Genomic DNA, 288,358 nt, shown 5'->3' on the forward strand with positions numbered 1-288,358 from the left:
CTTACAGTTGTGGTGAAACCGTAACTGATTTAATAACTCCTCAATGGCAATCTCTATTTGTATTTTTATAGTGGAAGTACAATAAATTTCCCATTTCACAATTTCTCCCTTACTTAATCTTTATTCATATTCTTTCAGGAGAACCGTTTATATCCCCCAACTGGTTCCGCTCCTTATTATCATTCCTTTCAATCCCGCCCTGCCTGGCTAGATGCAAAGAACAGCCTAAAAGACAGACGTAGACTTGAATCCAATATAACCCTCCCACCAAGTAGCTACCAGAATCACCTAAACTTGTATTCCCTCCTTTGTAAAGTATTTGGGACAGACATATCTGGCCAACCTATTTTACGGAATTATTGTGCAGATCACAAGGGCTAATTTTGGAGAAACATTATTTAAAAAGTATACTGCCAGGCGTGATTATCTTTGAGGCTCCTGACCACCTGCTGCACCCCTTCCATGAATTCTGTGATTGGCACATGATGGGTCTTGTCAAGACCTATTTGTCCTCATCAGAAATAGAACATGTTTTGGCCTTAAGTTATACTTATTCCCCATGACTCGGGGAAAAAAACTTTTTGGGGGGATTTGTTTGTTTGCTAGTTTTTTTACTTTGAAAAGTAAAGGAATGACCACATTTTCAGCTTACTTGAATTGATCATATTAACTGAATAACATCATGAATTGAATAATCGAAGACTGCCTGATAAGGAGACAGATTTTACGTCTCTTTCTCCCTCCTCTCCCTACCCTTTTCCAAAAGCGACCTCCTTGCCTGATCCTACCTGTTTCATGTTGCTGTAGTTCTAGGGGACAGAGCTCTGACTTGGGTGAAATCAAGAATTCGGAGTCACAGAATATGAGCTTAGAAAACAGACATTGCCCTCATTTTACAGATAAGAAAACATACTCAAAAAGGGCAATGACTTGCTATACATCACACAGCTAGTAAGTGGTAGGAGAGAGAGTCCAGGTCCTTGACTTTTAGTTAAGTTCTCCGCGTGGGCTTTAGCCGCCTCTGATTAGTGATGTGACTGGATACACTATCCCATCGAGCAAGCAGAACTTGTTGCAGAAATTCTAGGTACCAGGAGAGGTAGGAGAGAGTATATGGTGATAAGGAGCTCCCAAGAAGAGATGAGCTCTGTCCTCGCGGATGATGTCTAGTACGTTTTCAATAGTCCTGGTAATGAGAAGAGCTCGGGGTTATCAGCATCTAATGCTGGGACCGGTGTGGAGAGGCAGGCATGCGTGTGTTGGAAAGTCCAAGCTACTGCTTCTGGCGTAGAGCCGTTCAGGTGGAGTGAAGCTCTTTCTTCTTTCCCTTTGAGGGGCCGGCAGATGTGCGAGGCAGTGAGCGTGCAATGAGGTAGCAGAGTTACACGTGGAGGGGAGGAAACTTTGTGAAGGCAGGGAGCGAGGTGAGGCGAAAAGGTGCCCCCAGACTGGGAGGTGGGCCAGATCGCTTCGGACACGAAGAGCCAGGCTGATTCCAGCGGCTCCAAGGGACTTGCTTCCGACCCTCCCCTTCCCTCTTTCCCTCCTACATGAGAGCACAACACACACGCACACACACACACACACACACACACACACACACACACACACACAGCTCAGTAACAAGGAATCCGCCAGAAGGAAAGAGGATCCGAACCCGCACCCCGGGACCCGGTGCTCCCCTCTATCACTCCAATCCGTAACTAGTTCGGAGAGGCGCACTGAGCCGTTCGTAGGCCCGCGGGCCGGCTGCGGCCAACACAGCAGGATTCCGGGAAGCCGAGGCTCCAGCTGCTCCAGACGCTAGTGGAGGTAGCGTGGGCCGGTCAGTGAGGGGAACGGGCGGCCGGCTGCTTAAGGAAGTGGCAGTGGAGCACGGGGCCAGCCCCTCCTCCAGCTGCCCACCCAGCTTAGCCGTCTCCCGTGGCGGACCTTTCTTCGGCGGAGCTCGCTCTCCGGGCCGCTGCCCTGCCGGGACCGACTAGCTCGCGTCTGACTGTTTGTCTCTCCTTCGGGGACCCGGCTCTCTCCAATCAGGTAAGTTTGCCTGCTTCCACCGCCCGGATCTAGCGGCTCTCGTTCGCCTGTGTAGTTGAAAGTTTATTTGAAATGCGTCCAATACTGAAACCGTGCAGTTCCCTCCCCCGTACAACTGCCCTGGCCTGGCCCGGCGGATAGGACTCTCTTGGCACCCCCCCCCCCCCAGACCCGCACCTCCCCAACTCGGGCCTCTTCTCTTTCCTCTGTGAGACTAGTGGAAAGGGTCGATCGGGCGCCCCCAATCAGCCAGTCCCGTGAGGTAGAGCTCAGAGCCTTAGCTCAAGCCACCTTCCCTTCATCTCAGTCGCGCGACTACTCTGGTTGCCTGGAGGTGAAGGCCGATGCTGAGCTAGAGATGAAACGGGGGTGGCTGGTGGGACCGAAAACCCAATGCAAGTATCTAGGTTCAGAGCAGAGAGACACAGAGAGGCTACCCCCTAGATTTCCATTTCAGTTACTTCCCCTCTCCCAATAGTCAGACTCCCACTTAGGCTCTGGGGTTTAAAAAAAAAAAAAAGAAACAAAAGTGAACAGAGTTAAGTGGAGATTTCTGGATTAAGGGTGCTCCGGTTTGGGAGATCAGAGATGGAGAGAAAACTGGGGGTGCCCCGAGGCAGAGAGACTTGGGGGGAGGGAGCTGACTTGGCCCTAATGATTCAATTCGCTGTCACTGAAAACAATCAGCTCGACCCCGTGCACCTTCTCTATGACCTGTCTCCCACTCTACCCACCCCTTTCTCTGCCCCCTCCTCCCCCCCCTCCCGGCAATGTCTCTCTCCTCTAGACCCTCCTCTCCTCTCTTTCTGTCTAACTCGGACACTCCCTCTTGCCTTTCCCTTGGGTGTGCGGCGCCTGTCTGTGGTGTGTCCAGGTCGGCCTCGGGAGGGGTAGTCCGAAGGGAACAGCAAGTCCCTTTGCTCTTCTTTCCCAAGCAGGTCGGCTCCCCTCCCACTCCCTGGTCCCCGGAAACCTCACCATGCTGGACGGACTAAAGATGGAAGAGAACTTTCAGAGCGCGATCGAGACTTCGGCCTCCTTTTCCTCGCTGCTGGGTAAGTGGAGACAGTGTGTGTGTGTGTGTGTGTGTGTGTGTGTGTGTGTGTGTGTGTGTGTGTGTGTGTTGAGGGGGGTGCTTCCCGCGATTCCCCAGTGCCCTCCTCTCGAAGTCTCGCCTCTGATCCTCTTCGCGGATTGAGAGCCGAGTTTGGGCAGCCTCGGAAGAGGGAATTCTCTTGGATTCCTATGGAGTTCTCTATAGGATTCCTTTCGAAAGTACCAGGATTCGGCCTCTCACCTTATTAGAGACACATGCAGTACCCTCCAGAACTACACACAGCAATGCAACTCACTTGATATTCTTTCCCCACCAAAACCAATCCCAGAAACTACGCCAGCCTCTCCAACCCTGCGCACACAGCGCGGAATTCCCCAATCCCGGGAGGAGCCCGGGAACTGGGGCGACTTCCACTAGAAGTGACAAGCCATTAAAAACCCTCTCTTAATCGATTTGCATATCGACGTCTTCTAAATGCTCCCCTTTTTCTTCTGGCCCCCCAAGTTTTCCCCATCTTAGGGAGGAGGAGAAGGTGAGGTTGGGCATCTCGAGGCCTTCTCCTATGCCCTTGGTCAGGTAGGATCGGACTCAGGCGCTGCTCAAGTTCGAGGCTATTTCTTTGATTGCTCTACCATCCGGGACTTGGAAGCTCGTGGCAGGGGCGGGGCGGGGGCGGAAAGAGAAGACTTTTGGGTTCTGGAACATTTCCTGGGGTTCCTTGAAGTGAAGAAAGCAGAAAGAAATCACGCCTAGAACTTATCGGGAAGGTACTGGGCTACAGAGCATTTTACTCTTGGATCTGAAGCTGGGAGCCTTGAGTTATCTCTGCTGAGTTCTTCCAGGCCTTCGTGAACTAACATTACTTGGATTCGGCTCTTCCCTTTTCCCCACGGACCTTCCTGTGTCGATTGTGGCTCAGATAACCTGGGAGCGAAAGAAATGGGGATCCAGAGAAAAGGGTTGTTTGAGTTCCCTTTGAGCCGTTTAGCAGATAGATCCACAGTCACCCTTGTGGATGTGTATTCCCTTTCTCATATGGACAGGGGAAAGAATGGATGTAGATTATATCGTTATTGTTGTTATTGTTATTAAGATAATTTCGTTTTTATTTTTTAAACATTTACACCACAGGGACGGAATAAGGAGAGACAAGTATGGCTGGATAAGTCAGTTTAAGGGAAGAATCTGACGCCCTTGGACATCTCTCCTTATTCTGTCCATTCTCCCCCAAATTCCCTAAAAATAACAGACGAATTAAGTCCTGGTCTCAGGTAGGAGCAGCCTCCCAAGCTTTGGTCAGCCCAGGTAGTCTGTGATTTCACTTTGAACTCAACCAACAGAATCCACAACTTTGCTTTTCTTTCCACCACCACCTAGGAGATTTCTCTCTGTCTCTCTCTGTCTCTCTCTCTGTCTCTCTGTTTCTCTTCTCTCTCTCTCTGTCTCTTTCTTCTCTCTCTCTCTTTTCTTCTTCTTCTTCTTCTTCTTCTTCTTCTTCTTCTTCTTCTTCTTCTTCTTCTTCTTCTTCTTCTTCTTCTTCTTCTTCTCTTCTTCTTCTTCTTCTTCTTCTTCTCTTCTTCTTCTTCTTCTTCTTCCTCTCTCTCTCTCTCTCTCTCTCTCTCTCTCTCTCTCCTCTCTCTCTCTCTCTCTCTCTCTCTCTCTCCCTCCCTCCCTCCCGTTTACCAGGATTCTTAGAGAGACTACCACCTATAAATCTATGAGTGTCTTTGGACGACAATAGAGAAATTTCAGGCAATGTCATTTGTCTGAGAATATTTCTCTCCAGGGATGGGGGGTGCATTCTCCGCACCCTCTTTACGGCTCCGTCTTTCACTTCATATATATATGTTTTTTTTTTTTTTTTCTCCAAAGAAAAAGCCAGAAACAAATACGGGTAAAGACTTGAATCCCTTTGCGAAAGCATACGTGCTAATAACTTCAAATAATACCTTCCGAGCCCAGCCTTTGCTTCCGTCTGGGAATGTGAAAGAGGATAAATCGAGACAAGAAAGAAAACACAAAAAATCCTGTTAAAATAAGGAGGGGAGGGACACATTAAAAGGAGAGGGAAAAGATAAATTTCTTTCGCTTTTTCTATCAAATTTTCGTTACACTTGTTGTGATCTCACGGAATTGTGCTGGGCCTCCCGAATCTGAACCCCGTAGTTCATCCCGCCCAGCGATTTTAGAACAATCTTGTATCCGATTGGGCTTCTTTGGGGTTCTTTCTGTTTCCAGGTTTTATTAAGTCATTGAGTCGGGTCACCAAATTGGAAACCATTCCAGGGCTTTCCCGTTCGCGGTCCTGGAGGCTGAAATTTTGTTAGTTCATTGTTGGGAGAAATAATTATCTTTGCTGAGACGCAGGCGTGATTTCCCAATGCCTCAGGGTAACTCCGGTAGAAAAAAATATGTTATAATAATAATGGCAAATAATCATTTGTTTTTCAATCTGTCTCATTCAAAACCGTTCGTTCGCCGTCTAACCGTTTTATTCCATTTATCCGGGTAAGCGAACGCTTGTGCTTAAAACTGATCGAGAATACCTAAACCAACCTTTAACTACGGATTAATCTTCATTTGCCTAAACGGCGTGAGCTTAAATTTATAACTACATAGACCTCCTCCCACCCCCATCCCTAATAAATGTAGGTTTCTACCTTCTCTCCCTGTACCCCTCCCCCTTCCTCCAACAGGGTAAGAATGAAACAAAAACAGAATTCCACTGGTCCCAGTTAATTAGGAGGGACAATTTCGTTCTGACATTTCTCTGTAGCTCTCGCCAACTCAGTTAATTCGTTCTTCTCCGAGTCCCTGGCTCGAACCCTGTCTGGGACGTGCAGTCTTTGCTGTCGTAGTAAGTTAGGTGCCTTTCAGAAACCTAGAGGCGGCTGGGACTGGAAGGCCAGCAGCAGGGGTGACAAATCCAGGGGAGGGTAAGGAGGGTTTGGCGCGGTCTCGGTGGCCTTCGGTGCCAATCTCTCGGTGTTGATGTGTCTGCTTGCAGGGAGAGCCGTGAATCCCAAGTCGGTTTGTGAGGGCTGTCAGCGGGTCATTTCGGACAGATTTCTGCTACGACTCAATGACAGCTTCTGGCATGAACAGTGTGTTCAGTGCGCCTCTTGCAAAGAGCCCCTGGAGACCACCTGCTTCTACAGAGACAAGAAACTCTACTGCAAATACGACTATGAGAAGTAAGTGGCGGCATCCCCCACCCCCCCGCCCAAACCCCGAGGGCCCCCGGAGAAGGCCCACAGTGCTGCTTTGCCTTTGTCTGCGTCCACGGACGCACATACACACGTGTAAAGACTGGGGCATACTGGGAGAGACAAAAGTATATCGATAAGTATCATAAAACAGAATCCTCAGGAGTGATTTCTACCTCCCCCTATTTCACACACACACACACACACACACACACACACACACACACACACACACACACTTATACACGAACAAACAAATGAAGCTGCCCAGATTCGCGTTGCATTGCTGTCTTATTTCCCAAAGGACCCAGCCAGGGATTCTCTTGTTCCTCAGTCTCTCCTTTCCTGTTCCCAATTCCCCCAATGACTTCCCTGACATGTTCTAGGTGTGACTTCTTGTGGCTCTTTTCTCTTAAAAAAATCCCAAGAAAGTGTTCCACAGGACCTCCGAGGTTTCCAGTGTTCGCACCTCCCAAGGGAAGGACTTGATGCTTTTTTTTTTTTTTTTTTTTAATATCTCTTGCCCTCTCTTTTCTGTGCACACACGAAAACTTTCCTTCAGAATCCACTGGCCAGCAGCATCTGACTAGGGGTTGTTGTGATGGTTGGGGCGGTTGGAGTCCCCGGTTTATTAGGGAAAGTATATTGATTAGTGTCTGTTCGAGAGCAATGAATGGTACTATTTTTTAACATCGGGCAAAGGCGTAAAATCTTGAAAACTATTGCTGTGACCATTTTCTGAGCAGAAGTGAACGGAAAAGGGTGGTGGTGGTGGGGAGGGAAGGTCTTTTATTTGGTAAAAGGGTCTTTCACAGTTGGGTCTTTTATTTAATAAAGGGGTGTTTTGTAGTTGAGCTGTCTAGCCTCCGCCAAGCCCCTTAAAGCAAATTTCCAAATTATGGCAATATCTTTCAGGTACTATAGAGGTGAGATGTGAGAATCTTACTACCAACTTTTATTTCTCTGGGTTACTGCTTTATTATGCTTCCCAGAATCTTCCTTACCATCTATCTTAATTCGTTCTTGGGACTCTTGTGACTACCTTAGCTATCGGGTCCTGGGGATCGTTCATACTAAAGGTAAGAGGGTCCGAGGTCTCATTCACCACCCCTTACTCGGATTGCCCTAATTTACCCTAAATCTCTTTCCCAGTTAATATGATTCTGATCAGTCACAGGTTTAGATTGTTTCTAAAGGTTTTGGGATATTTTTTAAGAAAAAAGGGGGCTCTAGCTACAGAAACAACTTAAAAAAATAAAAGTAGTATCAGCTTTTTGGTTTCTTAAAGGTGTCAAGCTGGATGAGGCCGGGGGAAAAGAGAGTTAAAGGAATTTCCTAGTTCTCTCCCTGCAGAGCTGGAGTGGAAAGTGAAAATTGTATGGAGAGAACTATTACTTTCCCTGGTGGAGATACCTACTTAATAAAGACATTAGTTTAATATGTCTAGGAAGAGTAGGGGAGGAAAGGGGAGTGATTGAAAACGATTCTGACTTGACTCTTGTATTTGTGTGAAAGGGCTAGTGTCTGCATATATTTCACAATTGTCATTAAATATGGCCCTCGAATAAAATAGATCAAAGTATATAAGCAGAATCAAAGGAGGATTAGTCTGTTTGGAAAATGGTTTCTTTTGTGTTATTCAAAATATGCAATAGGGGTGTTCCTGAGGAGTTTTAATACAACAAAAGACATTGAGAAAAAACAGATATATTGGCACTGTTACTACCATGTTGCCAGAGAAATGAGATTTACTAAAATACTGTCACTTAACAATTACACTCAAGGGGTGCACTCACAAGAATTTTTTTCACCACTTTGTGCTGATTTGAGGTAGTATGGTTTGTTTTCTATCTCCCCCTCCCCTTTCATATGAGAATAGTGTAGGACAGTTTCCAAAAAAAGATTATATTAAACTGTCCCTCTTTTTTTAGGTTGTTATTATACAATGCCAAAATCTTTGGATAAAAAGTAGAAAATTGAGGAAATCAATGAGATATTATGTCTCTACAATTTTAACTACAAAGCCCATTTGAAATGGCTGGTCCATTGTTTATTTTCCCCCAAGGGATTTTGATATTGAATTTGTGAGTTTTTATGTTTTAGTTTATGAATTCCAAGGTATACCTATCTTCATGCAACTTAAAGTATTAGAGTTTGGAAGTACATTTAAGTTAATAGATATAAGTGGATTTTTATTCAGTTTGTTATTTAAAGAAGAAAGAAAAATCAAAGATAAACTTTAAAGTCAACGTGATTAGTTGTGGCAAATCTTTATTAAGGAATCCTGCCAATATCAAAAAGAAAAGACAATCTTGAAACAACAACAACAACAATAACAAAACTTTACAATGTGCTCCCTTTCCCTTCCCCCTATTTCAACCTTCCAGTTTCTGAACATGATTTGAGCCCATTAGCTCATTTTGGTTCTGCCCTATTCACAAAGCTATTTTTACTATAATAGATGTATTGTTCATCTAACTAACTGTGGGGCTTGTAAGTGAGGGATATCAGAGGTATTGAGATACATTGTCTCATTTAAAAAAAAAACACAAAACTTTCCCCCTCAATTTCATTAGCACAGATTGCTTTCATAGATGTCCAAAAATAAGTTTATTAAATGAAATAAAGCAAAGATATCAGAATGACAAATATTTATTGAACAATTCCTAAATAGAAAATGCTGTTTATATTCTATGACCATTTTATTTTAAAAGACATGATTTTTACTATTGATCAGTTTATAAACTAATTCTACAAATGGACAAAACAAGTCCTTAAAAAGTTTTCAGACCTTGTCCCCTCCCCTTTTTCAGTATTAATTCAGTTTTAATTTTGGAGACATTTTGTCATTGTGAAGAGTCTGATGATTTTGGAGTCAGGAAGTTATATGTTCAAATGCCAATCCTTACACTTTCAAGGCAGGTGAGCTTGGATAAGTTGTTTAAATTCCATGTGCTTCAAGCAACTTTCCAGGATTACAACATAATAAGAGACAGACTGTGACTTTGCTTTGGTGAAAGGAATTTTCACCCTGAGGAAATAGTAGATCTTAAAAAGTATTCTATTAAACCTGGGCAAATTGATTGGTTATTCTCTCAAGGTTGTAGTGAAGACAGAGATTAAGATAGAAATTGGGCATATGTGGCATTTAAGATGATGTTAAAGGGGAAAAGAAAGAGGAAGATGAACTACCATTTAAACAATTCTTTTGTGTTAAAGTTCTAATTTCATTTTAATTGCATCATTAGGAAAAAGAAATCTAATGGCTAAAAATGGCTAAAATAGGAGATGACTCTGACATGCATAGGGACAATTTAAGCAATGTTCTATTTGGTTACTATTTGGTTGTCCCAGTGGCATGTCCTCTGTAGTTCTATGATTTCAAGAAAGCAGCTTAAGAGTGTGAACTTTCCTTCATCATCAAATTATCTTCTCCAACAAATCAAAAAGGAAATTTGACTGATATTTCTCAGTGAATGCAACAGTTGTTTGAGTATCCTAGAAGGATCCCCATTCATTGAAGAGCAAATATTTGTCTTCTTAAACTTTGGTATCATGCACTACAGTGACCTAGGAAGTAGCCTTCAAGTAATCACTCAGATCAAGTAGAAGACAAGGGAAAGGGAATAAACATTTATTAAGTATCTACTCTATGCTAGGGAGAAACTATACCAACCATTTTAGATAGAAAATTGTTCTGATCCCATTCATTTTTACTCACAATGAACTTCTTGGAAGTAACTTGTCCAATATTTGTATGAATTCCATCATATTTTGAATTCTTTTATAAGGCTGGACTATGCCATCTAACATTGATATAGGTGATACAAATCTTGATATTTAGATACTGGTTTTAAATATCTTAAAAAGCCAGAAAATTATTTGACAATTAATATTATTTTCCCCTAGTCCAGGAATTTCTACTTATGCAACTTTTGTTCTTTATTTAAGTGAGTTCCTCTGTCATCTGATTAGTTCAGAGTTTTCCCTGAATTACTTCCAAACAAATTCTATAGTTGGACTTAAGTCAGGGATAGAAGATGCTGAATAATGGGAATATGGTAATACAATAGATAATTAAGACTTCAAAATTAAGTGTATATCATTACTTTCATGTGCTAGGAGTTTGGGTGCATCGGGCTCAGGCTATTTCCCCTCACATATATGGAAAAGTTTATCATCATCTTTAGATAGTTTGAGACATCCTAGGAGCTGTGTGGGCTAGTACTGCTGTCATCATTGTCTGTTTCCACAACATCATAACTCCCCATATGTCAGCAAATCTCCTTGAGAAACCTTTCCTCAGAGGGAGGATTTCTGTGTTGTCTTCCCTCCCTCCTTTTCTCATTTTTGGAACAGAACGATTATCCGAAGAGAGGGATTTAACTGGAGAAAGAAAGTGAATATCACACATAAGGGCCTGCATATCTTTGGAGCCTGCTGATTGGCAGCCCTGCAGTGAAAATACAGCAGTGATAGGAATCTCTATTAAGACTTGGAATAAACCAGTTCTACATTTTATCCATTCAGAGGAGGATGTATGTGTGTGTCTGGCAGTGTGGAGGGGGGGAGGGGTTCAATTTGATTTTGTCAGAGTTAACATTACTTGGAGATCACAACTAGTTATGCAGTTGCTCATAAAAGGAAGCCACAAATGAAATTATAGAGACAATTGTTTGTTTTGCTTGACTTTATCTTTTTTGGCTTAGCTCCTAGAGTAATAAAATTTAAGGGATATAAAAAAAATCAAACACAGTGAGGCAATAAATTGTTGACTGCTTCGTTAAGTTGCAGAGAACTCATTTGATCTGCATCTCATAAACTTAGATCCACCTTGATCTGAGATTCTTTTTTTTTATTTAAAAACAATTTTAAGGCAGATTTGTCTTTTCTTGGTTGCAAAGGGTGACTGGAAATTATCTTATTCCGAGGTGTTTTCTGGGTTTTTCCTCCTCCCTAGTATAGACCAGCTGAAACTAAAATAATAATAATAATAATAATAATAATAATAATAATAATAATAATAAAAGAAATCAATGGGATAAGGAATATAGAAATGAAGGGTAGGGGTTAGGAGCAAAATATATATATATATATTAACATTATGTATCACTTCCGCCTAACTTTTATCCACCGCCTGGCTTTTTAATATCCTTTATGATCTTAATACTTATCGAGAGACCTTTCTAAATAGGTTCTTTAGTCTTTCTGAGCATATTGGTAGTCCCAGTACTTTTTGCAATGCATTCTACTTTGAAACAAATTGACCAGAATACAAGTCTGTAATTAGATTCCCCCCCCCCCACCCATGTAGATTTCTCACCTCTTAACTTTCATTAATGTTGATTTTAACCTTTGAGCTAAGCAAAATAATGACACAAATGCTTGGGAGATTTTTTTTTTTTTGTTGTTGTTTTAAACTAGAGAGGTTTTTTAATGGTTCTGAACAAATATTGTTTGTCTTCTGAAAAGTTTCATTAGCTAAATTACCAGCAATTTGAGAAAAGAAAAAAAAAACAAAAATAGATTTGGGTTCTAATGTTGGGAAGTAAGGAAATGGGTAAAGGTTTGTTTTTTTTAAAGTACAATTTGAACTACCAAAAATAGATAATGAATACAATTGATATATTATACTATACACATATATATATTTAACATATCAATCAATTTATTACTGACATAGCAAATTATATATGTAAATGTATACATATATAGCTACACATACATATACATGCATGTATATACATATAAATACACTTATATAAACACACAAACATATACACACACACACATATTCTTTGTACCAAATCAGTGGAATTGATTATATCTGTTTTCAATTAGATTATTAAATGAATTTGGAAAAATATTCTGGAAAGTATGTTTGTTTCTATCCTCCTAAAGCTTCTAAAATAGGTAGTTATTTTCCTTCAATTTCAATCAATTCAACAAATATTATTGTTTGAAATCTCAGCTATTCTTTACTGCTCTTTAATTTGATTTTGTGTGTGCTTCTGATAATGAAATAATGTGTATAAAGTGCTCTGTAAACCTTAAAGCCCATTTAATGTAAGCTATTATTAATAATTAGTTGTCTTATTGTAAACCTTTAGAGGGAAGTTCATTAGAGATTTGCTTATAGGAGAGAGGGGAAAATCTCTTTTTTTCCTCCTCCAAGAAGCATGCTGTTGCTCTCCTCCAGAGATGTCCTCTCTCTAGGGCTAAGAATCAATCTCTAAGGACTTACTATATCACTTTGCTCTATGTTTCCCAGAGAGAGAATATAGAAAAGCATTCTGTCTGGAAGTCCCTTAGGCTATTGGTGGGGAGAGACCAGTTTCCTTTTGGAGTTAAGTGTCTACTAGGCTCTGGGAGAAAATATCAGAGGGAATATACAAGAGATTCCTCTCTCCTTTGTGTTCAGAGGAAGGCATGTTTTCTAGCACCTCAGGGAGAATCAGGCTTAATGTTTCTTATGATTTAAATTCTCCCCTGAGTTCTTTGAATGACAGTGCAGGGTGCCTGATTCAACTTATTGCAATTAAAATTAGTTATGTCATAGTCGACCAGTGAGGACTGAAGCTTTGTGTCTTTTGTCATATATTAAAGCGAACCAGCATTTAAATGAAAGGTAGCAGACCAACTCGTGGAGACAAAGCTGATGTCTTTCAAATGTCAAATTGTTGTTTTAATTTAAACATGAACTACTACCACCATACTTTAACCAAGGTGAAGTTAATAAAATTGCTCTGGCTCTGGCATTAATTAGCAGAGGAGGATTAGCATTATTTTGGCGAAAAGGAGGCATAAACATTGTAATCTTAGCTACATGTTTGTTTTCACACTACTGAAAATAAATAAAATGGGAATTAGGGCAGGGATTAAGTTTCTCTGGGAGTTAGATAGTAGAACCCATTGAAATAAGGAAAAAATCCTGAACTCAGTTAAGACATTTCCTAAGAAATAAAATTGTTGCTGCCTTATCCCAAATATCTTGTGTCTGCTCTGTTCTTGGGGAAAATGACTTCTAGGCACTTGGGAAGGATTTTGGAGTTCTCCCTCCCTTCCCTCCCCTTTCTCCTAAATCAGGGAGAGAAAATAATTTTTAGAGGTCGACACCTGACTTACATGCATGGATTAGCAAGCCTTTAATGAGACCATGGCCAACTCCCCCACTTATATAATTGCACCATAATGTCATGGCAACTAAAAATACATTATGGGTTGAGTCTGTTCCTAGTCCTTTAACTGAAGTCACATGAAATATCTTGGTCTCATCCAGCTTTTCAGGATTCCAAAGTGAGGATCCTATTTTTGGATAACAGCAAATAAACTTGGATTATAGTTCTCTTCACATTGTTTCTTTTACTCCTCTCCATTAGATTTGTTGGGTTTTTTTTTTAATCATTATCATATTATAGACAGACACTGATAAGTATCTGGCAGATTTAGAGTAGGGCCTTCATGTCTGACCAGGCAGATTAGAAGAGAATAAAAAGAAGGTCAAATAAAATACTCAATACTCATTTCACTTGCTGGGTTTAAACCTCATACTAAATCTAAATCTATCTATACTTAGGCCTTTCCAAATCTCTTCCCTTTTCTAACTTTTACTATTGCAAAAATCTTGGAATTGTACAATTATCAAGGCCACATATCTGTGACGAATGAGTCCAATGTCCAGCAGATCAATGGGCTTCCCACCTACGACAATAATACATTTTCCCCCATTGTCACATTGACAGATGGTTATCTCAGTAATATGTATTGGTCATGTAGACGTCTGAAACACGGGCCAACCATACTGTAAACTCAGTCATTTCCTCATCCTGAGTTGGGTGGTGAGGGATATTATTATCAGGATTCTGTGATCATCATTGCTATTAGCAACTCTTTATTGCATGGATGCCTGTCACATTTGTTTGTCTGGTGTTGAATTTTACTTATTATTAGACTAAGAAGGATTTGCATGTTATAGTGCTTTAGAGAGGCATTTGATGCTTATGGTTAGATCAAAGTTTGGATACCTGTTACTCGAAGGAAGCGTGCTTTAGGAGAAAAAGTATTGGGCTATGAGTCAAAAGACTTTGATCTCTGCCACTAGCTAGTTGGGTCAGGTTAGGAGGTCATTGAACAAATTTTGATCCCAGTTTTGTCCTCTATAAAATGAAGCTATATACTAATAATTTCTAAGGTTCGCACTAGGCTTCATATTTGGTATCTCTTATCTTCATTTTTCCTCCCCAGACTAAAAAAGTAGAAAGGAAAGAGGAAGGAAACATTTAATACAAGAAAAGAAGAATTTGTGAAAAGAATTCTGGGTAGAAGGTTTATCTTTTGTTTCTCCAGAAGAGTGCCTAACTTTTCATCCCTCAGAGGATTGACCAATTGTCTTCACATTCCTGTTTTGCTGCCATACCAAAAGGGGTCCTCTGGATGTTTCTCATTTTCTAAACCAACCCCCCATCCCCTCTTTTACACCTCATCCTTTCTTTCACTCACTTTTAGGTTTACTCTTCCCTATTCTAGCCTAAGTAGCCTTTAAAAGGATTTAAAACAAAACAAAACAAAACAACTAAAAAAAAAAAAACTGATCTCTAGATTAGCCTCTTAAGCTCATTAAAGTTCCCTTAAATACTGCAATGTTGGGCTCCTAGGGGATATCCCCCCCAAACCATATTTTCATTCTTAACATTGTTGTCATTCACCATGAGGCAGATTAAGGCAAGCTCCCTCTGAGCCCCAGAAATAGGCCCTCACTCTCTGTAGGGGGTATCCAAATAGGTCTTTGTTTGAGCCCAAGGACAGCATGTAACCAAAAGATGGAAGATGCTGGGCCCTCGTTCTAGAATGGAGGTAAGGGTAGAAGGAGAAAGAGGAAGAGATGGATTGTTTTTCTACCATTAATTTTGAAATCTTAAGAAGAGATGCTAAGTTCTGTGGATACTGAACAGCTGCGGGGAGGAGTTGGGCATCCTAGTGTTTGGGGAGCACTTTTCTTGGATCCAGTTTACCTTAGGCCACCATTTCTAGTCATTGCCATTGGAATACAGGGATTGGAGAAGGGATAGATAAGGTAAGCAGCTACTGTAACTTGGGTTTCATGAGCTGACCTCATGCAAGAGTAAATACTGAAGATGGGAAGACCCCAGGGATTCTCTCTCCTGGAATACTAGCCCTAAGGATAAAGCAAGATTCCTGAGCATTGCCTCAGACATCCCAAGCTCTTCAGAACCAGGTACTTATTTTTGACCACATTGAAACTGTGGTTAATTATGTAATTTTAACCCTTCTCTTCTCTTCCTTCTCCTTTTCTCCTCCTCCCCCTCCTCTTCAAAGCTCCTCCTTAATACTCTCCACCCCCTCCCTGTCATCACAGGCTTCATTTCCTAATGCTGGCTCTTAGGGAGATCTTTTTGGTTTTGACAGTGGAACAAATCCCTTTTAACATAACCATCACTGCTCTCCTCCCCTGCTGCTGTTCCTCCCCTCCCTCCTTTTTCCCATTTGCCCCTCCTTATATAGTAGTGGAGAGAACTATTGAGAATATACCTCTTGCCCCATGGCTTCCATATTCACCCTGAGGCACAGTGGCTGCATCCTGAGCTCCTAAGAGTGAGGGAGAGGAAAATCCCTTAATAGCAGCCCACATTTATAGTGTTTTAAGATTTATTAAAGCAAAGTCCTTTATTTCACAATCATCTTTGGAGATGGGTAACTCAGCTGTTGTTTGTCATTCCATTTCATAGATGCAGAATCTCAGGTTCCAAGAGGTAAAAGCTGGAGTCAGTATCAGTATTGGGATTCAAATTGAGCTCTTTCCCCTTTCACAGGCTCTTTGGTAATGTAGAAGGCAAATATGATGGGATGCCTTGATCCTCCAAAGAGGAGAAAAGTCTCAAAAGGATCCAGTATTTTTCTTTGACAAGTACTTTCTACAATGATGACTATCTACTCTCTCCCCCTAACCTGCTTAGTCCATCTCTTTTTTCTGATGCTATTCCTTAGTCATAATATGGTATAATGGCACTTTGGAGGTTAATATCCTCAACTGCTCACTTTCACTACTCCACCTATCCTATCTAATTTTAGATCTTGTCACTTGTACCTTGATAACATCTTTCAATGTCCCCTTCCTTCCACTCATCCAACTACAATCCTGTGCAGGCTCTCATAAACTTTTATAGTCACACAAGCCTGTAATCCCTGCTACTAGGGGAGGCTGAAGCTGGTGGATAAATTGAGTTCAGGAGTAGTAAATTACAGTAGAGCTAATACCCATTGAGTGTCTGTACCAAGTTTTGCACTAATGTGCCTCTGGAATTATGGGGCCTAAGTAGCCATCCAATAGTGGAGTTGGATATATGAATAGCTGCTGCACTTTTAGCTTTGTCAAGCTATGGAGACTGAGACTAAAAAATTCTGCAAAAATTGGAAAAAATATTTTCTAAAAACAACATGATGTTTTGTATAGTCCCATGAAAGCAGCCATTTATTATCTGCTATATTTCATGTGTAAAAATGACATTGCTGTGCTACAGTCAATAGAATATGTATTCTCAGTTGTTTTTCTTTTTTTTTTAAATTTTTATTTAATAATTACTTTATATTGACAGAATCCATGTCAGGGTAATTTTTTTACAACATTATCCCTTGCACTCATTTCTGTTCCGATTTTTCCCCTCCCTCCCTCCACCCCCTCCCCTAGATGGCAAGCAGTCCTATATATGTTGGATATGTTGCAGTATATCCTAGATACAATATATGTTTGCAGAACCGAACAGTTCTCTTGTTGCACAGGGAGAATTGGATTCAGAAGGTATAAATAACCCGGGAAGAAAAACAAAAATGCAGATAGTTCACATTCGTTTCCCAGTGTTCTTTCTTTGGGTGTTGCTGCTTCTGTCCGTCATTTATCAATTGAAACTCAGGTCTCTTTGTCAAAGAAATCCACTTCCATCAAAATATGTCCTCATACAATATCGTTGTCGAAGTGTATAATGATCTCCTGGTTCTGCTCATTTCACTCAGCATCAGTTCATGTAAGTCTCGCCAGTCCTCTCTGTATTCATCCTGCTGGTCATTTCTTACAGAACAATAATATTCCATAACATTCATATACCACAATTTACCCAGCCATTCTCCAATTGATGGGCATCCATTCATTTTCCAGTTTCTAGCCACTACAAATAGGGCTGCTACAAACATTTTGGCACATATTCAGTTGTTTTTCTAGGAAGGGAAGAAGTTTATATACTGAACTATGGTGCTAGTTGATGTAAAATGGAGGAACAAACAAGGCAGAATTAAAGTTGAGAAAACTGCCAAATGATGTGTTTACATGTGTGTGCATGTGTGTATGTATGCATGTATGTATGTTGCATGATTGTCCTAAGTATAAAAGTAGCATGGCAGCCAGTTTCAGCATTATTACTAAAATTCTACCCCAAATTATCTTTTTCTCACTGGTCCAATTATGGTCACATAAAAGATCATTAAAGATTCATTCATTTGAGTTAAGCACTCTCCTTGTTAAAAGGCATCTATTCCTGGGAGAGTAAAACCTTAGTCATTCAAATGACCTCAATGAAGTTTTTTTTCAAATGATTCATTATGGGTTGGAGGTGACTTTGTGATCTATACCAAAGAAGTGTGGAGTCCAGTAGGTCTTGCTAAGTTAGAGGGACTTTGGATGTGATGGGTTTCCTTACCATCATGGTTAGTGACCACTTTATCTGTTCTCCTATTTCAGGAAAGCCCCAGCCACATTTCAGTCTGATTCCCAGCCATCTTCTCAACTCCTTCACCAAAGTCTTTTCTTCCAGATTCTTGCCTTTCCCCTCCCAACTCTCCATTTGCCATTTTTGGAACCATGATCAAAGCAACTTCTCAGTTTGTCCTGTGGAACTGGGTCTTGACAAATAAGAGTCAGTCTTCCAGATATTCAATCTCAGGCAATCTTCTAAGTAGCAGCTTAGTGAAAATTAAGACTTGGACTTAAAAAGTCTAAAAAATATATGATGATGCCATGTAATACTCTCTGTTTCACTCTGAGTGTAAACTCATCCTTACCATCAAATGTTTCTTATAGGCTTCTTATTTAGTTTGTTTCACAATTACACATTTGCAAAGATTCTTCTACCAATGTGATGATTTTTAAACAACTTATAAATCCCATTTCTTGCTAAAGGAATAAAAAGAGCAGAGGATTTTATTATTCCTCCTTTCTATTTCTATTCTCCTCCATCCAAGTAGCATTGAGAAACTCTAACTGCCAGAAGCTGTTCACACTTTCATCAGTGGAATTGTTAGAAAGAAATCCTGAGGTGTTAGAAAACACTATACTATTCACTCCACTCTACTCCATTTCCTAACATCCCTTTTGAAGATGTGACAGTAATGACCATCAATTCAATAAGTATGTAGTAAGCATCTGCTATGTATGAAGTCAGTGATTAAAGACTTCTTGAGATCAAGAATCATTTTCTTTTCTTTCTTTTTTCCCTTCCTCATTCCTTCCCTCCTTCCTTCCCTCCTTCCTTCCCTTCTTTCTTTCTTTCTTTCTTTCTTTCTTTCTTTCTTTCTTTCTTTCTTTTTTCTTTCTTTCTTTCTTCTTTCTTTCTTTCTTTCTTTCTTCTTTCTTTCTTTCTTCTTTCTTTCTTTCTTTCTTTCTTTCTTTCTTCTTTCTTTCTTTCTTTCTTTCTTTCTTTCTTTCTTTCTTTCTTTCTTTCTTCTTTCTTTCTTTCTTTCTTTCTTTCTTTCTTTCTTTTCCAGTTCATTTCACCTATGGGGAAGCTCAGTTAAATAGGGTTAAATGACTTGCCTCAGGTCTTCCTGACTCCAGGCCCTGCTCCCTATTTATGCCATCTAGCTGTCCTCTCATTAGGTGCAATGAATACATTTCAATGGATTCTTCCATCTCCTTGTGGGTTACAAATACTCCTTTGCTTTTAAATTCCAGTTGTTCGAGTACCTCAGTAAAACACTACATAGAAAAAGCTAATATCTGTCTTCAGTCTTGTTTTTCTGGGCTTTAGTTATGGAGGCACCCAAAATGACTTCTTGGGAAATTTCCTTTTCTTGCTTAGTCACAATAGTGGTACCCAGAGCCAAAAAGGTAATTCCATCACTACCCTGTGGAATCAGCAATGTTTAGTATTAATCACTCAGTATTGATAATGCTAACAATAACACTAATAATCTGGGCCACTGGATTTCAAGCTGGGAGGTATTTTTGATTTTTTCCAATCTAGGAATTCTTAACTAGGACTCTAAGATCCCATGAATAAATTTCAGACAGTCTATGAACATGGATGGGAAAAAAAAACTACCTCTTTATTTTCATTAACTTTTTGTTTCCTTTGTAATACTATGTATTATGCATTTAAAAACATTTTGAGAAGGGGTCCTTGAGTTTCTCTAATAAAGATGTCTGTGATACAAGAAAGATGAATACCTGCTCTGTTCCATTCTTCTTATTTCGCAGATGGCAGACCTGAATAAGAAGTTACAAGGTGGTAGGACATAGGTTCTTTGGTTTAGAATTGGAAGCCATCCTGACCCAGCCCCCCATTTTATCCATGATGACACTGAAGGACAATTAGAGGAAATGATATTCCTTAAAGCATTGAGTTTGTAAATGACAGATCACATGACCAACATGGGTCTTCTTACTATATCACACTGCCCTGGCTATTAATCTGTGATTGTGTGTCAAGACAACAAAAGTCGATTCACTGTGTATGTGCACTTATATATTTATGTTTGTGTTTGCTGACATACTTGTTATATATCATAAAACTCAAACTAATTTATGGGGTGAAATTTTCACTTTTCAACTGATTGCATTAGTATAGTGTGTGGTGAATTTTTTACTTTTCAACTGGTTGCTCTGGTATAGCATAGAATTAAAATGAATGTATCAGAAGGGGTGATGGGATGGAGAACTTTAAAAAAATTACAATACTTAATGGAATATTATTTTTCGATTTCCCCGTTGACAGTTAAAGAGCAAGGGCCAAATGAAATGCATTCTTTTAAATGGCAACATTGACACAGTGGGATTGTAGAAAAGCCATTAGCAGCCAAACCTAGTTAATATCAGCTCAGGTAATGCTGCTCCATCATTTGGCCCTCCCCTGTCTCAATTATTAAAGGATTAAAGGACAACCCCAATAGACTTCTTTAAAAGTTTAATGATGCTGAGAATTATAGAGGTTGAACTATTAAGAGGCAGCTGATTTCAGCTTTGGCCCTGAGATTGTTGGTTAACCAGAGAGGAAAAGAGGTTGAAAAGCTCACATTACCTTTCTATCATGGGGAAAAACCACACTATAGGAAGAGCTATGAAGCAGTGTTAGGTGATAAAGTTGGTTCAGAGCATGAAATACTCTTGCATGACTTCCTGTTATTCCATATAGTGGGTACTTCCTTCACCAAGAAAGTTTACAGCCCTTTCCTTTGTTAGTTAGCATTTTCATGACTTACTTTGTCCAAAAATATTTATTACCTGGCAACTGAACATCCTTGATGCTCAAGATGCTAGTCTGCTGGTGATAAACATAGAATCTATCACTGGTCTTATCCTCCAAACCTTTCTGACATGGAAAGGTCTACCAGAGCTTGTCCTTGTCATTCTCACAGCCTTCAAGAAACCAGAGTCAAGTCTCCGCGCCCCCTCCCCCCCCAGTAGAAACCTATTGGAAAAGTAAAACAAATAGGTTTTCTTATTTAGTGTGTAAGATTGACCTTATTTACAGAGATCCTAGTCAATTGTACCAACAGTCTAAACTTTTCTTTTGCTTGAAATGTTGGAGATTCCTTTAGTTAGACATAGAGCTAATTGTAAAATAAATATTCAAAAACCGATCAGGTTTGTGAATCATAGAATTTGAGTTATTTTATCCATTAGTTAGTCACACTATTTAATTTACATCTTTTTGTAATGAAAGACATATTAATAACATGGAATATTGCAGCCAAGGGGTATGCTGGTGACAGAGGCCAAACTTGATGGGATCTTACCCACATTTTTGGCCTTGTTAACTTTTAGATACTAAGAACTGAGCTAATCAACTACAAATAGAGTAGTCAAAACTCACAGACACTTTGCATGCAGTAAATTCTGAATACATATGGCTAGAAGGCAATCCAAAGGTCATTTTAAGATATCAGGAAAGAATAATATGCCTACCCTTTTCTCAATGGGTGAACACTTGTTTTACTCAAAAAGAAAACCAGAAGATTGTACAAATTTCCTTAGTAAACCTGGTCAATGCTTAATAGTTCTTAACATTAAGAAATTGGATAACAAGGTTTGGTGGAATGGGCTCTGGATCCTAAGTCAGAAATTTGGAATTCTAGGCTAGCTCAACTACTTATTAGCTATGTGATTTTGCAAAAGTTATTTTTGCAACTCTGACGGTCCTTAGTTTCCTTATTTGTAAAACAAAGTGACTAGACAAAATGAACTGCAGGACTCCTAATCATGTCTTATTGATTTTAAATGATCCATAACACTTCTTGCTATGCCTAAATTAATTTCTTATTGGGTCTTTTTGAAAGTAGCAGAACAGACAATTATCATCTTTCCTAGTCAGATCAAATCATCTAAGTTCATTTCATCTTTTCTGGCAGCTTCTAAGTTGGGAAGTACCAGGGAGTGTTCTCTATAGCATGAGATACTGAGCTGTGATCTGACCACAATGCTGAGTAACCTCTAAGATTAATTTCTTTGTATTTCCTGGTTTCTCTTAAGACCCCTGACATTTGCGCAGGGAAATAAGTCTGATGAGTGAATTGCAACTTGTCTTAAAAAAATTGTCTGGAGAGTGTCATAAGTTCAAATTTTATACTCCCAAGAAAACATTTCAGAAGAGAAAAAAATCCTCTTTGTCTTTTATTAATCACCAGATGAACAAATCTCCATGGGAAAGTGGGTTCATCCTTTTAGGAGTTTCCTAAAGTTCAGGCTTTGTTTGGGCAGTAGTTTTGTTTATAGCTCCTGAATAAATGAATTTCTTTTTAAAATTTATTTTATTTTTTTTTGAATGAATCTATTTCCAGATAGTCCTTTGTCAGACTAGATATATTTGACCTCAACATGGAATCAATCAATTATTACTTATTCAGAATTGCCACTACACTAATATGACATACTGGGAGGAAACCTGGATATGGAGTCAGAATGCCTGTGGTCCAAGCTGAGACCTATTGCCAACAACCTGTGTGACTTGGGGCAAGTCCCTTGATTTCTCTGTAGCTCAGTATTCTCATCCAATAAATGAGACAACTGGACTACATGATTATATATATATTCCTTCCAAGATCTAAATTTTTATCATCTGATTGATAATTGTTTCAGGAGGCAGTGGGCTCCCCAACCCCATGGTTTTTCAGTAAAGGCTGGATGACCATTTGTTGGGTATATGGTAGCAAGGATTTTTCAGGTAGATAGGCTCTAGGATCCTTCCACTTCTGAGATTCTGGAAAAAGGATGATCTGCACCCTATCTCCTTTCTGGTAATTAATGCCATCTTTCAATTTTTAAAAAGATTTTCTTAAATCAAATGTATAAGAAAAAAGTGTGAGGCAAAGGAGGAGAAGGAAAACAAGGTTTTGTCTGGATAGTTGTTTTAGGATTCCATCTGGAAGAAAGGGATTATATTAACCATATCCATAGATTGAGAATAAACTAGCACAGGAGTTGGGTAATGCCAGGAGTTGAGGAATGATAGTAATGGAGTGACTCTGCCGATGGCAGCCATCCAGGATGAGGTGGCTCAGCTTGAGCCAAAGACAATGAGTGTGATGGTGAGGGTGAGAGGCAGTCACAAACAGCTAACAGCTCAGCAGGCAGTAGCCATGGTTGTTGTCTAAATCAGTGTGGAAAGGACAACTGGGCACACACACTTTTTTTTTCTTTTCTTCACCTCTTAGTTGCATTATCATATGCAGGGAAAGACAAAGTCAGCAGTTTTCTCTTCAAAACTGGAAAGCAATGACATTGACGCACACAATCAAATACACAGAAACACATCCACCAAGTTATATATACCTCAAAGCTAACCTAAAGTAATCAGGTAGCCCCAGAAATTGTCATCATATTTAGTCTTTGCTGACACTTCTCAATGCAATGTGTAATTTAATGATTTATCACCCAAATGAATTTTTATTCAGTTATTCTCATGAAGATATTTTATTTTGAGAGAGGCATAGAAACTTTGACCCTCTGCTTCAGATCTGGGCTGGTTCATCTCTCTTTAGGAAGCTTGGTAATCCTCACCCTGCTAGTCACAGATTTAGTGTAAACACTTGATGAACAGTATTATAGAGCTAAGAATTCTCAAGCTTAAGTCAAGACACCTTCTTGACTCTGAACAATTACGTATCTTTCTAAAAAGTATTGAGTCAGATTTCATAGAATGAATTACTGAAGGGATAAAAGTAAAGCCTTGTATTTAGGTTCAAAAAAATCATCTTCACAAATAAAATATGGAAGAGAAGTGGCTAGATAACAATTATTTTTGAAATAACCTGACAGTTTTAGTGGATTTTAGTGCAGTTTCAGTAGGTATGAAGAGTGTGCTATGGAAGCCACCAATGCTATAGGACTATAGAGTGCATTAAGAATCATATTCCAGACTAAACAGGTGTTAGTTCCTCTGGTGTCTGTTGTACTCATGCTCCATCTGGAGTGTTATTTTCACCGTTGAACCTTGAAGTTCATCCTAGAAGGATGTTGTAAAGTTATAGAGGGGAGAAATCAGAATGGCAAAGGACATGCTGTAGAAGCATGAGTTGAAGAAATTGTAGATGTTTTGTTTGTAGAAGAGAAGACTTAGAAGAAGCATAGTAGTTATTTTCAAAGCTTAGAGGAGCTGTTATAAGAGAAATTAGTTTTATTCTATATGGTCTCAGGGGTTAAAACTAAGGACAATGAGTCAAAGCTTATAAATAAGAAGATTCTAGCCTAATGTAAAGGGAGAGAAACTTTCATTTTTTTGCAGCATCTCTCCAATATTCTCTTCTGTGATACTTCCATAAGAGCAGTTCAGGTCTTCATAACATCATACTTGGATTATTACAATATTCTGCTGGTAGGTCTGCCTGCCTCAAGTCTCTCCCCATGACAATCTATCCTTTTCTCTGACATTCTTAAAATGCAGGTCCATCCTCCTACTCAATAAATTTCAGTTGTTCCCAATTGCTTCTAAGAGCAAATACAAAATGCTGTTTGGCATTCAAAGCCATCATAAATAACCCTCTCATGCCTTTCCAGTCTTTATTACACCTTACTCCCAGACATGTACTTTTCAATTCAATGGCACTGGCCTGGCAGATATTCCATAAACAAGGCACCCCTCTCAATTCTGGGCATTTTCTCTGATTATCCCCAATGCCTGCATCATTCTCCCTTCTCCCCTTTGAGTACTGCTTTCCCTGATTTGCTTTATGTCTTAACAAAAATCCCACCCTCTATAGGAAACCTCCAAACCCTCTTAATTCTAATACCTTCCCTTTGTTAATTTTTAAAAATTAATCCATATATCACTTTGTATAGATTTGCTTGCATCTCCCCATTAAGATGGAAGCTCTTTGAAGGCAGGTACTGTCTTTTGCCTCTGTTCTGTAGCTCCAGTGCTTAGCACAGTATCTGATGCGTAATAGACACTTAATCTTTGTTAATTTTTTGATTTTCCAAAGCATAAATTTTCTCCCTTTATCTCTCCTTTTCAGAGCCATACCACATAACAAAAACCTTTAAAAATTGTGGAAGAAAAAAGTTCATACATTGAAAAAAATTGAAAATACAGTCAATTTGTTCCATACTTACTTCCCACCTTTGCAAAGTAGATTCTGACTTTTCTTAAAAATCAGCACTTCTACAAAAAAAGAATAATTAGGAAAAAAAACATCATTTTATTAGCCTAAATAAAAAACTATTGGTGTGCTCACAGTATGAAATAAAGGTAGAAACTATAAACAAATTATTGTTTCATTAAATACTTTAAGGATACATGATTTCACTGGCAGAGAGACTTTCTCCACTGAAGCCAAGTACAATATCTCATACCTAACTGTCTAATTTCATGAGTTGTACTGGTTGCAAAGATTTCATCAGCTGATGGTCAAGCCTTAATGAGCTAGTCAGATATAAAATCTGTTGCTTATTCTTGAGGGCATAGAATTTCAATAAAGGGAAAAATATATCAGGAGGTTGAGAAAAAGCTGTAATGAATCTTGATTTGTAAAGTTTCTTCCAAAGTTACCATCCCTCTTCTACTAATTTATTGATTTCTGAAAGATCTTGTCAACAGATTGAATACGGGAATGAAATAGTGAATGGTCCAGGATGACTTCTTTGCTATTAACTTGAGGGACTGAGAGGATGTTGTTGCCTACTATAATATCAGGGAAGATTTTTTACATGAACTGCATTCTAGCCAAATCTCTCTCCTCCAACACATAAAAAATATTAACCTTGGAAATAGCAATATGATTACTAACATTCTCTGATCCTTTTAGCTTATCTTTATAGAAAAAGACAGGCTATTGAAAACATGTGATAATCAACTAGTTTGGGTTTTTTGTCCTTTGCTCTCAAAAGAGATCAATGACATCACCCTGGTGATATCTTGACTTTTGAGTGAGGCAGGATTGCACAGAGTCATCAGTCTTACTCCCTTTTCCAACTTCATCAAAATCCATAGAAAAGGCAATTTAATGTCTTAATAGACCAATTTGTGAATTTTTGTTCATATCTTCATCTGCCTGTCTTTCTGTCTATTTATTTATGTATTTATGTATGAATCAATATCTATCTACTTATATATTGCCTTTAGAAGAAAGATAATTATCTCTGATTCTCTTTACACTTTGCAACTCGCTGATTTAAACAGTTTTTCTGTAAGACCAGATTTTAAGCCATCATCCAGAATTCTGATCACAATTAGGCCTTACAACAAAACAATACCTCTTCAGGGATGAGCCATGGCCACTCAAGAGATGTAGCTAAATTAGGGAAGATGAGGGAGAAGTAAGTAGATTTAAAAATCTATATTGCCCAGTTGAATGGAAAACTCTTGGTATATAAAACTTTTATATATGGTACATAGAACTTCAAGAAAGCAAAGATGGATAATGATCTAAAGTCTAAATTGAACTGAAAGAATAGAATGAGTTAGATCAAATCTGGAAAATGGTACAACACTTCAATAATTTAATTTTGTTACTTGCCATGAAAGTCTTATTGTTAATACAAATATTCTACCCCAGGGGCAGCTAGTTGGTGTGCATCAGCCCTGAAATCAGAGGACCTGAGGTCAAATCTGACCTCAGACACTTAACACTTCCTAGCTGTGTGACCCTGGGCAAGTCACGTAACCCCAATTGCTTCAGCCCAAAACAAACAAAAAAACAAACAAACAAAAATTCTACCTATCTGATCTTGTAAGACTTCTAAACACACCAATTTCAGAACAACTCAAATTGTACTTGATTTAAAAGCCAATAGAGAAACGTATGCATCTGAGGTGGTGAAAAAGTTACTATCAAAAGGATCTATAAATAAAAAAAAAAATTGAACTGGTCAGGTAACTAGAGGAAAAGGTAACAATGATAATAGCTAGCATTTTTTACAGTGTCTTAAGGTTTTCAAAGCATTTTTCAAATGGTTACCTCAACTGAAGTCCTATAGCCACCCACAAAATACTAAGGATACCAGAGGAAGGCTTATGGTACATTGGATAGATCCTCAATTCATTAGAATTACATAGGATTTTTTCCCCCTATATTTCCTTTTAAGTTTTATATTGTTCTCTGCAGTGCATTTTTGAGTTTTCTCCATTCTCCCCTAGAGAAAATTACAATTAAACATTAATGTATATTCCTATATACGCACATATATGTAAAGCCATATTGTATATATTTCTAGTGATGACTACTTTCTTTGGAAGTGGATATAATCTTCCTTTAGAAGTCGAAGTGTTTACATGTTTTTCTACCATCAACTGGTTGATTGTTTCTTATAGCAAATGATATTCCATCATAACCAATCTGATGGGCATAAGATCATATATTTACCTTTTAATTGTAGTTTTTTTTTTTAAACAGAGCTCTTTCCCCAAAACACCTCCCCAAGGTTTATAATACAAGTTTTGTTGTTCTGTTTAGACGATGAGAAAAATGAGACTTTGGGATATCAAATGACTTATTCATAGTTATCTAGAGAGTAAGCCTCAGAGCCTTCTAAATATTGTGAAAAGATGAGATCCACATTTTTTTAAATTTAAATTTTATTTTATTTAATAATAACTTTGTATTGACAGAATCCATGCCAGGATAATTTTTTTTACAACATTATCCCTTGCATTCACTTATGTTTCGTTTTTTCCCCTCCCTCCCTCCACCCCCCCCCCCCCAAGATGGCAAGCAGTCCTGTATATGTTAAATATGTTGCAGTATATCCTAGATACAATACATATTTGCAGAACCGAACAGTTCTGCTGTTGCACAGGGAGAATTGGATTCAGAAGGTAAAAATAACTCGGGAAGAAAATCAAAAATGCAAATAGTTCACATTCATTTCCCAGTGTTCCTTCTTTGGGTGTAGCTGTTTCTGTCCATCATTTATCCATTGAAACTCAGTTAGGTCTCTTTGTCATAGAAATCCACTTCCATCAGAATACATCCTCATACAATATCGTTGTCGAAGTGTATAATGATCTCCTGGTTCTGCTCATCTCACTTAGCATCAGTCCATGTAGGTCTCTCCAATCCTCTCTGTATTCATCCTGCTGGTCATTCCTTACAGAGCAATAATATTCCATAACATTCATATACCACAATTTACCCAGCCATTCTCCAATTGATGGGCATCCATTCATTTTCCAGTTTCTAGCCACTACAAACAGGGCTGCTACATACATTTTGGCACATACAGGTCCCTTTCCCTTTTTTAGTATCTTTGGGGTATAAGCCCAATAGAAACACTGCTGGATCAAAGGGTATGCACAGTTTGATAACTTTTTGGGCATAATTCCAGATTGCTCTCCAGAATAGCTGGATTCGTTCACAACTCCACCAACAATGCATCAGTGTCCCTGTTTTCCCGCATCCCCTCCAACATTCATCATTATTTTTTCCTGTCATCTTAGCCAATCTGACAGGTGTGTAGTGATATCTCAGAGTTGTCTTAATTTGCATTTCTCTGATCAATAGTGATTTGGAACACTCTTTCATGTGAGTGGTAATAGTTTCAATTTCTTCATCTGAAAATTGTCTGTTCATATGAGATCCACATTTTTGAATTTATTGGCGGTGCATTAGAATGGAATAAACATGACATTTTAGTTGGAGGGCTTGGATTCAAATGTTAGTCCCATTATTTATGCCATGTGTGGTCTTGGGCCCATTTCTAAGGTTAATTTTCCTTATTATTTTTTTAAGGTGGGGTGAGTAGAAGGATTAAGCTAGATCATCTCCAAGATCCCATTCAACTTCAATTCTATGATCCTATGAACTTAGATTTCATCATGCATTCCATACATATAAAGGATTGGGTAGTGTAGCCCCAGAAATCCTTTCCATCTTGGAAATTCCTAATTAGTAAAGTTTTAAGACCTGATGTAGCATTGAATTCAACCTCAATTGAGGCTTTCCTGGAATGTGGTACTGAAAATGCTAGAAGGACCATTTAGTAGGCACTTCACAAATGCTTTTTGAATGACTAAAACACAATTTTGTATCAGATATATGTATTTGTATGAGGTGAATAACAGCATTAGGATAAACAAATTCTTCAAATGTTGAAGCACTTTATTTAGTTTGTTGGCCCTATTAAGGAAGACATGATGGTTTTGCATATTAAGGTAGTGAGATAGGGAGAGATGAAATAATTTGCCTAAGGTCACACATGCACAGCTAGTTAGTGGCAGGGCACCAGAGTCCAAGGCATGCCTTATTTCTCCAATACTTTATTTGATTTTAGACACTTTATTCACTCCCAAAGCCTTTTTAATGCTTGCAGTTGCTTATATTGCTGTTCAATCACACCTAATTCTCTATGAGCCCATTTAATGTTTTCTTGACTGAGACACCATAATGGTTTGCCATTTCTTTCTTCAGCTCCCTTTACAAATGAGAAAACAGAGGCAAACAGGATTAAATGATTTGCCTAGAGTCACACAGCTAGTGAGTGTCTGATGTCACATTTAAACTCAGGAAGATAAGTATTCCTGATTGCAGGTGAGGTACTCTATCCATTAGACCACCTACCTGTCCTAGTAACTAATAGTTGCTTCTAGCACTGAACTATTCTTTGCATTTCATCTTGTCTTTGGTAAATTAGCTTAGTAGATTTGCATCTTTTTTACATTATTCATAAAGTAGTACCTGAAGTTTTTTGATTGCATAAGTTAACTTTAGATAAACAAACAGTGTGGTTGACATCTTTTTGGGCCAAAGAATCTCTGCTGTCTATGAATAATGAAGCAAATATCTTAACTTTTGTTTGCCTTTTTTAGGTGCCATTCCTTGTATTTCTCAGCTTAGTAGGTCTGCTGGCTTGCAGAGTGAGATGCACCTAAATATATTTGGTGATATGCATCTTAGATTTTTATTGATCCCATTAATAGAAAATTCAAATCACTTTTTAGACATGGTGGTGCTAGAGTCAGATAAAATTAAATTTAAATCCTGTTGGAATCCTTACTAACTGCTAAGTAATTAGAGTTGATCTAATCTTACAAGAAGATGTTTTGGGCAGAACCTGAAACAAGGTACTAAGTAGAACTACCCATAATCCCTCTCTCTGGAAGGAGCATAAATAGGCCAATGGGCCAGTCGAAGAGGCTTGAGAGAGAGAGTGAAGACGCTACAAGTCGAGATTTCAGCGGAATGACATGAAGACTGGAGCTGGCTGGAGGCTGAAGAAAGCAGAGGCCGAGGCTGAAGGACCAGACCTTTGGATTTGGTGACATTCGGAGAGAGCTCTTGGAACCAAGCAGAGAGATAGGCCTCTAAGCTAACCGGGCTATATTGGGATAATAAAAGATCTGAACTTTTATCACCTGGCTGCTTTTTGAGAAGAAAAAGCTCACCACATTTTACTCTATCTCCATATCTACAATGAGCTCTCAAATGTCCAACTTTTCCGCAGTGAAAACATCGACGAGTTTCTCTAGAATTCCTCTGCCAAGAAGGACCTTGTCTTTCCATGTTCATCATAGTCTGGGCATAATAAGCATTTGTGCCCACTGTGGCACAGCATCTAATGATTTCCTCTAAAGGAGCATCTTTGTCTAGCCCCCATATAATTCTTTTGCAAACCTCATTGGCATTTTCCTTAGCCAAATGTTTAGTCATTATTTCTGTTGCTGCATTGTCTCCAATGGTTCTTATTACAGCTGTTTGTAAGCGTCCCACAAAATCTGCAAAAGTTTCATTGGGACCTTGCTCTATTTTTGTGAAAGCATTATTTCCATCTTTCTGTCCAGGGAGAGAATTCCAAGCTTTTATTGCAGCCTTAGAAATTTGCTCATACACTGTTATGGGATAATAAATCTGTTCTGAACTCTCTGCATACTGACCTTCACCAGCTAGTTGGTCAAAAGCAACTTGTACAATAGCTCCTGTTTGCCTATTGCGTTGGGCTTGAATCCTACATAATTCATGAAACTCCGAAAGCCACAATAAATTTTGTCCCGGTTCTAGACAAGTTTTCGTTATGGATTTCCAGTCATTCGGGATTAGGATTTCATAAGACAAATTATCTAGTAACATCTTCACATAAGATGATGTAGCCCCATAAAGAGTGCAAGCCTTTTTCAAATCTTTAATTTTTCCCAAATTAAAAGGAGTGTATTTTCTCTCTTTTTGACCTGAGGAGTTGAGCTCTTCAATCACAGGATATGCATTTATAAAATCAGATATATCTTTTTTTTTTTTTTTTTTTTTTTTTTTGGAGTTATGAAGAGTTGAGCACAAATGAATTTACTGAACAACAGCAACATAAACAATTGATACAAACACGGAGCCAACCTATACATTTATAGTGTACTAGAGAATACTCTGGAGAGCACTGTTGGATTTGTTTCTAGACAGAAATACAATATGATCAATAGGTTAATATTACATCAGACCCTATTACAAGGTCCAGTTAAGGCTGAGAAGATGAACTGTATTCTCAACTACTTGTTTTCAAAGTCAATTTAAATGAGAATACAGTTACCACTAAAATAAACCTTAATATAGATGAATGAAAAGTAAAAGATTTCAGCAGTTTCCCCCAGAAAACCGAGATTGTATCTGAAAAATAACTCATTAAAATAGAGAAAATATAAGATTGTAAGATCCCTGAAAGGCAGGATGATTTCTTGTTGTGATCTTTTTCTTCTCAAAACACAGCCAGGTGATAAAAGTTCAGATCTTTTATTATCCCAATATAGCCCGGTTAGCTTAGAGGCCTATCTCTCTGCTTGGTTCCAAGAGCTCTCTCCGAATGTCACCAAATCCAAAGGTCTGGTCCTTCAGCCTCGGCCTCTGCTTTCTTCAGCCTCCAGCCAGCTCCAGTCTTCATGTCATTCCGCTGAAATCTCGACTTGTAGCGTCTTCACTCTCTCTCTCAAGCCTCTTCGACTGGCCCATTGGCCTATTTATGCTTCTTCCAGAGAGAGGGATTATGGGTAGTTCTACTTAGTACCTTGTTTCAGGTTCTGCCCAAAACATCTTCTTGTAAGATTAGATCAACTCTAATTACTTAGCAGTTAGTAAGGATTCCAACAAAATCCCACCTTTGATGCTTGTTAGCTGTGTGACCATGGAAAAATCACTTAATCTCAATGAGTTCCACTTTTCTCATCTGTAAAATGGGAACACTAATACCCATAGTACTTAGCTCATAGAGTTATGTCTCAAATAAGATAATGCATATAAACTCTTTTCAAAATTTTAAGGCAGTGATTATTATGCTTAGAATCTCACTATATTTATAGCTGAAGAAAAATGAAAGACACAGAGAGGAAAATAGTTTAAGGTAATTTGAAGAGTCAATACCAAGGCCAGGAAGACTAGTGTTTTGATTTCTTGGCTGAGATTAACTGTGACTGACTGTGATTCTTTTACTTCTTTAACATGTTCCTTGTATCACCAAGAAGATAATTGCTCTAATATTGTTATTATTTCATTTTTCTCACTTACTTCTATGGTGATATAATGGGAATCTTTCTGGTTCAAGTCACTATTCTGTTACTATACTTTTATATTTAATGTTCTATAGATTATTATCTTGCCAGATAAAACAACTGCCTTGTCTAGTTGAATAAAAGTATTAGTGGGTAAACTTGCCCTCCAGAGGCTCCCCATAAGCATGCTTGGTACAATTTCAATAGCAAACAACACAACAGGGATGATATATGTTTAAAACATTTTGTTCCATAAAGCTTAGAAATTATGACTATTTGCAATAGCAAAATCTATTAAAAACATTGCTATACATTTTTATAAATCCATGTTATGTCTGGTCAAATATAGGCAATATTTCAGTCTATAATAATGATCCAGTTTAAGTACTGTTTATTAATTGAGTTCTCTAACACATTTTGAAGTCCACATTGTGGTAGGAGTCCATTAACGATAATGAGTTTCTGTTGTGTAATTCTAATTTTTCTAAGTACTTGGTGGATGTTAATTATTTGTAGTCTGCCATAATATGTCATATAATTTATTATTCACTTGCATAATCTACATTTGATCACTAAATTTGGATGCTTCTGCATGACTCCTTTATTGTTTCTAGTGACAGTAACCCAGTCCTGAATTGTCATCATACATTTTTCCATTTTCAAAATCAAGTACACATTTAGTCATTTGTTTGAAGTTCTTCACTAACATAACTATTGCTTGATTCATATATATGTCACTCATCCAGGACTTTTTGATTCCAAGCTTGGATTTTAGCCATTTAAAAGATGCTACCTTGGGGTAAACAACTTCAAGTTAAATTCAACAAATTAAATATTGTAATGCTGCTTTTAGGCTGTACTATTGCTCATTGAAGTGGTGCTTGCTTGTTCCAAAAATATTTTTATAGGTTTTGATTTGTGTTCAAAGAATAACTGATACCCTTCTTCCTCATTTTTGGTAAAGAGGTATCGATTTCTTGACAGGTGTCTTAGAATGATGGGTCCTATGTTTTGTTAAAATCTATAGATTTTTGTTAGGGTTCTGGTCAAATCTATTATGATCCATTTTAAAGTCTAAAAATGTACATTAAGACTGATATTACATGGATATTAAGTCCTTTAAATAGGCTTTTCCCATTTAAAGATTTTATTTCAGGACTCCATCCTTTCTTTCTTTCTTCTTTCTTTCTTTCTTTCTTTCTTTCTTTCTTTCTTTCTTTCTTTCTTTCTTTCTTTCTTTCTTCCTTCCTTCCTTCCTTCCTTCCTTCCTCCTTCCTTCCTTCCTTTCTTTCTTTCTTTCTTTCTTTCTTTCTTTCTTTCTTTCTTTCTTTCTTTCTTTCTTTCTTTCTTTTCTCTTTCTTTCTTTCTTTCTTTCTTTCTTCCTTTCTTTTCTCTCTCTCTTTCTTCCTTCCTTTCTTTCTTCTTTCTTTCCTTCCTTCCTTCCTCCTTTCCTCCCTCCCTCATTTCCTTCCTTCCTTCTTTCCTTCCTTCTTTCCTTCCTTCCTTCCTTCCTTCCTTCCTTCCTTCCTTCCTTCCTTCCTTCCTTCCTTCCTTCCTTCCTTTCTTTCTTTCTTTCTCTTTCTTTCTTTCTTTCTTTCTTTCTTTCTTTCTTTCTTTCTTTCTTTCTTTCTTTCTTCTTTCTTTCTTTCTTTCTTTCTTTCTTCTTTCTTTCTTTCTTTCTTTCTTTCTTTCTTTTCTCTCTTTCTCTCTTTTTTCTCTCTCTTTCTTTTTTTTCTCTCTCTCCTCTTTCTTGTTCTTCTCATCATCTTCCTCTTCCTCCTTCTTTTCCTATTCTTCTTCTTTTTCCATTTCATTATCCTCTTCTTGTCCTTTTCTCTGTAGTATTGTTTTACAAAGCACCTTCCACATAACATCACCATGGGATGAAACACATATTTCAAATATTTTTTTCAATTTGTAGATGAGAAAACTGAGGCCCAGAGAGGGGAAGCTATTTGACCATAGCAACACACTAATGTCAGACTCTGCTGATACCTAGTTAATAGAGATACTGTATAATCTCTTGACAACTATACAATTGGAATTCAAGTTTTCTCTATCTTGCCAGCTCCGTTTTCTCTTACAGGTAGGGATGAGGTGGTGGATGCCTAGGGAGACTAGGAAATAGTACATTTTAACATCACTAATTTCTATTCTTATCAATAGTATTAATTTACCTTAATATAGTGCTTTAAAGTTAACAAAATACTTTACATGCATTTTCTCATTTGATGTGAAGAAAACAAAATTCAAAATTAAACCCACTCTTATTTTTATTCTGCCTTTAGTTTTTGAGTGAAGGGGACTAAAGTGTCCAATCCTCCATGACTCATTTACACAGCTGTGGCATCTGGCAGGTTGCCAGAAGCCTCCATCCTGTCCTGCACAAGCTGTTAAGACATCCCTCCAGGAATGAGATGAGCTGTGTTTGAGTTTTGTGCAGTTTAGACTTAGTCATTGCAATCTGCCTTTGGGGGAGAATTTGGAAGGTCACACAGGTAGTAAATGGCAGCGATGAGATCAGTAGTTGATTCCTCCACTTCCAAATCTAGTGTTGAATGCATTATATCCCACTGTCTAGTAACCTGTTCAGAGTAATGGATTGATAGGTTAATTGAAAAAGGAGTAGAGCCATGAACCTGTTGGGCCTTCTCCACTGATCACTTGTTTCTATGAGCAACAGACTTAAAGTTGAAGGAAAAGATCAAAGAAGAACGCAAAGATACATTAAATATTCTCCTTATTTCTTTTCTTCCCTCTTTCATTCCTTTTAGCTTTCTACTCTCGCATTTAACGGGAACATCGCAATGCCAAGTATTGAAATATGCACAGCAACTTTTGTTGTTCATCCTCTATGTGAGGGAGGAATATTTGTAAATTATTTCCTCTTAGGATCCCTGATTGGATGAGGTAATGGCAATACGGGAGATGGAATGGGCCTCTCCCCACCTTAAAGAATTCCTAGGGAAAGGTTTCTAAGGTCCTGCATAAAGCTGGATGGATTTACATTGTAGACAATGGTGCTTTCACAGTTTTTAATTACACTTGACTTCTTCCAAAGTCTCCTGCTGGCAGTAGCTACCTTGTTGAAAAGGGACCAGATTTGGGCTGCTGGCACCCTCTGGCCAGAACTGTATGACCAGCCTTTACATGGCTGTTACAATGAGGCTTTGGCTCCTAGGACAATGCCTGTGTTGTGGAAAGGAGGAGTTTGATTTTTCCAGGGGGGATATTATTTTGAAATTCCAAATGGCCTCTAAGTGACAGGACTAGCTACGTTCAAGTTTTGGCCCTCTGGTGGCAGGTGGATTCTGGAGGGAGTTTGGGATTTCAGCACTCACATTTTCTTCTTAAATAGTTTTATCACTATGCCAGTAGCAATGTCCTGAGCATGAAACAGAAGAAAAAACTAGTTTAGTAGGAGTCAGAAGACCTGATAGCTCTACTAGTAAATATTTGTGTGACTTTGTAAAAATCTCTTACATTTTAGTAGCCTCATATTTCCCATATATAGAATAATTGTGGTTGGACAAAATGATCTCTTGAGTCCCTTCCATCCCTAAGTCATTTTATCCTATAGAACCTTGAAAACAATGAATTCTGGATGTGAGAACATCTTTTTCTTTAATACTTGCCTCTACATTTGATCAGTCTTCCTTCGGACCAAATAGTTTCTTGGTTTGCTGTGCTCCTGAAGCCAATCTAGTTGCATGTTGGTAGCAGCCTTGGATAGGGGATAAAGTACAGTTCTTTAAGGTTTCTAGTACTGAGAGATTTCTTGAAAACTGTGGTCCTGGACTGTTAACCATAAGTTTAGTTTGATGAAAAAGGGCCTAATTCACTCCAAATCCAAAAGCTACCTACCAATAATCTTAGTTTTTCATCTGTAAAATGAGGAGATTGGGCCAATTGACCTTAAAAATACCATCTTGATCTAAATCTGTGATTTCAACATCCTCTGATACTTTAATCAAGACCTTATGGAGCAGATCTGATTCGCAGATAAAGTACTATATTAAACTATATGTTATGCTATACTATACTAAACAGTATATAGGAGGACTGATTATTTTCCAGAGGAAAGAGGCAAGTCATGACTACTATTTTATCCTGCGAGACTTAGTTGGTTCTAGCCTTGACCACTTGGATATAGCAGCCACTGTGGATCCAAGGACAGGAGATTAAATCGGCTCTGGCTCTGTTCTGTTACTGCCAATTTCTCAATGCTAACTCTCCCCTGTGGATGACTATGTCTTGAAAGGGAATACAATGGAAAGCTGAGCCCTGGCACTCGCTTGGAGGCTGGAAGGTGCTTATGGTTAATATCCTCTTTATTTACAGATATTCCTCACTGATCTAGGGAGTACCACTTGATGTCCAGAGGGCAGAGAGAAATACCGAGTCTCCCAGGCCATCATATGGAAATCAGTTTTACTGACAGCTCAGGCTTGTCCAAAACCCGACCACCTTCCTTTCCATCTCCTCCCCTCTCTCTTTTCTGCTTTTTCCCCTCCCCCTCCGCTGAGTTTCTTTAATCATTACTTCCACCCAGCCTTCTCCAGCCTATTGGAAAGGTCTTAGAAGCCAGTGATGGATTTGACTGAACAGTGTGTAATATAAAAGGGCAGAGCTGGGCCTGAAGGGACCAGGAGCTGCACTAGCTCTGTTATTGCTTCCTCCAACAGGGCAGTGCTGGGGAGCTCCACTGGGATTACTCACACAATATTACTGCCACTGGTGAAGGTGGAGGGAGGAAAGGGAGGAGGGGGGGCAGGAGAGGGGGAGGGGCTGAGGATTACCGGAGGTGCTGCTGCCGATCACAAAAATAAAAATAATAAAAATATTATAATAATAGTAAAAACAGTAATGATTCTGTTTTCCAGGTTTATTAATTTTGGGAAGTCTGGTTTATTAACTTTTCCTGGCTTATTAACTTTGAGAAGTCAGTGCTCATCACGGCAAATGCCTGAGGCTTGTCTAATGTGCTAGAGCTCATCAGTCCGAGGCACTCCAAGAGAAAGCAGGGCGCAGGAGGGAGGGGGAAACAGGAGGAGGGAGGAGTGGTGATATTTAAAGTAATTAGAGAGACTTTATTGAAATCAAATGCATGGGCAAGAGATGGTAATTAACTGAGAGAAGGGGATGCTATGTTCTTTCCATACACAAGGACCACTGGGCTGTCTTAGATAATCCTCATCTTGGGGCACTGGATGGTTTGTGAAAAGACATCATTTGGAGAAATTTTGAAAAAGAGAAATCAAATTTAATGATGCAGGTGAAAGGCATTTTTGTGGCTCCTTTCGCTGCATTACTGATGTAAAATGAATCTGAGGAGAACAAGAAAACAGACAAAGTATTGTGATTTTTTTAAAAGACTAAATGAGGATATCCTGGATGTAATAAAAATATTCTTTCTATGTCCTTGAAGTCATCCACTATTATCAAAAATCTCATATACACCAAAGGGGAAGAAAACACCAGAAAGCAGTCCAAGGAGAATAAATTTGGAATTTTGAGTGTACTAAAACAAAAGGTAGATATTGGGCATTAAGACTTTACATCAAATAATCCCTAGTGAAAATATAATAATTGTCAAGTGCAGTTCTGTTACTTATGTAATGCTACATAAATTTTATTGCTATTATGAATATACTAATATATCTTTACTAATATAATAAGAGTCCAAGTATTAGTGTTATTAGTCTTTTGAATATCTAAAATCAACTTATGTTTGCTTAGCTCTTTAAGGTTTGCAAAACATTAGGCATGCTTTATTTCCTTTGACCCTCACAAAAAACCCAGGAGGTGGGTATTATGGGTATTATTAATCTAATTCTACTGATTAGGAAAATGGAGACAATAAATGACTTAGCTGCAGTCACATAAGCTCTTGAGTCAATGGTAGGGATTCAAACTCAGTTTATAAAATCACATAAAATCTTAAGCCAAATCCTCATTTTACAAATTAGGAAACCAAGGACTATACTGAACTGGAGAAGAATGTGGCAAACAACTCCAATATCTTTTCCAAGGAAACCCCAAAAGGGGTCATGAAGAGTTAGATATGACTGAAAAATGATTGCATAACAAACAAGAATAATTAGTTAAAATAGAAAGCTACCAGATTTGTTTTTCCCCTATCTGTACCTATCATGTTTCAACCTAGTCAAGCTAGCAGCCTCTCACGTTGCCCAGGTTCTCTCCTGTGGTTACACAAGATCCTCTCCAGAGTCCTATATCATAAGATCTCAGGTTCTTCTCCCACTTGTCCCAAGTGCCAGCATTACAAACTCTCTCTCCGATAATTCCACTCTTATCTTCTTCCATTAGAACTTGTTTAGAACACACAGTAACCACTCTATAATTCAACCATGAGCATCAAAATACTGAGTTGAAGATAAATTCTTAGATCAGGATATAGAAGATCTTTCTTTGGTGAATGTAGGAAAGCTTAAACTATGACAAAAAAGTCCTACTTCAGGATCAATTGTAGGATGTAGGATCCAGGATCACCATGACAATTTCATAGTTGCTACAATCTTAACTGCATGCCACCATTTTAGTCTTCCCGCTCTGATGGGTCTGGATGACTCTTTGTATCAAAGGCATCTTCTGAAGACAGTTCATTGAAAGAAATAAGGTTCTAGAGGCACCATCCCATTCTGTTCATAATTATGTTTTCTAGATCATAGAGGTGTCCATTATTTTGTAGGTGAGGAAATTCTTGAGTCCCAAGAAAGTGAATTGATTTGGCCAATGTTACCTGAAGAGAAAGCATCAAAGCTGAGATTTGATTTTTGTTTTATCAGGAGAACATTCTCCCTAGTTGAAGAGGCACCATGGCTAGTTAGTACTTGGCTACTGATGGAAATAATGTGACTGAGTTTTTCTACTAACTTACAAGTGGAATAGTTAAATACCTTGTTAACTTTATTGGGCACCTGCTGTTTTAAGATCACTGAGCTAGAGCCCATGTGAACACAAGAAAAACCCAAGAGCTGGTCTTTGTGCTTACTCACAGTCTAGATGAGATAATATGTGTATATTAGAAATAGTGTGAGATATCAGCTGAAGCATAAGTAATGGTTATAATTTTATGTCATGATTTTTTTCAACTAAACTTCTCACTGATTTTATTCCCCACTATGATGTTGGCAGACTAAACAGTTTACTACTTATATAAGAAATTTCTCTCATAGGATGGTTCTATTGGGATCATGTTCTTTTTATTAGTCAATTAAACATTTAAACATAATCAGTTCTCAACATGGAGAGCTCTTAGTACTGCTGTTGCCAGTAAATCAGGGTCTTTTAAAAATTGTCTCTCAAAATCTCAAAAGTTTTTCACTATTAAAAAGTTAGCAAGATGAGGCCATTTTAATAATCATTTACCAGTTAAAACTTTAATTTTATATAAAGAAAGGTAATTAAACTTGAGACTATGTATGTGATAAAAGTGAGAGTACTGATTATATAATCAGTATATATCATATAATTGACTACACACAAAAAACCAAACAAAAATAAGAAGTGTGAGAACAATTGGGAGAGATGCAAAAGGCAATGGGACAAATAAAATATACAAATTATTTATTTTCCTCATAAGGAAAATAGTGTTTGAAAAAAAAAAGCATCAGTGAAATAGGGTAGAGTAAAGCTGAATCTCACTACTGTCTGCTTAGCATGTAGTAAGCACTTAATAAATACTTTTCATTCATTTTCTAGTCATATGGAACCTGAGATCACAAGTTCCACTCTCGGCTTTGCTTCTTGATTCCACTGTGAATGTTTCATCCCTGAAAGTTTCAGTTTTCTCATTTGTTTCAGAATATTGAACTAAATGTCCTTTAAGGTTCTTTCTAGATCTGACTTTAGGATTTTATAGGTGGTATGATATGGTGTAAAGGGAAGGGAAGGGAACAAGTATTTAGTAAGTGTGAGCCATGTACTAAGCATTTAATAAATAGCTCATTTTTACCCTGGGGGAGTGGGGATAGATGCTATTACCATACTCATTACACAGTCAAGAAAACTGAGGCAGATGAAGATTCAGGGACTTGCCTAGGGTCATATAGCTAGTAAGTTTCTGAGGCTATATTGAAACTCAGATCTTCCAGATTCCAGTTGCACTGCTCTGTGCATGATGGTGTTCTCCAGCCACTTAGCCAGCTGTCTGAATATGTACAAGCCATATTTAACTTTAAGTTCCTAGTTTTTAAAAAATAATGCTTTAGGACAATTTACAGGGAGTCCTTGAATAAGGCATTGGATTTGTACTGACAGGGAGGAGGGAGAAGGGCATTCTTGTTAGAGGGAATCATGTATGAAATAATGAAAGTATTCTACTGCAAGAAGCGTGTTGGAGGCTTTATCTTCCAAGGTGGTAAGAGGGGATTGAGAAATAATACAACATGTCAGGAGCGTCAAACTTAGATCAACTGAAGTTTTCAAGTCAACCCAAACTAGATTAAAATGTAAGTGGGAAAAATTTAACACAATAAAACATAGATTATGTTAATTTATGTTTTCTAAGGCAATATGCTGTCCTCAGGATCTGCTTCTGAGTCTGACAACCAAAAGGGATGGCTTGGAATCCGTAGCCTCTCTTGTATATCAATTATGTAACTCTGGGAAAACTCTAGAATTCCAAAATCTGGTTCAGAGAATTTGCCGACCTACATTCATAGAAGTTTGCATTTCCTTAGTAATAGAGACTAGGGTTTCTTAAATTTTTTCAAAACACTCCTTATCACTTTTCTCCTGAGAAATTTTTATGTGACTACAGGTATAAAAAATAGGGCTACAAATCAAACATTGTCTAATAATAAATCATAATTTTGTCATCTTGCATTTAATTACAAGATCCCAAGACTATGACCCATAGTTTAAAATTCAGTGGTGTAGACCCATGGAATCACATATTTTTACCCACAAGCACAAAAGGGGGGAAGAGGCAGCAAGTAAACCTATTTGACTTGAAAAAAAAAAGGGTTGAATTGGAAGAAAGTAAAGAAAAAGGAGATAAGCAGAAGCAGGGAATGTGATTAGGAGGTAATTTAAAAGGTGTGAGCTTCACATAATTATTAACACGGACTGTTGTGTATTCTTGTTCACAGATGTGAGTGATGACCTTGTCTAAGGGAGTTGATTTTGTATATGAGATGGAACAGGGTGTTGAAAAATTAGAGAAGAACAACTAGAAACCAGTTTTACAAATGAAAGAGAAGGTTAAAAGTGCATCAATTTCTTCTGTCTGTGTAACGTTTTCCTTTCCACCCATTCGCCAACATCATCCACAAATCTCTCTCTTAGTCCATTCTATGGGAAATCTTATTTTGTAGTTCTGAATTGGCAGATGTTTTTTGGAGAGTAGTCTGCCTTTCCCCCATTCACTAAACCTGGCCCCCATGTCAGGCTGAGCTCATCCTTGTTTCCACCATGCTTTGAGAGGTCTGTGGATGTAAAGGGCAGGGAATGCATTTAGTAAGTTCTGCGAACGTTTCTGAATGCTGAGGTTTCCGGCACTTGACCTGTGGGATTTCTCTGAAGTTTTGTTTGAAACCACAAATGCCTTACTCCTTTCCAGAACTCCTCACCCCAACACCTCCCAGTCAGAGAATGCTTCAGAGATGGAGACTGAGCAGGATAATTGCGTAGGGTAATAGTTCTGTCGTTCTTGAAAGGACCTGTTTGGCCAGTGAAAGGTGTTGCGCTGATAAGCCTTCAATCAGAGCTACCTACAAGGCTCACCCATTCTTCTGGCACCAGTAATGTTTTCATTTCTTATCTGATATTGTCTCTCTCTTCATTTTTCTCCTCCTTCTGCCCCTCAGCATTTCTCTCCATAATTTTCATTTTAACATGAGAGAGACCTTAGAGAATAATGAATTCTACCTGCTAGGAAATTAAGGAATTTGTCCAAAATCACACACCAGATCTTCCTGACTTTAGTCCCTATGCTTTATCCACTAAACTCCCCAGGGCTATGCTTGAACCCAGGCCCATAAAGGGGAGGGAGGAATGTATATAAGGGAAAAGATTTAATCCCTAAGATGTTGAAGATGGATAGGGCACTGGATTTGGCATTAGAATAAAAATGGATTCAAATTCTGCCTCAGACATTTACTAGCTTTCAAGGTCTCAGATTCCTCCTCTGTAAAATGATGAAAATGGATTTAATGGAATCTAAAGGTCTTTTTTGCTCTATAATTCTGTAATTTCTTTTTTTGTTCCTATTTTTTTTCTTTTTGCATATGAAACTGTCAAACTATTATGGACACAATTTGCTTTCCTTTTTAAATATATAATAAAATTATGTCTTTTTTTCCTCTCCCTTCCTCCTCCCTTTCCCATAGCTATCATCAGACACAAATATGTAAATATATGCAAAATCATTCTATCTGTACTTCTATTTATCAATTTTTTCCTCTGGTTGTAGATACTTCATTCTTATGTCCTTTGTAGTTAATTTTGGTATTTAAAATAGTCAAAATGACTTATTTGTTCAAAGTTGTTCTTAAAACAGTATTGTTACTACTGTATACAGCATTCTTTTGGTTCTGCTCATTTATTCTTCATTATTTCATGTAAATCTATTCATGTTTTTTTCTGAAATTATTGCACTCATCATTTGGTATAGAACAACAGTATCACATCACAATCATATGCTCTAACTTATTCAACCATTCCCTATCTAAAGGACATCCTCACAGTTTCCAGTTTTTTGCTATCATAGAGAGAGCTACTATAAATATTTTAGAACATATAGGTTATTTTTTTTTCCCTACTCATCTTGAGAAATAGACCTAATAGGGGGTTTGCTGGTCAAAGGCTATAGACAGTTTTACAATTTTGTGGTTATTATGAGTATCTTCTTGATGTCAAGAGGTTCAAGGAAGTCCTCAAGTACACAGAGTGAACTCCCTTTGAAGAATTTATGAGGGGCCATGGATGTCAGTTGCCTAGAAAGACCAGATTTGGAAAGTTTGTAAATATTATATATATAATTTTTTCTTTCCTACTTGATTTCATTGATATGGGGAACTTCAAATGGGGAAAATCCCTTAACCAATAAAGTTTGTTAATTATTCAACTCCAACTTAGAGAGTTTCCTGTGCCATTTTAGGATGAGTGACTTTAACTCAGATGTCCCTGACTTTAAAATCATGCTTCTATATACTACACCTGCTGTGTACGAGGACCTTAGACACAACAGGGAGTTTTATCTAACTTTGTGAGATTCTTGTAAAATAATTAGGATAGTTCTTGGTAATCCTAGTGGCATGATAAAAAAAAAATAGAGAATTGGAATTTGAGCAGGGAGGGGCCACTGAGTCCAATCTTTACTTGAAAAGCATTCTTACTCTAACATTCCCCACTTCTCAAGGACATCTCTAATTATTAATAGACTTTTTTCTCTTCAATATTCAGCCATATCTGTTTCTTTTTTTCAGTTTCCATCTAGTTCTTCTGATTGTGTCCTGGAGGAACAAAAATAATAAATTTAATTCTTTTATATTTACTTTAAGGTTGCCTCTTCCAAGCCTTCTCTCCTCCAGACTAAACATATCTAATTCTTTCAAGAGTTGTTCAAGTCACACAGACTCAGGTGGCTCTTACCATCCTCGTTATTGTTTAGTTGTGTCCAACTCTTTGTGACCACATGGACCGTGTCATCCCAATACTGTCCATGATGTATTCTTGGCAAAGATACTGGAGTGGTTTGCTATTTCGTTCTCCATTGGATTAAGGAAAATAGAGGTTAAGTGACCTGCCAAGGATCATACACCTAGTGAGTATTTGAGACCAGCTTTGAGATCAGGTCTTCCTGACTCCAGGCCCAGGGCTCTATCTATTGAGCTACCCAGCTGCCTCACTGTTCTGGTTGCCCTCTATATATTCTTCAGCTTTTCAATGTTTTTAAACTTTGGTGCACAGAAGTACAGTGGATGGAGTGCTGGTCTAGAGTTAAGAAGCCCTGAATTCAAATCTAACCTCAGGTACATACTAAATATGTGACCATAAGCACGTCACTTCATCTCTGTTTGCCTTAGTTTTCTCAGGTATGGGGGTGAGAATAGCATCTACTTCACAGGATGGTTTTGAGCATCAAATGAGGTAATATTTGTAAAGGTGCTAATTAGCACAGTGCCTAACACAAACCAGGTACTACATAAATGCTTATTCCCTTCCCCTTCTAGTGCACAGTAGACTCTTACCTTCCTATATCTGGAAGTTATGCTTCCTCTTAATTCAGGTTAAGGCTGAATTAACTTTTTTGATTTCCATGTCATGCTGCTAACTCGTACTGATTATGCAGCTCACTAAGACATTCAGATCTTTTTTTCAAAACATTTGTATAATTAAGCCTCCTTCATCTTAGTGACAGTTAAGACTGTGGTGGGCTCGCTATGAGTACTAAGTCATTACTTAGATTCATGGACTTTGTCTTCATATTGAAACACATAACAAGACATTATATACATACATATATATGTATTTATATTAAATATATGTATACATGTATGCATACATAGGTATACATATAAGCACACACCTACATTGATGTATGAATGTGTGAATGTATATATATGTATATATTTGATGTTTAATAAGTGTCTATTGAATTGAATTAAGTGGACAGTATTTAGACTATGAGACAAAAAGAACTGAAGGGCTGGAAGGATTATGGCAGCAACAGAAACAGAAATAAGGAAAGAGAGAAAAGTGTATTTGTTTATTTCTGTGTTTTTTATTTTTATGGAAACAAGAGGAAGAATCAGTTTCTATTTGCAAAATGTTGAGTTTGAGATGCTGGAAAAACACTGATTTGGGGATAACTTCTACTTGGTGATTTGTGATTATATTCAGGAGTAGACTAGGGTTGAATTATATATTTGGAAGTCATTTTCATGGAGACAAAGTTGAATCCTTGGGGTTTAATTATATCACTGAGAGAAGATTTAGAGAGAGGAGAGAAAAGGGTCCAGAACAGAGAACTGGGAAATCCTTATTCATAACTGGTACATCATGGATCATGCAAAGAATACTGAAGAACAGCTCAGCAAGTAGGGAGATGTTCAAGAGAGACTTGTCCTAAAAACCCAAGGAGGAGAGAATAACTGGAAAGGGGTAGTTAATTAGTCTGTAGGTATTTGAACAGGAATTTTCCTTACAACAGCTCAGGCCTTCATTTTAGGACTTCTAGCAGGGAGTAAGCCATCAGTAAGCCCTGATGCAGGAAGACATTAATAATTAAGCACAAATATTCTTGAGTCTCACAAGTCTTAAGTCAGTGATTTAACCTTTCAACCATGCAGTTAATTGACTAATTATTTACATTTTATAAAAATGATATAATAAAAGGCTATCTAAACAATAAAAATGAGGTGAAATAAAAATTAAAAATATATGAAAAACAAATAAAACAAAATGATAATAAAATAAAAGAATAATAAAAATGGGGGGGGGAAAGGAAGTGGGGAAAAATATAAAGGCCAGTTGCAACCATCTTTTCTGGTTTATATTTTAACAGGTTTATTGCCTCCCAAAAGTAATTCTCTGACGTGGTTTCAGTTTATTCTAATGATGTTTGTCAGAAAATTTAGTCACAAAAGCTTCAAAAAATCAAAACAAAATTACCTTTCAGTCATTTTAACTTTAAAAAATAAATGTGGACTACAACTCTCTTGTGGGAAGTATGTAATAAAATAGTAAAAAAACCAAAAATGAACATCCAAAGAAGTAAGAATGGTGACTTCAGAATGGGAATTTGCCATAACTCTAGCTATTCTATGATTGGTAGGACAGATAGGCAAACATGGTAGGCTCATAGAGTGTTAGAAGTAGCAAGGATTTCAGAAGTCATCTAGGCTACCTTACTCAAATGTCAGAAAATTGAACTATTAGGCTGGAACTTATCTTGGCTGTTATTGGCAGGTGGTTGAACTCCTGGTGGGCTGGCCTCCTGTTCTACTGGAATTATTCATTGAATATTATGTTTCTCTTCTGTTGGCTACTGTCACATATCACTAGGATGCCTGGGCCATTCTGTCATGTTTACAGGTTGCAGAAGAAAATATCAACTGGTCTGTGCAGCTTCCAGACCCAGCATTTTGCAAGTAAGACTCATTTGTCATTCGACTATTGCCATGGTCTCCTAACATGGCTTATCACTTCCACTTTATTCCCTCTCTAATCCATCCTTCGCATTTCTGTCACTTGGGTCTTCTTTACTCGGAGTTCTGACCACATCACTCTTTTTGCTCCAAATCCATTTATGAATAGCTTTCTAATGCCTTACAAAAATATTTAAATCTCCTTAACCTGATATTCAAGGCCATCCATTATTTGGTGCTATTCTTTCTCTGTCTCTTTTTTCTGTCTCTCTGTCTCTGACTGTTTCTGTCTTTGACTGTCTCTCTGTTTCTTTCTCTCTCTCTCTGTCTCTCTCTTTCTGACTGTCTTGTCTATGTTTTTGTTTCTGTCTCTGTTTCTTTCATTCTTTCTTTATGTCTCTGTCTCTTTCTTTATCCTTGCTATACATGCCATACTTCAGATTAAATGTCTCCCTACTACCCCACCTCATTATCTAGCTTTTCCTTGAACAGTCCCAAGGAAGAGAAAAATCATGACTTTGGGGTTAGCTGTCTCACTCTAAGAAAGCTATAAGCATTTCTTCCTTATAGTAAACTAAACTTGCTAATTTGAAGATTTTCATGAATTAATCCTAGTTCTGTCTTCTAAGTTCTACCAGGACAATCGCAGTCCTTCTCAATCTTTCAGATGCTTGTAGACCTTCAATAACTAAAGACAGATATTATGATCCCATTCAATATCTTGTCTAAGCTAAACATCCTCACTTCTGTTAGGGCATGTTCTCTAGGACCTTGATCATCATCAGTTTATTACTGTTTTTCTGTAGCATCTGACTTTGCGGGGGGGGGGTGCTTTCTTGGCCAATATTGGGATAGTTTGTATTTCCTTTCCAGCTCATTTTACAGATGAGGAAACTGAAGAAAACGATATTAAGTGACTTTCCTAGGGTCACACAAGTAGTAATTGAGGTTGGATTTGAACTCCGGTCCTCCTGACTCTATGGTCAGTGCTCTATCCAACGTGCCACTTTGCTCTTCTCCCTAACCCTCTTTAAATGATGAGTTTATTGTTAATCTTCCATATAGATATATATCTATATAATCTTCCATAGATAAATATGTACATATCTATGGAAGATTAACAATAAATTCATCATATATATATATATATATATACACACACACACACACACACATATATATATATATATATATATATATACATATATATAAGATTAACAATAAACTCATCAAAAACTTCTGTATATATATACACAGAAGTGAGCATAGGACTCCAGATGTGAAATGTCTACTCACAGCAGAGTACAGCAGGGCTATCATCCCCTGCCTCATTCTCAATCCTGTGGTTCTCTTAATGTAGCGCATGGAGCCCTGGGCCTGAAGTCAGGAAAAAACAAATTTGTTTGCTTTAGACTCTTAATGCGTATATTACCTTCCTTCAAGTAACTGTCTGCCTAAGTTTTTCCATCTGTAAAATGGGGTTAGTAATAGAACTTCCCTCCAAGGGTTCTTTTGAGGATAAAATAAGATATTTATAAAGTTCTTTGTACACTTTAAAACACAAAGTCTGAACCACTATTATTACTCATTTAATCTCAAATTACATTAGGTTTCTATCCATTTTATCATACTGTTGCTGTATACTGAATTTACACTTTCCCACAAATAGTTAGCTCTTGTCTCTCTTTCAGATCCACATGATGTTTTTCTCTTCCTTGAAGGAAAAGAGGTGCTTTCCCTCATAGGTTCATGGAGAAAAGTGCCCCAAGATACATTGCTTTTGTGGCAACTATTAATTGCTTCCTGAATTTATAGAACATAAATAAAATAGGTTGCCAGGGAATGAATTACTGAGTGGATAAATGCCATGCCATAAATGCATTGTTGACCTTGACCCCAGAAGATGACGTGTGATCCAAGAAAGCTCTCAAGAAATTTACCAGAACCTATTTCAGCTGGAGGTGATGTGTTTTAAATCCTCAAGTAATGCAATAAGGGAATCAAATTAGATAATAGTTTGCAGAAACCTGCTGGGCAGGAAGCCCCACGGAGAATGGTTTCATCCCTCAGCATTATCATACTGCAGTATTTTGGGGCATACCTATGTTCCACTGGGTTTTAGTTGTTTGTTGACCTGTATTTGCTTAATGACACCTCGGCTAGAGTTCTAAGTCCACATTTCATCCTTCAGATCTGGGGTCATTTTAGCATTGAGGTGCTTTATTATTTTCCTTAAAATGGGAATTCCTATTTTCTTATTTTTTAAGATTTAATTTTTAATTAACCTAGAAGGAAGGGAAGAGTAAAGAGGTCAGAGATTTAGATAAAAGTATAGGATTTTAAATGGGAGGGAACCTTGGAGACCTTATGGTTCAGTCCTCTAATTTTGTAAATTAGGAAACTGAGACTCAGAGAGGGTGATTTGCTGAAGGTCACACAAATAATTGCATCCATTCCTCTGGCCTCCTTTGCAGTGGTCTCCATTAAGATTTTTCAGAGAACCACATCCAGGTGTAGCAAATAGTTTGGTGGGTTCTAAATGCCATTTCAGATAATTTGCATATCAACCCAACTTTAAAAGTAAAGAGAAAAGTAATAATAGATGACATTTGTATATCATTTATCAAAGCAAGATACATACATTTTCTCATTTCTTCCCCACAAATGACACTGAGGTAGGCACTTATCCCCAAATTTAGATAAAGAAATAAAAAATGAGAGATTTTAAAATGACTTGCCAGTGACCATATAACCAATAAGTGGCAAGATGGATTCTGAATGCAGGTTTTCCCAGATTTAAAGTCCAGACCTGTAACAAATATATTGGAAATTTCTAGTATTCCTTTGCCTGCCTTACTTACTTTAAGGCACTGAGGACAAACACAAGAGTCCAAAGAAATGTTTGAACTCTAAACCAGAGTGTTCTATGACAAAGAGAAGAGAAAAACAAACTTACATATCAATTTATGTTATATTGCATACCTACTAAGTGCAGGACATTTTGATACAAGTGCCTTCTACAAAGTATAATGAATAAATTCAACAAATAATTATTAAATTAAATTCAACAAACATTTCTTTAATCAGTAAACTATTGTTTATTTTTACTTCACCAATAAATCCCAATATATCACACCATCTTTCTCCTCCTAAAGGGCCAGCCCTTATAACAAATAATTTTTTCAAAAACATATTAAGGAAAAAGAAACAAATCTTCAATAAAATCTGACATTATATCCAGACTTCCACACCCGTAGGCTCCATAAAGGACAGAAACTTGGAAGGAAAAATGGAGATAATTTGTTGAGCCTCTATCAGTTATCATTTCATGGTGTTCTCTCATTCAGTGGCATAAAGACATAGCCCAGGCTCCCCAATTTAGTCTTGTTTTTACAAGGGAGAGGCAAAATGGTACATAAATAAAGCTCTGGACTTGAAATCAAAATTGATTTCTGGTCCCCACTCTGCAACCTACTGGCTAAATGACTATGAAAAAAAAAATCCTGTAAATTCTCCAAATCACAATTTTTCTCATCTGTAAAAAGTAATATTGCAGTCCCATACCTTCCATTTAAGTCTTACTTTGAATCCTCATTGTGTCAAAGCGTAGACTTTGGGTCTAGCCAAATTGGCCTTGTCTCCACTCTTCACTATATATCTCTAGTCTTTCTACATTTGCATTGACCAGAGAATTCTCATAAAATCTCTATTCCTTTAAGATACAACTCTGACACCCCCCTTTTTTAGGATGAAGACTATTCTGATTTCTAGAGCCCCCTTCTAATTTCTAGTGTGTTATCCCTCCCAAACCACCTTGATATTTAACTATTTTATATATATTTGTATTTATTCACTTTGTTGCATATATATGTTATATATTCATATATATATACATATATATATATTCATTGTCTCCCCCATTTGAATGTTAGCTCTTTGAATGTAGATTTTTTTCCTTGTCTTTGTATTGTGAGATTTCCCATCAATAGGAGGATGTTCTGGCTTATTCTCCCAGAGCCAGGTCAGCTATTTCTGCTCCTCAGGATTCTAGGGGTAACTAGGTGGTACAGTGAACAGTACACTGGGCATGGAATCAGGAAGACTCACCTTTATAAGTTCAAATTTGGCCATATATTAGCTGGGGGATCCTGGCAAGTCACCTAACTTTGTTTCAGTTTCTTATTTGTAAAATGAGGAAGACTGGACATGATTGAAAAACAACAGCAGCAAAATTCTAAGGTACCTTGAGGTATTGGGGTATCTTCTCAGGCCTTTAGCTCTAACCCCTACCAAATGCATTATGCACATTGTTAGGTTTCAGTGACTAGGAATCAAAGGAAGATTGTATAAAAATTGAATGTAGGATAGCAGCCAGATGAAGAAAAGAGACAGGAGAAATGATATATGGAGGGTAACAGGAACAAGAAGTTAAAAGGAGAGACATGAAGTCTCCAAAGACTATCTTTACTTGCTTTATAATCTAGGACACCATGCTGATTATAGGTTGCTAGACACCATGCTGTCATGAATGAGCTTACCTATTAGAAAAAAAATTCTATGCGTGAGCAACAGCTGCTCTTTAGTCTAACAAAAAATCTCTCTTGAAGGAGATGGGGTAAGTAGGATTTAGTCTGATGGGATTGATTTAAGGACAACAATACAAAATGAGCTGGCTAATTCTCACTTCACTGGTTCATTAACCACAGGTAGTGGATTTTAACCTTTTTAAAGCAATGGGGAACTGCATCTGGGATGCTCTGCACCCTTGTTATATTTCTTCCTGACTACTCAGTGCTAATCAACTCCAGGTGTTTTGCTTCAAAACTGACATTGACAGTGGGTAGCTAACAATATCAATACAAAGACTTCCATATACTTAGAAAGTTGGTCCAGGGTTTGGACCAGCCATATTTCAGGCCAAGACATTAGTGCTACTGGGGTAGTTTGAATTAATTCTTCCACTTTTACTGCACCAATGCCACCATGACCTAAGACTATAGAGAAAACAAGGGACAGTTTGAGTGAACTTTGCTCCTGGGCAGACTGACCTTAGACCCACTGGTGGGCCTTTTGGAAAGGAGTATATTAGACTAGTTTAGTACTTTGGAAGAGGAGCTCAAGAAAACCTAGGGAACTTCCTTCCCAACTGCTTTAATATTCAATTCAGGATTTTTAAAAAATCTGCTTCTATGTTTCTGTAGGTTGCTTTTGCCTTGGGTACTGCCTTTTTTGATGTTGTTCAGTCATGTCTGACACTTTGAAACTCATTTTTTTGGGTTTTCTTTGCAGTGAAACTGGAGTTCTTTCTCCAGCTCATTTTGCAAATGAGGAAATTGAGGCAAACAGAATTAAATGACCTGTCCAGGGTTACACAGTTAATAAATATCTGAGTTTAAATTTGAACTCTGAAGATAAATCATCCTGATTTCAACCCAGTACTCTACTGTGCAGTCTAGCTTCTCTAGCTACTGCCTTTACCTGGAGACTATGGAAAATATATATATTTTTTTATCAAAGAATTGGATTATTTGAACTCTTGGGCTTTGAGTATTCCATCGCATTCCAATCATGGAACCATAACTTGGACACTTTACTGTGATCAAGTAGCACAGGTATGTTCAGGGCATAGAAAACAAGCTCATGTCCACTCAATCCTCGCAAAATATAGGAAGAGAAAGCAATTTCCTTTTATATGCTTATTGAGAGGATTAGAGGAGAGGGAAGCAAGAGAATATTGCTTAGGAAATGTGGAGGGAACCAGAGAAAAGATGGGAATGGTCAGATAGGGGAGGACCAATGAGGAACTGTGGCTAGGACTGACCAACTGTGAAATTCCACTAGAATGTGGGAGTCCAGGGGTTATGGTTTAGCAAGTAAACATGACACTTGCTGAACAAGGTGACAGGAGAGAGAACAGGGAGGGATAGAGCAGGAGGGGGAAAGAAAGATGTGAGTAGGACCCAGTGAGGGGATAAAATATACCATTTGGATATTTGGAAACATTTGTTTAAAAGATAGAAGGTTGAAATCCAGAACTATCTTCTCCCCTTGCTCTCTGGTCAACCCAAACTAGCCTTCTTTCTGTTCCTAACATAAAATCATGGCCTATCTCCATGATTTTGCTGTCTATCAGACCTGGACTTTTCTCTTTCATCCACCTTTTGGAATCCTTAATTTCTTTCAAAGGTCAAATTAACTACCAAGTCCTCCAGCTGCTAGTATCTTCCTCTCTTCCATTTGCCATGTAATGATCATGAATATATCATGAATCTCTCCTCTTCCCTTCCTTCCTTCTTCCCTCCATCCTTCCCTCTCCCTTCTCTCTTCCTTCTTCCCTATCTCCCTTTCCCCCTCTCTTTTCTCACAGTCTCTCCTCCTCCAATTGAATTTAGGCTTTCTAAAGACAAAGACTATTACACTTTTGTTTTTGTATCCTCAGAGCCCAACATAGTGCTGGGCATATAGTAAGAGCTTAATAAATGTTAATTGAATGATTAGAATAGAAAAAGGGAGAAAAAGTAGCAGCTTAGTGATTATAACATTAAATTGACCCTGAGGGGCAGCTAAGTGGTGCAGTGGATAGAGCATCAGCCCTGAAGTCAGGAGGACCTGAGTTCAAATCTGGCCTCAGACACTTAACACTTCCTAGCTGTGTGACCCTCAGCAAGTCACTTAACCCCAATTGTCTCAGCAAAAAAAAAATCAAATACTACTGAATTAATAGAAGAACTCTTTTGATAAATGTGAGAATTCCTATGATGGAGATAACATCTCAGCTATAATTTTAAAGATAATAATAGATTTAGAACAGAACAGATCTTTGAGATGAGGAAACTAAGCCCCATCAAAGTTAAATGGCTTCCTCTTTTGTCAGTTCTTCAAAATGTCCAGAGATATACCAAATTCTAAAAACAGGGGTCATAGCCAAAATCTTAGGCTTGAAACAAAAGACATTTAGACAATGATTCACTTAAAAATAGAGAATTGGTTTCCTGAGATCTTCCTGAGGTCTGCTGGGAAGTTGGTGTATGCATTTTTTGAAGTTTGAGAGATATTCTTTTGGCTCACTAATGGGTCTTCATCCAAAGTACCAAAGTAATATTCCGTTCTAATGTTCATAGTTTTTGCCCATGGTGATTTCTACCATGGCCCTGCTCTTATAGCTTGCTGGGAGGACTGTGTTATTTCACATAGAGGCGTTGGCTTGTGGAGATGTTTGCTGCCTTCCTTAGGGAGCTGCCTTTCTTGCCTCTGTCTGTTTGCTGTTAACTCTCCTTAACTTGGCAACAAAGTTGGAGTTGGGCCTTTGCCATCTTCAGTATAACTACCAAACACCTCCCTTTGGGCCACCCAGTCAGTGTTATATTCCGAAGGCAGTGTGGCCCAAATTATGTTTTGTGGAACCCAAATTCGATATACATAGTGTTTTCATGACAGAATTTTTATAGTATGGAATCAATATTTTTAATCTAAAATATGAAATTATTTAGGTATGAAAATGTGTATAAAAACTTGTAAAAATATGCTTCATTTCCTCAATTTGGCTCCAAAAGTTTATCCACTCATCTTTTTTCTGAGGATTCCAAAATCTTTAGAATTCTTTCACTGGCATTTGTGGGATATGTCAATATTTTGAGCCTAGAAATGTTCCAAGGCTAAATTAGTCCTAAAGTATAATGGAAAATGGCAACTGAAGCTTTGGTCAAGTGGCTGCCCTATGACTTTCCTTGGCCAAAAAAGCAAATGATGGCTAATAATTAACTAATAGAGAAATAGCTACACTTTCTAAAGATAATAGCCTCAGTGCTTATATTAGTCCAGTTTTAGATCTCAAAAAAGAGAAACAGTCATTCCCAGCTCTAATCTAACTACAATGTTTATTAATAGTAGACAGATCACTAGTAGAACTTTTACTTGTACAAAAATGATATAAGGAGACATGCATCTTCCTCACAAACAGCTTAGATTAGATTATGGGTTTGGGTTGGCTAAATAAAGCTACACATGTAACCATAACTCAGAAATTTGATTCTTCTCAGATTGTCCTGATAAAGAATGGCCAAGGGTGAACAGATTCTATGAGATTTGATAGTGGAGTATACAAAAGGAGTCAGAGTCTTTTACAAAAGAAGCCATCAAAGATATCCTAGGCTATCATTGAATATGCCTACCATGAATTGTTGAGTCACTCTGATTTATATCCTGTCACTGGACCCAGATAACTCTGGAGGAAAAAGTGAGAACTTTGCATAACCCTCCCTCCCTCAAATCCAACTCATTTTCATGTCATGACATCATCTTCTTGGAGTCATGGTCTTCTTCAAGAATGAAGGACAAACAACAACAAATAAAAATAAATATAAGAGTTGATAGAATTCTTTTGGTATCAGGGGATTCTGTACTCATGCATTAATCTATCACTCCAATTGGATAGGAATGAAACTGTTCTACAAGTCCCCTTTTCTCCTAAGCTGAGAGGACCAGTCTAACCTGTGTGTACTAGTATCCTTAAAATACTTTATTCATTATAGAACCTCATTAATTAGTTTTAAAGCTAGTTTTCTACCTGTTAGTTTTTCCCTCTCCCAATTTATCTTATACTGTGATGTAGAATCAATCTTTTTTTCCCCTGAGGCAATTGGAGTTAAACAACTTGCCCAGGGTCACACAGCTAGCAAGTATTAACTGTCTTAGGTCAGATTTGAACTCAGGTCCTCCTGACATTAGGGCTGGCACTCTATTCACTGCATCATCTAGCTGTCCCTCAATCAGTCTTTCTAATATACAGATTTGATCACGTCATTTTACTGATCAAAAGTTTTCATTGCTCCTTCCCTTCCCACTATTGTCTTCTGAATAAAGTCTACAGCCAAGAATGTGTAGCATTCAAGACCCTCTACAATCTGGCCTTACCCTAATCTTATAAACCTTAGATTCCATTTTATTCCTTCAATTGTTATATTCTAGCCAAATTGAACCCCCTGCTATCTTCTAACACATTTCACCCTTTCTAGCTCCTTCACCTTTTTATATACTTTTCTTCATGCACAGAATGCTATCCTTTCTTTATCTCTACTTATTGAAATCCTATCTCTTTTTCAAAGATCAGTTAAAATACAACTCTTTTCATAGTGATCCAACCACTCAGAAATGATTTTTCTCTCCTCCAAAATTTCATGGTCTTATGCATATCTCTTTTTATATACTTATGTTTTTATAAATTATATGTATATTTGTGTATATATCACATATATATATACACATACATACAGATAGGTAGATAGACAATCTGTTTTCTAAGAGACAATAATGTACTTGAAGACAGGGACTATGTCTTGTTGAAATCTGTGTATTTCTGTCAGTCCCAAGCCCAATATGTTATACTTAACAGATAATTAATATATATTTCTGGAATGAATAAATTAATGATAACTATACTAGTTATCAGTAGAATCAATCAGTAGAATGATGTGATGTCCCCTGATACCAAAAGAATTCTATCAACTCTTATATTTATTTTTATTTGTTGTTGTTTGTCCTTCATTCTTGAAGAGGACCATGACTCCAAGAAGATGATGTCATGACATGCAAATGAGTTGGATTTGAGTGAAAGAGGATTATGCAAAATTACATGCATTTTAAGATTTGCAAAAATTCTTTAGAAATATTATCTTATTTTAATGAATGAATGAAAAATATAGCATTAGATAAGAAGATGCTCACTCTCAGAGAAGCAAGGTACAAATGATTAATATTTTCTAAAGGTCCTAAAGTTTACTTAGAGGATTTTCAATCATTATGAGGATTATTTCTGACTTGAATTGCTTCCCATAGGAGAACTCTCAGAATCACTATGGGAGAGACACTAAAATTCCAGCTAAATCTGAACTTCTGAGAACAGCCATCTTCTTTCTCCCTGCTTTACCCCTTTCGAAGCTCTACTTCCTTCTACTTTGTGAAGGTGAGGATATTGAAGATTTCAATCTGTCTCCTCATTCTTGGAGCTATTCAGATATTTAAGGCTGGCCCTGGTCTCAAAGTTGCTACGTGGATCCTTTTTTTCCCTTTTATCTTTACTATAAGAGCTATGCACAGGAACAGGTTTCAATACCTATATGAAGGTTCTGAGGGGACATTAAAATATAAATTCTAAAACCACTTTTGTCTTGTCATCCTCAATGCCCACTATAACGCCTTGCACTTAAAATTTATATATTGATTTGGATCGAATTATATTATTTTTGAATTGGATTGGCGAGGAAGTATGGCATATTGGAAAGAGCATTGAATTTAAAATCAGAGTACCCAGTTCAAATTTCTGTTCCATCCCTATCTTTACATTCTTTGGCAAATCTCATCTTCTTCATCGGTAAAAGGGGAGCATCAACCTAAATGACTTATAATATTCCTTCTAGCTCTAAGTTTTATCATTCAAACTTGAAACTCAATCTTTAAACTAGTAGGATCTTAGAAATCACATACTCAAACTTCTATCATACAGCAAGATCATAGCAAATCTTTGATTAGAACATAGCTTTCTTTTCTTTTTCTTTTTTCAATTAAAGCTTTTTATTTACAAATCATATACATAGGTAATTTTTCAACATTGACCCTTTGTAAAACCTTGTGTTCCAAATTTTCCCCTCCTTCCCTCTTCCCTAGAGGCAGGCAATCCAATACATATTAAATATAGAACATAGGTTTCTTGATTTCAAAATGTCATGGATTTATAGCTGGATTAGATTTTATTCCGATCCCTCATTTCATAGATGGCAAAATACCCTATGTTATAAAAGTAGAAAGTACAACTGGAATTCAAATCCAGGTTCTCTGACCCAAGATCTAATGTTCTTTCCCCTCCCCTAAGTATAAAGGCAAAGGTCAAAGATACCATAGAATGCAGCCAAGGCTTTTAATGTGATCCTCTGGGTTTGGGTAGCCACTGATTCATGTATCCTATAATTTCCAAAGTAATATAGAACTCCACTCAATGGGGTCCCCCCCTATAATTTTAACATTTTAATTCTGAACCTCTCTTAGGTGATGATAGGTGGGCTCTTAGCTTTTTGGCTGCAGTACATGGGCTCCCAAGGGGCAAGTTCTCTTCCTGGTGAGGGTAAGGATTGAGCCAGATTGGATTTGGGAAGCTGGCCAGATGTTTTTAAGAGTCCACTTTCGTGCATTTATGCCTTAGGCTCATTCACATGACACTGAGAATGTAACATGAGGGTGACTGGTCTAGGAATGGTTCTTGGCATACAGGAGATACTTTTTCACATCATTAGGAACTTCAGAGCAGGTATTTATCACTTTTATCCTGTCTGCTGTTGTATAGTTATACAGAATACACATTTCCAGTGACATTCAGATGAGTAGATAAGATTTACTCTGGCCATTGTAGAAGCAGCATATATTTAGCCAAGATAAGTCTCAAGGGATCCCAGAATCTTTAAAAAATATCACTATTGATGGTTGGTGATGATGATCAAAAGATTCCTAAATGGGAATTTGCCTAGTACAGTTTTTTTTTTTATAATAAATTTTATTTTATTTAATAATAACTTCGCATTGACAGAATCCATGCCAGGATAATTTCTACACGACATTATCCCTTGCAATCACTTATGTTTCGTTTTTTCCCCTCCCTCCCTCCTCCCCCCCCCCCAGGATGGCAAGCAGTCCTATATATGCTAAACATGTTGCAGTATATCCTAGATACAATACATATTTGCAGAACCAAACAGTTCTCTTGTTGCACAGGGAGAATTGGATTCAGAAGGTAAAAATAACTCGGGAAGAAAATCAAAAATGCAAATAGTTCACATTCATTTCCCAGTATTCCTTCTTTGGGTGTAGCTGTTTCTGTCCATCATTTCTCCAATGAAACTCAGTTAAGTCTCTTTGTCAGAGAAATCCACTTCCATCAGAATACATCCTCATACAATATCGTTGTCGAAGTGTATAATGATCTCCTGGTTCTGCTCATCTCACTTAGCATCAGTCCATGTAGGTCTCTCCAAGCCTCTCTGTATTCATCCTGCTGGTCATTCCTTACAGAGCAATAATATGCCTAGTACAGTTGAAAGAGAGCTGGTTTGGGGTTCCAATGTTGCTTTAATCATAGTTATTTTTATGACCTTTGAAAAATAACTTCCCTGAGTCTCAGTTTTTATTTGTAAAATGAGAAAGCTTGTCTGATGGTCCACAACATTTGTTCCTAGTCCTAAATTTGTGATTTTGTGATTATCTAATAGATTTCATTCCTCTGTATATAATGGAATCCCAAGAACACAGTATCCTTCATGTCAACTATAGATCATTTAAAAAAATGTAGCAGCTAGAAGATTCTGGGAGCTCTCTTATTATAAGATGTTGGAAATCTCCCTTTACTTATCAGTGACTTGAACCAGACCTGGGTTTGGGCTCTCTTTAAGAGAAAACATACTCCTGGATTTTGTCCTCTTTATGCTAACCCATCATGAGAAATCAGTAACAATATCTCTGTCTTGTAACTAAAGACAATGAGGCCCATATTTCATGGTAATTCAGCTCAATAAGCATTTAATAAATACTTAACAATGAGTACAGAACTGTCCAGGTGCTGAGAAACACGGATAAATAAAATAAGGATTGTGGCTTTGTAAGTTTAATTATTATGCAAAATAGAACCATAATCCATGGAGCTACATGGAAATCTATGATTTTTCCAAAGTCATATAACTAGTAAATGACTTAGAGGGTGGAAAGAATGCTAGACTTAGCAGAAGCAGCTTAGTGGATAGAGCTATGGGCCCAGAGTCAGGAAGATTTGAGTTTAAATCTAGCCTCTGACACTTACTGGCTGTATGACTATGGATAAATCACTTAATTTCTATCTGGCTCTGTTTCCACAGTTGTAAAATGGGCATAATAATAATGCCTAATTCTCAGATTGTTTTAAGAAGTGAAGAAAATACTATTTGTCAAGCCCTTTGCCAAGTGCCTTGCATATTATAGATGGCTAATAATTGCTTATTTTCTTCTTTCCTCAAAGTCAAAGGACTTCATTTCATTCCTGGCCCTAAGAATTATCTTTCTGAGTCTCAGTTTCCTTATCTGCTTAAGTTAGAAGTACCAGATCTAGCTGTTAATGAGGAAGGTATTTTATAAATTTTAAAATGCTTTATAAATATGTTATTATTAATGATCCTGGTTCCATGACTCTGAATCTAGTGTTTTCCTCCAATCTTCTGTAATGCTTCAGAAACATTGTAGATGAATAAGCAACTAAATAATATGCATAAAGAAATAAAATGAATAAAATATTACATAAATTCTAAAAAAAATTGGGATTGAAAGGTGGGGTGGTCCTGGAAGACTTCACAGAGGAGGTAGCATTTGTATAAGATCTTGAAGAATAGTCTGATTTTAACAGGTGGAGATGAGGTAGGATGGAAACTCAACCTAATAACTAGTATAAATGAATAAAATATTCAAGAGCATATAGAAATAGTATAGAAAGCATATAAATGAACAAAGCTTAGAGCCTGGAACAAATGGGGAATTCAGCGAGAGTGTGGCAAAGTGAGGATGAACATAGGTACACTATACATTTGGAAGGGAGCCGAAATCTCATTACAGCAAATTTAATCGTGATAAAGTCTCCAGACTAAATTAGCAGTTCTTACATTTGTGTGAATGTGTGTGCATGTATGTGCATGTATGTGTGTGTGTGTGTGTGTGTGTGTGTGTCTGCATGTGTGTGTGATCAGATCCCTTTGGCAGTCTGATGAAGCCCATGGCCTCCTTCTCAGAATTATATTTTTAATTAATGGAAGGGAATGCTAAATTTTAGGTAGGGATTAGTGAAAAAAGCTTCTTTTTTGTCTTTTGCTGCTTTGGAAATATCATGATAAGAGATTCTCTAAAGAAATAATCTTATTCAAAAAGTATTTATTTGTTCCCTGGCCATATAATAGTCACTTTCTATAACTAGAATGCCTGATTGTGTGGAAAGAGGAAAGTTGAACATTTCCTAATTCAAGAACCAAAGTTCTTGAACTCAAGTGAAACTCTTTAAACTTAACAACTGTTAAACTTGTGCTCAAATATCCCTGTCACTTTTGCCAGAAAAGTCTCCCTCACCTTTCTCATCATTCACCTGAATAAGCCACATTTTCTTATAAAAGAGATATGAAATAAGATTGGAGAGTAAGGAGAATAATGATTAGCTATACATCCTTAACTCACTCCTTGCCCTTTCACTCTTCCCCCAGACCTATTCTATTATATGACCTTGAAAGATCATCTCCAGACCTGGGATTCTCCTCTTTAACAGGTCAGAACTGACTTCTCCAAGATTTAAGGAAAATTAAAGACACATAAAATATGAGAAATGGAAGAGATCTTAGTGATCATTTAATCCAATCCTGATATTTTATCGATGAGGAAATTGAGTTTTCCAAGGTCATATTAGGGATAGAATCTTCTTACCCTATAACAGTGACAGTCAACTATCTGGGTCAATAGGCAGGGACCATTTTCTTTCTCCGAGAATGGAGAGAAAAGAGGTGATCATTGCCTTGATTGGGCAAATTTAACTGAATTTGGAGGAGATATAACCTTCTGTGAAAAGACACCTTACATTATGAGACAAATTGTCTTTGATCACTGCCCCTTTGTACTGCTTTGTGGTTTATTAAATCTGGTATACTCTTTGGCTTAACCCCTTCTCAGCATTATGACCATGCTTCTGGATCGTGGCTTGAGTATATTTCTTCTGCTTTATGTTCATCTGAGCCTGTTAGTTGTTCTTAATCATCAGCACATGTTGGCCTCTTCTCCACAGGGCTTGGGGACCTAACAGTTACGTGTTTGGGAAGTGAAGAAGGGAGATCAGTGAACTGGTTTTTAAGATTCTGGTGATGTCAGGCACACTGTTCTCATGTGGGAAAGGTGTTAGGTACAACACAGGAGGAGGTGAATTCAGAATTACCAACAATTGTCTACAGAGTTTTTTTTTTTTTTTTTCTGGGATGGGTGTTTCATAGCTAGGAGAACCAGGTGGGGTCTTGAGAAGGTGGAAAGATCATTGTTATTGTTGCATTCTGCTAAGAGGTGGAGGAGACAAGGATGGGTCATACTCACCATTCTAGACTAGAAATAGAAATATGAGTTGTCAGTCTACTCGCCCCCTCCCAGGACTTCCTTGCATTTGCCCCTAGGGGCTTTCAAAAGGCAGAAGGTACCTTCCTAGTGCCAGAATTTTTTTTTTTCAGATTTTTGCTATTAAAGTTGATCCCATACATCAGTAAGTGGAAGGCGAGCCTTAAAATTCAGGATCCAAGAGGATTGTACAGCAGCTCATGCCAATGGCTGGGGGGTGGGGAACTCCCAGTGTGTTTGTTGCTTGGATCCAGGAGTGAGGGCTCAGCATCATTCACTCTGTCAGGATATCTCGATGTTAATCACTTCCAAATGGCGTGGATACAGAGAGAGGGCTCTTTCTCCAATCACTCGAGGAATGTCTTGACTTAGGACGGAAAGGGAGGTTTTCCATGAGCAACGTCTCTTTCCAAAAGGGATCGGCAGTAGAATACTAGACGCCCATGAGCCTCTCCTAGCATCATCTATAATAATAACCATGTCTAAGAAACAGAAGGAGAGAGGAAAATAATCCAGGGCAGTGTCATATCTCATCCATTGACCTATAAGGTTTTTTCAGGATAAACCACTGGCCAATTAATGACACCTTATGTATAGGCTGAGCTCTTCTGCAAGACAGATGTGTGTGTGTGTGTGTGTGTGTGTGTGTGTGTGTGTATGTACACACTTGCATGCATATGAATTGGTATAATATAGATTTTCTCTAGATAAATATATATCACATAGGATGTGTATCGCTCAGACAGAAGCTTCCGCAGGCCCATTCACTTTAGGGCACTTTGGGAAGTAAGAGAAAAGAAAGCCAGTAGCTTGTGAAATTTCTTTATCCTATATCCCAATTTAGTCCAACTCAGCAAGAATTTATTAAATGTCTGCTATGTGCCAGGAACTCTGCCAGGAGACACAAAGGCAAAACAAAAAGAATTCCTTGTCTTGAGGACTTCTATTAGGGGCTACATCATTAAAACAGATATAAAACAGGTATATCTATGATACCTTCATTGGTTTGAGCCTTCATCACTGTAGTCACAAGGATGGGCCCTGGTGCTCCTCTGCTTGTACTCTAAAGTTTCTGTAGGCTGGTGATAGTATCACCATATCTCTGGGTTCCAGGACACCTCAGAGATGATCTAATGATTTTTTTGGGGGTGAACTGTGTATTTGCTTTTAAGAACAGGAGTCTTTTGACAATGATATTTAAAAATAATCAGTTGTCTTTGTAATTCTATGCGTCTTATTTCATTCCCTTAAAAACAGCATATAATGAATGGTTCTGCATATTTCACTAGATTGCCAGAGGGGCCATTGCACACACACACACACACACACACACACACACACACACACACAAAGGGGAATATTCCTGTCCCAAGACAATCCTTTCCTTGAGTCTGGAGTATTTTTTCCATCCTCAATGTCAGTAGACAGAGGTGTCTTCCCAGTGCCATGTTGAACTTGAACCTAAGAGTGGGAAGAATGGAGCACTGAATCTAGTGCTAGAGTATCCATGATTGAATCTTTTTTCTTTTTTTAAATAAAAAATTCTATTTAATTTGAACTAATTATGTTACATCTGTAACAACAATGGCAAACAATTTTTGTTGAACATACTTCAAACAATCCATGATTGAATCTAATAATAATTATGATGGTGATGATGAGTAGTATTCATAAAGCACTTACTATATGCTGGGTACTGTGCTAAGCACTTTATAAAGATTATTTCATTTAATTTTCATGACATGAGTGGAAGGTTGGTACTATTATCATTCCTATTTTAGACTTAGGGAATCTGAGGCAAAAAGAAGTTAAATAACTTGCCCAGAATCATAAAGCTAGTACCTGAGGTGTGATTTGAACTCAGATCTTTTTGATTACAGACCCAGCACTCATTGTACTTTGGAGGCTTATATATGAATATATCATTTAGATAATGTGACTTTTATAATCGCAATCTCTCTGGAAATCAGGGACTTCATCTGTAAATGAAGAGGTTAGACTCAGTGCGTCAGTGCTAAAGTTATATTATCTAGTCATAAGAAACTAGCTAGTGGTCTGATCCTGAAAAATAAGCAAACTACTAAATCAACCTTGGCCTTAATAGGTATGATTTCATGCTATGCCATTATTTTCAAGAGTGTGACAGTGTCTATACTTCTGTTTTGAGTGTAGTATAATAACTTTTGTTTTTATATTTTTTATTTCTTCATTGAGAGGTAGTGTGATATTAGAGATCATGCATGAAGCTAAGAAGATCAGAGTTCAAATTCTGACTTTGATATATAATAGATATGTTACTCTGGCCAAGATATGACCTATCAGGGTCCCAGACAACCCTCAAGATCAAAAGGTGCAGAGAAGGTGGAGTTTCTCATCTGGAATTTCTGTATACTAATTAAATAACAGCTCCATTTCCTATTCCTGATTATTGGTATCTGAATGAGCAGGAATTTCATTAAGTTGGCTCTCTCTATCTCTCTGTCTCAATCTTTCTGTTCCCCCCCCCCCAAGCCACCATCTTTCTTCCTCTGCCATTGAATTATTTTAACCTTTACTGAAGAAGTTCAATGACTGAAAAGTTTTCTTTTTTTCATTGTTAATAGTATTCTATTTTTCCAAATACATTCAAAGATCTGAAAAGCTTTCAAAGCCCTTTTCAAAAACATGGTAATCCATGCTAATGAAATTCTTAGCTGTCTGTTACCTGATTTCATTGAAGTATTGAGTCTCTAGGTCAGCTTGAATACATGGGATTCATAGGGGAATGATACTAGTATAATTTTTAATATTATTATTTTTCTGCTTAATCCTTTAACACAAAAAATAAGAGGTTGTATTCACACAAACCAATGGAAGAAAGCCTGCAGAAGGTTTCTGAAGGCATAATTTGGAATGGACTGGTGAGATTTCAGGCTTAATTAAGAACTTCTAAAACCAAACCAAACCAAAACAAAAAAGAACCCTTGATGAAAGGGAAGTTATCAGATTAATTCATGAAGAACTTGTAGATGAGATCTAGGGTTAGTGACAAACAGAAAGCTACTCCTTATAACCTGATGAATTTATGCAGATGTACAGGTGTGTATATGTGTAAGAGAAAGACAGACAGCCATATAGTGTAAGGGGGAGAAAAATGGAGAGAAAAAAAGAGAGGGAGTGGAGAGAAGGCAAGAAAGAGAGAGAGAGAGAGAGAAGGAGAGAGGAGAGAATTGTAGAAAAGTGAATAGAATGATGAAAAGACTGGAGACCATGCTTTAAGAAAATTCATCTAAGGAACTAGGGATGTTTATCCTGGATAAGAAAAAAACTTAAGGCATGTAAAGACACCTGTTTTTTTTTTTAAACATATTTGATGGGCTACCCTTTTGAAAAGGGATCAGACTTCTTCTATATGGACATAGAAGACTGAACTAGGAGAGAAGCAGAAAAGAAAAAATAAAACAAAACTTTTTGACCCAATGAGTTGTCTCAAGTGGAACAGGCCATCTTGTAAGGTGTTAAGTTTTGCCTTTGTTGTAAATCCTTAAGCATTACTGCTTGTGCTGCTTATAAAGGAAACTGTAGAAGAGATTCTTGGCAAGCTCCAGTTCAGACGAGGTGATCTCAGAAGGTTCCTCCCAACTCTGAGATTCTATGAGGTGTTGCTGATCAGATATGTGAGATGTTACTATATTTTAAACTTGTTTCTTTTAAAAAAATTTAAAAAAAGTTTTGCTGATGTATTTTGTTTTTTGTCACATTCATTTCTTGATATAAACCTTCCCTTTTCCAAAATTGACTCCTTTTAGTAAACAAAAAAATCAAAACAAAACCAAATGATACAAAGAACAGACTTGACAAGGTATGTAACATTTTGTCTAGTAGTCTCCCACCTCTCTGCTGAAGAGAGGGAAATTTCATTATCTGTTCTCCAGGAGCAAGGTCAATTATCAGCTTTTTGTATTTAAGCTCTTGCTCTCTCTCTCTCTCTCTCTCTCACTCGCACTCTCTCTTTCTCTCTCCATCTATTTCCCTTCTTAACCCCTCCCCTTTCTCTCCCTCTCCCTTCTTTCTTTCCCCTCCCTCCATCCCTCTCTCTTTCTCTTTCTCTCTCTCTCTCCCTCTTCTTCACTTTTTAATTTGCTCTCTTTCTCTCTCTTCTTCTCTCTCGATACTTTCCCCCCTCCTTCCTTCCCTCCCGCTATCTTTTTCTTTCTGTCTGTCTCCCTCTACTTCCCTTCTTAATTCTGCCCCCCTCTCATTCCCTTTGTCTTTATCTCTGTTTCAGCACATCCGTTTTTCTCTCTCTCCCCCTTTCTTTCTTTTTCCCTCCATCTCTTTCCTTCTTTTCTCTTTCCTTTCTCTGGTTCTCCAGCTCTCAGCTAAGCTGGCATTGCTTCCTGAATTTGTCAGCAGAATAAATGGGGTGCCATTTGTCTCTCTGTCATTTCTGGAGCGGGAAGGAGAGTTCATCCTGCCTTGCCTAAACTGTGGGATTCCCTGTTGCTTTGCACCAGAGAGTTCACATTACCACTACCCATATGCACAGCCACAGCATCTGTCTTCTGCTGGAGAAAACACATGGAGAATCTCTGGCAGCAGCCATGGATGATAGTTGACCTCCTACTGACCATTGCATTGTGTGCTCAGTTAGGCCATGGGGAGAAAGAGGGGGATGCATGGTATATCACAGATCACCCCCATCAGTATTCAGCAGAAATGCTGATAGTATGAAGTCACCCCAAGGAAACCAGGTTCCCCACCATATCATCTCTGGGAAAGATCCTGAGTATAAAATATCTGTATTACTTGAGCATTCACCAGCTTGCTCTTAGGGAAGACCAAGAGAATTGACAATACTGGACTTATTCATGGACTAGTCTACATTGTACATAGTTGTCAATTCCAAGATATTTAAAGCTTGACAGTTGAGACTGGGGAGGGGGGAGAAGGAGGCGTAGCAGATTGGTGGTTTGTGGTGGATGTGAGATAAAGAGTGGAGCTGGAGTATGTACAGTTGCATTGGCAGGCTAATGATGAGAATTTTTTGGATGAAGGTATGGTGAAGATTTACCTTCTCATTTTTCAGAAACAAGCAGTAACAAGAAGTAGGCTCAGTGAGTAGCTATGCAAAGTTCACATATGGCTTTGTGTGTGCAGTAATATCTCATCAGTAAGCTTTTGCTTACAACAGCCTTACTCTTAGGTCATGTCCTATTTACCTACTTCCCAATCCATTCTATTATTCAGGGGCTTTGAGGAATCTGTGAAAATCTACAGGTCAGTATGATGCCAAAGGTAGAAATAAACTAAATTTGAAATGGGTACAGCTGTGAATGCCTGTAAGTCTATGGGAAGGTCAATAGTGCATTCAACTTGGTTTTTAAGGGAATCGGTGAAGTTTAGGGATTCAGGATGGTTTAAAGTTAGCTAAGGATAAGGATGAAGAGGTGACAATATCAACTTCCTTCTCTCTCTGATCCAAGGCTGCTCTCTGGTCACATCTCAATCCTGTTTGCAAGACATAGGCTAAAAAGGGAGAGGATTAACTTTCTGTGTATGTTTAATTATTAGTTCCAAGGGAAAAATCAAGTTATATGAAACCTTTGCGAGTACTCTCAAGATCATCTCTGCTTGAGAAAAAAATACAACACAAGGATTTCCTACTCCAGGTTGTTTCCAGGAATAGCTAATAAATCAAATTTCACTTGTACCAAAAATTTTATAGTCTCTTGGATTCTATTGTTACTAAATCTGACTTTTAATGCTTAGTTGGAGAGAGCAAATCACTAAGAATTCAGAGGAATGGTAGGTAGGATTTCCCATGGCGAAATATTCTAAAGGTTGAGTCAGCTCAAGAGGGCTAGGATGCTCTCAAGGATAAAACATTGAACATATAAAGGGTATCTCAATGAGGGTAGAAAGGGAAAGGTTTTTTTTTAATGTGGATACACAGGGAATTCAGTGAACCACAACTTAGATTATTTTTAAAGACATAGAAAAGATGGATATAGAGACAAATTAGAAATCAAAAAGGCAAGAATTATGTCAGGAACATCAAAATTAAAAATGAAGGAATTAAGAGACATTTATTAATCACTTAGGATGAGCCACATTGAGTTTGGCAAGGAAATTTAAAGATAAAGTGAATTTCTAAAAGTTATATTAAAGAGGGTTAATAAAGAAGGGAAAGATGTGCTACTCAGTGTATATGGGATGAAGATAACATGATGGAGAGAAATTGGAGCCAGCCAACTTTCATTTTGCTATTGCCTCCTTTGCCAAGGAAAATGTTCTTTGGATTGGAAAGGATTGGACAAATATAACTAATAGGAGTTAAGAAGCAAGATAAATATGTATATTGTCACCTAGCAGCTCTTGATGAGTCCAAGTCACTAGGCGTGAATGAAGTATTTCCTGGGTACAGAAAAACTGGGAGATGTGATGTTGCTAAACCATTATCAATGATTTCTGAAAGATTATATAGAATGAAAGAGGTATTACAGGATTAGAGAAGGAAAAATGTTCTGATTTTTAAAAAAGATTAGAAAAACACAGCACAAGTAAAGTGCCTTGAAAGATAATAGGCTCATTCTGGAGAGCAATTTGGAACTATGCTCAAAAAGTTATCAAACTGTGCATACCCTTTGATCCAGCAGTGTTTCGACTGGGTTTATACCTCAAAGAGATACTAAAGAAGGGAAAGGGATCTATATGTGCCAAAATGTTTGTGGCAGCCCTGTTTGTAGTAGCTAGAAGCTGGAAAATAAATGGATGTCCATCAACTGGAGAATGGTTGAGTAAATTGTGATATATGAACGTTATGGAATATTATTGTACTGTAAGAAATGACCAGCAGGATGAATACAGAGAGGACTGGCGAGACATACATGAACTGATGCTAAGTGAAATGAGCAGAACCAGGAGATCATTATATACCTCAACAATGATACTATAGAAGGATGTATTCTGATGGAAGTGGATCTCTTTGTTAAGGAGAGCTACTTCAGTTTCAATTGATCAAGGATGGACAGATGCAGCTACACCAAAAGAAAGAACACTGGGAAATGAATGTAAACTGTTTGCATTTTTGTTTTTCTTCCCGGGTTATTTATACTTTCTGAATCCAATTCTCCCTGTGCAACAAGAGAACTGTTCAGTTCTGCACACATAGATTGTATCTAGGACATACTGTAACCTATTTAACATGTAAAGGACTTCTTGCCATCTGGAGGGGGTGGAGGGAGGGAGGGGAAAAATCGGAACAGAAGTGAGTGCAAAGGATAATCTTGTAAATAATTACCCTGGCATGGATTCTGTCCATAAAAAGTTATTTTAAAAAAAAAAGAAAGATAATAGGCTCTTTCTCATTAGTTGCTTAAAGCAAAGGGTAGATGACTACTTATGTGTATTTCAGAGTGAACTCTTATTCCAGTTATAGGTGAGAAAAGATGGCCTCTAAAAAGGATTAGAAGAGACTCTTAAGATTTTGTAATTTTCTTAAATGCTTCAATTCTTAGCTCTCTTCACTTACTTTATTAGTGTATAAATAGCTGTGCCCATTCAAAATAGAACCCATTTAAATTGGCTTTAGTTAAGGTCCCCTTTAAATAAAGCACTTTGAAATAATTAAGCTCCATAGTTTTTTTTTTTTTTTTAAATTGAAAAGGCCATCTCATCTAATTTATTCTTTTTACAGATGAAGCTAATATATAAGTTTAGTAGGAAAGGCCTGATCTCTTTGGATTGAATACTTTTCCCACCACAATTATAAAGTAGAGTTGTAGATTGCCTATTATATAAATTTTCTTGGCTTTTAATGTCTAGCCAAGGAGATGGTGCATAAATGTTTGTGGAGTAATTGTTGGGTCAATCTGTATTCTAAATGTCTGTTGCCTACATAGAGCTCCCCAAATGTGGTAAAGTACTTTAAATCTTTCCTTCCTTCTTGTCTATCCTCACTATTTTGTAAATTTTATTTAATATTTATTTATTATTATCATTTAACAGAATATAATTTTATTATTTTTTGAGACTGGGTATTTCTATCTTTGGGCAGGTAAGTGGCACAGTAGATAGAATTCTGGATCTGAAGTCAGGAAGACTCATCTTTCTGAGTTCAGATCTGACCTTAGACACTTATTAGCTGTGTGATCTGGGCAAATCATTTAACCTTGCTTCCTCAGTTCATCATGTGTAAAATGAACTGGAGAAGGAAATGACAAACTACAATATTGCCTTTGTAAAGAAAAGCCCAAATGGGAACATGTAGAATCAAACATGACAGAAAGTTGTTGTTCAGTTGTATCAATCTTGCCTAGGTTGGACTTGTAGTGGCTACGGTTGATTGGCATGGGAGCATTAGCCTATCATGTGTTTTTCCACCTGTGCTGATTTACTTTACTTAGCCAGCCTGATACTCCTCTCTACCAGCCACGACTACTGAGGGATCACCATAATGGTTCCAGACTTAATACAGACACTAGGACCACTTAACATGCTTTAATTCATGACTCCTGATCTCAAATCAAGCACCAGCTTCAAACTTTCTAGTGACAGGAATAACACAGCCAGTTCTTAAAGCATTATTTAAAAGTAAGATTTTTTTTAATCATCAAAATAATTCTTATTAGTAATTATGGTACCAGAAATAAAGACATAACTAGAAATTGGGAAAGGTTAATTGAGGGATTAATTCTACTTTGATTGGTATCCCACTAGCTTATTTTATGATGCTTCTCCTACTCTTTTATCCCAGGCCCCTCCTTATTGAAGTAGCCCATTCCTTCAGGGAATGACAGGTGTGCTGATTCCCTTTCCCTCCTTTTTTCTATCTACAAAAATATTAGTCCTATAATTATTCTTTGACTTCTTTGCTCTATTCTAAGTGACTCTGAAAACTAAAGTTAATTAGATGAAGTATTTCTTATTAATGTGCTTTCTAGGTAATGGGTTAATATTCTCAAGAAGCAGAAGATCTTTTTGATAGGAATCTGTTAGCCTCAATTTCCTCTGAAATGGAAATAATTATTCAGTAATACTAGTCCTACCCACTTAACAAGGATTTAATGAAAATAACATACAGGAGGCTTCCAAATGCTATAAATGCTGATAAATAGATAAATAAACACACACACACACACACACACACACACCCCTTATGATTATCTGTGCTAACAATGGAAGGTAAGGAAAGCAGCAAATTGGGGTGGAAAGAATACTAGATTTGGCATCTGGGACCTGAGCTAGTTCTGCTTTTCATTAATTGTGTGATCTTGGGAAAGTCACTTACCTCCCTTGGGCTTAATTTCTCATCAAGTGAGGGGTTGGATTAGATGAATTTTAGTGTTCCTTCCAACTCTGATTCCTATGATCCTAAGGAATAGATAATATAAAACAGCTAATCCATCATTTATGTTGGAGAGGCTCTGGCTTCATTCCAATACATACTTACACAGACACATCCTCTTCCCTGCTATATTCCGGCCCTCTCAGATCAATGCTTTGATCAATAGCCCAACCCTAGTGGAGTATGAGGCCTCTCATGTTTAAGATAGTACACAAAGAAGATACTGAAATCCAAGGCTTGACAAATTCAGCAAGTGATGACACCACAATTCTTGGAATTTATTATTGTTCACATCGAACATTTTGAGGGCTGAGTCTTTGAAGATCAGTGAGTTTAAGCTCTCCCTCCTTTGTCTAGGGACAAATTAATTCACTTTTTTGGCACTCAGTTTTCTTATCTATAAAATGGGGATAATAATTGAACCAACTCACAGAGTTGTATGGATCAAATGAGGTAATGTATGTTGTCTACATCTTTTCATACCAAACTACAGAAACGTTTAGAAAGTTGCTCAGTTTTCTTAGCAGGCACTGCCTATGTTCCATCTTGGATTTGAGATTTCTGTCAGCTATACAAGAACAAGGGAAAGCAATAAGTAGAACTTACCATTAGATTATAAGCTCCTTGAGGGTAGGGACTGACTTTTGTTTATTTTTGTATGTCCAATACTTAGCACATTGCCTGGCACATACTAGTCACTTAATAAATATTGATTGAGTAAATGAATGAGCTCAAGGAATGTCTTCTTGCTACTTCATAAGTGATCCAGGCAGATGGACTCTGTCACCACTTTGTCTTTCTAGGGGGATTCTTTAAGACATGGCAGCCAAATCTCAGTTTTATTGACTTAGATTTTAGAAATAAATGAATAAATGAATAAATAAATATGCAAATAAATAAGTATGTGTGCATATGTGTGCGTCTGCATGTGTTTGTGCACATCTTAATTTGAGGGTAATTTGATAGAGGAGGGCATATTTGTCTAACTTTAATCTACTTGCAAGTAACAAAATAATAATTTGTTATAAAAATAATTACTTGTTTCCGGTAAATGGGGATAATAGTAGCAGCTACTTCATAGTGTCATGTATCAAAATGACAAAATGTAGAACAGTATATTTCAGACATATGTTTTATAAAACAAAGTCTATAGTTGGTCTTGACTTGTTTTCCTCAGTACAAAGAGATCTCCTCAAGGAAATTTCCTCAGCCACTGAAGGTCTACAACTGTTCTCTAACATGGAATCTTAGGGGATTGACTGGGACACTGAGTGGCTAAGTGTCCAGATATCTACCTAGCCAGATTTTCCTAATGTTAAAGTGCGCCTTTTATCCACTCTAGTAGACTCTTAATCTATATGTATATATGTACAGATATATTTATATGTATATGTATTGAATATATTGTTGTTCAGTTATTTAGTTTTGTCCAATTATTTTTGACCCCATGGAAAATCTTAATATTGTCCATGGGATTTTCTTGGCAAAGATATTGGAGTCATTTTCTTTTCCAGCGTAGCACCTTTTGTCAGAACCTGTCCACTATGATATATTTTATGTAACCTTGCACATCACAGTTCATAGTTTTATTGACTTATGCAAGTCCCTCCTGCATGAAAGTTCAGTGATCCAGGAAGGGACACACACTTACCCATATATATATGTTTTTCTATAGAAATATATACTTCTGTATATAAATATGTTTGTGTATGTATATGAGTATGAGATGAAGGAACTAATGATTACAGAAGATGTTTCCCAGTTGGTCAAGGGCAGAGCTAAGATGAAGAATGGAAATTTCTTAGTTTTCTGTGCAGAACACTTTCCACTACCCCACAAATGGGCTGGGCTGAGACAAACTGGGTATAATATAGAGAAGAATAATTTTATATCTTACCTTTAACTTAAAAACAATTTGTTTTCTGTTGTAAACATCAATAACTGATGTTTCTCCATGGCTTTAATGTATACAAAGCACTTGCTCATATTCACCTTTGAAAACATAAAACATAGATATTTTACCCACCTATTAAAGATAAGAAAACAAACTTTAGAGACAGGAAGTAGTTTGTCTGAGCTCATAGACCTGGAGAGTTGTAGAGCTTAGATTTCAACCCAGGTGTACTTATTCCAGATCCACTGCTGGTCCCATGAGAACTTACTGCAGCTATTGACTATGTTTAGACTAAGGATAACGTGTCATATTGTTGTTTAAAAAGAAAGTTTTTGATGCCAAAGACATAGAGTAGGCCCTTAGTGAATCTCTTTTGAATGGATCTCTTCTTGGAATCTGGTGAAGCTATTTCTTTATCTATCTATCAGTTCAGCCTTGGCTGTATCTGCTGCCCTTCTCTCCCCACCCCCATTCTCCTTTCCTCTTTGTGGATATGGTGGACTGTTGCTGGGAAAGAAGGATAACTGGCTGCTGGGTAGGATGATGTCTGGAGGAATAGGTCATTGCAATGTGAAAGCCAAGTCCGTGACCAGCATGGTCTCAAAGGGGCTTACATTTTGTGGTTACTTGGACAAGAACAAGAGGAACTCTTCCAACTAAGGAATGCAATTTCCCTCTTCTCATCTGTCTTGTATTTTTTTCTAAATGTGGGGAGAAACTCTAAGCTACACCAAAGCACCAGGAGAAGATATAAAGTCACACACCAACAAAGCTTGTTGGTCCCTAGGACAGTTGAATTAAGTTAAATTTCAATTGGGAACCAAAGCCTGAATGGCCTCTTCATGGCTAAATAGAAAATCCAATAACTTTTGAGATGTTGCAAGGAAGAAATATAATATTAAGAATAAATAAAAATAGTATAGAGAGTCAATCTTCAAGTCAAGAAGATCTAGATTCAAAATTGGCATCTTATATACTGGTTGTACAATCCTGGGTAAAGGCACTTAATATTTCAGACAATATATCAAGATTATAAAATTACACATTGAAGATCAAATATTAATTTGTAACAGTAAATGGAATTTCCTCTCAGGGAGCTCCCTATTTGAATGATATCATGTCTGATCCAATCAATAACGACAACAACAAAATGTGAATGTGAGCTCAGAGGAATGTAACACTTCAAGGGTCATGAAGCCAGTTCTTTACTTATTTTGCTCAGGGGGCACTTCACAGACAGGATAGGGTGTATGTCTAAGCTTTTTTTTTTAATCTTCTAGTTTAGTATGAGAATCTCTGACCAAAATATGTATTCTCTCACCCTTATTTTAGATGTTAGACTGAAATGCAAGATTATGGTACAATTTGTCAAGAAGATTTTAGGGTTACTATTTTAGGAAACTCCACAATATCTTGGTGACAAATGAAATAAATGGGTACCACTAACACTGTACAACTGTAAATGACTATGTTGTAGATCATAGAAGTGTTTCCAGGTTTCTTTGAAACTACCCCTTTCATTTCATCATTTCTTAGTCTACCATGGTATTCCATTACATTCATGTACCAAAATTTGTTTAATCATTCTCCAGAAAATGAATACTCCCTGAGTTTCCAATTCTTTGTCACCACAAAAAGAGTTGCTTTAAGCACATTTGTATACATGGGTGCTTTTACTCTTTCTTTGATCTCTTAGGGGCATAAGCCAAAGAGAAGTATTGCTGGGTTCTTGGAGGCTGTGAGATATTGTTTAAAGAGAAATTGTTACTTCTTAGTCTGATCCTCAAAAGATGAACCTCTACCAAACTCACTTCCAAGTTAGCAGGATTTGTCAGAGTGTGTATTTTATTTTCTAAGTCCTTTCCCAAAGTAAAAGTCCTTTGACTTTGATAAAAGTAAAAAAAAAAACACAAACTTTTCAGGAAGTCTAGGCTTGAGTCTTAGGTTTTGGAAAATTTTTCTTAAACTATAATAATTTATATAATATATTTATATCATTTATATAATCAATTTAACTCATTAACCTAATTTTGCCATTAGCCAAATGGCTGTGAATTTGGGTGTCAGAGAAACACATTTGGAAAATAATTTCTCTTTTTGTTTCTTTTTAAAGACAGCTTCTCCTCCAGGAAAGGCCTGGGTCTATGTAAATGGAAGATTAAAAGATGACTTAAGTTGGGTACCCAGCCATCTGAGAATACACCTATGTGTATGGGAAGACCCATTTTCTACCTCCTCCATGAGTCATGTCCTTGAAGTCAATACTCTTATTTTTAGTTTCCTAGAAGAGTTGGTTCTTGCTGGCATGACTGCATTCAAGGGATTCATTGTGTAGAGAGTAAGAGATTTAAGTGGTTTATAGACTCATTCAACATTAGAGCAAGAAGGACACTCAGACATCATCTTGTCCAACCAGCTCATTTGACAGATGAGAAATCAAGAATCAGAAGGGTTAAATAATAGGTCATATGGATAGGTACAATTAGAGCCAGGATAGGACCCAGGTGTCTAGACTTTTAGACTAAGGCTCCATCCATTAGTCCATGATGTGAAATTAACAAGAATGTTGTTGCAAGAGTATTTCAGTACAGCATTTTTTTATTGGAGAAAGAGCTTTTCTATTAAATCTTTTTTTTATTTTTAGAAGATATGCATGGATAAATGTCAACATCCACCTTTGCAACACCTGTGTTCCACATTTTTCTCTCCCTTCCCCTCCCCCTCTCCCCTAGATGGAAAGTAAGCCAATATATGTTAAACATGTACAATTCTTCTATATATATTTCTACAATTATCATGTTGCTTAAGAAAAATCAGTTCAAAAAGAAAAAAAATGAGGAAGAAAACAAAATGCAAGCAAACAACAACAAAAAGAGCAAAAATATGATGTGGTGATCTACACTCAGTCTCCATAGTCCTCTCTCTGGGGGCAGATGACTCTTTTCATCACAGAACATTTGAGACTGGCCTGAATCATCTCATTGTTGAAAAGAAACACATCCATCAGAATTGATCATTGTATTATCTTGCTGTTTCTGTGTACAATGATTTCCTGGTTCTACTTACTTCACTTAGCATCAGTTCATGTAAGTCTTTCCAGGCTTCTCTAAAATCATCCTGATGATCATTTCTTATAGAACAGTAATATTACATAACATTCATATACCGTAATTTATTCAGCCATTCTCCAACTGATGTTTCAGTTTCCAGGTTTTTTTTTTTTCCGCTTTAAGGGCTGTCACAAACATTTTTGCAAATATAGGTCTGCTCCCACCTTTATACACTGCTGGATCAAAAGGTATGCACAGTTTGAAAGCCCTTTGGGCATAGTTCCAAATTGCTCTCCAAAATGGTTGAATCGGTTTACAACTTCACCAACAATGTAATGGTGTTCCAGTTTTCAGACATCCCCTCCAACATTCATCATTATCTTTTCCTATCATTTTAGTCAATCTGAGAGGTATATAGTGTAACTTCAGAGTTGTCTTAATTTGCATTTCTCTGATCAATTGTAATTTAGATCACCTTTTCATATGATTAGAAATGGTTTCAATTTCTGCATCTGAAAATAATCTGTTCATATCCTTCGACCATTTATCAATTGGAGATTGGCTTGAATTCTTATAAATTTGAATCAATTCTCTATTTTAGAAATGAGGTCTTTATCAGAATCCTTGAATGTACATTTTTTCCCCAGTTTATTGTTTCCCTTCTAATGTTTTCTGCATTGATTTTATTTGTACAAAAACTTTTTAATTTAATATAATCAAAGAGGAGGAGCTTTTAATCCCAATCAGTAAGATAGAATTTGAAGCAGAGAAGTGACCACAATAATAAATTCTGATCTGGCCACAGGCTTGCAGTGGGTTAAAATGAGCTGGAATGTACAACTTTGGTAGGTTGTGAGTTCCTCTTACTGAATGTACTCAAGCATATTCTGCTTTAGGTGAGAGTTATATCACATGACTCCTATGGTGCCATCTGATCAGTCAATCAACATTCATTTATTAAATGCTTACTATGTGTCATTCAGTGTTATACATAAGTGGTGCTATGAATAGAAACAACCTGATTCCAACAAGCTTTCATTTCAATGGGGGAAGACAAAACATAAAAGTGAGATTAAAGGGGAAGAAGGAATATACCAAAGTAGGGGGAATGTACCATGGTGGTAGCCTAATAGACATGTCTGGACAGTCAGGAACTGTGTCAAGAGGGTGGTGAAAATAATGAAGAATGAAAATGGCTGATTTGATTACTTTCTCAAAGTGTAGATTTTTGGAGCAAATCACCAATTGATGGAGGATAATATAGGAGTGGAGGAATTTTTTAGGATATGTGTGCACAAAGTTAATATATATCTATATCTATCTAAGTATATATATGCATATACACACATATATATGTATATGCATACACATATACATATATACACATGTGTTTGTGTGTATAGGAATTCATATATTACACATATAAGGTAGTTTGGAAGAAAGAGTATCAGAAGTTTGGGGGTTCAGGAAAGGCTTCATGCAGAAAATGGTATCTGAGCTACCTTTTTAGAAGAAGACACTGACACTTGAATTAGGAGAGACTACATGCTAAGTAGGGGGGGGTGGAGTCTATTAAGGCACAAAGAAGGAAGATGAAGTATCATGTAGAGAAAGCCACTTTGGCTATATTGCTGTGTCTCGGGAATCAGGAAATTTTGGTTGTGGCTAGTTTGTAAAGCATTTGCGAAAGCTAAAGAGAAGAAATTCTACTCTCATTCAGGCAGCCTTCCACAGCTTTGGCCCATACCAGTGACTCTTTGTTCCCCTCCCTTTGAAAATATAACTTCCCTGGAGGCCATTCCCTTGGGATTCTATCTTTATGAGAGGGACTACTTTCATGGAAAGAATATCTGATGTAGGGATATGGTGGAAAGAATATTGGATTTGCAAAGAAAGGACTTGGGTTCAAATACTACCTCTGCTTCTTGCTACCTAGATGATCTTTGAACAATCATTTAATATTCCTAGACCTCAGTTTCCTTATTTATACACTGTGGGGTAGTAGTAGGACCATCAAAGAGCCTTTGGCATATTTTTGGTTGTTGTTGGTCATGCCAAGTCAAAGCAAGGTGGCACATCAGATATGGTAAGATTATAGGTGTGGGGAAAAGTCAGAGAAAGAATGAAGTAAGAGAGGTTGTGAGAAGTCTGCTCATGTCAACAATATTACATGCAAGTGCTATTCAAATATCATGCAAATTAACACTGGGAGTTCTAGCATGGATGAAAGGTGATGCAAATTTGCTTTTAATTTCCTTTTGTACAGTTGAATGTGCTGTCAGGGCACCCAGGGGGCTCCTTGTGGGCAGAGTGATAAGCTTATGCTGCTTTGGGGTGAACTATGAAATTCACATCTTGCCTAAATATGGCGGACTCAGTGGAAGCACAGAATATCATTTATGAACCCCACTTCTGACTGCAGAGGAGCCTTGCTACCTGTGTTCCCCCAGTGACCAAAAGACCAAGACACAAGGGAGATAAGAGAAAAAAGAAAAGAGGGAGAGAATACATTGGATTTAAAGTTAAATTTAAATCTTATCTTTTGCTACTTGCTGGGGATGTCATGCTGAGCAAGACATTTAGCCATTCTGACTGTTGATTTCTGTAAAATCCTATCCAGTACCGATCTATGACTCTATTATCCAAAGCAGATAAATGTAAATGTTCTACAATGACTAGGTCCAGGTTCTGGTGAAGGGGAGAACATTGAGGTAATCTAGTTGACTTTTCCTCTACAGAACTAGGAAAACTGCAATTTATATAGGGGGCTGTCCATGGACACACCTCCATTCCTGTTTACTTTATAGTAAGCTTTTAGGCAGCTTTAGGTAGAATAACCAGGTTTGCAGCAGGTTTTCAGCCATTGGGATGGCCAGCTCCTTTGGTTGGGGAAAATAAGAAAGGCATTCTATACTGACTACTAATATTGTAATAGTGTGAAGTGCCGTCCCAGGAGCCACCATTTTGGCAGTATTCATCAAGACCTATCTCAGTAAGAAACAGCTTGTGACCCCTGGTGTTCTTAAGAAGACCGCCCTCATATGTAGTAGCCACAAACTTACCAATAAATCTAGATAGGAGTAGATGTGAAGTCAAATAAACTGAAGCATTGAAGCAGGTGTGAGCGGTGACTATAATTTAACATCTTTTTTTTTTTTTTTGTGGTTGAACTACTTGTTCTACCTCTACTGATCAGTGACTTTTTTGCTGTTTATAATCTTGGAGAGTTGCCTGGGAACTTGAAAGATAAGTGATGGACATAGTCACCCAGAAAGTCTATTTCTGAAAAGCAACTTGAACCCAGGTCTTTCTGACCCCATATTTCTACCTGGGATACTGGAGGGCATAGGGTTTAGAGTCACTGGGTTAAGATTCAGTTACACCTGACTTTAAGACACTTCCTAACTGTAGAACAAGTCATTTAATAGCTGCCTACCTCAGTTTCCTCATCTGTAAAATAAAGATAATGATTATACTTACCTCCTTGGATTTTTGTGAAGATAAAATGAGATATTTGTAAAGCACTTTGCAAGCCTTAAAGAACTATATAAATGCTATCATCCTTAACAATTATCATTATCATCATTATCTGTACACTTATTTATTAATAATCTATAACAAATCCTATACATCTTCTCTATTGACTCCTCTCCAAATCAACCAGGTTTTGTACTTTTGTATAGATGAGATGCTGATGTTCTTAAATTTTTTTTTGATTCTGACATTTTTTAAGCCATCCTAGGTCAGATCCCAAACCCCAAACCAGATTCAGGATGGTAGGAATGTAGGAAATTAGAGGGAGAGTTTTATAGGGAAAACTTCAGGGAGAAAAAAACAGGGTCCTAGGAGATGGGAATGGTTAAGGTAGAAGAAGGTATTGGGAAACCACAGGAAATATTTGAACCAAAGGATGTATAACTGGAAGAAATAATTTTGTTCTGTTTCCTTTTTATTAGCAGCAAGGAAACTGAGATCCCCAGAGAAACACAGTAGTTTTCATAGCATCCAAGATCTGGAATTTATTTGGACCCCAGAGTCCATCCATTCCAACCTTCTCATTTCACAAATGATAAAGCTGAGGCCTACTTAAGTTAAAGGACTTGGGCAATGTCACACAGGCAATAAGTATCAAGATTTGTTCATCAGGAGTAGGATTTGAACCAGGGGTATTTTGACTTTAGATTCACAGCTCTTTCTACTATACCATGCTGCTACTTGTCCAGGGCCATTGAGCAGTTCAATAATAAAGTCTATACCAAGATCTAGATCCTTTGACCGCAACTCAATCTACTGCTTTACTATGATTTATCTTAATAGTTGAAGAGGGAAATGAAGTATCAGATATTGAAAAGAACTCTAGTAAATCACTTCATTGTTATTGTTACTAATAATGGTGGTGATAATATTTTTTTCTTGGGACTTCTGGAACTTTTTCTCTGTTGCCCTGTTAGCAGTCACTTATGCAGAGGCTCCAAGAAAGAAATATGTTTTAACATCCTGAAACTGAATTATTAAATGGGGATTAACTTGGTGTTGACTTTTCTTCATGGCTGATTTGCAGTATAAACTGGGTTTAAGGCATCTTTTGCTAAAACCTTTTGGATTTCGCTGGATCGCGTTGGATGAGACATTCATTAAAGATTTCATGCTGATGTTATTTGTTTAGGCTTTGATGCCCTTTTTCTGTTTTTTCCCCTTTTATTCAATAATGATATCTTTCAGACAGAGAATACCTTCCATCCTGAGGTATTAAAGGCTTTCTGTGAGAGAGAGCATGGCCTACTGGCTAGTGAATATGCCAAAAATTATCAGAAGATCTTATTTCCCATTCTTTGGTTGGTCCCTTTGCAATTACACATCCAGAGTCAACTTTAGATATAGCTTATCTACACAGGATGATTTTAAAGACCCAATAAAGGCCTCTTTGTACCTTCTCAGGGATCTCAGTAGTTTCTTAAAAATTAGATCTTAGGTATCAAATTCAAGTCTAAAATGCAAATATCTAGAGAAGAATCGAAAGTATGATGGTTGATAGAATGTGGGTTTTAGATTCCACCTCTAATACTAATTAACCATGTGATCAGAAGTAAATTACTTAACCCTTCTGAATTTTAAGCAACTCTTTGAATCTCTATTATCTAAATGATGGGTTCAGGACTGTCTTGGTGAAAGGAACTCATACAAGAAATTTCCGCAAATCAAAACATAGGTCCTTGATATATTGACTAATTTCCTAGATCACTGATTTTAATTCATACTAAAGTATGAGAAAATATTTGATTTTTTTAATTGAGATTCATTTGAAATAAAGAGAAGAGAGGGAAATGAAGGCTTAGCTTGTGGAAGAGAAGAAATGAGAGAAGAAGAGTGAGCCATAAAAAGGAGACAAAACCCACAGGAAAGGAAGGCTTGAAGACAATGGAGGTAACCTATCCTGGAAATAAACTCTAAGGTAACTTTTGATTTCTTCAATGAAGACATCAGTATAAGAATGATGACAAAATGGTCTATTGGAGATCAGAGCTCACAAGGAATATAAAATTCTGGAGATGAGAGTTCAGTAGATGAGATAAGGAAGCTGAGATCATGTGGAAACTGACATTCTTTGTGGCCTTTAAAGTCTTTCATTGCATGGGAGGTTTAGTCTTGTGTGGATGCATACCAGAGATTTCACCCAGCTTTGTTTCCTTTGGCATCCCCCCTGAAAGGCTGTCTGTAAAAGTGTAGTAGAATAGTCCAGCACAGTCCTCAACTTAGTGGACCCTTAGGGATGTTTCAGGGCAGTCAAACATTCTTCCATAACACCAGTGGCTTGAACCAAGCTCTATATTCTAGAAATGGAGAGCACATTCTGGACCTCCCTTTTTTACCCATCTTTAACTCATTCAGTACTATTTACCTTTGTTTATCCAAGCTGTGGGTCACAACCCTCATATAATGTAATGACCTCTGACCTACCTAACCAAATGACTCATGATAGTAGACTGACCTTGGAATCAGGAAGACCTGAGTTTTAAGACCCTTTTTCTGAAATATTTTTTGTTGTGTGAATATGGTTAAGAGTGAGTAAAACTCTTCAAGATAATAGATTTTTGACAAGTAGTAGTTCTTGATCAGTGGAGAGTCTTTCTACTGAGAATTCCTCACATTGTTGAAATCACAGGTCTTGATCCCTCTAAAATGGCCTCAACCACATTGGGTAATTGTTGGGCAAGGTATCCAGCACTAGCATTTCCACAAAGGTCCAGTTTAGAAAAACTAGACATAAAGCAACCTAGGACTTATCTGGAAATTGGATATAAAAGAGTAGGAAGTTGGGGACTGAGGACAAATAGAAAAAGAATCAAGATGGTTAATTCCTAATGACCCTGTGTGTTTGAAAAATATTTTTGAATCAGAAAAACTCATCTTCATTTCCCATCCATACTTACTCCTCCTTTTCCCCCTCCTCCTTTTTTTCCTCCTCTTCTTTCTTTTCAGTTAATTCCTTAAATTGTAAGCTCCTAAAAGAGTAAGGACCAGATAACCTGTTACGTCCTACATAGTGTTTAGCATATTTGAGACATTTATTTATTTATTTGTTGAATAAATTGTAAGTCAATCAACAGACAAATTAGGTCAACAAACTTCTGTTTGAAAAAAAAATTACATTTAGAGTAATACATGTATTTCTAGAGGGAAACTTCTAAAGTGATAGGTAATAACTGCTTTTGTTTCCAAATAACCCTTTACCAACCAAACAAATATTTAGAAAGGAAGAGCAGTAAATGTACAATATCCTTTCCTCTGATTGTATAGGACCTGTATACTAGAGTTGGATGCACTGATAGCAGGCCGATTTGTTTGGTTTGCTTATAACAGAGACCTGGGTTTCATGTTTGTCTGGGCCCCCAGCCTGCCTGCTTCTTTGTGGGAGAGTAAGTATTCTCTTGAGCCAGGAAATAGTGACTTGGCTCCACAGGGATTTACTTGATCACTGACTCAGGGACATGACCACTTTCCCTGTTTCTTTCTTTTAAAAAAAATCCTTTGTGTGGGTAGAAAGTTATTTTCTCTGCCATAAGAATCATTCCACCTTGTACCATTAAACTGTTTTAAAATTTTATTTATTTTTTTCTTAATAGTAATTCCTAGGTTTTTACCAAGTTTTTTGGTATCTTTTTTTGGCACCTTTTTGTACCTATTTGGTACATATTTATATTTTTATTATCTTTACCAGTTTTACCAAATAAGTTTTCCTTTATAACTAAGCAATACCAGCCAATACATTTATGAGATCTACCCCACTACTACACTGATTAGCCCTCATTTCTCCAACAAAACAGAGGGAGGTACATGTCTATTTTTTCTATTGGCCAAATTCAGTCATTATACTCACACAATGTTTAATTTTATTGTGTTTTTTTTGTTCTTGACATTGTTTAGTTATTGTTATGCAGTTATACTATGTTGTTACAATAATTAGGTCATTTAAGTCAGGTTCAAGCAGTTTTTTTTCTTTTCAGCTTTGTAGAATTTTAAAATGGATGAGTTCATTCACAATTGCTCTGAGTCCCTGGTTAGGAAGTATCAGGAGGAACTCATCTCATGTACTGAAATAGTAATGACAGGATAAGAGATTACTGATTTAGGATGAACCATTTCACTTTTTCTGGGGGCCTCCTTGAAAAACTAGGACCATCAACTTCTCCTTATTTCTAGCTAATCTCTGGACTCTTTGTAGATAAGGCAAAATTTAGTTTACTGGAAAAATTGGGATAACAAAATAAATTTCTTTTATAATTTTTGTCAATAGATGAACATCTTGAGGAAAAGTTGAGGAATAAGCTATCCCTTTTGGAGGATTTCACTTACCTTGAGTTTTCTGCTCTGAATTGCTTATAGAGCAAGTGTCCCTTTTTAATAGCTCCCTTCTTTTATAACTCAGTCCTGCCACTGCTCCTCATAAGTGTGCTAAAAATCCATCTTCCCAAATTTCTGAATTTTTTTCTTGTACCTCCTCTTCCTGGATAATTCTTAACTCATTTAATAATTTGCAACCATCTCTCAGACATCACCAAGTTTCCCTGTCTAACAAAACAGATTTCCTGTCTTGTCATTTCACTTCATCCAATAATTTTCAGACTTTTAAAGTCCATTCACACTTAATATAAGGTTTTTAATTGTTTGAGGCATGTTTTTATTTAATTTATATCCCTTTACTAGTTTTTTATTTTTATATATGTCTAATTGCTGCTGTATTTTGGATATCAGACTTTAATCAAAAATATTTGATGAACAGTCCCGTTCCCCACCCCACCCCGCTTAGTCTGTTTCCCTTCTTAGGCAAATTGCATTGATTTTGATAGTGCAAAAGCTTTTCAATTTCATGTTTTTAACAAATGATCTATTCTACCTTTTGGAATTTCCTGCATTCTTTGTTTAGAAATAAATTCTTGCTCTAATCAGATTTGTATCTCTTTCACAAATATCCCCTTTAATTTTCCTTATTTTTTTCTTTTTGGTGAGATCTTTTATACTTAGGTTGATTCTCTATTTGGAAACAAATATAATACATGCTGGAAGATGGTGTCTCAATATTTTCTGACAAGTGAATATCCTGTTTTTCAAGAAGTTTTTATTGATAAAGGAATTTTTATCCATGTAGGTTTCACTCTTGAATTCATCAATTACATGGATACAGAATTTAATTATTCTTTATCTTGATTATCTAGTATGTTCCACTAGTCTACTTTTCTGTTTTAACTGCTATCAAGTAGTTGTGGTGATTATACCTTTCTAATTTAGTTTGAGAAATTAAATGCAATTTGCTCCATCTTTTCCCAATGTTTTCTTGAAAAGGGAGGTTCTTGACTTTGTGTTTCATGAAATGGATTTTTAAATAATTTAATCTGTCTAGTTCTAAGTAGTAACCCCTTGGTGTCTGAATCATATAGTACTAAATGGGTAAATCATTTTCATTTTTATTATATTGTCATATCCCCAAATGATCAATAAATATCCCATTCATTTCATCTTTATTTCTTTTTCTTTTTCTTTTCTTTCTTTCTTTCTTTCTTTCTTTCTTTCTTTTTTCTTTCTTTCTTTCTTTCTTTCTTTCTTTTTTTTTTGTGAAAGCATTTGCTATTTACTAGAGCAGTGTGAAAGAAGACAAAAAAATCAACAACAATGAATACATTTACTTAGAGACTTAAAAAAAAAGAGAACCACTAATTAGTTCAAACCCATAAACATATCTTGCATGTAGTAATTATGTACAGTTATTACAAACAGAAATTTGCTCTTTTAAGAATTAGCCTTTATTTCTGTAAAAAATAGTTTTGAATTGTTTTTTATCTAAATCTTGAGTTTGCCTTGGTAGACTGACTTTCAGATATTTTATTTACTTTCTAGTTATTTTAAGTGAGACTTCTCTATCATTTCATTCTAGTTTTCATTATTGCTAGATAGAATTGCTAATGAGTCTTTTGTGAATCTTTTTTTTTTTTTTTGGATTTTGTTACTTTGCTAAAGTTATAAGTTGTTTTTAATAGCTTCTTTGCTGGCTGTCTGAGATTTTCTAAGTACTGAACATTTGCACATAGGAATCATTTTGCCTCTTCTTCCCAATATTTATGTCATCAATTCATTTTCTTGTCTTGTTGCTTCTATGACCAATTCTAGGATTATTTCAATCTATAGTGCTTTACTTTGAGAGTTTCTTGTGTTTCTCTGTTACCAATAATATTAATAAGTGGTCTGTCTATGCTTTTTAGGACATTAATATAAATGAGTACTATCTTTTGTCAAAGTCAAAAGACTCAAAAGATATATTTTTATATCTATGGATTCAATCATATGATGTTGATTTTTTCTTTTTAATATGATCATGTTATTTCCTAATGTATCATTAAGCCATCTTGTTGTAAATCCGCTTTGGTTGTTATGAATTTTTTTTATATATTGATAGTTTTTTACTAGAATTTTCAAAACATTACATCAATATGCCTTATATTTCTTTTTTTCTGATTCATTCCTCTATGAGTTAAGAGGGAAGAAAAAGAAGCATTTATTAAGTACTTACTATGTGCCAGTCCTGTGCCAAATGCTTTCCAAATATTATCTAATTTAATCCTCACAAGAATACTGGGAGGTACTATTATTATTGTTTTTCAGTCAAGAAAACCGAGATAGAAATTAGTGATTTCCAGGGTCACATCTTCAGGGATAGATTTGAACTTAGGACTTTCTGACTTCAGGCCTAGTGCTCTATCTATTGCCACCCAGGCACCCCTAATTTGGAAAAAGGATGAATATTTTAAAAAGGAAAATAATATTTTATTATTATGTAAGTAGTTTTGACCTTGCAGACCTCCTGAAACCTTGTCAGGGACACCCAGGGTTCTGTGGACCACTTCTTGAGAATGATCTAGTCCAACTTCACATTTACAAATAAGAAAACTAATCCTAAAAAGTTGGGTAGCTTTCTTAAAGCCAGAGTCACTGCATTTCATATTTGGGAAGACTCTTGGAGCTTTTTTCATTCATTTATTCAATTTATTAATCATCTATCGACAGTAATGGCTAACATTATATAGCACTAAATGCTTTACAATTATTATCTCATTTGATCCCCAGAACAATCTTGGGAGGTAGGTGCTATATTGTATCCATTTTACAGATGAGAAAACTGTAATAAACAAATTATATGACTTGTCTAGGTTCACATCTCTTGTAGTGTCTGAGGCTGAATTTGTAGTCAGGTTTTTCTGATTCTAGACTTCATGCTGTATGCTCTACGGTACCACCAGACTCTGTACTAAGCACTAGGATTCATCTTCTTATTGAACCCATGGGGATTCATTTAGGGGACAATTTGGAAAGGAAAGAATAAGCTTATAAACTAGGATGGTGATTCTTGAATGGAAAGAAATATTTAGATATGACAGATATCAAGGAAGTACAATCAACAAGAACTAGTTGATATGACTGAGAGAGAAGGAAAACTCAAAGATAACTGGGAGCTTACAAACTCGAAGAGTGAGTAGAAACATAGGGCAGTTCTTGACAGAAATAGGAAAATTAGGAGAAATAGTAAACCTAGGGTCAGTTGAGTTTTCACCTTAAATCCAATTAATTCATGGGGGCAGAATTTGTGTCATGTAACTTAGTCTATCATGTAACATACAGTAGATATTTAATATTATTTGTTGAATTATGTGAAATTGAATTAATGAGAAGTTATGGTACATTGGCTATTAAGTGTTCTAAGAATTGATCAACTTATTGGACTTCAAGCACCTTAAATTACATTTGCTTTGTGGGAATATTAAGAATGTATTTTGAAGGAGTTAAGTCCTATATAGTACCAAAATCAACTCTTAGCGTTTTAGAAAATAACTTTATTTAAATGGCCTCCAACCATCTACTTTGATGAGATTCCATACATCAAGAAATTTAATTTTATTTAGTTATTATTGACCCCATTTGTGGTTTTCTTGGCTTAGATACTGGAGTGGTATGTCATTTCCTTCTCCAGCTCATTTTACATATAAGGAAACTGAAGCAAACCTGTTTTAGTGACTTGCCCAGAGTGATACATCTAATAAGTCTCTGAGGTCAGATTTTTACCTTGGTCTTCCTGATTCCAGGTCCAGAGCTCTATCCACTTTAACACCTAGCTGCTCCAATTCATTTTGAGAAATATTTATTAAATGATCACTGCATGCAGTGTGCTCTGTATATTGTGCTGAGCTGGAAGAGTAGCACTTGCCTTCATGCAGTTTATAGTCTAGTAGCCAAATCTCACATGTACACAAAAAACAATGATAGTAAACAATACATGCTATGTCCAATTTAGAAATGTACAACCAAAGGATTATATGAAGTCTGAAGTAGATGAAGGTAGTGACTGACTGGGGGAAGAGGAGGAATTTTTGTTATAATGCTCAGGGTTTGAGAGGCTAGTCTGTTCTTCAGCCAAAGGCTTGATAGACCCTTCCCATGTTGCCTATATCGCTTCCTTCCCGTTCTGTGTTTTGATAGTTTTCAACAACTTCTGGCCCTGAGTCATTTTCCTCACTCCTATACCCCAATAATACCACAGGTTTTTAAGTGTGGTTTTTAGAACTTCCAAAGTGAAAAAAATGTTTTTTTTTTGCTTTGTTTTTGTAAAAGGCTTCTGTGAAATAAGTGAAAGAGATGTTCTTAATAGCCATAAAAGCTTATTTTTATCAATTCACTTAAAAAATCATAAGGAAACTTAGTTCCAAATACTGAATCTTTCTGTTTTCGTTTAGTTTATTTTTGGCCTTTTGCCAACTTCTAGCTTAAGAGCTACATCCCCCATCAAGCCTCCTGTGCCTCACCAGCTCACATGGGACTTTCCATCTTCTGAAAACTAGCAATGGAGACAGAATCATAGGGCTAGTTTTCAGGCCCACTATTCACTAACATGTAAAAAGTTCTCCAGGCCCCGACTTTCTCACCTCTAAAATGAGGGCTACCAAGAGACCTCTAATTCAGTCCAACAGACATATATGAAACACCTTGATGTGCCAGGGTATGCTAGCCCCAGAGAAGGCAAAAACAGAAATGCTGCTGAAGATCTCTAAGATCCTTTCCATCCATCTCTGCCAATATGGGATTCTAGAATTCCACTTCTTTGAAATTCTTTCAACAATTTCTAAAAACCAGTGCTGTCCAACAGTGGAATGTGATACCCTAGAGAGCAGCGGGCTGCAAGTACAGGTTGATATATGGAAGGGGCAATTTCTGCATGTGGTAAGAGGTTAGACTTGCTGACCTCCAAGATTTCATCTTCCTATAATTTGGTATGAATCACATAACATATACATAATATATACATAACATATATATAAGTAAACTGATAATATTAGAGGCAAATATGATTTTGCTCATTTTAAAGATCTAAAAGTCTATGTAAATTAATTCCAAGGATACATGTTTTCTCTGAGTAGTTTGCAATTCTATGGGAACCTATATCATTCTATTTGGTAGAATGACTCTAAATTTTCTAAGGTCAGGAGCAATTCTATAGAGAGCAGTCAGTCAATGATCAGCTATTAAGTGTCTGTTATATATGATGTGATACAGTAATTAGAAAGTGAAATTTCAAAACCAAGACAACCTAGGATTGAATTCTGCTTCTGATACTTACTCATTGTGGCATTGAAGAGAAGTCAATTTAATTTCTCTGAACCTTAGTTTAGTCACCTATAAAATGGGGATTCTGATAATTTCCAGCTTATAAGGTTATTAGGACAAAAGTGTTTAAAGAACTGCATAAATGAGGTAATTCTCATAATATCTTTCACATAGGATTGTTATGTGACTTGGATAAGCCTTTGCAAAGTAAATCACTTTTGTTTGCAAATCTTAAGGATACATACATATGTGTGTGTGTATGTATACACACACACACACAAATACATACATACATACATATATACATAAATACACATTCCAGTTACTATTTTTATCAAATAGGCTATATGTACTCACACCTACATATTCTAGTTACATCAAAGATATATATATCTTTATCTCATTTTTCTCCATAATAACCCTGGTAGGTGATTGCTATTATTATTCTCATTTTTGTAAAATTTATTTTTGTTATTGAGTTGTTTCTGTCATGACTAAATCTCTGTGACCCTGTATTGAGTTTTCTTGGTAGAGATACTGCAGTGATTTGCCATTTCCTTCTCTAGCTCATTTATGCAGATGAGAAAACTGGCACAAACAGGATTAAGTGACTTGCCCAGGATCACAGTTGGTAAGTGTCTGTGATGAGATTTGAACTCAGGAAGATGAGTCCTCCAGATTTGATCCAGCAATCTTTCACTGCACCACTTAACTGCCCTAAAATTTATATATACATAAATAAATTATAAATTACAATTAAAAATTGTAAAATTGTGTAAAGTTTCCTTCCAGGGTTATTGTGAGAATCAAATGAAATACCATTTGTAAAGCACTTAGCCCAGTGCCTGGCACACAGTAGGCACTCTATAAATGTTAGCTATTATTGAAGTTAAGTGACTTACAGCAAGTAGGCTAGGAAATATCTGGAGGGCATATCTGAAGTCTGGTCTTCCTTATTCTAGACCTTGTGCTCAATCTACTGTGTCATCAGCTGGTTCATAATAATGAAAAAATTTTAAAGCCTTGAAGCAAAATATAAATGAGAACTATCATTAGGAGAAGGAGGAGGAAGAAGAAGAAGAGGAGGAGGAGGAGGAGGAGGAGTATAGGAATAGAGTAAAAGAGAAATATCAGGACGTCTATCTCAGTTCTCTTTTCATTATATTGTGCTTTCTCATGGCAGCTAGGTTATGCATATTAATTAATTATAAATGATTATACAATATTGCTATCACACATTTATATAAGTTTTAAGGTCTATAAAAGTACTTTTTTCATACAGTCTTATAAAGTAGGCAATGTGAGTATTATCTTATAGACTAGGGTATTTTGTCTTGGAGAGACTGTGACTTCCCCAGGATTTGAACCTTGCTCTCCTAAATCGAAACCCAGATCTTTTTATACTGAGCCATGAGGTATGTTATATAGCTAAATGTTATATAGCAGCAGGTAGAGTGCCAATCTTGAAGTCAGAAAGACTCATTTTCCTGAATTCAAAATCTGGTCTCAGATACTTTTTGTGACCCTGGCCAAGTTACTTAATTCCATTTGCCTCAGTTTCCTCATCTGTAAAACGAGCTGGAAAAGGAAATGGCCAACAACTCCAGCTTCTTTGTCAAGAAAACCCAAAATGGAGTTGCAAAGAGTCGTTCACGACAAAACAAATACGTCATGTTGTATAAATGAGTCATTATAGGTAGAGCCATAAATAAATTACAACCAAGGCAAGTGTTACAAAGCATGAGGTGCTCCCTTAGTTAAGCAGTGGTGGAGGAGTTAACTGGGATGGTGGAAGACTTTCCTATTTTCACTAATCATTATTACTAACAGGTTCTAAGCTTCCCTCCCTCTATTCTTCCATTACACTGTAACATTGCAAATACTATTAGGACCATCTAAGTTCAGTGTCCTATGTCAAAGCCCCAAGTGCTCTGCATCACTTATAGCTTCTATCATGGAAATGATTTTGTAAATGATTTGACAGGCATCTAGCCGTGATCTACTCTGAGTTTTGTAGCTGGAGTGTTGTAGTTGACATAAGCTGAAACTCTGTTTTCCAAAACTAACACCATCAAACATCAAATCTTATAAACTTTGTAATTGCGGAAAGAAGGCAGGTCCCATTGAAAAGGCTATGCCGTCTGAGTCACATTTCTGCAAAAAGAGTGTTTGGATTCACTGGAGAAAATAATTTTTATGCACTTCGGCTCTGTCTCTTCAGTTGAGCTTGGGTGACAAATTGCATTGAAATGCACATGTAAGGGTGCTCTCTAGTGCACAAAGCTTTGAATGAAGGATTCCCTTTCCCAGATAATTCCATCTGCAATGCAGCTCTGCTCTAAGCGGTCTGTGTGCAAGGAGATTGAAACAGCTGTTTTTCATTTTTTTGTCAATGAGAGTTAAAAAAAGAGCTAAGCACAGATTTCAATGACTTTTAGCCCATCTTTGTGAGTCTTTCCCCATAAAACAACAGGGTTGGTTGTGGGGGGGGTTATATATATTTTTTCCTTTCTCATTTTGGAGGGAAGCGGGGAGAATCCAGATGGATACATAACCATAACTTTGTCATCGTTACCCTGAGAGATAAGAGGAGGGCAGGCTAATGATAGTGGCGTCGGATATGGGTGCTTCTGTTATAGCATTTTCTGAGACACCCCCAGTGGGGGACCAGAACTTTGTTTGCTCTATCTTCATCACCCAGCTGCTAACCCCAGTGACTCATTCTCTTTAAATTAGATATTACCTAGTGATTTTTATAGAGTTACAGCTAAAGGAAATCCGAGAGGAGATAGCCTTCCTCTTTTTTAATTAGAATGCTGGGTCTTTGCTTCAAGACTGCTAGTGCACATCTGTAGCAGGGCAGCTTCAGTGACAGCAATAATGTACCATGAATTTTAAATATCTGAAGAGGATTTATTTGAAGAGCTCTGTTATTCCTGCTGGTGGTTGTGTGCGTGTGTTTGTGTGTGCACACTCATGTGGGCACAGGCTTGGCTCCTCATACAGATGTTTGAACAGTCCCTGGGGAATATAAATTTTCTGTTATAAAGGAGGGGGGGGAGTCTTCACTGTAACCTAGGAGATATAGGATCCAGCCAGAATCTGAAGCTTGCTTTAACCACATCTTGCCTGCTTAAGGTACCTTCTTTCGCCCAGGGGGAGGTTTCCTCAGTGTTGGAGACAGCTGCCTGCTGTTCTCTAGCACATAAATCCCTGGGGAGAAATAAGAGCTAAGTGGTTGTTACAAAGCGGTGACGGGTTTGAATCCCACAGCAATTCACTGGGACTTTGTTCGTCCCTTTAAATAACACTTTTTATCCCATGTGCTTTTCACCCAGGGATCTCAAAGCACCTTTTCAAACCTCAATACTAGAAGGGAACTCAAGAGTTCATCTGGTCCATTCCCTTGCTGCCTGTCATTTCTCCATGTACACAGGGTATGAGAAGGAGAGAAACAGAGAGATGGAAACAGAGACAGATAAAGACAGAGAGAGACAGAGACAAAGACAGAAAGAGACACATAGAGAGGCAGAGGCAGAAAGAGGCAGAGAGAGACAGACACACAGAGAGGTAGACACACCCACTCTCCCTCACCCCACCCTATGCAGAGAAACAGAGATAGACAGAGACAGAGAGACAGAAACAGAAAGAGACACACAGAGGCAGAGATAGAGATAAAAAAGAGATAGAGAGAGACAGAGAAAACAGAGAGACACAGAAAGAGACATACAAGGAGACAAAGACAACAAGAGACAGACAGACACACACACATATATGGAGAGAGAGAGAGAGAGAGAGAGACAGAGACACACAGAGAGACACATACACACACATACACACACACACACAGAGAGAGAGAGAGAGAGAGAGAGAGAGACACACACACACACACACACACAGAGAGAGAGAGAGAGAGAGAGAGAGAGAGAGAGAGAGAGAGAGAGAGAGACTGTCAAAGATAGAGAGATCACCCATAGAGAGGCAGAGACAGAGACCACAATAGAGAGACAAAGATAGTAAGAGACAGAGAGAAAGATACACAGAGAGATAGACAGGGACACACACAGAAGTGGAAACAGAGAGATAGAGACAGAGACAGAACAAGATAGAGACAGAAACAACAACAGAGAGACATACAGAGAGACAAGGACAGCAAGACAGACAGAGTGAGACACACACATATAGAGACAGACAGAGAGTAGTCAGACTTTTTAACTGTTCTTTCTTCCTGTACCATCCCTGCTCATTCTCCCCACCCTTCCCCAACGTGGGCAAAACATTGAAATCTTTATTTTATAGTGTTGTCACACAACAACCTTAGGTTATGTTTGTTCTAGGAAAATAAGAGTAGTTAAAAACCAAGTGACTTGGAGGTGATTTAAAACCCCTCATCTGGATTTAACACACTTCAGTTTTATTATTCAAGTTACATACTAAAGTTAATGAATAACTCTCTTTGCCTGTACAGATCATGGGGCTAAACAAGGGGCCAGAGCTAAGTAGTTAGTTCTCTGAGTATGTATCCCTAACTTTACACAATGCACAACATAAATTAAATTTTATATATTAAATCAGATTTTTAAATTCACTGGGTGGGGATAGGGAAGATTGCTGTTTGTTAATAAAACTTTTATAAATCAAAGAAACCATTTTGCAATGTGAAAAAACCAATCTCCCTTGATTTATGCATTTTATAAATTGGAATTTTTTTGTATGCTGATTTTTTTTAATGTGAAATATCTTGGTGCTTAGTGTTAAATTATCATATGGCTATCTTTTGATTTTCAGAAAAGGCATTTAACATATTAAAATATTACCAAATATTCCCTCAATTCATTAAAATAAATCTAAATCAATATGCTTTTAAAAGCACCCATAAATAACTTCAATGTCAATGTCCAATGTCTACACTTGTGATTTCATTGATGTAGGGAATTCCTGGTGAGGAAACTCCTTCTATCCACTTGAAGATCAGGAATTGTTTTGAAATTTATAGTCTTAAGAAGTTGCCTGGGATACCCAGAGGTTAAAAGACCAGTTCATGGTCACAAGAACAGTAACTATATGCCAACTTGAACCCAAATGGTTCTGATTCCAAAGAAAGTGCTCTGTCCACTATAGTAGCCCCATTGCTTCTCTGCATATAACTATGCACAAAATATTGCTTAAGGTATGCAGATGAGCAAAATGTTATTTGATTCAGCATTCATTGAGCCCCACTATTCAATGTGGAAAAAGTAAGGAAAATGAATGGCTAGGCTTGGAGTCAGAAAGACTTAGCTTCAAATGCTGCCTCTGTAATTTAGCATGCAAAAATCCTAAAATCATCAGGGTTAGTGCAGGAAGGAACTACAAAAGCTATACAGTTGTAGATACCAACGCCTAGGGTAATAAAAATATTGTCCAAGCCCTTGGTTCAATTCAATATTATCGGTATTATCTATAGAATTTTAATAATGCAATATTAATATTATAAAATGAGATATTTGCAAGGCAGTGGCTGGCACATAGTTGGTGCTTAATAAATGTTCATTTCCTCCCTTTTGATCTGTCCTCAGAGACCTTAGGAGTTACTTGACAAAGTTCAAACAGATAGGAAGAATTGGAGATGGAATTTGAACCCGGATGCTCTGATTCCATGATAATTTCATTGCTTACAACTTGCTGTGCCTCAAGTGATTTTCTCAGATTGCAAGTTATCAGTGAGTTTAAAAAAACCCCAATATTAATCATCAAAGATTTTTTGCATAGGGGAAAGGTTGAACCCACTGATAAGTAAATACAAGATAATATAAGGAAGGAGGGAGCATTAATTGGGGCAGGAGAATAGAGTCAGTTTAGAAGGAAGCTATCACTTGATAGTTCTCCATTAATTGGCTATAAAGTCTGCTGTTCTTGGTAGTTCCATTTCTTCCCTTATCACTCTTGTCTAAACTCTCTGAAATCTGACTTCTGACTAATTTATTCAACTGAAACAACTCTCTCAAAAGTTCCCAGGGATCTCTTAATTGCCAAATCTAATGGTCTCTTCTCAGAATTTAGCTTTATTGACATCTCTACAGCAAGCCATCTCCTTCCAGATAATATCTCTTCACTTTCATGGATCTACTGTCTTGAGTTCTCCTCCTATCTAGGTGACCATCCCTCAATCTCTTCATATGTCATTTGTGCCTACAGTATGTGTCCTTTGAGACTGTCCTGTATCTTCTTTTCTCATTATCTTACTTTATAATCTCATCAATTTACCAAGATTAGAAACTTTGGGAACATCCTCAATCCTCTCTTGCTTCTCCATATATACAATCAGCCACCAAATTTTGTAATTTCTTTCTCTACAATATTACACATGCATGCCCCCATCTCTCTAGTCACACAGCTTCTATCTCTACATCTCTTCTCACTTGTACAACTACAGTAGCTTTCCAATTGATTACTTGTCTCATTTCTTCTTTCCTTATTCCATTCTCTACTCAATTGCCAAAATGATGTTCCTCATCATGGTCAAGTGTAGCTCTGACCATGAAACCCCTTGTCAATAACCTGCTTAGGTAGTACAGTGGATAGAAAGTTGGATGTAAAGTCAGGAAGACTTAAGTTCAAATCCAGTTTCTGACACTTACTATGTGACCTCGGGTACTTAAGTTTTATTTGACTCAGTTTTCTCATCAATAAAATGGGGATACAATAGCACATACCTCCCAGTCTTGTGAGGATAAAATTAAATAATTTTATAAAGCACTTTCTGCAAACCTTAAAGCACTATTTAAGTACTAACTATTGTTATTTCTAAGATAAAATATGAAGTTCTTTTTTCTGCATTTGATATTCTTTATAACCTGGCCCCTTCTTAACTTTGTTATTTCTCTGTCTCTGTCTAAATCTTTCTGTTTCTTTCTTCTCCCCTTTTTCTCTCTTTCTTTCCTCCCTCCCTCCTTTCTTTCTTATTCCCTTTTCTTTCAGCTGATATGCTGAGATGGGAAAATCAATATGTCTGTTACTTACTAGAGCAACCAACCATAAGACTTGCCCGAGACACAAAGTTAAATAGCTTTCAAAGGGTGATACAACAAAGAAGTATTAGAGGCTTCATTTGAACTCAGCCCTTTCTGACGTGCAGCTCTGCAATTTTATCTACCTTATTTACTGCCTTTGTTATATACACAATAGGGGTTTCATAGTGTTTGCTGAATTTGATCAGAGATTGGAAGAAGGACATGTTCTTGTTACAAGTATATGGTTTGTTATATGGAATTAAATAGTTCTTGCTGAATATGATGAGATTTAATGCTGTGATTCACATGAAAGAGTCTTGAGAGCTCTAGAACCTACTGGGATCTAGTTCATGACTCTGTCCCCTCAAGCTGACAACTAAGCTATGCCTGAGAAATACTCATCCATTCTGCTTTGTTAAGACCTCCAGAGAAGATTGTGCAATGATCTTGGTAATCCTTCCCAGTATTTAACAATTGATGCTTGTGGAAAACTCTTCTGTATATCTCACTTAAATCCCCAATTCTTTAGTTTAAGCCCCTTTCTTTTTATTTGTTCCTCAATGGAGATGGAGAACAGCTGGTCATCATACACCATGTAATAAGCCTTCGTATGCTGGAAACTCATATGTATGCATTCACCTTGGAGACTTAAGCTCTCTCTTGCCTAATGTGCTGGCAGTCTGTATCCCCCAGGCAATCTTGGGATGTAAAGCAGGGCTTAGTTCAGGGGAAAAGAAAAGAGAACTGGCAGTATCTCTGATTAGACACCACAGGTTTTCCTTTCCAGATTTGATCCTTGTTTTTGTGGGTGTGGTGAGAAGTTGCAGAGAGAATACTACTGCATTAGTATTGGAAAGGATATTAATATGAGAGATGAGGAACCTGAAGACTGGACAGGTTAAGTAATTTATTTAAGGCCACACAGCAAGCTGTGGTAGAATTAGAACAAGAACATGGATCTCTTGACTTCCACAGGTCTGGACTTCGTCACATTGTTTTTCAAGTTTTGGGTATTCTATAACACTGAGAAAACTTCATGTTTTAACTTTTGCAAAATGTGGCCAAATAATAATGCTCGTGCCATCAACATCACAGGGTTGTGATGAGGATCCAATGAGATCATCCATGTGAACAGCTCTATAAAATTTTTACATTTCCTATAAAAATACTATTGTAGTCATTGCCCTAGTGAATGAAACAAGAAGAGAATCCATGCGTTCACTGACATTCATTATATGCATTGAACTCTACTCACTTCTGGGAATAGAAAGGCCAAGCAAGACATAGGCCTTGTCCTTGAGAAGCTTCTATTATATAGCTATATATATATATTATATATATGTGTGTGTGTGTGTGTGTGTGTGTGTGTGTGTATGTGTGTGTGTATGTGTGTGTGTTATATGCCTATTTCTGCTGAAAATGCTGCCATTTTCTAGTTCATCTAGAACTAGAACTTCCTTCCTTCCTTCCTTCCTTCCTTCCTTCCTTCCTTCCTTCCTTCCTTCCTTCTCTCTATCTCTCTCTCTCTCTCTCTCTCTCTCTCTCTCTCTCTCTCTCTCTCTCTCTCTCTCTTTCTCTCTCTCTCTCTGTCTCTGTATATATTGACATATACTGTAACTACTCATTTGTGTACATGTTGCATTACCCCAGTAGAAGATAAGCTCGTTGAGATTTCATTTTAGCCCTGAGCAGAATGCCTTGTTAATAGTAGGTGTTAATAAATGTTGGATTGATTTGAACTAAACTACAACACAAGGTAGCATGTGACAAAGCCACAAGAGAGGTCACACAAAGAGGAATCAAAGTTTGAGGATGGAGATCCCCCTGTATTAGATGGGGAATCTAAGAAGTCTTTCTGTTGTCTTTCCGCATAGTTATTTTAGGAGATGAGAAACATCCGGATGAAGATTATCTGTATTTTCCCAGTGGGTGCTCCAGTACTAGACTCAGCCTACTCTGAATGATGGGACTTCCTACTTGCAAATCTATTTGCCTGAAGCAGAAACTCCAATAAATCTTGATGAAAATGAAATCTCTAACTAGAGAAGGAAAGTTTAAACAGCCCTGTGGGCATATTCTAATCAGTACCTACTAATATCAGCCAGCATAGATTTTGAATGTCTCAGTTCCCAGAGGAGAGAGATGAGGTAGGCACCATGGTATGGTGGTGAAATGCCGTTGGCTGTAATTAACTCTGACCTCTGCTGCCTGCTGGCTGCCTCCCTCACTCTGATCTGTCGCTGTGACTCATAGAATTCACCTTCTGTATTTGTTCTTGTTTTTGTAGTGTATGTTTTAAATCCTCCTCAGAAGATCCATTGTAGTAAGACCTCTTTACCCCTATACCCACATAAAACCTACATAATTAGAATATTCAGTTCTCAAAAATCACTTTTCCTCAAAATAATCACATTGCTTGGAGTTCTCATTGTTACTGGGCAGGTCTGTGATGTTAAGTTAAGGGGGGAGGTAGGGAAAATGTATTGGTCTTTCATTTCACTTTATATAAACCAAAAGGAGCTTGAAACTTTTATTTCTCCTTCCAACAAGAAGAAGAGATGGGACTGAAAAGAATAAAAATACTAAGTGATTTGCATATGGTATCCAGGAAGATTATTAAAATATGATGAAGATAATGTCATGTTTTATAGAAATTTAATTATCTTTGTCTCTGCTTCTATTTACCTATTTATCTATTTATTAGTATTTTTGAGGTTATTATTATTGCTAATGGCATCAAGATTTATTTATCTATCATTCGTTGTTTTGAACAACAGCCCTCTTCTCCAGGACAAGTTGCTAAGCCCTAAGTATGATAGATAGATAGATGTAAATGCAAAGTCTCCCATTTGGGTTCAAAACACCAACTTCACAATTTAGCCTTAGTTTAATGTTTAGATAAATCTCTACCTCATTTCTGGTAGGGGCATGAGACTCCAACAAGGATAGCTATATTGTAGGCACACCAGAGAGATATGTAACAAAATGCTCTATGAGTCCAAGAAGGAAAATGGGAAAGCCAGCAAAGTGGAGCATTGTGGTAGAACGGAGTGGGAGTTTCATATGATGCTGAAGGACCTAGATGTGAATCCTGGATCTACTAACTTTTACTTTATCATTTTAGCCAGTTAAAACAAATATGCAGCTGAAATCTAGCAGAATGGGAGAACTAACACATTGAATGAGAAAGTTAGAATCAGAAAAAGATCTCGGAAGTGGAAGATGTTGGGCCACATCGAATAAGCCAAAATTTAGAATAATGAAAACATAGATTTAGGTTTGAAAAAATGTTAGGGGTCATCTAGTCTAATCCTTCCATTTATAAATAAGGAAAGCTCAAAGAAATAGTGTTTTTCTTAAGATCACATAGAAGGTATTTGGGATTGGAATCCAAGTCTTCTAATTTATGTGTGTATGTATACACATATAAACATATATACGTATACAATATACACATGTGTATATACTAATGCATATATACACACATGTATAACACAATTATATAAATATATATCGATTGTATATAATGTAATTGTACAACATACTACATATAATTATTTTATGTCATATATAATATAATAAATACTAGATATTTCGAGATGCAAAATCCCCCATTTGGGTTCAAAACACCAATTTCATAAATACAAGATAGCTACTGTTGGAATATTTACCATGATAATGAGCTGGGATTTTAGTATAATACAAGTCCAGTATGGATTGACAATGTATCATGGTAGCTAAAAAGAGTTACTTTACCATTAAGCTGCATTAAGAGAGTTACAATCTGCTGATTGGGGGAAATGACAGTCCTTCTGCACTTTGATTGCTTGTGGCATGTCTGGAATGTTCTATTCAGTTATGGGTGCCATATTTGTAGGAGAACACTGAATTGTTCTGGGAGAAGAGAAACTTGCAAACAATACCATATAAGGATCAACTGAAAGAACAGATATATTTAGTTTAGAAAAGAAAAGACTAAGGTGGGATTATGACACTGGAGTTTGAGAATTTCAGAAACCATCATTTGGAAGTGGGCTCAGAAATGATCTCTATTCCTGAGGGCTAAATTAAAAGAAATGGGGGAAATTACAAAGAATATAAAGAAAAATTTCCTTAAAAATTAAAGCTTTCCAGAAGTGGAATGGGCACTTCAAAAGGTAGTGGCTTCCATCTCACTAGAGGCTTCAAAGTGAGGCTGAATCACAATTTATAAGAAATTTTGTAAGGGGGAATTCTTGTACAGATACCAGATGGATGAGGGATTCTCTTCTACTCTTTGAGATTTTGTCTCAATTCTTTGAATTCATTTTATATTTCTGGATCTCAGTTTTCTCATTTTTAAGGTGAGGATGCTGGATTAGATTCTAAAAGTCTCTTTGCTTTATAAACCTCATGCTTTGGCTGTGAGTTTTATATTCACATAGACTAGTTAGCTTTCACTCTATTCCATATTCCATGATTCTATTCCTAAGCAGCTGAAGGAAGCATTTATCATGGATTACAATAAAGTAGGTGGGGTGGGAGATGAGGAAATATGGATAAAGCTGTTCAAAGTCATTGTCATGTCAAGAAAAAATTAGTCAAATCATGTGAGCCATAGAATTGAAACCTAAGAAACCATAAAGATCATCTATTAGAATGCTCTCATTTTATAAATAAGAAAATTGAGTTTGAGAGATATGAAACAGTTTCTCAGAAATAAAATAGCCAGTTTATAATAATAATAATAATTATTATTATTATAATTACTTCTACCATGTGTCAGGCACTGTGCTAAGCACTTTACAAATATTTATCTTACAAAAACTATGGGATATAAGTGTTATTATTCTTCCCCCATTATAGTTGAGGAAACTGAGGCAGCCAGAAGTAGTGACTTTCGCACACAGGGTCATACAGCTAGTGTCTGAAGTTGGATTTGAACTCAAGGTTTCCTGACTCTAGATCCAGCTTTCAATTCACTGGGTCATCCAGCTGAGCTAGAAAAAAAAAAAACCTCAGGATTCTATACTTCTAAAAAGTGTTGTTGCTTTATTACTTCCCAGTTGATCAATAGAACTGTAGTTCATTCAAGAAAAATGCACAAGCCACATCTGTAGAGCATTTATGTGTTAAGTTCTAAACAGGATGATCCAAAAGTGAAGTTGAAGCTTATTAAAAAATAATTTGAACTTAGACTTTTAGGATACCCTGCTCATCTTTGGATTCAATGCATACAAATAAATATGTGTAAGAAGATACCATTAAATTTATAGATAGACTATCTTTCGATTCCTTCCTCCTCCTCCCCCAAAAGACCTTAGCTACAGATATCCAGAAGCAACATGCTTCTGTGCATACACAGATGACAATAATTATCCATTAATATCATGGAAGCACTGAATCTGAGCTTAGGCAGATTTCAGGGGATAATAGAGTAAAGAGGAACCTGGAATGTTATGGCCTATAGGGTCCCAAAAAGTCAGACAAGAGTGAACAACAACAAAAAACCCATCATTAATATGAGGGTCACAATAAAGAGTAGTGAAAAGAATGCTCGATTTTGAGTCTTATGAAATGGTTTCAAAACCTAGATTTATTGCTTAATATTTGTGTAACCTTGATGCTATACACATATATGTATATTGTATACATACATGTATATAAATGAATATATATACAGTTATATTATTATATTAAATACATAAATGATATTTTACAATATTATATCTAAAACATAAATGACATTATAAAGAACAGTATAGTAACATATATAACATGGGATGGGGCAAATGATCTATTGGATTACTGTGTCCTCAAATATAGATTGAGGAACGTATACTAGATAACTTCTAATTTCTTCTCTAACTCAAACATTTATGATGTGGCTGGTAAACAGCAGAGTCCAGCTTTATACTCAAGGATGTTGATTCCAAATAGATTATTCTTTCCACCACAATATACATTGACCCCATAGTCAGTGATGCTATTTCTACACAATTTTTTCCATAGGTTTATGTGACATGACACAGGCCATATGTAAAGATAATTTTCAATTTGAGGCTGTAGCCACCATTTGTAGCAAATCTATCAATATTTGTGACTCAATCTAGAACCATAACTAAGGTTGGGTAAATGATGATTTGTCCTTGGGCACTGCATTTTAGAGATACCCAAAATACCACATATCCCTTCAAAAACAGCTTGGTACTTAGTTATCTATAAAAATCTGTATATATGTCCATTGAGATCCATAATTAAATTAGTACTAGTTATCAATAAAATTAGTTAAATTAAGAAGATAGATCAGATTCTAAATATCATCCAACTATGATTTATTCTGATAGTGAACAGTAATCAATCCCCCCTCCTCTACCCAACTGAATTTATCTTAGTTATTTTTTTTCATATCATAAATTACAAAGTACATTTAAGGGCTTGCTTTTGCTACTTGCTATGTATCAAAATTGCTAGTTACAATTTTGATTCTTTTTTATACTTAACCTGAAACCTTTGCTTCAAGAGTTACTTTGTTTCTTAGATCTATAGTTCAGATTGTTCCATTTGCTACTGTTATTTCTCATCAAGGCATACTAGCAAGGTGTGCGAGCTTCAAATTGTCTTTCATTCATTTCCTCTGTCTTCCATGGGTGTCTCTCTTGAGCTTATCAGAAATAAACCAGATGTTATTTATAAAATATACTTTTTATGTTAATTCAAAGCAAACTTGCCTTCTAAAATTCATTTGAAGACTTCAAAAAGTGTGGCCAAATAGCTGTGGTTTGAATCTGCCTGTTAGTTTGCCCTTTCTGTTGTTAATTCTCAATAGAAACTGGGATGGGAAGCTGCCCATATCTACTTGGGGTCTATCTGACTCCACAGGACTTAGAAAATGCTTAGTAAAGTTAAACACCTTGTATTTCTGTGTATCCTTTCTCAGAGGCACTAAAACTGTTTTATACCTCTCATCTTATTCATTACTTCAACACCCCTGGGAAGTTGATGAAGGACAGGTATTGTTATTCCTGTTTTATGGAGGGGAAACCCCCCTCCCCCCAAAGAAACTTGCCTAAGGTCACAGAATTAGCCAGGGGTAGATCTGAGCCTAGAGAAATCAGGGCTAATTTAACAGACATTGCATGAATGCCTTTTCCTGCAGTGAGAAAAACCAAAATGTTGATTTCATGAAAATTGTCTCCAATCATAAGGTGGGAACTCAACCTAGTCTCTAAACCTTTAGATTCTTGCTCACTATTAGCATGGATAAAATGCCCGTCCAATTCCAAGATTCTGGGGAGACTACTTATGTAGAAAAGAAATCTCAATATTACATAGAAACTTGAAGACTAAAAGGAAGTGGAGACTGCCCAGTTTCCAAATAACCATAGGATAATAAAATAGGGTATCTGTATTCCATAGTTAATATGCTTATTTTCATCCTTCTTACCTCTTGAATAGCTCAGAAAAAATCTTGCAATGGGAAATTAATTCTTTTGCCTCTGATACTATCGATTACTATTCACTATTAGAGTGAATCATAGATGGATGGTTTTAAGAATCTGATCTATCTTTTTATTTTAACTAATTTTAATTGATAACTAATCTACCATATCATATCAGCTATTTCTGCTTATGATAATAATGATGAGGATAATGGTGATGGTGTTTTTTTAAAGAAGCCTACAGAAAAGAATTTTGCATCTCAACACTTTTATTCAATTTCAAAAAAGTCGATCATTTTATTCACTTGGGTAATTCACCAAACAATAAATATGAAAGAACTAAAGTAGGCTATTGACTTGGCCTCTGACAATTTTTATCTAGCTTTACCTATAATAAGGACAAGAAGAACAAAATTACTATTCACTATTAGAGTGAAGCATAGATGGATGGTATTAAGAATCTGATTTTTAACTAATTTTAATTGATAACTAGTCTACCATATCATGCCAGCTGTCTCTGCATATGATAATAATGATGAGGATAATGATGATAATATTTTTCCCCAAAGGTCACGGAAAAGGATCCTGCATCCCAACACTTTTAGTCAATTTCAAAAATTCACCTGGGTAGTTCACCAAACAAAAAATACAAAAGAACAAAAGTAAACTATTGACCTGTCCTGTGCCAATTTTGTTTGAGCTTTAGCAATGGTAAACATTAAAAAAAATACATATGATCATTTGAATACGAGTGAGAACAAAAGTAGTCTCTTGACTTGTCCTATGACAATTTTTGTTTGAGCTTTACCAATGGTAAAGACAAGAACAAAAATCAGCAACAAATAATAAAATTATAAATATGATCATTTGAACATGGGTGAGAATAGCATGTAGGACTGGGCATCTACATGGACAGAAGGAGTGTCTTCACTAATAAGATTCATAAAAATAATAGTATTAAAAGCCCAGTGTAAGAAAATTTCTCATTTAAGCCCCAAAAGGTTATTTGAATAAAGAATTCAACAAGCCTTGGGTCTTTATTTATTTATTTATTTTGCCAGTCAGAAATGAGTCCCGTATGGCCAAATGATAGTCCAGTGGGGAAATCCTAGCTTCTGCACCCTCCTGTGGAGAAGACAGCCTCGGGAGCCACAAATGTGAGGGCCACATCTTAAAGGGCTACCATTTACCTTGGTTGCTAAGACCCTCTGAGCCCGAGGTGAGGAATTCTGATTGGCAGAAGCTGGAGGAATTTAGACAAGGGAGAAGAGCCCGGAAAAACGGGAAGCTTAGAGTGGTGACTTGGGTTGAGGAGCAGCAGAGTGATTCAATAAGCCCGAATCTGCTGAGAATACATTTTACGAACATGCAGCTAAGTTGGCTGCCTTTGTTTGGGGGTTTGTTAAGCATTATCTAAAGAATGCCATGGTTCAGCCTGCTCGGTGTGAAGCCTAATTCTTCCCCTTTCTGGAGCCACGGCCTGGTGTGTTCAATTTTTCTCTCTCCATAGGGCTGCGGGCTCTCTGGTACTCCAGCCAAAAAAGCACTCATATTTTAGCAAGCTTAGCCCTGGCCTGGTTGCCAGGCAGTAAAACGAGCACTTGCCCGCCCCAGGGAGAGGGGGACAGGGAGAATGGAAAGGGGTCATGTAAACTAGCACTGAAGCCCTCCCCTCAAATCTCCACTTGAGAACCAGCCCTTTGGGGTAGTTGATACGTTTATTGGTGGGGAAGGAATACTGCGGCACACACCCAAACTGTGTTCATTTGTTGGAACTAATAATACAAATTATGATTTGTCCAAGGATGATAAGAATACCGTCATTTTTTCTCTCCTTTCTTAGGAGATCCTCACACTGCTTCTGAATTCAGTCTCTGATCTCCCCATTTAACAGATGAGGGAAATTGAGATAGTGAGTAGTTTACATTGAAACAGTAAAGAAGTAGTACCCTTCTCCCATCCCCAAACCTCTCAATTTTCGACCCTCCTTCCCTTCTCACACAATTTCCTCCTGAGCAAAGAGCTAGAATGAATGTTAACTCCCACCTCTCCTATCCTGCCTCCAGATCCCTTGGGATAGAATCACTTCCAAAAGTGAAAATTAAAATTCAGTTCAAATCTATAAGCATTGTATGCAAAAATGAATATGTATGGAGACTCTGTCCCAAGACTCATGGCCCTGAACTAGGTACTCTGGGGCCTTGGTAGGGGAAATGCCCGGTTCCAGGCCTCTCCAGTGATGTGCTGCCATGGAGAGAGGGGACCAGTGATTGCTGGCTGAGGTGATGTTTTTCGGGGAAGAGGCCTCTCTGTCCTACGGGTAGAGCCTCCACCCTGTTATTTTATCCAGACCACAGAATCTCTGTCAGATGATAATGGATTTTAGGCTCAGTTGGATGAGCTTGTGAACTACATAACCAGCATTTGGAAAACTCCTTATTCCGCTCTAGGGTGGATATGAATTGGGCAGCCCCAGGGTTTAGGTCCATGGCAGAGATTTAAAGTCTTGACTTCTTATGTAAAACTTTCAGAAGATATCAGTTCACCATTCTCTTTATCAACAGCAAAATAGCTGAATTTCAAACAGAATTTATTCCCTCCCCCACCTTTTTAAATTCTGGGGTTATTTGGGCAGACTCCCGTTTTTACTCAATATTGTCTATTACTTAATGTCTCTTGGGCAGAGAGGCCTCTAGTGTGGAGAGTAATCCTGTAGTAGCATTAAAACCCCAGTGCCATGGCCACTGTTGCATATGGTATGTAGACTGTACTCTATGTTCTTCTAGACCTCAGTTCTTAGATATCACAAACATCTGTATGATTAGAATGCCATGAGCGAGACACATTACTTTAGGGCCTATTTGGACTGGCTTGGGAATGTGGGTTTTTTTTCTGAGAGAACCACATCTCACAATGTTTGTGGCTTTGGGCAATGTTCTCCCTAGAGGGCCAGCTGGTGGAAGAAATCGACAAGCTGAATTGATTCCTTTGCCCACATCTTCCAACCTAACTGCCAATCAAAATCCAGAAATGACTCAAGTTAGGTGTCACTGCATGCCCCCCTGAAGCATCCAAATTAGTGAGGCTAAGAAGAAGGAGGGAGGGAGACTGAAGTAGAAAGAGGATAGAAATAGAGGAAAGAAGGGGTAATTGTAACAGAAAAGAATCAGAGAGGAGAAAATGCCTCCTAGTTACTAAAAAAAAAAAAATGGTGTCTAGTGGGTACCAAGGGGAACTGAAAGAATATGAAAGGGAAGAAAACTAAGAAAGAAAGAGGAATTGGCATTTCTTTGAGAAAAAAAAAGACACAAGGAAAAGATAGAGGCCTTTTTTATTAAGTCTATGTTTTAATGGTAGATGCTGACACAGATAACTTTAGAAGAGTGCTTGGCACTCAGCTAGCCATCATCTCTAAAATCATAACTTATTGTTCTATAGAAGTTAACTTTGCAAAACAGCTTTCTTACAATAGATAGGAATCATAACTTCTTTTTACAAACAAAGAAATGGAGCCCCTGTAAGATCAAATGACTTATTCAGATATTATGAGACTGGAACCCAAGTCTCATACCTCGAAGTCCAATGCTCTATGCCTTAAGTCAGAGTGACTCTCAATCTGGAGTGCCACTGCCTCTGTGCTACTCTTCCTCCAATCCTCTCTCCCTTCTTCTCTCCCTCCCTTCCTTTCTTTTTCCCTCCCTCCCTTTCTCCCCCTCTTTCTTTCTTTCTTTCTTTCTCCTTCTTTCCTTCCTTCTGCTCCTTTTCTCCTCCCTTCTTCCCTTCTTTCTTTCTTTCTTTCTTTCTTTCTTTCTTTCTTTCTTTCTTTCTTTCTTTCTTTCTTTCTTCTTTCTTTCTTTCTTTCTTTCTTCTTTCTTTCTTTCTTTCTTTCTTTTTCTTTCTTTCTTCCTTCCTTCCTTCCTTCCTTCCTTCCTTCCTTCCTTCCTTCCTTCCTTCCTTCCTTCCTTCCTTTCTTTCTTTCTTTCTTTCTTCCTTCCTTCCTTCCTTCCTTCCTTCCTTCCTTCCTTCCTTCCTTCCTTCCTTCCTTCCTTCCTTCCTTCCTTCCTTTCTTTCTTTCTTTCTTTCTTTCTTTCTTTCTTTCTTTCTTTCTTTCTTTCTTTCTTTCTTTCCTGCTTTTCTTCTTTTTGTCATGAAAGTAACTGGATCCCTCCCTCCAAATTTATAAAAAAAAACTTTCCCAAATTGCTCTCTTGATGCTAGAATGACTACCCAGAACTGAAAGGGAGCAGCCTGCTCATGGCCACAATAGAGCAAATAAATGCCATGAATTTCTTCTTTATTCCTTTCTTGGCACCATTTGTCAGGAGGGAGAAGAAAAAGGATGAGCTGTAGAAAAGGCAGCTCAGGCATTCTGATTAGCCTGCTCCATTGCTGTGACCATGTGTGCAGCTGGGGAATCCCTGGGCAGCTCTAATGCTGCTCTTGTCACTCAAAGCCATACGGGGATTGTGACTCAGTATATAGGAAGACCCAGATGAGTGGCATCATCACATGGTGAAATAACCTGCTCATGGCCCCCAGATGGTCTCCCAGTTACACATGAAGTCCTGGAATTTCCCATCATTAAAAGAGGGACTTAGCTATGACATTATGGAAGCCAGGGTTTCTGGTTGTGAGCCATCGCATTAAATGAGAAGGTCATCAGGTGTCAAGACAACTTCACTGAGCAGGTATACTGCATACAGAGTCATGGTGCTTAGTGCTTTCCATAATCCTCCGTGGCACTGACTGACCTGAAGCCTTTGGCATTCGAGTCTCTAATGACCCATCCCATGTATTTTTTGCTTTGGCTCTCCACAGATACCCATGTTCACATATATATGTTCCTGACTGTATTCGTATACCATCCCAAATCACATGCATTCACAAATTATTGTACTTATTCACTGTATTCTCATATCTACTCTCAAATCATCCATTTGTATAAAATTAGAAAGTTCTAGATTTAGAATTTAACTTTTAAAATATGAATGGTAGAGAGAAGAACATTGGATGAAGAATCCAGAGTTCGAAGATTAGCTTTCAGCTCCTCCTCCTCCTCCATCTCCTTATTTCTCTGTGATACTTCAATGTCCAATTCCTCATTTTCCTCCCTTGAAAATTAGTAATTTCTAGCAATAGTAGAAATAACAATAATCATGGTCATCATTTGTATAATGTCTTGAGGTTTGTATACATTTGTATATATTATTTCTTTTGATTCTTACAATAACTTATCAGTTAGTGATTTCCATTTTACAGATAATGAGGTTGAAAGATCTTCCGTGGTTTACCCAGAATCACACAGCTATTATCTGAGATAGGATTATAAATTCAGAAGGTCCTAACTCCAAGAACAGCATATCTAACCATTATTCTGTTGGGCTTGGGTATAAAACTATATGTTTCTTAGTAATCTCTTAGGAATGTTATTCCAAAAAACCTATTTGGAAAAAGAGATGTGTGTGTGTCTCTCTCTGTATATAGGAACTGAATTTTAGCCTTTGAATTTTCAACTCTTCATGTGATGATCTTCTCAAAACTCTTCAGTATTTTAAGAATTAAATTCTAATTCCAGAATATTATAATTTTCTAAAAAAGGATGATCGTTTATATATATATATATGTATACACACACATATGTTCTTTGCATCTCTCAAAAGCATTTTTAATGATTATCCTCACTAGTATATTGAAGAACATGATAAATTAAGTGGTTTTCACCATATTCTGAATATTAAGTGATACTCTAATAAGGTCATGTTAGTGGCAACATAAAAGTATATTTGTATGGCCTCAAATTTTTATCCACCTCTCAGTCTGTTATAAAAGTCTAGCACCTAATATAATGCCTAATATTAGCAAGTACTTAAAAATAATTGTTGATTGGTTGGTCATGGTTTAATTAACACTTGCCCATATAATAACTCTTATCAGAGCTGTAACTAGGATGAGGCAAATGACTTTCTGTCCTTTTCTTGCTGTCTTGAGGTATCTTGGCCCTTTACTGACTTGTGACATGTGGCATGGTCCCATTCTTTCAGCTGGCCTCTGATCCTGGAACTATGGCACCCTTTCCTTGGGTTTCACTTTTTTGCCCTCCTCTCCATGAATACATAGAATCAATTTCTTGGAGTTAGGGTACTCCTTCACCAATCGCAACTCCATCTGTGGCTGGCCTAATCTCCCTGTCATCAGGATCCCGGTTTCTTCACACAATCCAAGATCAATCTTCCTCTCCCTTCCCATCCACCCCCATGTAGAAGAATTCTTAGTTATAACTATTTCCCTGAGGTCCACAGATGTGCCTCTCCTGCTGGGACAGCTGCAAACTTGTGTCTCTGCTTTGTAGTGGAAGATAAGGCTTCGGTGCATTCAGTCCTTTATCTCACCCAGAAGTTAGAGTCATTTTACATTGGAATAGCTCCTTCTCTTCCAGGAACTGGGTTTTAATTTTTGAGAGATTCAAAAAAGGATTCTCCCCCTACAGTCTCAGACTTCTGTTTTAGCGACATAAGACAGAGAGACTTCCAGAATATATCGTGACCCGGAGAGTTCAAGTTTGGAGAGGAGAGACAGAAAATACATTCTCAAGTCCGTTGTCTGGGGACGATTGCTTTCCATTCTTTCTGATTAGCCTCCCTCTCCTCCATGACCTCTTTCTCCTGCCTCTCCCCCCCCCCCCAGCTCTTTCTCCTCTCATCCCCCTTCTTCCTCCCCTCGGTCTCTTTCTCCCCGAGATGTGTGCATCTCATCTCCGAAGCCCATCACTCATTTCTTGGCTTTTCTTTGGAAAACCTCAGTATGCCGCTCCCAAACAGAATTGTGGTTACCTTCAAGCCTAGCCCCAGCCTGCTCTTGTTCTGTGAGTTGGCTGACGTTCAAACTCAGAGGGAGGAACACACACACACACACACCCTCCTCCCAGCAGCACTATAAAAATCTTCAGAAACCAGAGGGACCGAAGCAAAATCCTCCTGATTGCGTTCTCCCCTTATCGTTCTCTCGCATCTCCTCTTTTACCCCATCCCCCAACTTACTAGGGGCTGGAGAAGAGCATTTGACTTAGCTGCCGGGATAAAAGCTCCTCTTTCCCCGGAGACGGATTATTCTGTGTTTGTTTGGCCTCTGGATTTAGCATATAAAGGGAAGGAGAAAGACTCTTGCTGAGGAGTTGGGCACCTGTAAGGGAAGAGAAAAGCGAGAGTGTGGGAGGTGGGGGAGGGGGAGGGGCATGTAAGCGTAGAATCTAGAGTAGGGAAACTGAACCAGTGTTTAGTTCCAGTCACTTGGAAGGAAGTTCCCCTCCCCTCTCCTGTTATTAGCAACAGTCAGGATTGCTATGACATCCATTGGCATTTTTATTTGCGTTTTTCTCACAAATCCTAATGAGTAGATCATGTTGGCACTTCATTTGGCACTGTGGATGAAGGCAGTCTGTTGTTGTTGGGGTACGATTCACACTTGCTAATGAATGATTTCCATTAGTGTATTAAACGGCAGGGCCAAGCAAGTTAACTTCGAAAACCCAGAAGCCATTTATTTGTCTAGTGAAAACTCCCTCTAGGATGCTCAGCTGTCAGAGGCTATGAAAATAAAAATAAAAAAAAAGTCAAGTCTTATAGACCTTGTCTAGATAGGGACATCATCGATACCTTGACTGATTAATGTTGGCAACATCTGTTGCAAATTACGGGTTTGAATTTGATTTCTTCAGTTATTCCCCAGTTTTCTTCCGTTCCTCATCTATTAAATGTGCATAGCGCTATGTAACACGTTTATGTGAATGTGTATGTGCGTGCATGGATATTATTTATTGTTATTTTCAAAGTAGGATTTAAGAATTATATCCTTAAAATAAATCAAAAGTCTCTTGCCCAAAGTACAGGGAAAAACAGAGGCAAAATGAATCAGTCTCATTGTACATGATCTTCATAACCTCCATGCCAAGAGTGCCATCAAGTGTCAAAGGGCTAAATAGACATGAGGCTGTGGATGGATACCATGTCACACAGCTCTCTATGTGTGACATGACCGACCATCACGTCTACCTCCTTCACCTTCTCCGTTCCTCTTTTTCTACCTTCAAACCCCAGGGATCCAGATTTTGGAAAATAGGTCAAACCAAGACTGTTTTTGATTGTTTCTCTATTCCTAGAGAGAGACCATGTCCTATAGCTTCTCAAATCTAGGAACCCAAGTCCTAAAACCGTTCAAAGAAAATGTCTTGTGCTTGTCTATTTTACTTCATTAAGAATGAAAGCTCCCAGGTGGTAGGGTGCTATTTTTCTATTCCTTCTACACAGTGCCTAGCACATGTGGGAGACTTCAACAAATGAGTATTGTTGCTGAGGTGAAGGCAGCTCCCTAAAGAAAACAAGGGAATGTCAGAACAGCTTTGCAATCGTACCTTCCGCCAGCTGTTGGGCCAACTTCCAGTTTTGTCTCTGGAACAACCAAAAAATATCCCAACATTCATCCCTATTACTTTCTGTTAATTCTTGACTATGCCTTTGTGCACATGTATTCACCATTCCTGGAGACCAGATGAGGCTGGCTGACATCTTGAAATGAAAAATCTAAGTGCTAAAACTCTTCAAGTGAGCTCTTTACCACATATACTACACACAAGCCAAGACCCAAGTAAGACTATCTCTCAATATGAGCATTGCAATCTATTATCATCAAGGTGGGAGAAGGAGTCTCTCCTTGGTGACATTGTCAGGCCTAAAGTGAGGTACCTCACCACTTTGGTTCATGCCATTGCTTATCAAATGCCTGGTCCTATTTACATTTTGCAGAAATGGTCTGACCAATATTTACTTTCTGTGGAGTAGAGGCATAGGGAAATTGCAGGGACATAGGTTCATAAGATCATAGATTTTGAAGTAGAAAGGGCCTTGGAAAGTCAGGAATTCCCATAGAATGGAAGTTTCTTGATAATAGGAAGCATTCATTCTTTGTATTTATATTTCTAGTATCTAGCATAAAGCTTGACATAGGAGGTTTTTAGTAAATTCTTACTGTTTCTCATAAGTGACTTGCCCAGGGTCATATAGATAGTAAGGGACTGAAGAAAAATTCCGACTCAGCTCCTTTTGACTGTAAGTGTAGCACTATAGCTGCTATGCTGTGTGGAATGCTTCCTGGATATGCAAAACATAGTAATTTCTCAATTAAGTATTCACTGGATTGTAGTATATTGAATAGAGGGCGGAGAATGGGAACACCCATTTCTTCTTGGATCATCTTTGACACTTAATCCACAGTATTATCTTGGCCCCTTAGTTTGTACATTGTAATGGGGGTTCTTTTCCCATTTTGCCTAGGGCATAGATTATAAGAATTGGGAAATGTCTTGGAGATCAAGTCCAGTCTGCTTTGCAGGCAACATGGTGTAATGGAAAAAATGGAAAAATGAAAATGGCTGTGGACTCAGGGCCTGGTGTCAAATCTCAACCCTGAGGTTTCATAGCTTGTAAACTTGAGCAAAAAATTTCTCTTCTAAGCTAAAGGGTTTCAGTTTTTTCATCTTTAATCTGTAATTTACCTAATTTCAAAAATTCCCTCCAGCTCTAAATCTTTAGTACTTTAGTATAGACAAGATCTTGAAGATCTTAGAAACATGGAAAAAGAAGCCAGAAAACCTAAATAGAATCCAAGTTCAAACAAGGAGCCCTGAGAGAATTCCAGCCTGACCCTTGACTCATATAAATTTAAAGTTTACAGTAAAGTTGGATAAGGACCATATGAATCAAATGAAAACAGTTACTTTTTCTTTTCCAGATCTACTTTAACCAAACTGCTTGTTTCTTATAGTACCTTGAATTGACTTTTTTTTTTTTTAGCCTTAGTGTGATCCAGCATGAATAACCATTCATGCAAATTGGTCCAATTCTGAAACTTAATGAAAATCAAATTACTACCAGTATAAGTATAGTGATATTTGCACTACACCAGAAGGACAATAATTTATTAAAATTCATTAAATAATAAACAATTATTTATTTATTTAATAGTAAACAATAATATAAATAAAATAATAAATAATGAATAAAATTTATTAAAAGAAATCAGTAAGTACATTTTTCAATATGGAAATATGGCAAAGTGGATAGAATGCTGGTTATATGGAAAAGTGGATAGAATGCTGGCCTAGAATCAGGAAGACTTCCATTCCTTAATTCAAATCTAGACTCAGACACTTACTAGCTGTGTGACCCTGGGCAAGTCCCTTAATCCTTCTTGCCTGTTTCTTCATCTGTGAAATGAACTGGAGGAGATAATAGCAAACCACTCTAGTAAGTTTGCCAATAAAACTGTAAACTGGGTCTCAAAGAGTTAGATATGACTGAACAATAACAAATTTTTAAATGTAATAAATAAAATTTTAAAAAAATGAAATGACTTCCTTCAGGATTTTTATGTGGATGGGATAGATCATAGCCTACTTTATGTCACTCTTGTTCATGCTCTTCCATTAGTTTTTCACAAGAAGTCCCATCAAACAAATTAGAGACTTCTGGGTGTCTTGATATTTTGTAGGCTACAATGGGGTATATTCTCAGTGGACTCTGCCTCACTCTTTATAGATATCTGCCCAGTACCTTTTCTAGTCATATGTTTCTTTTTTGGTGTCTTTTTATACTTATTCTTCATGGATTGTAAGCCTATTTATGCTTACCATACATCTCCATGATCCTTTGGGTGAGCTGTAGGTCACAACTGTAGTTGTGTTATTTCTGAGATTGTTGTTCAGTTGTTTCTTTGTGACCCCATTTTTCTTGGCAAAGATACTGGAGTGGTTTGCCATTTCCATCTTGAGCTCATTTTATAGATGAGGAAACCGAATCAAACAGGGTTAAATGATTTGCCCAGGATCACACAGCTAGTGTTTGAGGTCAGATTTAAACTCAGGTCTTCCTTATTCTAGTCCCAGTGCTGCATCCACTGAACCACACAGCTTCCCATTTTGAGACATGGAATTCTTATCCGTGATCTACTGCCATATGGTACTATTATAAGTATACTAGTGTTAAAATGTCTTATCTGTTTTATCTTAGGTAAAAGCTTGAGGTCATTAAACATTTTGCACAATTCTCCAAATCTAATCCTCCTCTCTCCAATCTCCTTCATTTTCAACTCTGGGACCAATTTATTTTCTATTTGCTTTGTTTTACAAAATTCATTCAACTGAAATAGCTCTATGGTCAATGAGCCTTCTTCAACCACTTCTTTTTTTTTCCTTTCGTGGTTAATTAGACTGAATTATTATAAACAATACAATACATCGCACTTAGGAAGGTCTGAAATATTCCAGAGGTTGATGAAACCATCAGAAGGTCATCCCCAAACTAGAGCATCCAGAGGAGCTTCTCATGTACAGAGAAGTCTTCTTCCATTTCATCCCAACATGGGACAATCAGTCAGCAAGCTCTTATCAAGTAGGAACCAATTATGAGTCAGGGAGTATCCTAAAGTACTAGGGATAAAAAAAACAAAAAAACAAAAAAACAAAAAAAAAAAAAAACACAGAAGTGAAAATGTTCCTACCTTCAAGTAATGTTTAAGCTATCAGATATCCCCATTCTTTCCCCTGTTTTATGTCTCATTTGATCTTAATAAAATGAATAATTACTTTTTATTTTGCTTTTTAATGGAATTAAATAGATCATCTATTCACTCTTGCAAAGCAACCTTGATTACATTAAATTTAAAAAAGCATCAAGAGGAACTTGCAGATAGAGGGCTGGACCCTCAATTAGGAAGACCCAAGTTCAAATTTAATCTTAGGTATTCACTAGCTTTGTGAATCTGGGCAGGTCACTCTCTGCCCCAGTATGGGGATAATAACATTTGCCAATCCAGTCATTTCGAGGATCAAAGAGATAATATTTACAAAATTATTTCCAAACTTCAAAGCTATATAAATGTTAATTATTATAATGAGTGCTATGAACATTTGGTTATTTTTTTGGGGGGATATTTATTCATTGATTCACTAAACATATAGTAATTAGATAACAATTAATGTTAACATAGAATTTTAAAGTTTCTAAATCATATTGTATTACAGATGGATAGCTGCCAAGTGGGTACTAATATCTACATTTTAGGATTAGGGTTATGATTGTAGTTAGGAAACTGAGGCTTCAAGATGAAATGATATGGTCTATGGTTATATGGCTATGTGAGAATTAGGAGATGGATTCAGATATTCCTGATTATGACATTCTATCCGTTGTACCCATTTTGTCTCTTTACTGTACTTGTATAGTTGTTTTTTTTTAAAACCAAGTATAGGCTTTATACTTAAGTCTACTAGATGGTAATTTATTAGATTTGAACCATGATTTTAACATATCAAAAATGTGGGATTCTGATCATGTTACCCCAAATATTAGGTATTTCTTCTACCTTTCTAATATCAGTAAAATTGGAAAGCATACTATATACTTAATTATCCATCTCATCAACAAGAATATGGAGTAGTATAAGGCCAAAGGCCTCTAGGGCACTGCATTAGAGATGTACTTCCAATTAAATTAGGATACAATCCTCTAGGATGGTTATAGTGAGTACAGAAGAGAGGATATTAACAGAAGAGAGATTTTGGAGGTAGAATCAACAGGAATTGGTAACTGATTGTATTTGTGAGGTGAGGAAGACAAAAATAGCATCATAGGTTAGAGTTGGAAAGAACCTTGGAAGACATGTAATTCAAACCCATAATTTCACAAGCGAGGAAGTAAATAGTGAAGGAGTAACATGATTTTCACACAATCACAGAGATAATTAATAACAACCAAGATTTAAACCCCATCCATAGACTACAAATTCAAAAGTTTTCCAAGAGTAAAAAATTATTGAGTTTACAAGCTGAGTTACTAGAAAGAAGTAGTGTCACCAGTAAAGAGAGGGGAAAAGAAATTTGGAGAGGACAAGATTTTGAGAAAAATAGAGGAATTTTATTTTCAATATGTTGAGTCCAAGGAGCCAATGGGACATCTACAAGCAGAATCATCTAGCAGGCAGTTGGAAATATGGAACTGTAACTATGAAGAGAAGATAGGAGGTAGGGCTAAAATATAGAGTTGGGAGTTTTCTTCTTAAAGGTGATAATTAAAGTTATGAAAGCAGAAAATCACCAAGAAATTGAGGCTATCTAGGGGAGAGAACCAAAGAAAGAACATTGGGAAATACCCATATTTAAGGGAACAATAGGATTTAATTAAAAATGATAAATTAATTTTAAACAAATAAATATTTTAAGTGCCTAGTAGGTTCAGGAACTATGATAAGCATTGGGGAATACAAATAAAAAATATACAGTTCTTGCCCTCAGGAAACTTACAATCTAGTGGGAAGGTAACTTCCTGAAAAGGAAACTGGAAAGTATGGGGATGGTACAGGGGCATGTTATTTCATGGAGTGGAAACCAAACAGAGCTGCTGATGGAGAGTCAAGTTACAGGGCAGATTATGAGTCCCATAAAGGAATGCTTTGGGAAGAGTTAAGCGCTCTACTTTCCATTCTCTGCTGCATTCTGAGGGAAGAAGCAATTCAGAATGAGTTGAGAAAGTGTACATTATCCATTTTTCGTGGCAATGAGATGTCATTGGTTGGTTTATTCTGAGAGGGAAGGCAAGTGTTCCATGAAGTTGAAACTAAATAACATTGTTATTAAAGAACAGCATAGAAATCAGCAAAGGAAACATGGGAATTTTCAGATAGAGTCCTAAGAAGTGTTGTGGAAGCCAGGAGAGGGGAGGATATCAAAAAGAGGAGAGAGGAAGGACAGATTGTCACATGTTTCTGAGAAGTTAAGGAGATTGAAAACAAAAAGAAAACAGTCATTGCTTTTCATAATGAGAAAGTTATTAATGACTTGGAGGAAACCGTTATGGGAAAGTTGAAAAGGGAAGGGTGGAGAAGAAGCAGATAGGTGGCTGACCATTCAGGTCAGTGATAGAACACTGGACCTGAAATCATGAAGACCCATTTTTCTGAGTTCAAATATGGCCATGGACACTTATTTCACTTAACTCTGTTTGCCTTGGTTTCCTCCTCTGTAAAAGGGAGTGGAGAAGGAAATGCAAACCACTTCAGTATTTTTGCCAAGAAATCTCCAAATGGTATCACAGAGAGTTGGACAGGAAAATGACTCAACAACCACAAAGAGAAAAGGATAATGTGGGGGAGTATTGTGATATAATCAAGAGAAAGTTGTTTATTTAAAGACGGATAAGAAGGGGTCATATGTATAGTTTGGGAGATGGGAGAGACTTAAGAAGCTTGAATAAAAGAGTATGATCCAAGATGGAAGAAGGTAATGGAGGAAATGAGAGGAGACCTATCTCTTCTGAGTCTGGGAAAAAGGAAGAGGAAAAGAACGAGGAAAATGAGTCTTAGAGAAGACTTCAGGAAAGTTAAAGGGGTTTCTATATAGATTCTATATTCCTAGGCAGTTGGTTTAGTAGCAACAGTATTTGACTTAGAGTCATAAAATACCTGAGGTGTGAATTCTACCTCAGATTTTTGCCTGCCATGTGATTTTGGGGCAAGTCATCTAAGTGTTTTCAACTTTAGGTACCCCATCTGTAAAATAATAATAAAAGCATCTACTTCAAAGGATCATTGTGAGAATCAAATTAGGTAAAATGCTTTGCAAATTTTAAAATGTGACACTGGCCAAGTCATTTAACATCTGTAAAATGAGGAGGTTGATTTAAATCTCCCCAAAGAACTATTCCAGTTCTAAATTCTATGAATTGCTGGATTACTATTACTATTAATTACAATTAACATTTTTACCATTAATAACATAATCACTATTAAAATACTATTAATTAAAATTAATGCTATCAAATATTATTAATAATAATGACACCTTGATATAAAGCATTTTACTTAAAAACACTTTATATATAAATATTTTATTTGAGAGGCAGCTAGATGGCACAGGGAATAGAGTTGGGGATTGGAATCAGGTGAACCTGAGTTCAAATTTGACCTCAGAGATTTACTAGCTACATAATCCTGAGTAAAACACACAATCCTATCTGCCTCAGTTCCTTAATTGTAAACAGATAATAAGGGTACCCATCTCCTATGGTTGTAGTGAGGAATCAAAACGAGATAATATTTGTAAAACTCTTAGTACAGTGCCTGATACACCAACAGGCATTTAATTGTCCCCTCCCAGATGTATTTATTTATTTAGAGTTTTTTTTTTTGACTAGGTGAAAGAAGAGATTATTTGTCTCAATTGCTACCTGACCTTAATCACTGAATGGGTGCCACCTCTGTCAAACTGAGACTTGTTGAAGATCTTAACTTAAAAAGGTCAAGGTCTATTATTTTAACTAGTACCATCTCCAGTCGTTTTGATCTATATCTTGCCACTGGATCCAGATGGCTCTGGAGGGGAAAGTGAGGAAGGTGACCTTGCACAGCCCTCGTCACTGAAATCCAACTCACTAGTATGTCATGGCATCACCTTCTTGAAGTCTTGGTCTTCCCCGAGAACAAAGGACAAACAACAACCATTTTCAGAACACTCCCCTTGAGGCAAGTTGAGCCCATAAGATAATACCCATTTTATAAATGAGGAACTGGCCTTCTAGAAGCTGAGGGCTTGTCCAAGATCACACAGTGGTTGGATAGTAAAGCCAAAACTCAAATTCAGAACTATTCATCTGGATCCATGCCTTACCTACATTACATTAGTTTTATTGCCTGTTTTAACCCTCACACCCCATCCCCACAGAATCAACCTTTCATTTGTTTGCGGGGCCTGAATTTACCAGATGTTTAAGCATCATGCAGACTCAGCTTGGGAATCAAGGTTTTTCTGAAGCATAGCCCAGGCAGGGCTCTGGACATTTGGATTATACTGCTTCCTTGACATCCATGCCAATAAGGATTTCCTCCTCCTTATTTGGAGGTGACATCCTGGGCAGTGTGATTTCCCACATGCAGCTTGGCTGAGAGGGCAAATACATTTCTGGCAGGCCAGAGCATCGGTCACAAGCAGAAGGTGTCATTGGGGCGTTCAAGCTATGGCTATCCCAGGCACCAACAGGAGGGTTGGTTATTGTGTTTGCCATACTTGTTGCTATTCCATCTGCCTTTCCCTGCAGGGTCTCTCCTTGTCATCCAGAATCACACTTGAGCTGTTTATACCGATGATGCCTTGAGTCAGGCAGATGCCTGAGCAACAGATTCAATGAAGTACACAGATTTATAGAATTTTGAACTGGAAGGGGCCTTATAGGTCATGTGGTCCAATCACTTTGCTTTGCAGAACAGGAAAATGAGATCCAGAAGAGATTGACTCAAGTAGGTTGCGTAGCAAATTAGGAGCAAAGCCAACACTAGAACCATCATAAAACCTCAGCATTGTAGTCCCATGTTCAAGTTTCCCATCCCAGACTGCTGCCTGCCAGATCCAGGGTTAGTCCTTTGGTATCTAAAGCTGCAGTTGGGGGAAATCACCATGTAAGACCTTGTGAAATTCTTTGTTCTGGAGTTGCTTGGGTGATGAGCAGGAATAACAGCTTAGGAATTCTCAGTGATTATTTCTCCCTCATAGTAACAGAAATCTACCCTCCAGATGTGCTCATAAAGGTACCTTCTCCCTGTGGCCTGGGGCAGAATTATCCTCAGAGTTCCAAATGCCATTCCTTCTCTTGCTCCCCCTCCCCCCTACTTCTATATGTTTTGTGACATCCTAAGATTGGATTCTAAGCTAAGTGGGTTTATGAGTCCAAGGCTTCCCTCAACTGGCCTCTTCCTAAACCACACCATCAATTACTATCACTCAGAGATCCTTGTACAGATCTCTGGCACTGTAGCCTGATTTCTCTGGGCCTCATGGGGTCATCGTGGTTCCCTTGGCTGACTTATTTCAGCACTCACCGGACAGTGGAACACAGCCAGCTGACTTCCCTTTCTATCCTCATCTCTCTACCTTCCATCATCCCCCCTTTTCTCCTGCCACTACCCAACTCCCCCGTATTGTTCCTAGGTTAGTGTTGATGGAAGAATTGAATGCAGTTAAAGAACTGAGCTCTAAACTTGTATGTTGGGAGCAAGTTTTGGAGCAGGAGAATCCTTTCTATGTCATGCTTGCCACCAGAACATTGGTCCTGCCACTTTAAATGAGCAGATGAGGTTGGCTGATACTTCAGCCACCGTGTAACCAGATCTCCATGGGCTCTTGAAAAATGGAACTCTTTTCAGCAGCAAATGTTTGCAATTAACTTTAACATATGGTGGAATTTGTTTTTGTGTCTGTAAAGCATGATAGACTCCAAGTATCTGGCAGAGAGAGCACTAGGGATGTCTTTCCCCTCTGCTTAACTAGCAGAAGGCTTGTCCAATTTAAGTGTGGGTATCAGGACACTTGGTGAGGGAAAGAGTGATCAATCAGGGGCTTCAAGGGTCTTGAAAGCTCTCCTAGGATCAGGAAGAAAAACACTACTTCCCTTAGTTGGAAAACCATCTTTCTGGAAGGCATAGTTATCTGGCCAACATAAGCAAGCTTGGAAGCTCTCTTCCAACTGTGATAATGCCCAGAAGCCTCCTGTCTTGAGGTGTGTGGCAAATGGTTCTCAATATTGGTTGTTGCTGAGTATGGCAAGAAAATGCCTAGACTTCTGACAAAAGCTCTGAGACAATAGTTCTGCTCTTATTTTCAATCTTGTCTTGTCAATCAATGAATCTATATATTTAAAATGTTCTATGTATTCAAACTGTTCTATATATTAAAAAATGTTTGAAATTAATGTTGTACAATATGTTGAGGAATAGCTAGGGAGTTTGGACAAGCTACAGACAGCGATCTTTGGTTGTGATATTTTTCCTGCCACTAGTTTCCTTAAATAAAATTCATGATTGGGTTCAGATTAGGCCACCTAACCTTTTGAGGTTATTTCCAGTTCTAGGATTCCATTTTTTTATTAAAGCTTTTTATTTTCAAAACATAAATAAAACCAAATAAAATGCAAGCAAACAACAACAAAAAGAGTGAAAATGCTATGTTGTGATCCATATTCAGTTCCCACAGTCCTCTCTCTAGATGTAGATGGTTCTCTTCATCACAAGTTGGTTAGAACTGGCCTGAATCATCTCATTGTTGAAAAGAGCCACATCTATCAGAATTGATCATCATATAATCTTGTTGCTGCCATCTATAATGATCTAGGATTCCACTATTCTATGATACTAATACATACTTTCAATTATTGTTGACAAAAATGAGGAACACATAGATAAGTCTTAACTGGTTAACTGTCATTATATTTAACATAAGCTGAGTATATACCTAATTAGACCCTTTACTGAAAGTTTCAGTTTTTAAATTCCTTAGACCCTATTTTAATGGCATGTAAGTAGCAGGTTCTGGATTTTTGGTCCCTCACCCCACTCTGATTTTTTTCACAAGTTAGTCAGGAATTTGTTCATTGATCTTTGAAGTAGCTTGGACTTTTTCAGCAGAATAAATAACTGTTAAATTGAACTGAATTGGACTTGGTCAGAGAATAGATGGAGTTTGTCACTCAAATTCTGTCTGTTTACATAGCATTGTGACAATTTCCCCAGCCTTTATTTGTAGGATATGTTTAACTTCACCATGCTATGGAGATATAGAAAAGCTACCAAGAATCACAGGGACTCAATATCATAGTCTTTTCTATTTTTCATGCAACCTTAAAGACAAAGCCATTGATGCAGAGAAATGTCCCGATAAACAAGAAGGGACTGGTAGATCATGTTTTCATCCCACAAATATCTATGATATACTATGATATCATTTTGTATACTATGCAGAAATATAAAAAAATTAGCATTTCTAATTCCCTAGCCCTCAAGGACCTTACAATCTAATCTGATGGGCAAGACATATCCATATGAAAAATTAAATAATAGTATGAGACAACATTAATAAGAAACATATCAAGACAGGATATGTCAAAAGATATGGATTACAAGGCAGAAGAATATATATACTAGATAATGACTAGGAGTCAGAAGAAAGATATAGGTTATAGCTTTGGATCTTCCTCTTGTTAACCTTGGGTCCTTTAGCTAGCCAATTACTTAATCTCAGTTTCCTCAATTGTAAAACAAAAATAATACCCACCCAATCTTCTACACAGGGCATAATAAAATCCAAATGTAATAAATAAAACTATTTTGAAAAATGTAAAGGACATAGGAATGTAGGCTCTTCTTACTAAAAGGTTGATAACAAAGTATGAGTGCTGGAGGAATTTAGAGGGTGGAGCAATTAATTGTGATCTAGAGTGCCTAGAGCGATAAGGAAGACTTCATGGAGGAGGTGGTCCCAGAGGGATGGAATTATAGATGCTAAGAGGTGGAAGGAATTTTCCAGGTTATTTTCCAGGTAAAAAAGTTGAGGCCCAAAAAGAATAAATAGCTTATTGAGGGGCCTGGAGCTTGTTAAAGAGGCAGAAACATTCCTCTAACTGTCTGCATGCTCTTAGACAAATCACTTGTGATTTTAGTATGTGCAGAAGAGACTAGAGAGCTTTCCAAGTGGAAATACAGGCCAATATTTGGGCAGCCTTCTGCAATGCAAGAGAATTCTCCTTCTCCTCCTCCTTTTCTTCCCCGTTTTCTTCTTCCTTTTCCTCCTTCTCCTCCTCATCTTTTATTCCTTCTCCTGCTCTTCCTTCCTCAATCTCCTCCTTCTTTCTTTCTCCCTTCCTTTCTTTCTTCAATTCTGCTCATATGCTTTATTCAGAACCACTTAGGTGGTAATTTTAGGCTCCTAAATCAATACATCAAAAAAATCTTCCTCATCTTTTGCAAATTAAAAAAAAATAGTCAAATAGTTATCTGGCATGTATGTAGCGCAGTGCTTTGTTCATCACAGGCACTAAGTAAATGTATACATGCACAAATATAGCACAGCCCCTGCTTTAGTGGAATCCCTTACAATATGCTATATTTGATATTGACACTTTTCCTATTTCCCCATTGTGATGACATTAACTGGCTTTTATTCCTTTTCTGTTCTTTCCTAGAAGCAAAATATTAAGGTCAATTCAGTCGTATCCTAAAGACGACAGCCTTACTTTCACACTTTAGTTGGGGTGTCTTAGATGCGTTTAATGTAATCATTATTATTTCATCATCTCAAATCACATGCAGCTGTGATTGCTTATGGCCATGGCTCAGAGCTTTCATTAGCCTACTTGGACTCCTACCTAAGATGTGATTAGTTGGTATGAGATCCAGCCGAGACTTCCTTTGCTAGAATGGAGGTTAGGGAAGTAAAGAGAGATCCTGTCTTCTATCTACGGGGTCATCAGGGCAGGTCGATGGTGAGACCTAAAATCCCAACTCCCATTGTTTCAGGGACAGTTCCCACATTTATTCTATTAGTTCGCTGAACTCTGACCTTTCACTCTCTATTGTGAAAATGAAAACATGGATCCAATCAAATAGACCTTTGGGTAGCTGGATCTCAGCAGGACCATTTCTAAGCTCTCTTACCCCCAGCCCTTGGATTGATAACACCCTCTTCAGGCAATCTCCAAATATAGTCTAGACTCATTATCTAGCCTTCTTTTGTCTGAGGGCCTCAAAAGCACTGAAGTGCACTTGGTGAGATAATGGGAGTAAATGATGAAACAGGAAATCCATCTCTGGGCATCTTTTGGCAAGTCAGTGGTGGCTTAGCTCAGGAATGAGATAATGAGTCTTGGTTATTCAGAAGAGGCTTCATGCAGTCTTAAGGCCTAATCTGTCAGTGAACTTGTGTCTGTGTCCTGATTTTTGAGCTTGGTGCCTCTGAATGTATAAAATAATTCCAGGCAAGTTATTTTTTTTTACTTGGGATCACTGGAAATCTCAGAAGATTCCTGGTCCTTGGTCCATACACATTGACCCAAGAATATACATTCAGTTCTCTCATTCATCCCTTCCATCAAGCATTTTGTTATACTTTGACAGGTTTTTATTTTATTGGCTTCCCTGGCAAAATGTTCCCCCGTGAAGCATAGCTAAAAAGGTAAGTGGGATTATAAATGGGCCTTCTAATAGCCATGCTTCCTGCTGATCATAATAGCTGACATTTATAGCAGTTTATGGTTACAAAGCTCTTTATATTCACTCATTTGAACCTCACAACAGCTGTGTGATTTATGTAGCACAAGTGCCATGATCTCCATTTTACAGGTGAAGTAATTGAGGCCCCATAGAAATTAAGTGACTTGGCCATGATCACACAGCTTAGCCATTGTCAGCATGCTAAGACTAGAACCCAAGACTCCAAGTGGAGTGCTTTTTCCACTACTACACATGGTTTCTCATGATGGTACTGTTTAAGTTTCACAGGGGTCTTAAGGGTAATGTGTGGGCTTGTTTACTTTGAATCCTCCAAGCCAACAGCAACTCTCAATTTCATGCTTGTGGAATCTCCATTTTATGGTTTGCTAGGAATCCATGGATCATTTCCTTCTGTCACCTAGCTCACTCCTGGATCAACTCCTACTGCCTTCTCTATGAGTTCATCCACACAGCTGTGGTCCATCAAAAAGAAAAGTGGATATAGAATCCTGGATTCAAAATCTGGACTTATCACTAGGTATTTTTTTGATCCTGGCCAAAACATTTAATCACTTTCAATCTCCCCTCATTTTTGTCATTTGTAAAATCAGCAAATTGGATTAGAAGATGGATGACTCCAAAGGTCACTTTCAGATCTAATCTTTCATCACAGATTTTGCAATTGATCAATAAAAAAATGCTTCAAGTATTCCATTAAATTCAAAAACATTTCTTAACTACCCACTATGGGTAAGGAATAGTGTTAAGGATGCAGATATGAGTTAAACACAGTTCTTTCATTCAAGAATATCACCAAGGGGGTTGGTTATATATTACATATAATTTTGTTGTTGTCCAGTTGTTTCCAACTCTTCCAGTTACTCGCAGCTCTAGTAGCAAAATGGACCACTGGCATTACTGATGGAGTGATATGATGAGGGTAATCCTGCTACTCAAAATTTCTACTTAAAAACCTTTCAACAACTCCTATTTTTTTTTTAACCAATAAAGTGAAAACTCCTCATGCTAGCATTTAAGGCTTTACAGAGAGTCTGGCTTCAACCTACTTTCCTAGTTGTATTCTACTTGATATTTCTTTTATTTCTTCAAAACTGGACTGCTTACCATTTGACTTTCTTAATAAATTAGCAAGAATCAATTAAAAAAACTAATATTCCAGGCAGGGAGCAGTTAATTGGTGCAGTGTATAGAGCACTGGCCCTCAAGTCAGGAAAACCTGTGTTCAAATCTGGCCTCAGATATTTAACATTTCCTAGCTGTGTGATCCTGGGCGAGTCATTTAACCCCTATTGGCTCAAAAAACCCCCTAATATTCCAAGCACTGGAGATTCAGACATAATTTAGTCCCTGCCCTCATTATACCACTCCATCAATAAAGGCAGTGATTTTTTTTTTTTTTTGGCTGCTAGAGCTGTGAGTAACATGATCAGAAGGGAAAACCATGACTAAAATGGTAATATGAACAATAGACTGAGGTAGGAAGAACATGGAGGCAAGAAGACCAGTTGGGCAGCTATTATAATAGTCTGAACTAGAAGGGATGAGGACTAAAGAAAAAATTGTTCATGTGAGAATGGAAAGGATAAGCAAATTCTGATTCAGAGTTGGAAAGGATAAGCAAATTCTGATTCAGAGTCAGAAAGGACTAGTTTAAAGGTTTGACTTTGCACTGATTGTGTGATTCCATTTTTATTTCTCATGACCCCAAGCATCTCTTTAGGATTGTTGATTTCAGTAGAGGAGCCAATCTACAAAATTTAAGAAGTCACATTTTCTCCCTCACAAAATAATGAAATAACCAAAAGTTGCCTCTGTTTATTTGTCAGGATTTCAAAATATTTAATGATCAATATTCAGAGCCTCATTTTTACCAATGAAGGAAACAAACCTTTTCAGTTTGAAAATTATTGGATTATTGGTCAAGTCCTGGGTCTTGTGTTCAGTGAATGAGTGAGTGAATGTGTGTGTGTGTGTGTGTGTGTGTGAGAGAGAGAGAGAGAGAGAGAGAGAGAGAGAGAGAGAGAGAGAGAGAGAGAGAGAGAGAGAGAGAGAGACAGACAGACAGACAGAGACAGAGAGAGAGGAGGGGGGTGGAGGGAGAGGAGAAGGACAGGGACAGGGAGATTTAGTGAAATCTGGCCTTATAACTAGTCACTCCTATGCAAGCTTAACATGAGGTTTATTAGGTGGCTTCATTTGGAAAAACAAAACAAAACAAAATGCAACACAGCCAGTTGAAATGGTGATTTGGCAAGAGCTTTAAAAATTGCTTCAGTTGTCCTATCTGTGGTTATAAGGAACCATCAGTGCTTTCTCATTTCATTCTGCCCCGTAAACAGAACATCTGTAAGATGAATGGAATGAATAAGGATTGCCATTAAGAAAATGCCTTTTCTTCTTTCCTTTCTCTCAAGCTAAATACAGTCCTCCTAAGGATTCATTAGTTCCATTGGCAGCATATTTTCACCAATTGTGTTAAATGTCTTTCATTTCACCTACCCCTGCTAGCTCTAAATCCTATGATGCAGGTTGGCAGCTGTTTGAGGCTTGGTGGGGTGCTCCTAATACAATACAAAACCACATTTGCTCATTAACCTAGTACTCCATAAACTGTCTTTGTGAGCTCAGGTAAGCTCTCCATATTAAGAAATGAAGAGGGGGAATGGGGTGGGGGGAACTGACAAAAAGAGAGCCAAAAGGCAGACCCAATTTAATTTCTTCCTACTCTTCTATCAAGTTCTGCCTTCTAATACTTTCCCTGGTGGTTATCTTGATACCAAAATGAAAGGAAAGGTGATATCTTTACTGCCTGAATTAAACCAGCCAGAAGAAGAGAAAGGAAGGGAAGGAAAAGGAAGGGAAAAGAAGGGTAGAGGAGGGGAATTTAAAGGGCAAGGGAAAGGGAAATTGAAAGGGAAAGGGAAAAGGAAATTGAAAGGGAAAAGGAAAGGGAAGAGAAAGGAAGGGAAGGGAGCATTCATTAAATGTCTATAATGTGGCAGGCACAGTGTAGTGCTTTACAAATATTATCTCATTTGATGCTTATTACAACCCTGAGAGGTAGATCTTATTATTATTATCCCCTATTCCATAGTTGAGGAAACTGAGGAAGAAAAAGGTTCTTCAGTCACATAGCTAATAAATTCTTGGGGAAGGACTGTTGTCCCCTTTTGCTACCCAGGCAGTAGGAGAGAGAGCTCTGTATTTTAAATCCAAAGGTCTGAGACTTTATAACTAATTGACCTCTAGCAGATCATTCTCCATTTCTCAGCATCATTTCTTTCACCTGTAAAATGAAGGGGGATGGCCTAGAGGTTACTAGTATCCCTCTTTTTTCAGGATCCTATAATTCCTCAGGCTTTTGCTTATTCTTATAAAGCTCAAAAGAATTCAGCCAGAAAATTCTTGAAGCTTGTCCTGACCAGAGCATTAGGAACTCTAAAGGTCCTGGATGGATCCAGGAAATCTGTTTTGTAATGGTTTGTGTTAGTGAGTTCCAAGTCTAGTTTCTGATACCTTTTTGTTATCAGCCCTAACTCATGAGAGTAGATTGCTAAATTTCCAAGGTGAGCATTTATACCTCAACTATCAACAAATGCTACACACCAAGACTTGTTTTATTTTTTATTAATTTTATAGACTTAAAAATGTTATATTAAAATAACTTGTTCTTCAGTCCTTTTATTTATGTCTGGTTTCCAATTTGAGGTTTTCTTGGTAGAAATACTGGAATGATTTGCCATTTCCTTTTCCAGTTCATTTTCCAGTTGAGGAAGTGAGCTAAACAGAGTTAAATGACTTGCCCACAGTGACACAGCTATTAAGTGTCAGAGGTCAGATTTGAACTCAGGAAGATGAGTTTTCCTGACTCTGGATCCAATGCTCTATCCACTGTGCCACCTAACTGCCCTTAAAATATATAGGGAATAAACTTTAAAAATGTAAAAAAGTGTTGTGTTTACATTTTTTTTCAAAAAGCTGGTCCTTAAACTTTTATCAGCAGACCCCTTTCCTTGTGTGTTGGAAAACTTCTGGAAGAGGAGTATTGTAAAAGAGAACAACAATGAGTTGTCTTGAATCCAAAATGGTCAGCAATCGCTGGCCTGAGGAATGATTTCCAAATCTGTGTGCAATATCATATGTGTATGTGTGTGTTTGTCTGCATAAAATGTTACTGATTCCAAAAGCAAGCATCCGATTTCTAAAATATTTTTTTGTGGTTCTCTTTTTCTTCATGTCTGTCCCTGTTCTCTAATCCTCTGAATGGGGCTGGATATAGGGAGGAGGGCCATGTGAAGAGAAGCCAGGCAGAAAATCACATCCCAGACTTGAACATGAATGATGTGGTTTAGCTGGGCGGCTTGTTGGCTGGCACAACACACTTGCCACCATTCCTCCTGGTTTTTCCATTTCCACACAATATTTCTTCCTTGTTTCAGGGCAACTTCCAGGGCTCATGCTATCTGGAATTAACTTAGCTTGTATCTTAAAATTGGCACCTCCTTCTTTCCTCTCCCCTCCTCTCCTCTCTTCTCTTCTCTTCTTTCTTCTTTCCCTCCTTCCTTCTCTTCACCTTTTCCTTCCTTTCTTTTATCTTTCCTTCCTTCCTTCCTATCCTCCTTCTTTTCCTTCTCCCTTCCTTTTTTTTATTCCTTCTCCCTTCCTTTTTTCTCTTCTTTCTTTCTGCCTCTCTCTTTTCTTTCTTCAGTTCTCTTTTATATGTTGTCTTTCTGAATTACAATTACAGTTTCTTGATGGCAGGAGTTGTTTTTCTTTTCTTTTCTTTGTATCCCCAATGCTTAGTTCAGTGACTACCATATAGTAATCACTTAATAAATGCTTGCTGTCCTGTTAGACATTATTAGAACATTTTGTCATGCCTTTTGCACAAGAAGCTCCCTTTATCCCTTCCACCAGGTCTGATTGTCTATTATCTTACAAAGCTAAATTAATTATTGGATTTTATATTGGGAAACAGCACTAGATTTGAAAACAGAAGAACTGGATTCAAACCCAGGTGCTGTTACTAATTAGTTAGGTATGCTTAAATTCTATGCAAGCTATGTTCATTTTTTCTGTTTCTCTATTTTCTCTATTATAAAGGAATGGGATTGAATTAATGACTTCCAGGGTTCTTTCTAGTTCTAGATTCTATACTTCTATCTGGAATTAAGAGGTTGTATTGTGGAAGTATCAGGTACCTTCTATTTCCAGAGCCAACTGGTCAACTAGTATTCAAATTTAGTGTGTATCTGTTAAGTACTTACTATTTTTTAGTACCCGGTGGTAGGCACTAGGAATGCAAGTACTAAGGTGAATCTTTGCATATAATTAATGCTTAATGTTTTCATTCATTCATTCATTCATCGAAAGAGTTTTTTCCTTCAGCTTCTTTCTTTGTTTATTCCCAAATCTCTCAAGCCAGGACAGTAATACAATGGTGAAGACTTGAGTTAGCTCATAGAAAGGATCTTGTAAAAAATATCATGATAACAATCATTTTTGCTTTTTTGGGGACATCATGGAATGGAGGAATGATTTGAGGATATTACCAAAAATTGTTCACTTCTCAATCCTAATCAATACTTTAGCTTGTGCTGATTTAAATAAAGATGTCTAGAAATCTTAAATCTAATCCATGATTGTGACAGTCCCATTGCTAAATGGGAAGTAGGTCTAGACTTTCATTCAGGGAATCTGGATTCTAAGTGCAGTTTCACTACTGACTCATTCTAAGATACAGTACAAGACATGTCGATCCTTGGTAAACTCAGTTTAACCACTTGTAAGATGGGATAAAAATACCTGCTGCAACTACTTCAGAGGAATGTCATGATGCTCTATAAATATTATTATACTATAAATATTACTATATTGCTATAAATATAACACTACAGAAATGTCAGTTATTATTATCATCATTATTACTGATACTTCAAGGGTTTCCATTTTCTTAAATTTAAAGCATTCCAATAATTCAAAATATTTACCCCTATCTTCTGTGCTCAAAACCAGAGGCCAAAGAGTTATAAACCTTCCCTAAGGAAGCTCTTGTGAAGGTTTTTACTTCTTGGTGGAAGAATTTAACTCCTTCCACCTACTGTAGTAATTAATGGGGGATTTTCTCTCTTTTTAGATTTCAGAGGTTCCTAGAATGGGAGCATCAGGCTCTTTTTAGTATCAGAAGTTATGACAACAGCATGTTATTGACCTACCACACAATAACAATAATGAGAAATAATGGGATGACATGAGAACCTAGCAATGCTCCCTCAAGGGGTCTCAAGAGCTTTCTCATAAAAATGCTGTAATACTCTTGTCTTCCCAGGATAACACACACACACACACACACACACACACACACACTCACTCATTCACACACACACAAACCCCACCAAAACGTACATTCTTTGTAAGAGTATACATTGTATTGGCCACTTGCCATCCAGTCAAACCAAAAATTATGGAACAAAAGGAATCGGTGCCCAGAATATCAGCTAAAAATACCCTATTCCCCCTGCTCTCTTGTTTGCTGGGTATGGTTAGGAGGATCCCAAGAGGATAATAATGATGAAAGGAAAAAGGAAAACTGACATTTTCAAAGGAAATCAAATCTTTAGCCCCCTAAAAAGAAATATATTTTCCGTATGTCTGTTTTATGTTTCATACCATTTTTTGGTATGTTTGTGTGACAATAGGGAAAGACTATATTATATGTTGTGTCATCTCAACCATGGGCCATTGGAATCCAGGGTTTCCTGGAATTCTTAAATTCTTTGAACTTTTTAATAGGCAATTTTCTGGATGTTGGCAGAGGAGAGGTATAGGAAAAAAGAAATAAGAGATCCTATCTAAGAAGAACAGGAGTGGTGTATGCATACATTTGCACATGAGCATAAACATAGACACAATTGTTTTATTAATTCCTTTGGTTTGAATATGATATTAAAGTTAGAGATTTTCATTTGTGTAGACCAGTTGCCTCTACATGTTGCTATAGTCTCTGACCATTAACTAAATGTTGAGCTTCAGTTCACCGTCTTGTTGAGGATTCGTTTATCTAGATATCAAGAGAAAGGATTCAAAGCTCCTACCTTATTAATGGCAGTCAGCTTACTAAGTATTAAACAGCTTAATAAAAATGACATGAAAAGAGCAATGGACCTGAGAGGCAGGACTACTGGGCTCTAGTTCTGGCTGCTTTATGTTTTTGAACAATTTAATTGACTCTGTCAGTGTCATTTTCTGGATATTTTTTTTGTCATTTTAAGTCAAATGTGAAAATGATATGTTTATAGGATAATATTGGAATAAGTTAGTGACTGTTGAATGAACAGGGTAATATCTGATTTTCTGAACATACATTAGACTCTTAGCAGTGAATGTGGCTAATATCATCATTAGCTGACTAAGATCAACATTTTCTTTGGTTTGGACTATAGCTATAATTGCTCAAATGAAGGGGGGGAGGGGTGTCTCTCTGTTTAAGTTGGAGAATCTCAATATTTCAAGTTTCCCATGTTGAACTATGAAAGAGGCAATAATTTTTGACTAAAATTAATACCAAAAAGCAATAAATATTCAATTGAAGTTAATATTATTATTTAATCTGCTGAAGTAAAAAAAAAACATAAGAGTTTTTAAATGGGCATATTTTCTTTAATATTATAAATTTTGTATTTGAGGATATAAAATATGAAAATCAATGCTTTTAAAGAAAGAATAAACCAGCCAACTACTTGAAAACAAACTGCCTATAATTTACTTTAAATGCACTTGCTAAAAATTATGGCTTTAGTTTTTGTTGGCTGATGGGTGAAATTCATCACTTTCCTCCTGAGTAAGGTCTAATGTTTACAAAACGACCAGTACAGGGACAGACATGCAGGCATTATGCAAACCAGATCTTTCACCCACTCCTTCAATCCCATTGTATATCCTTGCTTGTATACAGTTCACCAAGATCCACAGGAGAGAGGATTTTCTGACTGCCTGTGCCAGCCATCTATTGTTCTCCATTTTCTCACCATTATGGAAGCATGAAGCTCTGCCTGCCATAGAAGATACTGCCCTTTCTATTGTCCCTACAGACTTTCCCACCACTTTTCGTACTGAACGCATGAGTTGTTTATTATGATAGTGTTGGCTCAGCCTCAAGGACAAGGACCTTATGAGAGCAGAAAAACTTGGATGATGTCTATGACCAGAAGTGATGTTTTCAGTGGCCCCGAGTCTTTTGTGTCTTCTTCTCCTGCCCTTTCTCCTCCACGTGCAGTAACTATGTGGACTCTCAGACTCCCAGCAGCAGATTTCTCTGATCGACAGCTTTGGCCTATAGCCAGTACTTGATGTGACTGGATGACCTTAGCTGTCAAGGACAGTTGGATATTGAGTGGATGAGTGTTGTCCTACTGTCCCCTAGTGGAGAGGGTGGAAACAATTTGGTGGCTAATCAATGGTACTCATAGAAGTCATTAGGTATCTTTTGATAAACTATAGACAGTGGAAGACAAAGAAAGGAAGATGATAAATAAAATGTAAGAGAGATTCAGAGAAGATTGTTGCATACAGATTGAGGGACACTGTATTTTGCATTAGTACAGACAATATCTAAAGTCTTTTATCCAGTTATGAGTGCTGCATTTTGGAAAGGACACACATCCAGAGCCATTGTCATGAAGAAGGTTATGAGAGTGGTGTGGAAATGGGAAACAATTCTATGTGAAGGGAAGCTGAAGTACTGACAACTGCTCTGGCTGGAGAAGAGAAGACTTAAGGATATGGGTTTGGGTCCACAGGACCCATCATATAAAAGAGGGACTATATTTATTTTGCTTAAAAGTACAGGTAAGAACTATCATACAATTTGAGATGCAAGGGTCCTTGGAGATCATCCAGTCCAATACTCGCGTTGATCTTGTTTTTCATTAAAGAAATTGGTTGCAAAAGATCAATGTGTTTGCAAAAGATCAAAGTTTTTGAGAGGCAAATTTTGACTCAATATAAAACTGCCACTAATTATTGACTCAACTATCTACTACTTTCTAGAAACCAATCATTTATCTCTCCCAGTTGAAGGGATGTAAATTGATTTTAGCAAATGGGGGAAAGTTTTAAATGTTGATTGATTAAGGTATTAAGAGACCCAGTGGAGAGAGTGATGGATCTCCTCAAAAAAACTTGAGTTCAAATCCAGACACTTAGTAGTGTGTGATCCAGAACCAATTTTTTAAACTTTGTCTACTTATGTTTCCTCATTTGAACAATGGAGTTAATATTAATACCTACATCACAGGGTTATGAAGATAAAAATGAATTATTTAAGTGGTTTGCAAATCATAAAACATGATATAAATGCTAGATAATATCATGAAGAAAAGCAATATTTTTTTTTAGGACTATGTTTGTTTCTTAACCTGAGGCTTAATGAGGAAGTTACAAAGAGATCCCAGAACCTGGAGCCAGGTATTTCTGAACATTCATTTGATATGAATTGTCCCAGTGGATAAAGAGCTAGAGCTGGAATCAGAAAGACCTGACTTTCAATTAGGCTTTAGATACTTACTTGTTGTACAACCCTGGGCAAATTACTTAACCTTGGCTTGCCTCCGTTTCCTCATCTGTAAAATTGGGATAATAATAGGACCTACCTCCCAGAATTACTGTGAAGATCAAATGAGTTAACAATTGTAAACCATTTAACACAGTATCACTTACATAGTAAGTGCTACATAAATGTTGTTGTTGATAGTTCATATAACTGCAGGTGCTATAATGATCCAAGCTAGATTTCATGTTCTAGGTATTATCCCTCTAACATTTCTTCCCATTTTCTTTGGGATATCTGGCTAATAGGGAGACAGGAATTGCAAACCATTAAACAGCTTTTGGCTGGTGATACTATCTACAAAACAGTGGAACCAGTAATGTGAGTATTACACCTTCTCTGGGGCCACTCTCCCAACTGGGTATTCATATTCACAGAGTGGTGTTCTCTGAGGATGTAGCTTATAACTCTTACTCTCAAATATATTTGAGGACCTAGGGTTTCTAATACTGTTGATCCTGATCCTTCATCAATGTATTCCCCAGTATCAGTAAATCAGTTGAACTCTATTACCTTTTAGTAGAGAGATTTATTGAGAAGGTACAGAAAAAACAATTGGTGTGAAACATTGAAAAACATCAAGACAGCTATATAACACAGTAGTTAAAGTGCTAGTCTTGGAGATTTTGCCTTGGCTTGGTAATCCTGGGTCAATCATTTAATCTCTCAGCCTTGGTTTCCTCATCTGTGAAATGGAGATAATAGCTCACAGGGTGATTATGAGAATCAAATGAAATGATGCATATACATTTCTTGCAAATCTTAGAGTGCTATATAAATTCTAATTATTAGTACTAATTTTCATTTTCCCCAAATTAGGATGCACTTTCACCTTGCACATGCAAGTTCCCTTAGACAAGCTCAAATTTAAGGCACAATGGTCTTGAGGCATATGTATAGACCAGAGCTGTCAAACTCATCAGTTATTGCCCAGAAAACTTAGATTGTAGTCTGAACCAGATTAAAATGCAATTGCTTATATTTTAATATATTTAACACCTACTGGTCATCCTGCCATCTTGGGGTGGGGGGAAAGAGGAGAAAAATTGGAACAAGAGGTTTGGCAATTGTCAATGCTGTAAAGTTACTCATACATATAACCTGTAAATAAAAGGCTATTAAAATAAATAAATAAAATGCAATTGAGAAATGATTAACAAAATTAATAGAAATAAGATACTACATAAATAATGTAAATTTAGGGTTTCCTAAGTCAAGATGTGGATCCTCCACGGATCTCTTTCTATTTCAGTTTTATACCTCTGGAGAAGAGGCCAGATGTGGCCTATCCAACTATCCAACTCATGGCCACAAAAGGTCTTTTGTCCTCTCAAAGAGCCCTTACATTAAAGATCAAATGAGTTAAATTAAGTTCTCTGCTGAGCAGTCAACCACTGCTGGGCTGGGCTGAGCACATCAGCTTATTGGGCTAAGTCTTTCAGATGGTACCCTATAATCTTTCCAGACCTTGCTGTGCCCAATAAGGTTTGGGCTGGGCATATGCTTCTCTAGGTTGGTTCTTTATTACTCTCTTGAATCCTAAGACTACTGGTAATAGGCCCAGTGAATTCTGCTCTTGATTCTGATAAGACCTCAGCACTTCCTGAAGTGGCTAGTTTGCCATTCTCATCTTGGAATATATATTTGCCTAAATCAGAAAAGTATAAACACAAAAGTATCAGTGGAAATATGTGTCCAAGCACATCTAGTGAGTAGTTAGGAGAAGTAGCCAGCTGTTCCTCTCCCACTGAGAGCTCAAAATTGTCCTACTTTGATGAAGACCACAAAAGAAATAGTAAAAGACATAGTCATACACCTCCTGCATTCACACCCAGTCTTAGCTCAATGTTTCCTGCATCAGTGATTCTACAACCAATCAGAGACATCTGATCACACAAGACTGACTCTTCAGTCATTCCTAACCAGAAATCATGTCATCAAGTATTTATGTGATTGGACTAGAAGCTAAAAGAGAATATCTGCATATGCTTTATGTACTGGCTCTTATGGGTCAATCTACCTATGTTACATGAGTCTGCTGAATTCTATTGAGCTAATCTAAACCACAGTGCATACAATGTTAGATCTGAAAGGGAGCTTAGAATTTATCTGGTTCAATTTCCCTATCTTACTGGTAATTAAACAGTCCTTTAGATGGGAATTTGCCACTTTCTGTTATGTCATGGATGCCTCTGGCAGTCTGGTGAAACCAATGAACTCCTTGGAATAACATTTTAAAATCATTGAAGGAAATGTTACATTTTAGTAAAAGGTTATTGGAAATAAAAATATTTTTTTCTTATCTGAAGTTCCCTGAAATCTATCCAAGAACTCTCCAGAGTAGTGACTTGTCTAAAGCTATTCTGCTGAATCATGGCAGAGCTGGGATTGTAAATTGACTCTTGTCACTGGAAGCCTAGTACACTTTGAGCTACAGGATGCTCACAGTCATGGTGATCATGCATGCAGATTGGGATTTGGAAGAAATGACAGTCATTGTCCACTTCTTTGACTTCAAGAAGTCCCTGGCATAGAAAACAGGAAGGGAATCCCTTGCTAAACAATTGGGAGCAGAAGAAATTCTAGGGATAAAGGCAGAGCTTCTTGCTCCACTGAAGGAGCTGAGAATATTGGTAAGCCCTGTTTGACTTTTCAAGGCACTGCCAGTCTGCCAGGCTCTGTACCCTCAGTGAGGTTTCATTAACATTCAGAGGGGGAAGTTACTGTGGAGGAAACCACTCAGGGCAGCACGAAAAGACAGGCTGTGTTTTAATTATGACTTGGACTTTTGAACAAATCCTTTCCTCTGCTTGGCTGAGCCTTAGAGAAAACAACTGGTGGGAGGCATGTATTCAGCAGCTGGATCCACAGTGGTACCCATACAGCTGTGTACACATCTGGCAAACAGGTGTTGAAATGCATGTTCCTTCCCTCCTTGGATCAATAATGGGGTTGGTGGTTTCTGGTGGTAGAAAGGTAAATTGTCTGTGGACTTGGTCTGGGCACAGAAAGGAGAAGTTGATGGCTCCAGTTTCTCAAGGAGGGCCCTAGAGAAAGTGAAATGGTCCCTCCTAAGTCAGTAATCTCTGCTCCTGTCGCTATTATTTCAGGACATGACTTGGGTCCCTCCTGACACTTCCTCTTGTCACTCTTGAGTCAACATGGCATGCTCTTTGTTGGGCTACCCCTATTCAAATCCTCCTCTCCAGCTTGGGGGAAGTCATAGGCATGGGGGTTGGTGAAGGGGGAGGAGGAGATTAACAGGCTTGAAGTTGGACAAGCACAGATGCTCCCACCTGCTGCTGTCGATTCTCAAATGCTTGTTGACTCTCTGGGAGCGTTTGTCCTGAGTCTGTTTCACAGTTCATTCCAGGGGAAGGGGAGGAGAAGGAGGGCCCAGGGACAAAGGGACTTTGGTCGTCTCCTGGAAGGGTCTTGATTAGTTTGCTCAGGTTAGCAAACAACAAATGCAATCTCAACACATAAGAGATGTTCTCTCTCTCTCTCTCTCTCTCTCCCCCCTTTCTTTCTCTGTCTTTCTGTCTCTGTTTCTCTGTCTCTCTGTGAGTCTCTCTGTGTATATTTCTATCTCCCTCTCCCTCTCTGCCATCTCCCTCTCTGTCTGTCTCTCCCTCCCTGTCATTCTTTCTCTGTTTCTCTGTCTTAGTTTGTCTTTCTTTTTTTATATTTCTTTCTGTCTCTGTCGCTCTGTCTTTTTATCTCTCTGTCTCTAACTTGCTTTTTCCCTCTCTGTCTCTCACTCCTTTACCTCTCTGTCTCTTGCTCTCTTCCTCCCTCTCACTCTTTCCCTGTCTCTCTGTGTGTCTGTCTTTCTCTTTTTCTGTTTCTGTCTCTGTCTCTGTATCTCTGTCTGTTTCAGTTTCAGTTTCTCTCTTTTTCTGTGTATGTGTGTGCACTGGTCCAATACAGAATATATAATTTTGGGTTGTGGAGAGAAAAGAAAATGCCCAGGGGTCTGGTGTATCGAGACACAAAGAAGAAACTCACACTTAGCCTGACCACATCTCTGTCAAAGGAAGGGGAAATAGGAAAGCCACAGGAGATGATGAGAGTTGGTATAAAGGAGAAATGTTGAACTTGACATATGGAGAGGCCAGTTCAAATGGCAGATCAAATACTTTTGAGATGTGTAACTGTAGCTAGAATTCTGAATCCCTTTCCTCATCTGTAATGTGTGGATAATAATATATCACCCAGCTTATAAGTCTGTTGTGAGAAAAGTGTTTTAAATTTGAAGCTGTTTGATAGAAGTGGGACCCCTAAACTTACCCACATATTAGCAAAGGAAACTCTTCAGTGTTACCTCTACTGTCCCTGCTTCCCAGCTGTCCCCTTTCCTTCTGGGAATGAGGGGAAAGGGTTATGGTTGGCATGTAGAGATATTCCTCTGTGGCCTAGTATGGTTTTTAGTTATATATGAAGGAAGGTCCAGAAAGTCCCTATGTGAATGGGAGCCCAAGGAAGAGATAAGAATTTGGGGAGCTCTTGATTTCTATCCTTAAGCTGCTTTGAATTGGGGTGAATCATTCTTGGTGGGTAGCTCTGGGAGGCTTCCCTTTGCTCCCCTACCATTCTGCTGCCCTGGACTGCATTTCTTCCTTCCCTCTGTTGCTTTATTACCAATACTTCTTTCTCCTTTTTCCTCTGCTCTTAGAATACCCCTTCTTTGGAAAGTTTCCCAAGTCTGGAAAGATCTCCTTCTGATCACTCTGTAACTCTATCTTCTCAATATTTAATGAATTCAGAATCCGAAAATCAGATTTTTGGAGTAAGAAGGAGCTTTAGGGAAAAAAAAGAAGCACAACTATGCATGGTTTATACCATGCATTGGATTCAGGGTGAAGAAAGCTGGAACTCAAATAGAGTCTCACATATTTACTAACTAAATGAGCCTGCTCTATCTCACTTATTCATAACCAGCATATAGAGTGAGATGAGGGCATCTTCTTTGTTTCAAATGCATTTTCCAGACATATCCAATTGCTGCAGCATCTGTGTCCAAAACCAGAGATTTTTGATAGTCATTCATCCTTCTATAAGACAAGATGAGAAGTCAGAAATAATTTGCCATAACCCCTGCCTATTCTATGAGTTTCTGAGAAGACAGGGATAGGGTAGATTATTTTTTGAGCTCCCAAGTGTATTGTCAGGACAGAATGTGCTTAATGTAATCTATAATTAATTTAATAATGACTGGCACAGACAATAAATAGTGTAAGAAATCAGAATAAGGAAAATCAATTCAGACTGGTATGATCTAGGAAAATTTTATTGATGAAGTAAGGATTGCTTTGAATCTTGAGGGATGAATAGGAGTTAAACAGAAAGAGAGGAAAGGTGAAGATATTCTATGTTGAAGACTTGAGAGAATGAAAAATAGGAACTTATATTAGTTATTTGAGTATGTGCATTTTATGTCCCTGTTGGATTCTGTGAGAGCTTTCTATGTGTTTTTTGACTTTGTATAATGCTTACCAAAATGCTCATCATTTAATAAATGCTTGTTTAATGAATGAATGATTCTATTAGTAAGTATATTAAGGAGTTACTATGTTCCAGGAGCTTACAATGTAATTGGAGAGACAACATGTGTGATGACCGCGTATTTAAAATCAGCCAGAGTCAGGAATTCAGGTTAAGGGAAAATACTTGATTTTTATTCTTTGTGGAGGTGAAGGGGAAATGGTTATATGAAGTAAGAGCAGTTGCCACACGAATCCAGCCAGCAGTGTCTCTGCCTCTCTCACTCCATCCACCAAATCATCTCTACGTTATTTCTTATACAACACATCAAAACTTGCACAGAGAGGGGGCGGGGCCATTCTTTCTCCAAGCATATATTAATAGAGTATTGTCCAATTGCTATTTTGCCTCACATGCTGGGGACCTCAGTGCAATGACTCAAGACCATTACAAACATGCTGACAATTCTATATAAACTAAGATATATAGAGCTTATGGAGATGGAAGGCTTGTTCCAGGAACAGGAAATAAACTACAACAATGGGGGGCATGTCTAAAAGTTTAAGGCAAAGATGGAAAGATAGGCTGAGGTTAGATTAACTGCATTAGAGCATTTTCATTTTCATGTTGTCCCCTCTGTCTGGGATATTCTTTCAGGCCCTTCATTCTACACACAATCCTGTCTTTGTCATGCTCAACTCTTCCTTCCTTCCCTCATTTCTCTTATCCCTCCTTTTCTCTCTGCTGCTTCTGATCCATTCTAACCCCTAGCCAGAGTCCGGGCTGCAGCCCAGAATGGAAGGGTCTTCAATATTGCTGTAGTCTGTGATATTTTGTGTAAGTTATTGACTTGAATTATTTTAATAGTGGAAGAAATATTTATGATGTTGGAAAAAAAATTGAATTTGAGTTCATCCCCCTCAAAAAAAAATGTTTGAATACACACCATCCTAAATCTGTCCACTAATTTGAACTCATTACTTTCCCCTCCACCCCCAATTGCAATTTGATTTAACAATCTCAGATACTCCTAGAATTATTGCATAATAAATTGATTTTAAATTTCCCCATGTCTAGGAATCATCTGGATTTTCAGGAAGTTCACCCAGATCCCTCTAACCCCCAAGAACTTTTTACTTGTGACTGATTTAGGGGGAGAAGTCCCAGAGCTAATGTTCTCTCAATCTGAGGGCTCTTGGTTTCTCCCTTCCAGGTTGTTTGCTGTCAAATGTGGCGGTTGTTTTGAGGCCATTGCGCCTAATGAATTTGTCATGAGGGCTCAGAAAAGTGTTTACCACCTGAGCTGCTTCTGCTGCTGCGTCTGTGAGCGTCAACTCCAAAAGGGTGATGAGTTTGTTCTGAAAGAGGGACAGCTGCTCTGTAAGGGTGACTATGAGAAGGAGCGAGAGCTGCTCAGCCTAGTGAGTCCAGTGGCTTCAGACTCCGGTAAGTACACTAGTGGGAGGGAGAATGGGAGAAGAAAGTGTATGGGGCAGTCATGGATAACTGGATTGGGAACCAGGAGATCCAAAGTCTTGGATCATGTTATCTGGAAACTCATTGTAAATCTAAGGAATGATAACTTTTCTTTCCTTCAGTTTTCCATCCATAAAATGGGGATACTTCTTTCTAAGTAGAGATTAATGTATTTGGGGGAGTGTAACTGGAATGTTGCTTTCCCCCTTCTTCACATATCCTAGATCACTATTGACTCCTTAATGCCCCTGAAGAAAAATGGAAAGAAGAATGAGAATAATAAATTATGCCTCAGGACAACTTTTACCTCTTCAGAAGAAATAAAATGAATTTTTTTCCAAACTCAGATTAGATTTTTATGAAGGTAGAATTGCTGCTACTTAGCAAATAACTGAATATTAAGGGTGGCAGAGGGTAAGGAGTTGAGGATGACTCCTAGATTGCAAGCTTAAGTGAATTGGAGAATGGTGATATCTTCTGCAATAATAGAAAAGATAGTAAGTTAAATTCTAAAAGATGATGCTTTAGTTTTCCATCCTCCTGTGCAAAATTATTTTACTAGAGGCTCATGCCCTATATAAAGCAGTCATTTGTTTTCTGCCTTTTGTGGCTCTTGAAGGTCTATAACCTATTTCAGAAATGGTTTTTGTTTGTTTGTTTGTTTTTTTCTTTGCTGAGGCAATTGGGGTTAAGTGACTTGCCAAGGGTCACACAGCCAGGAAGTGTTAAGTGACTGAGTTTAGATTTGAACTCAGGTTCTCCTGACTTCAGGGCTGGTGCTTTATCCACTACACCAACTAGCTGCCCCCTATTGTGGAAATATGAAAAAAAAAGGGACAATCACTCTGTCCATATAAGCATCATACAATTCTGATTGGATGAAAACATGGGACAGTGATGATCATCTGTTGATTTCAGCTTCTAATTTAATGCATGGTGATCTGTTCTGAAATCATCACCATTCTGTAAAAAAGCTTTACAGGAACAAACCCTTTATGATGTTTTTATAGCAGCAGTAGTTTAAGACTGGAAGGTATGGCATCGAAAAAACTTGAATTTGAATCCTATGTTCTACCTACTAAATGCATGTCATTTAGACCTTTTCCTCTGTAAAGTGGCAATTATAGCACCTTTCAAAAAGTTGTAAAGACCAAATAAGACATAAACATATACAAATATGTGCATTCACATATGTAACATATACATATAATCCATATGTGCATATATACATATAATGTCAGTGAACAATATATAGACTGCTGTTTTTACTGTATTCAACCACGTATGATTTCATTACCTTATGGGGGTTTTTCTTGATGAAAATACTAGAATGGTTTGTCATTTCCTTCAGCTCAATTTAGAGGAAACTGAGGCATGTGGGGTTAAGTAGGATTAAGATATATACAATATATCTATATATGTGTACACATACATATAATACATAATATATTTATATATTATTTTCTATATGTAATATATCACACAATATATCATATAATTATATGTATTTATTTTATATCACATATTGCATATGCAAATATATATTTGTGTATATATACATGCATATGTATATATATACCTATCTATCTACATAATATTCCAAAAGTTTTAGTGCAGTTTCAAGCTTCAGTCACTTTAAATTGCACTAAGACTTTGGGACACCTCGTATATCACTGTTTATATGACAGCTACTATTGTACTTGCTTTATGCTTGCAAGTTCCAATTTCTTTTTCTCTGAAAGGGTCTTGTAGCACAAATTTGCCTTTATTAGAATAACAATTGCTCACATGTCTGTATTTCCATCTTAAGGTTTATAAAGTACTTCCCATTCCCAACAACCTTTTGAAATAGGCTTTAACAATGTTATTATTCCTATTTAAAATATGGGAAAAAATGAGTTCCAGAGAACCTTGTGACTTATATAAACTCATATAGTTAGGGGTATAATAGTAGCTTTCAAACACTTGAAAGTTTGTCATATGGAAGAGGGATTATATTTGTTCAGTCTGACCCTAGAAGGCAAGGGCTAATAATTGGATGTTACATAGAGGCAAATTGCAGCTCAACAGGAGGAAACCTTTCTTAACAAAGAGGATTGTGCAGAAGTATAATGTAGTTAGTATCCTATGGTAGGAGTGAAGGGAGAAGAGGAGTTAGTAGGGAAACTTTATTCTTTATAATCAAAGGTTTTTAGCCAGAAATTCAGGAAGTGCTGTTTAGGTATGTTAGTGTAAATTTGATTCATGATTCTCTTAGGGGATTCTAGAGTACCTGTTGCATCCATTATAGCTCTATGATTTGAAGTATTAAAATCAGTTTATTCTCTCTGGATTCCTTAAATCTCCTTTTGCTTCTTTTGCCCATTGGCTTAACCCTGATGCCAATTACTCCATATTAATCTTTTCCCCAACATCTATCACAGAAAAAAATGCCCCATTTTAATCTGTATTGTTCATATTATGTGTACAGTATCGTGATCAATTTGGGATCATGGTTTTTTTTTTTTAATTAAAGCTTTTTAATTTTCAAAAGATATGCATGGATAATTTTTAAACATTAACTCCTGCAAAACCTTGCATTCCAATTTTTGCTCCTTCCCTCATCTCCTCCCCTAGATAACAAATAATCCAATATATGTTATACGTGGTAAAATATATGTTCATTCCAATATATCCATACATATTTATACAATTATCTTGCTGCACATGAAAAATCAAAGCAAAAAGGGGGGAAAATGAGAAAGAAAATAAAATGCAAACAAACAACAACAAAAAGAGTGAAAATGCTATGCTGTGATCCACACTCAGTTTCCATAGTCCTCTCTCTGGAAGAACATGTTTTCAGAAGGATGTTGATAAACTGGACCAAGCCCAGGGAAGTGTGTTCAAGATGGTGATTTATGTTAATGTTAGATATTAGATAAGAAATCAATTAGGCTGTTAGATGGCACGGTAGATAGAGTACAGGGTTCATCTTCTGGAGTTTGAATCCAACCTCTGACACAGTGGCTGTATGACCTTGGGGAAGTCATTTCACTATGTTTGCCTCAGTTTCTTCATCTGCAAAATGAACCGGAGAAAAAAAATGGCAAACCACACCAGTACCTTTGCCAAGAGAAAGCCGATAGAGTCATATGAGTCAGACAGGACTGAAATGAATAAATAACAACAAAGTCTATATATTGTTATTCAGACAGCACTATTGTAGGCTGGTTGGATCACATTAGAATTAGATTAGAATATTGTGTTTTGTTATGAAGGACACTAATAGATTGGAGGGCATCTAGAAAAAGGTGACAGGGATGGTAGAGGGTCTCAAGTTCATGGAGAATGAAGCTCTGTTAAAGAAAATGGAATGTTGAGTTGGGAAACAAAGCATTAGTGGCTATATGATGGGTGTCTTCAAGCATATAAAGGACTGCTGTCTGAAAGAGTGATTGTACTTGTCCTATTAGACCCGTATGACAGAATTTGGAGCAATAGGGAGATTTACAAAAAAAAATTACCAAATTTGCAAAAGTTTAGGTTTCATATAAGGAATCACTAGTCGACAGTTAATCAAACATTGAATGGGAAGCCAATGAATGTAGTACATGCCTCTTTGGAGGTCTTTGGATCCTTGTAGAAAGATTCTTTTCAGGTATATTTTAGACTTAATGCACACTTATGTCCCTTCAAACTCTGGAATGTTGCAATTTTGTGATTGTATAATCTGGCCGAACTGGGAACAGACTCAGGGCATTTACTCATTGTTGATCTGCTATTCTTTCATCCTTGGGTCTGTGCTTTGCCTGTGGTCTTGAGGCAAAATCATTAAAGTCGTGATGGATTCTGTAGCCAGCATCAGAAAACTTCCAACAAGCTGGCTGGCAAATCCTCCCGTTGCCAGGGTTACTAAGGAAAGCATCTCGGCCTGCTCCCTCCCCTCTTGGAGTGAAAACAATGGGAATAATAGCTCATGTTTATATAGCACTTTAAGGTTTACAAAACCCTTTCCTCACAACAACCCTGTGAAGTAGATAGTAGAGGGATTATCCCCATCTTACATATAAAGAAACCCAGTCTCCAAGAAGTTAAGTGTCTAGCTCAGTGTCACCCAGCAATAAAGTAGCAAAGGTGGGATTTGAACCTCGCTCTCTCATGACCTCAGTTTTTTTCTTCTACACTATTCTTTCCTCTGAAATGGCCCCAGGATGATGGCCTTTTCTAAAGAGGCAGTTTGATGTTTGACTTTATTTGAAGTAGCTTGAATCTAGGAACCCTAGATTCAAATCATGCTTGAGGCATTTACAAGCCATGTGATTTTGGTCAAATGACAAATTAATCTCTTTGAGCTTCAGTTGCCCCATCTATAAAATGGGGATAATAATCCTTCTGCTACCTGTCTGGGATGGTAACTGAGAAGAAAACACTTTATAAGCCCGAAAGTGCTGTATGAGTATGTCACTATTATCAAGTGAGATTTCTTCCTTTTGAGAGCTCATTAATAATCTGTCTAATATCTTCCCAGGAATCACTATTGCAAAAAGAGAAAGGTATGTACATGATTTTTTCAAAAATAGAAACAACAGGACTCAGCAGCAGGTGAGGTGACAGTGTTATACTGATTAAATATATTAGCTGTGAATTAGAAGTAGAGAAAAAGTGAACAGCTGGTTTTGTAGAGGGTATGGAGGAACAGAAGATTACAAAAAGAAGCTGAGACCCTAGTCTTATAAATGGAATAGTGATTCCTGGTAAGATATTAGACTAAATTATTAATAAGCTCTCAAAAGCTTGGAGAAGTGGTCACGATAAGCACTTTCAGGCTTATAAATGTCTCATCTATTCTTTCTTGTTGTGAAGTAATTTTTCATTTGTGTCCAACTGTCCATGACCCCATTTCTTGGCAGAAATCTTGGAGTGACTTGCTATTTCATCCTTCAGCTCATTTTACAAATAAGGAAACTGAGGCAAATAGAGTTAAGTGACTTGCTCAGAGTCATGTAGCTAGTACGTGTCTAAGGCTGGATTTGAACTCAGGAAGATGAGTGTTTCTGTCTACAGGTCCAACTCTCTATGTGGTATACAACCACCTAACTGTGCTACCCTATCTTTTACAGAGCTGCCAAAATGCCTCCTAAAATGCTCTGACCATGTCACTTCCCCTACTCTGTAAACTCTAGTGACTTCCTATTGCTTCCTGGATCAAATATAAAATCCTTGATTTGGCTTTTAAAGCCTTCATAATCGATCCCCTTCCTAGCTTTCTAGTTTTTTTTTTTAACACTTTCCTTTAGTATAATATGATGTAGCAATATAGACATTCTTCCTGTTATTCAAACATGACACGCCATATCTCATCTATGACTTTTCACTTACCTTTCTCCACTTCTAGAGTACTGTTCTCCTCCTCACCCTACCCTAATTCTGTTTCTGCCTCTTGGATTCCCTGACTTCTTCAAGAATTAACTCAAATCTTGTTTTTTTTTTTTTTTTTTTTTTTTTTTTTTTTTTTTTAAGAAGAAACCTTTCCTAGTCCTTTTCAGCATTAGTTTCTTCCTTCTGATAGTGCCCTCAATTTAATCTGGAATTTTCTGGCCCATACATAGTATTTTATGTGTTGTTCTTCTATTCTGTTCTTGAGAACAGGAATAGTTTCTGCTGCTTGGTGATGGTGATGGTGATGATAGAAGTGGTGGTGGTGGTGGTGGTGGTATGTGTGTGTTTTATTTTGATATCCCCGGTGGTTGGTATATAATAGGTGACAATTGTTCACTTGTTTTGATATCCTTCCAATGGAAGAAGAAATTAAAATGTCACCTCTTCAGTCTTCATTCAGGACTTCAGAACCATGAGAGTTCTTTCTATTCTGCTTTCTTCCAAACTTGCATCACAAAAAGAAGGTCAAGAGTCACTGGCTTCAATGATTTTTATAAGACTCTTTAGGGTACTTGCTTTAGGAAGGCAGCATGTTTTCAGACTAGTGTTCAAGTCATCCATCACTCAAATGTCATCCAACATTTCTTCTTTCCCAAGTCTATAGCATGGTAACTCATTCCTTTCATTGGGAATGCTCCTTGATGTTTGGTGGAACACAGGCTGCCACCAGTGTCACAGATACTTTCTATTTGTATTCTATGGGAGAAAACGCTGATTCAGTGGTATAGCTTCTATCTGCTCCTCTTCATGTCTCATTCTTGCACTGACCCATCTTTTGACACAAATTTTTAATTTCCCACCATTCATCAGTCACCATACCCAATGAAAACCATTTCCTATGGAGCAGAGGAGTAGTGGTCTATCTCAGTGCAGGGATCTTCCATACTGATGTAATCACATGTCTGTAAAGCTAAAGAAGGATTTGCTGAGTACCAGTTGTAGGCTGTTCAATGGTACAATGGACAGTATGCTGGACCTGGAATGAGGAAGAACTGAACTCAAATTCTGCTTCAGACTTTTATTAGTTATGTGACTCCGGAGCCCTTTGTCTCAATTTCCTCATCTATAAAATAGGATTAATAGTAGTACCTACTTCTCAAGCTTACTGTGAGGACCAAGTGGGATACTATTTGTAAATCATTTTCCAAAGCTTAAAGTTCTGTATAACTACTAGTTATGTGCTCAGCAATGTGTTAAGTATCATGGTGATAAGAAAAGAAATAGAAGACAGGGTGATGGAGAGTTAATTCTATGAGGTTCTTGGCTTAATGATCTGTCTTGATTATAGTCACATCTCTATCAGATAAGTATAAAATTAAGACAATATTATTTTCAAAAAGATTTCTAGCTCTGATGTTGTGAACTGTAGATCTGAAGAAGAGAGGTGTTTTCTGCACTTGTGCATTGAAGGGATGGGTTGCTTTCCAGATACCTATCTACTTGAAATCAACTGATTTACCTATTTATATTGTGATTTGTTCAATGAACTTTGTTGGTCACATGTAGTTCATCATTCTTGAATTGCCGAAAGTTAATAGGGAACAGATAAATGGCATCAACATTTCCGGAGTACTTAAATAATCATAGATTCTCCCTATTGATAGACAGTCCTCAAACTTTGAATTCAGTCACTGTTAACTAACATTTTGTTGGATTTATTTCAGAGTTCTTTGTATTCTTTCCAGAACTGTACTAGGAGATATAAAGATGAAATAAAATATAGTATCTACCACTAATGACTATTGGAAACATTATCCCATCCTAAACAAGAGGGGAGAAAGAAAGTCTAGATAGGATATATTTCTTCCTTTAAGAAGATCATAGTCTAGGATGCAGAGCCAAGATGGTAAAGGCAAGAACTCGACTAACCTCTCCCCCAAATCTGTCCAGATTCCTTTAAACAATGATTCTAAAAAAGCTTATGGTCTAGTTAAGGAGTAGCTCCAAAGATAACAATAATGTGTAATATTATATAATAATTACATTAGAAAATCACAATAAAGTGTTATGAGAGGTCTTCAGGGAAAGGTTATTGCCAATTCTTATTTATAATTTGGTCTCATATTTTTTTCAATTTTCAAGATATACTTCTTTACTTTACCATGACTATACAGAGAAACAGTCATTCCTTTATATTGCTATCATTTACAGGTATTCTGTTTCCATGTCTAAAAATTTTAAAATTGCTTTATCTGATGATACGTTTTACTCATTTTAGCTTTCCCTTTGCTTTACAATTCCTAACCCTGGTCTTTGTCCAAATCATGGTCCTCCTCATTTCACATAACTCAGATATCTTACCTCCCCAACTATCTCCTCTTTAATCACAATTTCACAGAAAGAGGTCACCCTTCTCTATATCAAATTCAAAACTTGATCCAATCCCCTCTTATATTCTCCAGCATACTACTTCCAAAACCATCTCCTGTCCTCTCTCTTAGCTCTATTCTCTCCATATTTATTGGCTATTTCTTTGCTTCCTACAGATAAAGCTATGTGTCTTCTATCCTCAAAAACCCTCACTTGATTCCATAATTCCAAATAGCTATGATACTACATCCCTCATTCCCTTCCTAACTGAACTTCTTGGAAAAGTCACTGATGCTACACATCTCCACTTCCTCTTCTTTGTCTCTTTTAAACTATATCCATTCTCAGTTTTAATCTCACTGTTCAAGTGAAACTGCTCTCTCCAAAGTTACCCAAAACTTCTCAATTGCTAGATCTAACAGCCTTTTCTCAATCTTTATTCTTGTTGACCTTTCTTCAATCTTTGGCATTGTTTATGACTTTCTTTCTCCCTGGATATTCTTTATTCTCAAAGTTTTCATTACACAATTATTACCTGGTTTTGTTCCTATTATACAATCACTCTTTTTCAGTCTCTTTTCCTTGATTTCCATCCATGTCAAGACTGTTAGTGCTGGGGGAACCTAAGGGTATGTCTTGGGCTCTTTTTTCTTTCAACTTTATAGTTTTTCACTTGGGGATGTCATCAGATATCATAGATTCAATAATTATTTCTAGGCAGATAATTCTCAGATCTTATAAACAGGTGTAACTTCACTCTTGAGTCCAAACACCTATTGGACATTTTGAAATGGGTATCTCATAGATATCTCAAATGTCTTTAAAAAATTCCTCATTAACTTTCCCCCAAGCCCTTTCCTATTTCTAATTTGCCTATTACTACTGGGGGTATCACCATTCACCAATTTATTAAAGCCCCCGAACTTTGTGGCATCCTCAAATGCTCATTTTTAAGCCTCTCCTCATGTTAATCCATATGCACTTGACTGCCAAAGTGATTTTCCTAAAGTGTAATTCTGACCATGTCATCTTCTCCCTTTTCAATTACCTCTAGAGCTTTCCTTTTATCTATAAGATTCAACCTAAATTGCTCTATTTGGTATATAAATGTCTTCATGACTTGGTCCCTTCTTATCTTTCTAATTATATACTTACTCCTTTCCATAAATTCTATAATTCAGCTATATTGGACTATTTTGCTATTCCTAATACACGGTACCCCATCTCCTGATTTCATTCATTGTGCTGTCTGTTCCCTATACCTGGAATGTTCTGCCACTTTATATTTTCCTCTGATTTGTCCTGGTTTTCTTCTTGACTTAACAAATCCCACTTTTTGAAGAAGGCTTTTCCCTGTTTCCCAAGCTGCTGAAAGGAGGATACTTAGTCCCCCCTTCCTTTTGTTCACAGAACAAGTTGAAGCCTTGTTAGGAAACTATATTTAAGTGAATAAAACAAAATATATAGGATTACAAAGGAAAATGATACTAATGAAATAATATTTTTAAAAAATAAGTTAAAAGTCCCCAGATTAACAACTCTTAAAGATCTTTTCCCTTTAAAATTATCTTCTGTTCATTTTCTTTATATAACTATCATTTATGTATAAAGTTATTTAAATATTTTGTCCCATTGAAATATAATCTTCAAGAGAGCAGGGACTGTTTTTTTTTCTTTATATCTTACTGCTTAGCTCAGTGCTTCCACATAGTAAACAAAATAAATGCTCAAGAACTAACTAGTAGTAAGATCAGATATGTATACAAATAATTTCAACATAAGAATAGGATAAATGCAAAGAAGATATTGAAAGTTACAAACGAGAGATTCAAGGAGGAATTATTGCTTCCTGTTGGGGGTAGTAGAGTGACATAGAGAACCTTAAGTGCCTTGAATGAAGAGAAATATTTCAATAGATGAGAGAGGGTGGGATGGCCTATTACAAATTCAGGGGGAAATGTGAGTAAAGGCATGAGACAGTAAGGTTAGGATAGAGAATGATAAGCAAGTTCATTGTGTCTGAAAGGGAGAGATTATGAAGGGAAATAATTTGAGCTTACCCAAATAAGATGATTTCTTGATATTCAAAATTATTGCCATGAAACAGAACAAATCTAACTTGCCTTTACAGGGACCTAATCCATGACTTTGTCCTCAATAGCACCATTCTCCAATCAAATATGCCAGAAAGAAATAATGAATCCCTTGCTATCAAAAAGCACAGGAAATTTTTACTGCATAATATTGCATTAACATTCTGACTTGGACCTCATAAATCACATTTCATAAATTCAACTAATGCATTTTCTAAAAGATTTGAATACTGATCTTGACATGCTAGTATGACTTCTGAACAAGGGATCTCAGCATGGAGAGAAAAAAAAAATCATCTCCAAATGCCCTAAGTCCTGGAGTCAATGGAGAAAGAAAAGCACTAAAGGCTTCTGAATACAATTTGTAGGTTTGGAAAATGTGTGTTTGAAGAAGGTTCAAATAATGGTGGACTGTATGTTTATATGTCTTATTAAGGATTGGGAGTGAACCAGGTTATTGCTTTCTCTGAATACTTCGGTGAGGGATGTCATAAAAGTACATAGATGCCAGATAAAGTCAGAGCTAATCCAACCCTTTACCCTCTGTAGACCTCCCTATAATAACCAAGAAATAAAAACTTGAGGGAATGAAAAGCCAGGTCTACATTTCAAGGACCAGATGCATAACTTTATTTGCCTTTCCACACTGGCATATTAACCTATGTTTGTAGCATGTGTTTAGCATGCAGCTGTGATCATAGAAGACTAAGAGCACTATTTTGTATATGTGTTAGCTATGATCAAAGGAAATGCTGATAAGTAGACCCCTGCACCTCAAATGCAGATCACTGAAAAAGCAACAGCAAATAATGAAAACAAATGTGCAATTGAATCAATTAATCAACTATTGAATGGTTATGTTATAGTTGGCATGGTAAGGCATGCAGATGAAATATATAAGATAGAACCACTGTATAAGGTATTGAGACTAATATAAACATCCCTCAGCCCTTTGAAGTACCTAAGTACTTCTTCCATTAGAAGAGATAACATTCTATCTCTACCTTGACATCCTGTGAAACACATCCAACTTTCCCATAGATCTTCCAAAAAAGAGCTACCCCACTCTAAAGACCTTCCTCTAGATCTTTTTACATGTTACAAATATCACTGTATTTATCAAATCTCTTTTAAATTTCATCTTATTAGACTTTATCTATCATTTAGACCTACTAAGGTTTATGAAGGATCCCATCTTTATTCCCCTATATGTTAGCCATCCTTCTCAGTTTTTGTCATCTGGAAATCTGATAAATATATGATGTCTATTTCTATAATAGGAATTCTTTATCTTATTTATACCATAGATTCCTTTGACAGTCTAGTAAATTCTATGTGCTCCTTCTTGGAATAAGCTTTTTTTTTTATTAAATATGATTAAATATAGATTACAAATGAAATTAAATATATTTAAATTGGGATTAATTATTTTAAAAAGTCAAGGATAATACCTAGACCTTAAAAAGTCATTTAAAAAGTCAAATGAGGGAGAAATATTTTTAAAACTCCAAGTTAAGAACCTCTGATAAAAATAGTAATTAAATGTTAAAAAGCATAATACCAAAGATAGATTATTGAAGCTCTCCATTGGAGAAGTTCTTCTGGTTTTACTTTGGTAAATTAATTGGTATTTTATAGGTAGAGTGGTATATTATTGGTAAATTAATTACTATTTTCTAGCACCAGATACTCTATTAGTTTTGAATCTATCTAAATACTTTGTCATTTAGCCCAATTATATTTTTCTTGTCTATAAGAATATCATGAAAAAAATTAAAGTTTAACTGTATTCAAGAGTCTCTTGTAGTTGGGGAGGTAAGATAAATACAAGTGAAAAAGTAATCAATGAAATTGTATGAGGAAGAAGGTAAATAGCAACGAATAATATGAACTATCTGTCCTTTAGAAGATGAGATGAGGGAGAAATAGTTTCCTACTTGATAAGTCCAAGAAAGGCTTCATGGAGGAGATGGGTGGTAAACAGGATATTAAAAGATGGCTATGAGTAACTATAGAATAATTATAGAAGAACATGAGTAGGTTAAAGATGTGGAGTATGATATGAACAAAGGCACTAAAATTAGTTAAGGTATTATTTGGATGACATTAGAATATTTGGATATCCAAAAGAAGAACCAGCTATCCTGATCTATATCTTCACTCATACACTAACTAGCCCTTTAGTCTGATTAGATTCTTCTATATATACAGGAGAAGGAGGTGACAGACTGTCTTGAGGATGAATTGTATAATAATAACAATAATTTTAATACACTGACTTTCATAAGAAGATAATGTGATTGAATCACTACATGCTTTAAGTTGTTTTCCTGATGGAGGATTTCTACCGATCTCAACATTCTAATTTCTCTAGTGGTTTATAGTTGTGTTGCGAAAGATGTAGTTGTGAAAGAGAAATATGAGTTGAAAGGATGTAGTCACAGAATGGAGGAAAACTAGATGGAACAACAGCAACAGAAGTCAGAACAAGTCTCAAACAATACAATTAATCACCTACTGTAATCAGCCATGTGAATCATCTTGAATTAATCAGAACTAAGGCACATATCTTAAATCCACTATAATACCTGAAAATTTTTCCAAGAGAATCCCAGCTGAAGTCTTGGTTATGAGCTAGTCTAATTCCTAGGAGCATCTAAGACGTTGTTACCTGAAACTTGAGAGATAATACCTTGCTATCAATGGATCATCCTTTATTCTTTTATAGAACAGTAGCATCCATCATAATAGAAAGGTGAGAGTAGAAACCCATTCAGGCAGCAGAGTTGAGAGCCCTAGGGGTCTGGTTATTGGGAGGTGAATTGAGCGAGAGTCACCTCTTTGGATTGACTTGACCCTAAACTGACTGTATCCATTTCAGTGAGTTGTCAGTGCAATGCTCATCATAACAGTTTTGCCAGAGGCCTCAAACTGAACAAACACTCACTGGGAGGAAAATGACCTGTTGCTGTAAACCTTAACGATTTTAAAAAGCAGTTAGATGTGACTACTACCTTCAGGTTTTTCTATATTTATCACTTTTCTCCAGTGGCAGTTACTGATAAAAATCATTAATGGGATCCTATTTTGTAGTAATGAAGAGAGACAATAAATATGAAAAAATGGATTTTTGAAATACTGAATTATTGTCATTAACATAATTTTGGCAATCTTAGTGAATCAGAACATCATGTTTTTCTTGTGGCTTAGGAATGACTTTTCTCCTAAGGTAAAAAGACATCAATAAAACATATGGATATTACTTTGGAATAATTCCTAGATCCAGGCCAAAAACATGTCCCAAAACATGAAGTAAAAAGTGTAATCTTCATTTGTTTCAGAGTCATGCTCCATTCAGCCCTACAAGTGACTTTAAGGGATGAGCACAGTACTTGTTCTAGGTAATTTCATCTTCAAAGATTAGAAAATGAACCTTGAAATTTTCTTTTAAACTTACTCTTTTACTAAAAAATATATTTATTGAAACTGTCAGTGTAAACAACAAGACTGCATGTGAGTGAGTGTGTGTTAAAAGTATGTTTTAAAGCTTAAAAGTTGTTTTAAAATATATAGTAGAACATGCAGGAAAGATTGTTTTTATACCAAATCACATATACACTTCTAAGGTGTCTTTCTTTAGACAATATCTCAGCATTTAGAAGGTTTGGCCTTTGGGAGATATGAGAGTATTCATCTTCAAAGAGACAAAAGACTAAATGGGCTTAAGGAACTTTTCCTAAATCAATCAATGAAAGGGAACTAACAAAATAACCACAATCTCTGTTTTCTTGTCCTATCTTATCTCCACCATTGATTCTCAGGTAAGTGGGAGAGCTGAAGGAGGAAAAAGGCTATGATGTTCTCCATCTTACTCAAACTCTATCCCCTGCCAAATAAGCTTCCAGTCTGTGCTGAGAGTGTGGGAGGCTAGATACTGACCATATATGACCATTCAAGTCTATCACTATTGCCCTTACTCCTGTGCTATCCTCCCTCTACTATTCAATCCATCAAGTACTTCCTGAGAATTTATAGTAGATTATAGTAAATGTTGTTTTAATATTACCATTACTCTTCCTCCTGCCTCTTACCCCTACTTCCACCTGCCTCTTCTACCCCAACCTGTAACCTCAAAGCTTCTTCTCAAGGGGTTGAGGATTAATAGGTGGGCTGGGTTTAGAAGCTCATTTCCTTCTCAAATGGATGGAGGGAGGGAAGATAAGCTGTTCTAGCCAAACTGGGATGTGGAAATATGGGAGTGCCTGAAGCAGTATATTTAAAGTCTGATTCCTTCTTCTACTATTCAATTTTCATTTATGTCACCGTAAGCAAATAACTTAGCCTCTCCAAATCTCAATTTCTTCATCTGTAAAATGAAAAAGTTGGATTGAACCAATGGTTCACTTAGGAACAGGGGTCGCCAATTTGTACATAAGGATCCTTGGTGGATGCATATTGACTTAGTTTTATATTGTAATATTATATATTTTGTTGTATTTTTATTTATTTCATAAAATATTTGCCAATTGCATGTTAATCTAATTTGGGCCCCTCTTAGGAGATGCTGCTCTTGGACCACATATTTGTCATCTTGGGAGGGATATCTAAATATCCTCCTGCCTTAAATTTCTCCTCACTGCAGTCCATTTTCCACTTTTGTTAAGCACACATATCTACTCAGTGAACTTTTTGCTTCTCCATTGGCTCTAAGATAAAATCAAACTTCTTTGTTTGGCTTTTAAAGCCTTTGACCTGCCCCAAGTTATCTTTTCAGTCTTGTTTTCTATTACTCTCCTTACACCCTGTGTGTGATTTCATCAAATTGGCCTTTCTCTTTTCTTCACATATGGTCTCTTCTCTCATCTCTGTGATTTTGCAGTGATCTTCCACGATGAGAACATACTCTCTTCCTTACCTCCACCTCCTCGAATACCTCCCTTGAAGGACAAAGCTTCCTTGAAGACAAAGCTCAAGCACCATTTTCCAAATAAAACCTTTACTGACTTCCTCTTTTGACAACTTTAAACATCCTCATTTCCCATTTTCCTTGTATTTAATCATCTTATACTCACATTTATTATTTTTACATTATATGTACATATATGTACACACATAGATGCAATAGATACATACATGTATATGAGTGTGTATATTGCATGTATATAACCACTTCACAGAATGGATTGTTTCATTTGTTTTGTTTTTTGTATGCCAAGTGGCTACCACAGTACCTGACACATAGTTGGCATTTAAAAGTTTACCAGTTGATTGATTATCTGGATGACCTATAAGGTCCCTTTCTAGTTTAAATCTGTGATGTCCACCGAAACTACCTATTATATCCAGGGCTTGAATTAAAAGCAGATGATGAGGAACTAAGGCAAACTCAAAGCATCTTGAAGCCTTATTTTTACTTCCTTCCTCTCTTTCCTTTCTGGCTCAATACTACTGGGTGCAGGTAATGGTGCTTAGAGGAGATTTGGTGCCTGCAAGAGGTCATATAATTCTTTCCCAATTCATCCTGGTTTAAGATGAATTCAGGTTCCACGTTTGCAGACAGGCCTGAAGCATGAGGTTATCCCCTCTGTACGCTTGAAGTGGGGGCTATGTATGGGGGAGATCTCTCGTTTCCTTGACAACCCCATGTGGGTCTTGCGCTAGTTCGATGTCATTTGAATTCCACTCCAACTCAGTGGGGCTCGCTAGTTATTTTTCTCTCCCCCCACTTCATCCAAGACGGGAGTCAATACCGGGTGACTCTCGCACCGGTCAGTCCCTGGCCAGACCGGCACGGAGGTAGTGGATGATAGGTTGAGAGTGGAGGGAAGCGCGCGGGGTAGTGGGAAGCAGAGGACGGGATGTAAATTTCACCCATGCGAGGCCGGGCGCAAGGTACTCCCCACTCCAGGGTCTGAGCCCCCTGCATTAAATAAGCCCCGCGCATTCTGCCTGCCTTTTCAAAGACGCCTTTAGAAATGTAAGCGGGTGAGAAGAGGACACAAACGAAAGGCAGTTTTATGAGAAAATGCAGATAAAGAGCCAGGCGGTAGAGCCATATGTTCCCCGTAATCTCCAAAGCCCTCACTTCAATTAGAGCCTCCCCTGAGTTCTAATGCCCAATCCTAAGTAAACACGCTGCTCTCAAAGAGGAACTCGGTTTCCAATTAAAAGTGTACTAACATTTCTCCTTTCCTTAATTCCCCCCCGAACCAAAGAATTTCTTCATCTCCAGCCCGGGGAGAATGGAGTCCTCGGGTTTGTTTTTTCTCTCCCTCCCTCTCTCCCTCAGTCTGTGTCCCTGGCTCTCGGTCCCCTCCGGAGCCCCGCGGGTCGCACAGAGGTCACAGCCACAGCCGGCAATCCGAAGCCTGGCCCGCCCGCCCGCCCGCTTCCCCCCTCCCCTTTTCTCTCTCCCCCCCTTCCTTCCCTGGGCCGCCGCTTTCCCATGTTACGTCAGGCGGGGCCTGCCAGATTAATTCCTACCTTGTTCGTGGAGGACTGGCGAGGCAGAGTTAATTAAAAGTAATACCACGTTAAATCCGCCCCGGCTTTCTTAACTGGAGAGGAGCTGGGCCTTAGTGGGGAGGAGGGGAAGAAAGAGAAAGCCAGAGTAAGCTTTCCTGGAGCAGGTGTTTGGGCTTGGGGGGTTGGGGGAGCAGGGGCTTGGTTAGTGGTTTGGGGAGAACTTCTTTAACTTGCACCGTAGGGTGTCTTCCTGCCACCCCGTTTTCTTCCACCTGTCATTCTGCATGTTGCCCAGGCAAGGATGGGGGAAGGGTGGGTTTTTGTTGTTCTTTTGGGGTTCCTGCATAGTTAGTGCTTGCTGGCCTTAAAGCTGGAATCTGAAGGAGCTTCTGAGATTCTCCAGGGCAATATTCGGGGGCTTTCCCCACCCCCGTAGAGTTTTTTTCTTCTGTCATCTTTCTCCACGATCTCTTTTCCTGCTCCCCAGCTTCTAACAGAATCCAGAGTTAGAAGGGGAGTTAATGATAGTGAATATCGAGAGCACCACAACATATGCACCCTACTTCCTGATGAAATAAGTTACATGAGCTGAACTTGAATCTCATTGACATTCAATTTCTCCAAGATGGCATCAACAGAGTGCTTCTCTGGGGTCTATTCCTCTGGGAAAAAAAAAAGTGGGGGGATAGTTGAAAGTAGCAGGCTTGATATCATGACAAATGAGATAGATATATGTAAAGCACTCTGCAGATTGTAAATTGCTATAAATATCTTTTGTTGATATTTAACTGATGAAAAAAAGGTTGACATTCCCTCTTGTTTCCCATAACTAAAAGGAAATATAGAATTGGGTAATTATCAAGGGTTGGAGGACAAGGCCCTACAGGACAATTTAAGTGAAGGATGTTTTCCCTTTTCCTGTCTAAATGATTGCTTCTTTGCTTAAGCAGTGAAGATCTGTCCTCTCACTGTATTCTGATTTTTTTTCCCCCCTGCCTAGTTGATTTCAACCAGGTGGCTGCAGAGGGCTCATATTAAAATAGGAAGCCACCATTTCATGTCCTTCCTGCATTGAGACAGTAGAAACGAGTAAGCAAGATTCAGTAGATGCCCTTAGACACATTTTTAAAGATTATTTCATAAGTAGTAGAGGCTAGTATTTCTGAAGCTTGTTTGATTTTGTAGACTGAACAGTGTTAAATTAAATCTATGGAATCTTCCAGCTGTTCAGATGTTATCGTGGTGTGAGTAGACTCAATCTGTTTTAGGCTCCAAAGTGTTAAATCCTTGATTCTCTGCTTTTTTCAGACAACTAAGTTTCCTTTCCAACAACTGAACCCATACACATATTTCAGTTATTTGTCAATCTGTCCCTTATACCCTCACTAAATTATGTAGATAGATAAGCACATACACCATGCACACATAAATACCCACCCTCACACCCAAATCCCAGTCCAACCAAGTAACCAGTATGGGGACTACAACTCTTCCCTTTAATCCAGGATAGTTAAGCAGTTACCATATGGAAAAAATAATATGTTCTATAAAAGACTCAACAAACATTTCAAGATACTAAGTATAAATATAGATAAAATATAAATTACTCTCTTGGAATTTAAAGCCCTTCACAAACTAGTCCTTGTTAATTTTTCGCCTCTTTATACATTATTCTTTTACATGCACTCAATGGTCCAGCAATAATTGGTCTCCTTCCTGTTCTCACACACAACTCTTTGCCATTTCTACGTCTTTGCTTTTGCCTTTTCTCATTCCTGAAAAGCTTCTCTCTCCTTACCTCTACCTTTTATAGTTCCTGTTTTCCTTCAAGATCCCTGGCTGATAATGCCTTCTTCTATAGTGCTGCTTTATATTTACTTAGCATATATCTTCTACCTATGTCTATGTTTGCTTTATATATGTGTTGTATACAGATAAATATGCACATGCTACCTCCTTCCACTAAAATGTAAATCCCTTGACAGTAGAAACATTTAAGAAATGCTTTTTTTTTTTGATGGATTGTGGTCTACATTGCATGTGGTGTATATTGTATAACTAGTGTTCTGGGTGATAGGGAGTTTATACACTGGAGAAATTAGAAAACGTTAGAATAATCAGAAAAGGATTTATGTAACAGGTGTGCCTTAAGCTGGAAGTTTCCAATCTCCTAGTTATAAACTGGGCAAAACCAGTGTATGAGAAATGAGCATAAAAAGCTTCAGGATGGGCATAAGAAGCTTCAGTATGGGGGAATCTAATGGAACAAAAGGTTTTACTAGATACCTGAAGTCTGGCTTCTAATTCTGGTTCTGTCACTAATTCTCTCTTTGACTTTGGGAAAGCCCTCAGATTTTTTGTTTGTAAAACGAGGGAGTTGGAATATGTGATTTCTAAAATTTTGTTCAACTTTATGTACTTTGGTAAATCCTGATACACCAAGGACACCTTCAAAGTATGCCTGTGTCCCCACACTCTAGTTGGCAAAGTGGTATGTTAGGTTATTTGACAAAGAAGCAGGGATGCCACAGCTGGCATTATCTGATATAACAGCTGGGGTGTGATGAGAGGGAATTACCATTCTAGAAGAGGAGCAAATGAGGTCACCAAACTTGATTTCTGCAAAAGGTTAGAAACAAAAGGGAAGGAGACATTGCCCTAGGAAAGGAGTTGGGTTTTGTATGTATCTTCTTTCATACTATTTTCATATACGTTTCTCAAGTAAGATTTGAAAAGCTCCACTTCCTCCTGATGGGGATAGGTCAGTTCTCTCATATTGGGGATAGGTCAGTTTTCCCATAATGGGGATGTCACTTCTCCCATACCAGATAAGAGTGGAATCTGGGATTTCAGTATATCAGTCCGAATGTCCGGAGATACCTAGACATAACAAGTGCTATTGCGGATTCCATTATGTCTCCTCTACTAAATAAGGCAGAAAAGTAAAACAATTTTGTAAATATAGTCAATGATAAGTGATAATACAGGAGGTTTTTTTCTTCAAACCAGTGCTTCCATTGTGGTGAGAACAAAGAAGGGATGGTGTCATGTGTATACCAATACAGATAGGTGGGATGATATCTTTTGAGTAAGGTGCTACCTCCTCAACCATACAATGAAGATTATTTATAGTGAAGTTAGACCATCTAATGAAAAGCCTAATTTTACAGATAATTAAAAAGGGCTCAGAGATTTGAAGTTACTTATTCAAAATCACATAACAATCAGTGGCAGAGTCAGGGACTAAACCCATATCACAAGACTCCTAGATTAGTCATGTTCCTATCTTTCTAGCATCTTTTTTATTAGTTCAAGTAATTTTACCATTTTGTTTCTTATTATAAGTAAGGATAATATGTAAATGAGGTAACATGGCCTAGTGGATAAAGTTCTGGACTTAAGGGTCAGAAAGACCTGACTGAAACTTGGTTCTCATACTTATCATGCACATAAGACCACCTCTTTTACCTATATATTGGACTACAGAACAGGGAATGTAAAAATGAAACTGGGTGTCTCTGAGGAGTTTAGTGTATCAGAGAAAGATTGTTATTTTTAATTCTGAAATAAAGCAAATTAAATCAATACTTTTCCCCCTTCTTTCTATTTCTGCTGGTTCAAAGCCTCACTCAAATATTACTTTATCCATGAAACCTTTTCTGTGAATTAATGTATCTCCTTTTTCTGAATTCTTATGTCACTATTTTTGAATTTATGTATTTTTGGTTACTTGTTTATGCCTTAATTCCCTAATTAGATTATCAACTCTCTGAATTTATAAATAAGACCATGTTGTACTTATTTTTATATCTCCCCTATGTCTAAACATAGTAAATACTTGAGAAATCTTTATTGAATCAAGAGAACTATTAATTTGACTCCACCAGGACTCCACTGGAATAGCAGCTTTTCAGTTGTCCATATAATACCATAACACCCTTTAAATGGTTTAATGAAAATTAAAAAAAAAAAACCAACTTCTAAAAATGGTATTCCCAAGATAATTTTTTTGGATTATTTATCACTCATCTTTTTGGGATGTCATGTAGATCCAATCTGAGAGAGTATTTTGGACACACATGAACAAGTTTTAACATTCTGAAACTAGAAATTGTTTGCTAATTGGAGAAGAGGAAGATGAATGAATGTATGGATTAAATGGCCTCTATATACTCTGCCTAAATAGGGGTTGGTTGTCTTTCATTCTTAAAGAGACCAAAATGGCTTCACTATATTAGAATCGAGTTACAATGGGTCCAATTGTGGCTGATCATATCAATATGAGCTCACAATGGTCTGCCACAGGTTAGACATAAATAGTTTCTATAACTATTTTGGGGTAGACTCTCAAATTCTGCGTTTCTCACATTTCTCCTGTGGTAATTCACTTCTGCTTTGCACCTTCTCTGATGAGGGCATGCCGTGCTGGGCAATCTGGTGCTAGTACCTCCCATGTCATACAATCAATTCTAAAGCTCTTAAGAGAGACCTTGAGGGTGTCCTTGTATCACTTTTTCCTGACCGTCTTGTGACCACTTGCCCTGTGTAAGATCTCCATAAAATAGTCTTTTTGACAAGTGTATGTTTGGCATTCAAAAAATGTGGCCAGCCCAAAGGAGTTGTGCTCTCTGCAATAGAGTTGGAATGCTTGGCGGTTAGTTTGAGAGCGGTTAAGGTACATGTAGCACCATCTATCTCTCAAGATGTCTATAATCCCAACTATTTCAAAATCTTTTAGCAATATAATTAAGATGAATTGGATCCCTAAAGTAGACCATTTATCTGGTCACTGGATATATCAAATTCTAGCCAAGTTATTTGAAAGAAGGCTATTCTATAGTTTTTTTTTTTTTTTTTGGCCTATATGAAAAAAAAAAAAGTCTTATCTTCTAATGGAAGAAACTTTGCATACCATCTATTGTATTTACAGATAATGAAAAAGGTCCCAGGGAGTTTAAGTGATTTGTTCATAGTCACACAGCAATCCATAGTGGGAGTGGGACTTAAACCTATATCACAAGAACAAATCATTCATCTTCTCATTGTCACATTACCTTTCTAGTGTTAATTAAGAACTATGTAGATGACCTAGCCCAGTGGATGAAATTTTAAACTTGAGTCAGAAAGGCCTGATGTTGAAGCTTACTTTGAATACTTACCAGCTGTGTGAACATGGGCAAATCACATAACTTCTCCAAACCTTGCTTATAAATTGGAATATATAAACTTGCTGTATATATATATATATATATATATATATATATATATATATATATATGAAACTGGAATAATATTTTTAGTCATAGTTAATTCACAGTGTTATATGAAGCTTAAATAAAACTGTATAGGGACACCTTGTATGTAAAGTATTTTCAAAACCATAAATATCAGCTATTGTTATAGTTGCATACAAGATTGGAAGCAAATTGAATGAATGAAAAAGCATTTATTAGATAGTTATGTGCAAAGCACTGTACAGAATATTGGAACATGAATAGAAATACAAGATAGTCCCTGTTCTCATAGAGCTCACATTCTAATAGAATAGATAGAACATCTAGGAGGTTTCAGTTGAAGAGCAGATGGAAAGATCCTGTGGTCCTTAGAGCAAATCAGTAAAGCAGATGGTGTAAGAATTGGGCTTAATGCCAGTCTTCAATTCAGGTTTATTGTGGGATGGAATGAGACACTCATGAGTCATTGAACAGTTAACAAAAGAAAGTTTACTTAGCTCTAATATAGCATGGATATGCAACAAGGATACAGTGACACTTAGCTTCTTTTGATGTATTCTGCTCTTTGGAAAGGAGTTATTTGAAAATGAGTCTGGTTATTAAGTTGGAGATGATGAAAGATGTAGAAACTTGTATTATCTCCAGAAATCCACCAAATTAGAGGGGTGCAGCTTCTATGGGACTAGAACATTTTATGCCCTTAAGGTGACCAAAAAGCTGTTGGGAGCTGTAAGGAAGCTGGGAGCCAATCAAGTGTTAGAACATTTTATCTACTTTTAAGAAAAAGCTAATTTCTGTTTCAGGAGAGAAGGAGGGGGTGTCTGGAACTGCCCCACATCGAGGACAAAATTTGTAAAGGATATGCCAGGAAAATTAGGTTCTAGATACAATTTTGTTTCCCTTTGGGGAAGACTAAAACCTCTAGCATGAGGGAAGGAAGAAGTGAAGACCCAATCCATGTAAAGAAATGCTGGTAAATATTAGTTCTATTACAGATGGTTACACATTTTTTAAAGTGTCATTTTCCTTGATAAAGCCACGTCAGTTTCTGATGGTGAATAATTTGATAAAACTAAGGACTTTGAGAACTTTTTTCCTTCTGTCTCTTCAATAGCTTACTGTCAAAGAGGCAAGGGATGTCACATCTGTGGAAGCAGTTACCAGGGCACATATTCAAAAGAGTAACCCTTTCCTTTGGTTAATGACTATGGGAGATTGAAAAAAGCTGGGTTAGTAATTTGAAGGTGCTTTTTAGTGGGTATTTTAGTTTTAATCACCCAAACCATACATGTGTAAGTCTGAGATAATTTTCATCATTGAATTAAGCATACCATCTCTTGCCTTCCTCTACTCTATTCTAACCTTGTCTTCTGAAATGTTCTTCCAAGTCCACCAGACTCTGACCATGGTGCTGAATACAGATGTATTATTAAGATTACTACTTCAAGCTTTCTTCTCACTTCTTGAATACCATTTTCTCCCATATATTCAAAGACTAATTACTGTAGATGGAATGGGAGAGAAAGAGAACAAAACCATTAATTCTTACTATTTTGGGTTGTCTGGTTTTTACTCTGATGTGAACTTCATACAGCTTGAATATGTCCTGCTCTGTAATACAGGAAATAAAGAAGTATCTACAAATTTAATTGGTAACATCTAAGACAACTACAATGGAATATAGCCAAAAAATTTACTCCCGTTTTTAAAAACTAAATTCCTAAAGATAGGCAGCTTTCCCATTTTTCAAAGGGGTCCTTCATCTATATCCTCTATGGAGTTAATAAGATTCATGCAAAAGGACTATAAAGGAGAATATCAGAGCTGAAAGGCATCTTGGAAATCACCTAGCCATTTTTCTTATTTTACAGATGAGGAAAATGAAATCTAAAGATTTACTAAATGGAATATATTTCATTAGAATCTAGACCATTACTTTTTCCTCTATACTATGTATAATGAAAGAGAAAATGAATTATCTAAGTGAACTCATAGAAATAGTAGCTTCTCTTGAGGTTGGTCTTGGTCTAGGAGCTGAGAAATTTAGAATACATTTATCACCTATCTTCCTTTTGTATATGTGACTATCAATTACTTTGAAAATATAAAGTGGAACATGGTACTTAGATTGTCTTGGTGCTGGTGCTGGTCACCACTGCCCCATACTGATATTATAGATTGCCTGTCTGTTGATTTTTCCCAGATTGGAGTTATTTTAATAGAATCTGTGATCTCCCTATATGTGTAGTTCCGCTACTGGTTCAGACACAAGCCATCCTTGCTTTTTTATCTTTTGTCATTTTTGTTCATGTTTTCTTGTAACTCTATATAAGGACTCCATTCAATTAAATTCATGCCTTTCTTTGATTCATAGTATCATAAGTGTTTAGCTTGAAAGGGACCTCAGGAATCATCTACTTCATTCTCTTTCCCCCAACCCAGTTTTACACAGAAGTTTACTGAAACTCAGAGATTATGTGATTTGCTCAAGATTGCATAGGTAATATATATCATACGTGGGATTTGAGTCCATGCTCTCTGTCTCCAGAATTAGGACTCTTTTGACTATACTGCATCTCCTCTCCTTTTTCTAATTTTACAGATGAGGAAACAGATTCAAAGAGGTGGTATAATTTTCTCATGTTCATAAAGTTAGCAGATGGCAGACTAGGGATACCAGTGTAGCATCCAATTGTATCTATGTTATAATGCAGTCATGCTAACTGAGCAGTCCTTTTCTTCTCTGGTTATATATGTCCTCATTGATGTCTTATGTCTATTTCTATGTCTATGGCAAGACATCAAAGACAATAACACTTCCTATTCATATTTCTATTGTCTCTTGATCACCTAAACCTTTTGTTTTTCTTAATCATATTCAATGAATTATAGAATTGAGAATATTTCTCAAATCATTTAGCTAATAATTGTACATATATAGTCATATATATGTATGTATAGTCCTTATAGTATAAGGACACTAAACTTGGACCCTCTTATTCACTGACATCCTTTGTTCCAGATATTTATATGTTTTTTTCTATTGAGAGGGTCTTGAAAACTGCTATTCCTTTTACAAAACTCTGAGTTACCACTTTCCCTCCACAATATCTGCAAAAAGTTGTTTCTCAACAAATGAATTAAATACCAATGTGAAGAAAAGTCTCATGAAGCCATTTTAGGCTTCATCTAGGTAGATGATTCCTGAGTACCTAGAAAGAGGGTTTTTGTGGTAATCAAAAACAAGGTGATACTCTTTAGAGAAAAAAAAATTCACCATAAGTATGAGATGATGAGTTTCAACTCTATTACAATCCAAGAAAAGGGACTTAGGAGTCATTACAGACTTTTCTTTGAAGATTGTATAGGATCCAAAAGTTCATCTAATCAATACTCTTTTAATGTTTCTACATAAAAAAACAAGTGTTTTAGATGCATTAAAATTGTAAATATTCCAAAGGGCAGAAGAAAGGTGTATAATGGAAATAAATGGATTCCTGTGCATAACCAATAACGACATGTACATTAGTAGTAATGGAAAATGTGCAAATAGTGAGAATAAGAGATAACAGCTTGCTAATCAAAATGATACATTGGGATGTAAAAGATGTCAGGAAAAGAAAGGACTCTTTGGCTTTGGGGAATTCTGTGAAAGCTTTATTGAAAAACTTAAACACGAGTATCATAAGAGAGGCTGGGCTAAAGCAGGATACCAGCAGAGTAATAATAATTGGCATTTCTATTATGCCTTAGGGTTTACAAAGCCTTAAATCTAATTTTCTTATTTGAGCCTTCAAAACAACCCTGTGAGCCAGTTCTCACAAGGGTTATTATTCCCATTTTATGGATGAGAAAACTGAAGTTCAGATATTTGCTCAGGGTCACACAACTAAATGTGTCAGAGATAGGATTTGAATCCAAGAGTTCCAAACTCCAAGTCCAGCACTATCTTATTTGAGCTGTGTTGCTTAGGACTATACATTTAAAGCTGAAGGACTCAACATGAAAACCCCTTAATTTTATAGATGAGGAAATCATACTCCAAAAGATAATAGAATTTTTTTATAATCATAAAGGAAGCAAACAGTAGACCAGGTATGGGAATCCAGTTTTTTTGACTTTTGACCCACCATCATTTTCACAATGAATTCACACATCAAACAAATTACTCCAAAGATACATAAGCTCATTGTGTACCTGTGGCCTAACCAGCTTTGTTTGCCTTTAGCAGGGATATTGGAAACAAAACAGGAAATGATATCTTACCCACATGAAAAAGCATGATATCTGCATGCACCTTCTCTTTTTCTTAAAAATTAAAGACATAAAGCTGGAAAAGATTCAGAGAAAGGCAAATTATAAGGATAAAAATTGGGGTGGGTATTGCTATGTGACATTCACAAGATTCTTAATATTCATAATAGATAAGCACTGAAAAAAAGGATATGGTTGATACATAAGGATAGAAAACCTTATGATTCATATTCTTTTTTAAAATTATGATGCTGATTGAATATGGATTTGTTTATCAAATCTTAGAACACTAGACTTAGGGGATATCCTATGAAGCATAAAAGTTCTTTAAAAACACTTCTTAAATTAACAAATACTGTGATCTCCAACTATGAGCAGTGTTCCATCTTCTTTTTACTCACACAACTGACATTTGACTTCAGTCCTTGGACTATCATAGTAGTTTCCTTATTGGCATCCCAGTTTCCAGTTTCTCCCCTCTCCAATTCATCCTTCACAGAGTTGCTAAAATATCCTTCCAGAAATTAGACAGATAGGTAGATGATAACATTACAAACATTTATGAAGTGCTTTATGTGTGTCAGGCACTATTCTAAGCATTGGATATACAAAACCAAGAAAAGGTGGTTCCTACTCTCAAGGACTTTGAACTTAATTAGAAAAAGACAAAATAAAAAGGAGAGCTGGAAAAATAGAGAAAAGAGATAGTAGGGTAGGTGTAGAAGAAAAATTCCCCAAAACAGGGTCAGGCAACTGCTATAGAAGTGAAGAAAATTACAAAGTGGTGGGGCTGACTGAAGAAAGTAAAGAATAAATATCATGACTGATTTTTTCATGATATGATGGCTCCAGGCAGGAACTTATAAACCATTGAGTGAGTCTAAGGTTGTACTTAATCCTTGGCAATCTGACAGCTTTTGTAGGAAAGGAGCAAACCATTTCATCTACTAGTCCCTTGACTTGGAAAGGCTGTCCCACACACTCAGAATACATTCTTTCCCAATTTCTGTTTCTGAAATATTTATCTTCTTTCAAGATTTGTTTTGATGCCAGCTATATCATAGAAGTATTTAAAAAAAATAGCGTTTTTCTTTTTCTACATGCAAAGATAGTTTTCAACATTCACCCTTTCAAAACTTTGTGTTCCAATTTCTCTTCTTTCTCCCTTAGAAAGCAAATAATCCAATATAGATTAGACATGTTCTATTGGGGTTGCAGGCTGGAGTCTCAAATCATCCCCAAAGAATGTGTAGGCATTGGAAGAATAGGCTAAATTCTAAGAGGAATTAGCAAAGAAAGGAATTTTAGAAATTAGCAAGGGGAAAGACACATTTCCTAATAGAACTCACAATTATCCAGGAGGATGATGACATATAAAGTGGGAGTTTGCCATTGACTAGTGGACTGACCTTATAGAGACATTAGCCAGGTGAAGCTTTTTCTGATGCTTCTAGTCATCAGTATTCTCTTCTTCATCAAAATATCTCTTTGTTATTATTAGCTGTGTAACCTCCTCTCAGAAGGACAGTTCCTTAGAGACAGAGAAGTACTTTTCTCTTAGTAGCCCTAGTGCTAACATGGTACCTTACAAAATATTTAACAAATACTTACTGAATTGAATTGAATTAAAAGGTTTATCTTGAATATAAGTGATATAGGTGAAAAATGTTTTTGAATATTTCAAATGCATTCATAAACATTTATGAAACATTATAAATTTTTGAAGACAGCTACAGTCTTCATACAGTCACAATAATCTTCTCCCAAATATATCTCAATAAGGCCAGTTTGACATACTCTTTGGACAGAAAATGTAGCCACCAATCTTCAGTTCTCATGTTCTTTTGATAGATAGTAGACCTGCTGCCCAATTGGTTGCCTAGACTAGGATCCCATTTCTTATAGGTAGGGCTTATTTCTTCACCACATGAAGAGACATATTGGTAGACATTCTTATCTTTTTGAAATCTATTAAATTTAATCTAATCCAAATAAAGAAATTTCTAGTAAGGATGTAGTGCATACAAAGCCATGTATTAAATTCTAGGAGAGTCAGGAAATCATTGTGCAAAGAGCTAGGAATAAAAAGAAAGGTTAAAAAAGTTCCTTCTTTCAAGGAACTCACATTATAAGGGGGGAGACAATATCTAAATAATAATGTCCAAACAAGTTACATATAGAATAAATTGTGGGTAATCTCAGAGGGAAGTCACTAAGTTTAAGGAGAGTTGACAAAGGTTTCTTGCAGAATAAAAATAATGAAAGAAAAAATGGGTTTTATTAAGAACTTAGTATGTGTTAAGCAATATGCTAAGTACTTCATGAAAATTATGAGAGAAGAGGAAGAAAAAAGAAGAGAAAGAAGATAAAGGAGAGAGAGAAAAGAGAGAAAAAGAAAAAGGGTTAGGGAGGGGAAGAGAAAGGGAAAGAGAGAGAAAGAGAGAGAGAGAGAGAGAGAGAGAGAGAGAGAGAGAGAGAGAGAGAGAGAGAGAAAGAAATTCTCAAGTAGCTTTTTCTTCTAACGGGAAATGACACAGATTAAAGAATTTTAGGGTCCATAAAAGAACCCAGAATTCCCAAGGGAGCAGTAGTTGAAGAGTTGTCAAAACCAAGAGTCCCTGGGTGGAACCAGCTGGTCAAATGACAGTTCTTAGATGGCTGGAGGTCATGGAATAGGGCAGATAGTAAGACCTGGTCAACATCTATCTTGTTGAAAGGCTTGTAGTGAGTGGGAGATTCTCAGATCATCCAAGTAGTATGAACAGCCATGTCATTCTTTTTATCTGTCCTCTTGTATAGTTTTGGCATCCCAGGTTGGGGAAAGGACAATGGGAAAGCAAGGGAGAAAGAGAGCATCCATCTTCAAGTAGCTTATAGTATAGTTTACATTTAGAAGTAATTATTTCTGAAAGAAGGGTCAAGAGGAAAACAGGATAATCAGGAGAGTTTAACAAGGGGATGAGATGGAGGAAAAGTACCAGCTTCTGCTTGAAGATAAAAAAAAGAAATGGTTTTGTTGTACAAGCATATTCATGGACACAAACATAAACACACATTTATATATTTAGATATATGTATAAGAGGCAGGTTATGGTTAGGGAGCAGGTCTTGGAGTCTGACATTTCCTGTGTTTCAAATCTTGTCTCTATCGCTTACTAGGAATGTAACTTCAATGCTTCAAACAGTCCTTTAAGTTGTTGATCTGTTTTAGTTGAAAAAATTTGTGCACCAGGAATTCCCTATGCTGATGAAATCCAAGTATGAATCGAAATGTTCATTTTCTTTTATTTATTCACATGTATGTGTAAGATAGCATCTATTTCTAAATATGAGATAATACTTGTAAAGTATTGGGGGAGAGGAAGGGAATAAACATTTATTAAATGTACATGGATCATGCACGATGCTAAGTGCTTCATAAATATCTCATTTGACCCTCACAATCACCTAGCAGCTAAATGCTATTACTATCCCCAATTTATAGATGAGGAAACTGAGGTAGACAGGTGTTAAGTATCTTGTACAAAGTCACATAGCAAATATCTGAGACTGTTTATTTTTTGTTTTGTTTTTCCAATATTAACAAAGTACCTTTATTTTCCAAACAGGTTCCCATTTTATTTTCACAATAACCCAACGAAGTAGGGAAGAAACCACAATATTTTCAGACCCATTGTACCAACATAGCCTTGACTGACTCTGGAAACAGAGGCTGAGGCTGAGGCTGTATTTGATTTCAGGTATTCCTGACTTCAAGTCTCACACTCTTATCTACTGTACCACTTAGCCACCCATTATCTGGCACATACTAGGCATGATATATTTAGTTGGTAGCTAATATTATTCCACTTACTTCATCTTTATTTGACTTTCACATTTGGAAGAGCAAATCAAACCCTCTGAATGCCTTCACTCCAAAGGGCTTTGAGGATTTTAATAACCGTAAGGATCACACTAAGAGTATGACCAGAAAGAATAATGGACAAATTTATTTTCTGAAAGTAGACAGTAAGAGTGCCTCTCCATTGTTCATACTTCCTCAGCTCCAATTATCTAACAGCTCAAGTGCCTTTTTTTGGGCAACTGTAGGTGTTTCCTGATCGCCTCTCCCTATTCACCAAATTACTAGTGCTTTCCCTTCCAAAGTTATCTAGGATCTGCTTTCTACATGTGTCCCACATAAATTACATAGTTATAGGTGGTCTCTCTCAGAACAAAAACTTCTTACAGGTAGTATCTGTTTCCTCTTTCCCTATGTATCCCTAAGATTGATCACAGTGATCATAGTGATGCTCACTAGAGCAGTCCTGTATTTTCTTTAAAAATGGAGCTGGTGAAGAATATTGCTATATTGTTCATAGATTCAAGGCTAATTCACTTCCTAAAGCGATCATGATAACACCATCAGTTACTTTTGATACTGCTCCTAGTGCCCAAAGCAAAATGAGATGCAATCTTCATTCACATCGCCATATTACAGCCTTCAGCCCAGCCCTCCCGAGGGGTAATTAGCATGAACACTTCCCAAATGGATCCTTATGACGGATTTATGACTAATTAAAGAGAAGTTCATCCTCGGTAAAATATTCATGCCCTCTTTGACTCACCAGGTGTCGAGAGATATTAAGAACAGTGGCTATCCAGTCTTCTGTGTCATAAACAAGGCCTCTTAATTATGAAGCCCAATGCAAGCTGATCGGGATTAGAGATTCTCAGCCAAATGTTCTTTCCCCTCATTGGCGTTGCACAGAGTTAAATAACCCAGAGTGTAAACTGCTGCAATGATGGGGCAGGGGAGAAGAAATTGATACATTCTATATCTTCAGGTCAATACTAAAGAAACAGAATTATTAGGATCTATAAGCAATAGGAAAATCATATCTCATTAGTCAGTCAAAAAGAAGAGAAACTGCTTACTTATATTCTTATATCCTTTCACTGACTGTTATAACTTACTTGGATTTGTAAAATAGTAATTATTTCCAAAAATTGGAAAGGCTAAACTCTATTATTCTGGGATATGATTAGATGATGCATGTGAATTCAAGGCTCAATTCACTTTAATAGTTATTACATCCACCATGTGCCATGTGTTGTGCTAGATAATAGTGATAAACATTAAAAAAACTACAAATCAGTACCTGCCCTCAAGAAACTTACTTTCTACCACTGAAGAAAAAATAGACACATAATTCAATATATAAAAAGTTATTCACATATTATCTTTCAGAAACTGTGTTAAGTATTACTTATTTACATAAGTAAATAAATGTTAGGTATAGACAAAGAAATACACACACAGAGACAGAGACAGGGACTGACACCGAGACAAAGAAACAGAGACACAGAGACAGAGAGAGAAACACAGAGAAAAAGAGAGAGACAGCGAGCGAGAGAGAGAGAGAGAGAGAGAAAGGGAGACACAGAGAGAGAGACAGAGAGACAAAGAAAGGAGAGAGAGAAAGAGAGAGAGAGAGAGAGAGAAAGCACTAATAACTGGGATAAGAAGGTTTGCTTTATATAACAAGTGGTACGTGAGATGTTCTTTGAAGGAAGCTGAAAATTGTAATTGGCAGGCATGAGGAGGAAATATATTCTAGGCCCTTCTGCAAAGGCAAGAAGGCAGAAAATAAAATATGGTATACAAGGGAACAGCTGGCATGCTAGTTTGATCAGAGTGATGAATACAGAAAGGAAGAGGTCATAATGTGAAATATCAATGAAAAGGTAGGTTGTAGCCATTTTGGAGAGGGCTTTAAGGGATAGTCTGAGAAGTTTGTATTTTATCCTCAGTCATGTAGTTCAATTTTATTGAATTTGATCTATTTTTATTGAGGATTATAGTTTATTCAACATATATTTGAGTAACTTACTCTGTGAGCAATACCTTGCTAAGTACTGTGGGGAGTACAAAGATGGATATCCCACAGTCACTGTGTTGGTGAACCTTAAGGTGAGCCCTGAGTTAGGCCCATAGGATACACTAAAGTATTATAGAACATGGCTATATCTCTCATGGGTATTTTTCTTGGGGATGGAAAAGAACATATATCTTGATGGGATGCGAACATACAAATAAATCAGAAAATAATAGGAGGCAGCTTGATGATAATGAGGGAGGGGAGGGAAGAGATGAGGTATCTATTAAGTACCTACTATGTGCCAAGCACTGTGCTAAGTAAGCACTTTATAAATATGAATTTATCTGATGTTCACAACAACCTTGTCTTGAAAATAGTACTGGGATTAGGGATAGAGAATCTGGATTGAAATTCCAAGTCTCCTCTTTACTGTGTGATTCTGTTTTCCTCATTTTATCTTTCTTGAGCTTCCTAACCTAGAAAATGAGAATGATATAAATAGTCCACATTTCTATAGCATTCTAAAGTTTGTAAAGCTTTTTCTTTACAACAATCCTGGGTGATGACAAATGCAATTATCCCAATTTTACAGATGAGCTCAGAGAGATAAAATGAATGTTCAGAGTAACACAGCTAGCTAGCCTTGTGGGCTTTGTACTTGCTCTAAGTATTCAGATCCAGGCCCCCTAATTCTGTGTTCCAGAACTTCCTTTCCTCTGTCCTATACTGGTTCACCATACTTGTACAACTTCCTAGGATTATTGTAAGGAAAAAAAAAACTTTGTAAATTTTAGAGTCGTTTTTGTTTGGGCAAGGGCAGAGTCAGAGGATCTGATCTGAGATTTTTTTGTTTGTTTCATTTCAGTCATATATGACTCTTTGTGATCCATTTGGGGTTTTCTTGGCAAAGATGCAGGGGTGGTCTGCCATTTCCTTCTCCAGTTCATTTTACAGATGAGGAAATTGAGGCAAACAGGATTCAGAAACTTGCCCAGTGTGGCACAGCTAGTAAATATCCAAGGCCAGAGATGAATTCAAGTTTTCCTAATTCTAGTTTTGAAGCTCATTCAGTTCCCCACTCCACCTAGCTGCTTTTATTGGTTTAGAAAATTCCTATCAATGCATATAAGTACCTAATCTGCAATTTATAGTCTATGCTACCTGGGACATTCTGAGATTACATGACTTGCTTTGGATCATAGACCAGGATGTATCATAGCAGGCACTTGAACCCAGGTCTCACTCTCTCCCTACTACATTAGGCTTCCCTCAGAGCATAAATTACTAACATTAATTCTAACATTAATACAATTACTAATATTAACTAACATTACTAGTTGCTAGTTACTAACATTAATACAATTATAATTCATCTTAAATTGAATATAATCACAAGTACTGAAAATTTAACAGCCAGCAAGAATAAGGTGGGCATTAAGGATAAAATAACCAGGGTTGGTTGGGGTTATCAGGGAAAAGTCCATGGAGGAAATGGGACTCAAAATAAGCTGTAAAGAGATAAATGGAATTTCCCTAAGAAGAGAGGAAGAAGTTATTTAAAATAACTGTGATGTGAATTACTTTGCAGGTATTATACTTTATTGATACAATGATTTTTATGTTAGTAGACAAGGCCAACCTGACATTTTTCACACAGAAATTTAAGTCAGTGCTTCAGTAACTTGACTTTAGGGCATACATTGTACAAACAAGTTTTATTGGCTCGAAGAATGATTAGGGGAGGGGATTCCAGGCAAGGGAAGCAGTCTGAGAAAATGTGCACAGGTAGGAATGAACAAGTTTCTAGAGTTTGAGGAGGAGATTAAGTTGGCTGGTGGGGAGTATATGTCCTGAGAAGAAGTTGATAGTATGAATAGAATATGCAAAGCCTTGAATGTCAGGATGAGAAATTTGTGCTTGATTGCTGAGGTCAAGAAGAGAGTTGGCAGGTACTTTGGCAGAGAAGATACATACAGAGGAGATGATGACCTCTGACATTTGTATGGGCTAATTTATGGTTCTACATATCTGCTTTGGAGTTTTTCAGTGCTGTTGTAAATTGACCTCCTTCCTCCCAATATACATGTATGTATTCATAAAGATGAATGTAATTTCTTTTTCCTTTTAATTTTACTATGTCTGCACCATTATAGTGGTACAGTGGATAGAGAGCATGAGACTTAGAAATCAGGAAAAGTTTAATTCAAATTTGGCCTAATATATCTACTAGCTGTGTGATCCTGGGCAGGTCATTTAATGCTGTTTGCCTTAATTTCCTCATCTTTAAAATAAACTGGAGAAGGAAATAACAAACCACTCCAGTATCTTTGCCAAGAAAACTACAGATGAGATCATGAAAAGACAGGACTGAGACAACCAAACAACAGCCTGGATACTTTCAAATTTTTTTTCTTAGTGTGAATTTACTTAAAGAAAAATCGTTTTGTGATGACTAGTTTAAAAACCATTCAACACAAAGGGTTTTTTCCCCATGGAAAAAAAAAGTTGGAAAAGGAAAAGAGGGAAAGAAGGAGATAAAGTTGGGGAGAAACAGAAGAGGAGGGGAGGGAAAGAAAGAGAGATAGAGAGATAGGAAGACAGAGACCAACAGAGAGAAATAAAAAAGAAAGACTGAGACAGACAGAGGAAGAGAGAAATAAAAACAAATATCAAGGGAGAGAGAAATAGAGACACAGATAAATGAAGAGTGATAGAGAGACAGAGAAAGAGACAAAGAGAGGCACACCCAGAGAGACAGAAACAGAGATAAATAGAATGAAAAAGATCAATAGACAAAGAGAACTAAAACAAATACCAAGGCGGGGGGGAGGGAGAGAGAGAGAGAGAGAGAGGAGAGAGAGAGAGAGAGGAGAGAGAGAGAGAGAGAGAGAGAGAGAGAGAGAAAGAGAGAGAGAGAGAGGGGGGGGGGGGACATAGAACCGGATAAGGAAGAAAAAAGAGAGTGGAAGGAATAGAAGGAGGAAAGGGGAAAAAAGAAATCAAGACAAGGAAAGGAAAAAACAGAAAGTGGGACCAAGACTAAGAAGTGGAAAAGGAAAGAATGACAGAAGCCAAGGGATAAAAGAAAGAGGAGAGAGAACAGCATAGAGGTAAAAAGAGGAATCTCATTCCCTCTGGGTTTATGCGAATTTAAAAATGCCTAGTCTCTATGCAAATCAGCATTAGTCCCTCCAATCAGTGTCAATACTGTTATTTTCCCCACAAAGCTCCATGCACAGTTTCCTTTTTATACATATCAGCCAGTAGAGAGAAGAGGGAGAGAGCCATTCATTCAGAGGCATCAAGAGTCCCTTGACTTAAACAAAGACATTTAACTTCATAATTCATAGGAGTCCATCAAATACAAAATAGGAGCTATCTTAGAGATCTTCATCTCCTAAGTGCCTATTTTGCAAATAAGGAAACTGAGACCCAGATAAATTAGTTTTGGAAATATTAAATATTTGAGATTCAATGCTGTCTACTTTCAAATTCATCATTCTTGGTACTAAAATGTAACTACTTCTCAAAATGATAACAGAGCAAAAGAAAACATGTTTTTCTACCACCTCATTCAGCTTTTTAAACAAGTAGATCCCTTATGTTAATAGTTAATAGTAACAAAACCTTTAAACTTTTCAGAAGGTCTCCTAGCAGGTGTATTTCACCTGCTTGCTCTTGGTCCTCTGTTTATTGAGAATGAGCCAGCCCCTCATTATCCTGCCAGGATTAACACTTAGAACTGGAGCCAGGATTAGCACCTAGAGCTGGGAGCTGGGATAATTTTTCCTCTAACCTTTAAAATGAACACACCTTCTTCCACCCAGGTGCAAAATCCAGGGTATGGATGCCAATCTTTCTGCTTGAATCGATCTTGCTTGCTGCTGCCAAACTAATGTTCCTAAAACATCAATCTTATTATGTCACTCCGTGCTCAAGAAACTAGAATGGCTCCCAACTGTTCATAACACTGAACCTATAAATTCTGTCTGACTTTCAAGGCTTTCACCAACAGTATCATATCCCATCTCATTCTATTTATCCCCTACCTCCTTACCCCCAGTTTTCCTATACAAGCATCTTATAGTTTTCTCCATTTCTCTTTACAAATACATGCTTATTTTCACCTCCACTGTAGAAAGTAATTTGTTCTGTTTTTGTAGCCTTGAACATTCTTCTTATTTCACCCTAATCAAAACATCTCCACTAATAAAGTCCCACTTGGTTTCATTTACCTATTCCAACTTTTCCTGATTTCTTCTATCCTAAAATCCTTCTTCCCTATGTCAGGCCCTCACCACCTGTTACTTGGATTATTACAATAGCTTTCTAATTGGTCTTCCTGCCTCAAGTCTCTATCTACTTCAAGTCATCCTTCACTCAGCTGTGAAAGTGATTTACCTAAAGTGTAGGTCTAACTGTGTTACCTTGCTGCTGGTCAGTAATTTCCACTGGTTCTCTATTATCTCCACGATCTCCCTTTCTCCCTTTCCAGTCATTATACCTACTCCTCTCCATGCACTGGTCAATGAAATCTATCTATTTGCCATTCTCTGAATATGAGTCTCCATCTCTGTGCTGCTTCCCTTATAGCTGCCATTCTTGGATTCCTCTCTCTCCTCAACCCATCCATTAGCTTTCCAGGCTTTCTTTATGACTCCAGAAGCTTTTCCTGAGCCCTTCCATCAGTAGTACTTTCCCTCTGGTTGTCATCCTGCTACCTTACTGTACATAGCTGCAGTCACTGTATACTGGGCTTTATGAGCTGATTTCTTGTTTATTGAGAAGAGGGGTTTGTATTATGGGATGCACACTAGAAGTTGGCTTTGTATATTTCTCTCCCCATCCCCCATTCAGACCCTTTTCCCCCTTTACCAGAACTTGGGTCACCATGAATTCTAACACACCACTCCCACCCAACAAACACAATATTTATAAGTATAATCTCTTTGAGAAGCATCTAAGAACCTCCCTTGCCTCTCCCTTCCTCAGCGAAGGGGTCTGCTCCCTCCCTTTCCTTCTCATTTTAAACTGAAGCTCAGATGTCTCTTTTACTGTTTACACACCGCTGGGATTTTTCCAACAACCTGAAAGGAATCTTCAAGGCCCCACAGGTAGCCAGGCCAATTTCAGAGCCATAAACCATGGCACGGCCTTTCATGTGGGGCTGCTTATGTCATAAATGAGTGGGAGAAACAGGCAAAACAGAGTGGGGTTGCTGGTACCAGAACTAGCATTTTTTACAAGAAGTTGGGGGAGAAAAGGCCTTAGGATACAAGTTCAAACTTTACACAGAACAAATTCATCTCCACCTGGTAGGAGAATGTGTGGAGACTTAATCTCTGGACTTTCCCTTCAGGAGTCAGATTTATGTTGCATTTATGATGAAATTGCCTCCAGTTCTACTGACATTGGCTGTCAGGGAGCAACAAGTGGAGTTCTTTTCATCTCAGCCTGGGAGTGTCAGAGTAAATTATGATGAGTGGATTTGGATGGAGGAGACTTGGAATCATGAAGAGGGCTTTTCCTCCCATTTGTTGTTTGTCATTTCCCCTCCTTCTGCCATCTTTTCCTCTTCCATCCCTCTCTTGCAGCATTAGGAGGTGTACCTAAAGGTCCAGCAAATTTCTCCCCCTTGGCAAAATGCTGAGCTTGTGACATATGCTAAGTTCTTACCAGTTTGAGCAAGAATGATATTCTGCCCAAGTATCCTGGCAAAGGCAGGCTCCAATTGCCTTAAATCTATCAACAGAACAGAGACTATCTTAGCTCAAATGTCCCACTAGCTTATTCCATGTACCCTTCTCTCCAATGTGATCTACAGCTGGGATAAAACCCAGGAGAGACCTCACAAACCCACAATTCAGATTGGGCAGACTTTTATCTTCCATCCTTTCATCACATCTGATTCCAGATCAGTATACATTGCATTGTGGAGGGAGGGGAAGGGAGATGGGGGAAGAAACTAGCAGCCAGAACAGAGCTCTACCTTTGTGCATAATCTTTTGTTTTACTTAGGCTTCTTAGTCCACCCCTGAAACACATAACAACCACTCTAATTCTTAGCCATGCTAATGTTCATTATTGACTTTCAGGCCAAGTCTACAATCTACCACCTTGGCCCCCAGTGTCTATATTCACATTTTCTTGCTCTTTATTTCTCACTTTTCCTACTGCTTGAAAACTTTCTAAGGGCTGATTCTCATTGCCGTTCCTGGCCTTCCAGTGCTATAATGCTTTTAACTCCTAACTAGGTCTGCAACATTACCAATCTACTAGCTAGGCCAGAACATTTCGGTAGCTATTCAAAAAAACATGCATTTGTGAGGAACAGCAAGTAAGAGTGTAGCTGAATCTTAATAGTGTGTGTAGAGGAGGCTAAAATATAAGATTAAAAAGGTAGGAAGAAATAAGGTTGTCGTTCAATTGTATCTGACCTTGTGACATAATTTTGGGTTTTCTTGGCAAAGATACTTGCTTCACCATTTCCTCCTCCAGTAGATCACCTTTTGTTAGAATTCTCCATCATGACCTGTCTTTCCTGGGTAACTCTGCATGACAAAGCTCATATTTTTATTGAGCTACACAAATCCCTCCACCATAACACAGTAGAGATCCAGGAGGGAAAAAGAGAGTTACTGACTGCTTAAAGATCTGAAGGGGTTATTCAATTGGCCAAGTGAATAGGCTTAGCTCTGAGAAAAATTAGAAAAAGGAGTCTATAGGATTCCACAACACCTTGCTCCTCTGTTTCACTGTTTTCCATTGTTCCTCACCAGCCACTCTATTCTCTAATATTCTCTTTTCCTCTGTCCAAAATTAAAACAACAATATATTAAAAAAAAAAAACCTCATTTACTCACAGAGATAATTGACTGATAACATTATTATCATCCCTTCCATGTGTATGTGTATTTGAACAGGCATCATAGTTAAAGGAATAAAGTTTTGTGAAGAAATCTGAGGAACATATATGCTATTAAATTATAAGTGTGGGTTTTTTCATGTTCAAACAAACAAAAAAGGATTCTTCCTTAAAAATAAATCATTTAGTTTTGGGAGAAAGTCAAAGCTCATAATCAAAAGTGAAAGAATTTAGATAAAAAGTAAAAAAGTATTAAATTTTGTGACGAAACCAGTATATTACTTATTCTATTAATGTAACATAATTTCTAACCTTCAAAAGAAGAAACAAAAAAGGTATATTCCTTTAAAAATCATTTTGTTTTGGGAGAAAGGCAAAGTTGACAGAATTTCAGCAATAAAAGAATTTATCTAAAAAAGTGAACAATATAAATTTATGCAGATATCTACTTTTAGGAGAAGATTGAGTGCATAAGGTAGAAGGAGATCTGAAGGCAGAAGTTTGAATTGAAGAAAATTTCATTTTTTGTGGATTTGTTTTTGTCCTTTTTTCTGGACTCTTCTATTTAGAAGGAAAATAATTCTGCAGAAGGAATTAGAAAGGATATTATTTATCAACATGTAATCTACACACTGCCCTCCATATTACAGATTAGAAGTCTGGGATTTAGAGGAGTTAAAGGACAAATTAGAAGTAGAGATGGAACAGAGGACCAAGAACTGAGAGCTGAGGGAATGGTTCCCAATTTAGGAAATCATGTGAATTCAATTTTCATGAAGTAGGAGGACACAGAAAGAGATCCCAGAATCAGTCTCAGAACTAGAAGTTATCCCATATCCATCTGGTAGAATCCCCTCTACAGGATCCTAAACAAATATCTAACTTTCATTTAAAATTTTATAGTGAAAGGGTCCCTTGAGTGTTAGTGGTAGCTTATTCCATTTTTGGATTGGTCTGATTGTTAGGAACTAGTTATTGTATGAGGGCTATTTTCTGTCTTTCTGGCACTGTTTCCACATGTTGCTCTTACTTTGACACAATAGGACAACAAAGGATGAGCTTATTATTTGAACATTTCAGCCTTCTATGTGGAGTCACTATATATGCCCACTAAAACTTTTCCAGGATTTCTTACAACACACTAAAACCTTCAGATAATTTTCTTTCTCAGAGAAATTCATCTAAATAATTGATAACAATTGGTGAAATTATAGCTAAGAGCAGCTATGTAGTGAAGTAAATAGAATGTTGGATCTGGAATCAAGAAGACTCATCTATATGAACTTAAATCCAGCCTCAGGTACTTAACTAGCTATATGACTTGGGCAAGTCACTTAAATTCATTGAACTCAGTTTCTTCATCTCTCAAATGACTTGGAGAAGAAAATGGCCAACCACTCAATGTCTCTGGCCAAGAAAACCCCAAACGTATTATGAAGAGTTGGATATGACTGAAACAAATGAACAGTAATTGATTAAAGTCAAGCTCAAGGGTGTGAAGGAGCCAGCTAGAACCAGCTGATTATTAAATTTTTAGTATGAGTGCTTATATTTCAGAAATTGGCAAACAATGAAGATATATTATTTTGTTGATTGTCTAAACTCAAGAAAGTGGTGGAGAAAATGTTAATAACATAAATGAAATTTGAAAGTGTGTTATGGATATATATATTTTTTTCCTGGAAAGCTGGTTGTTAAATATTTACTACTCTCCCTCAACACTAGTTAGAATAAATAAGTAAATAAAATATATTTTGATGACTCTTTTGAGTTCAGAAGCAAATTTTCTTGAGCAAAACTAAGAGAAGATTCAAAGCTTGGACCTGAGAGAGAACATTAAATTTAGAGTAAGTTTAACCTGAAATTCTTAACAATTACTTTGAGAGAGAGAGAGAGTGTGTGTCCATAATACATCTTGTACTCAGGTACTGATCTCTATTTTCAGTGTTGAGGCATATCATATCTCATTGTTTATCATTTTCTTATAGTGAATACTAACCATTTCATATTGTTATTCTGATAGTTATATTTTAGCAAAAAGTTACTATAAAATTCTCTGATAATCTTTCTTTTTTAATTAAAGCTTTTCAATTAAAATATATATATGGATAATTTTCAGCATTCACCCTTAAAAAACCTTGTGTTCTAATTTTCTTCCCTTTCTTCTCCCCACACCCTCTCCTAGATGGCAAGTGATCAATATATGTTAAACATGTGCAATTCTTCTAGACATATTCTAGATATATTTCCACAAATATCATTCTGCACAAGAAAAATTAGATTAAAAGGGAAAAAACGAGAAGAAAACAAAATGTAAGCAAACAACAATAAAAAGAGTGAAAATATTATGTTGTGGTCAACATTCAGTTCCCACTGGCCTCTCTCTAGATGCAGATGACTTTCTTGTGAGGAAGACCATTGGAACTGGTCTGAGTCTTATGATACATTTCGAATTTTAAATTTCTAATGATCAATGAGGTGGGATGGCATGCTTTTACTTTCCAATTTCTGAAGCTGGGAGTAACCTGAATGCTGAATCTGTTGATTAGAGAGCACTGCTTTCCACCTGGCAATAGTCATTAGTGTTGCAAACTTGATGCTTCTAAAGACACAATAAACCCCTACAGTGCCATTCTTATATGGCACAGTGGAAAGAACAATTAATTTCGAGTCAGATCATCTGGATTTGAATTCCAACTCTGAATGACATTGGGGAAGTTATTTTACCTCTTTGGACTTCAGTTTCTTCACATGTATTTGACTACAAAAAGCCCAGGTCACCTTACATCTCAAAGCTCAAGATCCTTTTTAGCATAATTGTAATAAGCAATAGCAAAAATCACCAGCTATAACACGCATCCAGCAGTATCAGAGAAGAAACCATGTGTGTTTGTATTTGTGTTTGATTAGGAAATTGTATTCTTTGATCCTCTGAAATGATACCATTTACAAGCATCTACTCTGTACATATAGAAGGCCAGCTTTGTGGCTAAGGAATTAGGTAAATAATTTGGGGGCAACCTCCCCATGAATTCTAGTAAGATACTTTCAATAGATGTTCAACATGACTTTTTCCTTTTTCAGGGAAGAGTGATGATGAAGATAGCCTTTGCAAGGCAGGCCATGGGACAGGAAAAGGGGCTGCTGAGGATGGCAAGGACCACAAGCGCCCCAAACGCCCCAGGACCATCCTGACTACTCAGCAGCGCAGAGCATTTAAGGCCTCATTTGAAGTCTCCTCCAAGCCATGCAGGAAGGTACTGTATAAAGAAAGAGGAGAATAATTGTCCATACCTGTATCACATCTCTTTCTGATGAGGAATCAAGAAAGAGTGAGTCCTCTTAAGAATAATTTTAACCTTGCATCCACAAGTACCCTTCTCTCCTTCCCATAAACATGTTACACTCAGTTCATTCATTCATGCATTTGTTAATTTGGCCCTAATTGGCTCAGAGTGAATGTAAATAATAATTGTTGCTGTTTTGGTCAGAAAACTTGAGGGTCTTCTCTTCCAGATTGATTTCTTTGAACTAGTTAAAATAGGCCATTTTCTGCCTCATTTCTTACTAGCTTTAATCATTGATTAGGCAGTCAAACTGAGACTTGTTAAAGATCTTAGCTTAAGAAGGACAAAGTCTCCTATCTCATCTAGAACCATCTCCAGGCATCCTGATCTATAGCTTGCCACTGAACCCAGATGGTTCCAGAGGAGAAAGTAAAGCTGGTGAATGTAAAACTCTTCCTAACTTAAATCTAATTCACTTGCATGCTGGTCCTCTTCCAGAATAAAGGACAAACAACAACAATAAATAAATATTTAAATACTTCCTTTATAAAGCACATGGTACTGAGGGAAGTTCAAAATTTAGATAAGTCAGGGTCTCTGCACTGGGTGCAAGTGTAGAGCCCAGTGGGAGGATAAAATACAAATACTGAGACCTATATTATAGAAATGTATTCACGGGATGTATTAACAAAAGATTTTGTAAGGGCTGAGCACATATACAGACAGAAAACATGGTCAAGAGTTAGGGAAAGCTTGGGTATTAGGACATCATGGCAGATGGAGAAACTAAACTTTGGTTTCACCTCCCTACTTGAACAAAAAATTTCAAGATCTTCTTTCTTTGCTTTCATCACTAACACTGTTTCTTTTGATCCTCTAAAGGAAGTAGTTTATTTCTAAATCCTACTTCTCTTAGAAGTTTTCCTCACTAATCAAAACATGTGCTAAGTTTTGCCACAACATATGCAAAAACATAAAATAACTTTTCATTCTCACTATCCATGAAACAAAATGTTTAATTATTACATAGAAATAATGCAAACTTCTCAACATTGTTTTAAATTGTATTGCTCTAATAACAATTTAGAGCATTCTTAATATATCTACAAATAACTTTGATTTCTTTTTTCTGAAACTGTTCATATCCTTTTACAATTTATGAATTACATAAGGACTCTGAGCTTTAAAATGTTAACTCAGTTCCCTATACATTTGAAAAATGAGACCTTTATCAGAGAAACTTTAAAAAAATATTTTAATATTTCTTCAAATTGTTGTGGGACTTATGCACCTTGTAGGCAGCAAATCTGACCACATCCATATTAGACCAACCATTTCATAAACCATAATGCAAGAAATTCCATTAGAACAGTAGAAAGGGGTTGAATATCCCCATTTTACAAATGGGGAAATTGAGGACCAGAGGTTACATTACTTGTCTATGGATATGCTGCTAAGAAACATAAGAGGTAGAGCCTTGAACCAAGCTTTCTGCTAACTTCAAGTCCAGTTGTCTTTTGGCTACACCATGATATCTCTAAATAAATCAAGGGAAAAATATGACAACATTCAAAGCAAATTAAAGTGCAAAAAGACAACCATAAAACAAAAAGCAATAAGTCTCTTTTAAAGGTAATTTTCACAGTAACCCTCAAGCTCTGTGTGTCTGTTAATAAATGTGTTGAGGCTAATGTTCAACAATGGGCTAGTGTCCAACATCTGCTGAAAGAGTTGGCTAATGTTCAATATAAACTCAAATCCTAGGAAACACCTCTGTGAGGTGTTTCCAACCTTTGAGTTCATGATTGTTTCTTATGAGATGTAGTTCTTGAATTAAACATTAAAGAGGGGATTTTTCTTATTACTTGAATCACTTGATTTCTAACCAGTAGCTAGGTTTTTGACCTCTTGTACAGTATTTACTTATAACTCATGACTTTTTCGGCTCCAATTGCTTCATGTCATAAGACTTATCAAAAGTCACCCATTTGCATGTTCCAAACTTTTAGTTAAAATAAGTGTGAAATGAGAAAGTATATAGGTTTCAACATATTCAGACAAACTTTCTTCCTTTGATCTAATTATAAAACATCTTTTCTATTCTTGTATCTATTCTCTATTCTCCATCCATACTTCTTGTCAGAAATGACAGGCACAAATTCATAGGCATATGAACTTCAGTTGCTTTGCTGATATATTATATATGTCATCAAATAATTACACATATGAAAATTATACAGGACATTACAAAAGTCTTAAGTCATTAAAGCTTGATACTGCAAAAAGACATCTGGGATATTCTATACATATGAAGTTTTATTCAGTTTCATTATTGTTTAATATAAGGTTATTAGCCAAAAAACCCCTTAACTGATCTTTCTCAACTTTTATAATAATTTTGAATAAAATATCTCAATTTTCCAAAACTACTGATTCTCTACCCCCTCCATTAAAAAAACATCTGGGCACAAGAAATTCTGTTTATTAGAGGAAAATAAGGTATTATTCATGACAAATGTATGTAATATAATAAGAAATGTTTCCACATCTTTCCCCCTTTTTGAAATTTTAATGTTTTTATCTTTCTAATTTTAACATTTCTTATTTTCTATCTTTTAAAGGTAAGAGAGACTTTGGCTGCTGAGACAGGGTTGAGTGTTCGTGTTGTTCAAGTTTGGTTCCAAAATCAGAGAGCTAAGGTAATCTCCCTTTTGAATTTTATACCACTCAAATCCCTTGAGATATTGCTGTGTTTCTGAAAAAAAATTAGTGATAAGAGGAGATCATTTGTTATGGCCATGTTATTTAATCCCATACTTATTGATGGGATGCATCTCTTCATGTCTGGAGGAATGCTTTACTTTGGTGGTTAGAACAGGAGGCTTTAAGCATAGTTTAAGCAGACAGCAAATATTCTCCTTAAATGCATTGTAAATTTTGATCTATATATTCAAGACTGAACTTAATACATTAATAATAATAGCTGACATTTATATAGTGTGTCTCAAAAGTCTTAGTGTGACTTTTGGAACACCCTAATCATATAAGTTTTGTTGTTTCATTTTTGGCTTGTGTAAATGATGTCATTAACTCAAACAAGTATTTTAAAACCCCACCTAATTGGTATTTCAAATAAACTGACTACTTCTCCTTCTCCTACTTTTTTTCATCTTCCTCCTCCTCCTCTTCCTCTTCCTTTTCCTACCACCACCACCATTACCACTATCACTACTACACCTACCCTATTATAGTTATTACTACTACCTTAACTTAAAACAATACTAAGAATTTTGATCTATATTGTATCAAATGCACTCAAGAAATATTATTGTTATATGGAGCTTTCCATTTAAAAAATCTCATTTGATATTCATCAGTACAATGAGCTGCTACTTTAAGGTAGTCTAAATATTGTTATCCCTATTTAAGGGTGAGACAACTGAGCTTGTGGATTATGTACTCAAACTGAGGTCTACAGGTTCCAAGTCCAGTCTTCTTTCCTATATACCAAATTTACTTATTAATAGTCATTGGATTTTCTAATGCTTTGAGATAATTCTCATTTTAAAAACAAAAGCTCTTTGAAGTGTGTAGTATAAGTCATTATTATCCACTTTTTATAGAAGAGAAAATTGTCTCAGAGGTTATATATTGCCCAATCTCATTCAGATAGTATATAGCAGAACCAAGAATTTAATCCAGCTTTTCTGACTCTGAATGAATTGATGAGGGGTGGGATTTCACTTCAGAAACATAGTCCTTTCTAACATGTGCCTTTCCATTTTGTCAATCTTCCCCATTCACAGGGACAAAGCTTTCCTATTGCCTCTTGTTTTCTAAAAGCTTTATTCTGGCCTGCCTTCTATAGTAGCAGCCCATGCTCTCTGACTCACTTTTTCCCATTCTTTGTTAGGACTTTTATTTATTTATTGCCTCATATGCCTTATTTGTTAATTGGGGGACTTGGAGTAGGTCTAGCTTCTCAGGTCCCTTATAGCATATAAGTTTATGATCAAACCAAAAAATCAATTTACATTATATTACATATTATAATTTACATTGTGTGATACTGGACAATTCACTTATTTTTTTAGGCTTCCTTTTCCCCTACTTGCTAAGTGAAGAGATTGATACAAAATAATCTCTAAGATTTCTTTCAACTCTAAATTATCTGTGGCTCTAAAGGCATTTTCTTCAAATCAATAGGCAGGCCATTTATGGCTATGCCATACAATAAGACATGTACCATACAACACAATGCAGGAAGAGTATTGCATATAGACAGAGTTGGGAAACCTAGGTTGGAACCCTGTATTCAGCATTTACAAACTATATGATCATAGGTTTGTCACTTAATTTTTCCAAATATTAGGTTGTCTGTCTGCAAAGCCAGATTGATATTATTTTATTATCCATTTCACAAGACTAAGAAAAATTTTACAAAAGTTTTGCAATTCTAAAATGTTTTAGGAATAGGAGTTGTTGTTATTATTACAAATGACTAGACCTGCAGATATATTTCATTTGTGGCAATGATTATTGTTAGGAAATTAAGGCATTTTATTTATTCTCCACTCTATTTTACCTGTTAGCTATTATGGATTCATAGCTCTTCTATTTTGAGATGCCTATTTGTGTGAACTAAATGAAATGATTTTTAAAATAGAAGAGCTATGAATTTAAATATAGGCACACACACATGTATGTGTGTGTGTGTGTGTGTGTGTGTGTGTGTGTTTGTATGGATATGAAACTGGGTAAAATGGTTACTGCACTAGATCAACCTTGAACCCCAATACTAGGGACAATCAACTTTTACTTTGTCCTCTATCCTGTTCCTCACTCCTTGAAACTTGTATAAACCTTGTTTATTATTCATTCTGAGAATTTCTGCTTCATCTTCCTTGATCTAGAAGTCAGTAAATCCTGATTGATCCAAATTATGTTTCTTGGTCAATCTGTTGCTTTAGTTCCCAACATAATCACTGTCTTTTACACTGAAACAGAGCTCTTTATGTGTCTGTCTTCACACTTAGAAAATAGCTCTGCAAATGAGATATAACCAATGGCAAGGTCCCCAGTGGAGCCATTTCCCCAAAATGTCTGGATCTGAGAGGCAAGCCTCTTCCTCAAATGCACACCGGAGGAAGCAGGATCCTGTGGTTTCACTAATCTGACAGTTTTATTTCTGAGGCCATCCCTCTGCCTTTCCTTCTCTCTCCCATCCTCCCTCTCATTAGGCTATTGCAGGTGGGCTCAGTTCTAACTCTCTTGTTCCTTCTTCACCAGATGAAGAAGTTGGCAAGGCGACAGCAGCAGCAACAGCAAGATCAGCAGAACACACAGAGGCTGAGTACAGGTGAGGTGGATGTCCCCTTCTCAGCAACTAGTGCTATATTTCCTTCTCTATTTCTCCCCAGAATACAGTATGAGACTTCATTATCCACCACTAAGTAACACCGACCCAACTCTTCATTAGATCTTTGAAGTGACTGATGCTCCATCTATCATCTCATTCCACTATCAAACTTAGTGTGGGGACTGAGACCATTTTACCTATTCCAGAGGTCACTTGATAGTTGTGGCAGAGCTTCAGAATGCAGGATGCACAACTAATGATGGCAGCAGTAGCTTATTTATTATGCTGCTAACCATTAATTCCTTATTGTCATTATCTTCTCTGTTTGTCCATTCTGGATAAGATTCTTTTTCTGGGCTAATGTAGCATGAGATGACTTTAGGGTGAAATGGATAAAGTGCTGGGCCTGAAGTCAGGAAAAATCTGAGTTCAAACCTAGGCTCAGATACTTATTAGCTGTACGACCCTAGGCATGTCACTTAAGCTCTGTTTGCCTCAGTTTTGTCAACTATAAAATTGGGTTGATTTCAATATCTTCTTCCCAGGTTATTGTGAGCATCAAATTAGATAATATTAATAAAGGCATATAAATGACTATATAAATGCTTAAAGAAAGGAAAAACTAATCATCTTTCATTAAGCCTTTCAGTAACAAAAAAGTCTTACCATTTTTTGGTATTACTTTGTTTTGTGATAATAAAAATGTATTCCCTGATTCTGCAAGGAGGTTATTCAAGGCAATGCATTTAATAATTCTTGAATTAGTGTGATAGACATGCTTGAGTATAATCTGAACATGCTAAGACATGTGGCTTGGCATCTGCTCTAGCATGTCTGTGATGGGGGCAATGCCATATGTGTATGAGTGGAAGCTGCTTTATATAATTAGGATCCCCCCATATAATTAGTGAAAGAGTAGCATTCCCTCTTAAGACCTGTTTATTTTCATCTTCCTCAATATAGCTCCTATTATTTAGCATGGTTCTTTTTATCAAGATCTCTTTGGTACTATATCTTTCTACTAAATATTGAACTGAATGTGGTTCTAGATTATAATGTGTGGTCCTAGTTTTGCCATTTGTAACTCAGAGGCCTTCTACAGCCAGTGAATTCCTTTGTCATTTATCTCTTGAATTAGGATCACTGTCATTATCATATGAGAAATGCACTGGAAAAGGAAGTAATACAAAAGCTGACAAAGATGTTGGACAAATGCATCTTCAGTTTACTATCCTACAGGGTCCGGTGGAAAAAAACACCATGTTTGTGGGCTGGCTCTGTACTTAAACCTACCATTTCTGTGTAATTAAAAGGCTATTTTGAAGAGCAAGGTAGGATCATAAGAAAGAATAAAGATTCTCTAGTCCAACCAGCTTATTCCACAGATAAGAAAGCTGAGATCTGGATAGATAATGCAACATGCCTAACGTTACACAGACATTTAGTATCAAAACTGAAATTCCAATCAGGTTTTCTGATACAAAATTATGCATTCTAGAAGATCTTATACTTCTACATTTGGAAAAGACCTCAGAGACCATTTAGTCCAGCCTTGTCATTTTATAGATAAGAAACCTGAAACCTATCAAGCTAAAGTGACATATCAAAGGTCATACAAGTAGGAGGCATCATAACAAAGATTTGATCTTTTGATTTCAGGTTCTAATAATTATTAATCTTCATTTTATTCTGCATATAGCTTATATGTACAAAGCCATTTGCACATTATCTTTCATATTAGACTTAAAGCTCCTTAAGGACATGGACTGTCTTTTGCCCTATTTTGCATCCCTATGGCTTAACACGATGTTTGTCACAGTGAATTCTTAATAAATTTTAGCAAGTAATAATAATATAATAATAATAATTTCCAATGGACCAGAACTTGGGCAAGTTTAAATTCAAGTCATTGTTAAGAGGACTTTGAAAGATGGCTACCCTAAATTAAGTAGAGCAATGGAAAAGGATGCCTCAAAGGACTATGGGAGCAGAAGTGCTTGGTGTGTCTAGGATCCATTAATTTGGGGTTCTCAAGAGATCCTCCTATAACAGTTCTATAGACATCAAACCACTAAGGCAGATGGCAAGTATTTAGCACCTTTTTAATTGTAGATGAAAAAAAGAGTCTTAGAATGTTGGTTTATAATGACATGACAAGGTGAGGGCCTGATCTGAGGTCATCTGGTTCAGTTCCCTACCCACCCCAGAAGGGAGCTTTGGGAGAGTTAACAATATGTTACACCTACACTGAGAAGCAAATCAAGTGAATCATCATTTATTAAGTGCTTACTGTGGGACAAAACACTGTGCTAAGTATTAGGAAATACAAATAACAAGCAGAAATCAACAAAGTCCCTATCCTCAAGGAGATTATATTCTAGTGAAAAAGTACTCATTGCAATAGATGGCAGATAATTGGGTAAGACTAAACCAGGATAATACTTCTTTTCTTCCAGAACATTGAGAATGATCTCTCCTTCTTTGTTCTACAGCTCAGACAAATGGTGGAGGAAATACTGGAATGGAAGGGATCATGAATCCCTATACTGCACTTCCAACCCCACAGCAGCTCTTGGCCATTGAACAGAGTGTGTACAACTCAGATCCCTTTCGACAAGGGCTCACCCCACCTCAGATGCCTGGAGATCACATGCACCCTTATGGTAAGAAAGTCAAAATGCTGCCAGGATTGAATTCAAGAAATTCTCTCTACTTGCAAATAGGCTTTTCCATATTTCCTTTATCAGGCTGCTTCCTGAGCAAGATTAAGTGACTGGCCCACTGTCAAACTGCTAGTAACTAAGTGAGACCTGATTATGAACATAAGTCTTTTTGACTCTTAAATTTGGCACTCTATCCACTGGGCCACCTAGGAGCATGATTATTTCTATTTCAACAGTGCAACTGAGTTTTCAAATCCTACCAGAATTGGTAGAGTAGAGGAGCTCATTAAATAATTTCTAACAAAAATGCCTCTGATCAAGGTAAGGTCCTTTAATTGAGCAAGTAATTACCTGTGAGAATAGATACATAAGTAGAAGTTTTTCTACTTGCCTTTTTCTATTGTGAATCCCAGCAAGTGTTCTAATATAATCTAAGGACTATAAATCAATCTTTAATGGTTAAAAAGTTTTTTTCTGAATTAGATTAGATTTATATGCTGAGTATAGTCTATCTATAGAAAATCTTCCCTAACTTAGTTCTAAATAACTACAGAAAATCACTCATTTTCCTTACTTGCCATTTAAATAACTTTTAGTAGATTATTGGATAGAAACCAGGTGTAAGAACCGGGTTTGCATTCTAAAGGTGCTCTCTAGTAAAGGAAAATAAGATTAATAGATATAATGGATATAGACAATTAGCTTTTTACAAAGAAAAATTCATATTGACCAATATTCTGTAAAATGTAGTAAAGAATTGTTGCTAAGATTAAATATAAAGATTTTTTTCAGGCATGAGGGAACATCAAACCATGGGTATGGTGGCAACATCAAACACAAATTATGGACCTTAGGTCAACTTTCTTTGTTCACTGGTGTCCTTACACATCCAATTGCTGTATGGCACCAGCACCCTCTGCTGTCTGGTAGCAGATACCAGTAGAGTCCTTCATTAAATCATGAAACTATTCCATGCATATTTTTGCTGGGTTCCTCCAGTTTACTTCCCTTTACTCAGACTCAAAAGCGTATCCTTTTTCTCTAGTTATTATATAGAGTTATCTCTTGTCTCAGGGACAGAGTCATCTATTTCTTTGCATTTCTCAAAGAATCTAGGTTGGGAACACTGTGGACTCTAAGTAAATGAGGCAGCTGGGTGGTTGAAGGGATAGAGCCATAGGTTATGGAATATGAAGGACCAGAGTTCAAATTCTGACTCAGATACTAGGTACAGACTCCAGAAAAGTCACTTAACCTCTGGCTTCCTTGATTTCCTCCTTTGTAAAATGATAAATGTAAAAATAATGAAATAAATCATATTTGTAAAATAATATACAATTAAATAATACTATACACTATAATATAGAAATACTGCATAAAGCAGTTATAAACATACAATTTTAAAACAGCCCTTCTCTCCTAGGGTTGTGAGAATAAAATGAAGCAATATTTGTAAAGCACTTTGCCAGCTTTTTATGTTTAAAACTTTTAAAAAAGTGCTATATAATCTCTAAGCTACCTATTACATATTCATTGACTAGAACATGAAATTCTCTTGAAGCTTCACTAGTCAGTCATAGAGTTCTTTCCTGTTATTTTACCATTCGTAGAATATTGTTTTCTAGATCCAACCTTCTTCATTAAAAACTTGAATAGCAATTCCAGCCAACACTGCCTTTTTCTTTTACTGATTATATATAGAGTGATGGACAAATCACTTAACCTCATTGGATATTAGCTTCTTCCTGTGTGGGATGAAGCTGATTGCATCCAGGAGTGATGAAGTTCAATCTTTACCGTAAGCAGATGAAGTAGTGTAATATGGATGTATGTTGGTAACAATAAATATTCAAAAGTTGTGCTATTGTTAGCTAGAAGGAGAGCTCTAAGGGTGGAGCAGTATGCCTTCCTTTGAGCCCGGATCATGAGTTATGCTGCTCATCCTCTTGAACCATATATAGGGGCACATGGTTATATTCAGTTTAACCCTCTGTTATAATTTCTTTTAATAGGTAAATATTTATTAGATACTATTTCACAGCAGTTGCATGTGTAAGTCTTATTTTCTTAAAAGGATAGCCAGATTCTTGAGGACCGTTGTCAAACAGCTACTTTTGTCAGCATATATAGTCTTTACTTGATAAATATTCATTGAATTGATTTATATTTTTCTAGTAATAAAAGGTAACTTCACGCTGCTGTTTTTTTCCATTTCAGGTGCAGAGCCCCTTTTCCATGATCTAGATAGTGATGACACTTCTCTCAGTAACCTGGGTGACTGTTTCCTAGCAACCTCTGAAGCTGGACCCCTGCAGTCCCGGGTGGGGAACCCCATCGACCACCTGTATTCCATGCAGAATTCTTATTTCACTTCTTGAATCCACCCTTAGAATCTAGTGACTAGGCTCCCAAGTGAAACAAGCATATTAAACCAGGGGTCAACTGACCTTAGTTTGGGAGGTTAGGGAAGAAGGGGGTGGGAGAGGGGCCTTTCTTGGAGATGCTGTATAATAACAATATGATATAGCCCAGCATTTCCAAAGACTGAATACGTTATGGATTGCATAGTTTAATGTTTCTATAAGAGTCATAGCATTAGATATGAAGACGTGTTTATCATTAAGGACAGGGACTTTTAATATAGACATTCTCATGCAAATTAGATACCTAGAGACTCCTAACAACTTCCCACTATTTTGGGGAAGCTCTTGTCAAGAGTTGCATGCGTCTATCTGTCTATGTACCCATAGACAGATGGGCGTGTGTGTAAGTGTGTGTAACCTTTCATACTTTATCATCAAAGTTTATTCCTAATTGTAACAGGCAGCATCTGTACAGCGAAAGTAACTTTATTTTCAGTGTGAACTCTATTTAAGGAAATGCTTGATGCACTTAAGTTATAAATGAGATAATTTACTTTTATAAACTTTATTTTTAGTTGGAGATTTGTTGGCCAGGGCAGGATTGCCGATTCATCTAGTCTGATTATCGTTTGTTTAGTTTTCATTGCTAGGGGTTGAGTTCTAAAAAGTGATAGGTCCTTGTTGACAGGGCCCCCAGTAACTAGTGGCTTAGTTGGGAGAGAACAATGTCTCATAACATTAGTGGGGAGCTCAGAGCCAGGATGATTAATGACAACACTCAGCTGCTGGATAATATTGGGCAAGTCTTTTAACCTCATTGGGCTGCGGCTTCCTCCAGTATGACATGAGGCTGATGGAACTTACCTACCTCACCCAGGAGCACTGAAGCTTAATACTTATTGAAAAGCAAATAAAGAGGGGTGCAATACCAATCTGTGCTATTGTTATTCAATATAGAAGGTTTTCACTACTGTTGGATTAATATGAAGATGCAGCTCTGGGAGGAGAGCAGAATGACTTTTCTTCAGTCTTAAGCCTTTGGGCAATATTACCTACCTGGTTTCCAATTGTAGAGCCCAGAATTTTAAAGATGATGTCTCAGATGTGGAGGAGGGGCTAATAGTCCTGGAGATTTTATTTCTCAACAATATCCAGTAACTCAAGGAATCATCAAGAGACAATTTTGATGGAAGCCAATGGCAATATCCTTTGGAGTCACTTTTCTGACCATGGTTATATTCAACTCAATAGCCATTGCACATAAGAATATGGTTCCACACCCTATTCCCCAAATGTGGTGCTAGAGTGAGATATTTCTTTGTCAGGAGGCCTCCTGGAAAACTCAAACAAGGAAATGGGGGCAGTGGGGAAGTTGGGTTGGCCTCCATTTCTCCAAGGGGGAATTGTTGTAAGACTTGGCTTCACTTGTGGGGAAGCAAAAGGAACCTTGGACATAATGTCCCCAAGGCCAGAGGAAACACGTCCTCTCTATTCTAGATTCTATGTTGTGTGATTTTTGTGCTGTTGTTTATAATTTATGCAAGCAAATAAAAAAAGCCAATCTGGTGAATGAAAATACCTAAAACTCTGTAGCTCTCTGCTGGTGATTGTGGATAAGGATCAGTCAGAGAATATAGCAGGATTTATGGGAGTAAAAATGAATGAGATCCCTATTCCAATATAAGATTATTGAAATGACATTAAAAACTTCTTTAAAATGTACTGTCTCTTTTTTATTTGGGATCAAGGATGGCAACCTTGATATATCCTTGTATTTCCTTGGATATATAAGGGAGGAAGGATATATAAGAGAGGAAGAAAAATAAGTGTATCTGGGGAAATTATGGCCAAAGAGAGTTCCCACATGTTGTCCAGATAGGTCAGGGAAAGGCCTATATTTCTGAAGACTCCCTCACATCCACAGAAGGATTCTTCTATGAAAATAATTATGTACTTCATCATGAACCACATACTTAATTTACCTACAATGTTCCTGGTATATCAAATTAATATATTTCATGGATGCCAGAATAGAGAAAAAGGAGAAGGTAGTTTTTATTGGTAGGAAAATTCTAAATCCTCATAGTGAAGAAGGCATCATGAAAAAGGATGGTTAGCCTGACTAGAATGAAACACAACCTCAAACTTAAAAATTTGCTTTATGTTCAAGGATTTTCTCTTACACTGACATTCTTTGGGATTGAACTTGAAGGTTTTATATAACCTTCATTTCCAAATATCCATCCTCTAATCAGAGGTAGATACCATAAAAATGGGCTCTTTAACAAAGACATTTTTAAAAAGATAGAGAAAGAAAGGAGCTCAGCATTATTCATCAACATATGAACCAAGAATGATAGGAGATACAGTGTTGCACATTAGGGATACCCTAACTCTGCAAAGAATGAAGGAAGATACATATTCTTATCTCTCCTTCAGCTGTTTGGTCATTATTATTAACTACCAGCATTGATTTTTATTTTTTTTTCTATTTAAATTAAGCACATTATTTTCTTGATTTTATTTATTTCAATTTTCATCTTTTATATCTTCCTATAATTCTGTCTTTTTCACAATTATAATTTTTAGCACACTAAAATTCCTTTACATTTTTATACATTCCCTAATAAATAAGTATCAATAAGTTTCTAGTTAGTAATGTTATCAATATTTTGGTACATACGAGTTCCTTTTTTCAATCTTTGACCTTTTTTGGATACATACATAGCAGTGAAATCTGTGACAAAATGTATGTCCGTTTCAATACTTAAAAAAATCATTCCCTATTACTTTTCAGAATGGTTAGAACACATCACAGTTCTAACAGTGTGTTAATAATAGATTGAATTTATATAGTTCTTTAAACTTTGCAAAGCCCTTTGCATATATATGATTTTGTTTTCATAACAACTGTGGGAGATGGGTTTCATTTTCATTCCCATTTAAGAGATAATGAAACTGAAACAGACAGTGGGCATATTACTTGCCCTGTATCACAGCAAGCTTACAAATTTCTGAAACTAGAACTGAACTACTCCTCTGGACTCCAGATATAGCACTCTATTCACTGCATTACCTAACTTCCTGTCTTACTATAACACCCTGTATTAACTACTACCATTTTTGCTATGTTTGTTAATTTGCTAGATGTAAGACAAAAACCACAGTTTTTTGAATTGCATTTATATTATTGTTAGTTATTCAGAACAGTCTTTCACGTGGTTGTTAATAGTTTGTAATTCTTTTAACTATAAAAAATTATTCATTGGAAATGGATCTTGATCTTATATGTTTCTCTTAGTTACCTATCTTAGATATCAATACCATATTTTTGTATCCTCAGCAATTAGCACAACTACTGGCAGGTTCAATGAGTACTTTTCTGTTCATTTTCCTTCCTTCATATCAAGAAATGCAAGAAATCCTTCTCTTTTTGCCCCTTTTCTATCTTCTCCCCATGCAGAATGCCTATTGACTTAAAAAGATTTCTTCTGACTCTAGATTTGTTAAATATAAATATCCATACAAGGAATCAGTGTGTCTGATCTCTGTTTCAGGAGAGGCCATTTCTTTCAACTTGTATCTGAGAAGGCCTCATTTCTATACCAACAATTATTCAATCCTCTTTATAGAGACTTCACACACACACACACACACACACACACACACACACACACACACATTTAAAGTTAAGAAAACAGGAAAGTGAAGTAATTTATGTAAATCACACAATTAGTAAATGTCAGAAAAAAATTTAATCTAAGTCTTCCAAATCTAAATATAGTGTTTTTTCTTTACTGAATAAATGGGAAGGCCTATGTCTATATGACTCTAAATACATCATTTCATCTGGTTGGACTGTGGTTTCTGGAAAATGATGATTCAACTAAATTTAACAAACATTTAATAATAATCTATGTGCAAAGTGCTATGATAAAAACCAAGAATGCTAAGGCAAAAAACAACCTTTGCCCTCAAGGAGCATACATTCCACTGGAGTACTTTAAATGGTTGTTCTAAAGTCCAGATAATTAAGTGGTGGTTTGTAACCCCACATGGAGTCTTATAACTGAATGTGGGGTTACAAAATTATGATTTATTATCAGTAAATATTTGATCTGTATATCTGTATACCCAGGATCACAAAAAATTTCCAGGTGACAGGTTGAAAAATGTTTAAGTCCTGTACTAAGAATATACACTGAAAAGCTCAAAATCCAATGTACATGTAAAATTAACATTTTCTCTATTTCTCCCTCCAACCTCCTTCCCTACATTTTCCCTCTGCTGGACTCCCCTGCAATACTATTAATAACTCTCAAGCCTCAAACTCTTAGGCCTTCTGATAATTTATGTTTATATAATGCTGAAAAGTTAATGAGGTTATAACAATCTTTTAAGGTAAGATGTATAAATAATATTATTCCAATGTTGCATATGAAGCAAAAGGGACCCAAAATGCTTCTCTCATGATCACATGGAAAGGAAATATTAAGTTTAGACTCAAGACCTTTGACTATCAAGTCAGTCTTCTAATACCTGAAGATTACTGAATAAATCAACTTTCTCTCTCTTGAACAATTCCAAAGGAAAAAGACTTGGGGAGGAAGGAGTGATCTTCCAGGGTGAATAGACTGTTGAACAATGTTGGAGAAACAAGTCTAGAGGGTCAGCAAAGCTCAGAGAGGACTTCAGGAAATGCGTTAAACTATTGAACACCTTCTTTGTTCAAGATCCAATTCTAAGTGCTATTCCATAGTGAAGAATAAAGGGCAAAACCTGCAGGATGACTATCATCTCAGATTCCCAAATCCCTGCTTGCTCCAACCTTGATAAATCTCAGTCCTGCTCTCTTCTAGTAGCTTGCAATATGAGCCTGAACTATGGAGCAGTAGGTTCTTCTTTTGTTTTGTTTAAGAACTCACAGATAAAATTCCAATTGCAAATAAATGTTTAGAACTTTACACTAAAGGAGAGACAATCAAGGTCTATGGCAATATTTCCAACCATATGATCAAGCTTTCTAGGGAAGATATTAAGGACAGAGGCTGCAATTCTTACTTCTATTTGTCTCCAGTGCTTAGCACAAAGTCTAGCACATTAAATACTTAAATGTTTACTTCTCCTATCTAGCCATCTATCTAATCTATCAGGTATCTATCTATTGATTTATCTATCTATCAGATATCTATCTATTGCTATGTCTATCTATCTAATCTATTCTGCTTTCCAGAGGATCCAAGTCAAACTAAACCATGTGTCAAAATGATGGTGGGAGAGACAGAAGGGAATCAGGACTAAAGATTATACTCATTAGCTGAATGACATGCATTTTTATCTAAAGATACAAGAATGGAACCAACATTGATGTTTCTTCATTACCATACCCACCAAAAATACACCTCAGTGGAAAAAACTTTAACCAGGAATACAACATACAAATAATCGTATAGAGATTTCTCTAGTGTCAGGATTTCTGTCTATGTAGACTGACAAGGAATTTAGTTTTTGATGAGGGGACCTTATAGATTATCCTTCAAATCCCATTTCATAGGCAACCTATTCATAAGACATTGCTCAGGTCACAAAGAAAAACAAGGCCTTTGAAAAAACTTGTTTTTCCTTATATTACCAAAGCATAGAATGACCCTCTGTAATCTATATCTACTCAGACAAGGTTTCATAGAGGATTAAATAATGAATTGGTGACTTTAGGACATCACAAAATGTAGAAAATTAAGGCCAATGGGAATCTTCTTTCATAAATAGCAACCTTTTGGGAGTGGGATTTTTTTGTGGGGTGTTAAATGATATCAGCATCAACCCCCACACAACACATCATAGAACTGCACTCTTGGAATTTGAAAGGGGCATCAAAACCTATCCAGTTCAATCCATATCTGAATCAAAATCTCCTTTTTAATATTCCTATTATGAGGGTCATTCAGTTTTTGCTTAAAGACCTCTAGTTAAGGAAGGAGAGGGGAAAATTCTTCCACGTTTCAGTCCCCTTAATGCTCATGCCTGAAGTGAAATTCATATTTCTAGATCTTTAAACTACAAGAATGCTTAGATGAAATAACCCTAGAGTAAAATCATTATCATATCATCATATAAGTAGAACTAGAAGATATTTCATCAGTCACATAGTCAAATCCTTTCATGGCTGAGGTCTATTGATCCCAATGTCACCCAATTAGGAAATTGCTAAAGGTGGAATTTTGATTCAGGAACTCTAATGTCAGAGTCAGTGTCATAATTTGCATGCTTATCAGATTTTCAGATGACACAAAGCTAGATGAGGTAACCAACACAATGGGTGATGGTTAGAATCCAAAAGGATCTTTTGGAAAAGACTAGAATATTGAGTTGAATCTAACAAAATGGAATTCAATAAAGATATATGTAAACTCGGCCTCTTGGATACAAAATAATAGCCTCACCAGTTTAAGATGGATAGAAGTGTCTCTAGACAGCAGTAATTTTGAAAGAAATCTTGCATTTTAGTGGACTGCAAGTTTAATAAAAATCAGTGGTATGATATGGCAGCCAAAAAAAAAAAAAAACCTGACATGATCTTGGGCTTCATTAACAAGGGCATGGGGAGATGATAATCCCACTGCCCTTGCCAGGCTTCTGTAGAATATTGTGTTCATTTCTGGGTGCTACAATTTATAAGAAGGATGTTGATAAGCTGGAGAATGCCCAGAAGAAAGTGATCAAGATAGTGAAGGACCTTGAATCTATGTCATATGAAGAGTGAATAAAGAAACTGGTCATGGTTGTCTTGCATAATAGAAGTCTGTGGAGAAGGAGGAAGGGAATGATAGTTTCAAGTATCTGAAACATGATGAAGAGGAAGAAGGAACAGACTTTTTCTCTCTGTCCAAGGAGGCAGAATCAGGAGTAATGGGAAGAAGCTGCAAGATGGCAGATTAGAATTTGATATCTAGAAAAAACAAAACAAAATAAATTTATTAACAATTTGAACTGTTTGAAAGTGAAATGGGCTTTCAGTCAGTAGACAAGAATTTATTTGCATGATAGGCACTGGGCTATATATATGCCAGGAATACAAACAGTAAAAAAGAAAGGCAGACCCTGCCCTCAAGAACCTTACATTTGAAGGAGGAAGGCAACACACAAAGAAAGCTAAAAAAAGGATTGGGGGCATAGATGAGAAGTCAAGCCTGTAGAGAAATGAAGATGGCTGCTTTGAAAGATAGTGGGGTTTCTCTTCTTTGAAGGCTTTAATGCAGAGAGTGATGACTTCTTATTGATACAACCAAGTGGGGATTTCTTTGATCTATAAGCTCGATTATAGGGCAACTTTCCAATTCCCAAATTCTATGTTTCTGTGTATCTGTGATTAGGAGTTTGAAGTTTGCTCCCATGAGCAATAGGGAGTCACTGAAGATTTTTGAAAAGGAGAATAACATGGTCACTTGTGATATAGTAAGGATCAAGGCAGTCATATAAAACATAACATGAAGAGTAAAGATATTAGAAGCAGGGAGATCAATTAGAAAACTATTACCACTATCTAGGCAAGAGGCAAAAAAGGATAGAACCAGAATTGAAGACATGTGACTGAAGAGAAAGAAATAGGTTCCCAGAGTATTTTGGAGAAAACTTTTCCTCATTCCTCTTAATTCTGGTGCCTTCCTCCTATTGATTATTCCTAATTGAGCCTGCGTATATAGCTTGTTTGTGTTTGCTTGCTGTCTCCCTCATTAGATTGTGAATCCTTGAAGGTAAAAACTATATTTTGCTCCCCTATCCTTTTAAATTCCCCTAGTACTTAATGCATTATCTGGTGCATAGTAGATGCTTAATAAATATTTATTGATTGACTGACAGGTAGACGGAGAAATAGAATTAGCAGCCTTTGGTAACTGGCTGTGATGAGCACGTTAGCACCCTAGATACTTTAGAATCTGCCAGAGTCAGGAGCAACAAAAGTCCTTGATCTTTATTCTTTGTGGACGTGAATGGAATGGCTATATGAAGTGAGAGCAGTCACAACAGGAATCCACCAGGAGTGACTCTGGCTCTCTCACTCCAACCCCTAAATCCTCCACCCAATTTCCTATACAGCAGATCAAACTTGCACAGAGTAGTGAGCAGGGCCATTTTTTCTCCAAGCATATACTAATAGATTATTGTCCAACTGGTAATTAGCTGTAAATGCTCGGACCTCAGTACATCTGCTTAGTTTCAGCCCATTACAACTGGCTGTGGAGAGTGAAGAAGCAGAAGGAAGAGTCAAAATTGATGCCCAGTTTTGACCAATCCTCATTTCACTAGCCACCTCATTTCACATGTGCCTCTTTGGATAACCCTAGACCAAAAGACCAAAGAAATGAATCAAGGTTCACAGAGGTGCCTGAAATAGCCAAAAGACCAAAAGAAAATAATGAAATATAAAACAAATATCATCCCATCTTTTTTTTAATGTATGTTTGGCTTTGAACAGCTAGATGTTGGAAACATCTGGATGACAGATTGGATTATTCACTTTTGTTTCTAGTGTCCTATTTCCTTCTTTCTTTTCTTCTTTCCTTCCTTCCTCCCTCCTTTTTTCCTGTCTTTCTTCCATTCTATTTATTTAATTATCTATCTGTTTATTTATTTGAGACAATTGGGATTAAGTGATTTGTCCAGAGTAACATAATAAATGTTAAGCATCTGAGGTCAGAGTTAAGCCTCAGATTCTCCTGACTCTAGGCCAGATTGTGCCATCTAGCTACCCCATAGCAGGCACAATTTAAAATGGTAAATGAAGAAACTTCCTTTCATCCCTAATTATTTTACATTCCCAAGTTATTAAAAAAAATTGCTTGAGCTTTTCTTCAGCATGATTATGTAGACTAAATTTTAGCATGGACTCAACTAGAGACATTGAACTGGATAATTTAACCCTAACAAAGTGTTCTACCTTGAATTATCCAAAATCACAAAGACAATTCTTTTGGATTTGGTTTTTGTCTACTTTGGCATCCACTGTTCTCAGATGCAATGTATAGCTTCTTAATCTGGAGTAGTTTGGTGTAAATAACATGACATCTTATATCAGATAATCTAGATTCATATTCTTGCTCTGCTCTTATATTTTCATTACCTTGGAGCAATGTATTTTGTACTTTGGGCCTCAGTTTCTTTAACTGTAAAATGGGTGGATCAGATATGATGGCAGCTCTAAATATAGAATCTTGTGATTGGGCTTTTCTCGAATTAGTCATCTGTCTGGAGTGATGGATAGCTGCTGTAAAGTGGCAAATTTAAATATAATGTTAGGGAAAATAAGACAAAACAAAACAAAAAGTAACAGTAAATAATGAACTGAACTTGATCCAGTGATCTTGAATATAGTAAAAGTGATTGAGTCATCTTGGTTTCACAAACATTGTTTTACCCATTTCCTGTGAACAATCTCACACCTAGGATGTGAAACTTAAGGCTGAAATGTAAAAGATATTGAATGCACTTGTACTCCTTTCAGTAACATGGAAGCAACTGAATTTAGTACATAGGACAGTTTAAAATGGAAGGCACCAATTCATCATCTCCCCAGAAGTGTCCTCATTGTGACTCTGATAAATATCTAACAGAGGATGGTATTCTAGAATCTTTCTCCTTCTTTATTCTACCAAATTCAACTAATCTCTAAAAGTTGATTTGAAGGATTTTTTTAATGCTATTTCAGGCACCTCTGTGAACCTTGATTCATTTACCAACATTCTAGTTATAAATCTATTTTTAAAGATGGAGTGTTGTTTAGGGCTCAGGTGTGATAGGCAAGCCAGACTAGAGAAGAGCAGCAGGGGAGTCAGGATTTCTACTGTATGAATTTCCAAAAGCAAATCAGGTCACAAGAAGGCTTTGGGAAGGAGAAGGGTTTGATTGAGGGACTGACCTTTCTGCTAGGGTTGGAACATTCCATAAACAACTCCTCTATTGTCCTAAAATTTTGCCCCTTGGCCAACATGAGATTTGCTGGGAGATTACCTTTCAATTGAGGAGCTCGATTAGATGCTATCAGGAAGAGGGAACGAGTTTGCTCTGAGTGATCTTATGTTAATTAACTGGCTCTGCCAGGACAAATACACATGTGATAAAAGGGAGTTAAATGGTGGATGTTCCCTCAAAGTCAGCTACAGGTCTGGGATGGCTCATCATGAACCCCGGATCCTGAACAAACTCTTAAATAGAAAGCTGAGACACCTACATTATAGTTTTTATAAGAAAAAAGTTAAAAAGTAAAATAAAAAGCTCAAATGTACAGTAGAGAAGGCAATGAAGCAAAAGTTGTTTTTTTTTTTGGGGGGGGGGAATGGGAGAGTAGTAAAAAAGATGGCTTTATTATCTTCATTTTTTATGGAGTCATAGATTTTGATCTGGAAAAAAAAAAGCTTTAGAAGTCATCTAGTTCAACCTCTTTATTTTAGAAATAAGGAAATTAACACCCAGAGACTCAAAAAAACTTAATCGAGGTCAAACATCAATTTCATAATTAGAGATGTTGTAAGAGATGTTTTCATGGCTCACCATAATCCTTTCACTCCTTTTCCAATCCTTTGTTGTTGTTCTCCCCCTCACTCCTGTGTATGTGACAGAGAGAGTGATAAGAGAGGGACAATTTCTGAACACCAAGAAGTCAAAGGGGTAAGCAATTATTCAGTGAATTAGGATCAAGGAGACCACTAACCTAAACAAAACTTATTGTGAATTACCTATTATGACATTGTCCAAATTTGTTAAATACTTAGGAACTTTGGTAGATTTTTGTCTAAGATTAGCTCTCTATCACTGTGACCAAACTGAACTAGAATATAACTTTTGTTTTATTTGTTTCTCCCACCTTGAGCTATGTGGAGGATGATGGAGGAGAGGGGACTGGCATCTAACCAGTGTGTTGTTTTTATTGTTCAGTTGTATCTTACTCTTTATGACTCTCATTTGGGATTTTCTTGGCAAAAATAATGAAGTTGTTTGACATTTCCTTCTCCAGTTCATTTTACAGATGAGGAAACTGAGGCAAGGCTGAACTCTTGAAGATGCCTTTCATTGTCATATATAATTTCTCTTAGCTTCCAGCATATATACTATCTTTAGACTCTACTGGATACAGAGGCTCTTTTCTTCCCCATTTCTATCCCCTTCCCTCCAAATCAAGTAATCAGGTATTTAGCTAAAGCTGTTTTCTCCACTCTCCTTCCAGATACTTGAATGCTAGATTCTGATGGGTTATTTTATTTTAGTTTGCTAATTTTTTTCCTAAAACTGATAAGGTGTGACTTGGTTTCTTTAGCCAAATATTAGCCAATTTAAATACATTTCCTATGAAACATCACTTTCAGATACTTCCACTTCTTTCCCACTTGAATAAATAAGTCACTATGGACTTTGCTTATTGATAGATTGTATAGAGATGTCTTGGGCCTTATTCATACTTTATTCATACTTCAGATTCAATCTAGGAGTCCTTCTAATACTTTAGATTTGTTCTTACTACAGATCACCAAATTTCTCAGTTAAGGGCAGAATATATACATAATAAAACAAGCTAGTTCAGGAAACGTCTCAGAATGTATCTTCTGAGCTGAACTATTCAATCACAGGTTAAGAGAGTTAATTCATTCATTTTTAGTTAAATCTTGCTTGAATACTCACTTCTTTTCTTTTTTTTTTCATTGATGTCTTTTGTTTTTGAATTACAAACATTTATAGGTTATTTTTGCTGATATAGGGATCTTGTAACAAAATTATATAGTTTGAAAAACTAATAATATGGTATACTTGTTTAAAAGTATATGCAATATTTCTCCTTTGGGAAGAGAGCAAGATAATTTTTTACTATCTTCTTAAATCTGATTCTATGGTTCAGATGTAATGAAAAAGGTATTACTAATAAAATATTTTAACTCAAGATGAGCACCAATAATGGACAAAGGTGGTAGTTCTGGGGATAAAAGAAAATCAAAAAAATATGATAGAATATATCATATAGTTCTATATACCTATATAGAACTATACATACAGATGGAAAAAAAAAACATGAATATGAAGCATGAAAATTACAAAAAGGATATGGTTAAATATCACAGTAAGAGACACAAGTAAGAAGAACTCCTGTAGGAGTTTAAGAAATAGAGCTCATGACTTTCAAACATTTTTGGAATTTTGGCATCTCAGAACTAGATAAACTCTTGTCCTAGGCAAGTGATTTAATATCTTTGAACCTAAAAGTACATAATAAAAATGACCAAGTTGATTTCCATTATGAGAAAGCAGAAATTAATAAAGCACATAGACCGTCCTGATGAAGTAAAGTCACTTGGCTAAGAGAAAGTGCATCTTCTCTGAAGAAACTACTGAAAGCATTTGAAGGTTAACATCTAATTGGAAGTTTACTGGAGGTTGTGAGTTTTGAGCCATTGTCAGGGATATTTGAAAAATAGGGGAGAATGGGAGGGGTACCACAAAGCTAGAAAAGGATTAGAAAATTTTCAAAAAGGCAAGCAATCAGAGTCTACAACTTCTTGGCCAGGGAATTTAATTTCCAATCCTTGACAAATTTCTAAAAAAACAATATTAAAGAAAGGGTTAGTAAATATCCATAAAGGAAGTGTTGATCCTAAATAACTATCATGATTTAGGAAGAAAATATTGCTATATTAATTTGATTTGATGAGATCAATAATTTAGTAAATAAGGAGAATGCTATAAAATAATTTACTTAGGTGCAGAAAACTTTTGTTAAAGTATGTCATGCTACTTTTATGAACAAAAGAAGAGATGTGGGTGAGATGATTATACATGTAAATGTGTTTTGAACTGGTTGAAGACTAGACTCAAAAAATAGCCATTAATGGTTTGAAAAGCCTTTAATAAAATGTCTAGTGATGTATAACAGAGGTCTGCTCTTGGAGCCATACTACTTAATGTTTTCAACAATATCTTAGATAAAAATACACATGGCATACTTACCAAATTTTAGATAAAACCATCTCTAGAGTGAGTTAAAATACCTGATGACATATTAAAAATCCTTAAAGATATTAACAGGTTAGAACATTGGGCTGAATCTAATTAGAAGAAATACAATAGAGATAACTGTAAAAGTCTCTTACTTGGGTTAAAATGTAAGCTTATAATAAAGTGTAATATGGGATAAATATGGTTATGCAAATTTGTCCAAAAAAGAACTAGGGTTTTAGTGGATTTCAAGTTCTATATTAGTCAATAAGTTGATATATCATCAACAACAACAACAAAAAACTAATGTGATCCTGTATTGCGTTGACAGGCAATCATATGTCCTAGGCAAATCATATGTCATATATATATGTACATATATAATGTATATATGTGTGTGTGTGTGTAAGAAACTACCTACAGGAAAGTAATGTAAATATCCATTGAAGGAAGTAGAAATATTGAACCTAGAGAAGGGAAATCTTGCTGAGGGGATGGGGTTATAGGAAGACACACATGATAGCTGCTTTTAAGAGTTGGAATAAAGATGAATTAGCATTTTTTTATCTGAGAAATGAAATAGGAGAAATAGGGGAAATCTGAAAGGTAGCAAAAAAGACACAAGTCTTTTCAACCATCTTGTCTCACTGGTTCTTTTACTGAGTCAACTATGTTAAATAAGCTAAGTCATACATTAATAAGAATAATACCTTATATTTGTATTATGCTTTACAGTTTGAACAATTCTTTCTCCTAAAGAAATAAGTGTTTGTTGACTGACTGACTGAATGTTCAGTGATTGCATATATCAAGAGGGTTGCTTCAGTTTTGCATTGAAAAATAGTTTGATAATTGCTTTTTGATTGATTTGTCCCCAGTCATAGTTCAGAATGAAGTTAATATAGTGAAAAGATCAGGGAATCTGGAATAAAAAAAATTGGGTTGGAATTTCATTTTTGCTCCTCATTGCCTATAAAATTAATGTGGTCCAGCACTTAGGAAGGATGTAGCAATAATCCTAAAGCCACCTGGCCTTGAGAGTGATATAGTTGGAAATGATATACTTCTTCTATTAGACTATCCTGCCCCAGTTTATTCTTGCCCAGTTTACCAGGATGTTCAGCCCACAAAAAGTGCTGGCTGTCAGACAACAGCCAATGATAACAGGGCTTCTAAAACTAATGAACAACAATAATGAGGTGCTTAAAGTTGACCCAAGCATAGAAAAAGTTTGTGTGTCTACCACTTGAATTAGTGATGTTTCAGGCCTAAAAACATGCCTCCAAAAGGTTCCCCCATATGCTCTGCCAAGAGAATTATGGGTACTGACCTGCTCACAAAGTCAGAACCACAACAGTCCTCAACTCCACCTCTAAGTCATAAAATTAGCATATCAATGACATGAAAACACCCATTTTCTCTAATTTTTCCTGATAAATTTATCTTCCTGCTCCTGGTTCTTTGCTAATTTCTTTTGGAACTTAGCCTACTTTAATTGGCATTATCATAATAAATTGTGCCCCTTGACTATGGGTCTGAGCCTGAAAACTCATGACCTCATGATGCTGATCTGGACCCTCAACTTTTTGGAGTCTCCCTTGAACGCCAACTTAATGTTTATTAAATTATTTGGTCCTCATTATTGAGTTCACATGGCAAAACAAAAGGGAATTGGGCAATTAGAAAACTTTTTTTCATTTGGTGTAAAGAAATTTGAAAGAACTTCTTTTATAAAGGTGGTTCACTGATAAAAGTATCCAAAATTGCATCAAATTGGCTTTTTAATTATATTAATGGAAGAAAAAGATGAATCACATTTTGGGAAGAAATTTAAGATGGTCACATCCATTGCAGGCAGGCAGGCAGTTGAGTCCCTAAATTAAGATGAGAAGAAAAGTTAGGACTTTTAGAGGAACTTCTGAAATTTAGAATTGGATGGCACTTTAAAGGTTATTTAGGCAAAAATATTTATTTTTATAAATGAGAAGATAGAGACCCAATAGGTCAAGCAATTCTCCAAGGTAAAAGAAATAATCAGCAGGAAAAAAAGAATATAATCTCAACCATTCTGATGCCAGGTCCAACCATCTTTTCCCTTTACCACAGTACTATATTTGGAAGGATCAAAGTATCTTCTAATGCCTACAGTTTAACAGGAATTATATCTAGTAAAAAAAAAAAGCAACACTAGGGTAGGGTAAGGGGAACACTTTAAATTTTCCCATTTCAACACAGATGTTTAATGTAGAAAATCACACGGACATTAATTATATGTTAAGTCATATCCTAAGAGCCACAGGAAAAATAATGTCTCTAGCAAGCAGTAACATGCAGTAACTTTTAAATGAAAGGAACCATTTTAAGTATTGTTCTAGATTCTCAGATACCATGTTTGAATCTTAGGGTCCTGAAAGGCAGAAAGATTATATTATACCTTCTAATCACCAATTTACTGGCTTCTTTGGGTTGGCAAATACACATTTTCAAGGAATACCTTGCTTTTTGTATATAGAGGATGGTAGGAAAAAAAAAAACCTTCCCCAAAATAAACTGGAAACAAACTAGTTTCCCAATGATGAAGGGATAATTAAACAAATGGTGGTGTGTACCTGTAATGCAACATATTAAACCATAAAAACTATGACTATGAGGAATTTAGAGAAAAATGGGAAGACTTGTATGGGCTCTTGTAGACCAAAGAAAGAACCAGGAGAACAAATTATACAATGACCACAATAATATAAAAGAACATAGAAAGAGCAATTGCTATGGCCAATCTTTACCCCAGAGAACCCATCATGACATACAATTTCCCTCATTTAGTGATAAATAAGTGAATATGGATGTAGAAGGTTGTGTATTTACTTGTATAATGTGAGTTATGTTTCCTGTTGGTTTTGACTAAGTATTTTTCTTTGCCACAACTGAAAGTCCTATGGAAATGTTGGCGGGATGGTGGCATATAGTATTGAATGACTGTGGTGTAAAAATCAAGAGGCATCGATAAAAGTTTTTAAAAGAGGGAATTGTTGTCTACAAATAAAAGCCTTACCATGACAGTCCCAGTGGTCAAATACCAATGTTTCTCTGAGCCTAGAATATCACAGACACTTTGGTTTTTGTCTCGTTGGGCAGATTAAGAAAAAGAGATCATGTTGCTTTTAGATCTCCTACCCTTGAAGAAAAGAGAGGGATCAATTTTCTGTAAACGACTACAGGGTTTGCTCTTTGACCTCAGATGCACACAGCTCTGGGAAGCAGTTGCTTTCTCCTGCAGAACTGTGACAAGTTTTTCTTATGAGGGGCTTCCTGCAAAGTAGATTTATTGGACTTTTGTTTCTCCAAAGAAGAAAAACTCTTTTCTAACTTCCTTATATAAGTAGGTTTGGCATTATTCCAATGAAAACAGCAGTGTCCTTTGCTTATGTCTTTGTAGTCAAAGTAAAAAAAGATCAGGTCATCAAGCATTGAATTTGGGGCAGAATAAACAGGGAATTCAATTAATTCACATGTGATGGCTCTCCCACTGATTCAGATAATTTTGGCTATATCTATGGGATACCCAGACAGATGGATATCCATTCAACTCAATCATTTAGTTGAAAAAATACCAAATAAAATATGGGAAGGAATGGAAAAAGAAAAGAAATAAGGTAGGAGAGGGGAAGAAATGTCAAAGGTGTGTTCTTTAGATTGACCCGTGAATTTAGATAGAACACTTGCATCTCTAGATCTAAATACTTAGCTAGTGCAATGGAAGACAATCAAGCTATTAATAATCATATGAAAGAATGTTTCAAATCATTAAATGTAATAGAAATGCAAGTTATATTTAGCTCACTCCAAAGAGCTGGAAAGAACTGATGTTGCCAAAATGTAAGGAACTGGGAAGATAGACACACATTCACTGTTGGTTATCTAACCACTTTGAAAATAAATGTGCAAAAATGAAAGAAAAGTAATAAAAAGAGTCACTGCAGTACTATGTAAAATGACAATAGCAATTCAAAAACAAAGGATAAAAAACCTCAATATTTTATGTATTTATAAAATATATAAAATTTGGCCATGCAGTAGAGTTGAAAAATGCTCTTTCCTTCTCTCTTTGAAAAGATAAGAGATTATATGTGAGTTTTCTTGAATACATGGATGGACACAAATGATATATTGATTACTTTTGCTAATGTTTTTAAAACCTTTGTTATAAATCTTATCTTTCATGCAGTGATCCACCATTGATTATATACAAAAAGAGTGACTGAAAAAATGTTAATTTCATCCTAAGATTGGATAAGGTAAATTCATTATTACAACATGGAGACTGAAAGAGTCTAGAATGTCTTGGTTAGCAAACATCTAGCTAACTTGCCAAATGGAGAGAAATATCTTTCAAAGATAATACTAAGTTATCATGTAAACTGGTTTGTAAAAATTCATGACAAAATTTGATGAGCAATTATGAGTAGTATCATCTTATAAAGCAGTAAGGGACTATAAAAGGAAGAAAATGAGAAAAGAATTGCTAAAAAAAATCCAAAATAAACATTTCAAGAAACTTCTCTCTATTAAACATAGTAGAACTATAAGATTTGGATTCTAATATATCAGTGCTAGGTTTGCTTATAGAAGAGATAGAAAAGACATTAACATAATAGATGACAAACTTTCCCAGGCTAGGTGCCAGAGGTAATATAGTTGTAAAGACATTGAGGGACATTTTATATATATATATAGTTGAAGGAGATAAATATTCTGAATGTGTGGGGGAAAGTTTGAACATTATTACTATTGAAAAAGGAGAATGAGTGAGCATCAATAATTACTTATTTTCCTATCTTTACAAAATCCTCATGAGCACAATGGGAACCAAGTGAGCTTTTGCAAACTAAATTCAAACAAATTCACAATTGATTGAAAGACGTTTGCTTATTGGCTGTTGATCACAAATGAAATTTTGATTTAATAGACCAAAATGTCACCTTTAGAAAAGCTTTTACAGCAGAGTATTTCCTATCCATTTTCCAAGATCATTCAGAATTCTTTGGAAGATGTAACAATTGGAAAAATCATATTCAGTGACTCTGTTGATAGACATCTATCAAGGAGATAGATGATTGTCAAAATATTTGCCACTGTGAATATAAATATCCAGCAAGAGTCCAAATTAATGAGTGATTCTTTAGAAAGGGAAAGTTCTTCCAGATGTGTTGTTTTTAGATGATTTTGTACTTATTGCATCAAACCCTAAGATATCATCATAGGGCTTTCTAAAAGGGATATCTAATCAGAACTCAAAAGAGTTTGGTCTGTCCATCCATATGGAAAAGCCTAAGTAGGTGAAAAATATCTGTTAACCAGATTTCAATATGCCTTTTGGGTGGAGTTTAATCCCTGGTATGTCAGTCTTGGACAAATAGACAATGAACTATAAAAATTTTAAAAGAAGCTAGAGTGCTTTATGGAAATTACAAAGTTCTTTTTACTGACTCCAAGCTTCTCATGATATCAAAGGCTCATCTTTTCAATATTAACATTTTATTGTTACTATTATGTCACTTTCTTTAGTGAATAAAGATTGATATCACACAGAGGGCAATGGGAAGTTACATGATATATATGAAATAGCTGAAACATATAACAAGTAATAACAAATAATAATTCTGCATATATATATATACATATATATGTTGTGTGTGTGTGTGTGTGTGTGTATGACAATCTCAGAGAAGGTACTAACATCTTGGATGAATTTCTAGTGGTGAATATATGGAAGAACATGGCCATGATTCTTACAGGATGGGGAAAAATGGATAGATTATAGGATCAAGAGACAATAGATTTATTTGAGCAGCTATATGATACAATGGATAGAGTGCTGACCTTGAAGTCAGAAAGGTCTGAGTTCAAATGTGCTTATTAGATGACCTAAGCAAGTCACTTAACTTCTGTTTTCCACAGTTTAGTTATCTATAAAAGTGTATTATAATAATAGCATTGATCTCCAGGGTTGTAAAGATCAAATGTTATCATGTTTGTAGAATGCTTTGCATATACCTGGCATATAGTCAAAACTATAAAATATTAGCTATTATCCTTATCATCACCATCATTATTATTGATAGAATTGAACGTTGGATCTAGCTTAATTGTTTTGTGGATGAAAAAAATAAAGATCAGTTAAGCTATTTACTCAGAGTTAGTTTTAAAATTTTTTTCTGCTACAGTAAGATTTGCATCCAGCACCTTATCCATTGCATCTTTTGTGGACTATTTTTTAACAGATAGAAAATTACTCATTAGTGTTCCTCAGCTTTGTGATCTATACCATTGGAAACTGCTTTTGAACCAATGAGATTGCTGATCAGAGGATATTCTACATATTTCATGGCATCACTAGCAATCATCGTACTCTTTCTAACAACAAAGACAAAAAAAGTTGGATTCAAAGTAGATATGGTTCAAAAATGGGTAAATAGCCAGAAAACTGGTATGGGAACATAATTGAATCTTCTTGTTGAGTAAAAAAAAAAATATGAGAAATTCAGGGGAAAAAACATATGAAAACACTGTCATCAGCTCATGAAATTCTGTTCATTTAAGTCAGAATTAGGAGAGCAATGCACCTAATGACATTAATAATGTAGATTAAGATAATACCCAATGACTTTATAATACATATTATATAAGTATACTGTTTAATTTTGCTTCCAAAAAACTGGTAGTGAAACCTACTTCCTTTCAGTAGAAAGGTGATGGACAATAGATTGAATGGCTGTATATGCTGTCAGACATATTTAAGGCATCAGATTATTTTGCTTACCTGTTGCTGTTTGTTATACAAGTGAGTTTTATTGTATGTGGGGTAGATCCTATTAGGAAGTGAAGATTGTGTGAAATTTTAAAAAAGCATTAATAAAACATTTTTAGATGTCTTTACAAAAATACTAAGATGTTGATACCTTTTCTAGCATCCATTTTCAAGTATCCTAATGTTGAGGTCTAGCTTTGGGGTACCTAAATGAAATTAGGGTTAAGGTCTAGTGGCAGGTTTGGGGTACAAACTTGGCGCAAAGGGGTCTAGTAGTGGCGCGAGTTCCCAATAAAAGCATTTATTGGCCCGGAGAGCTAGATTGATAAAAGAGGTTTATTAATAGATAAGTAAAGTTAAAGTATAGGGGAAGGTAGAGATAAGGAGGGCACTGGACAGAGGGTCCAGTGGACAGAGGGTCCTCACATGGTAGCCATGTTTGGAATCTCTGCAAAGAGGGGTTCCCAGCATGGCCTTTTTATAATAGGAGACTTAGCTCGAGGGGCTTTCAGGTGTAGCCCCAAAGTTGGCTCATATCCGGGTGGGGCTGGGAACAGGTCAGATCTTCTATTGGAATTCAAAGGGACCAGGATTTGTGAGTTCAAGGGCAATTTACATTATTAACTAGGAGAGGGTGGGAATCTAGAAAGGAATCTTTCCCGCATCACTAATACACAAAATTACAGAAGCCACCTCAAATATTCATGTGGAGTATTTATGTCTGATCTGTGGCAAAGCATTCTGAGCTCCTATTGGTCTGATCAGCCATAGTTGAACACACTGTAACTCGATCTAACATAGTGATATCATTTTGGTCCTCTTCTAAAACAAAGGACAACAAAAAAATATTCATTGTAGACTTAACTTTCTTAGGCAGATGGTTACCATAGTTATTATCTGCTTAAACAGCTGTATGCATACCAACAATAACAATATCCAACAATTCAATTATAAAATCAGTAAAAATGGTTTGTGACTCTGTTCATAAAAATTTTAATCAATTGCCTGCTCCATTCCTTTCCTTACTTTTTAATTAGTTTCCTTATTTCTGTACCAAAAGCATTCTGGTGAATCTTGGGCTACTTAATATTGATGGATTTAAATTTTCCTTCCACCAGAGGGCATCAATTAGATGAAAAAACAAAAATAAAATAGTTAATTAGTTTATTATCATGAAAGCAGTTTTTGTGACCCTTAGCAGCTACATCAGGTTGAATATCAGCCAATAGCAATTTGATGTCAAACTTTGTTCATATCAATTTCCCCTTTTTTCTATTAAGACCCTGAATGCTTTTTGTCTCAGTGGACTGTGTACCATCCCTCTGATGGACATTTTCACTTACTATGTCGATGAGACACAATCCTCAATCCCACATTACATTTTGCTGATACTTTTTGCTTCATGGAGTCAATTCTGTTCTCATGTCAAATTGCCTGTCAGCATCTCATGATGAAAGATGGTCTCCTATTCAGATCAGTTCTCAGTTTCAGGTAATCACAGACTCTGTTCATTCCCAAACTTTGTGCCTTTGTTTCCCCATTTCCATGCCTCCTGCTTTCTCATTTGGAACATTCTTCCCTCATCCTTGCGGGTGGTTCAAATTTAATGCTGAATTCTTGGCCAGTTCCACATTTACTTTTTCATGAAGTTTGACTAGACTAACTTGTCTTTCCCCACCTGTCTTGATCTAAATCTCCTCACTAACTGCCATGATACCATTAAGAGAACATTCTTTCCTTTCCATCTTCCTCTTAATCATACCAAAACTACCTGGCCATTGTTCCTGGAAAGGGTATACTGATCTGTTCCCGGAAAGATCTTTTCACTATCCCAGTAACATTCTAAACAGAAATTCTCCACTTAGTCTCTATTCTTCAAATTGTTGTTTCCCCCTTGCCCCAGTCCCATTCAAATGTAAATGCTTTGAGAGAAGAGGCTGTGTTTTGCTTTGGTATTAAAGCTTTATGTCTTTCTTTGCAAATAAATGTTTTATTTTTTGCATTAAATTCCAGCAGCTCCCAACAGTACCTAATATTATATTACATTAATTTATGATTAATAATCAAATACTTGAGATAGAAGGAAACATTTAGAAATGTAGTGTAACTTCACATTACAGATGAAAAAATTGAGGTGCAGAAAATTAGAGAAAGGGAAGATAGAGAGATAGGAGGGAGAGGAAAATGAAAGTAGAAAAGACAGACAGAGAAAACAAGGAAATAAATGTTCACCAGAAAGTTAACAAGGTTTATCATAAGGTCTTTTTTAAAAAATCTTTCCTTTTATCTAGAAATTTGCCCCATATATCCTACTCCCAGGCATCCAATGTCCATAGTAAAATTGGATGTCTATGGGAATTAGTAAACTTATTCAAAGATATACACAAATTACACAAATGACAAAGTTTAATATACCACTCTCTAAGAATTTTGAGCATTTATTTCTAGGGATTTTCAGACATAAGTAAGAGGCATAATGTTGGTGGAGAGAAGAAAAGGAGAAATATTCTCATTGCCCCTGAAATTATAGTATATGGGGGCTGACTACTGGGCTTATGGTGAGTAAGTCTCACCCTGCACAGTAGCATTTCTTCCATGACAAGTTGCTATCCATTCCTGACTGGTCCTTTTTCCAATGACCAATTTGATCCAAGAAGATTTTGCAGGTTTCTAGTAGACATGAGATATCCAAATGGCCATCTACACCTATCAATTGTCTGTTCCACTTTATATACAGATTAGGTTACTGAGTTTCTGTGGCTAGAGCATGGCCGGCTGATGACAAATTATCTTCTCCTGATCACTGAACCATGTTCTTTTATCCTCCTTTTCACCCTTTGTTTTTAGAATAACTGACAGCTTGAGAGATCTTCCAGTTGTGAGGAGCCTCAGGGTTGGTCACAGAAGCAACAAAACTCTGCTTACAGCCACCTCTATGCCCTTTCATATCTCAGCACTCACTTCAATGAGAGCTATGTTATCAGGTGGCACAGTTTTCCTCAGTGTCTACAAGGTTTCTTTATTCAGCTCTAGATCTCCTACAAACCTCAGGGTCCCAGGGTCAGTGACTCAAACAAATGGTTTGCAGCTTTCAGGTCTCGGGAGGAATCACCTGGCCCTGGGGAGTCACTGTCACCTGATAGGAGAAAGTTTGCTTTGCTCTTGAGTGAACGCCAACAACTCAATGATAAATCTGGATTGAGTTTTTACCCTATTCATTGTTCAGCCTGATAACTCCTCAGCTAAATTAAAAGCCAATTCCCAGTGCCCTTTAGCCTTGTTGTAGCTAACACAACCCCAGTCCTGTAGGATTTCATCAGGAAAAACTAGTGGAAAGCAATTCTATAACCTACTTTACTAAACATTTGCCTTGTACAACTCTGCATTTGGTTATCTCTAAGAGCCTTTCCGATTCCAAAACCCTGTGCCCTATGTTCTGATGCTTGAGGCTCCCAGGGAAGAAGAAAATCCTTAATCCTATGCAATCCAACAAATCTGTATTAATTAGAACCAGATATAATCCATCCACACTAAAGTTAGAGTATTCAAAAATTTGGCCCTGGACATTTCCACCATTTTGGTGAAGAGCTAGAGAGTTCTTAGGGGAAACAGAAATATTAAAATTTAAGTTGGTCCAAAGAATTCTCCTATCTTTCTTTCTAAGGACTTAGTGCTTTTTCTTGATAGAGATAGGGAGAATTTCTGTTGCACAGACTACACAATAGAATGATTCAGATAAACTGGAGATTTGTAAAGGCTAGGGCAAACTAAGTGAGGTATATTGTGGGAGGGTGCTAGATAAAAAGCTAGATTTGAGTCTCAGAAGATCTGGGTTCAAGTGTTGCCACTGACACATACTGACTGTGTGACCCTAGGTAAGTTTTTAAATTCTTAGTGCTCTAGGCAAGACTCTTGAACACCATATGTTGCAGAGAAGGTATCGACCTGATTGGGAGAGGAAGTTTGCTCTTCTAAAATTTCTTATGTCAATTAACACAGAGACTGATATAGTAGAAAGAGCACTAGGTTTGGAATTCAAAGATGCAGATTCAAATCCTGTCTCTCTTTTCTATTTGTATTATAATGGAAAAGTTATCTAACCTTTTTCAGTGTAATTTTTAAATAATTTCAGCATATTATTTAATTATAAAATATGTACATGGATAATTTTTGACATTCACTCCTACAGAACCCTGTGTTCAAAAATTTCCCCTCCCTTCCCCTCCTCCCCCACTTGGTGCAATTCCTTTATAATATTTCCACAAATATGATGCTGCAAAAAAGAAAAATCAGACCCAAAATGAAAAAAAATGAGAAAGAAAACAAAATGCAAGTAAACAAGAACAAAAATAGTGAAAATACTATGTTGTGGTCCACATTCAGTTCCCACTGTTCTCTCTTTGGGTGCAGATAGTTTTCTTCATCACAAAATCACTGGAACTGGTCTGAATCACCTCACTGTTGATGAGAGACACATTCATCAGAATTGATCATCACGTAATCTTGCTGTTGCTGTGTATAATAATCTACTGGTTCTGTTCATTTAATTTAGCATCAGTTCACGTAAGTCTCTTCAGGCATCTCTGAAGTCATCCTGCTAATTGTTTCTTACAGAACAATAATATTCCATAATAATATTTCATAGACCATAATTTATTCAGCCATTCTCTAATTGATGGGCTTCTACTCTTTCCAGTTTCTTATCACTGAAAAATGGAGTGTCACAAATGTTTTTGTACATGTGGGTCCCTTTCCCTCCTTTATGATCTCTTTAGGATACAAGCCCAGCAGAAACAACTGCTGGATCAAAGGATATGAACAGTTTGATAGCCCTTTGGGCATAGTTCCAAATTTTATCTTAATTTTTTACCTGTTAAACCAAATGGTAGATTAGAAGGCTTCTAATAATCTTTCTAATTAAAAATCTATTATTCCATGATCTGATGTCAATGCATTTATCTTCTGGGATTAACAGACACAGCCCTCTTTTCAAAGTCCTCATTTTCTTTGACCCTCATCTATTTTCCACTGGACCTCTCAGTCCTGTTCTTTGCCATCACCAATCACTGGGTATTTCACTCATTTACTCCTTCACCCATTTAACAAACATTTATTGAGTACCTCCTGTAACTAAGAACACTATAATAGGTAAAGATGATGATACAAAGAAGTATAATACATGGTCCAAGGACCTTATAGACTTATGAACTAATTAAATTACCCTAACATAAAATTAGATGTAAAATTGGCTGGACATTTGGAAAATGGACATTTGGAAACAAATGGGCCCATTCTTCTTACTGACTCAAAGAGGTCAAAATCATAGTTGCTGTCAAACTCATGCACTTTCAATAACATTTGCTTTCCAGAAGTTCCTATTCTTGAAGTCCTTAGTGGATTAAAGATTGAGGTAGCTTCCCATTGCATGGGGCCTTTACAAGGCCTCACCTACACTAAACAAGAATCCAGAGACATTTCTCTGAATGTTTTGCCTCTGAATGTATATATGAGTGATTCCTGATTCCTATCAGCCTTTATTTAAAACTTCTGCCAGATTAGAGATTTCCTCCCTTTTTAAGGTCTACATTTTTGTTATCATTGTTTAGTTATTTCAGTTGTGCAGTTTGTGACTACATTTGGGGTTTTCACTGGAATGATTTGCCATTTTTTTCTCCAACTTGTTTTACAGATGAGGAAACTGAGGCAAACAAGGTTAAATGGACTAAAGTTACTGAAAAACAAGTATTTATACATACAGAATTGAAAGACACAATTATATGGTTATACCTCACAGAATTCTACAGGTATGTGGTTATGTCAATTATAGTAGGGGAGAATTAGATGAAAGGACTCCATGACCTGGCCTTTAATTTAGCAGAAGAATTACCAGTCAGAACAACAAATAAGATAAAAACATATCCCTGATTTATCATCTAGCTGATGACCCCCTCTCAATAGTAAAGCAAACTTTTTCTTATCAGGTGACAAGGTCATCTAGTGACTTTTGGTGAAAAATTCTTTAAGGAACCTGAAATTCCCAAGGCATTTGTTTGAGTCACTGACCCTAGTGCTCTGAGATTTGTAGGAGGTTCAGGGCTGAATAAAGAAACCTTGTAGGAGCTGAGGAACACTATCCCCCTGATAATATAACCCTTATTGATTGTTTCAGAAACAGGCACTGAGAAATTAAAGGATGCAAGGGTAGCTGGAGGCAGCAGTCATGTTGTTTCAATGACCAGTACTGATGCATCTCTGACCCAAAAGGATATTTAATGCCTTGTCAGGTCTAGAAGGAAAGATTGAAAAGGTGATGATAAAAATTTGGTTCAATGGAAAAAGACAATTCATCAATGACAAGTCATATCCCAATCAGAAATCAGTTTAATTGCCAGACCTACCTAGTACAAAGCAAAATGGAGGCCCGAGAATTGGTATAGAGTCCTCATGTATTTTATAACTGTTTCTAGATTAGTGTTATACCAGTCACATTTCCTAAAAAATTTCTAATACTTAACAACACTTGGTTCTGTGGGAAGACAGATTCAGCCTTAGAATTGTGCATGTGTGTGGTTAAACAGGGCCAACCTGACTCATAGGCTAGAAAGCCTGCATAATCCTGACCATAGGATGACAGGAAATCCCTCTTGCCTTCATTCTCCTCCAGTTCCTCTTCCATCTATGTACCAAATTTCAATTCTTCACTTAGGAATTTATTGCTTTAGCCTAATGATTCTCACCCTTCCCAAACCCCACTTCCAAACAGACCCCCCCCCAAAAAATCCATAGTTATACATAATGTGAATTAACTTTCTTGGAGCTTGTTTTATCAGGGCAATGTATCTAGTAATTATAAACATGATGAAAATAGAACTTTAAGATTTGTAAAGCATTTTGAAAATATTGTTGTATTTTATCTTCATAATAATCCTGAGAGGTATGTGCTATTGCTGTCTCTATTTTACAAAGAAGGAAACTGAAGCAGATTGAGGTTAATTGACATGCTCAGAGTCACACATTTAGTAAATGTCTAAGGTAGGATCTGAGCTCAGATTTTCTTTATTATTATTTAAAACGTATATAGCTAAAGAAGTGTTTCTCACTTTATTTTGTATCACAACTAGTTTGCTAACTAGTCCAAGTCCAAGAGACCACATTGCAGATAAACTATCTGCATTAATTCACTGCATCATCTGGCCACAAAATAAGATAATAATTGTCTGAGGGAAGCCTACCAAGGGAATGCACAGTCCAGTGGAGTGTGAATTCTTTAAGAGGAGTGACTGTTTCATTTTGGAAAGGAATGCTAAGCACAACAAAAATTTGGGTTTTGCTGGTTTATTTTTATTGAAATAAAAAATAGACTCAAAGAATAGATATGGATTTTATTTAAAAGGTTGTTAAGGACAAGGAAGTTTGAGAAAGAGACCACAAGTAGTTGAGAGAGGATGATGAGGAACTGTTTTCTATGAATAATGCTGTCTAAATTGCATCTTGAAGGAAAAGAAGGATTGCTCTCTGAGAAAGCAGTAACCAGCCATTTTTTCATAATCAGCCTTAACCTATCACAGAACCACAAAATTCCAGTTTTAGGGACTTTAGGAGTTGTCTCATTCAACTTGCCCTCAGACAACAACCCTCATAATAAGGATATCCAGAATGCTTATCCAGTTGTGACTTAACCTTACATAGGAGCTAATTTAACCCATTCCTTTCCAAGGCATCCATTCTATTTTTGACCAATTCTTATTTTGAGAGTTTTCAGTCAGATCAAACCTATATCTTTCTCTTTTAAACTTTCATCCATCATTCTTTGGATTTGACCTATAGAATTTCTTCTAAAGCACTTGCTGTTTTGTCAGATTCCAGCTTTCACGATGGAAGCCCTTCTTTGCTACCACCCATGGTCCTTTATAATGTGTAGAGGCTGCTCCAAGATCTGGATTCTGGAAGTCAAGCAAGAAACCTCAACGTCAAATGTAATGCTAATAAGGAATGAATCTAAGTCTGATTTGTCCCTTACAAAGAGACCACTCTGTCCTTCCCTTGGAGCACAAGAGTCTTGTTTCAGCCTATCAGTCCTGGCCACCCTGGCTTAGCTGCTGTCTCACCTCGTGCAGTACGCCAGGCCCAGCCTGATAACATCACTTCAGGCATAGTGGGCACATTGTGTACATTCAGGGATCCAATTACCTAGGACAGGCTTGAGTGCAGAAGGCCAAGAATGAGGGAATGATGAAGTAAAAAAAAAACAGTATTCAAGGGGAATGTTTTGGAAATCCTGTAGTAGGTTTTCTTTCCTTTTTTCCTGAAGGCATTTCCCATTCACTCCTTGATTTCTAGAATCCAATTTGGTAAACAAAAGGTATTTGGGACAATATGCTGAAGTGTGTGTGTGTGTGTACTGTGAACAGCTGGAGGTGAGTCAGTTTGCTAATCCAACTACTTCTTCTGATTCTGCTGAGCATTTGCTCTGTGGCAGACTCTAGCCTCTCATTCTTCCCAAATAGTATTGTCAAATGATATTTTATCTCTAGAAGCCAATGGCACTGAAACAGTCTCAGGATGTACATGAGACAGTTCCCTCAGCTCTCTCTTCTGAGAGTATCATCAGGAAAGCACTTTTAATAAATTTCTTTCCTCTCTTCCCGTAAGCACTAGTCTCTATTAAGGATCCAAGTCTCATAAACTCCTCCAAGGATGGATGTACTGAATCTTTCTTGGATTTATGTCCAAATCTCTGAGCCACAAACAGATTGGATGATCAAGTCACCCAAAACATCTGAACTGATTCACAACAAAATTCAGAACTACACAATTTGTTTTCACATCTCTTCCTCCTCATGGATGTCCCTTCCCTTTTCCCCTGACTATTCAAGACTCTCATCTTATACCTTGCCAAAGTACTCCATTTAGGAACTCCCATTGGGAACTTCTGCTCAATATTTCAGACCATTCCCTTTCTCCTTCTCACTATGGAAACATGCCTATCTATGCCACATTCTCTCAGGGAGCTGATAAGTGATAGGAGCTAATTTTATAAACTAGTTTTTGCCAAGGTGCTGATGACCTATAAAGATATTGCCACTAACTACTCTCCCCAGCCCTACATGTTCCTCCTCCTCTACCCAAAATATTGCTTTCAAAAGGGACTTTACCCAAAAGATGATTTGTGATAGTAGGAGTTTTAGGCTTTGGGACAGATAAGAAGGACATTTTCCCTTTCCCTTTCATGAAATAACAAGTACTGACTGCCACACTATACCTATTATAGACTTGCTCCTGTGAGGCCATAAAGTAAAGGTCACACAGAGGTGGGAAGTTTGGCCAGAGAGCTGGCCTCTAAAATTGAGAAGAGCTGGGTTCAAGTCCCAACTTTAACATTCATTGGTTGTATGAGCCTGGGAAAGTTACATGATTTTTCAGGGTTCTTGGCAACTCTTTAAGGCTCATACTTTGCTGAGAAATTAATAACTCACACTGGTAAAGGAAGTCATCTTACTGTGTAGTGAGGAAGCTCTCTACATTAATGAAATCAAGCATCCGTATTCCTACTGCTTTCTCCCCCATAATGCATGGAAAGTTTCTTCTTCTGTATCTCTTGAAAGAATGTGTTAGCATGCCTTATGGAGCTAAGATAGAATAATAAAGATGGCTGTCTCATTGAGTTTTATAGACACATTGCAGATAAACTATCTATATCCAAAGATTTCCTGTGCAAACTAGTTGTGATACAAAATAAAGTGAGAAATACTTCTTTAGCTATATACGTTTTAAAGCTTTTTAGCCTACCTTGCATTAACTAAGAGAGAAGAATAGACATTTCTCACAGATCATTGGTTTTCCCATACTCATGTAATATGAGGTGTATCCACTGTCCAGGGAGGACTGGCCCATCTAGAGTAATGTCTTACTCAACCTTTTTCAGGACTACTCATCCATCATTGGTGTCTACCTGGCACTCAACTCTCATCTGTGGCTCCAAGGAGTGATTGTATGTGTACTAGCCATACCCTGGTAAAACCATCTTAGCAGAGGGCTAAACTAGGTTCAGGGTAACTGGCAGTCCTCAGACTCATTGGTGAGTTAGAAGGATGTCTACCTGAAGCATGTGAAGACTTCTTCTGCCATAATGGACAGAAGAAAACAATTTTTTTTCCCCAATGGCCATGAAAGCAACTGACTCAAGCTCTGTGGAGTGCTTACAGCTTGGTCAGACATTGAAGATGCTAAAGTTATCCACTTCATTCCTTCATCCTTCCAGTCATACTGATTTTTGTCTTTCCACTAGACCTTGATGATTCAAAAAGAGAGAACAAAGCTGATGATTTTGTACAATTCTGCCACACTTAAATAACTTTCACTCATGAGCCAAGATCTCACTCAATGAAGTCACTGGTCCTCTTCAAAAACTAAGAATGAACAATAACAACTTAACAAAGATGGCACTTCAAGAAGCTTCCAGTGGTCTTTTACTTCTCTTTTTCTTCTTTCTAGGATAGTACAAAAAATAGAGTTTAGTTTACAGATCACTGGGCAAAAGTCCAGTCATTGAGTCATGGTCTGGTTCAGTCCCCTCACTTAAAAAAGGCAGAGTGTTATTTTTATTTCTGTTTTTAAAGATGAGATGCTCAAAGTCTGAATGAATGATTTTTCCAAATAGTTTTTACATTAGTAGTAGATGGGAGAACTCACATTTTCCTTCTAGTAATACAAGGCTCTTTTTGTCACACTACTTGTCCCTATGAAATAGAGATAAGGTTTGCACCTGGGGTTTCACTGGTTTAGGACAATCGTAAGTAAGGCAACTGTCTCTACCAATGATGGATTGTATCTTTTCCACAACCTAGTCTTAAAATGTTCCGAAATTAGGTGATTGTCCAAGTCTTATATCCAGTAGGTATCAGAGGCAGGTCCTGAATTTGTCTGTATAAATTTAGACTCATATGATTTCCTCTGGCACAACCTCAAATTAAGCCCAACTAACTTCTTTTGGATTAGTCCTCAGACAGAAATATCATTGCAGCTCTTTTCTTTGAATTAAAAGGGAAGTCTGTCAGAAACAGGTCTTCATTCAAATGATGAGAGGGAGAATATGCATTGATTACCATATAAAGATTAGGTGTGATTTTTTTTTCTATTGGAATATAGGGAATAGATGGAAGTAGGAAATATAATATATGGATAGGGAATATTCTGAATGTTTGTATGTAAGTGTGTTTATAAGTTTATAGATTGGGATTTGTGTATGAATATATGTTCAAATGTGTAAACAAGTGAATATGTGAAAATGTATATGAATGTATATGTGAACATGTGCATATGGATGATTGCATGAGTGTATTGTGAGTGGATGTAATACAAAGCAAATAAATAGGTGGTCAGAGTTAGGATTAAGATTTCAAAAAGCTAGAGCTCTGGGATATATCAAAGAATAAGAATTGTAATAACTTAAAAGACAATTAACTTCACAATGACATGACAAGGGAGTCATCAATCAACCAATCTATCAATAAGCATTTATTATGCTTCTATTTAAGATATGGTTATATGGCACTTTTCCCCCTGAAAGGTACATTTGAGAATTTTACAAGATTGTATTTTTAATATGAGTCAATATTGTGATTATGCAAAGAAAAAAGTCAAGGAGATCTTAGGTTTGATTTATTCTGGGAAGCTTAGTTTTTTAGGAATAAGGAGATGGTAGTTCTCTATGTCCTAAATCAGACAAAAGCTAAAACATTGCATTTAGTTCTAGGAAATCTATCATGAGAAGAACATTGATGACACAGAGAAAATCAAGAGGAGGAGCATGAGCAGATTGCCAAAAAGTCTTGGAATGATGTCATATGAGGATCTCTTGAGAGACTTAGCAATGTTTTATCTAGAGAAGAGAAGACTCAGGTGATGAGATAGTTGTCTTCAAGAATTTGAAGAGCTCTATTTTGGAAGGAGGATTGGATTTGTTCTGTTTGACACCAGAATACAGAGTCAGGAACCATAGGTAGAAAATGAAAAGAGTAAAATTTGTTAGGTATTATATAGAAAAAAAAACACAAAGTAAAGCAAAACAAACAAATAAAAATCCTTCCTCAGAATAAAATAGTTTTGTGGCACAATGAATAGTGTACTGGACGTGGAGTCAGGAAGTTCTTAGTTCAAATCCCACTTCAGGTAATTATTAGCTGTGTGACCCTAAGCAAATTATGTAACCACTCTCTGCCTCAGTTTCCCCATTTATAAAATGGATCATAGAGGGCATCTACTTCCAAGGACTATTATGAAGCTAACATGAGATTATTTTTGTAAAGCACTTTACAAATTTGAAAGTATTATATAAATGCTAGCTTTTAGTAGAACTATTCAAAAGTAGGGGGTACCTTGGAAGATAATAAGTTCTCTTTTCATCCCCCTTCCTAAATTAGAGAAGTTGAATGAATGTGACAGATGTACAAAATCTGAATGTGGTCATTTAGTTCAACCTATATCCCAATGAAATCCACACTATAATATATTTAACAATGGTCATACCTCCTTTGTTTAAAGACCTCTGGAAAAGGGTAGGGGACTTATTACTTCTATAACAGCCCATTTCACTTTAGATTAGCTTTAATTATTTTGTTAGGAAAGTTTGTTGCGATGAGCATTCTTTTTCATATTTATTTTTGGCTAGATTCCTGCTGGGGTCCCTTCCTACTGAAATTCTAATTTTCGGATACCAAGTATGAGTGTGTAGATAAGAGTATATATATGAATGTGTGTATATTAATTTTCCCATATAAATTTAACCATGTGTGTAACCATATAAATGTGGCACGAATGCACACATGTGCAAGTAGGTGTATCTGGATAAATGAGGGAACAGCTATGAGTATGGATCAATATAAGGGTGTGCATGTATGTTAAGGGTATATGTATGCATATAAAAGAATTAATGGGGAAATATTGGGGTTGGTTGATATGTGAGGAGGACAAAATAGCCACATGTGTTGATATTAAGCTGGTAGTTGCTAGCTTGCTTAATTTACTAAATCCCTTATTCGTCTCCCTTTTATCTCTGAAAGGATCATGTTTTTCAAAGCTGCATCATTCCTCAAAGTTCTTTACAAAGGCAGATTTCATTTTTCTCCTACTCCCCACCCACTCTGTGTGTCTATTGATCCTTAGTAGGACAGATAACCTAGAAGGAAGTGGATGCCACAAAGAGCTGCTTCCCACTGGGAGGCAGATCTATCATCCCTTGCCTTTTACCTCATCCCAGCTGCCCATGAGCAGATGTGTCTTTGTTTTTTTTTTTTCTCATCCAAGGATTCTTTCTGATATGAAACTAATTTTTATTTGGACTTCAGAAGTTGAAGATAAAAGAATCAGAAGAGATAAGACCCAGTTATTAACAGATTGGAAATTGCCTTTTGACAAAAGACCCAAAGTGTTGGAATGTTTTAACTTCTAGAAGGGTAGATTGAGAGAATCACTGATCCTTATACACACAAACTGTTAACTGGTATCATTGGGGATTAATAGAAATAGCAGTGGAATTAATTTATTATGAAGAAGCATCTCTGAAACTTCAAATTCTCATCAAGTGATAATCCCCTAACTTAGGTCAATCATTAGCCTTTTGGTCTCTAGGCTTTATGTAGATTCAAATTTCTCAAATGAGAAGGGGTCACAGAGACCTTTTCCCATTCTGATATTCTGTGATGCTGGTTCATTATTTTGCAGACAGAATGACAGACAAAAAACAGAATACTCACATTTTGGCTAACTTAGTTGAGCAATATAGATCACAATATCAATCTTCGTTACTTTTTACATATGGATATGAACAAACCTGCTTGGGTAAATTCCATTATGACCAAAGGAAGTCTAGTGAATTAAAGAGTTCGGTATATAGAATTAGGAAATTTGGGTTTGGATATTATACCTGACTCAACTTTTTGACCCTAGACAGATTGCTTTATCTCTGTTGCTGTTTTCTCATTTGAAAAATGGGAGTGATATGAACTGTAGTATCTACTTCACAGGACTGTGAGAAGCTCAACAAAGATAATGTATATAAAGGGTACATAAATATCAGTTATTTAATAATTCATTTTTAAAGAATATATATTAAATGCTTGCAAATTCTTGCTATGTACAGGGTATACCAAAAGTCTAAGGACTCATTTTGGCCCAAGGAGAAGTTCATTTAAATCTCTAGTGAGATAGGCTTCCCCTACATGTCTGAAAGACAGTATTTCTCTTTTTCTTTTCTCCATGAATAAATCCCAAGTCTGAAACCATGTGTTTATCTAAGAGAAGTTATGAAGGCTGTCTCTTCTCTCAAAAGCATTTGCACAGTCTCCATCCCTCATGTAGCACTCTCCACCAATTTGGAGAGTCTCATGAAAAATTCTCCAGGTTAAATTGTAAACCTGAGTTACATGAGAAAAGTGGAATGTGGCAATAGGTAGCTGTGGAAAGAAGCATACACTCAGAGATGATGTGGTAAATTTTTATGGCATTTTAAGTTTTGCTTTAAGTATCACTCCAGCAACAGACTAGGTCTGCTTTCTGAAGAGCAGAAGGTTCACCATTTGGGGATGAATTCTTTGGCCATGGCAACTCATGAAACAAAGAACAAAATGATCGTGCAATATAACCAAGGAGTAACTTTGAAGAAAGTGAGAGCAAAAAAATTCATGAGAAATGTAAAATAGGAAGAAAAGATGAATCAGTCATGTAATGAGGTTGGATAGTAAGATTCTCCTCTGATATCATTGCAAATTCAGAAGAAATAAGGAAGGCCTACACTGAATCCTTGGCATCCTCTGTGGTCAACTTATGGGAACATAGGAATAAAACTCATGCAAAATGGGCTTCAATTTGCACTGATAGAGTATGATGTAAACTTTCAAAGTAATAAGATTATAGATCCATTTGAAAGCTTAGAATTATGGTTTATAAATAAATCTGTGAGTTCAGTGCTTTTATTATCAAAGCCATTTTACAGAAGATGAATATGAGAATCTAAGAGGTTACATAATTTGTCCATCACAGGGTTATTAAGTGTCATACATGGGATTAAAACTCATATATTTTCAACTCTAGACTATAATTCATTGTGCCTCACAGACTCTTAGTCTAATGCAGGAGTCGAAAGATGAAGGAATTTACTAGGAAGTATGAAGCTGGGATTTAACATTTTCATAGAAGAGGGAAATTTGTTGGGAAAGGATCCTCTTGGGAAAGGACCCAAGAGAATTTTCCAATTCAAGAGCTTATAAGTTTGATCTTCCAGAGAGATAAGAGGGTGGTGTCTGAACAATTAGAATATTAGAACAATAAGAAAATTACATACAGCTAAAGTTGGGGCTGAGGGAACTAAAATTATGACATGGGTAACATTTGGGTGACATATGACATGACACAGAGTGGAAGGGATAGAGAAAAATAGGAGATGAAGACCTTGACTTCCAATATTATTACAGATAGTGAAGATCCAAGTGAAGGCATTTTTGCCTTTTGGGGGGAACCCAAATCATAAAACAGTCCTTTCTCTTTTGGAGTGATTCTATAGAATTCTGAGATCAGTGTGGGGATTTTACTGTAATATTATAGTATAGTATTAGTAATAGTATTGACCATTTCTATGAAATAAAGACTGCCTTCTACATGGTCAGTATTTGTTACCTTATAGGAGTCAGGAATCCCATTACCAACATACAGAAATCTAAAAATAAATATAGTTGGAGATTTTCCAGAATAAATTCTGGGTGGAGGCACATGAGGTCAGCACTTGCCATGAGAGACCGAATCCATGTAAATCCAGACTAGGAGCCTGAGGAAACACCAAGATTACAAATGATGTAAATATAAACTTAGGGTCTCTAAGATTAAAAAAAGTCACGTGAGATATTATGTTATTCCATTCTTCCATTCAATTGAAAAACATGTTTTTAAAAAAATTCTAATTTATTCCAATTACATATGAAAATAATTTTTAACATTTGGCTTTAAAAATGAATTCCAAATTCTCTCCCTCTCCCTCCTCTGTGAGAGGTACATACATGTGCAATCATGAGAAACATATGTCCATATTACCTACATTGTAAAAGACAAAAAAAAAAAAACCAAGGGGGGAAAAAAACCCAAGAAAATAAAGTTTAAAAAAGTATGCTTTGATCTGCATTCAGACTTCATCAGTTCTTTCTCTGGAGGTGGATAACATATTTCACCATAAGTCCTTCAGAATTGCTTTGGATTATTGTATTGCTGAGAACTAAGTCATTCACAGTTGATCATTGCACAATATTATTATTACTGTGTACAACATTTTCCTAATTCTGTTCACTTCACTTTGCATTCTTTCAAGCTTTTTCTGAAAACATCCTGCTCATCATTTCTTATAGTACAATAGTATTCTATGACAGTCATATGCCACAATTTCTTCAGTCATCTAATTTTGGCTATCTTGGCCTTATGTTGTCATCAATTTTATATGCCACAATGCCTTTTTAACTCTTGTTTGGTTATAAGTTTTTCCCTTATACATAAATTTGAAAAGTAAACTTTTCCATGATTTACTAATTTGTTTACAATATCACTTTTTGTGGCTAAAATTATGTATCCATTTTAAAGTTTTCTTGTTATATGGTGTGAAATGTTATTCCAGAATTTTTTGTTAAAAACATTTTTTTCTCTCAAAGGCTTGAGTATTTGAGTCTATCAAACATTACAGCATTGTAGTGATTTGTTTTATGTGCCTGATCTATTCTTCTGGTTTGAGATGTGGTATGGCTAGGCCACCTTCCTTCCCATCTCCTTCCCTCCCCCCATTGATTCCCATGATATTCTTGAGCTTTTGTTCTTCCAGGTGAAGAACAAATTACTTTTTCTATTTATTACTTTTTCTAGCTCTAAAAATATTTTTTTGTTATATAGTTTGGTGTGGCATTGAATAATAAAGAAATTTAGGTGGAATTGTAATTCATTTATAAGGCTTTTGACCTGAGATAAATAGCTTAATTTCCCAGGGCCTCAGTTTTCTTATTTATAAAATAGACCCTGGGTCCAACCTTATATTTTCTGTGCCATGTTGCTTTTGATATTTGAAGCCATATATCCTGTCCTCTTTAAGATAAACATGTCTATTTTCTTTTTTAAAATGTTATTGTTATTCTGAATTTGACAGACATCAACATAGATTTTCATATACAAATAAAAGTAGAAAATGAAAATTGCATATAAACTGCATCTCTAATAAGTGATGCTAATTTTTATTAGTATATAATACATTCAACATGTTAGTTTTAAAATAGTCCTTGTTTGTAACTTCCTCTGAACTTCTTTTTTCTTCCCTCATGAATTTTTAAAATGCTCTGATTATATATTTTTCTTTCTCTTCTAATTTTTATTATGTATATTGTTAGGTTCTTCCCTTCCACCTAATCTCTGATTCTCACCAAAAAAACTTACAGATGGATTGATTTTTCCCTTCTTCCCTATAATGAAATTAAGCTTTAGTCTTTGCTAATTGTGACTGCTGTCCCTCTTTAGTATTTTCATCAGAGATTGCCTTTGTATGTATGGTGATTGATGAGTTATAGTCATTATAGCATGGAAAGAGAGGACTAGTTAAAACTGGTAAAAACTGAGTCACTTTGACTCTTCCTGGTATACTGAGATTTTTCTGGTGATGAGATGCCAATTGTGACCAGCAGAATAATGTAGTTTTTAAGACTAGACTAGATGATACAGATTATTTTCTTTACCTCCATCCTTTTAGCCAGTCAGTGACTCAGAAAACATTTATTGAATACTATTACATACTGGGCATTTTAATAAGAACTGGGGATACAAAGATAACTAGTTCCTATGCTTGAAAAGCTCACATCATAATGACAGACATAAAATGTAAGTAACTAGACATATACAGAGTTATCTACAGAGTAAATGAAAAGTAATTTTAGTGGTGAAGATACTAGCAGCTGGAGGCATTGGGATCTCCTACAGAAAAAGGGATTTGACCTGAGTCACCTGAAACCCAGAGCAGGAAATGTTTTGATGGATTAGATGGGTGTGTGGATTTTGTAAAATTATTCTACACAGACTTCTATTTATCAATTCTTTTTCTAGAGCAGATGCCATCTTTCCTTATATGTCGTTTATAGATAATTTGGATATTTATAATAGCCAAAATAACTCATTTGATTTCTTCTTGTGGACCATTCCATCTCCATGATCCTAAGTTTCATAGTCTCTGTGTGGTCTCCCTGAAATTATCCAAGGGGATTAGTTGACCTACCAGGCTGTACCTCTGTGGGTCTATCAGGGGTGGTAGAATTCAGAGATACATGAGCTCTCTGATGAATTCAAGGAGAGAACCTAGAGACTGGGGATAGAGAGGAAAGTTAGGAAAAGCAAACCCTCTTTCAGCACTCCACCCCCATACCTCTGCATTAGATTAGGTGCATTAGACACGTGTTCCATGGTGCTTGGCGAGAAGCAGGCTTATAGTTACTCCTGGCTGTACAGAATTACAGATAAACCCTCCATCTCTGTAGATCTGACAAGCAGCTTAAGAAAACCAGTCATTTGATGCACCCAGCCCGACATCCAATGATGACTCAGTAGCAGTGCCAAGAAAAGCAATGAAGATAAAGAGAAAAACCCCTGAGAGGAGAGTGCATCCAGCATCTCTCAGTCATCACAGCTGATTTTTCTCACTGCTGAATACATGGATTGTTCACATTCTTGACTCGACCCAGGTGAGCACAGGTGCACTCAGGTAGAGGCTCCATCCTTTCCCTTCACCTGCAGCACCAAGGAGCCTCACGGACAGGGCATCAGACAAACCTGCTATTGTAGTCCTGCATACAGTGATATATCAAATGCATCTTAAGAAGGAATTGGGGCCTGGGGTTCCTTGGCCTCCTAAGCTTGGAATGATGGTGAGGGAAATGAAGAACCTTAAGAATATCTGATTTTCTTACAAAGAAAAGAATGTTGGTGCAACTATGTCTAGTAGTTTTTTTGGGGGTAATTTTTCTGAGGCAGTCAAATGCTGAGGGGAAGTCACTGTAGTTCCAGTTTAAAAAGAAAAGAACATTAATTTTGGCTTTCACAGTGCTTAAACTCCAGAACTATTTAACATATTGAGCTTCTTCTGGGATATCTGTCAAGAAGGATTAACAGTCAGTTGATGGATCTGGGCTCAGGCTTAAGCGAACTGGTAATATCTAACCCTACTGACCAGAAATCTGGCTTTGTGTCTCTTGTTGACCCCTGCAGGCTCCTTTGAATCAGTGGCAAAGCAACTTAATCAGACTGGTTTAGGGCACAGGTAAGCAGCTTTCCCATTTGCCAGGTGTGCCCACTCTATGAGCCTGGACCAACCACAACAGCAACATCTGCCCACCATCTGCCCTTCCTCGCTGTGTGATTGCCAAAATAAAATGCCTATTATATTCTGAGTTACAACTTCATTATTTCCTGACCTTATTTCATGTGTGTGTTCCTGTTTCATTTTTGAATATTAAAATAGGAAAGCTGACAAGGACTGAGTAGTGTAGGATTAAGAGATCATCTATCTAGTTCAGTTCCTTACAGATGAGGAAATTTAATCCCAGAAAAGGAAAGTGAGTTTGCTCATGGTGACCTAAGTAGTACTCAGCAAGAGTTTAAGACTAGGTCCCATAGTATAAGGGGGAAAAATTGGTATTAATTAGAGCTATATACATACATAAATACACAAAAAAAACACACACATATTCCATGGTATAAGGGGAAAAAAACTGGGTAACAATTGGAGATAAAATATATGAATACACATATATGTCAATCAGTATGACTCAGGAGGAAGTAAGTTTTTCCTCACTTGATGTCTTCAAGAAAAGACTTGCTAGCTTCTTATGTGGGGGTGGGGGTGGGGAAAGATGATGTTAATGAAGGAAATACTTGTTGAGGTGAGATTTTGCTTCGGTTTCCGAGGTCTCTTTTAATTTGGTGGTTTTGTGTTATGGGGGGAAAGACTCTTAATTGATATTTACATGATGTTAATAGAACAAATGCTGAAGAGGTGTTAAACACTCCTAGGACCCAAATCAGATAGCAATGCAATTGAGAAACAGCTAACAAAATAAGTTATTTTGTGGTTTTCAATTAGATAGATATTGTGGTTTTCCAAGTCAAGGTGTAGCCAATGCTGGGTTCTTTCCCTATAATTTAGTGGCCCCTGGTTGCTCTTTGAAATTGACTCCGTTACTCTAATGTATGGACAAGCAAGGCAGGAAGACCCGGATTCAAGTTCTGATTCCAATACATAATAGGAGATCCTGTGCAAGTTTTTTAACCCTTAGTGTTTGAAGTTACTCAATTATTTCATTAGTGTTAAACTCAAATATAAACCGATCTCTGTAGCCGACAAATTTACTTTGAAAACCACAAATTGGTGGTATCAATGTTGTATTAAGGACAAATATTTGCTTAGAGGAGAGAATGTTCGGCCTGAGAGAATGTTCGGCCTGAAATTAGGAAGACTCATTTTACTGAATTCAATTATAACCTCATACAAATACTAGCTGTATGACAGTGGGCAAATTGATATGTCCTGTTTGCCTCAGTTACCTCAACTATAAAAGGAACTGGAAAGAGAAATGGCAAAGCATTCCTTGCCAGGAAAATCTCAAATGGGGTTCACAGAGAGTTCCCAGAGACATGACTGAATAACAACATATCATATTATATTTTAAAATTTTTATTAGACATTTCCCAATGACATTTTAATCTGGACCAGGTATCAATGAAAAGTTTGTGGGAGACTTGTGTCCCACTGACCCCAAGTTTAACACTTTTGCATAAATGGCAGTTAAGTTAGAGATGTTCATCAATGGAGGGAGCCTCCACTGAGACTGCTATCCCCTTCATACTTCTCAAGCCTGGACCATCCCAAGGTTGGTCTCCCTGTCTTAAATCTTTCCCTATTCTGATCTATCATCCACTCAAGTGCCTAATTATCTTTCTAAAATGCAGATCTGATTACATATCCCTTTGCTTGATGAGCTCAAGTGGCTTCCTATTATTTCTCATATTAAATATAAAATCCTCTGGCATTCAAAGCTCTTCATAACCCAGCCTCTTCTTATTTGTTTAATTTTCTGATATTTCTCTCTTCTTCACATCCTCTATGATGCAGGAGCATGGGCCTGTTTGCTGCTCTTCCAATAAAATACTCCATATCCAGGATTCAGGGAATTTTCACTGGCTATTCCCTATGTCTAGATCTCTTTCTTTCCTCATTTCCCTCCACTTCTTTCAAGTCTTTTACCTTCTGAAACAAGCTTTCCCCAGTCCTCCTCTGTCTTAGTGCCTTCCCTCTGTAACCACTTCTAATTTATCCTATATTTATCTTGTTTGTACATAGTCGTTTGCATGTTGTCTCTCCCATTAGAATATGAGCTCTTTGCAAGCTTGGATGGTTTTGTGTCTTCTTTGAATCACTAGTGTTTAGCACAGTGTCTGGCACACTGACTTTGAGTTCCCATACCAATGAAATTACAGTTCATGACTGACAATAATTATAATAATAATATTAATAATGATAATGATAATGTCCTCAATGCTATGTACAACTGGCAAATCCAGATCCCATTCTTCTGAACTTCAACCTTAATTTTTAGCTATGGTTCTAAGTCAATATAGATAGTGCTGTAGCCTATTTAAAGATTCCTTTTTAATATTCTTTCATTCTAAGAGTTGAAAAACTGAAGCTTAATCTTAGAAATTTAATTTTATATCTAGCACTGACAAGGACAGGAGAAGCTGGAAAGAGCATAGCAACGATGAAAACATGGGGGGGGGAGTGAGAAAGGTATTTGTAAAAAGAGATGAAAGAATAGACTGGAATGCTGATTGCATAGCATGTAATTCAAGTTGCAGATTACTAAAGTTTGGAGAGTCCATTTTCTAATGCTTGTCATAAATCTATTTAGAAACAGGAACAAAGTTCTTCTCTTGGCCTCTTCTATTATTTCTATCAATCAGATCAGTGCTAAGTATAAGACTATGACTCTAAGTCTTAGTTTCTTGGGGAATAAATATTCTTATGGATTGACAACTCACCAAACTATTGGAACATAATGATATGGCTGATTTAGAACCATGAGGGACTTCAGAGAGCATTGAGTCCAATATTCACATTTTGTAGATGAGAAAATTGAAGCTCATAGATTTTAAAAGCCTTGCTCAGAGTCACTTAGACTCACTAAATGTCTGAGGAAGAATTTGAACTTAAGTCTTTCTCATCCACAGACATACTTTCTCCAACACTGCAACAGTATTTATTTTGTCTGATTCTCATTTATCACTTAGAAAAGAGTGACCTATATTATAATTATTGGAAGTGATCATTTATCTTCAAACAGATTATGGAATACTGGAAAACAAGACCCTTTTCTTATCCTTCTATCCGTCTCCCTCCTCCAGTGCCAAGTATACTGGAACTATTCATAAAAATGTAATAAAATGACATATTGATTAAAGATGGAACAGAACACAGGAGGAATTCAGGTCTGAGGATTGCAAGCTTGCCACAAACTAAGAAGGTCATCGATGGAGCAAAATAATAATGATAAGAGAAATAAAAACCATATCTAGTAAAAATGATAACTTTGTTTTTGGCTATTTGGGTTGAATAAGGTATTGATTTAATTTTTGTTACATGAAATAAATAAGTTAATCCTTCTGTTATTGCGTCCAGTTTATTCATTCATTTGTAAAAAGAATCTGGAGTCTGAATGCAATTTCTGCAAATGAAGAAATTGCTTTCAGGATAGTAGTGATAGAATCTAGGCAAGGGCCTTGGAGTGGCTGACCATGAATAGTCAAACTCATGGTTCTGTAGCTAATTCAAGTTGTCTAACCACATAATGCATGGGATGATCCTTGGTTAGCTGTAAAGGAATTTACAATTTCTTAGCTGACTTGAACTGTCTATCTCTTGTCTCAAATCTTTCCTTTCTGCTGCTCTCTTAATATAATTCCTTTGTCCACAGTGCTGAATCAGTGACCAACAAGTGAAAATAATGGAAAAAATAGCCTGTGAGACCTTCTCCCCTGTGATGTGTGTGTGTGTGTGTGTGTGTGTGTGTGTGTGTGTGTGTGTGTATATATATATATATATAACATTTAAAGCATCAAGAAGTTATAAAGCAGAATTACATAAATCACATTAGATGACCTTAAAGGTGTCTCTCAGCTCTTAAAATTCTAAGCTTCCATGATCCAGAACATCTAGTTCTATTCTATGATTTAGACGATGAGAGGACACATAGATATATCCAAGATAAATTAATAGTATACTCTATATTATTGTCTAGTTATTTTGGTAGAATGAGATGTTGAGTTAGTTTTTGTTAGATGAAGTAAATTAATCTTTCAAGCTACTATCCCTACTCTTTATCCAGCTTAATGGCTAATGGACCAATTAGAAATCTCCCAGTTGGGAAAGTCCTAAAAAATGACCTTTTTTCTCAGAAAAAAGAGAGGAAGGGAAGAAGACATTCCCTAGTGCCTATATATATATATATATATATATATATATATATATATATATATATATGGAATACTGGAAAACAAGACCCTTTTCTTATCCTTCTATCCTTCTCCCTCCTCCAGTGCCAAGTATACTGGAACTATTCATAAAAATGTAATAAAATGACATATTGATTAAAGATGTATATTAAAGATATATATTAAAGAATATATATATATATATTTGGTTTTTCTGCCTAGCTAGAATTAGAGAGTATACACAACAATCAAATTTAGAATTCACATATTTTTATATAGCCAGATGCCACAGTAGATAGGGTTTGGGGCTTGGAGTCAGGGATTCCTAAGTTCAAATCTAGCTTCAGACACTTATCCTCTGTGTGACTCTGGGCAAATCACTTAATTTATAATTGCCTCATATTCCTCAACTCTACACTAAGAATCATGATAACACCTACCACACAAAGTTTTTCTGAAGATCAAATGAAATAATAATTCTATAGGACTTAGCACAGTTTCTACTGTGCTACACAGCACGTGTTGTTTAGTTGTTTTGGTCATGTCCAATTCTTAATGACCCTATTTATGATTTTCCTAGCAAAACTACTGGAGGGATTTGCCATTTAAAGAAACTGAGGCAAACAAGGTTAAGTGACTTATCCAGGGTCACACAGTGAATAAATGTCTGATTCTGGATGCCAGACCATTAGATCTTATTACACAAAATCTCAGAAGTGAATTGGACATGATCGAGATACTGTTGCATTCTGTACCTAAAGGATGTACTGCTCCCTTCTCCTTGCCTAAGAAAGACAAAATTGGTTTAAGAATGAAGTGGAACAAGTCACACTAGTCATATATACCAATAGTGGGATTGGGTTTAAAAATGGCAGCAATACTTCCAGCTTGGGCAAGATAGAGAAAGCAGTCTAAAAATAAATAGACACACACATAAAAAACAAGTAAGCAAACTAATGAATGAGCAAATGAATACATGAATGCAAGAATGAATGAACAAATAAGCAAAGAAATGTTTTTTTAATCATGGCAGTTTTGGTTTTATTTCCTTATTTGAGAAGATAACTACATTAATAGGAAGGAAAATCTAGTAGACTTTAGTTACTCAAAAGATCATAAAACCTCTATTGTCTTCATTTTAAATACAAAAGAATAAATAGAGAGTCTAGTGACTAAGGCCTATTTGCCTTATCATTATGGATAAGGGATAAAGGATAAGCTGTGGGTCAAAAGATATAGCATAGTTTTCTGGCTTTGTAACTTGTTGGATGACTGGACAAAAAAAGAGAGTCATTAATAGATCTATGTCAACTTAAAAAAAGGTCTCCATTGAAGTGGCCCAAAGACTTATTACTGAACTGATCATTTAATATTTCTATCAATGACTTTGATGAAGGTATAGAAAGCATGATTATCAAAATTTCAAGTGATTAAAGGTGGGAAAAATTGCCAACATGTTGAATAACAAAAATCCTAGTATCTTCAATAAATAGGCTGAAATTTAATAGGAGTGAGAACAAACATAATATCTTTGATCTGAGTTTTTAAAAAGTCAATTTCATCCAGTTCAGGCTGGAGAAGATATTGCTAGTCAATATGAGAATGTTATATATATTGAATAAAATATCTGGGGGAAGGGAAGTTAGGGGGCTGAAACTTCATGAAAAAGCCAATAATATATATGTTGCCAAAACAGTTGATGTCATCCTAAATTATACACACACATGCGCACGTGTGTGTGTGTGTGTGTGTGTGTGTGTGTGTGTGTGTGTATAGCATTCAAAACACAAAGGAGTCAGTAGTTTCATTGTACTTTCCTCTGGTCATATCACATTTAGAATCTTGTACTTAGATCTTGGTGATGTATTTTAGGAAGGTTGTAGAGGAGTTGTAGTGTATCTAGTAATGACAATGAGAATGATCAGAGATATATAGATCACATCATATGAGGATTAATCAAGGAAATAAAGGGTTAGCTAGGAAAAGGTAAATATTAAGGGAGATATGGTATCTACTTTTAAAAAAAATTGAAGGGATATAATATCAAAGAAGATTACACTTGTCCTGATTTACTTCATAGAGGAGAACTTTGGAAATAAGGTTTGGAAGCCATAAAGAGAAAGATTTAGGTTTATTATAAAGCTGAATTTGCTAACAGTTAACCATAGAGTCATTCTTAGAGGAATTTAAAGCAGTTTGGGGGAGAAGTTAGGCAAGTTCCTGCCTTTACTCCACCACCTTGCCTACATTGCCCTAACAGTTAGGGAGTTAGGGAGTCTAGTTAACACTAGAAAAAGTGGGAAGAACTTCCTTTGGAAGTTGTGGGTTCCTCCTAAGTGGAAATTTTCAAGAGAAGCACCCTGATTTAGTAGAAATAAAAACTACATGTGTTGGCATGTTATTTATATGTTAATTTTTTAAATTAACTTTTACAAGAGAAGAAGGGCTTTTTAAGTGATTGTTATAAAAATCGTTGGATTAGATTATTTCTCTTGTAATTCAAATACTCTCTAACTCTGTTTCTATCATTTGCCATTTGAACATTTGGAGAGCATTATTGTAGCATGGTTTAATGGAAATGATGTTGGAAATATAAGAGGAGTCAGAATATGACTTTTCTTCTTACTACTTGTGTGTTCTTGAGAATATCAGCTAAACTCATGGACTTCATTATCCTCAATGAGAGAGTACGGATGAAGATTCCTTCCATAACTAATGGTATGATCTTATCACATAAACTGTCTTTATTATAGTAAACACACCTTGGATTTGGAAATTGGACCTAAGCAATATTCTTTTGATCCTTCTAATGAATATTACAAATTCCTCAGGGTCCTTAGATGGCTTTCTGCTCTCTAGGCACTGACCTCCCTTTCTCTCACCACCCCTCTTTTTTTTTTTTTTTTTTGAGATAGCTACCTTGAAAAAACAATATTTCAACTCATGGAACCTACAGTAGTGACCTCAGTTTTATGCTAGAGGCCAGTGATTCATTCCCGGGGTTTGTAATTAGGTTTAATGATGAAGTTGGTTAAGAGCTTCGATAATCAAAAATGCAGGTTGAAGAGGTCAAAAATGCATCTAGTAGCTGCTCTCCTGTTCTCCATTCCGGTGGCGGTGTTCTCACATTACTCTCTTTTAGACCACAGAATGCCATAATCATGGGGAGGGAACTTTAACCAGACATCTGCTGAGGAAACAAGTAGACCTATTCATATATATAATCAAAGAGACTCCCAAATTACACAAGCAAAATTGGTGATCCGGAATCCAACTAGCAGAAGAGAGATCCTGGAAACCCTTCGTCCTAATAAGTAGAAACTGATTGACATCATGAAAATTGAAGGGAAGATTAGTACAAGTGACTGAAAGTTATTTTGATGTAGTACAGCATGCAGAGCAGAGTTGATGAAGGGATGGCAGTGGGAGGTCATAGACTAATTCCATTACACAATATTGTTTGTAAGAAAACAAATGGTACTAGTTTTGGCATTAGGAACTCTAAGTTCAAAATCTGGATCTGACACTTTCTAGCTATACACTCTTGGGTAGCTTGCCCAAGAGCTTGCAACTCTCCCGGCCTCATTTTCCTCATCTGAGGAAAGCAGACTAGATGAGCCATAAAATCAATCAATAAAGCCTAGGAAATTAAAGAGTATGGGGCAAGAAATCCAGAAAATGGTGTGATGAGAAGAAATAGCAAATTCATCATCATGACAAAAGCAACATATAATTAATGTCTATACAGCAAACTATCTGGAAAATATTCTGCATTTTATGTAAGTATTGTATTTTGTATTTATCAACAATTTAATGATAGCCCTCACCACAAAATAGACAAACAAAAAACCAACCAAGCATACAAACAAAAAGTAACCAAAAAAACCCTAATGTGAACTTAAGCTACATGGTATCCTGTGCTGAGGTGGTAACAACCCCACTGTTATCTGCCTCTATAAGAGATATCTGGAATCCTAAATTCAGTGCTAGGCAGCCAGTTTTAAGAAGAAACTTGATACATTGAAGAACATCCTGAGAAGGGCATTCCAGCTGGCAAATGACTATCTCTTATGAGAATTAGATCAAGAGACTTGGAATATTTAGCCTGGAGAAGAGAAGATTTAGGATGGATAAGACAGTCACATAAAAAAAAGGGGGCTGTAATGTGTTTCTTATTATCACAAGTTTATCATATATAGATAGATATTTACATCTACATCATTTAAAATGATTGTTCAATCATTTTAGTCATATCTGATTTTTTTGTGACACTATTTAGGCTTTTCTTCGCAAAGACACTGAAGTAGTTTGCCATTTCCTTTTCAAGTTCATTTTATAGGTGATGAACTGAGGCAAACAGGGTTAAGTGACTTGCCCAGGATAACACAGCTAGTATATATCTGGGACTGGATTTGAATCCAGAAAGATAATTCTTCCTAACTGCAGAGCCAGTGCTCTCTATATAATGCCACCTAGCTGCCCTGTAAATGTGATAACTCCTGATGAAGTTTTTAATCCTATTCTTATGGAAAACATGAGACTAATTGATTATGAATTTCTATAGTCAAAGAATTAATAACTGATGTCAACCTGGAGGGAAATCTATTTCAGAATGCCAGGGTCATCTGTTTCTCCCCCCACTCCCAAAAAAGAGTGACTTGGGTGAAGTTATAAAAAATCATGCTTATTCAATGTGTAAATGACTTGGTTCAAATACTCATCAGATAGCAATTTGAATTTATAAGAACTCAATAAGCTAGAATGCTAGGCTGAAACAAAGAAGATAAAATCTAGAAAAAATATTGTAAAGTGTGACAGCTAGATTAAAAGTTTGAAAAGTTGCATGTGTAAAAACAAATTTGAGAATTTTAATGAAATGCAAACTCAGAATAAATCCTAATGTGACATGGTGGCCAACAATGCTATTATGACTTTTAATTGCATCCATTAGATTGTGAGCTCTTTGAAGGCCAGGGACTGTCTTTTGTCTCTTTTGATATTCTTAGCACTTATACCTGGTACATACTATATATTTGATTGATGTCCAACATTGATTAATGGATGAGAGTTATAGTATATTCTACTTGTATTAGTTCACAACTAGAAATATGATGTTCAATTAGTGCTTTTTAATCTAGAAATCAAATTATAGGAAGGAGACCAATAAGTTGGAGTGATGATGAGAGATTGAAGGCTGGGGTATCTGAAGACTAGTGGAAATAATTGGACGTGGTTAGCTATGAAATAAAAAGTTTGGGGGAGAAGCAGGTATTGTAGTTGCATTAAATAATTGTAGAGTTGTAATATGAAAAGAGATTATATTACTTGGTACCACATGACAGAGTTAGAAGAAGGAAGCACAAATTACAAGGAGTTAGATTTCAAATTATCATAAGGAAAAACTTCCCACCATCAAAGCTGTCCTATAATTGTAATAGACTGCCCTTGTAGGTAATGGATTTCCTATCTTCCAAGATTTTTAGATGGTTTGTTACAAAGCAAGAATGAAGAAGGAGATTTTTTTTTGTTCTGTTAGGGATTATACTTTGGGGCCTTTGACATTTCTTTCCATTTTGATAATCTGATTCTATACCCATGGAGATGTTCATCTATGACTTCTTTTGGCTGGGGAATCTATTCCTTTAGGAAAGGAATTATTTTTATCTCCTTAAAAATTTTGTCTCATTAACTTTCAGCTTCATAATGACATCCTTAGATTAAAAAGGATTATTAAGCTCCTTTAGAAAAAACTTACCTCTATTTATGTCATGCCAATAAGGGTCAGTTAGTTGGTAAAAAAAAAAAATGACTAATTTTCTACATAGGTCAAGAATTGTGCTAAGTACTTTACTAATATTATATCATTTGATCCTTCTAACAACACTGACAGGTAAATGCTATTGTTATTCTCATTTTATAGTTAAGGAGGCTGAGGCAAACAGTGATACATAATTTGTCCAATGTCACAGAGTAAGATCCTGAGATTGGATTCCATCTCAGGTCTTCTTAAGTACAGGCCCAATACTTTATCTACTTCAGCACTTAGCATCTTCAAAGGCAGAAGTGAAGAAAGATTTAAAGAACAATGCAGCTTTTGCTGTCATGGAACTCACAGATCAATTGAGGAGAAAACAAACAAATGACTTTGTACAACCAGAAGATGTATAGATAAGGTGGAAATAATCAACAGAGAAAAGGCACTAGCTTTAAGAGTGTGCTCTTCTTTATTTGCTATTCCCTAAGGCAAAGAAATGGCATGATGTAAGGGAAAAAACCAGTAGTTTTGGATTGAGAGCCTAGGGCTCCTACTCATTCCCTATTATGCATGCTACTTGTGAAGCAGAAGAAAGAATAAGGAAGAAAGAGGAAGAGGAAGAAGAAGAAGAGGAAGAAAAAGAGGAAAAAGAAGAAGAAGAAGAAGAAGAAAGAGGAGGAGGAGGAGGAGGAGGAGGAGGAGGAGGAAGAGGAGGAAGAGGAGGAGGAGGAGGAGGAGGAGGAGGAGATGGTAGCATTTATATTGCACTTTAAGGATTGCAAAGAATTTTACAAATATTATCCAATTTTATTCTCTTAACAACTCTGGTAGCTCTTCAACTCGTTTTCTCAGCTGATCTCTGATATCCCTACCAGATTGAACCTTGAAGGAACTTGTCCCTCAACTACCTTCTTACTTAGGACCATTAATTTTAAAAGAGAAGGGATTCTATAAATCATAGTTTTACAGATAGGTAATCTGAGTCCAAGAAAAGTTAAACAATTTGCTTGGAGTCACAAAGTAAATGAAAGCACTGGGATTTGAAACTTAGTTTTGTAGTCTAAATTCTATGTTCTTTCCAGTTTGGTGTAGTCTTGTACATTGTTGCATATTCTCCCTTTGCTTTCTCTGTTACAACAATTAGTTTGTCCAAAACATAGAGGCAATATAGTAGCCCCTAAAGTCCATTTTTAGTTAAGCTTTAGAAAGTTTATTTTAGATAAAAAGTTCTAGTTACAATAATATAATATATTTACTTATAATCTAGTTATAATTAATGAACCCCTAGGAAAAAATTTTAACATTCAGTTTGAATTTGTTAAGTAAACTTGTATTTATAAATGAACAGATAAATAGGTATCAATATAAGCATAGAATATTTATGATATATGTATATGTATATAATAGTATTTTATAGTGCTTTAAGGTATTCAAAAGTCTTTACAAATATTGTTTCATTTTATCCTCACCACAATTTTGTGAGATAAGTGATATTATATTATTGATCTCATTTTATAGATGGAAAATTTGAGGTGGGCAGAAGGTAAGGGACTTGCTTGGGGTCACAGAACTAATGTCTAAGGGTGGATTTAAAGAAGTAAGATTTTTCTCACTCTAGCACTAGCATACTATAACTGTGGAGAGAGCGAGACAAAGAGACAGACAGACAGAGAGAGAGAAACAGAGACAGACAGAGACAGACATTCAGAGAGACAGTGACAGAGAGACAGACAGATATAGAAGAGGTACAGAGAAAAATAAGAAGAGAAGGAAAGATCTATATAGATATAGATATAGGTGTGGACACAGATGTAAATGTAGACATAGAAACAGTCACATGAATTGACAGATATAGACAAAGAATGCTGTTAACTCCTAGCCTCTTAGTGGGAAATTCTATGTACTGGAAATATTTGGATAATAAAAGTAAAACAGCTGGTTACATTATAGTATATACTATATATAACTATAGTGCAGCTTTCAGGAAAGGAAGTAGAGAAAAGAAGTCACCTTTTTTTTCTATCCACTTGGATCCTTCTCATCACACATATAGAACCAAGAGTTCTTTTTTAACATGTCCCTTTTCTGGTGTAGTTCCTTCCTCTCTTTGCTTCATGCTTAATCCAAACTCTTGAAATCAGATATTTCTAGTCTGTTTTTTTTTAAATAAAAGATGTAAATTTATGATCTTATGGTCTTGTGAAATTCTCCATTAGGGAATAAAGACTGATAGAAGAGATATTCTTGAATCTGGTTTTGCTAGAGAAGAGGAAGACATCTAGCAACTGAGGGGAGGGAGAAAAATCTCCTCAGAATATGGAGAAGAAAGAAGTGAATAATTCTTGAAAGTCTGTGAGAATACCAGAGATAATCTACTTTAAAATTTTGCTAGGAAGGGCTTTGGTACTAGAGGTCCCAAGGCTGGGAGAACTTCAAAATTTTGCTAGGGAGGGCTTTGGTACCAGAGATACCAGGGCTGAAAGAAGTTATTAGACTGCTGAACACGATGATTTTTATTTATCTATACTTTAAGTATGAGAAGTAGTAAATAATCTAAAGCCCACAAAGCCAGGGTCCTGTGGTCTTTGACAGGAATGCTCTAAAGAAAATGGAAGATATTACCAAGCACTCAGATTACATTCATCTTGGTACAGATTGATTACCAAAAAATCCACCATATATTCCCCAAGAACACAGCTCAGGACATATGTAAGATTTCCTTCCCACCTCACAAGTAACATTCACAATACAGGGAGAATAGATTCTTAGAGACAAAGAGAAGGATACAAGGCAATAACTGCTCTTTTCTCCCCTCCACTCCATTGATAACACAGAGCCATTGAGATCCTACCTGTGTCCACTCTCTTTGGTCCAAGAGCTATGATGCTCTGCACAGTGATGGTAGTGAGAGCTAGTTTTCAGACACCTACTTGGAAAGCCCTTCTTCTCTCCATTCATGTGAGCTATCATAGCATGGAAGAAAACCTTACATTCTCCATAGAATTACTGGCTGCAAGTGATGCGTTCTTGCCCTCACCAGAACTGGGGTCAATTTCTTTGAAGGTGAGATTTAGGAAGAGCATAAAAACTATTTGCAGATAATTTGAAGTATTCCCAAGAAGGGGCATTAGTTTGTTCTTAAAAATAGAGTGCAGATATAGAAATATTGGGTGGAAGTAGCAAAGAGGCATATTTAAACTTTATGTAAGGAAAAATTTTAATAATTATTCCTACTAAGGAATGGAATGAGCTATAAAAAGTGCATGGCAGAGAACAAAAGAAAATCCTACAAGGAAGCAAAGAAAAGATGGACAACCATAAATATAATCTTTTCTATTATTATATATGCTTTCTTAAAAGAGAACGTTATTACTATATATTTTGAATCCTCCCTGATGTTCTGCTGGGCACATGTCAATGTTATTTTTATATTCCTTTTCCAACTTTCTTTTTCTATTTTGCATTGATTATAAGTAAATTAATATTAAAAAGAATAATTAAGAAATAAAAAGTAAAAAGTGGAACAGGTTTTCTCAGGGCCTCCTATGTGTTTCCTCACTAGAGGAGTTTCACGTATGTATGATGTCTGTGGGATTTTTTGTCAATTATGGATTGAACTTCTTCCTTTCCTTTTTTACTTTGGAATTTTGTGATGCTATAGTTGATTTAAAAAAATTACAACATTGCTCTTGCCTCCCTTACTTTTTATCTGACTTCTCTTTTTTTTTTTTAATTTTTATTTAATAATTACTTTATATTGACAGAATCCATGCCAGGGTAATTTTTTTTTTTTTTACAACATTATCCTTTGCACTTGTTTCTTTTCCAATTTTTTTCCCCTCCCTCCCTCCACCCCTTCCCCTAGATGGCAAGCAGTCCTTTATATGTTGGATATGTTGCAGTATATCCTAGATACAATATAAGTTTGCAGAACCAAACAGTTCTCTTGTTGCATAGGGAGAATTGGATTCAGAAGGTATAAATAACCCGGGAAGAAAAACTAAAATGCAGATAGTTCACATTCATTTCCCAGTGTTCTTTCTTTGGGTGTAGCTGCTTTTGTCCATCATTTATCAATTGAAACTCAATTAGGTCTCTTTGTCAAAGAAATCCACTTCCATCAAAATATGTCCTCATACAATATCGTTGTCGAAGTGTATAATGATCTCCTGGTTCTGCTCATTTCACTTAGCATCAGTTCATGTAAGTCTCGCCAGTCCTCTCTGTATTCATCCTGCTGGTCATTTCTTACAGAACAATAATATTCCATAACATTCATATACCACAATTTACCCAGCCATTCTCCAATTGATGGGCATGATTCATTTTCCAGTTTCTAGCCACTACAAATAGGGCTGCTACAAACATTTTGGCACATACCGGTCCCTTTCCCTTCTTTAGTATTTCTTTGGGATATAAGCCCAATAGAAACACTGCTGGATCAAAGGGTATGCAGAATTTGATAATTTTTTGGGTATAATTCCAGATTGCTCTCCAGAATGGTTGGATTTGTTCACAACTCCACCAACAATGCATTAGTGTCCCAGGTTTCCCGCATCCTCTCCAACATTCATCTTAGCCAATCTGACAGGTGTGTAGTGGTATCTCAGAGTTGTCTTAATTTGCATTTCTCTGATCAATAATGATTTGGAACACTCTTTCATATGAGTGGTAATAGTTTCAATTTCATCCTCTGAAAATTGTCTGTTCTTATCCTTTGACCATTTATCAATTGGAGAATGGCTTGATTTCTTATAAATTTGAGTCAGTTCTCTATATATTTTGGAAATGAGGCCTTTATCAGAATCTTTAACTGTGAAGATGTTTTCCCAGTTTGTTGCTTCCCTTCTAATCTTGTTTGCATTAGTTTTTTTTGTACAAAGGCTTTTTAATTTGATGTAAACAAAGTTTTCTTTTTTGTGATCAGTAATGGTCTCTAGTTCATCTTTGGTCACAAATTTCTTTCTCCTCCACAAGTCTGAGAGATAAACTATTCTATGTTCCTCTAATTTATTTATAATCTCGTTCTTTATGCCTAGGTCATGGACCCATTTTGATCTTATCTTGGTATATGGTGTTAAGTGTGGGTCCATGCCTAATTTCTGCCATACTAATTTCCAATTATCCCAGCAGTTTTTATCAAATAATGAATTCTTTTCCCAGAAGTTAGGGGCTTTGGGTTTGTCAAACACTAGATTGCTATAGTTGACTATTCTGTCTTGTGAACCTAACCTTTTCCACTGATCCACTAATCTATTTCTTAGCCAATACCAAATGGTTTTGGTGACTGCTGCTTTATAATATAATTTTAGATCAGGTACAGCTAGGCCACCTTCATTTGATTTTTTTTTCATTAATTCCCTTGAGATTCTCGACTTTTTATTGTTCCATATGAATTTTGTTGTTATTTTTTCTAGATCATTAAAATATTTTCTTGGAAGTCTGATTGGTATAGCACTAAATAAATAGATTAGTTTAGGGAGTATTGTCATCTTTATTATGTTCGCTCGGCCGATCCAAGAGCACTTAATATTTTTCCAATTATTTAAGTCTGACTTTATTTGTGTGGAGACTTTTTTATAATTTTGCTCATATAATTCCTGAATTTCCTTTGGTAGGTAGATTCCCAAATATTTTATGGTATCAACAGTTATTCTGAATGGAATTTTTCTTTGTATCTCTTGCTGTTGGGTTTTGTTGGTGATGTATAAAAATGCTGAGGATTTATGGGGATTTATTTTGTAGCCAGCTACTTTGCTAAAATTATGAATTATTTCTAATAGCTTTTTAGTAGAATCTCTGGGGTTCTCTAGGTATACCATCATATCATCTGCAAAGAGTGATAGTTTGGTTTCCTCATTGCCTACTCTAATTCCTTTAATATCTTTCTCGACTCTTATTGCCGAGGCTAGTGTTTTTAGTACGATATTAAATAATAATGGTGATAGTGGGCAACCTTGCTTCACTCCAGATCTTACTGGGAAAGGTTCCAGTTTTTCCCCATTGCATATGATGCTTACTGATGGTTTTAAATATATGCTCCTGACTATTTTAAGGAAAAGTCCATTTATTCCTATGCTCTCAAGTGTTTTTATTAGGAATGGATGTTGGATTTTATCAAATGCTTTTTCTGCATCTATTGAGATGATCATATGGTTTTTGTTTGTTTGGTTATTGATATAGTCAATTATGCTAATAGTTTTCCTAATATTGAACCAGCCCTGCATTCCTGGTATAAATCCTACTTGGTCATAGTGTATTATCCTGGTGACGATTTTCTGTAATCTTTTTGCTAATATTTTATTTAAGATTTTAGCATCAATATTCATTAGGGAGATTGGTCTATAATTTTCTTTCTCTGTTTTCAGCCTACCTGATTTAGGTATCAGTACCATGTCTGTGTCATAAAAGGAGTTTGGTAGGACTCCTTTAATCCCTATTTTTTCAAATAGTTTATTTAGCATTGGAGTTAATTGTTCTTTAAATGTTTGGTAGAATTCACATGTAAATCCATCTGGTCCTGGGGATTTTTTCTTAGGGAGTTGATTGATAGTTTGTTCTATTTCTTTTTCTGAGATGGGACTGTTTAGGATATTTACTTCTTCCTCTGTTAGTTTGGGCAAGCTATATTTTTGGAGGTATTTTTCTATTTCATTTAAGTTGTCGAATTTATTGGCATAAAGTTGGGCAAAGTAACTCCTAATTATTGCTCTAATTTCCTCTTCGTTAGTGGTGAGTTCTCCCTTTTCATTTTTAAGACTAACAATTTGATTTTCCTCTTTCCTTTTTTTAATCAGATTTACTAAGGGTTTGTCTATTTTGTTGGTTTTTTCATAGAACCAACTCTTAGTTTTATTAATTAATTCAATAGTTTTTTTTACTTTCAATTTTATTGATCTCTCCTTTTATTTTTAGAATTTCAAGTTTAGTGTTTAACTGGGGGTTTTTAATTTGTTCCTTTTCTAGCATTTTTAGTTGCAACCCAATTCATTGACCTTCTCTTTCTCTATTTTATACAAATAGGCCTCTAGAGATATGAAATTTCCCCTTATTACCGCTTTGGCTGCATCCCATACATTTTGGTATGATGTCTCATTATTATCATTTTCTTGGGTGAAGTTATTAATTATGTCTATGATTTTTTTTTTGGTGGCAACTAAATAATTCTCATTTAATTTACAAAAGAGATAATACTCTTAAGGCTGTATGGAACAGTGTTATACAGCAGAAAAATTATCACAAAAATTTAAAAATGATTATATTGTATCAGGCACATTAATCATTTTTAATTATATAAACTAAAGCAAATAGTTTGGTAGCTTATGATTTCATTAAAAATACAGTTTAGGAAGAACTGTAACAAACTGACTTAGGGGAATATCTTCAGCCTTGTTCACATGAGAGATCAACTTATTGGTGCAGCAACAATCTTCCAGAGTTCCAACTGCTCTATACGTTCATAAACAAGGAACTGGGGGAAAGTAGCTTCAATTGGCTCTACAATAAACTTCATTTTGCCATCTCTGAGTTTCTCTAGATCATTTAGGGAAAAGCGAAAATGATTGTAAGCTTCACATGTAATATCCAAATGTCTAAGTGTGAAGTTTAGTCTTTTCTCTATTGATAAGTAGATTGTACATGCATCTTTCAAATTGTGAGTAATTCTGTAGAGTGTTTTAAATAAAGCATCTGTGAGATCATCATCATAAAAAACATCAGCTGCCATTATGATAGTAGTGTGAGCATATAAGTCAGAAATTTCTTCTTCAGACCAACTGAATGGAACTTGAGGATCAGTGCACAAGTCATCTTTCAGCCAATTCAGTTCTTTAACTTTAATTGCACCTCCTGCTGTTGCAGTTAGGCTCCTGTTTAGGGTAACATTCCGTTCACACATAGCCAGGAGATCTTCACCCACATCTGTGCAGTAAACAGTCTTAGCAACCGTTGCTGTGATGATGCTGGCAATCCCAGTTCCTGCCCCAAGCTCAAGCACAGTGCAACTTTTGAATAGGTCACATTGGAACAGGATGTAGTCAGCTAGAAGGAAAGCTCCATGCCATACCTGTTTACCAACATCTTCAAGAGGGGTGGCCATGGTGTGCTCTATTTTAACCATACTATGATGGACATTTTCTTGAACTTCTTCACTGACATTTTCTGCTCCCTGGGTTAGAATTTTAGGATGTATCTTATTTCTTGATAGTTCTTTTTGTTTTGTCTCAGAGAAAGTCCGTGGTCTTCTTACCACTTCTAAGTCACCATCATTATCCAATAGAGCTTCTATTCTCATACAAGGGTGAATTTGAGTTTCATTTTTGTCCAGACAATCTATACCATTGCTATTCTTGCCACAAGATTTCTGAATACTTCTGTAATCAAGTGTATTATTTTCTATTTGAATGTTTTTTTGTTTTTTATCTTCAACTTGAGTATCTTTCCAAGGATCTTTGTTCCACAGAAGTTTGAATTGTGACAGAAAAACAGGTTGGCCAACAGCATTCAGGCGCACCATGAGATGCCTTTTGTTTGGGGTGTTTAGATGTACATCAGACAGCACAGTATCACTTTTAAATGTAATTTCTTCCATAGTTTCCTCCTCTTCTGGGTCCACCATCATGCAGTGCTGTTATTAATCTGTATAGGAGCATCCAGCTGCTGGGGCGAGGCTGAGTCCGAGTGGACCCGCCAGCTCTCAAGCTCACCATTCGGGGGAAGCCTCAGCCGCTCCCTCCCCCGCCGCCATGTTTGGCGCGCGCCAATTATGTCTATGATTTGCTGTTTCACCCAATCATTCTTTAGTATGAGATTATTTAGTTTCCAATTATTTTTTGGTCTACTTTCCCCTGATTTTTTGTTGAATGTAATTTTCATTGCATTGTGGTCTGAAAAGGATGCATTTACTATTTCTGCCTTACTGCATTTGAGTTTGAGGTTTTTATGTCCTAATATATGGTCAATTTTTATATAGGTTCCATGAACTACTGAAAAGAAAGTGTATTCCTTTCTGTCTCCATTACATTTTCTCCAGAGATCTATCATATCTAACTTTTCTAGTATTCTATTTACCTCTTTGACTTCTTTCTTATTTATTTTGTGGTTTGATTTATCTAATTCTGAGAGTGCAAGGTTAAGATCTCCCACTATTATAGTTTTACTGTCTATTTCTTCTTGCAGCTCTCTTAATTTCTCTTTTAAGAATTTAGATGCTACACCACTTGGTGCATATATGTTTAATATAGATAGTGCTTCATTATCCATGCTACCCTTTAGCAAGATATAGTGCCCTTCCTTATCTCTTTTAATTAGGTCAATTTTTGCTTTAGCTTGATCTGAGATCAGGATGGCTACCCCTGCTTTTTTGACTTCACCTGAAGCATAGTAGATTTTGCTCCAACCTTTTACCTTTAACCTGCATGTATCTCCCCGCTTCAGGTGTGTTTCCTGTAAACAACATATTGTAGGATTCTGGCTTTTAATCCATTCTGCTAACCGCTTCCTCTTTATGGGGGAGTTTACCCCGTTCACATTTATGGTTAGAATGACCAATTCTGTATTACTTGCCATCTTGTTAACCCCGGTTTATGCTTTTCTCCCTTCTTTCCCCTTTCCCCCCTTCCCAGTATTAAGCTTGTGAGCACCACTTGCTTCTCACAGCCCTTCCTTTTTAGTATCCCTCCCCCCGCCTTAGAGTTCCTCCCCCATCTTACCCCTTTCCCTCCCAGTTTCCGTATTCCCTTCTGCTTAGCTTATTCCTTCCCTTTTCACTTTTCCCTTCTCACTTTTCAATGAGGTGGGAGAAGTTTCACCATAGATTGAATATGTCTTAAGATTTTTCACTTAAAGCCAATTCTGAAGGCAGTAAGATACCCACTATATTCATCCCCCTCTATTCTTTCTCTCAGATAGAATAGGTTTCCTATGCCTCTTCATGAGATGTAGTACCCCCACTTTACCCCTTTTCTGGTACAATGTCCTTTCCACATCAATTTCTAGAACAAGGTATACATGTATTCTTTATACATCTATATAGTCAAAATATAGTTCCCAAGATTAATCTTTACCTTTTTAGATTTCTCTTGAGTTCTATATTTGTAGATCAAACTTTTTGTTAAGTTCTGGCTTTTTCATCAGAAATAGATGAAATTCGCTTACTTTGTTGAATGTCCATCTTCTTCCCTGGAAAAAGATGCTCATTCTCGCTGGGTAAGTTATTTTTGGTTGCATACCAAGTTCCTTAGCCTTTCGGAATATCATATTCCAGGCCCTTCGATCTTTTAATGTGGATGCTGCCAGAAACTGGGTGATCCTTATTGTGGCTCCTTGATACTTGAATTGGGTTTTTCTAGCCGCTTGCAATATTTTTTCCTTCATCTGAGGATTCTGGCATTTGGCCACTATATTCCTTGGTGTTTTGATTTTAGGATCCCTTTCAGTGGGTGATCGATGAATCCTTTCAATGTTTATTTTTTCCTCTGTTCCTATGACTTCTGGGCAGTTCTCTTTGATAATTTCCTGGAAAATAGTGTCCAGGCTCTTTTTTTCATCATGTTTTTCTGGAAGTCCAATGATTCTCAGATTGTCTCTCCTGGATCTGTTTTCCAGGTCTGTTGTCTTCCCCAGAAGGTATTTCACATTCTTTTCCATTGTTTGATTTTTTTGGATTTGCTTGACTGATTCTTCTTGTCTCCTCGAGTCATTCAATTCCAATTGTTCAATTCTGATTTTCAGTGAAGTATTTTCTTCACTCACTTTTTAAAAATCTTTTTCTAATTGACCCATTGAGTTCTTTTGTTCTGTGGAATTTTTTTCCATTTCGCCAATTTTGTTTTCCAGTTCACCAATCCTATTTTTCAAGGATTTTACTTCTTTATCTACTCTCTCTTTAACTGACTTCTCCAGGCTCTTTTGCCAAGCCTCCCTCTCCTTTTCCCAAGCTTCCCTCTCCTTTTGCCAAGCCTCACTCTGCTTTTCCCATTTTTCTTCTAGCTCCCTTGTGAGAGTCTTTTTAATTACTTCTATGAGGTTCATCTGTGCTGAGGAACAGATGATCTCCTCCTTTGGGGATTCACCTGGGGACTGTCTGTTTTTAGTCTCCTCAGGATTTAGAGTCTGCTCTCTATCTGTATAGAAGCTGTCTAGGGTTAAAGTCCTCTTCAGTTTCTTGCTCATTCTGTCTAATAATCAAAGACAAACTAGCAAAGAAAAACAGAAAAAACTGGAGTCTTTCTTTGGGGGAGGGGCTGGGTGGTGTTACCGAGCTTCCTCTCCAGACTGTGGGGGGCAGCAGTGAGGCACTAGCCCTACTGTGCTGCGCCTGCGCTCTGAGATCCCAGAGCGTGCTGAGTCACTGTGGGGGGGGGGGGGCGGCCAGGTCCCGAGAGACTCCAGCTGTTTGGGGTTGTATTCTTCACCCCCGGTGTTTTTAGCTTCTCTGCTGGGCTGCTGACTTGCTGCCGGAGCAAAGTATTCAGTCCTGTAGCGAAGCTCTCCCCGCAGAGATGGCTGCGATCACTCCCCACCCCCTCTCCAGTCTGCTCCCGTGCTCTCACTGCCGCTGCCCGCCGCCTGCGCCCGATCTAAAACCATCCCAGCCCTCCAGTAAAGACAGACCTTTCTTAGCGAATCTCAAGGATGGCTTCTCTTGGTAACTATTTGTGGGTTTTTTTCAGTCAAGCATTAATTCAGAGGCTTGTAATGAAATGGATAGTGAGAGAAAGTGCGGAGCTTATGCAGCTGTGTGCTTCCTCTCCGCCATCTTAACCGGAAGACTCTGACTTCTCTTCTAAGCTGTCTTTGGTGAATAATTATCCATGTCACTCTTACTAATGATGGATGTCCCTCAAGATTCTTTGCTGAGTCTGATTCTCAACTATTTCCCTCATTCCATTTGAATGTACCCCCATCCTTGCAGTCATTCTTACTTCTCCCTTTACCTCAATCTCTATGTCTAAGTAGTTGCCAATTCTTATAATTTCTCTCTTCATAGCACCTTTTACCTCCACTCACACAGATATTCTAGTGTTCAGGCCCTTATCACTTTTGCATTATTGAAATAGCCTCCTAATTAGCCAGCCTCCTCACCTAAAATTTCACCCCACTTTAATCATTTGGAGACTTAGCTACCAAAGGAATTTTCTTAGAACTCAATTCTGTCATGTCATTGCTTCTATTTGGCCTCCCTTTAAACTTCTTTACAACATAACTCCTTCCTATTTTTTCACATTTAATTTCCAGGCCACTTAATGCATTCTACATTCTGGTCATAATGGCTGACTTATACCTCACACACAGCACTTTATGACAGATCTTAGGACCTCTATAGTGGCTGACTCCCATTCCTAAAAGGCACTCCTCTTCCAACTCTGATTATTGGAATCACTGTCTTCCTTTAAATATCAGCTCAAGCAAAACATTACTTAATCTTCACTCTCCACTCCCCAATTGCTAGTGTCCTTTTTTCCCCAGACTAACTTGCATCATTTTCTGTTTCTGTTTCTGTCTTTCTTTCCCCTTTCTTTATCTCTCTTTTTCTCTCGATCTGTTTCTCTTTCTTCTGTGTCTGTGTCTGTCTTTCTGTCTCTGTCTCTTTCTCTGTATCTCTGTCTGCCTATCTTTCTTTATGCCTCCTTCCCTGTCTCACCTTCCCTCCCTTTTTCTCTCTCTTTCCCTTTCCCTTCCTCCTCTCCCTCTATAATAGTTACATGTATGTAAATTTTCTCTTGAATTAAAATGTAAACTCCTCAAGGATATGGATTGTTTTGATTTTATCATTGTATTCTCAGCCCCCACTATATGGCCTGACCCATATAAGCAGATAGGGAAAGAGATACTGGGCATCAGGATGAATTGACTTCAAATCCAACTTAGGTACTTCCTAACTGTGTGATCCTGAACAAATCATTAAATCATGTTTGCCTCAGTTTCCTCATCTGTAAAATGAGCCGGAGAAGGAAATTGCAAACTATTCCAGTATCTTTGCCAAGAAAAGCTCAAATGAAGCCAAGAAGAATTAGACATGACTGAACCAAATGAACAACAAATATCCAAAATATAGGTAGGGGAGCATCAGTCTTCTGAACAACCTTAAAAGTATCTTTGTAGAGAAACCACAATGAGTCCATGAGTGAATGCTTCTGTGTTTCAAAGGGTAAATGAATGCTTACTGAATCCTTAAGAGAAGTGGATTGCTGTTCATTGAAAACATGTCCATGATTTGGAATTAAAATCCTTTCATTCAAGACAGAACTCTGATATATAATAGCTGTGTGACCACGGACCAATATCTTGACATCTCCCAGACTCAATTTCTTTGTCTCTGCAATAAGGTTTGTAATGTAGGCAGGACCCAAAACCCAGCTGGTATAAAAAGGCTCTTTGTCAACTCACGGGAGGAATATAAATATCAATTGCTCATATACTAATGTCCTATCATTTCACTGATACTGGGAGTTTCCAGTATTTGAGCTCCTTTCACTGAGGCAGATCACAACTCCTTTTAAACCAATGATCTTAGAGGCTGGAGGCTGAGAAAGCTTGAATGAGCTGTCTATGGTCAATCAATTAAATATAATGTTAAAATAATTGATTTACAATTGGAGACAACTCAAGGGCATACGAATTCTATACTTTACAAGTGAAGAAACTGAGGTCAAGAAAGTTTAAATCACTTGTCCAGGGTCTCTTGTAGAAGGCTTACATTTTTCAATTCCTGACTCTCAGCTCTCCAGCATACTTCTCAGAACACCATGCTGCCTTCTGGTTTCACAGATGGGATTAAAATAATCATCTTTCTGAGGGTGTCATTATACAACTGCTCTATTTATCTTAATAATAATTAATAGAATCCAAGGTAGATGATCACATGATAAAACTATTTACTATGCAATTTTGTAAGTGCAAATGAAAACAACTACAAAATGGTAGTTTCACTGGCCAATTAAATAGAAAGGATGATTTTTAAATATGATTTTATTTTTCCCAATTTCATATATAGTTTGCAACATTCATTTTTATAAGATTTTGAGTTCCATATTTACCCCCTCTCCTTGCCTTTCAATCTGTTCACAGTTATACAATGTATAATCATAGTAAACATATTTCCACATTATTCATGTTATAAAAGAATAATCAGAACAAAAGGGAAAAACCATGAGAAAAAAACAAACAAGTGAAAATAGTAGGATGCAATGTGCATTCATTCTCCATTATTCTTACTCTGGATATGAATGGCATTTTCAGTCATGATTCTTTTCGAATTATCTTCACAATTCTAAGAAGAGTCAAGTCTATCAAAATTGAGCATCCTATAATGTTGCCATTACCGTGTACATTGTTCTCCTTATTCTGTTCAAGAAGGGATGATTTTTAACGTCCCATCATGATCATCATCTTATGAAATGAAGTCTATGTTTACATAAAGCCAAAAAAACCAGTCAACTCAGCTTATCTTCCTTAGTTGCCTTCACAAGGGCTGGTGGGTCTATTCTAGACAAAGGTGAAATGTCATTCACTTGAGTTCATTTTCATGGGGAACAGGGGATGATGAGGTCAAATGTTTCAAAGTCTCAGCAAAAGGACAGGTTTCAGCTAGGGAGAGCACTGTAGCCCTTTGTCTGTCTGGAAGCCCTGGCACCAGGCGCTTGGCTTCCCTTTGGGAGCCGCTGTACTTGGCCGGGGTTAAGTTGGCCTCACCCATTTAAGAATATTTGATTTTATTGCAAAGCAAAATGCTTTTGAAAAGCTGGGCTATTATCCCTGAAATAGAAAAATTAAAAAAAAAATCTGAAAAGCCCTTTTGAAGTCAGCTACCCAAATGAAACCTGTGACATCAGACAGATGGCAGATAAGAAAGGGGGAAGAACAAGGCAGTCATTGAACATCAGGCCGGCCGGCCGATGCCACACTTTACACCCCACCAATATAAGTCAAAGATGAAAGATGCCCCGGGCAGCCCACCTGACCTCTGTGCCTCAGTTATCTCCATTTGATTGCACAGTGTTTGGCTCTGAACAATCCCTCACTGTCTGCTTTGCACAGGTGAATCTCGGCTCAGCAGCAGCTTGGATGGCTTGGCCAGGGTAGCAGAATACCACGCATAGCACAGGGGGCCGGGGGAGGGCTGACTTGCATGAAGTTCAGGCTTTATTAGTTCTCCTATGTCCCAGCCACTGGGGATGGGGCAGCTAAGTGAAAACTGAGGGCTATATGGAAAGTGAATAGCATATGTGCTGATGCCCCAGAAGCTCGTGTCTTCTTGGACAAATTTGAGACTGAAAACATACATCCTAAGTACCATCTCAAACACACACACACACACACACACACACACACACACACACACACACACCTTTTGAACCAATGATCTTAGAGGCTGGAGGCCAAGAGAGATTGAGCTGCCCTTGGTCAATCAACTACAGGGATTCATGATTTAGAATAGTGTAACAGTAACTGTTACACTCCATTTTGATAGACTTAACTCTTCTTAGTAACATCTTCTTAGATGATCCTAGACAATTCCCAAAGAATCATGATTGAAAATGTCATCCATATCCTGAGTAAGAACAATGGAGAGTGAATGCAGCTTGCAGTATACTATTTTCAGTTTTGTTTTTTCTCATGGTGTTTCTCTTTTGTTCTGATTATTCTTTTACATTATGACTAATGTGGAAATATATATATGCATATATAATGTATATATATATATTTAATTCAACTTTCCCCTCTTCCAATATGTACTGCAATCCATCTACAACTCAGTGCATAGTCTTCGACATTTGTTGTGGCTCCAAATTGTTTCTCCTGTAGCCAACCTGATAGTGGTTCTTTTTACATATACTGGGCTAGACCTTTAAGTGGCACTGTGGATAGATCACCCAGCCTGGAGTTAGGAAGATCTGGGTTCAAATCTAGCTTAATACACCAAACTGTGAGTCTGGGCAAGTCACTTCACCCTGTTTGCCTCAGTTTCCTTATCTTTCAAATGAGCTGGGGAATGAATGGTCAACCAGTCCAGTATCTCTGCCAAGAAAATCTCTAATGGGGTCATGAAGAGTTGGACATGACTATAAGACAGAAAGAGAGAGAGAGAGAGAGAGAGAGAGAGAGAGACAGAGAGTAACAGAGAGAGACAGAGACAGAAAGAGAGAGACAGAGACAGAGATACAAAGAGAAATAAAGAGGAGAGGAACAGAAAGAAGAGAGAACTGTTTAGAAGTTCTCACAAGGAAATACCCCCCAGAAAATGTCTGATGAGAGACTGAAGAAATCAACATATTAGCTTGTGACACCTTAATTTAGGAATTTTTTTTACACTTTTTTTTTTGTATCCCAGGAATTAGCACGGTGCCTGGCATACAGCAGGACTTAATAAATGTTTATTGACTATTTGAGTATGCTGAAATTTTCCATTATTCTACTTTAATAGTGTATATTTTCAAAGGTATAAATTTTCCTTTGGCTGTCCCAGCCACATTGACATTTCATCTCATTGTTATCACTCTCTTTTGTTTCCGTGATTTATTTTGTATTCAGAATGATTTTTACTCATTTTTTCAGGAAACCATTACTAAGTCTTTATTTAGGTTTATACCTTTTGTTGTTCTTCAGATGATAGCTATGCTATTTATTCATCCCGAAACATTTCCAACTTAGTAGGATCTGTTAGAACATAAAATTCACTAGATAGTCTTCTGGGATTCAGAATCACCACATTATATTGTGCAAAGATATGAAAGTAGGATTTTGGTAGATTATATATTATATAGTATATCATTATAAGCTTCTTGAGGACAGGAATTGTCCTTTGCCTTTTTTATTGTATCCCCATAACTTAGTACAGTGACTGGCAAATAGCAGGCACTTAAATAAATGCTTATTTTTTAAAATATTAATTTTACATCATCTATATTTCACAATACAATAACAACATTACCATTTATATAAAAAGAATAAAAAAGAAAGAGGGGAAAAAAGTTCAGCAAAACTAGCCAAAATCAATCAAATTCCACACATATAAAGTTCCATATTGTTGTTTGTTCACTCCCATTCCCAAGAAGGTATGTTCTAATAATTCTCTTATGCAGTCAAGCTTGGTTAGGACAATTTCTCAGCATTTTATTTTATTTGTTCTATTCTAATTATTTTTTCCATTTCCATTATAGTAGTTGTGTATATATTATTTTCCTGAGTCTGCTAATTGCATTTTTTGAGGTTTTTCTTCGATTTCTATACTTCACAAATGTTTATTGAGTGATATGATATAAGAGCAAAATGCTCCAGTGGAGCTTCTTAACTTCTAGTCCAAGAACTAGATTGGCAAATGTTTTGTTAACTGTGTATCAATATAATTGTTTTCCTTTGTAATCTTATATATTTTCCATTGAACATTTAAAGACATTCTGAAAAGGATTGCCATAGGAGTGTGTGACACCTGATGGTAGTGGATAGAAAATAGATAGAAAATAGATCCACCCACATTACAGTAGATAGACAATTGTCCTTAAAGATGGGAAGACCTAAATTCAAGTATTGTCTAGAATATGTGTGATTCAAGGTAAGTAACTTAATCTCTCAGTCAAAATGGCCTCGAGGCCTTAGGTTAAGCAACTCTCTAAAACTATAAGATGAAGAAAAGATACTAACTTGCGTTAGTAAAGCAAGTTTCTTCATTTAGAAGTTCTCAATAATCAGGTGCAGTCTCGAACTTTATAATCACTATCCCCATGTTATATTTGAGCATTTTTAATTGCATAACTACTCTCCCACTGGACTTTTGCTCCCAATACCTCTTCCTAGCATGAAGTTGACTTAAAGTCTATACCAGTGAAGCACAACTCTTGGCATTGCCTTCCCGACCTTGTTCTCGACCTTGTTCCCGACCTTGTTCCCGACCTTTTTTGGACTTCGATATTATAGCCCCCTCTACTGCTGGTTCATCCTGGAATTTACAAATTGTTGAATACAGCTTGTAGAAGGCTGATTGTTTTTAAAGATTACCTTCATGGAAGATGGCCCTGACTGGTAAAAATACTTTTCATGAGGATTTTGAATAAATGGAAGAGGAGGCACATTGATTGCTAGATATTGATGCTTTCTTGATAATCCTTTTCAAGATCTCCTCTATATGTTCTAGGTCTAACTCAGTGGCATCTCTTGTCACTTTTGACTTCAGTAATTTTTACTTACTCTATATGCTCATTTAGAACTCTGATTTTAGTAGTGTCCAACTATAAGAGTTCCACTATTCTTGATGAAAACAACAGTTTGCTAAAATGCTTTTTTTCTTTTTGTGATCCTTTCCATTTTTCTTCTATTTGTAGTTCTATTTTCATCTTTGAATATCTTTACAGATGACTTAGTTTGTTGGCTATTTTGACAAGGTTTCTTTAAACTGCTTCTCCCTCTACTATTCCTCTCAGCTCTTGGAGATGTTTCTGTTCGTACAATTTCAATTGTATGTTCAATTCAATTTAATACAAATTGAATATGGAAGAGGATAGAGAATAAGTGTTGTAATATATTAGTTAAGGAATGAAACTGTAAAGACTTTTATTTAATGCAAAAATCTTAAATGTAAACACATATATACACCACACAATATACATATACAAACAGATATGCCCATGTCCACAAACACATACACACGCATGGAGATTCACACACATGAGCAAAACTATACACATGTGTACATATAAACACATGCATATATTCATTGCATCTTTCAGACATCATACACAAATACATCTATACAGGGTGTCACAGGGTGTCTTGGTGCACGAAGAATTTTGTGACACTCTTTATAATGCTTCCTTCAAAGTAAGTCAAAGATTCCAACAAGGTGGCTGAGAGTTTGAAACTAAACACAACTCTCTTTGATGATATTTGTAGACATGTACATAGTATTCTAGATTGCTGAATGCTATCTATGTATTATTTCATTTGATCATTGCAATATCTCGATGAGGAAAGTTACTGTTATCATACCAGTTTTTAGATGACAAAACTGAAACTTGTGATTATACAGTTAATAAGCATTGAAGAGGTGATTCAAATCCAGGTTTAATCTTGTCTTCAAGTAAAACACTCTTTTTTGTTACACTACATTGTTTCTTATAACCATGCAATACAAGGAATTCACCAAATATAGTGAATTAACAATGAAAGGCAGAGAGACAGATACAGAGAAGCAGAGAAGAGAGATACACACAGACACACACCCACAGACAGAGACAAAGAAACAGAGAAAGACAGAGATAGAAACAGATACAGAGAGATATACAGAGACAGAGACAGAGACAGAGACACAGAGAGACAGAAATATACACACAGAGAGAAAATGACAGAGACAGAGACAAAAAGATATACCGAGAGAGACAGAGACAGAAAGAAAGACATAAACACACAGAAACAGAGACAGAGAGAAACACACAGAAATAGGGACATAGAGATGGAGACAAAGATGTCCAGAGAGAGAAAGACAGAGACACACAGAGAGAAGCATACATACAGATAGAGACATAGAGAGGCAGAGAGAAGCAAAATCACACAAAAAGAGAGAAGGGGAGGAGAGAATGAGAGAAAGAGAGAGAAAGAGAAAGAGAGAGAGAGAGAAAGAGAGAAGAGAGAGAGAGAGAGAAAGAGAGAGAGAGAGAGAGAGAGAGAGAGAGAGAGAGAGAGAGAGAGAGAGAGAAAGAGAGAGAGAGAGAACTGTTTAGAAATTCTCACAAGGAAATACCCTCCAGAAAATGTCTGATAAAAAGCTGAAGACATCAACATATTAGCTTGTGACTCCTTAATACTTAGGGATGTCTTTTTACACTTTTTTTTTTCTATCCCAGAAATTGGCACAGGGCCTGGCATATATCAGAACTTAATAAATATTTGTTGACTATTTGAGTATGCTGAAAATTTCCATTATTCTACTTTAATAGTGTATACTTTCAAAGCTATAATTTTTCCTTTGGCTGTCCCAGCCACATTAACATGTCATCTTATTGTTATCACTCTCTTGTGTTGCTGTGATTCATTTTGTATTATTCAGGATTTTTTTTTACTCATTTTTCAGGAAGCCATTATTAATTCTTTATTTACTTTTATATATTTTGCTTAAATTCTCTGTAGAGGTTATGTATTAACTAAAGGATGCATTAACTTAGAGAATATTTATAATTTTAACTTTTTTTTACATGTAATTATAATTTCTCTATACCTTAGAGCAGAAACTGAAATATTTTTCAGCAAGTCAGTGATGAAAAGAATTAAGAACAATGCCCTGAAAAATATAAGTATACATATGAAACTCAAAAATATAATTATGAAGGAGGGGACAATAGAACAAAATGAAAAGTCACCAAATTTGAAGAATATAAAAAGTGTCTACAAACCATGACAATTTATATCCAAGGCTTGGTAGGTTCACCCAAGAAGCACTGGCTTTCCAGAAAACTATATGAAAAACGAAGTCTGACTATCATAATTTAGAATATCACAAAATAAAATTTCCCAGAAATACTGAAATTTAGGCAATGTACTGTAAGTTGCAATGCACAGTGTCAGCAGCAGAAAACTATGAGTTTGATACTCTCAGATATATTACTGTCATCAGATTGCAGCGCTTCCTGGTCAAAAAGAAAATACTGCTGAGTCAAAAATAGAAAATGAATCCCAAGGAATTCCAGTTGGAATACTTTGAGGCTGTTCATCTGCTATTGAATATAAAAGAAAAGAGCAGTGAAAAATATACTAAAAAGTAAAGGAAAATGGCTAGCTTCCAAAGATAACTTATCCTGTAAAGCTGGACATAACATTATGGAAATAAAAATGAATTCTAATAGAAAAGTGGATTCTATATATTATTTTTGAGAGATTTAAAAATAGAACAAAATCTTTGAATGCAAACCTTATATAAAAATTCAGAAAAAAGCAAATATGCATATTTTAAAAGGACAAAGTGACAGCCTTATGCTTACATACTAAAAATGAAAGATAAAGGTATTATTCCTTGGGATTGCATCTTATCTAAAAGTTATTGAGGAAACATGGAGATTTAATCCATGGCTTTGGGTATTCAAAAATGAATAAACTACAGATTGTTTGAGGGGGGAGGAAAGAATTCAATGTTTCTTGAAATTGGTACTCCATAGACATAGATAGATGTCATTAAATAAGGGATGGGACATAAAAGGAAATCTTGAACAACATATTTATCTGAGCTAGGCAGGAGAAGCAACAAATAAATAATAGTAAAAGTAATAGAGTAGAGGACTGGACTGAATAAGAGAAGGGGCAGAGAAATGGCTGAGTTCTATGGTAGAATCAGAAAGGGGATTACTTTAAACAAAACAGACTAAAATTATAGAGAGCTATTCAAATTTACACACAAAAACAGTACACATTAGGTAAGCATTAATAATTTGGTACCAGCCTGGTAGTGGTGAGAAAGTGGAAAGGGGAAGAGACTAGAATTTAATTTTTTTTTTTATCAAAATAAGCTACAAATGCCTATTATTGATTTTGAAATTTTAATTTTTTTAAAAAATGTTTTTATTGTAGGATTTTAAGAAAGGAAAAACAAAGCTGAGACTCATCATAATTGATTATTAATTATTTGAACTTGCTCATAAAACCTATGAGTGTTGCAAAATGGATTGAAGGTAGGAGGAAGTGGTCAAAACATACAGAGTTTCCACAAGAAATATTAATTATCATGTAGAAATTTTTTAATTTGTTAATAATAATCAGATAAATGAAAATGAAAATAATTTTAAGGTGCCACCTCACACTTATTAAGATAGTGAAGCTGGTGAAAAATGGGGAAACTCATTGCTGTAGAAATTATAGGAATCAAAGCATGCTAATTGAATGCTGGTGGGCTGTGAATTGGGATAGCTGTTCAGCAAAACAATTTGGAATTATGCAACAAAAGTTAATAAATTGTTCAGGCCCAGAGATTCTAAATTTGAGACTCTATCCCAAGATGTTAGTAAAGCCAAGTAAATGTCCCTGTGTAAACAAATAATCATATTCATACTCTAGCTGCTTATGATATTGTAGCATATGAAGGCAACAATTCAGTGATTAGCATTGTTCTACTACTCTTCAAACTATTACTGATTTGTTGCTCAGACAAAATTCTCAATATAAATTCTCCTTTTCTTGTATGAGAAATAGAAGAAATCTGTGAATATTTTTCTAACAAATTATTTTCTCCATCAGTGGCAGAAGAGGTACCACATTTAGAACCTAATATTGCAGTTCCTCTGCTACAAGTAGAAATGGCATTAAAGAAAACAAGGTAAAAATTGCAGTTGGACCAGAACAAATAAAGACAAAGAAAGACCACTTAATCCTATTTCCCTCACTTTTCTCATTTGTAAAATGAGCTGGAGAAGTCATAGGGAAGCATATCTTAGCTTTGTGTAAGTTATGACATTGCTAAGAAAGAGAAATGTCCAAAAAGAAGAATAAACTGCTTTGATGAGTAGGAAGAGGATTGAAATAAGGGAAGAGGAAAATTTTGGATGACAAATAGTGACAGATAATAGGAAGAGCTGAATTTAAACTTAAACTCTGCTACTTACTCATCCAACAGGGATACTCTCTTGTGAGGAATACTGCATAGGGGATCCATGTTCACAAAGTGATTACATTAAGTATTCACTGAGATCCCTCCTAATAAGGTTCTAGATTCCATGTATGTAATTCCCATGAGCCTCAGTTTCCTCATCTATAAAAGAGAGGATTAGATTAGATGATCTTAACTTCAATTGAATCAGATGGTTTTTGTAAGGTTTTGGAACTCTAAATTAAATTATCCTATGCTACTCATAGGATCATTCTTGATTTAGGCAGGAGTTATACTAGATGATCTCTGAGGTTCTTTCCAGCTATAATTTTATTGCATTAAAAACATTGAAAACATTTTTTTTTCACTGCCTTATGGCACAATGCATAGAGGAGGCCATAGAACCAAAATGATCAAGTTTTAAGATCAAATTCTGGCACTTTACTGTAATGGGCTGAGGCTTGAGTTGATGCACTGAGGGGGACCCTTCCTTTTCCACTCCCCTGCCTCCACCCACCAAAATCGTCATTTCCTATACAACACATCAGGACTTGCACAAAGAGTGGGCGGGGGCCATTCTTTCTCCAAGCTTATATATTAATAGAGTATGGTCCAATTACTATCTAGCCTCATGTGCTTGGGACCTCAGTGCATCAACTCAAGCCTCAGCCCATTACACTTTACTTGACAAGTTACTTTAAATTCTCATTTCTTCATGCTTTCACTCCTTAAAAAAATCTCTATGACTGAGAATTACACAGCAATTGTTTATCAGCATTAGTAAAAGGGCATACTTCCATTCCTCATCGGGCATACTCTATACCAAGGACCTCACAGGTTCAGATTCATTTCTCCTCTTAAGAAAAAAAAATTTCTATTGTCCTCTTAGTTTTATGAGGAGGAAGCTGTTAAAGAAATCTTTTTGAAAACCCTTCTGATTTCCTGGGATGAAGAATATGCTGATCATTTTAAGCTTAGAAATATTGCATTATTATTATTTTTGATGGTGATTTTAAAGTACCACAGTTTTTCTCAGTCGATTTATTGCATTTTCTCAATGTATACTTCCTTCAGTTCCAACTCCATTCTGATTTATAAGTTACCTAGCCTGAATTCTTAGACGAATATAAAAGGCATTATTGTTTAACACTTGACACTGCTCACACAACATACTTTTGCCATTAACACATAGAATTTTATGGGATACAAATATATTTCCATTCTAAATAATCCCCAGCAATGGTGAGATGAGGCCTCTTAGATCACATCTGTCGGACAGAACCTTTTGCAAAGCCTTCTTTCATTATGTCGATGATCATCTATAATGAAAATTAGCATCCATTAAGCCCCTACAGTGTATTAAAGGGCTACTTTGCGGTGATGGGATGACATTGGCTTTATGAGATGGCTGATGTCCAGAGCATCCAGGGTCAGGAAATAAATATCCCAGGTCCTTGGTGTTAAAGAGAATCAGGTTGAAAGGTGAGTGACATGAAGTTGAGGCTTCAGGGTGATAGAAGCCTGTTCCTGGGATAGTGTAATGATTGTCTACACTGTTTGCCTTCATCTGTTGGGAGAAATCTCAGGAGTCAGTGGTTATTAATGGGGCACCAGCTGGTCCCTCTTTATTACTGTTGGTCATGGGTGTCTAACTCTGCCAATATGTAGAGCTTTAGTGGTCAGAATAATCATTCTCCTCCCATTCACCTCACAAATGCACAAGTGCACATATACACATGCACACACATGTACCTGCATCTCTCTCTCTCTCTCTTTCTCTCTCTCTTTCTCTCTCTCTCTCTCTTTCTCTCTCTCTCTCTCTCTCTCTCACACACACACACACACACACACACACACACACACACACACACACAAGCCTGTTCACTGATGCACACAATTCACCCGTTAAGGCTTTTAATGACATCACCTCTCCTAATTTATGGGCAATTTTAGGGGCAAGTGAGGTCAGAGAGCGCCACCTGCTGTGCTCAGATTTTAAATTTAACTTGACGAGTTCCAAGTCTGCAAAGCTGACTCCCCCATCACCTTGAGGATCAAGTATAAAATCCTCTGGCTTTGAAAGCCTTTCCTAACTTCCAGCCCTCCTACTTTTCTAGGCTTCTTTCCAGCCTTGCCTCTTTGATACTCTTGGGTCCAATCATCTTGGTTGCATTGGTTTCCTTGCTGTTCTGCACACAAAACACTCATCTCCTGCCTTCAAACATTTTCATTAACTGTCCCCATGCTGGGATGATTTCCTTCCTCAACTTAACTGCAAGTTTCTCTGACTTCCTTCAAGTCTCTGTTAAAATCCTACCTCCTCTAAGAAGCCTTTCTTAGTCCTTCTTAATTCTAGTGTCATCCCACTTCTTGATTATGTCTGACTTATCTTGTTTTTCTCCAGTGTTAGCTTGTTGCCTCCTGAAATAGGTTGTGAGAGATTTGAGGACAAGAACTTTTTTCCCTTACTATGTATCTATAGCAGTTAATATAGAGCCTAGTAGGCACTTAACTTGTTAAGTTGTCATCTTCCTTGCCTCAAGGAGATTCAAACATCCTCCTCTTCCTCCTCCTTTTCCACACACACACACACACACACACACACACACACACATTTTTCTTTTCATTGATGTTGAAATTACTTCAACATGGGGCAAACCTCAGTAAGTTATTGATAAAATGTAAGAATAGGAATCAAACCCTCGATTTGATTTCCAATTCCCCCTTCCCTCCACACACACTACTTACTTGCTATGTGATTGTGGGTTCATCACTTCTTACTTTCTTCGTGTATTAAATTGGGTATTTAGATAAGATCAACAGTTTTCAAAGTAAAGTCTGGGGACCTCAATGATTACCTGAAATCTTTTCAGGATACCTACAAGGTCTAAACTTCATAATAATATTAAAATTTTCATTTCTAATGACATAAATATTAATAAGTTTAATCTTTTTTTAAGTTCTTTAGGGTCTTCAGATTTTTAAAGACTGTAACAGGGTTTCTAAGACCAAAAAAATTAAGAATCACTGGACAAGATGAATTCAAAGATTCCTTTCTATCCTGTGATTCTATAATTTGGAAAGGGGCCGTATGAAATGCTTCTGACTAGAAGAATTCGTTGACTCCTTCAGATGTTCATCAAGGTTTCAATAACAGATTAGATCACTCACTAGAACCAATTTTTGATAGGAGGCGAATCTTGGGCATGTCCTCCTCCACCAAAAAGAAAGGTGATAAAATGAAAAGGGAAACAAGCTATAGGAAGGGGATGTCAGTTGCACAAAAGCCAAACAATTACATACTGAATAGTTTTGCCTAGTTTGAGCACTATATTCTTTCCCTTAATTTCAATGGAATTAGAAATGAACAGTTCAAAGAAAATCAAGACCAAGTGAAATGTTGGCCAAGTGACTTCCTCTTTCTGACTCTCAGTTTCCTCATTTATAAAATTAAGGTTTTAACTAGATCAGAAGATCAAAAGATTTCAAGCAGTTAGAGATTTTAGAAGCTATTTAGTCTTAAATAATAGAAGAAAAAAATGGAATCTTAACTGGAAGGTAACTCAGAAGTCTTCTACTATCATCTGTATCTAAGAAACAATCCCTACTAATATATTCTCATCAAAAGTTCATCCAGTATCCCCTTGACTACTCTTAGAAAAGAGAAGTTTGAGATTATGTCAAATACCAATTTATTCTTAGTTTGCATCTAACAAAATAAACAACAAACAGAAAAAATATTTTTTCATGAACTCTTATCTAGCCCCATAAAGTAGTTGTGAAATTGATTTTTGTTTTGTTAACTTAAAGGAACTTTATTAAGTACCATGCTATGAAATTAGGTCCATTGTTCACATCTGGAAAGATCTTTTTACATCCTGATTTTATCATATAAGGTATTAGCTAATCTTTTACAATTTGTATAATACATCTCTTTTATCTTTGAAATTCATTACATTGATGTCAAATGGAATAAGTAAAAACAAATTCTTGAGACAATCCATCATAGATCCCTTTTCCAATTTGCACCAACTCATTAGTGGTTGATGTCCATTTTGGTTCTACCTATTCAACAAGTTCCAAAAGTACATCATTGTACACTTATCTTTACCACATTTCTCTATCTTGTCAAAAAAAATAGGCTAAATCTGTTCAATATTTTCTCTTCTCTAGGAATGCTATCTGTTTCATTCAGGATTAATGCTAATCTAATTAATTTGCCAAACAGACAAATAAGATTGTTCCATTATGATCTATTTGATGAACCCATGTTGGCTTTTAGTGATCATCACTTCCATTCCCAGATGCTTTCATATTAATCTATTAAGAAATATTTTATAATTTTCTCAGAAGTCATATCTAAATTTAATTACATAATTTTTGATTTTCCATTATATATATTGGAAAACTTCTAGTCTTTTTTTCTTTGGGTTTTTAATTCTTTTTTAAAAATGAAACTACAATGATATTTCTATGTCTATAACTGATAGATATTTCTGTCTCTATCTCTTATCTTTGTCTCTGTTTTTGTCTCTATCTTTCTCTGCCACATAAATAAATGCCAATTGAACCTTATCAATGACTTTCCCCCTGCATCTATTGAGCTAGTTGTGTAGTTTGGGTGGTTTGATTTTTAACAAGATTAATTATTTTGTTTTTCTAATGTTGAACCATCATTGCAACCCTAGTATAAATCCAACATAGTCATAATGAACTATTTCTTGGATGAATTGCTATGATATAAAATGATTTTATTTAATTATTTTGAATTAATATTGACTAATATTATTAGGCTATAGTTATATTTTTTGCCATAATATTGGGACAATATTTGTCATATAAAATTAATCTTTCTGATTGCTTTCTTTCTTGATTTTTGAGAATAATTTGTATTAATTATTCTTTAAAGTTTGAGAGAAATTATCTGTGATTCTAGGACCATGATCCTTTTCAACTTAGTTTTTCCTTTCTTTCTTATTCTTATTTTTGTAAGAGTGAATTAAGATTTTTATTGTTTAACTGTTAGATATTCAATGTTTTTAAAGATAATGCTCCTTTTTTTGTGTTTTGCATTTTATTGGTCCATCAATATGCAAATTTGGTTCTGATGTTATTTTATTTCTATTTTGTTTTATCTTTACCTCATTAATTTGTAATTTGTTTTTTCTGCCCCTTCTTCTTGATCAAGTTGTCTAGAAGATTTTGGAAGTTTTCAAAGAACCTGTTTTTACTTTTGTTTATCCTTTTTTTTTTTCATCTTTAATTTATTTATTTATTATCTTGAATATTTCATGCTTATGTTGTTATTTCTTGGGTTTGTATTTTATAAAATACACATTCAAGGCATATAACCTCCATTTCAAATATTCATTTGTGTTTGTAGGGATAGAAAATTTCCCTTGAGAATTGCTTTAGCTACATTCAATACATTTTTGTATAATAACAGCTAGCATTTAAAAAAGACTTTAAAGTTTTCAAAATACTTTGCAAAACATCTCATTTCATACTCACAATAACATTGTGTATTATTATTATATTATTATATGCATTTTTCAAATGTTTTATCATTATAATTATATTTCATATAATTATTGTTTCTATGATTTGGTCTTTGACTCATTATTATTTACTATTTCATTGTTAAGTCTTTATTTGTGTCTGGGTCCTTCATGCTCCTTTAACTGTAATTTTTATTTCAATGATATGTTGATTTTGCCCCCCTTTTAATATATTTCTACCCAAATTTTTGTACATTTCATGTAAAGTTTCACATGTTAAAAATATTTATATTCTCTAGTTTCATTTAGAAAGCGCCACGTCTTCTAAAGCCAGTTTCTCCAGCAATTTGTTTCATTACACATTCCCCTTTCCTTATCTTGCTTTTAAATTTATTCAAATCTGACAGGAAAGTATTAAAGTATTCTACTATTACAGTGTTCCTATCTATGTCTTCTTTGATTCAGTTAATTTTTCCTTTATATATTTAGATACTAAGATATTTGGAGCATTCATTATATTTAATAGTGACATCAGTTTTCTGTTAATGGTTTTTAGGGGTCCTCAAACTTTTTAAATAGGGGGCCAATTCACTGTCCCTCAGACTGTTGGAGGGCCAGACTATAGTAAAAACAAAAGCTTTGTTTTGTGGGCCTTTAAATAAAGAAACTTCATAGGCCTGGATGAAGGGGATAATTGTCCTTAGCTGCCTCATCAGGTCCACGGGCTGTAGTTTGAGGAACCCTGCTATAATTTCCTTGCTAACCTTATATGATATTGGAATTTTTAAATTTTGGTTTTGTTTTATCTTATAATATGGTTTTGGTTCTTGCTTTTTTGAATTTACCTGAAATATAGTAAATTTTGCTCTAGCTTTTCATTTTTATTGTTTGAATGTATTTGATTTTTTATTTTTTATTTTTTTCTTGTAATTATAAGTAATACAATCAATCTAAGGCAAAGTTCTCCATTCCCATTTGTCACTCTTTTCCCTAGTTTTGGTTTTACCTAATTTCCTCATTTCTAATTTTTTCCTTCTATTTAATCATGCAATTCTTCTCTTCTTTTTTTTTCTCTTAACTGTTTCTCCTCTCTTAAGTAATTAAATTTTCTTTCCTCTCTTCCCCTTCAGATTCTTCATTAGTTTCTTATGCTATTTTTTATCTAAAAAAAGATTTCTTAAATTCCCTTTCTGTCCTAAATTTATATTCTTTTAGCTATTTATTCCTTATTTAAACTCTAGTTCTTTATAGAATAAAAACTTCTAAAATATGCATTTAAGCTTCATATTTATAGAAGGATCTCCCTTCTTCCTTCCTCCCATTTGTCCTCTCTCTCTCCCTCCCTTCCATCTTCCTTCTCTCTCTCTTCCCCGCATCCTCTTTGTGACCATATTTGGGATTTTCTTGGCACTTGGAATGGTTTGTCATTTCCATCTTCAACTTATTTTACAGATGGGGAAACTAAGACAAATGGTATTAAGTGATTTATCCAAGATCACACAACTATTTTGTGCTTGAGTTCAGTTCTGAAATTCATGAAAATGATTTTTTGACACTTTATTCATTGCACCACTAAGCTACCCTCGATGGTATAGGCAATTTCAACATCCTGCCTTCCTCTATGACAATTTCCCTCCATTTTGTGATGAAACATCCTCTCTCCTTCCATTCTTTCTCACTCTTTTGGATATTAGTTGTGATTTTTCACCCACTGAGGCAGGATGTTGTCATGGAGGAATGGAACTCACTCAGAGAAATTGGCCCTTTTGAATCTCTGCAGATTAAGAACAGGGTCCAATTCCCATTATAGAAAATGCAACTTTCCTCATGGGCATATATTTATTATTAATTTCTCCCATCAATGATTTGAGATCTTTTCATTCTTTCCTCCTATTTAAATTCTTCCCTTTGTCACCTCACTTATTCTCTTTTATTCCTCTTTCCTCCTCTTCCTCCTCCTCTTTTTCTTCATTCTCTTTCTCCTCCTCCTACTACTCCCTTCCTCCCCCTCCTCCTCCTTTTTCATTCTCTGGAGTTTCATACTGACATCCACTTCCTATGATTAACATAATCTCTTCTCTCCATTTTCTTATGCATCTCAAGGTGGAGTATTAGGGACTCCAAAGTCTCTAGTCCTGGGATTATTCTGCTATGACAACTAAGGTATGAGGATGGTTAATGGTTCCTGACTGCTGGGTGAGTTTCCTCAGTAAATAACTATATTAGCACATATGAAACTCCCACTATGTGCCAGGTGATAATCACTGGAAAACCAAAAAAGGCAAAAGACAGTCCCTGCCCTCAATAAGCTTGGGGAAAAAAACAGCTCATTAAAAGAAGCTGAAAGGGAAAGGAGGATGAGGAGGATCCCTAGTGGGAGGGGTGGTGATGAAGTCAGAAGAATACAACAAGACGGAAATGGTGAGATGAATGTCTTAGGGATTTCTCTAAATGAAGAATCTGGAAGGAACTTTCCCCCTCTTTCCACAGTTTTTCCCAAACAGTGGTCAATCCAGGGCCCCATGGGCAGGAAGTTCTGGGGAAGTTTGAGGTACTGGGTTGCAATGATTTTGTAGGGTGAGATTCCAAAGATCATAATAGAGTAAAAGGTCTAAGGCTCTCTAAGATTCTCTTGCCAAAATTAACATTTGGAAGAATAGAGCTTAGTAAGGTCTTCCTATAAAAGTCATTTGACTCATTACCTTTGCCAATATTAACTCCTTGTTAACAAGATTAATCAGATAAGGACTCTGTTTCAAAATTCATATCTCCCTCTTAAGATAAAAATTTGCTTTGGTTTTAAGAGGATGATTGAGTCATGCATGAGTTATTTTCTTGAAATATATCTTTAAAAGAAGAGCTGAAAAAGCCCTGCCCAATTCTGCCATCTAATCTGATCTTCTTTTAATATTGATTTGATTGATGAACAGAATAATTATAGTCAATGTAACCTACCTACCATAGGCCATTGTTCTATGATTGCCAAACATAGCCAAAATCTCCAGAAGAGTTGTAAAGCAGCAAAACCTCCATATATGTGAATCTGTTGAATTTTTTCTGCTTTCACTCAGGAACTATCCATAACTTCATCCTGTAATTCATTCCATAATTCAACTTTACCCTATAATATTCATGAGTTTCCATGCTTCAATGAACAAAGATATTTTCCTCCTCCCTTGCAAAGCTCAGTACCTATATATACCTTATTTCTAGCTTCTAAAGTTTCTCTGCCTCTTTATCTGTCTCTTTCAATGTCTCCTCCTCTCTCTCCCTGTCTCTATCTCTCTTTACACTCTGTGTCTCTCTGTGTCGCTGTCTCTTATCAGTCCCAAAGAGTATGGTATTACAACTTTCCTCTTATGATGAAAAAAAATCTCTCCTTTTGGAAACTCCTAGCAACTCTACTTATAAAGGCACACTGCGTTGTGTCAGCATTCTCTCCACCAATCCAGTCCCATCTAAGCAGCAGCATGCCACATTTTCCAGTTTTGAATGATTACACAGAAGACTAAAAAAGAAATTTCAGGTCTCATGCAGATGTTTTATTTCACTAGATCTCAATGCAATTAGCTTGATTATTTCCTAGTCTGAGTTTAAAAAAGAAAAAAAAACAGATGGGTATGTAAGTGCAAAATACTTTGAAAATACCAGTTGTTAGAGGGTCTCAAAATGATCTTGGCAAATCTAAGCAAAAATATGATGAAAATATTTTTGTAATTTAAAATGCAAAAACTGGGAAAATATAGATGAAAGTCCCTAATCCCAGAACTTCAGAAGGCAGCAATAAAGACTTACTAGTTTGAAACCAGATTCAGTTTGAATATCAACTTTTTGCTTTGAAAAAGTAGTGATTTAGGGGCAGAATGAAGTTCTTTCCATCAATCAGAATAGAAAAACTTGGGTATCAGGAGATAAAACATAGTTTGGCAGTTTGTTAGGATAAGGATTTGGCAGGACAAGGTCATGATTGTTCATTCCCATCCCAGAAGTACAAAAAGTGAAGCTTGCTTTCTAGATCATGGGGTCAGAGTCCAATTACTTCCACCATTTAGAAAAAGGGTTCCAATCTGAGTTCCATAAGTTTTAAAATAATACTTGATAACAGCATTGTAATTTAAGTGGTTTTCTTTATAATTTTTTGGATTTTTAAAAAATAATTTAAAATTATGATGCTGAGAATGGATCCATAATCTTTACCATGTAGTCATGGTATAAAAATAATGCTTTGAGGAACAATCAATTCATAAGGAGGCCATAAGTGATTTGGACAAAAGTTTTTTTAAAAGACCTGACATTGGTTCAATCTACACTAGGCAATAGGCTTAAATGTTTGACTATCAGCTTCTTCCAAAAATCAATGATTTCTATCGAACAACTGATTTGATTTTTTTTCTTTTTCTTAAATTTGAGATAATAGGCTAGTTTAACATTATGAAAACACTGACACTTAGTGGTAAAGAGCTTCATCTCTATTGTCTCTTTTATTTCATTATCCCATCTACTTTATTGCTACCTTCTTTACTGTTCATACCCCAAATGCAAATATATGCTACATATAGGCATATATACATACATATTTTTATATATATCCCCCCTATATATATACATATACATACATATACATCAATGTTTCTGTGTATATATATACATATATATGTATATATGGAGAGAGAAAGAGAGAGTCCTTTAAATTCTATTCCTACTTATTCTTCATATCAGAAGATCAAGGCTTTTAAATAAGTGTTTCTTAGATATTATTATATATAGATATTACATGTAAACAAGTTAAACTGGACGTAATTGTTGGGGACTAAAGAAGACATGTAAGTTTGTGTTTTCATGAGTCCATTTCCCCACTTCTTGGTTAGCAATCAGCATTGTTTTCCTAATAGCAAAGGGCTTCTGTTCATGGAATCTGCCAATTATACATTCTGGCAGTGGATAGCTATAGTGCAGTAACAGATGATGGGACGGCAGGCAGTCTGTCTCCTTCTAGGGAATAAGGCAAGGATTCCTTTAACACAATGTGACAACTAATCTCTCTATAGCATCTGACTGAGAGGTTTTAATTACTAGGATGATAACACATTGCATTCTATACTTTCCTATGTTTCTCTGATAGTTTGTGAAACACACGTGAGCGTGGACACAAATAAGTTAATCTTGACCCCTCTCCCACACTTCCCCACCCTGAGAATGTGCTTCTATTTTTTGTGCCTTTGCCACGAGGATGCTTTGGGGTCCTTTGGCTGTCCTTTCACCCTAAGAAATCACAAGCTTAATAAACACAGTTGTCCCAGGGAGTAGAAGTGTTTTCACAGCCGTGCTGGCATTCAAATGAGTCCTGTTTCTATGAGGCAGCTTTCAGGGGGTCGGGGAACACATGTGTGTTTTTGGTTGGTATTGATGGCATGCAGAAATTGCCAGGGTGGCACTGGAAGGCCATGAAGATGCAAATTCCCTTCTAGTTGAAGAGTCATCCTTACAGCGGTTCTGCTTTTAAAACTGGTATCTATAGAAAATGTGCAATACAGAGCTTTTCCCCTGAATAATATCAAATTTTTTTATATTTTGATTTTGACTAAAAGTTTCAGTTTTATCCAGAGGCTTGGCTTTGTAGAGACTCCATCTTTGGATCATAGGAATTAAAAGGTTCTTGTGACATCATTTTTCCTTTTCCCCGTAGGACTATAAGTGAACATGACATAGAATCTGATATATATGAATTTGATTATATCAAAGTCATTCAGAGACAATCATAAACTAGAATATACCTCCAAAATTTACCAAAGACTACAGACTGCATTATGCAGAAAGTTGTTGACCTTACTTCAGCTATATTTATTTGGCTTTGCCTAATGTTCTAAATGGGTTTCATGGTCAAAATGAGGTTTCAAAAATATACTGTAATTTCCTTTTTCAGAAATAACTAGATGAGAGATAGCTAGGTGGTGCAGTGGATAAAACACCAGCCCTGAAGTCAGGAGGACCTGAGTTCAAATATGGCCTCTGACACTTAACACTTCCTACCTGTGTCACTTAACCCCAATTGCCTCAGCAAAAAAAAAAAAAAGAAAGAAAGAAAGAAAGAAAAGAAAAGAAAAAAAAGAAAAAAATAATTAGATGGATGGAAGGATAGATAGGTAGATGATAGATGGCTATATAGATGAATAGATAGATAGGTAGCTAAATAGATGAATAGATAGACAGATAGATAGACAGAAGACAGACAATATGTATTAAATATGTGCCAGATATGGCATCACGTTTTGAGGATACAAATGATAGTATCTGACTTTAAGAATTTTATGCTTTGTTTAAGGAAAAGAATAAAAAAGGAAGTACTTAAAGTGGAGGTTAGGAGAAGATGGGGGTATGTTAGAGAAATGACATGAAGGCCCAATGATCTGGGAGATAAGGAAAGAGATAAGGCAAAAACTCATCTATGAGAGCTAGGAGACTTAGGGGCTGAGTCTAAGGTTGCAGTGGGAAGAAGAGAGTAGTTATTAGATAATATAGTAAGTAAATGGTAGAAAAGCAGATTGGCATGATAGATGTGTGACTCTGACCACTTCACTTTCCTTTTCTGGGCCTCAGTTTCCAAATAATCCTAAATAAAATCCAACTGGTAAATATTAATTTCTTATCTGTTAAATGAGTCAGGGTAGAGTCGATAATTTCTTTTTTCCTTTCATCCCTAAATCTATGATCCTAGCTGTTTGAGTTTGGGTAAGTCATTTAACCTTCTTTATCTCAATTCTTCATCCATAAATGAGCTGGAGAAGGAAATGGCAAACCACTTTGGTATCTTTGCAAAGAAAACCCCAAATGGGGACACAGATAAAAACAAATGAAACAACAAAAACTACGAGGAAATTGGCCTGAGTCAGGCCTGGCTCAGGAAAACAGACATTTCTCTATATAGAAACTGAGACTCAGAGGATATAAGTAGTTTTCCAAAAGTCAATCAGTTAGTCAATACTATTTGACAAGTATACTTTTTTTACACTTTAATCAATAAATATATATTAAGCACCAAATGTTCATGTATCCTTAAATTTTGCTGAACAATATGAGCATCTCAAAGATCTTGATATCTTCTTTGATATTTGACAGCTGATTTCATCTTTCACATCCAGGACTGATCATTTTGTACCAGTGATGTAATTCCAGGTCTGCTTCTAAGTCCTGGGGATACAAAGAGGCAAAAGGCAGTTCTTGAACTCAAGGAGCTCACAATCTAATAGAAGAGACAACAAACAAACATATATACAAACTATGCAGAGAAAATAGGAAATAATTAAAAGGGATGCACTTGAATTAAGAGGGGTTGGGAAAAGATTCCTGTAGAAGATGGCATTTTAGTTGGAACTTGAAGATAGAGAAAGCAGGAAGTGGAAATAGGGAGGGAGAGCATTTTCACAGGACTGCACAAGGAAATGCCCAGAGCTGAGAGATTGAGCATCTTCTTAATGGAACAGCAAAGAGGCTAATTACCTATTCTATATGAGACAATGACTCTATTAGCATATGTTTGGATAAATGGTTCTTTCCCTAGTTGATGCTGGCTCAATGTTTGGTATTAAGATAATCAGAGGAAGGATTAGAGGGCAGAGGGACAGAGGCCAGAGACTGACTTTGCAGCAAGAGAAGGAGGAGAGAAGTTGGTAACTTTGGACTTGAGAATCAAGGATACATCTTTGGCAAGTCTGTGGCAGTTTGTCTGCTTTTCTCACTTCTTCTCCTAAAGACCAAGGACTTTTACTCATCCTGACTCTGGCTTATTCTGAGGTCTCCAGGGAGCTAGTCTGAGCTTAACAATGTGGGAAAAGTGGGACATATACATTGCTTGTCAAACTGTGAATCCAACCATTCTGGAGAGCAATTTGGCACTCTCAAAAAGTTATCAAACTGTGCACCTTTGATCCAGTAGTGTTTCTACTGGGCTTATATCCCAAAGAGATCTTAAAGGAGGGAAAGAGACCTGCATGTGCAAAAATGTTTGTGGCAGCCCTTTTTGTAGTATTAAGAAACTGGAAACTAAATGAATGACCATCGATAGAAGAATGGCTGAATAAATTGTGGTATATGAATATTATGGAATATTCTTGTTCTATAAGAAATGGCCAGCAGGAAGATTTTAGAGAGGCCTGGAGAGACTTACAAGAATTGATGTTAAGTGAAATGAGCAGAATCAGGAAATCATTACACATGGCAACAAGATTATAGAAAGATCAATTCTGATGGACATGGCTCTCTTCAGAAATGAGATGATTCAAACCAGTTCCAATTGTTCAGTGATTAAGAGAGCTATCTACACCCAGAGAGAGGACTGTGAGAACTGACTGTGCTTCACAACATAGCATTTTCACTCTTTTTGTTGTTTGTTTGCATTTTATTTTGCTTCTCTTTTTTTCTAGTGTAGCACAATAATTGCATAAATATGTACACATATATTGGATTTAACACATATTTCTACCATGTTTAACATATATTGAACTACTTGCTATCTAGAGGAGGAATTCATGGCAAAAATTGATTAAGAATTTCTTTTCAAGAAACAACAGAATCTCTGGAATTGATTGAATAAGGGAGTCATTTGGTCAGATAAGAACTTAAGGAAAATCATTTTAATAGTGATGTGTAGGATGAACCATGAAAGACAAGTGAGGAAAAGGCCATATGATCATTAACCACTGTTATGATTTTGTGGCTACAGAACTGCTTCATCAGAGTCTATCTGAAGAGCCAAAAAAGCCAGAAAGCTGAGTTGGAAGTGACCTATGAGACATGATTTGAAATTTGCCCAGTAGGATTCCAGTTAATCTTTTCCATTGATTGGTCATGAGACCTGGAAGCTTATAATTAGTTATTCCATTGAATCTTGAAAGTTTTGGTCTTTAGAAGTTCCTATTAAAATTCCATCATATAGATCAATTAATATTTATTAAATAATATGTGCCAGGTACTACACTAAATTCTGGAAGGGATTTTAAAAATTATGTAGTCCACCTCCCCATTTTATTAATGAGGAAATTAGACTTAGATAGGGAAAGGACTCTTCTATTTCTGTTTATGAACCAATAATTTCATTCAAATAACTAGCACAGTGGTTAGTACATAGTAGGTATTTAATAAATGCTTGTTGGTCACTTGAATAGGGTCACAGACCAATTAGGCAAAACCATGATTCAAAATTAGCTTTTGTGATTTGGAGCATCATACTATTTAAAGTCAACAGTGTCATTTTATAGATGAGGAATCTGAGGATCACAGAGGTAAGGTGAACTAATCATTGTCACAGTCTTACTAAATAATGGCAGCTAGAATTTGACCCCAAGTTCTTTGACTCCAAATTTGGTGCTCCTGCTATTATACACCTTCTACTGTATCACTTTGTTCCTCTTTACAGAATGATCTCAAGGTGTTATTTGTAATGACCGCGTATTTTCTCCAAGCTTATATATTAATAGATTATGGTCCAATTACTATTTAGCCTCATGTGTTTGGGACTTCAGTGCATCAACTCAAGCCTCAGCCCATTACAGTTATTGGGCTAAAGGACTATGGCAACTAACTAAAAGGTAAGAGTAGGGTCTACAAATAAGGGAACAAATGAATGGATGTTGAGAGGGAAAGAGAAGGATTCTAAAGGTGCAATATTTTTGAAAATATATGAGGAGAACATCCAAGAGGGCAGATAAGGAAAAAGAAGTATAGCTTAGCTCCTCCTACAACCACTGCCCAATAATTTTTTAGGGTCTATAAGCATTATCTTCAATACTTTTTTTAATTTAAAAAATTAAACACTGGATTAATTAGGAATTGAAGGAGACACTACAGTGAGTTATCTTTATAGTTCAAAATTGAGAATTTGACCAATAGGCAAGTGATCCAAGCATGAACTGTGGGAAAGAAGTATTCAGGAATCATAGGCTTTGCCCTCAGAGATTAACTAACAGTGCAGTGCTGTGCAAAACTGCTTTTACATTTAGCCCCTATCCTATGTAATAATAAAATTTATCCGAAAGTAGTCCAAGAATAGTGTCTCAGCCTGCAGAGTCTTGAGCTAGGCCAACATCCCTCAGACTTATCCCCTAGCCCAAGTCTATAGTGCAGGGTGCTTTAGAGAGGCTGAGAAGATAAACATAACAAAAGACATTGATTTACAACCAAGAATAACTTATTTAGAAAATTGTAATATTACAAGCAATAAATGGGTTTTTAATGAAATACAGGATTTCCAAATATGTCTGATGGAAAGACTAGAGATGAGTTAGAAACTTGGAAATACAAACATGAGTACAAAGAGAAATATTATATAAATGAACAATTAGAAAAGACTTCATAAAATTAAAAGTCTACATTCTAATTGAATGGGGATGGCACAAGTATCCTGTGAGAATCAAAAGTCATCAGGAGACAGAAAAAATCAAAAAAAGATAGAGGACATGCAAACATGTTATGATAATCTTAAAAGTAAAAAGGAAAGGATAGAAGAAAGGATAGTATACACTAAGGAAAGAAATGAAGAAAAATGTCTTAAAACCATGAGAGTATGAGTAAAAGTTGATTAAAACAAAGGAGTGGAATGATGGGCAGTCATTTGAACTTGATTTTGAACTAATGCAGAGTAAATTGAAAAAAACACCAGGAAAACAATTGATTTAATTTAATTTTAACAATTTACTTAATTTAAAAACCAACAATGTAATAAACAAAAACTAAACAAACAAAAAACATTAAATGATCAATTAGCTGACTAACACAGTGAACAAACATAATTCCAGATGGTCCCATGGAGTTTCAGAATGATGCCTACTGGTAATCAGATATGAAGAATGAAACATACAACTTTGGACATGTCCGATGCCAAGACTTGTTTTGCTTGACGATGAAATTTGTTTTTTCTTATTTTGGGTGTTTTGAGGAATGTTACAAATTTCTTTTTTTTTTTTTTGCAATTAGATTTTTTAAATTTGAAGCTTTTTATTTTCAAAATATATTGATAGTTTTCAACATTCACAAATGTGAAATTTGTGCAAAACCTGGTGGTCGAATTTTTTTTCTGCCTCCTTTCTCCCAAACCCCCTCCCCTAAATGCCAAGTAATTCAATATATGTTAAGCATGTGCAATTCTTCTACATATATTTCCATTATTATCATGCTGCATGAGAAAAGCCAGATCAAAAGAGGAATAAAAATGAAAAAGAAAACAAAATGCAAAAAAATAACAAAAAAGTTAAAATACTATGTTGTGATCCACACTCAGTCCCCACAGCCCTCTCTCTGGGTGCAGCACCAGTCCACCCAGTCCCCCACCAGTCCTCTCTCTGGAATGACTCTCTCCATCACAAGACCATTGGAATTGATTTAACTACCTCACTGTTGAAAAGAGCCACACTTCCAGAATTGATCATCGTATAATCTTGTTTTACTGTGTACAATGTTCTCCTGGTTCTACTCACTTCACATCAGTTTATTTAAGTCTCTCCATCCTGCTGATCATCCTGCTGATTATCTCTTATAGAGCAATGATATTCCATAACATTCTCATACCGTAACTTATTGACTGTGCAAATTTATTGCTGAAGTTCTTTTCTTTTTTTCAAATGGTGGGTGGGGGGGAAAGGGAGATGATAGCTATCAATTGAAAAAAAAAGTTAAAACATAAGAAAGAAAGAAAGAAAGAAAGAAAGAAAGAAAGAAAGAAAGAAAGAAAGAAAGAAAGAAAGAAAGAAAGGAAAGAAAAACCCTTGACATTTAGCTAGATCTTTTTTACCCACAGCCTCACAGGTTTAGGGGCTAGAGGAGAACTGGGATGATTAATACAGAAATATGCACCTGAACTAATGCCTAATTTTACATATTAGGAAACTGGGGATTTGAGAAGTGATGGAAATTGCTCAAGTGACTGGGTTCAAGGACTGGAATAAATTCAGTTGTCATAATGACCCTTCTACTACAATCTGTATCTGCTCTCATGAGAATTCAGCTAGAAAGAATACTTTATATCATTGAAGGTGCATATACATACATATATAATATATATATACACACACATATATGTATATGTATTTTTGAAGAACTAAAAATGAGTATTAAAAACATGAGAATAACAGAGTACTTTGCATTTCTATTCTATTACATACTTTTCAAAATAATACTTTTTACATACACTATCTCACGGGTTCTCAAAATGACTCTGAAAGTCATATAGGAAAATCACCATATAGGCATATATGAACATTGGCATAGAGGCATATAGGAATATTGGCATATAGACATATAGGAACATTGATATATAGGAACATCATTGTCATAAAAGCATATAAGAAAATTGGCATAAAGACATATAGGAACATTAAAACATAGGAGTGTATATTTAGAGCTAAGAAGGATTTCAGGTATCATATTTGCTCCCTTCATGTTATTAATGAGAAAACAAAAGTCAAAAAATGATTGATTTGTCCAACATTGAATGCTTAGTAAGGAGAATTAACACCCCTTATCTTCATTTTATAAATCGGTGATCTGTCTAAAGTCTCACAACTAGATAATCATAGAGCTACGAATACATCCCAACTCTGAAATCTTCAAATGATGGGGAAAGTTTTGGAGGATCCTGAGTAATAGATATTCAGAGAACCAGGCTGATTCAAGCTTAGGTTCTCCAGAGTTTTTCCCACTATCCCCTCTTGCTTCAAAATAGAGAATAAATAAATTCATATCAGCTGATATGTTGGACAGGATTAACAAGGAACATGTCTATGAAATATTAAAATACCCACTGCAGTCATTCAATTCTACAGGAAATTCAATCAACTCCATAAAAACAAAACAGTCAGACCTTATATTTGGCACCATAAAGTCTAAACAAAAGGTTGACTGAATGGTTTTTTTTCCTACTTTTCAAATGTTTGTTGAGGCATCCTGAAGGCTCAGCCTCTAAGACACTTCAAACAAGTTGACCACAAACAATAAAAGAAAGGCATGTTGACTGACAACACTGAATGATCAGAAGTGGGATATTCAGGAAAAACATCCAAAGAAACACATTGAAGGGAGAAATAGAAAAAAAATGGCAAAATTAGCCATTCTATGCTCCCTAGAGGCCAGGCTAGCCATTGGGGGCAGACAGAATGTGGAGCCTACTAATCCCAGAGAAACTCACAAGAAAAAATCAAAAAGGAGCTGCATTCCCAGCACATAGCATAGAGCATTATTCATAGAGTTGGCATTGGTTAAATGAGTATTAAATTGAATTTCATTGCATTGAACTGACCTGCTCATACATATCCTGAGGAGTGGAATGATGACTGACTAAAGACAAAGACATTCAAGGAGTGATTAAATGAGTTAGAAGAGGGAAAATGTTTCTTCTAATTCATATATCTTGATTAAGTCCCTTTTTCTCTAGTCATACACATACTATACTCATCTCCTCTCCCCTGCACTATTACTACAAGAGCCTAATGTTGGTTCAAATCTTTCATTATTCTTTCCTTACTCTAATTCATCTTCCACAGAGTCATCAAAGTGTGGAGTTATGTAACTAACCTATTTAATAACTAATCTATAATATTTAATCTGCCTATATTGCCAATGTTCCTATATGTCTATATGCCAGTGATATCCTTATATGCCTATTAATGCTCATTAATAAAAGCTTATTGCCTCTAAAGTTTATTGATACAGGTTCACCTCTTTCTATTCAACAAACTCCCATGACTCCCTGTGATCTTCAGGATCAAGCATAAACACCTTTTAGCTTTTTGAGTTCTTCATAACTTGGATACTCAGCTTTTTTCTTACACTTTATTCTTCTTCATAGTCTACCATAGTGTGACATTTCATCTCCTGCCTCCATGCATTTTAACTGACTATACCTTTCCTTTACTCTATTTCTTCTTTCCCTCTATGTCTTCCTCCCTCCCTTATAGGGTGTGAATGTGATCTAGCATTAAATTTTCGAAAGACTGCCTTTGGTAAACTGAGTCTGCTTCTCCCCATAGGCCAGAGCTAGGAGCATTGGCAGAAGCTTCAGAAAAGTGATTTTCAGCTATGCATAAGGAAAAAAAAAGTTCTTAGCAAGTCATTTCCAAAAGAGAAACGGGCTCCACCAGAAAGTAGTGGAAGTCTTTAGGCAGAAGTTGGGAACCAGAAGCTGCTTGGAATTAAATGATATTATGCCTGCAAAGTACTTCACCAACTTTAAGTTCTATATAAAGGTCAGTTAATAGTGCAAATTTCAATCTTCTGTATAAAGAAATAGAGATCATAGTATTTATGTTTCTTTCGCAGATTGTTGGATTCTTTTTGTATGAAGACCAAAAGAGATGACCTGTTTAAAGTGCTATACAAAATGAGCAGTTACTGTTTTGACACACACTGAATAATGAATATTCAGCAAACTATTAGTAGTAAATGATTATATATATTTTCTAGGTTGTACCACCTTGAGACTTATCTTACTCATTTCAGTGGAGAGCTGTGGACTGTGAATGTAGAATGTGACAGATACTGTCAGACTTGGTTGCTAAATCATTTGGCTTTGCTTTAAAACAGAGGAAAGGAAGAAAGGAAGGAAGGAAGGAAGGAAGGAAGGAAAGAAGGAAGGAAGGAAGGAAGAAAGGAAGAAAAGAAGGAAGGAAGGAAGGAAGGGAGGGAGGGAGGGAGGAAGGAAGAGAAGGAGGGAGGGAGAAAGGAAGGGGAGGGAGGGAGGGAGGAAGGAAGGGGAGGGAGGAAGGAAGGAAGGAAGGGGAAGGAGAGAGGAAGGAAGGAAGGGAGGAAGGAAGGAATGAAGGAAGGGAGGAAGGAAGGAAAGGAAGGAAGGAAAAGAGACAGAAAGGAGAGGAGAGAGGAAGGAATGAAGGAAAGGAGGGAGGAAGAAAGAGAGGGAGGGAGAGATAGAGGGAAGGAGAAAAGGATAGAAGGAAGGAAGAGAAAAGGGGAAGGATACAAGGAAGAAAAAAAAAGATAAATTGGGAGAAAATGAATAAGGAAGAAATACTATTTTTTAGATAAAGCTTAGTTGTGAATTAGTGTACATTCAGGAAGAACTGAGTTTGAATACTGCCTTATAACTCTAGTAATTATAATCCTGTCAAGTCACTTAAAATCTTTTAGCCTGTTTTTTTTTTTAATCTGTAATAAAGGGACAATAGTAATAGCCCCTACCTCACAGCAACGCCGAGAGGTTAAAAAGAGAATATAAACATTCTGAAAACCCCAACTTACAGAAATGTTATCAATTAGAGGAAATGATTAAGAGTTATTTTTGGCATTTGTCTGTGAGGTTAATTCAAATGGTATGTTCCATTGTAGGTGTTATATTCTATGTTTCGAATGGATTGGAATGTCCAAGCAAAGGCTGTACTCAAATTTTTATGAATATAAAATTAAAAGTGGTAAGAACCTCAGAAATCATAAGGTTCAACTGAATCATTTCAGAAGTATGGCAACTAAAACCCTTTTTTCTTCATTCTCAGGATCAAAGGGATGGAGAGTTTGCACATGAAGAAGAGGTAAATGTCTTTATATCTAGTGAGAACATAGTCAAAATCAAAATAAAACTGAAACTCAGTGGGGAGATGTAGAAGGAACACTCTCCTATGGAACCTCAGTTTCAATCTTGCCTTTGCTTTCCCAGCTTATATAACTGTAGGTAAGGCATGTCACTTTAGCTTCCACATCTATAAAATGAGGAATTGTACCAAATCTCCAATGATTTTTCCACCTTTAAATCCCATGAGCAAGTATGATTTTTTTTAAAGGCCATAACAAACAACATCCGAAAGAGGGCTCCCTAATTCTATGGCTTCAGGAACAGCAGCCCCAACTTCTGTGCTAGAAGTACTGGCCAAAGTTGTTCCAACACTGGCTGTTTGGCAACGTCAGAAGTGAGGAAGCTTGGTGCCCAAGGTGGGTTGGGAAGGGGTGGGAGAAACTAGGGAACTTCCCCATCTGCCGCTGTGGCCACCCAGTGGGGAGCTAATGAGAAGAGAGCTGTGAAACAGGAGTTTCAGCTGTAGCTCCTGGCTTCACAAACTGCCAACAGCATGTGGTCAGCAGAAGGGTCTGGCCACAGAGGCAGGAGCCAGGAGGCAGCAGCCGCTGCCTTAGGCCACTCCTTTCTCATAATGAGGTGATTACTGCCCCACAGTGGGATAGGTCTCTCCAGTTTCTCCTGCTCTCCTTTTTCTGCTTCCCACTTGTGGGCCTGAGTGTGGTGGAAGGAAGTAGCGGTTATGGTGTCAGAGAAACTGAATTGGAAACTTGCTAATTTTGTGACCCTGGGCTCTAGATATACTCCTTTGGGCTTCAGTTTCTTCAACTGTCAGATGAGCAAGTTGGTTTTGATTAATGGTTCTCAAACTTTTGTTCTTGGTATCGTTATACTATTAAAATTATTGAGAATCTGTTCAAAGGGTTTTAGTTTATGTGGATTGTATTTATAGATATTTACCATATTAGAGATAAAAACTAATTTTGAATTTGTAGACCCTCTGAAAGGATTGCAGAGATTCCCCAGGATTCTCTGGACCATGGCTTGAGAGCCACCGGATTAATCAACCTTTTATGTCTTTTTCAATGCTAATTCAATGATTCCATAACCTTTCAGGAAACTTTCAGGAAAACTGAAAGCAGTCCCCTATCCCAAAGACAAGAAGCTATTTTAAAGAAAGCTATCAAGCTCCATTTGATTAAGGAATAAGTAAGTTTAGCCATGACAAGAGTGTTGATTAGAAGTCAAATCATCTGAATACAAAAACCTGTTCTGCTACTTCAGTCAATGAGTCAATGCATATTAATGGAGCAAATATTATGTCCCATGCACTGTGCTAAGTCCTAAGCTATTAAAAAAGAGTAAAATTCTTTTACTACCTGTGTGAATTAAAAAAAATATGATTAATGATTAACCTCTCTGAACTGCAATATCTCAATGTGTAAAATAATGGGTTAACAGATCAGAAATTCTTTTTATGAAAACTTTCATTTTTCAAAATACATGCAAAGATAGTTTTCAATATTCACCCCCACAAAAACCCTTGTATTCCAAATTTTTCTCCCTCCCATCCTTCCTCTCTCATCTCCTAGACATTCAGTAATCTAATATAGGTTAAATATGTGCAATTCTTCTAAATATGTTTCCACATTTGTCATGCTGTGCAAGAAAAATCAGATCAAAAGGGGAAAAATATGAGAAAGAAAAAAAAACACAAGGAAACAACATCAGCAAAAGTGAAGATACTATGCTTTCATCGACTTTCCCCTCTATAATTCTCTCTCTGGATGCGGATGGCTCTTTCCACCAAAAGTTTATTGGAATTGCCTTGAATCACCTCATTGTGGAAAAGAACCAAGTCCATCATAGTTGATCATCATATAATCTTCTTGTTGCTATGTACAATATTCTCTTGGTTCTACTTGCTTCACTCAGTCTTAGTTCCCATAAATCTTTCCAGGCTTTTTTGAAATCATCATGCTGATCATTTCTTATAGAACACAGTATTTCATTACATTCATATACTATAACTTATTCAGCCTTTTTTCCAACTAATGGGGCAACCATTCAATTTCCATTTCCTTACTACTACAAAAAGGGCTGCTACAAACATTTTTATAGATAGTTTTTTCCCCTTTTTAGATCAGTAATTATTTGGCTGGAAAATGTTCTATTCCATCTTTTTGAGGTATTTTGATCCTATAAAATTTGTTTTGAGTCAATATTTAAAGAATTTTGGAGTGGTTTGGAGGAGCGGTTGGGTGAGTTTCTGCTTTTTATTTTG

General features: G+C 36.6%; 2 protein-coding genes across 2 annotated transcripts; one reads left to right on the top strand and one right to left on the bottom strand.

Moving 5' to 3' along the window:
• Positions 1–3,016: 3,016 nt before the first annotated feature.
• On the top strand, positions 3,017–193,480 carry LMX1A (LIM homeobox transcription factor 1 alpha). Its single transcript, XM_051999103.1, has 8 exons — positions 3,017–3,092; positions 6,102–6,288; positions 140,976–141,208; positions 182,826–182,998; positions 185,650–185,727; positions 188,318–188,387; positions 190,880–191,050; positions 193,268–193,480. Exons 1-8 carry the CDS (start codon positions 3,017–3,019, stop codon positions 193,426–193,428), a joined length of 1,149 nt encoding a protein of 382 aa, XP_051855063.1. The 3' UTR covers positions 193,429–193,480.
• A 56,178-nt stretch (positions 193,481–249,658) lies between these two features.
• Positions 249,659–251,257, bottom strand: LOC127562965 (methyltransferase-like protein 22). Its single transcript, XM_051999102.1, has one exon. The coding sequence runs from the start codon at positions 251,122–251,124 to the stop codon at positions 249,910–249,912; it is 1,215 nt and encodes a 404-aa protein (XP_051855062.1). The 5' UTR covers positions 251,125–251,257; the 3' UTR covers positions 249,659–249,909.
• Between the last annotated feature and the right edge of the window lie 37,101 nt (positions 251,258–288,358).

This window comes from Antechinus flavipes, chromosome 4 (genome assembly GCF_016432865.1).
Source record: "Antechinus flavipes isolate AdamAnt ecotype Samford, QLD, Australia chromosome 4, AdamAnt_v2, whole genome shotgun sequence".
Classification (NCBI taxonomy): domain Eukaryota; kingdom Metazoa; phylum Chordata; class Mammalia; order Dasyuromorphia; family Dasyuridae; genus Antechinus; species Antechinus flavipes.

What these genes read in the sequence shown, in the direction of transcription:
- LMX1A (XM_051999103.1), top strand. Translation starts at nt 3,017, where the DNA reads ATGCTGGACGGACTAAAGATGGAAGAGAACTTTCAGAGCGCGATCGAG. An exon ending in TCCAGTGGCTTCAGACTCCG is followed by an intron (nt 141,209 to 182,825) that starts GTAAGTACACTA and finishes TTCCTTTTTCAG; the next exon opens with GGAAGAGTGATGATGAAGAT. An exon ending in AGATCACATGCACCCTTATG is followed by an intron (nt 191,051 to 193,267) that starts GTAAGAAAGTCA and finishes TTTCCATTTCAG; the next exon opens with GTGCAGAGCCCCTTTTCCAT.
- LOC127562965 (XM_051999102.1), bottom strand. Translation starts at nt 251,124, where the DNA reads ATGATGGTGGACCCAGAAGAGGAGGAAACTATGGAAGAAATTACATTT.